This window comes from Hypanus sabinus, chromosome 20 (assembly GCF_030144855.1).
Source record: "Hypanus sabinus isolate sHypSab1 chromosome 20, sHypSab1.hap1, whole genome shotgun sequence".
Classification (NCBI taxonomy): Eukaryota; Metazoa; Chordata; class Chondrichthyes; order Myliobatiformes; family Dasyatidae; genus Hypanus; species Hypanus sabinus.
Genome location: NC_082725.1, coordinates 39,383,786 through 39,643,870, shown reverse-complemented (window position 1 = coordinate 39,643,870; position 260,085 = coordinate 39,383,786). Strand labels below are relative to the sequence as shown.

Here is a 260,085-nt window from a genome sequence, read left to right as displayed (position 1 = left end):
AGATGTTGATGCCCAGGAACTTAAACCTGCCTACCTTTCCTAATGCTGACACCCCCTCAATGAGGACTGGTGCATGTTCTTTAGACTTCCTCTTCCTGAAGTCCACAATCTTGTTGACTCTGACTGTGAGATTGTTGTTACAACACTACACAACAAGCCAAACTATCTTGTTCCTGTATATCTCCTTATCACCATCTAAGATTTTATCAACAACAGTAGAATAACATCTTTCTTACAAATATGATGATCAGAACTGCACACAGTACCCCAACTGAGACCTAACCAGTGTTTTAAAAAGATGTACCATAACTTCCCTGCCCTTATATTTCATGCCCCAGCTAATGAAGTAAAGTATCTCACATGTCTTCTTCACCACCTTATCTTCCTGTGCTGCCACCTTCAGGGATTTTTGGACTTGCACAGCATTGCACCCTTGTGCCTACTATACATTGTGTATACCTCAATTAGGTCCCCTCAAATCTTTCCACTCCAAGGAAAACAAACCAAGCACTTCCATTCTCTCCTCAAGGAGATATTTACACTCTTACAGTACTGTCTGTCCACTTCTGTTCTTGTATTCTCTCAGTAAAAATCTGAGGTAAAATCAAATCCCTACAAACACTGAGCAGGCCAAGCAGTATATGTTATGTTAACAGAGTTAAGGTTTCAGGTTAATGAAATCTTGTTAGATCAAGGAAAAGTGAAGAAAATAAGGGTCCTGAAGACCAAGAAAGGCTGAACTGTGCAGGTAGAGAGATACTGACTGAGAGTGGATGGTGAAATCTTGTCATAACTGAGGCAGTTTAAATGGTTCAGCACTGACTGAATGGGCCAATGGGCCCGTTTCTGCGCTGTACTTTTCTATGACTCACAACACAGCACTTGCCATTGCTTGTCTTCAAACACAGAGCAGAAGCCTAGACTTTGGATACCCTTTATCACATATCCACATCATTGGCCTTCGAATACAAAGCACAGAGTCCAATGCAATCCATGCCAGGATTATTGTTGTTAATTGCATTCTGTGCTCAGTCCATGAGTACAGAATGCAATTAACTAAATTGGAAAAGGGTGACTCTGACTTTCGAGTTGCCTATCACTTGAATTCTTCATTCTGACATTTCTCTTAGGCCCTTTACATTACTTCTAACAAAGTAAGCTGAAGGACAGCAGCTCATCTTACAACTGAGTACATTAGATCATTAATTGTCTGGAATTATGGAATTTAGTCTTTCTAGTTTGTGTCAGAACTGACAGGTTGATGACTTCAATGCAAAACTTCAAATGTTTACTGAATCTTTGTCCCTCCACAGATATGGCTGGTCTGTTTGGTATTTACATCATTCTTCTATTTCAGACAGTCTGGTCTTCTGTATTTCACAGAAGAGGTGAAGTATGCTGGAACTACCCCACCATCTCCCTCTGTTTACATCTCTTCTGTATATTTCACTACAAGTAACAAGCATTCAATACCCTCAGCTAAGAGGAACACTATTTTCATTGTTTGCTCTCTTCTATCTCTCAATTCTGTACAATGTTTGGTCTTTTATATCGCACAATCACATACATTTTCCTATTCCCTCCCCCCCCCCCACCATTTTCCCTACAACTTAAAACTAGCTGGTTATACTTGAAAGTCTGGCATTAGGATTATCATCCTGAAACATGAGTATCTATAGAGAAGAAATAGGTTTATCTGATGTACTGAGTGTTTTCATCACCTTTTGTTTTTGTGCTGTCTCAATAACTTTTTCCATATTTAAGCTACTGCACAGGCACATTACAGCAAATGGTCATTGAGACTCAGCAGCACCGTTAATCTCTCCAAGTGAGAATCAGCCACAGCTTTGTTCTGCTGCAGTTAATCTTTGCAGCAGTGTGAACATTCACGTTTACTAAGGATTCCGTGTTTCCCCACTAGAGGGCCAAGAACGTCTGTCAACATATGTCAAGGCTTAGTTTGGGAAAAGGGAGAAAATGAGTATCAGGTAAGATACGTATGTTTGAAAGTCTGAATTTAGTGCATGGTTTTGGTCTCGAATGCCAATAAGTATAACTTGAATTTGTCTTCAGATACTAAACCAGGCATCTGCAAAATTAGCAATAAAGACCTAATTTGATGTTTTATATAAAACAGTGATGATCAGGCTTTATCATTCTCTTGATAATTTGAAAAATATGTTTCATAAAAATTGAGGCAGCACAGTATTTGATTTCAATGGAATAAATGTTGCTCCAGTCTGAGTGAAGTTCTGACAAGGATCAAGTCTATTCAGAGGGATTCTTCATGAACCTAGCTGCAAATGAACATGAAATGATGATCGTTGAAGCACTATGCAGCCCTTGTGCTAAGAGTAGACTTAATTGCCATTTTTGCTTATAACTTCAGAGGCCTTTTAGCTTCTGAACACCCTCCCAAAAAATATCTGCTGTTCTCTTGCCAGCTGAATAAAGATGGAAATACATGAACAGTCGATAAGAAATTTAAAAACTTCTGTAGAAATTGAATGCACTATTAGTTTTATTTTTTAATATTTCTATTTATTGATTTTTAGAAATAAGGGAAAAGGTCTGACTGAACTTTGTCTGGGCAAGTAAAGCAGTTTCCAATGAAACACCAGATTCATATTCAATCATCATTTGTAGGCTCTTTTTCCCCTAGTCAGTGGTGCTAAAAGAATCAGACGATGAAAGTGTTATTTAAGAGTTGAGCAGATTGTAAATCTGATTCTTAGGATATAACCTTGGATCTTAAACCATTGCCAAACCAAGAAGTGCTTTTGAAGTCCAGTAATTTTTGTAATATAAAGAAATTTGGAAACACACTTGTAAATAAAATGGCCTTAGAAACAACAATGAAATAAATATTCAAAACATCTGGTTTAGTGATGTTGCTTGGATAATATTGTCTGCCACATTGGGGAGGAGTTCTTGTGTTATTCTTAACAATACTGCCTGACAGGACAAGCAAAACTTTTGCTTAATATCTCACCTGATGTAGCTGATTTAGGTTTGATAACAAATTCCCTTGAAAGTACTGTCTATCACACATTGTTTGCTTACTAGGTGCAGGTAACTGCCACTCATGTCATGTGTCAGTTTCAAAAGAAATTAATATGTAGTTAAAGTAGATTCCAAATAAGTTGGTCTTAATTTTAATTAATACTAAATAAGAATACTTCATCACACTAAATATTAACTTCAAAGCTCAGAGTAAATTCAATTATGTTTGTATAAATAGACACCGTATAGGAGTGCTGCTTAAACAAAACCTCCTGAGTATTTTATCACATTTTATATGGAGGTGTACACCATAAAATTGTGCATGAACATCAATGTCACTCTATGCCTGATGTTTGCAATGAAATTGTTATTTTTATTGTAATAGTATCACAACACACCACTATTTAAAAAAATCAGGCCTTCCATTGTGTTTACTTCTATTAATATGTAATCTGTTATCAGCTAACCAGCCATCAAGAATGGTACTTTAAGCTCTTTTAATTATGACTCTTCCTGTATATGAGTTAAAGGTTATGCCATTTGAATATATGAATCTTTATATTTCATTTTAAATGACAATAATCATGTTTCTAAAGCCATCTACACAGCAATATCTGCCAATTGTCTTATCACTTTTACCTTACTAACTTGTTAGTGCACTTCATGATATTACGAATGTGCCACAACTCTGAGGGGCCGAAGGGTACAAAGTAGCCCCCTCCTTTTTGAGAACCGCAAGATCGCTATTAATTCGGGTCTGGGACCCAGGAAATGAGAGAGAGACGTCCAGAATACACAAGGTTTGGAATGTGTCCTGGCCTCAGCAAGGCAGAACCCTTGATAATGGCTATTGTCTCTTGGAGACAGAATTGTGTATTGAGTACTGTACTATTCATTGAAGCCCTCAGGGAGATGACCAGCGTGGGCTGGTTGAGGGATTGCATCATCCCAACCTGATTGACATCTGAGACCCCATGAGTAAGGATAAAAGAGGGTCTGGGGAACAGCCCCTTTAGACGCACCAGGAGAAACGCTAGAAATCCCATGACAGTGTTTAATAGCGACAGCCGGTGGGGGGCTCGCGTGCGTCCTTTCCCTTTGCCTGGGATTGGGGCCTTACCAAGGAAGAACGGATTTAGCTAAAGGACCGGCTACACCAACGGAACTCTCGAAGGATCGAAATCATAAAAAGGAAAAGCTGGCAAGTTTCTAAAAATCTCTCTTGACTCCAACCAAAGGCTGCAGCCTGAATGAACTGAATGACTTTTATATTTCCATCGGACAATACATTATCCCCTAGACAACGATAGAGTTTATTTCTTACTGATTATTATTATACCCGCACTTTTAGATTTAGTATTGACAACATATATTATCTGTATGTTTGCATTGATATTATTTTTGTGTATTTTTACTAATAAATACTGTTAAAAATAGTACCATCAGACTTCAACGGACCTCTCTAACTTTGCTGGTAAGTGACCCAGTTACGGGGTTCGTAACAATGACACTACCAATAAGTCATACATAGAACATGGAACGTAACAGCACTATACAAGTCCTTCAGCTCACAACATTGTGCCAACCTTTTAACCTACTCTACTTATTCTAAGATTAATCTAACCCTTCTCCCTTACATAGCCCTCCACTTTTTTATCCTCAATGTGCCTAAGAGTTTCTTAAATTTCCCTAATGTATTTGTGTCTACCACCACCTCTGGCAGGGCATTCCATGAACCCACCTCTCGCTGTGTAAAAAAAATTACCTCTGACAATCGTCCTATACTTCCCTCCAATCATCTTAAAATTATGCCATCTCATGTGAGTTATTTCTGCCCTTGGAAGAAGTCCCTGGCTATCCATTTGATCTATGCCCCTTATCATCTTGTACACCTCTGTCAAGTCCCCTCTCATCCTTTTTGGCTCCAAAGAAAAAAGCCCTAGCCCGCTCAATATATCATCATAAAACATGCTTGCTAATCCAGGCAGATTCCTGGTAAATCTCCTCTACACCCCTCTAAAGCTTCACTTTGTTCCTATAATAATGTGGCCAAAACTGAACACAATATTCCAAGTATACTAGTTCATGAGATTGATATAAATTTGTTGTTTTTCTAAGCCGTATATGAATATTTTAAAGAAAAATTCACATTTATCATTTTGCAATTTCTCCTCTTCAAGAGTGCCAGAAATTTTAATTGCCCTAAAAAACCCAAAGTAAATTGAAATTGGAATTGGAATGTGAGATCAACCGCATTATATCCGCATTAACTCTGTAATAGTTTATCTAAAAGGACTATCCTTCTATGGTTCTATGAGCACTTTACTAATTATTAATTCTGAATTCTTAATTCAGCTCTGCTAGTCCATGTTATTGTTTATGTTGCCCAGAACTTAAATGACATGTTCTTTTCAATCAGAGGAATCATTGAAAGACCTCCTAAAGGTTCAAAGTAAATTTATTATTGAAGTATATATGTCACCATATACTAGCTTGAGGTTTATTTTCTTGTGGGCATTCACAGTAACTACAAAGAAATACAGTAGTTAACAAAAAACCACATACATCGATGACAAACAACTAATGAGCAAAAGGCAACAAACTATACAAATTCAAAAAGAAGAAAAAGAACAATAACAATAAATAACCGAGAAATTAATATTGAGAACTTAAGTTTTAGAATCTGTGAAAGTGAGTTCACAGTTTGTGGGACCACTTCAGTGTTGGGGTGAGTGAAGTTGAGTTATCCCCTCAGGTTCAAGAGCCTGATGGATGAGGAGACATAACTGTTCCTGAACCAGGTGGTACGGGATCTGAGCTCCCATACCTTCTTCCTGATGGCAGCAGCGAGAAGAGACCATGGCCTGCATGGTGGGTGTCTTCAATTACAAAAAATGTGACAGCGCTCATTTTAGGTGTGCTCAATGATGAGGAGGGCTTTACCCATGAGAGACTGGGCTGCTCCCACTACTTTTTTTTTAGCCTTTTCTGTTCAATGGCATTGGTGTTTCCATACCAGGCCATGATGCATCCAATCCATTTACTCTCCACCACCCAAATATAGAAATTTGTCGAAGTTTTAGATTGCATACCAAATCTTCGCAAATTTCTAAGAAAGTAGAGGCACTGCTTTGTAATGGCAGGACTCGGGACAAATCCTCTGAAATGACAATGCTGAGGAATTTCAAGTTGCAGACCCTCTCCACCTCTGATCCCCTGATGAAAATTGACTCATTGCACACCAATTTCCTCCTCCTGCAGTCAATAATTGGCTCTTCAGTCTTGCTAACATTGAATGAAAGCTTGTTGTGGCACCAGTCAGCCTTTCAATCTCTCTCCTATATGCTGATTCGTAACCACCTTTGATTCAGCCAATAACAGTGGTGTCATCAGCAAACTTAAATATGGCATCTGAGCTGTGCTTAGCCACACAGTCATATGTATAAAGTGAGTGTTGCAGGGGGCTTTGCACACAGCCTTGTGATGCACCTGTGCTGATGATGATTGTACTGGAGATGTTGCTAGTCTGATCTGACTGAGATCTGCAACTGAGAAGATCAAGGATCCAGTTGCACAAGGAGGTATTGGGGTGTAGGTCCTGGAGTTTATTGATTAGTTTTGAGGGGATGATAGTGTTTACTGCAGAGCTGTAGTCAATGAAGAGCATCCTGATGTTCACTCTCCAGATGTTCCAGGACTAAGTGAAATGGCATCTGCTGTTCATCTGTTGTGACTGTGCAAATTGGAATGAATCCAAGTCACTCTACAGGCAGGAGTTGATACGTTCCATTACCAATCACTGAAAGCACTTCATCACTGTGGACGTAAGTGCTACTGGATGATACTCATTAAGGCAAGTTACCACATAGCACCAGTATAATTGAAGCCTACTTGAAGCAGGTACATACTTCAGACTGCCGAAGCAAGAGGCTAAAGACCCTATTGATTAGCACAGGTCTTCGGTACTCAGCCAGGCATCCCAACAGGGCCAGATACTTTCTGAGGGATTCCTACCCCCCCACCAGGATGCTTTCAATAGCCCCAGAGACTTAAATCACAAGGTTGTTGGGGGGAGGGGTGCGGCTGTGAGAGTTCATGATTGTGCCTCCATGTTTTGCTGGTCAAAGCGAGGACAGAAGGATTTGAACTCATCTGGGACTTAAAGTTTTTTAGTCACGTATGTTGCTTGGTTTTACTTTATAAGTAGTGATAGCATTCAAGACCTGCCACAGCCGTTGAGCACAAGTGCTGTTCTGATGATTCAACTGGGGAGTGAAGTTTGCTGGTATAAGTCTAACCTTTGACAAAGACTGTCAACTGTAGTTGGGCATATCTCTGCAGCTGTAAATACACAACGTTTTATTGCTTCTACACATTCCATTGGTTACCTTACTACATATTTTCATGGTATAATACCTTCCTAAGCTCCTCCAAAATGGAACTGGCTTGCTTAAAATATTTTAAATACTTCTGTTTGTCATTGTGTACAATAATTTTACAATTAGAATACCACAATTTTTCCAAGTGGCTCAAAGCAATGCCCTAGAAATTAGACATGAATGTTGTGAGACCACCTTCCATTTCTTCTCTTAGACATGGACCAACACCACTTAGATATATGCCTGGTCCTTATTTGTCACTGCTGGAGTTTTGTTTGCTCATCATGTGGATGTTGTTGGTAACTCTAGTTGTCCCTGAACTGGGGAGGGAGTTAAGAATCAATTTATGCAAAAATATTTTGGAAATCCCTTACTAAGACAAAGGTTGGGAGCATTACCACCACAAGCATAGTAGCAGTTCAGCATGAGTCTGAATAAGTGGAACTCAATTTTATTCACACTAAGCAACAGAATTATTATGCCTCATTCACAGAAAGTCAATTTCAAAGCTGAGAGTAAATCAAATGTCATCAGTCAGATTGGACTCAATATAAAACTTTTGCAAAGGATATTCCCGCTAAATGGATGTTTGTATAGTCTTCCAAGGTTTTCTTTGTCGTGTTTTATATGTTATATTTCTAACCCATTCGTGCATCTCATGACGGTATCAGGAAGTCTCATCATCATTACAGGTCAACTAGAAGTTGAACCTTTTTGCTAACATCTTCCCTTTATTACTTTTTTAATGATAGAAATTTAGGTGTACCTAGCTCTTTAACATGTCTATTAAACAAAGTCACTGTAATTATGCACAAGGACCAACTAAAACTTCCCATAAATCTTCAGATGGTGGTTTATGGGATATGAAAGCAGTAAAGACACATAAATTTCAGAAAAGAACTTTGACTTAAGGTGAGTAATCCCTTATATTTAAACAATGATCTACAAACGTTGTAGATTTTTGCTCAATGGAAAACATCCTCTCCACATCTGTCCTATGAAGATCTCTCAGAATCTTGTTTGTTTCAATCAATTTGCCTTTAATTCTTCTAAACTCCAACAGACACGTCCTCAGACGACAGCCCTTGTATTCCAGGTATCCATCTAGTAATCTTTCCCAGGACTATTTCCAAAGCATTTGCAATCTTTTCTAAATAAGGAGACCAGTATTGTATGCAGGACTCCAGGTATAGTCTCACCATTGCCCATCTAACTGAAGCATAGCCTCCCCTGGCAGGTATTTAATTCCCCTAACAAAAACAATAATATTCTGCAGATTTCATAGTTCCCCATACTATATCCAACTGCTGTACAACTCTATTTGGCAGATCAAAACACATACTCTATTAACCTAACTATATTTATTTGTATTTCCTCTGCTCTTCTTCACAACTTACTTCACTACTTCCTGTCACCAGCAGATTTAGCAACCACATCATCAGTGTCTTGATCTTGGTATAATTTATGTAAACTGTAAGACTTTGAGTCCTAGCTCTGAACTCTAGGGTACAGTATACCACTCAGTATATATTGTCAACTAGAAAAAAGCCCTCGCACAGTTTCCTGCTAAATAACCAATATTCTACACACACTGGCCCTAGAAAGTCTGTGAACTCTGGAGAATTTTCTCTATATCTGCATAAACTGGCCTAAAATGTGGTATTCATTTAAGTCCTAAAACTAGACAAAGAGCACTTAATTAAATAAATAAAACCAAAAACATCAAACTTTTTCATTTATTGAGAAAAATAATCCAATATTACATGCACCTGTTGAAAAAGTTTGTGAGCCTCTGGGGTAATGCCTTCTACAAAGGCTATTTGAAGTCAGATGTTCCAATCAACGAGATGAGTGTGGGTTGTGGAGGTGCCTTGCCCTATAAAAAAAGACACAAAGTCAAGTTCCTGACAAAGCCTGCAGTTCTCAAGAAAGATCTGTCTGTGTGCACCATGCCTCAATCAAGCCAAATTTCAGAGGACCTTGGAAGAAGAATTGCAGAGATCCTTGAGGCTGGAAAAGGCTACAAAAGCATTTCTAAAGACCTGAGTGCTCTGGATAGATGAGACACAAGTTGAACTTCTTGGACAAAATGCAGATTGCTATGTTTGCAGAAAAAAGGGCACTACACACCACTAACAAAACCTCAACTCAACTGTGAAGCATGGTGGAAGGAGCATCATGGTTTGGGGCTGCTTTGCTGCCTCATGGCCTGGTCAGCTTGTAATTGTGAGGGAACAACGAATTCAAAATGGTATCAAGACATATTGCAGGAGAACTTTGGAGTAGCAGTCTATCACCTGAAGCTTAACAGAAGATGGATAATGAAATAAGACAATGATCCAAAAGACGAGTAAAAAGAAGAAAATTTGTGTTTTGGAATGGCCAAGTCAATGTCCTGACCTTAATCCTATAGAGATGTTGTGGAAGGATCTGAAGCAAGCATTTCATGCAAGGAATCCCACTAGCATCCCAGAGTTGAAGCAGTTTTATAAAGAGGAATGCCTAAAATTCCTCCAAGCCAATGCGCAGGACTGATTAACAGTTATCAGAAACATTTGGTTGAAGTTGTTGCTGTACAAGGGGGTCACACCAGTTAATGAAAGCAAAGATTCACATACCTTATCCATAAACACAGGTAATCTTGGATCAATTTTCTCAAAAAATAAATGAACGTATAATGATTTTATGTTATTTATTTAATTGAGTACTCCTTATCTAGTTTTAGTACTTAGGTGAAGATCTGTTCACATTTTAGGTCATATTTATGCAGAAATAGAGAAAATTGTACAGGGTTCACAAATTTTCTAGCACCACTGTATACCAATATGTTAATTACTACATCAAAAATAATTTTTTCTGCAGTATGTTGTCATTCAGCATGTTAAGAAATTCCTTTTGGTTCCAATACATTTCAAATACTGGTTTCTCTTTATCCATAGCATGTTACTTATTCAAAGAAGACCAATTAACTGATAAAATATAATCTTCCATTCACAAAACCATGTCGACTGTCAAAAGACCTTGAGTTTTTCTAAATGCTTTCTATATCTTTAACTATCTTCAGGAGCTTCTAACATTCTACAAATAATGGATGTTAACTAAATTCTCTTTCTGAAAAAAAATCACCACTACCCTTCAGATTTCTGCCAGTCATATGGTCTCCATTATTTCCCTTTTGTAACCTTACTGGTTATTTTTCTACTAAGTGGAACCCAGCTAATGCCCAAGCTTCCTTCAAAAATATTATTTTCTACTTTCATGTTTATGCATTTCCATTATAATTTTCCATTTCTACATTTATAATGGAAGTTGTCTATGTAAAATAAAAACAAAATTGCTGGTAACATTTGGCAGGTGAGGTAGCATCTGTGGGAAACGTTAAAGAGATTACATTTAAGGTCAAAGGTCCTTTGTCAGAACTGAAAAAGTGAGGAAATAATTTATAGTACTTTGAGCTTCAGAAAGGGTGGGAAAGGGATGGGTAGGTCAACAAAATATCTCTAATGGAGGGTGGCCAGAGTTGTTGTGGCTTGATTCATTAATGATGGCAGTGAAAGAGGGGTGGGAAGAAGTGAATAAAGATGGTGAAACTGATGAAATATAAGTCAGAGCTGCACAGAGCCCTGAAACCAAAATGAGAAAGTTGAAAATGCCCAGCACAACATCCATTGTCTGAGGAAAGGGAAAAAGTTAAAATACAACTGATTTCCTTCTAACAGAATTTTGTCTGTTACAGATCAAGCAAGTTGCCTGAAACTGTTAAAATCAATATTAAATCCCAAAGTCTGTAACATGCCCAGAGAGAAAATGAGATGAAGTTCCTCAAACTTTCGTCAGGCCTGAATGAAACAATGGGTCACAGCAAGTATATCAGTGTGAGATTGAGATGGAGAATTAAAGTAAAAGGTAACTGGAAACTGAGATCCACGCCTGTAGATTAAATAAATTTATACGACAAAGCTGTACTTAGTCTGTTTAGCTTTCTCTAATGCAGAGAAAACCACACAGTGAGTGCTAAACAAAATACAGTGAATTTAAGTGTATTGGTGCAAGAAGGCCATTTCCTACAGCTTAATAGAAAAGCACCATTCCAGATGGAGTTCCAAGAGAAGGCCAGGAGTTGTGAACAGTCCTTTCAGAATACTGAATGGACAATGAATATTGTATCTTGTGGTGGGATCTTGTTGCAGACAGTGGGAATTATAAAGGATGACCTGTTGAATGTGGAGGTTGGTGTGACCTCTTGTTCAGAGAGGTGGGGGCACCACAAAAGGTGTGTGAAACAGCTGAGGACAGACTTTCAGTTTACTGGCACATGGTAAATCTGTCACGTTGTCCATCACTTTCCCACTAATCATTAGCATAAATTGCAGTGCCCCCACAAACTGTTACGAGCTATGACAAAAATAATATACTTACAATAGTAACTTCCTATTTCGGTACGGAAAAGCAAATTTTAATCTACAAAGAGGTGAAATGACAGGAGACAGGAGGTAAGAGGGCAATGGGTAACCTGAGGTAATTTCTAAAGTAAGCTCAGCACAACTTTGTGGGCCAAAGGGCCTGTATTGTGCTGTAGGTTTTCTATGCTTCTAAGTAATACAGATGTTGATATCTGGAGCACAAACAAGAAGCTGGAGGAACTCGGTTGGTGAGGCAGCACGTGTGGAGAGAAACGGACAGTTAAGTTTTCCAGTTGAGATGAAGGGTCATCTTAAGATAAAGTTGACACAAAATTCAGAATCAGAATCTGATTTAATATCACTGGCATACGGTGTGAAATTTGTTAACTTTAAGGCAGCAGTACAATTTTAACATGATAAATAAATATAGAGAAAAAAATTGAGTTACATTAAGTATATATATATATGTCTATTGAATATTTAAGTTAAAATAAGTAGTGCAGAAAAACAGAAATAAAAAAGTAGTGAGGTAGTGTTCATAGATTCAGTATCTATTAAGAAATCAAGTGGCAGATGGGAAGAAGCTGTTACTGAATCATTGAGTGTGTGCCTTCAGCCTTCTGTACCTCCTACCCAATGGTAACAGTGTGAAGAGGGCATGTCCTGGGAGGTGAGGATCCTTGCTGATGGATGCCGCCTTCCTAAGGCACCACTGCTTGAAGATGTTTTGGATACTATGGAAGCTGGTACCCATGATAGCGCTGTCTAATTTTACAAGTTTCTGCAGTTACTTTCATCTTGTGCAGTACCCCCCCCACCCCCAATGCAGCCAGTCAGAATGCTCTCCACTGTACATTTGTAGAAGTTTTCAAGTGTTTTAGTTGACAAATCAAATCTCCTCAGGCTCCTAATGAAATATAGCCACTGTTTTGACTTCTTTAAAGCTGCATCAGCTACAAATATGATCATGATAACAAGCTTTCTTGTCTCTGTCTCCTTCCATAGAAATATTAGAATAATCTCTCTGTATCACCCCGCAAACAAGTTCACTGATATTCTGCATTAAGAGAGGAATTCACTTTAGTTCCTGTTTCCAAGGCACTTAGGCTGTTTACTATGGTCTGATGGGGCTTGCTCATGGGATCAGGTGACATAAGCTGTTTGCATACTGCATTGTGTATATCTCTTGCCATCTATGTCATATAGATAATCCATAAAGGGTTTCAGACACTGCACGGTAAGGCCAATATTTAGTGCCATGGGAGCAATCACAACACATTCATTCTGTGGTCGTCCTCTGTGCTTGCAACCATGGTAAACAAGGAGATGGACAAGAGTTTCCTTATGACAGCATTGCATTTGGCACCAGTGTGTGATCCATGCAGGCATGTTTAACTGATACACAATAAAAGTGACCGTCACAAAAATATTAGTTGTGCAGGCAAATGGAGCAATATTACCGATGCTTGAACTACTGAAGTTTCTTGTAGCAGCTGGTTAAACAGGTCTCATGATACATGTTCCTCAACCTTACCATAGAGATTAGCCTACGTCACCAAAATTAGTGAGGAGAATGAGCATTAGGAGGAGAGGCAAAGGAAAGGATGATGAACATGGACTGAGTGCATGCAAATAATGTAAGTGACATCTGTAACATCAACCCCAACTTCGTATTCACTAGCAGTTTCACACTTCTTACAACTCTCGATCACTGATCATCATACAGCATGGTAACAAAGCAAAAGCAACAGCCAGAACAAAATAGACTTTATAATTTAAAAAAAATGCAATTATGCCTTGCTCTGTGCAATAATAAACTAATCAGTACATGTTTCCAAGAGCTATTGCCCCTGCTGATCCTCCTCCAAGCTATTACCTAAATGGGGCAACATTTTAGTAGATGGCCTTTGAGAATTACCTTCAGCAGCTCTGGATTAGACCGTATGCACAGTAAAATGTTGATGGGTGTACAGACTTAAATGTTTGGTTCATTGGGAAGTCTGCCAGAAAATAAATCCCTGTGTGCAATATCAAGAAGCATGGAAAAGTTAGCCATCTACTTATCATAAAATTAAATTAAAAGAAATCCCAAAGCAAATGTCTGACTAGTTGTTCACAATAATAAAGTAAAATGGTTCATGTTAACTCTTTAGAGTCTTTTGGAATTTATAAGTTTGCTAATTGACACGAATGATTTTCCTAACAGTGAGTGGCACGGGCTTTGTGCGGAGCAGGGCACTCCTCAATCTTAGCACATGGGTGATGAGTTGCTTCAAAGTTTGTAGGCCCTGAGTAAAGATAGACAGAATATCAAAAGGGTGGAATGTGGAGGGAACCATTACCAAGCATGGGTCTTGAAGGAGCTGACCAAGTCTTGAAGAATATATGTCAAACAGGACACATGGGATATGGTGAAAAAACCAACATGAGGGAAAAACTTGTCAGCCTTGCTCTCAGTTACAAGTGCACCTCTCTATCACAGTATTGCCATCATTGCAGAGACAATCTTCTACCTTTGGAACACTCCATTATGTCTGTGGATGTTTGCAAAGAAAAATAATTTCAGGATGTATATTGTATACATTTCTCTGACATTGAATGTACCTTTTGAAACCTTTACAGTGAAGATGTCCTCCAACATATAATGTGGTACTATCCCATTTGATTACAAAACCAAAAGAGTTAGGGGCAGAATTAGGCCATTCAGCCCACTGAGTGTGCCACCATTCCAACAAGGCTGGTTTATTATCCCTCGCAATCCCATTCTCCTGCCTTTGCCCCAAAACCCTTCACAGCTTGGCTGATTAAGAACTTATCAAACTCCACTTTAAGTAAACCCAATGACTTAGCCTGCACAGTTGACCTTAAACTCCTTAATCAAACCTGGCTCATTACACAACAGCCAATTTAAAATTGCCTTTCCCCTAGTGGGCTCAACCACAAGCTGTTTTACAAAGCCACCTTGTAGGTATTCTACAAATACCCTTTCTTGAGATCCAGCAGCAACCCTATCTGCAGATGCTGAAGATCTGAGCCACACACACAATACCGGAGGAACTCAGCAGGCCAGGCAGCATCTAAAAGAAAAGAGTATAGTCAACATTTTGGGCTGAAATCTTTCAGCAGGACTGATTTTCCCATGTGCATATTGAAATCCACCATTACTATCGTATCTGCCCAATTTACATGCCTGTTCTATCTCCCTTTGAAATTTATATTCCACATCCCTGCCTATTGTTTGGAGGCCTGTGTTTAACTCCCATCAGGGCTTTTTACCCTTGCAATTACTTTACCACAAGGAATCTAAACCTTCTGATCCAATATCACCTCTTTCTAAGGATTTGATTTCACTTACCAACAGAGCCACCCCACCCCCTCTGCCTACCGGCCTGTCCTTTCGATACATTGTGTATTCTTGGCTGTCAAGCTATGATCCTTTTTCAATCACCTCTCAGTACTGCCCTGGTCATACCTGCCGATCTCTAACTGCACATGATCATCTACTGTGGTCTGCATACTGTGTGCATTCAAATGTAACCCCTTCAGTTCTGTATTCATCACCCTTTTCGATTTTGCCCCCATGTTACACTTCAACTCAGCCCACTGACAGAAGCTTTTGCTTTACCTTCTGCCTGTCCTTCCTCACAGTCTCACACCACACTGCATCTACTTGTATAACAATTACCCAACCCAATTCCGGTTCCCATCCCCCTGCCAAATTAGTTTAAACCTTCCCCAACAGCTTTAGAAAACCTGCCTGTGAGGATGTTGGTCTCCTTTTTGTTCAGGTCATACCTTCTCCAGAGGAGATGCAAATTATCTGAAACTCTGCCCCCTGCACAGATTCCTCACCCATGCATTCATCTACTAGATCATCCTATCCTTACCCTCACTGGCACATGGCACAAGTAGTAATGCAGACATTACTACCCTGGAGGTCATGCTTTTCAGCTTCCTACCTAAATCCCTATATTCACTCTTCATAACCTTCTCCCTTTCTCTACTTATGTTATTGGTACCAGCATGTATCACGTCTTCTAGCTATTCACCCTTCCCCTTTAGAATGTTATGGACCTGATCCAAGAAATTTCACACCCTACCACCTGGCACCAAATGTCTCTTTCACATCCACAGAGTCTCCTGCCTGCTCCTCAAACTATGGCATCCCCTCTGACTACTGCACTTCTCTTCTCCCCACTTCCCTTCTGGGCCACTACGATCCCCACGATAATATGATCTGCACTATGATCGATCCCTGTGATAGATAGGATAAGAATGTAAGACCATAAGAATCTAGTCCAAATCCACCATTTATCTTGATCTTAGCTGACCTTCTACCTTAGCATAATTTTTCTGCACTATCACCATATGCATTGGTTTCCTTGAAGCACGGAGAACTATTGTCCTCTATTTTGAATGAGCTCAATAACTGAGCCTCCAGAGCTCTCAAGGGTTAAAATAAAATCTAAAGATTTCCCTCCTCTGAATGCAGTAATACTTTCTCATCACATTCCCAAATTGCTTAGACCTTATTCACGGACCTTAGTCAGCCTGACAGCAGTACAAACTACGTATCAATATGAGGAAGTTGATGTAAATTCAAATTAACATGGGCATGGATTGAGAATAAGAGGTCAGTTATTTAAAACAGAGTTGAGGAAGAGCTTCTTCTCCCAGAGAGATGTGGAGGTGTGGAATGCACTGCCTCAGAAGACGGTGGAGGCCAATTCTCTGGATGCTTTCAAGAAGGAGCTAGATAGATATCTGATGGATAGGGGAATCAAGGGATATGGGGACAAGGCAAGGACTGGGTATTGATAGTGAATGATCAGCCATGATCTCAGAATGGCGGTGCAGACTCGAGGGGCCGAATGGTCTACTTCTGCACCTATTGTCTATTGTATGTGTGCAAAATAAACAACAAAGCAAACATGGCAACACTAGTGCAAGACTGAGAGGAAAACCAAACAATATAGTCTGAAGTGGTTTTTCAGGTCAGTTCAAGAATCTGATGGGAGTGTGCTTTGGACCTTGAGTTGGGGGCCTTCATGCTCCTGCACCTCCTATCTGATGGCAACATTGGGAAGAACACATGGCCCAGATGGTGAGGGTCCCTGATGATGGATGATGCCCTCTTGAGGCATTGCTTCTTGTGGATATTCTCCGTCTGAGTGAAATGGAGAGGCATAACTGAGACAGGACTGGCTGACTCTAGCACCCTCTGTATCCTCTTGCATCTGTGAGCGTTGGAACATTCATACCAGGCCCTAATGCAAGCAGTGGGAAATCTTTCTATCTGTAGAAGTTTTCCAGAGTCTTTGGTGGGTTGCAGAATCTCCTTCAGCTCCTGAGAAAGTAGAGACACTGGCACCTCTTCTTTGCTGTTGCTCCAATAGCTCCTCTGAAATATTTAGTTCCAGTTGCATTTCCTCAGTTGATAAAAAAAAATTCCATGCCCATTTTTAGCAAGGTCTACAGTACTGTGCAAAAGTCTTAGGCACCCTATATTTTATATATGGTTTCAGATGATATGAATGATGATGAGGATGAATTTCCATTTATTGCCATTTAGAAACCACAATTACAACGCAGTTAAAAAATGAAACAACATTCCTCCAAGAATGCTATCACAAAAGCACATGACAAAACAGACTACACCAGAAAATCCACATAACATTTGGCAATCCCCAAACCCAGAGTCCGGAGAGGCTGCTGCGTATTAATATCGTGCTACCATCTTAGCACATTCCCTGGAAAGGAGATCCAAATCCACCAGACAAAACAAGACTACCCAGACACACCAAGTCAGGAGACCAACTCTACCACCCAACAAACCAAAAACTAAAGCTACAAGACCTACAGAAAACTACATAGTTACAACAGTGCAAATAATAGCATAATTGATAAAAAAAAAACAGACCAACAGACCATGGGCACAGTAAAAATAGTCCAAAGATGTTAAAAGACTATAAGTTCGAAAGAAACCACCACACATTTTCCAGAAATCCTCAGGATCCCAATAGACTCGTCATCCCTCACAGGCCGCAGAAGGGAATACCCCCGCCATGGACTTCCAAGGCGCCACCGGACCCAGCCTCGCAGGCGCAGCACACGAGTGAAAGCGGCCCGACCGCAACAGACTCCGAGTCCGTCAAACCTCCGAGCTTCCGACCATCCCCTCTGGCACAGCCTCTCTGAGCACCATCCTCTGCCGACGCCACCGGCAACGGGACCCCGAGGACTGGGGGCCTGTTTTTCCCAGCAGAGATCCGGACCTCACATCAGTAGCAGCAACGAAGAAGGCCTTCCTGGAGATTTCCAGATGTTCCTCCATGCTCCCAACTCTGTTCTTCATCAGATTAGGATTGTGCACGGCACCCCACTTGACAAATAACAGATATCAACTCCAGAGAGGCCGCAGCAAAATGTGTCACGCTGCCATCTTGAAGTGTACAAGTATATGGCCTCCACAGTGCCCTGATCTCAGCATCTTTGAGGCTGTCTGGGATGACTTGGAGAGACAGAAACAAGTGAGACAGCCAAAGTCTGCAGAAGAACTGAGCAAGTTCTCCCAGATGCTTGGAGCAACCTACAAGCCAATTTTCTTATAAAACTGCATGACAGTGAACCTAAGAGAATTGATGCAGTATTTAAGGCAAAGGATTGTCATTCCAAATATTGATTTAATTTAGTTTTTGCTGCTTACTGCTCATTATAGTAATTTTAAAAATGTTTGGTAATTTTTCATTTCATTATTTTGAAACCATCTCCACTTTACAGAATGATTTAAAATGTGCCTAAGACTTTTGCACAGTACTGTATAAAATATTCAGATTTGGGCTGAAAGGTACAAGCAACGTTACCTGGTACATAATTAATTCCAACAACAGCCTAAATACTCCCCTTGGTATAGCCTATTATAAAATTCCTAAGATTAACTCTTGAACAGAAACTTAGTTAAATCAGTGAAGTAAATACAATGGCGGGTCAGAAGCTACATGTTCAGCAGAAAATGTTTCGTGTCTGAACTTACATGAACCTTTCTACCATCTACATATCTCAAAATCATCTAAGATAAAGCAAGCTGCCTGATTGTCACCCCATCTAACATGATAAGAGACACCTCTTCTGTCACTTGCACCGCATGCAGAAACTCACTGAGATACTTCAATAACACTCCCAACCTTCTACTTACACCAGCAAGAACAAGGGCCAGAGGCATGTGGGAATACAGAGCATTTCCAAGTTTTCCTCCTAGTGATACTGTGTCTTACTACGGAATTCTATCTTGAGTTAATCATTGGGTTTGGTCAAACTCCTGGTATCCTATTTTGGAAAATGTTCACCAAGTGGACTGCAGCATTTTAAGAAAATTAACATTTATAGGTAGCCTGAAGAGCCAGTATATTTTCTGTATGAGACTAATGACTCTAATGGGTCTACCCCATTTTCTCAAGGGCAAATATGATGGGCAATGAACACCTGCATTGCCAATGATGCTTGCACCTCATGATCTAAATATTATTCGTTGTATCTTGGAATTATGCTTTCATAAGGAGCTTATTTTATTTTATTGAGGTACTGTGCAGAAAAGACCCTTACCCTGATCCCCTGATTTTACCCTTAAACTAATCATGGGTCAATTTACAATGACAAATTAACCTACTAACTTGTAAAACAGAAGGGCCCGTAATGTGCTGTGCTATTCTATGTTCTATGTTCTAAAACTCTGGACTGTGAGAGGAAACCAGAGCACCCTGAAGAAACCCACATTGTCACAGGGAGGACGTACAAGCTCCTTACAGGCAGTGACAGGAATTGAATCCGGGTCGCTGGCACTGTAAAGCATGCTAACCACTATGCTTCCACGCCATATAATGAATAGATCATGCCAGTGGTATGAAGGTATGGATTTTGCTTTGGTTACTGTCTCTATTTGGTTTTGAAATGGAGATTGAATTATACAATGCATTTTCACTTCCAGTTTCCTTGGTTGGATGAGCTTAGGAATTTTATTTGAAAACAACTTGGACACTCCCAGTCTCATTGCTAATAGGCACAGGTCACTAGACACATCTGTCATTAATTGGCAATGACCACTTAGGATTTTTGTTGTAAAAATGAGGAAAGATTCAGACTGGAAATATGTGGACTCTGAGTTTCGGGCAAAGACATTTTGTAGGAATGGCGAAGTGCTTCACATCATAGTGCTCTGTCATGTTTAGCCAGGAGGTGACAAAGCTGACACTGCATCACCTGAAATGAAGAATGTTCCATTTCTCAGCATGAAGGCCCTTTCATCAAATTCAATAAGCACAAAAAGGGAAGTAATTATTCAAATTATATTAATAATATTTAAAAAAATTACACTCTGTGCTGGCACAGCTCACCTTGTTGGAAGTGGCAAACAATGCTTGTGTTACAGGGTTAACAGAGACAAACTGCGTGAAAACAGGACCTGTGGCCTACTTGGTCTGCACTTCCCATCAACAATCCATTTACACTAATCCCATTTGTTATTCTTCCAACGTTTCCATCAACCCACCCACTCTATCCCCACCACTCTAGAGTCATAGAGTAATATCATGTGTACATCAGATAGTGTCATTTGCATTAACAACCAACATGCCCAAAGGTGACAACGACAGCAAAACAAGCCCCTCCCCACCCTCCCATCCACACACACACACACAGGCCTCCTACCCCAGGATAGACAACCTCTGGACATCAGTCTTTGGCCCTGGACTCTCAGACTTACAGACACCGCGCCACTATATCCAGACGCACTGATTTTGGTCTTTGATCTGTGGGCTTAAACTTCTGATCTCACCAAGCTCTGGACCTTGACCTTTGGCTTTGCCCTCTGGATGTCACTGACCTCAGGGTATAAACTCCAGGACTTGATGACCGCAGATTGGTCCTTTGGGCCTTGGTCCCAGGGCTTGCTGATGACGGGTTTGAATTTTGGGCCTTGACTTCTGGACTCACCCAGACTTCTGACCCTGGGGGGGGGGGGGGGTGTGGGGGGAGTGCTGGGTTACTCACCAGCCCTCATGACTCCCAGCCATATGGACCTTTGGCTCAGGATTCACCAAGCAGGGGATTGCTGTTCTCCCCAGTGCCAACCCGGGATCGTTGACTTTCAATTGCGGAGTTCTCACCTTTTATAGATTAGAATTGTTTTCTTGTGAGTCTACCCCTGTCTGCAGTCTCTATGTAGAATTCACAAAGCTGTTTATTTATTCAGCCTATGGGATTATTGCCTACTTCAGTGCTTTGCTAAGGACATTAAGCTCTGGCTGCAGATAGACAGGTCAGGCTCCGGCAAGTAATGGCACAGTGAAAGAAAAAGGGAAGGCCTTCATTAATTCAGCATTGCAGTGCTGCCAGCTGATTACATCTATGCAGCGAGTTAGCCAACCTGCTGTTTACATAGTTGGTATGCTCAAGATCATATGGCTTATTTCAGTGGTTGCAGAGGCAGTGTTTATTAAACCTTAAAATGCCCTTTCCTTTCCTATGGAAGCAATCAGGTGATCTGATGAAGTAATCATGCAATTCAGAACCATGAGACTGAATTTACTGCCACACAGGAGCTGATATCTTTCCTTCCTCACCTGCAGGAAGCTGCAAACCTTTGAATTCATGAAGTGATCCCAAGATAATTTAATTTGTGTGTTTTATAGGATTGCCTAAAAAAAAAAGTGAAAAGAAAATTACATTTCTAGTTCATGTCAATAATTTATTGCTGGTTATAAGGAAGCCTAACCTGCAAGTTCTAGATGGTAATGGAGATAAAGTGACAATGGCAATTGTGGACTTGACCTTGGTAATATGAACTTCAATGGTGCCTAGGCAAGATGTGGGCAGTCAGAGAGGACCAGTGGCATTCGGACCCAGGAGTGAGTTGTGGTCAAGTGGTAAGTGACAGTGGATGGGGCCTTGGGCCATGACAATGATTAGGCAATTGGCTGAGAAAATGGGAGTACAGTAGGAGCAGCTGGGTTATATCAGCGAGCACGTACCTGACTGGGATGAGAGCTGGAGAGCATGGGAGGCTGATATGTAAGAAATGAGGCTCCCTCGGGAGATTTGTCACTGGATCAGCAGGGGGCCAGGAGTGAAGAGAATGTGGTGGATGGGTGGTGAGTCATGTCACACCCTTAGCAGATTGGGGTGGTGGAAAGGTTGATGTGAAGTCAGAGCCTCAGTGGCTTGTAATTGTGAAGAGATTGGTGGGTTGCAGTGCTAAAGCTAGGCTAATTAAGGGTAAATCAAAGAAACCAAGGGGATGAGGTCTTGGACCCCAGGGGATCAAATCAGTCATTAATTGTTTGATTCCACTAGATTTGGACTTGGACTTGCTTTGTGGAGTCGCAGTCCAGCAGATCACTGTGAAGGCGTAGTTATCCCTGGAGTACCCAACAATTATCACCTCTGGGGCTAGTTTGTCCAATTGCTCTTTCAATCCTTGCAGGCACTCCATGGGTAATTGAGGCCAAGGAGAGCTGGCTAATTGGATCCATAAATAGCTTTGTGATAGGAGGCAAGGAGCAGTGGTAGAAGGACAGTTTTCTCTTCGGATGTTCTGCAAGGATAGGTTCTGGGATTACTGTTGTTTGTTATACATTTTAATATCTTGGATGCGAACATGGGAGGTATAATTAATTGGCTTCTGAATGGTGTAAAGGTTGCTGGATGCTGTAGATAGTAAGGAAGGTTATCTAAGGCACAGAAGGATGTAGATCTGAGAAATGCTGGATGGAGCAATGGCAGATGGAATGTAATTCTGAGAAGTGCACGGTGATGTAATTTGGAAGTCAGATAGGGGTAGGGCATGTACAGTAAATGGTACAGAGTTGCTGCTGGAGGGCGATAAGCAGGAACACATTGGTAGTATCTGATAAGTAAGCAAGGCAATAAAGGGGAACCATCAGGGAAGAAGTGCAAGGCTGATGGAAGTAGGACCAAATGGAGAAGACTGAGGGGGAGGTGTTGTGGCCAGCCCAGTGGATAAAAGGTACTTGGTGAGGAAGTTTCTTTTTCACACAGGTTGTGGTTGACATCTGAAACTCACTGACAGACGAGGTGCCAGAATCAGATATAACATTAATAATATACCAGAGGATACCAGAAGATTTTTCAGATATACTGTATAAAGAGTAAAAGAGAGACAAATGTCAATATCGGACTGCTTTGTCATGGGGGACAAATAGATGGCAGATGATCTGAATAAATACTTTGCATCAGTCTTCACTCTGGAAGACACTAGCAGATTGCCAGAAATTCAAGAGTGTCAGGGGGTAGAAGTGTGCAATTGCTATTACTAAGGAGAAGGTGCTTGGGACGCTAAAAAGTAGATAAGTCACCTGGACCAGATGGATTACACCCCAGGTTCTGAAAGAAGTAGTTGAAGAGATTGTGGAGGCATTGATAATGATCTTTCAAGAATCACTTAATTCTGGAATGGTTCCTGAGGACCAGAAAGTTATAGGCCAGCTAGTCTGACTTCAGTGGTTGGGAAGATGTTGGAGTCTGTTATTAAGGATGAGGTTTTGGAGTATTTGGAGGCACATAATAAAATAGTCCAATGTCAGCATGGTTTCCTCAAAGGAAAATCTTACCTGATGAATCTGTTGGAATTCTTTGAGGAAATAGCAGGTAGGATACACAAAGAAGAGTCAGAAGATGTTGTTTATTTGGATTTTCAGTGGGCTTTTGACAAGGTGACACACATGAGGCTGCTTAACAGGATAAGTGCCTGTGGTATTACAGGAAAGTTACTAGCATGGATAGAAGAGGAACCGACCAACAGGAGACAAAGAGTGGGAATAAAGGGGACCTTTTCTGGTTGACTGCTGATGACTAGTGGAATGCCACAGGAGTTGGTGTTGAGACAGCATCTTATCTCATTATATGTCAGTGATTTGGATGAAGGAATTGATGGCTACATTTGCCAGTGATATGAATGTAGGTGGAGGGGCAAGTAGTATTGAAAAAGTAGGGTGTATGCAGAAGACTTAGATGGATTGGGAGAATGGGAAAAGAAGTGGCAGATGAATTATAGTTAAGGGAAGTGGATGGCAGGGTATTTAGTAATGTGAGTTAAGGAGTCCATAAGTTGTGGGATCAATTCCGTGTTGGGGTGGGGGAAGTTATCCTTTCTGGTTCAACAGCCTGATGGTTGAGGCATAATGACTGTTCCTGAAACTGGTGGTGTGGGAGCTGAGGCTCCTGCACCTCCTTCCTGGTGTTAACTGTGAGAAGGGAGTATAGTCTGGATGGTGGGGACCTTGCTGATGGATACGGCTTTCCTGCAACATCAGCTTTACCCATGATGCACTTCGCTGTATCCACTACTTTTATGTTCAGGGGCATTGATATTTCCATACCAGTCTCTGATGCAACCCGTCAATATACTCTCCACTGTGTATCGACAGAAGTTTGTCAAAAGTTTAGATGACAAGCCGAATCTTCTCTAACTTCTAAGAAAGTAGAGGCACTGCTGTGCCTTCTTTTTAATGGCTCTTACATGGTGGACCCAGGACAAAACCTCTGAAATGAAAATATGAGGAGCTTAAAGATGCTGACTCTTTTCACCTCTGATCCCCTGATGAGGACTCTCTCATGGACCTCCGATTTCCTGCTTCTGTAGTCAATAATCTGCTCTTTGGTTTTGCTGACATTGAGTGAGAGATTGTTGTTGCGGCATCATTCAGCCAGATTTTCAATTGCCTTCCTATATGCTGATTTATCACCAACTTCGATTTGGCCAACAACAGTAGTGCTGTCTGCAACATTCCAGCTAGTTGATGAGCACAGATCTTCATCACTTAGCTGGGTACCACATCTTTGCTGCCAAATTCTCTTCATGGGTTCACCTTCCTGAAGGATGCTCTCAGTATGATGCAGGGATCAGAGTATGTGCTGAATGAGAAAGTGTTAAGCGAGCTAGTGCTTTTCTCTTTGGAGAGAAGGAGGATGCAAGGACACTTGACAGAGATGTACAAGATGATAAGAGACATAAATGGAGTGGACAGTCAGCAACAATGGGACCCCACCAACAGGCCCACCTTCCTCTCTCCCCCTTGTTCTGCTTTTTGCAGGCACCACTCCCTCTGTGACTTGCTGGTCTGCTCATCCCTCCCCAGTCACCTTTCCTAAGCTCCTGGCCCTTTCCCCTGTCACCGTAGAAGCACAACAACTGTTCCTGTACCTCTTTCCTCAACCATCAGCTCAGGGCCTAAATAGCCCTTTAGGGTGAGGCAGTGATTCACATAACCCTCCCCAACCTGCTCTATTGCATTGGATGCTCTCAATTGGGGCCCCTCCATATATCGAAGAAACCAAGTGTAAGTTAGGCAAATGTTTTGAGGAGTGCTTGCATTCTGTCCACATTCGCATCATGTTATCCCCTTCCCACTCCTACGCTGTCACTCTCAGTCTCAGAACCTTCTCCACTGTCACAGTGAGACCAAACATAAACTAGAAAGATAGCCCCTCATCTTCCATATGTGTAGCCTATAACAGTGGAGGGTAAGTAGTACAATGCTGAATGGAGTGGGGTTTGGAGTATACATTCATATAGGAAGCAAGATTGGCCAATGATGTGTTTGAGAACCAAACATATCTTTAACCCACCCCTCCCCCTCAGCAGGGACTGCACTCTCCATGATTCCTTTTTCCATTCATTCCTCCTCACTAATCTCCCTCCCTGCTCTTATCCCGGCAAGCAGCCAAAGTGCTACACCTGCCCGTTCCCCTTCTCCCTCACCTCCATTCAGGGCCCCAAACGGTCCTTCCAGGTGAGGCAACACTTCACCTGCAACTCTGCTGGGGTTGTCTGTTGTGTCAGGTGCTCCAGATGCGTCCTCCTCTATATCGGAGAGACCCGCCATAAATTGGCGGACAACTTCATCAAGCACTTCTACTCCATCCACCAAAAACAGAACTTTCCAGTGGCCAAACATCTTAACTTCAATTTCCCATTCCTGCTCCAACATGTCGGTCTATGGCCTCCTCTTGTGTCAAAATGAGGCTACCCTCAGGGTGGAAGAGCAACACATCCTCCAGCCTGATGGCCTGAATGTCGATTTATTCTTCCAGTTAAAAAAAATTCCCTCCCTCTCCCCTCTTCTTAATCCCCCATTACCTCTTCTCACCCGACTATCACTTCCCCCAGGTGCCCCTCCTCCTTCCCATTGTCCACTCTTCTCTCCCTTCAGCTTCCTTTCTCTCCAACCCTTTACCTTTCCTACCCACCTGGCTTCACCTGTCACCTTCTACCTATCCTACTCTCTCTCCCCAAACCTTTTTATTCTGACGTCTTTCCCCTTCCTTTCCAGACCTGAGAAAGGGTCTTGGCCCGAAACGTTGACTGTTTATTCATTTCCATAGATGAGTCCTCCAGCATTTTGAGTGTGTGGCCGAGATTCATTTTCTTGCAGGCATTCACAGTAGAACAAAATTCAAAAGAATCAATGAAACAGCAAATGTGCCAAAGAAGACAAGCTTTACAAATACAAGCAAACAAATTAATAAATAAATTTTAAAAACTGAGAACATGGGTTGTAGAATCCTTGAAATGGAGTCAATTCATTGCTGAGGAGAGTGAAGTTATCCACCCCAGTTGAGGAGCCTGATGGTTGAAGTGTAATAACTGTTCCTGAATCCTGGTGGTTTCTTTGCCAATTCTGTTGGGAGGTTATTAAGCTGAAATATTAACTCCCTCCACAATGTTGTTTCGATCTATTTTTTTTCTAAATTATCATCTGAGTGTTTCTAGGAATATCTATCCCGGTAAAGACACAGGAAGCAAAACAGCAAGGATGTAGTGCTGAGGCTTTATGAGGCATTGGCCACACATTTGGAGTGTTGTGAGCAGACTTGAGCTCCCTATTGCAGAAAGGGTGTGCTCCCATTGGAAATGGTCCAGAGGAATTTTACGCAAATGATCCTGGGAATGAGAGGGTTAACATATGAGGAGTGTTTGATGAGTTTGGGCCTGTACTCACTGAAGTTTAAAATAAGTGGGGGGGGGGGGGGGAAGGAATCTTATTGAAACCTACCAAATATTGAAAGCCATACCTAGGGAAAGTGGAGAGCATGTTTCCAATAGTGGGAGAGTCTATGCCTCAGAATAGAAGGGCATTCCTTTAGTTTCAAGTTTCAAGTTCAAGTTTATTGTAATTCAACCATACATATGTATAGAGCTAAAAGAAAATTGTCCCTCTGGGGCTAAGGTGCAAAACACAGTGCATATTGTCACACACATTTATGATCCAGCACATGCAGCCAGAAAATAAAATTAGCAAGTCCCTGAGTGGCATGGCCTGAGATTGACAGGTTGACATAAAGTGCTAGGTGCGTGTTTATGTAAAACAGTATAATGTTACTGTCACTATTATAATAAAACAAGCAGTCAAATAAGTATGTAAAACAGCAGCAATAAAAGATGAAAAGTGAAAGTGACCAGTGCAGTGTGAGAGTGTCTCTGAGAGTTGGGGAGTGGGGTGGGTGGTGAGGGGGTTGACACAGGGTTTACATGTGTGCTGGGAAGCAGCAGGGTATTAAGAAATCTAACAGCCAGAGGAAGAAGCTGTTACCCAGCGTGATAGATCTGGTTCTTATACTGCGGCACCTTCTGCCTAGCTGTAGGAAGTCAGAGATGATGGGAAGGATGGGATGAGACGTTGACAACGCTGGAGGTGCTGTATATGCAGCAGTTCTGATGTACGTCCTGAATGGGGGTATGAAGAGAGAGACCCTGATGATGCTTTCAGTCATCCTCACTATTCATTGCACGGTTTTGCAATCTGATGCATTGCAATTCCCATTACAGATGGTGCTGTAGTTCGTCAAGACACTCCTGATGGTGCTCTGGTAGAATGTGGTGTAAATGAGTATGTCTTGCTTCAGTCTCCTCAGGAAGTGGAAGTAATGACGTGGCCTCTTAGCTGAAGAGGTGGTATTGAGGAACCAGGTAAGATTGTCAATAATGTGTGCCAAGCAACTTGGTTCTTCTGACTCTCACCACGGAGAAGCCATTGACGTGTAGTAGGGAGTTGTCACTTTCCTGAAGTCCTAAACTCCACCCTTTAGCTGTGTCCACGTTGAGATGCAGATTGTTGAGTTTACGTCAGTCACAGGCTGCTCTACCTCCTCCTGGTGTGCTGTTTCATCATCGTTCTTGATGAGGCCAACCACTGTTGTGTTGTCAGTGAGCTTAATGATGCAGTTAGAACTGAATTTAGCAGGACATTTGTGCATTAGCAGCGTGACCAGCAGTGGACTGAGCACTCTGAGGGGTGCTGGTGCTCAGCCTGATGGAGCCAGATATGTCGTTGCCATACAGACTGTCCTTGTTCTCTTCATCAGGAAGTCCAAGATCCAGTTACAGAGGGAGGTACTGAGACCCAGCCTGGACAGTTTTCCCAACAGCTTCTGGGGAATGTTGTATTGAAAGCAGAACTGAAGTCAATGAGCAGCATTCTGACATAGGATACACCATTGTTCACATGGGACAAGATGGTGTAAAGGGTGAAGGCTATGACATCATTGGTGGACCAGTTTGGGTGATATGCAAACTGGTAAGGGTCTAATGTGGTGGGATGCCTGGATTTAATGGAGTTCATGATCAGCTGCTTGAAGCACTTCATTATTACTAAGGCCAGTGCCACGGCATGGTAGTCATTGAGGCAGGATACACTTGGCTTCCTGGGCAATGGGATGATGGCAGTGGCCTTGAAAACTACAGGAACGGATATCAGAGACCGGAATTTAGAACCAGAGGTGAGAAGGAATTTCTTTAGCCGGATGGTGAGGAATCTGTGGAACTCATTGCCAGATTCAGCTGTGCATGCCAAATCATTGGCTTTATTTAAAGCGGAGGTTGATAAGTTCTTGATTAGTAAGGGCATCATAGGTTATGAGGAGAAGGCCAGAGAGTGCGGTTGAGAGGGATAATAAATCAGACATGATCAAATGGTGGACCAGACTAGATGGGCCAATGGACTAATTTTGCTCCTATTTCTTATGGTAATATTTTTAATCTCTGTATTATTGTTGGTGTATGACCTTTATTTTAAGAATTCTGGCTTGTTGTGTAAATCTCTCTTCTGACTAGTATCACAAGATAATTTTCCTCATATTGAGGTGGTGTAATTTTACCCAGTTTTGTTGCATAAATGTTACTCTTATTTTCTTTCTACTACGGTATGTAATTCATCCCTATTAGTTGGATGCTCCCTCGTTATCATGCTCCTTTTTTCTCTTTATGATTTCCTTGCATTGTTGCATATCCTGTACCTGTTTTCCTCAGTTTTGATCTCTCCCTATATCATTATATCTGCCTTTGTCTTACACACACATTGCACGTGTATTTAAAGGTATTCCATTCTCACTCTCACTTGTTAATATTACAGTATAATCTCTCCTTATTTTGTTACATCTCTCTTTCTCATTGATAGGACATACATATATTGTTGTAAGTCCCTGGCTTTGCAATTTCTGAAAATATCTTTTTCCCTCTCTTTCAATAATTGTATGACCTATCCTGTCATTTACTTATTCAAATATGAGTTATGGACGTCGCCGGTGGTTTCACTGCCTGCCCTTGATTTCATCTGAGCTGAAGAAGCAATATGGCTCATGTGATCAGAGCCTTGATGATTGGACTAGGAGAGGGACACACATTAATCATCTATGTTAGTAATCAGTTTGTAGGATTTTGTGTTGATCACAAAAGTAGTATATTTCCATTACTTAGAATTCATACAATGGATTTCCATAGCTCTGTTGCACAGTAGGATAAAAACCACTGCTGCTTGGCAGACCATGAGCTTGATGTTGGGTTAAAGGTCATAATCATTGAAGATCCCTTTCTTCAGTTGACACGTAGTTGGTGCTAGTGCACTGGAGATGGCTTTGACTTTTGCCAGCAACTTCAGCTTTTATGAGAGGTGGATCCCAAAGTACAGAAAGTGACCTCTGTTTTCCCGGCTCTCATTGTGGATCTTGATTCTTTAAGGAATTGTGTATCAGCGAGATGTTGGTAGGGACCTCGGTTCTCTGCAGGTCTAATACAAAGATCCATCCTTTCAAGCACTTCATTGAGGAAATCAACGATGATTTAAAGGTTGGCTCTGAGTGTCCACATATGCACGTGTGGTCTGAGTAATGTAACGTGACATATGCAGGCAGCTTGCAGTGAATACATTTGCAGACTCAGGATTCCATTTCAGATTCTCACTATTTCTCCCCAAATGCCATAGAAATAAACATGTTGTTATTACTTTGGATCTGTGCCTCCTTTGCCATATTTCTCTCTCAATGTTGCTGATCTTTATTTACACAAATCTATCTCTCTCATACTTATTTGCTCTTCCTATATTTCTCATTGCTTAGAAATTCATACAATGGATTTCCGTAACTCATTGATTGCTATGGAACCTCCCTCTGTGTTATTGCCTCTCTCATTCTTCTCATTCATCTGAATGTCCATATTGTTAGCATAGGATCACAGTATATTTTATGTCTGCTTCTTATTCTTGCAGTTCAATCCCTCACTTTTGGAAGTTCATTTATTTTCTGCTCTTTTGTATGTTTCCCATTTTTTATTGATAGTACTTAATTGCTTCCAATATTATGACAATCCATCACATGTTCGTTGTCAAGGTTATTATTTAGATCATGATTATAGTACTTAGCATGTGACTCCATGACTCTTTCACAATGTTATCACATGTCTCAGTTCCTGATTTCTAGACTATGATTTGAATTAAAATCATGTTTAATATCATTAGCATATGTCGTGAAATTTGCCATTTTGCAGCAATAGCACGATGCAATACATAATAATAAAGACTATAAGAACTACAAGTTACAATAAGAATATGCATGTGTTGGTAGTGCAAAAAGAGGACCAAAACATTGTGAGGTAGTGCATATAGGTGCATTGTTCATTCAGAAATCAGATGCCGAGGAGAAGAAGCTGTTCCAAAAATGTTGAGTGTCTGTCTTCAGACTCCAGTACTTGATAACAGCAATGAGAAGAGGGCATGACCTAGGTGAAAGGGGTTCTTCATGATGAATGCGATCTTCTTGAGGCTTTGCCTTTTGAAGATGTGGGCGATGCTGGGGATTGATGGAGCTGGCAGAGTTTGCAACTTTCTGCAGCTTTGTCCAAGCCTGTGCAGTGACCTCTCCACACCAGATGTTGATGTGACCAGTTAGAATGCTCTCCACAGCACATCTGCAAAAACTTGCAAGAGTCTTTGGTGGCATACCAAGTTTCCTCAAGCACCTAATGAAATACTATACAGCCGCTGTTGTGCTTTCTTTGTAATTGCATCAGTGTGCTGGGTGCCGGCCCAGGATAGATCTTCAGAGATATTGACACACAGGAATTTGAAGTTGCTCACACATTTCTCTGCTGATCCCTTGGTCAACTGGTGTTGGTTCTGTCAACTTCCACTTCCTGAAGTCTGCAATCAATTCCTTGGTCTTAGGAAGGTTGAGTGCAAGGTTATTGTTGTGATACGACTTAACTAGTTAATCCATCTCACTCCTGTATGCCTTGTCATCACCATCTGGTATTCTGCCAACGATAGCTGAGTCATCGGCAGATTTATAGATGCCTTTGAGCTGTGCCTAGCTACATAGCCATGGACCTAGAAGGAGTAGAGCAATAGGTTAAGAACACATCTTTGAAGTGCACCGGTGTTGTCAGCAAGGAACTTCTGAACTGCACTGACTGTCATTTCCTGATGAGGATGTCGAGGATCCAGTTGCAGAGGGAAGTACAGAGGCCCAGGTTTTGGAGCTTGTTGATTTGTACTCAGGGTATAATGGTGTTGAATACTGAGCTGTAATTGGTAAACAGCAGCCTGCCATAGGTATTACTGTTGTCCAGGTGATCCAAGGCCGAGAGGAGAGCCAGTGAGAGCTGCTGCAAGAGGGTCCAGGTCCTTGCTTAGGCAGGAGCTGATTCTGGCCACGACCAGCCTGGCAGAGCTCTTCGTCACAATAGATGCGAGTGCACTTGGTGATAGTTGTTGAGGCAGATCAGCCTGCTCTTTATGGGCATTGGTATTGATTGTCACCCTTTTGAATTAGTTTGGCGGCTCCAGCTGCAGCAGTGAGAGATTGAAGATGTCATTGAACACTCTCACCAGTTGGTTGCCACAGGTTTTCAATGCCCTGCCAGCTGCACCATCAGGTTTGAGGGTTCACCGTCTTAAAAGAAGTTCTAACATCAGCCTTTGAGACAGAGATCACAGGGTCACCAGGTGCTGCAGGGATTCTCACAGGTGTAGTTTTATTCTACTGTTAAAAGTGTGCATAAAAGGCATTGATATCATCTGGGAGTGAAGCAATACATCCATTCATGATGTTAGGTTTTGCCTTGTAGGAAGTAATGGCCTGCAAGCCCTGCCTGAGCTGACATGCAAATGATTCTTCAATTGGAATTGTTTTCTTGCTCTTAAGTTAGCCTTCCATAGGTTGTACCTAGACCTCTTGTATAGTTCTGGGTCACCAGTATTGAAGGCCACAGATCTAGCACTGAGCAGACTGAATCTCCTGTAACATCCACGGCTTTTGGTTCAGGTATGTCCAGTACATTGTGGAAGACATACACTCATCCGTACAGTTCTTGAAGTCAGTGACAACTGTGGCATATTTATTCAGATCTGAGGATGAATCTCTGAATACTGTCCAGTCCATCGACTCACAGCAGGCCTGTAAGTGCTCTTCTGCCTCCCTTGACAATACCTTCTTGGTCCTCACCACTGGTGCTGAGTCTTTTAGCTCCTGCCTGTATGCCCGTTGATCGGAATTTCCAAAGTGTGGGTATGGGATGGCATGGTAAGCATTCTTGACAGTGGTGCGATAGCGGTCAAGTGTATTGGCTCTCTGATTCCATAGGTGGTGTGTTGATAGCAGTTAGTCAGAGGCTTCCTCAAGCTGACGTCCTCAAACTCCTAATGGAGTATAGCTTCTGGAATGCCTTCTTCATGATAGCACTGATGTTTTGTGCCCAAGATACCTAGGAACTTAAAGCTGAGCACACTTTCCACTGCTAACCCCTCAATGAGAACTGGTGTGTGTTTTCCCAGCTTCCCCTTCCTGAAGTCCACAATCTTGGTCTTGTTGACATAGAGTGAAAGATTGTTCTTGAGACAGCATTCAACCAACTGATCTATCTCACTCTTGTATTCCTCCTTGTTACGATATAAGATTCTGCCAACAACAGAGACAAGCCTTCATTGGTGAATTTATAAATGGCATTTGCACTCTGCCTAGCCACACAGTTATAAACATAGAGGGTTGGGCTAAGTATGCATCTATGAGGAGTGGCTGTGTTGATTGTCAATGAGGAGGAGATGTTATTACCAGTCTACATGGACTGTGGTTGCCTGAGGAGGAAATCAAGGGTCCAGTTGCGAAGGGCAAGTCCCAGGATTTGAAGCTTGTTGGTTAGTAATGAGGTGATGATGGCATTGAATGCTGAGCTGTAATTGATAAACTGCAGCATTAAGTAGGTTGTCTAGGTTCTCCAAAGCTGAGTGGAGAGCCAATGAGGATTTTAAAGTTGCTGATTCTCTCCATCTCTGATCCCCTGATGAGGACTGGCTGATGGACCTCTGGATTCCCCTTCCTGAAGTCAATAATCAGCTCCTTGGTCCTGCTGCTATTGAGTGAGGGGCTGTTGGTTTGGCACCACTCAAACAGATTTTCAATCTCCTTCCAAAATGTTGATTTGTCACCACCTTTGACTCAGTCAATGACAATGGTGTCATCTGCAAACTTAACTATGACTTTGGAGCTGTGCTTAACCTCACAGTCATAAGTATAAAGCTAGCAGAACAGAGGGCTAAGCATGCAGGCTTTTGATGCAGCTGTGCTGATGGTGACTATGGAGGAGATGTTGCTGCCAATCCGTACTGACTGGGGTCTGCAAGTGAGAGAATTAATGATCCATTTGCACAAGCAGATATTCGAGCTTATTATAGCTTCAAAGCAGAATGAGAAGGTGAGGTGGGGGGGGGGGAGGAAGGAATACAAGCAAGAAGTTGATACGTGAAGCCAGGTGGGTGGGAGGTTTTAGATGGAAAAGGTACAGAGAAGGAATCTCACAGGAGGAGACAGTGGTCTGTAGCAGAAAGGGCACCAAGGGGAAGATGATAGGCAAGAGGGAAGGGGGGCAGAGTAGGGAATTGAAGAAGTGGGAAGGGGAGGATTCATTCTATTTGTCTCCTCCCTGTATCTCTCACTACCACTTAATGATTCATGTGCATCTGGATCCATCGCCCTCTACCTTTCTGATATTGTTACTCCGTGATCTCAATGTCTATTCATCATCTCTCTCTGTCTTACAATGACTATGTGCATTCTCTATTTCCCAGCCTTTTGTTTCTCTTTCTGTATTATCCCATCCCCCTCTAGTTCTGATTGCTATTATTTCCTCTCATTCACTGTGCATCACTCAGCTTGCAGTTATATCACCTTTCTATGTTGTTATACCTCTCTGTACATCTCTTGTTTCTCAACCCTGACCAAATGCTGGATAAGCTCAGCAGGTCAGGCAGCGTCTATGGAGAGGACTAAAGGGTGCACCTTTCTCTCATAGATGCTACCTGATCTGTCGAGTTCCTCCAGAATTATGTGTGTTCCTCTGGATTTCCAGCATCTGCAGAATCTCTTAGTGTTTTTTTCTGAACACTATTCTATCTTCCCCCCTCTGATCTCTTTGTGCATCGTTCTGTCTGCATTTCTTTCACATACTTACTTCCTATTGTTTCCTCAATATTACAGTGTGCTCTTCCCATGAATTGCCCCATCTCCTTGTCTTCCCATGGTTATATCTGATTCACTTCTGTATTTCGCCCCCTCCCCTCTCCTTATTACTATGTAATATCTCGGTGCATATCCCACGTCTCTCTCATTGTGACTCTGATATCTTTGTGTATCCTTCCATTTTTGGTCTCTCATTTATACTGCGTGTCCTTTCTATTGTTCTACCTGTCTGTGTTATTTTATCGGGGTAATCTGTGTATTGTTCTCTCCGTCCGCGTGTGATTTCTCTGAGCTGTTCCACTTTTCCGCTCTCTCTACTCTTGTCTTTACGTTAGTCCAATTTCTTCCCTCCCCCATTTCTTTTGTTGATGTGTGCTTTCTCCGAGTCATCTTCCAGCTCTCTTCTTCCTCTCCGTTACTCTATTGCTCCATCTCTTTCTTCATCTGATTGCTACTGTGAGCTCTCTGGTGTACTGTCCCTTCTATCTCGCGGTAACTCTGTTATCTTTCCCTTTGTTCTCGCTATAACAATGTGGTCGCCCTGTGTGCTTCTCATTCTCATTGTACTGTAATCTCTGTGTATTGCTCCATCTCATTGTTACTGTGTGATCTCTTCCTGCTGTTTGTGACGTGTCCTGACGTGAGAAGGGGCAGACAGCCAGTCATTGAGTGAGTCTCGCTGGAAAATCTCTTAGTGTCAGGCTGGTCGACCTCTTGACTTTTAACAATGTGTGCGACTCGCTGCTTCCGCGTCTCCCCGCCGAGCGCCGAGCGCGGAGTTTCCCAGGCGTGAAGGAAGGGGAATGGGACAATCAGACAGAAAGCAACAGCTCACTCTTGTTTTGGTGCCATGCTCCTGGTTTAGCACTACGATGGCGGAGAGAGCTGGCCAGCAGCAGCCCCGAGCGACAGCGGCAGGAGGTGGATTAGGAGCCGGACCAGATCAGCATTCACTCTGGCTACACAAGAGTAGTGCGGTGGGCACTTTCTGAACCCTGTCTGCCCTGCAGGGGACCGGTCGGTGGGTGGGAGGGGGTACAGAATCCGCTGGAGGTGTCTCAGTCTGCCTTTGTTGGGATCTTTATCTCCTTCCTACACAACGTCTATTGCTCACGGGTATCTACTGAGAAACCTCTTCACCACTTACTCTGCGGAAAGAGGGCATTCCAGGAGAACAATTGGGAACATTTTTTCATTTAAAAGGGGAGAAGGGCCCCAGACGTGGAAAGTGAATCCGAAGTTTGCAGGGTTTGAGAATCCGGGAGCCAGTCGGACGTACCAGCCTTGACCGCCCGCCGCAGGTTTCACTCATGGGAGCAAAACAGAGCAACCCGACTGCGAACGGTCGGACCCGAGCCTACTCGGGCTCGGATCTGCCCTCCACCACGGCCAGTAGCAACGGGAACAACCGGTCGGTGGCTGGTTCCAGCGGGTCGGGGACGGGCTCCAGTGCCGGGGTGGCCACTGCCTTGGCCGGCGGCCGCTACCACTACGTGACCCCGCCTGCCGGCGGCCCCAGGTCGGTGGTGCCGGCGGCCAGCAGCCGAAACCAGTCGCTCAACATTCCCAACAGCGGCGGCACGTACAACTCGCAGGAGGACTCGGAAGGCAGCAGCCCGGAGGAGAGCACGGGGGAGCGCTCAGGAGGTCACGGAGCACCTCGGTTACTCATCGGCTCTCTCCCCGCTCACCTATCGCCTCACTTGTTCGGAGGTAAGACCCTCGGGAACTTTAACTGGCTAGTTAATTGCTGTGGGGGCAGCAAAGTGAAGGAACAAGCCTGCAAGATCTAAGGATTCTTTAATCAGTTAATGCCACCCAAACGTAATTACTACAAAATCCCAATAATTGTGAATCAAATCCATTTCCGCCACGAATGTCCATACTAGTGTCAATACCCTTATGGCTCCTGATTTTTGTTTTTTAAGTGCACCGTCTGCCTCAGTTCTATACAGGTTAACAACACTGCCTCTTACCTGTCTACTGGGACCAGTGAGAATTTACGTAGGGACAATTTTGGCTCCACCCGCCACTTTTTTGATCTTTATTGGTTTGTTTTATTCGTTCTAGTAGTGATATCCCTGTATTTATTTGATCCAGAAGACGGCAGCTTGATGGGAGAATGGTACTGTTTCAATGCACTATCTCCTGCAGACATTTGTTTTGCCATCGATTTCAAAGTCCGAATTTCACCCATAGAGTGCGCTTTTTTTTTCTTAAACTGTTTCTTGAAGCGCCCTATTGATTATTTTAGTGTTTTCAGAATGCACCTTTGACCCGCTGTAGGATATTAGATAGCGAGTCAGGTACACGAGGTAACAAACGGCGACTTCCAGTACTTGCACCTGCATTTTGCTGGTAATCGCGATTAGATGACAAAGAAACGCCGCCGCGGTAGGCTTTCATATTTGTGCAATAACTTCTCAAAGGGCTTGCTTAATGACCCTAAATATTAACGCGGCTCGATCTGATCAGCGAGCGTGCAATATGATTTAAAGCGCCCGCAGCCAAACCTTCTGAGATTCATTTCGGGGCTGATCTGGGTTGACAAGCTATTTAGCTTTCTCGCCCCGTGATTCCAATTTTGTCGAGGTATTATGTTTAATTAGTGATTCTCTCGTTGCTTTGGTCTGTTTTTGGAAGGGTAACATAAACGCAGACTATTCTCTAGCAGGGTAATTTGTCAACTTCAAGCTATCGTCATGGATCAAAGTAGGGGTTTGCTTTTATTTCACCTCGTTGGTTTACCGTTTGTTGACAAACTTTTCCATTCTAAGTCATATAATTATCTTTAAAGTGAGCTTCTAACATTTTAGGTACCTGTCCCAGTTTCCCGGGTCTTTAGCTTTTCCAGTCCCAGAGTGCGTGATGATAATTTGCTTCCAATCTCCTGTGCAGTCATTGCACAGGTGAGAATAATTTTGTATGCATTGTCTCATCATGGTTGGGTTGGTTCATTGTTTACACATTTCATATGCTTATTTTCAGTATGCACATAATTTATAACTGGATATATAAGAGAACGGGAAATAGTATGAAACAGCTTCTTTTTCCCAAAATGTGTTGACCCTGATGCCTTCCTTTCCCAATAATGATGTTGAGTTGTTCTTGGATGACTGGCAACTTGTTGGCCAGCTGAGGTTTTCCAGAAGGTTTGAGATGGTAGCTCCTTGGTTGAGAGTGGGAGCTATAGGAAGGCTGAGCAAACTAACACTGTTCAAGAATTCAAGAGAAGGAAAATCTAGTTATAATTGGAGGTGATAGTGAGGAGCACAGACAAAATTCAAAGTTGCAAGCATCAAGAGATCTGAAGGCTCTGATGCTGGGTTCAGGACATTTCATCTGTCTTGCAGAGGAATTTGGAGTTGTTGTGGTGTATGGGTGGATCAAGGAAAGAAGTTCTGCTGAGGGAATTTGAGCAGCTAGGGATTAACTTGCCACTGAGCCATGTATAAATTGGCGTAGGGTTAATAAGATTAGAGAGTTAAATGTGTGGCTCAAGGATTGGTGTGAGAAGATGAGGCCAGCATTGGAGAAGGACGGAGTTGATCTGATGGGACATGCTCCATTTGAACTGTGCTGGTGAGTTGCATAACTAGAGCTGTGGATAGGACTTTAAACTAAATAGTTTCAACAGATTTTAAATGTATGGGTAAATTAAAAGGGAAGGAAAGTACAGGAGAGGTTACTGAAGTTGCCAGAATAAAAAAAAAATAGAAAATTTAGAAAGGGACAAGAATTTAACTTCGGGCAACAGGGTGACAAATTTGAGAAGAGAGGTGGTGAATACAAAACTGAAGGTATGCACAAAGCATACAAAACGAGCTTGTTGAGCTTATTGCACAGTTAGATATTGCAGATATGACATTGTGGCTGAAATAAAGTCACAGCTGGGAGCCCAATATCCAAAGGTATACATCCCATTGAAAAGTCAGGCAGGTGGGCAGGAGGGGTGGGGTTGGGGTAGCTCTATTTGGTGAAACGTTCAATGAAATCCTTAGCAGAGTGTGACACAGGATCTGAAGGTGCAGAATCGTTGTGGTAGAGCTGTAAGGTAATGTTGCAGCTCTAAGATCCTGATTAGACCACACTTGGAATATTGTGTTCAGTTTTTGGTTTTCTCATTCTATGAGGAATGTGCAAGCTTTAAGAGGCTGCAGGGGAGATTTACCAGGATGCTGCCTGGTTTAGAGGGCATGTCTTATGAAGAAGGGTTGAGTATACCAGGGCTTTTCTCTTTGGCGAGAAGGACGATGAGAGCTGACCTGATAGTGGTGTACAAGATGCATAAATCAAATGAATAGCAAGACACTTTTTCCCTGGCTGGAAATAGCTAATACATGGGGGCATAGTTTCAAGGTGATTGGAGGAATGAATGGGGGAGTGTCAAGGGTTTTTTTTTAAACACAGTGGTATTATGTGCGATGTTCTGCTAGAGATAGTGGTAGAGGCACCTAGAAGCACATTAGGAAAATTTATTACATAGACACTTAGATGATAGGCTATGTAGGAGGGAAATTTTAGATTGATTAGGAGTAGGTTAAAAGGTCGCCACATCATTATGGGCCATAGGGCCTGTGTTCTATGGAACTACAGAGGCATGAGAGAAGAGCTGGCCAAAGTTGATTGTAAGGGGACAATAGCAGGATGATGGTAGAACAATAATGGCAGGAGTTTCCAGGAGTAATTCAGAAGCCAGAGCAAAATTTTATTTCAAAGAAGAAGCTTTCTAAAGGGAGGATGAGTCAACCCTGATGAGAGAAGACAAAGACAGTAAAAAAATCAGAGGAAAGGGCATACAATATAGCAAAAATTGTTTGGAAGGTAGAGGATTGGGGAAGCTTTTAAAATCCAACAAATGGCAACTAATAATGCAATAAAGGGAGAAAAGATGAAAGTCAGCTAGCCAACAATATAAAGAGGATACCAAAACCTTATTTTCAGATATATAGAGGATGTGAGGCAAAAAAAATGGACATCGGACAACTGAAAGTGATTACTTGAGAAGTAATAAAGGGGAACAAAGCAATGGCAGACAAGCAGAATCAGTATTTTGCATCAGACTTCATTGTAAAAGATACCATCAATGTGCCAGAGGTTCAGTGCAGTTAGGGGCCAGATGTGAGTGCAGTCGCTGTTACTAGAGAGAAGGTGCCTGGGAAGCTGAAAAGCCTGAAGGTTGATAAGTCACCTGGACCAGATAGACCACACCCCAGGGTTCTGAAAGAGGTAGCTAAAGAGATTGAAGAGGCATTAGTGGTGCTCTTTCAATAATTACTAGAGTCTAGAATTGTTCTGGAGGACTGCAAATTTCCATAAGTCACCCCACTTTCAGAAAGGAGGAAGCAAAAGGCAGTAAGTTATAAACCAGTCAGCCTGACTTCAGAGGTTGGGAAGGTGCTGGAGTTCATTATTCAGGATAAAGTTTTGGGGTACTTCAAGTTGCATGATAAAGTAGCCAAAGTCAGCATGATTTTTTTGAGCAGAAATGTTGCCCAATAGATCTGTTGGAATTCTTGAGGAAATAACGGGCAGAATAGGCAAAGGAGAGTCGGTGGTTGTTGTTTACTTGGATTTTCGGAAGGCCTTTGACAAGGTGCTGCACATGTGGTTACTTAACCAGATAAGAGCTCGTGATATTACAGGAAAGGTACCAAGAGTAGGAAAAAAGTAGTCTATTATGTTTGGTTGTCAGTAGCTAGTGATGTTTGGCAGAGGTCAATGTTAGGACCACTTTTCATGTTGTATGAAAATGATCTGGATGATGGAATTATGTCTTTGTGGCTAAGTTTGCAAACGATGCAATGATAGGTGGAGGGCAGGCAGTGAGTCTATAGAATGGCTTGGATAGTTGAAGAAAAAGGGCAAAGAAGTGGCAGATGGAGTATAGTGTAGGGAAGTGAACAGTCATGTACTTCGGTAGAAGGAATGAAGGCATAGACTATTTTCTAAATGGGGGGAAAAAATTCCAAAATTGGGTACCACAAGACTTGAGAGTCCTAGTGCAGGATTCCCTAAAGGTCAGCTTGCTGCTCGAGTTGGTAGTAAGGAAGGCAATTGCAATTTCAAGAAGATTATAATATTAAAAACAATGATGTAATGCTGAAGCTTTATAAGGCATTGGTTGGATTACATTTGGAGTATTATGAGTAGTTTTGGGCCCCGTATCTAAGAAAGGATGTGCTGACTTTTGGAAAAGGTCCAGAGGAGATTTACAAGAATGATCCTGGGAATGAATGTTGACGTATGAGGAGCATTTGATGACTTTGGGCCTCTACTGACTGGAGTTTAGTAGGATCATGGGGGTGCAGGAATTTCATTGAAACCTGCCGAACGTTGGAAGTCCTGCATAGAGTGGGCATGGAGAAAATGTTTCCAGCAGTGGGAGAGTCTAGAACCAGAGGACATAGCCTCAGAATACAAGGACATCTCTTTGAAAAAAGAGATGAAGAATTTCTTTAGCCAAAGGGTGCTGATTCTGTGGAATTCTTTGCTAAGTCATTGGTATATTTAAAGCAAAGGTTGATAGATTCTTGATTGGTATGGTTGTCAAAGGTTACAGGGAGAAGACAGGAGAATGGGGTTGAGAGGGAAAATAAATCAGCCATGATTGAACGGCAGTGCAGACTTGATGGGCTAACAATCAGATTCTGCTCCTATGTCTTTTAGTTTTATGTGGTAGGAGTTGCAAGAATGGTGGCAAATTGAACTGCCTTATGTGCCAGACTTTCCACTCTGCACCTGCCCAGTCTCTCTGCAGGAAACAATATGGTGTCCTGTCTGCTGCTGTCTGCATAAAGGATTTGGTAGACAGGAGCCGGCAGTACACAGAGTCCCTTTGCTGCTGCACTCTGATGCTCCAGCAAACAATACCAAATATTAAATGCCCCATTCACCCTTTCCTTTTGCTACATGTGTGTGACTGTGATATTTGATAACATCATCTGTTTGCAATTATTAAATATATATTCTTGAGTACAAAAGTGAAGTGGACTGGTAATTGACTCACAAAGAGCAAAGCTCACATCTTGAGAATTAATTTAAAACATTCTATTTAGATTTATAACTTAAGCAAAGGAAAGTAAGAAAGTGTTTAGCTTTAATCATGTTAAAGTGGTGCAAGGACACCTGGCTGGTCATTAGTTTGCGATTTCTATTTATTTGCTTAGAATCTAATATACGCTGCAACAGCTGTTTGCCCACGTTCCCATCTGTTCATAAATTATCTGCAAAGATTCCTTTTCACATGTTTTACATCTTTGTTTGCTAATATAAAGACTGACTGTTGAAAAGGTGGGAATGGATGTAATCAGCTATTACATATCCCATGGGAAAGACTATCAGAAGAATCCAATATTTCAATCTGTTCCATGTCCTTCTGCAGAGGTGAGAGAGGAATTAAAAACACATTATTTCTCAATCTGACCAAGTTTAATTTGAACGCTATTAGTTATTATTCGAAGGGCAGGGGAATTCCACTGCTGTGTTCTGAAAGGAAGTTGTAGGTCTGCATGTGATAAGGGCAGCTAATTTTGAAAAAGAAAACTGCTTTTAAAGGAGGAAAATCTTAATTGAGAGTGCTTTGCAAAGCCTTTCTGCGTGAAACACTTATAAAGTTCCTAAACTCCCAAGTACTGAGCTAACCTATTCAAATTGTCCACACTGAGGTAATTCCTCTAAATCGGGGGCTATCACGGTAAACCTTCACTGATCTGCCTCAAATGTAACTTTATATCCTTGATTATAAGGGGCAAAAGCAGTTCAGTGGGATCCCTCTGCTACAGAATGTGACCCTCCAAATCAGGTGTTGGTTGGACAGCTAGGCTCCATTCATTGGTGTCATTTATTGCATTTGGTGCGGCTTTCTCCACGTCAGACTGCGGAATCGCTTTGTTGAGCAGATTTGCTCAGTCTGCCATAACAGCTAGGGTCTTCTTCTATGGGACAACCATTTTAAACCTACTTCCCATTCCCACACTGACCTGCCTGCCCATGGCCTAATCTACAGTTGAGGCCAGATGCAGGTTAGAGGATTAACATTTTATATTCTGCCTTGGTAATTTCCAAACTGATGTCATGAATATTGATTTTCAGTAAACACTTCCCTCTCTTTCCCCCTCCCCCTTGTTTCCTTATCTCTACACCCCGCCTTCTCAATCTGCCCTTCACTCACACATTCTTTCCCTCATTCTCTTCCTCACCTTCCCTTTATTCCATGCTCCACTCACAGCTTCTGTCAGATTCTCTCTTCATTAGTCCTTTGTCACTTCCACTTATTACCTTCCAGCTTCATCTTTCAATCCCACTCTTCCCCTCCCTGCCGGGTGTATCTTCACCCTCTCACATGGATCCATCTATCACCTGTCAGTTCTTGTTCCTCTCCCCCCCACCTCCCCCATCCTTTATATATGAGCTGTGTGCCCTTTTCCTTTCCAGTCTTGAAGAAGGGTCTTGAGTTAAAACATTAACCGTTCATTTCCCTTCATTGACACAGATTGACCTGCTGAGTTTCTCCAGTGTTCTGTGCATCGCTCTCTTTAGTCTTCCTCTTTCGGTTCTCCTCTGGGTTGAAATGCATCACTAATCAAGGTGCCCTGCACTGTGGTCCAGGCTGTCACAGAATGTCTGGCTCAGCTACTTTTGTGAATTTGCATCCCACATTAGTTGATGATCAGCTTGGCTAATTTCCCCACGATTACAGTTTACCTTTTGAAGAACTGCGCGGCCACACCGTTCATCAACACATAATAACGAGACTACAGCTGGAGCTGTAATATCATTTACTTGTACAACAGCACCACACTGTGAATGGCAACTATTTAACAATGTTAATGTACAGAAAGATCTTGGGGTCCAAGTGTATAGCTCACTGAAAGTGACTGGTAGGGTGTTACAGAAAAGCAGATGGCCTTCATTAGTTGAGGCACTGAGTTTGAGAGTCAGGAGGTTATGTTGCAACTAGCAGGTCACATCTAAAGTATTACATTCAATTTTGCTCACCGCATTTAGTGGAAGAACATGGAGGTTTGAGGAGGGTGCAGAAGTGGTTTTTCAGGGTTCTGTCTGAATTAAAGGGCACATGCTGTAAGGACAGCTAGGACACATCTGTGTACTTTTCTCTGGAGCGGTGGAGGCTGAGGGGAGATCTCAGAAGATTATGAGAGGCGTAGATAGGCAGCTAGTACCTGTCCCCAGGATTAAACTGTATAATACTAGAGGAATTTAAAATGATGGGGGGTAAGTTCAAAAGAGATGTGCAAGCAAGTTTTTTTTCGTTTTGAAAATAGTTGGTGCTTGGTATGGGGTTCCAGGAAGAAAATACGATAGAGGTGTTCAAGAGGCTCATGGATACACAAATGTGCAGAGGATAGAGGGCTATGTGTAGGGAGAAGGGATTAATTTAGTTAGACATTTCATTACAGATTAATTAGTTCAGCACATCATGGGCCAGTGGGCCTGTTCCTATGCTGTACTGGTATTCCTTCTATGTTTCATACACTTTTACTTCAAACCCATTGAAAAAGAAGTTGGCATTTAGATTTTCAAATACTTATACAGTAGATTTTGGTTAATTGGGGCAGCAACTTATCCGGGACAACCCTTAAAAGGGTTAAAAACTAATCAAGAAAATAGCTAGGATTCCCTTTGTTTATTTGGGACACTGTGCCACTTAATTGGGACAAGATACTGTTACTCAGCGATTTGTAACGAGCGTCAGTTTAATGACTGTGTGTGGCCGTTAGACACTCCACCGTTTCTTGCAGCAAGCAGTTTTTAAATTGGTGTGTTTATGTTCAAAAATCAATGTTCTTGCCACTGATAGTTGGCGAGAAATAAGCAGGAAGACAATTTAGAACTGTTCTGTTCTCAGCGGTTTCAAGCATTCAGGCTTGGAGATGCCAGAAACGGCCAGGAGTGAAATCATCGACAGCAATGTCTGAAGGCAGTCCATTATCTACATTAGGTATCTTTACTGGTTTTGTTCATTTACAATCAATCAAAAGAATGAGGCAACGTGCACTGGATAAATTCCTCCATTAATAATTATTAGGAAATAATACACAGTCTTATAGTACTGTCGTAGTGTTAATAGTGTTCTGATTTGTTTTATAATTCATTTAAACATATAATTTGTTACTCAGTTAAACAGTAATTTAACTATTTCAATGAAACTTTGGCTAATTGGTGCATTTGCTTAACTGGGCCAAAATGTACTGATTTGCATGTCTCAATTAACCAGAATCCACTGTATCTGCTGGGTTTGTATGTTACGTACCCAGATCACTTTGTGCTGCAAACTTCATTCGTGTTAATAATAATTTGTTTTATTATTCTTTTCAAAGTGAATGCTTCACATTTTACTACATCATTTTCTGTTTGCCAGCATTTTGCTCACTCACTTAAACTAACAGTATCTCTGTCTCCTGCTCACTCATTGCCTTCCTCCTTTACATTTTCATGATTTGCAGATTTTGTTATTCTATGTTCACTTCCTTCCTCTTAAATCATTGATAAACATCGTAAACAGCTCCTCTCCTAGCCGTGGGCCCACATTTACAGGATGCTAACCTCAGTACAGCTCCGCTGTCCTTACACACTACCTCCTAGTTAGCCAATGTTGCTTTTATGTGTTCTGAGCACTTATAATTTACCTGGGTGTTTGACACAAACACAGGCACGCAATCTTTTTTCTTCGGGTCTAATTGGGTTTCTTTCTTCTAAAAATTGTATGTCTAATTTACCTTTCAGCTGTGAATGTTGCTTAAATGATGTCATGTGTCTGTAATGCTGCTGCAAGTACATTTTACATTGCACCTAGGCATACATTACATATGCTTGTGCACATAACAATAAACCTGACATTGACTTTGAATCATGCAATGCCTAACCGAGGCTCTAAGTATGTGTTCAAGTTGCAGACACTATCTGTACATACTACCAGAGGCTGACTGTAATCGAGCGCTTGAGATACAGCATGATGCTGTCTCCAAACAAGAAACAGTCCATCCCAATGCATTTTGAATCGAGTCAGGGACTTCAATCTGTCTTGTTTGAAGAAGTTCCTGCCCAAATGCCATCAGCATATACCTGTTGTACTAAGATAAGGAACGCGTACCGTTCCACGCCCAGACCATATGTCAAGAAATCTGATCATTTGGCTGCCCTACGTACAGTCAGGGGCTAAAGAACAAAGCTCCAGGTATTAGGACAACAAAGGTGGTTGCAGGAGGTGGAGGAGTCACTGCAGGATTGCTCTGAGACAGTGGACAAGGACAGGTTCATCTGTGGATCTGAATGAACACACCGTGGTTGTCATGGGCTTAATATACCAGTTGCCAATGAGTGCAAATTCCAGAATCATCCAGAGTCTCCCCCAGTTGTGAAGTGGCAATTCTGGACCAAACCTGAATCAATGAAGGACGCTCAACAGTTGTGGCAGGGCTTGAATGCTCTCACCTCCTGCAAAGTGAAACCAAACAACAAGGGAGACAACAGACCTTTGCTCCTAGATGAGCTCATAGAACATAGAAAATCTGCAGCACGTTACAGGCCCTTTGGCCCACAATATTGTGCTGACTATGTAACCTACTCTAGAATTTCCCTACCACATAGCCCTCTACTTTTCTAAGTTCCATGTACCTATCTAAGAGTCTTTTTAAAGACCTGTACCACCTTCCCTGGCAATGCATTCCACACACCCACCACTCTGTGAGGAAAAATTTACCTCTGACACCCCCCTTGTACCTACTTCCAAACACCTTAAAACTGTGCCCCCTCATGTTAGCCATTTCAACCCCGGAAAAATACCTCTAGCTATCCCCACAATCAATGCCTCTCATCATCTTATATACCTCCATCAAGTCACCTCTCATCCTCCATTGCTCCAAGGAGAAAAGGCCAAATTCACTCAACATATTCTCATAAGGCATGCTCTCCAATCCAGGTAACATCCTCATAAGTTTCCTTTGCACTTTCTCGAAAATAACAACATCCTTCCTCTAATAAGGTAACCAGAACTGAACGCAGTACTCTAACTACAGTCTTGTATAGCTGTAATATTACCTCAAAGCTCTGGAACACAACCCTATGTCTGATGAAGGACAACATATTTTATGCGTTCTTAACAACACTGTCAACCTGCACAGCAGCTTTGAGTGTCCTATGGACATGGACCCCAAGATCTCGCTGATTTCATTCTGATCTCATTTTCTCGATATTTGCTGCTTATTTATTTATTGTTGTTATTATTATTATTTCTTTCTTTTTGTATTTGCACAGTTTGCTGTCCTTTGCATGCAGGTTGAATGCCCAAGTTGGTGCAGTCTATCATTGATTCTATTATGGTTATTATTCTTTTATGGATTTGTCGAGTAGTCCCACAAGAAAATGAACTTCAGTATAGCATATGGTGACAAGTATGAACATTGATAGTAAATTTACTTTGAACTGGGAAGCTTGAGGCTAGTTACAGGCATCTTTGCTGGACTCCCAGATTCTATGCCCTTCGCAAAGGTTTCCCTCCTCCTTCAGGTGCTGCCCTTAAAGTTGGCCTTCAGTAGCTGTTCTTGCCAAATTCACTGACTACAGTTGAAATCTTTCACTGCTGACTACCCAGGCTGAGTTATTGTGCTCTGATTTGCTGATGCGAGCTAATTACGCCTCTGCTGTGATCTTCCAGAATGAGTTCATTGAATTGGCAAGAAGGGAAGGACGGCTACCATGGGTCACTTAAAAGAACATGAATTTCAATGCAATTCTCCAAACCGAGGGTCCATTCAATCTTCCTCTCTTGTTTTGCTGGACTGATAAGCATGTTAAAACATTCAATCACTAATCAGCAGACAATTGTAGTTGTTAGCACCTACTCTTGTCATAGTATCACTATGTGTGAGCTCAGACTGAATGTGGCCCACCTGGTTTTGTGGATTTCATCCAAGATCAATTTGGCTACTTTTCCTATGATTCCCATGTTCTGGGGAGCATCTTGGCCAGAGTCGGTCATCAATCCACACCAATACGTCTACTCCAGTACTCTGAGGCTTAAGTTGTGAATCTGAGTCTGTACCCTTTCGTATGACACTTTATCTAAGGCCATTTGAAACACTGATACATTATATCTAATAATTCCTCTCTATCGACTCTGGAGTCTCTAATGACTAAATTTGATAATTACATAAACATGTGTTGTGAAGAGGATATAAGGAATTTGAGTGGGCTAAGGTTTAACAAATGAATTGAAAGTGCGTTGAAAGTGGGAAATTGTCCATTTTGCCTGGAAAAAATAAAAGCCTGGATAATAATTGCAGTGTTCTGAATCGAAGTCATTAAGTGAATTTATTATCGAAGTACGTATGTGTTGTCGAGTACTACTTTGAGATTTATTTTCTTACAAGCATTTACAGGAAAAAAGAAATATAATAAAAATTATGAAAAACTCTACAGAGACAGAGGCTGACGAAGAGCCCAAGAAAGCAAACTACAAATTAAAGAAATAATATTGAGAATATTGTCCTTGAAAGTGAGTCTATAGGCCGTAGAATCAGCTCTGAGTTGTAGTGATGGTTGAAGTTACTCATGCCTGTACAGGAGCTTGAGTGGCGTAGGGTAATAACTGTTCCTGAAACTGGTGATGTAGAACCCAAGGCCTCCTGTCCAATGCCAATTGTGAGAATTGGGCATAACCTGGATGGGTGGGCGCCATTGATGGTGGATACTGCTTTCTTGTAGCAGCGCACCCTATAAGTATACGTAATAGAGGGAAAGGCTTTGACAATGATGGACTACCTCTATCTATCACTTTCTGGAGTCTTTTCCCTTCCTGGGCATTGTCATTTCCATACCAGGCTGTGCTGCACCAGTTAGGACACTCTCCTCTGTGAACTGGGTCACTGGAGAGACATTGATGCTCCTTGATATAAAAGCTCTTTATGTATTATGATGTCCACCCTTTCCATGCAAACTGCATCAAATTTTTATAGTCTTAACAGTAAAGAAAGCAGCAGGTGGCTCAATACGATTTGCTACATTGACATTGTTTACTTCAATAGTTTGAGTCTGACAAATGGTTCCATTGAATTGCACATCTACAATAAGAAAACACTATCTGACAAGACACCTTTGAAGGTGGCAAGCACGTTTTCTGGGCCAAAGTAGTTCACATTGATGGAGAGAACAGATACCCAAGGTTAGTGTTGTGAGAGCTGACTCTGAGTGTGCAATTATCCCCGAGACTGATTGAGAGCAAATATGCCCTTAACCATGTTTGACGTACTAACTGACAAAATAAATGTGGTAGAAGTTTCCTTTCCATCAGTCACAATGGTGCAAAATAACTTGGCTGATGTATGTGAAAACTTCTCATGGTCATGTCAATTTGCATGCCATGCTTCTTAGGCAGCCAGTCTCCTGCTGTGGGGCAGTAGTCTGTACTCTCCAGAAAACAGATTTGTTTACAAAGTCCCCTTTCATTTTCAAACTGATTACTGCTTGCAATGTACATTAAGAACTGCAGACTAATTCTTGTTTGAATTAATGTCTGGTGTAATTGAATAATTTCATAACTCCTGAATCCTGGTAGTAAATCAAACGGAGTCTTTTTGTTTATTGCTCAGGAAATTGACTGCCAACGAAGTTACACCAGTAATATGGGCCTTTCGTGAGACCACATTTAAGAGGAAAGGACAGACTTACTCATTTAGAGTTTACGGGACTTCTCTAAAACCCACAGGAATTTGAGGGTCCTAAAAGAGGAAATGTGGAGAGGATGCTTCCCTTTATAGGAGAATCTAGAACTAGGAATAACTTTTAACATAAGGGGCTCCCTATCTGAGAAAAAAATGAGACAACTGTTTTCCCTCCAAGGTTTCAGAGTCTTTGGGATTCTTTTCATTAAAAGGCAATGTCTAAATATTTCTACAGTTTAAGTTCTTGCATGTCAACATCTTAGGAGGTCTATTCTGGGCCCAACACATTTACTCAGTCATGAAAAGGCACGCCAATGACAGGAGTTTGAGGGGATTTGATATGTCACCAAAGATTCTTGCAGATTTCTGTAGATGCACAGTGGAGAGCATGCTAACGGATTAAATTATAGCCTGGCGTGAAGTCTCCAATGCACAGGATCACAAAAGGCTGCAGAGGGGTGTATGCTTCCATCACAAACTCAGCCCTCTTCACCAGCAAGGTCATTTCAACACGCTGTGCCTCAGGAATGTGGCATCCATCACAAAGGACCTTTGCCATTTGGGACGTGCCTTCTGGTTGCTACCATAGGAGATACAGGAGCCCAAGGACCCACACGCAATGGAACAGCTTCTCCTCCACCATCAGATTTCTGAATTGTCCATGACTCCATGAATGATAACTCGTTATTCCTTTTTGTTTGCACTATTTATTTATTTTGTAAATTTAATTTCATATCTTTGCACTGTGCTACAACTGCAAAACAACAATCGCATCATATAAACAGTGATAATAAACCTGATTCTGAATACTTACAAGACTGAGGGAGAGGGACTTGATATGTAAGGGATGAAAGGTAACCACAAATCAGGATAATATGAGGCAAACAGACCAGTCAGGGTCTTATTAGATAGTGGAACAGGAATGAATGGTAGAGTGGCCCTTTCCTTTCCCTAATTCATATATTTGTAATTTGATGTCCTTTACACCTTCACCATAGTAACAAAAGCACACTTTAGATATTTATGTGGCAGTTAGTTTAATAAAATCCAGTATTATTGTCAACTTTGCTCATTACGTTGAAGCAAGACGGATACCTATCGAAGTCCAAAGTACCTAATCATGTCTTCAGGTTTCTTTTTCATTAGATGTATCAAGTCAAAAATGAAGCTTAGTTTTGATTGGAAGTCCAAGGTCCTAGGAGAAGTGCTCCAAAGAAACTAATTGCCATTCCCATTAATAAGTTCTAATTCAAATCAGAACTTTAGATTTTGGTTGTGAATCACATTACTTAAACTAATTTTCAGACTTGTAATTGCATCGTGACTTTCCTATGTCTCTCTATACTTGGTGACAAATTCTCAATACAAGAGTATATTGTGTTCTGCACATATTCTGCAATGGTGGTTTCATGGCCGAAGAGAATAATAAGCAGTTCCTTGTATCCTGACGCATACCCTATGGCAAAGGGATGTGGGGTCAATCACGAGTTCTTGTTGGCTTCAAGTCTTCTGGAAACAGTGAATACAGGTCTGTGACTTCCAAAGATCAGAGTTTGTCACACACTTACTCCAGCAGCTTGATTTTTTTTTATATAGCATTCAATATCAGGCTAGAAAGCACTAATTATTGCCTGTTTCTAGATGTCCTCAGGAAACTGTTTGTGGTTTGTACGCATTTCTAGCAGTGGCAGAGTTGGAGTAGTGAATGCAAAAGATTGTTGTGAGTATGATCTGGTAGCAAGATTGAAGCATTGCCTTAAAGAAATGAAGGATTTCAAACATAAGATTTCCAGCTACAAGGTGTTCAGCAGAGAAGGGGATTGGGTAAAAGATGAGGGTCAGGTTTTTTCATTAAATATACTGCAAATCATCTGAGTTTACAAGAACTATCCAAATATATGGCGAGATATGGTGAAACTTAAACTGTGAGGAGAGCCATTTGAAATTGAGTTGGAAAAGAATCTGACATGGTTAGGTTGGGATCCAAATTTGATAGATAAAACAATCCTCTGATGAGAAATCAAACAGTCGCCAGTCAGGAGCTCCCTGGAAGAGACAGAGGAATGCAGCTGATGTCGATTTTCAGGCACAGTGTATCAAAGCAAACGTCATAAAAATATACAGAGCAGCTAAGAAGGACAATTGGTAGGAATTGTATGTGACTTCTATAATCATAAATTGTGAGAGTGGTTAATAGGTTGTAGCCAATTTAGCAACTAAAGTAATTATTTTATGAAAGCAGAAGGTATGGTTGAGATGCTAAATAATGATTTAGCAATTGTTTTCAGTATTTGTATTTTCTTACCATAGAGTAAGTAATCCCATACCCATTTTTATTTTCCTATAATATTGTTCCCAATAATCGTGATTCTCCTACCATGCATGTACACTGGAGGGGTGCTATAATAATAAAATAAAGGCTAGTGGGGGAAAATGCAAGCAACACACAAAATGCTGGAGGAGCTCAGCAGGGCAGGTAGCATCTAGGAAAAGAGTAAACAGTTAACGTTTCAGGCTGAGACCCTTCAACAGATTCTGATGATTCCACTCCAGATTCCACTCCAGTACCTAAGTGGCCACTGATTTTTACACCATTTTGCATCTGCATTCCTGCAACCTTTTTAAAATGTTAACTTTTAGTTTATAAAGATTCCTCCCAGCAAGATAATATTTACCATTAAACTTTAACAGCCTATCCGACCAGCCCATGTCCTCTTGAATTGTCTCTGTACTCCACACTGTTCAAAATTATACTCAGTGTACCTATTTGCACCTCATACAGAGATGCAACTTTTCACACAGACTCCAGAAAAAAGTCCCCAATGCAGACAATTCAATCATATGACCTTTAACTTTATTAATGTTAATTACATTGTAGTTTGATAAGTAGCTTCTTAAAGCCCAGATGCACAACATTAACCTCCTCCATTGCTCCTTCAACTGACTGTTAGGCAAACAATTTTTTATGTGTTATGGCTACAGCAGCAGAAGACCATAGCACATCAAGGTCCACACACAAAATGCTGGTGGAACACAGCAGGCCAGGCAGCATCTATAGGGAGAAGTACAGTCGATGTTTCGGGCCAAGACCCTTCGTCAGTGCTTCTTCCTATAGATGCTGCCTGGCCTGCTGCGTTCCACCAGCATTTTGTGTGTGTTCCTTGAATTTCCAGCATCTGCAGATTTCCTCGTGTTCACATCAAGGTTCGATGTGTTGGGCATTCAGAGATGCTCTTCTGCACACCACTGTTGTAACATGTGATTATTTGAGTTACTGTCATCTTCCTATCAGCCTGAACAAGTCTGGCTATTCTCCTCTGAACTTACTCATTAACAAATCATTTTCACCCACAGAGTTACTGCTTACTGGATGTTTTTCTGCAAACTCTAGAGACTGCTGTGCTTGAAAATCTCAGGAGATCAGCAGTTTCTGAGATACTCAAACCACCCCACCTGACACCAACAAACTTTGCACAGTCTAAGGCACTTAGATCACATTTCTTTCCCATTCTGAAGAAACCCCCTTACACAAAAATAAAGAATGATTATTCACAGAAGATGGAAGTTGGATTTATTGGGAACATCTATCAAAGAAGTGGAACAAGCATCAGAGTGCAATAGCAGTCTTTTTTTATCAGCTGAGCTCAACTCCTGGTGAAGCGTCTCGGCCCAAAACATCGACCGTTTATTCATTTCCATAGATGCTGCCTGACCCCCTGAGTTCCTCCAGCATTTTGTGTGTTCTGCCTTGGATTTCCAGCATCTGCAGATTTCCTTGTGATTGTAGCTCAACTGCATGACTGATTTGAAAAGTAAATGGGAATTTTATTTTAAAAGAATAAGCATAAGGTCAAAAGTTCCAGGATTATTTTCATTGTTTTAATCCAAAGTTTTATAGTACACATTTGCTTTCAAGAATTCCAGCTGCCCTTCTATTGCTACCACTATATAGGCTTAATATTGTAACCCATAATGTCAGACCCTTTTTACAAATAACAGTGCATTTATCAAGCTATAACACTACTTGTGAATGCATTGACATGAAGTTGGAGGTAATGTCCACAAGTATATAATGTCTAGAGTGACAGATCAATGGCTGAATTACATCAGACCTAAACATCCCTATAAATACAGCAATCTTAAGCACGTGCCTCACATACCATAATACTAAGCAACCATCCGGGCCTGATAAGTTGCTGAGGCAGGCTGGCATGGCCTGGCTTAAGCCAAATGTGAATATTTTATCACAGTGTGTACTTGACCCAACCAAATGCGATGCAGGTAGATGGGTCAATCAGACTCATGCCAAATAGCAAGACTGTTCAAGCCCTCCTTCCTCCCCTCCACTCTAGCAAGACCCTGATATCATCCTAATCTTCCACAAGGGAACACAAGGCCTATTTGTGCCACGTGCCCTCATGGAGTGCGATCTTTCAAGCATAGATTGAATGAATCTATGCTGAATTGTTTCCAAGCACATTGTAAGCACATTGTAGTACAGTGACTGCAACACTACAGATGGGTATCCACCAGGAGTTTTATAGAAATAATTTTAATAAAGGCATTTTACTAGTAAAACTTTTCTAAGTTGGATATATTTAATTTTAGCTGTGTTGTACACTGGTGAGCTGAGTGGAGAGGTGCATTATGGAACTGAACTACTCAGCAAGCAGCATATGAATATTGTGTCGGGCTTTAGACTTGCTCTTCAGCAATAAAGGTGCCAGTTATGGCCCTGAGTAATTTCCTTCATGACACTGAGTGACTGGGTGAGCTGCAGAGAGACTGATTGCACTGCAGACAAGAACAAACGGCTGCCTTCTCTCAGCAGTGAAAGCATGCTCTTCACGATTTCTGTCGTGACTGGTCTCGGAGTTGCCTGTTTGGATGTTGTTATGCATACCTGATCATTTGCCTGGGTGCAGTCGTTGGCAGGTGTTTTGCATGTGATTATGTTTGATGCACTCCTTTATTATCTGGGTATAAAACGTTAAACAAATTAAAAGAAACCTGGACTGCTTTTGGTGTGGTCTGTTGTGCAGTAGTAAATACATCTGTCAACTGTCACAGACACAATATTGTGTTGTAATATACAAAATCCATTACTTTAAATATAAAATCTGTTTCTTTATTTAAAAACTATTCTCTAATGTCTATATCAGACTTCAAAATGTATTAGAAATACTTTGTATCCTTGTGGAAGATGTATATCTTATTGTGAACAGTGTTGATATTGAGCAAATGATAGGGATAAGATTAGCGATGAATCAAGAACCAGTCAGCTGAAAATATATTATTTTTTCCAAGGTCTGTTTAACCTTGTTCATGTCTGGAATGAGGCCAGGATGAGGTGATCTGCAAGCAGTAACTCAAGAGGTTCATTTCAAAACAAGGAGCAGAATATCAAACTGTTTCTAATTTCAAATTCTGCTCCCCACCTTCCACTGGCACCGAGATTTACTGGTACACGCTGAAAAGCTGACTTGTGAGATTATTATTACATATTTCAGGTTTGTTGTGGGTATTGCTGCCATCTGTAATTTCTTTACATCCTATAAAATTATGGCAACAAAAGAGGCTGTTCGTCCCACTGTTTTCATGTCTCATCTGATCAGGATGATCCTCTACGTGGAGGGTAACGATGCAAAATCTTGTATGTACTACCATCTCCAATTCTGCATAATAATTCTTCCCTGAATACTGGAAATGCATTTTCAAGCATTTGAGTTGTGGCCAACTGTTTCTTGAATGACCAAGAGCAGGAAAAGTTCCTCTTCTCATAAATGGCAAATGATGCAAATGTACTCTCTAATTTGACTTCCAGCAGTTTAGGAAGAGGGACCAAGTCCTTCCAACTATTACCCTGCCAGGATTTTGTAGGCTGACCTTGTTTTCAATTCTATGGGAAAGCAAAGACTTGACCTGTAATGCACCACTGCGCTCTGTGTTGGGGGATTGATTGTTTGAGCTGACAATCAGACCTGCCATCAACCTCCAATTGTGCTTCTCCTGCCAGCTAACCCTCGCTATTTAAGAATGAAACCAAGCCAGCATTGTTTGACTGAATATCCAGAATGCATTCAGGAATTTCATTGTTGTAACCCACATAATTATCGAGGAGTGCCTGGTGACTGAGTTAAAATGGATTTGCGGATAGCTTGTAAGCATTCCACATTTAGCTCTTTCTTTACCAAATTCAATGATTATAAAGTTCCTCTGACACTCATATTTTCCACATTTATGTTGATAATAAGTGCTGGCAAATTTCACTTTGGACTCATTGAAATAAGATTCATTGCTGTTTTCTGGTGATGGCCCTGTGTGCTTAGAATTGGTCAAGAAGTTCAGAAGTGAGAACCTCACTGAATTTTCCTTCCCAAACAGGGGGAGGTTTGTAGCAGGGTGACGCAATGCTCTCTCAATCAGTTCAGCCATTATCATAAGCCAGGCGAGTTGTGGACTTTCCAGTTAGCCTATTCCCTCGTGGATCTATGGAGCTTCATTCATACAATATACACTTCCTGAATATGTTTGTAATTATCAAAATTGCAAAAAAAACCCACCTTTGACAATTCAATATAGACCAGAAAATACTAGTATTGACATTTTTATTTTGGGGTCTCTGCAGTCCTGAAAGGCGATAAATAGGTGTCAGTACATCTCTCTACCCCTCAAACAACAGCCAAAAATGTATTCAACCTCCCTCCACTACTGACTTTAGAAAACTTATAAATGTATTTCTAGCATCCTAAGAGAATTGTTTTTTAAAGTTAGGTTTCAGACAAGGCATCAGTGAAGTGAAATGTCCAAGTCTCAAACCAGAGAATTTAGCGCATTTCCTGACGGACCAACCCCAGGGACATCTGGGGTAATCTTTCAGATAGGTTTAATGAATCCCATGGGATTATTTGGAATAAGGTAGGAGAGTTCTTTTGGCATCCTAGCCAATGCATATTCTATACTCAATGTAGATTAAACAGGCTATTTAGTCACTCGTTTTACTGGCGTATGGATACACACTGACTGCCATGCTTAGTTTTACACACATGACTTTGCTTCAGATAAAAAAAAACAATATGGGATATCTTAAGACTTTGGAAATACAAATTCAAATCTATTTTTTTGGCCCCTTCTCATTTTATAAACAGATCCACCTCAAAGACTTGTAGGGTGCCTTCTCATTATCCCACAAGAGGTTTATCTGGTAATTCAAGGAAAACAGTAAGTCATTGTCAGTACCTTGATTGACATGGAAATTCCTCCCTCCTTTCATAATGTATTGTTTTTACCCTACATCTAATAATTGTGGCAGTTGTGTTTCACTGATGCACCCAGATAGGTTCAATGATGCAAATCTATTTCTTGTGTATTTGCAACAGTCCTCTGCTTTCAAATGTTTTTCCTATGTATTTGGAATTATTGTCTTGATCCCTTCTTTTCTGTCAGTGTAGAATGCTTGCATTATGAACATTCTTATTACACTGTAGTATATTTGGGACACATAGTTTTACTGTACTTCTTCTCCCTTAAAGATCTGCTAACTTGGCTTTGGTCTGAATAGTGAACATATTGCAGCTCCAAGTGTTATGTTACTCAGACAGAGCTGATCTCAAAAACCGATCTTTCAGTTCTCTTGGTCTCTAACTCAGTAATTTCTCCTCCTTCCCCGCTCTCTTTCCATTCCCCGTTGCGGTCATCCTCTCACCTGCTCATCACCTCCATGTAGTTCTCCTCCTCCTTCCTTTCCTTCCATGATCCCACTGTCCTCTCCTTTTTGATTCCTTTTTCTTCAGCTCTATATCTCTTCCACCTATCCCCTCCAGCTTCTTCATCCTCCTCCCCCAGCCACTTACCTACTCAGCCATTCTCACCAGTTTGTACTCCTTCCACTACCCCCATCTTCATATTCTGGCTCTGCCCCCTTCCTTTCTAGTGTTGATGAAGAGGTTCAGCCCAAAGCCAACTGGTTATTCCGCTCCATGGATGCTAGCTGAATTGCTGAACTCCTCCTGCATTTTGTGTGCATAGCTTAGGGCTTCCAGCATCTGCAGATTCTTTTGTGTTCAAGATTGAGAGTTCTGGGAGGTCTGAGTTCTGAGCATGTTTCTGAGTTCAAATTGAATGAACGTAGGAGTATATATGAATTTACTACTGTATACAGTTATGCAATATCAGTTTAGAATTTCTCTTGCAAGACAATCTCTGAAATGTTTTTAAAGAAGAAAAATAAATTGCCACTGTCGCTGTAAACTAGGAAAATTTACATACAGAGCAATTTGGGCATAATTTGATAAAAATGAATTAGTTAATACAATATGGTGCGTCCACACCAACTCAAAGGACAATGGTTTGTCACATGCAGTTGAATAAGCAATTCAATAGATATTTTAGGTCGGGCAATAGTTTACATTTTGTATTCTGAATCTTAAACCCATTCATACAGAAAGCTTTGTAGTACAAAGTCCCATTCATTCCTTTCTTGATCGTGAAAATTACCGAACAAATCCAGGCTCAAATTATCCAAAGAGTTGAGGCACTATTTTTATCAACTAGCATCAGCCTATTAGTTTTACGTCATGGTCATGGGTGACTTGAGGGAGATCCTATTTTAGCTAATTTTGGTTGTATGACTTTTGAAAAATTAGGACTGTTGACTAGTATTAATGTAAAACCATTTTTTCTCTAGTGCACTTGTTCATTGAAGCGTCACTGCTGATTTTGCACATGCTTCCATTGAAATTGAAGCACCAACAAAGGGTCGTTATCTTTGTCCATAGAAATGTAAAGTCTTCTCATTGTTTTAACTGAATGCTTTCTGAGGTGTTCTTTTCCCTAGGGACTGGATGATTTCATGCAGTGGTTTACACTGTTGATGCCCTGAACAAGGGTAGACTATTCATTCCTTCAAGCCTGTTTAATTATTTAGTTTGAATGTTTCATAGCATATCTTAGAATCCATTTACCTACTTTTAATCTACTCCTACATGTCTCGGAAGTGATGATTTGTTTCAACCTCTGCTGTCCAGATTTTCACCTCACTCGTGACGGCAAACTTCCAGATTTCATTCCATAATTTCTAAATTCAAATATTTGAGATTATGACATTCCCCTTGTTTTAGATTTCCTCACCTGACGAAACACTTCCTATGACTTTAAAGGCAATCATATCAATTCCTTAACATTCAGGTTTAACTGTTAAAAGTTGTACAATTCGCTATCGCAATTGAACAATTGGTGTTATCCCAGTGAAATTGCATTGTACTAATTCCCACAATGTTAATTTATCCTTCCTGCGAGTTTATTCTCCAAATTGAATTTGACATTCAATTAAGGCTGTTGTATACAGGCATTGCTTATTTTTATTTTAACTTTCTTGTTATAAAAGCCCATCGTTTGATAATGTTTAACATGTATATATAAAATGGAATTCTGTGATTTGAAAAAATAAATTTCATTTTGCCTTTGCCACATGAAATAATAAAATTCCCTGGGAGAGAGACTGGTGTTAATAACTCAATAAAAAGTATGTTAAACAAGGCACTAGATCAGGTGAATCAAGTGGGGAAACTGATGGGATGTCCTGTACACTGATCACAGCAAAATTCTGCAAAAGGGGAACAATGAAACATGAAGATTCTTGTATGGAGAATGGCAAATTTCAATGTGTTCATTAGCTTTTTGGTTGAAGGGCATTGGAATAGAAGACTGGCAGGTTTAAAAAGAATGAAATAAGCAGCAGGAAATTTCCATCAAAAATGGAGATAGATACAGCACAAGAAATGGGCCTTTTGGCCTAACTGTCAGACAGCATTTATGTTAATCTTATATAATCCATTAAAAAGAATAGTGCCACTCTTTCAACCTTGTGCCACTGCAGATGATTCAGATGCGGGAAGTTTCAGCTCCAGTGATGGGGAAAGTGCAGACCTACATGACAGAGAGAAACAGTGGCTAACGACAATGGGAAGTCTTGTACTATTGTACAGATCAAAGCTGAAAGTAGAAAAAAAGGCTATTCTTAAGACAAACAGAATGATTAGAATAGGTACCATAAGATTTTCTGAAATTGTTAAAAGGCAGGGCAAAGTTTCACCAGTGACAAATATATCCTTGCTCCATCCATGAAACGCAGAACTTCGCAGTGGCCTGACATTTTAATTCCTATTCTCATTCCCATTCCCATTCAGACACATCAGTCCATGGCCTCCTTTAGTGCCACGATGAATCTACCCTCAGAATGGAGGAGCAACACCTCGTTTTTCATCTGGGTAACCTCCAGTCTGATTACATGAATATTGATTTCTCCTTCAGGTTTAAAAAAAATCTCTCCCCCTCTTCTCTTTGACCCTTTGACTCTTCTCACCTACCTATCATTTCCCCCTTAGGTCTCCTCCTTTTTTTTCTCTCCTGTGGTCCAGTCTCCTCTCATATCAGATTCCTTTACCTTTCCCACCCACCTGGCTTTGCCTTATCACTTTCCAGCTATCCTTCCTTTCTCCACCTTTTTATTCTGAGATCTTCCCCTTCCTTTCCAGTCCTGAGGAAGATTATCTGTCTGAAATTTCAGCTGTTTGTTCATCTTCACGGATGCCACCTTAGCTGCTGAATTTCTCCAGCATTTTGTGCATGATGCTTTGGACTTCCAGCATCTGCAGAATGTCTTGTGTTGGTGATTATTCAGATTGTGGACATGGACGAAGAAGTAACTAATTAGTCTCGTTCTTAGTAATTCTCTCAAGTTCTAGGATGCCTTGCTTCACTTCTGGTTCTGTGCTCTGATGAGGTCCGTGAGGAAGCTATGAGCACCTCTATAGCTGAAGAAGATGGAAGAATCCTGTGTCCCCCTGATTTGCATATTCAGGAATCTCAACTCCATCCTAATCCCAAATTCTCCTCGAGCCAGGAATTTCCAGAAGTCTGTTAGGCTTTTGCACTTTGTAATTGTCTTCCAGAGGAAAGACAATGATATTAATATCTCAGTAAAGGAGAGATTGAGTAGAAATATTAGATGGAATTGAAAACTTTATATAACTCTAGTTAGGTCACACCTGGAGTATTGCATCCCATTCTGGCCACCCCATTATAGGAAGGATGTGAAGGCTTTTGAGATGGTGCAGAAGAGGTTACCAGGATGCAAACGGGATTGGACGACATGGGCTACAAGGAGAGGCTGGAGACACTTGGGTTGTTTTCTCTGAAGTATAGTATTCTGAGACAATGACAATCAGTAGCTAGCCAGTAGCTTTTTTACAGGGTGAAAATGTCTAGTACTAGTGGGCTTGAATTCGAAAGTATGTGCAGGGCAAGTTTATATAAAAAAGCAAGTTGCATGTACCTGGAATATAGTACCTGAGTGGTAGTGATGGATATAAATATGAAAGAGGTGTTCAAGAGGCTTTTAGATGTGCATATGAATGCGTAGCAAATGGAAAGATAGGGATATGAAGACAGAAGGTCAATCAGAAGTCCAGTTTGAAAGCCTGAAGGTAGTTCAGAAATTGAGGCCCAGTTGCCAGAGCCCAGTCTCGCTGTGAGTCTACTTGAAATGTGAATGGCCCAACGTGTGAATTCATTAGTCTGTTGGAGGTCGAAGGTGGCTTGTCTTGGGGTTATACGGTTGTGTATGCATGTGGGTGAGTGAAATGGTGGGGTGGGGTTTGATTTGTTGCTTTGTGGCTTGATATGTTTAATGTTCTGTGCAATGCGGGCACCCTATATTGGTGGCAGAATGTGTGGTGACATTTGCGGGCTGCCCGCAGCACATCTCGAGTATGTTGGTTGTTAACACAAACGGCACATTTCACTACATGCTTTGATGTACGTCCATGTGATAAATAAATCAGAGTAAATATGAATCTGATATTTAGGCAGAAGGGATCAGCTTAGTTGGGCATTTAATTACGAATGAAAGTAGTTCAGTACAACATTGTGGGCAGATTGGCCTGTTCCTGTGCTGTACTGTTGTAAGAGGAGACACTTTAAAAAAAAGATGTAGCAAATCATATGATAGAAGTTTGTAGTCGACGAGGAATTAATCGATGCAGGAAGGCTGCAGCTGGAGCCTCATTAACTTTGGGTGTGGAACAAGAACACCAGAGGGTTACAAAGCTCTACAAAGAACAATGAAGAGAGAAATACATCAATAGCACTTCTGTAAGTCTATTGTAATTATGGACAATATTTTAAAGAGAATGAGCCAAGACAAATAATTGGCATTTGCAAACAAAAAAGAGATTAATAAAATGGACAGGATAAATTTGTAACAAGTAAATTGTATCTGGTTGACTTGATTAAATTTTTTGATGAAGGGAAAGGATTCATGAAAGCAATATGATTTATGTTATCTATTTGAAGTTTTAAAAGGCTTCAGATAGAGTACCATATAATAGACCTTATCAAAATTGAAGATCAGGTGATTATAGGGCAGTGTCAATATAGATACAGACTTATTTAAAGGATAAGAAGCAAAGCAATTGTTTTTCAAACAGGACCTCCATTGTCTGAACTATTTGACAATGCGTACCTCAATTTGGATATGCAGGCTGCACAAAATTTGGTAAATGTTAGAATGATGTAGTGGATTTAGAGAAACACACCATCACAAGGCAGATAAATCTTGGTATAAGTAGGTGTAAATGGATTCATTTTGATCTGAGGAATGAGGAATACAACAAAGAATTCCTGGAGATGCAGCATCAGGGATTTGCTTACTCAAATGCTTGAAGAGCGTAAGACAAGCTGAGAAGGCTGTTAAACAAGATTACTTTGAACCCAGGGATGTATAAAATCTGGCAAAGAGTGCATAAGCAAGGAAGTGATGTTGAACATCAGTATACTTCCTCGGCTAGAGACTCTTTACAGTTCTGCCCACTGGGCTCGAGGATGCAGGTTAGGTCTTTTAGATAAAGTGCACAAATTGTGGAGCAAGACAGAAGGACCTTGAGTTCTATGTTGAGCAGGGACAGTTAGAAATAGAAATATTTTGATAAAGCAAATGAGAAAGGATTTGTCTCTGAGAGAAAATCAAGATCACAGATGTTGAAGTGATTGCAAAAACAATCCTGGTCTAACGTAGGGAACTTTTTTATGTACCAAGTTATGTTTTGAAATCATCTGCCTGAAAGAGCAATGAAGCTGTGAAGGAAATTGCATACTGTAAATACTGAAAGGGGAAAAATGTGCAGAGTTATGAGGAGTAAATGGGTATGAGGGGCTCATTTGAAAGCTCTTTCAGTGAGCTAGCGCAGATGGTTCAAATACGTGGGGTGATTGATAAGTTTGTGGTCAAAGGTAGAAGGAGTCAATTTTAGAAAACCTAGCACATCTATTTTTCAACATAGTCCCCTCCTACATTTACACAATTAGTCCAGCGGTCGTGCAGCGTACGGATCTTGGATCTCCAGAAAGTGTCCACAGCATGGGTGATTCAGAAGTTCGTTGCCTATGGTAGAAGGAGATGAGGTATACAGCTCTCGTTACAGGCACATGCAGGTCAACTCTTTGAGTGATTATGCAGAAAGTTTGAAGTTAATGCTCATCAGGGGTGATTGTTAAGTTTGTGGCCTAAGGTGGAAGGAGATATTATCTTCAAACTTTCTGCATAATCACTCAAAGAGTTGACCTGCATGTGCTTGTAACGAGAGCTGTATAACTCATCTCCTTCTACCTTAGGCCACAAACTTATTAATCACCCCTCATAGCTGCCTCCTGTTTTGTGTCTTTCAATAACTATAAACTGCATGGATGTGCAATTGTTTGAAATCCATTGTGCACTGCCAATGAAAATTTAGGTAAATTCTTTTCTCAGCTTTACTTATTGAGCCTGAGATTTATGGCATTATAACGGCCAGTTAGGCAGCTGAATAAACAACATCTATAAGCACAACATAGGAGGAGCTTGAACAGCAAATTACACTTGAAGATTGGCTGCCAGTTCTTTTTCACTACATTAATGACAGCATTTCACAAGCGACATTGGACACTGTGAGGCAGTGAAAGATTTTGTAAACACACGAATATCTGCAGATGCTGATTTTGTATCTTGTTTCTCGTTTTTGACACCAAGATCACTTCTGCTGAATCGTAATCAGCAAATGACGCAGTAAAATTCTTCTCCAGCCTTTGGACTCTGATTGCCTCACACCTCAATCAACTCAACTTGGAATTTCCTCTTACAAAGGCTGTAATCTCAAAAAGTGGCCCCGATTTCAACAAATTTCACAAGAAAGATTCACTACCTAAAACTCACTTTCTATTTTAGTGAATTTTGTATGAATTTAGAAAGCCTAGCATGAGCACTTTTCAGTAACCCTCAATGTCTGGCTTGACATTTATGTAGGAAAATCACCTTAGCCTGATATAAGTTAAACAAGTCTGTACTTGGGTGTTTTGCAAAAATCACAGCAGTCTATCTCCATAAGTAATGCACTTATAGTGCAATAATGTCTACTTCAATCTCTTTTATTGCTTCAATATACTGAGGATAGAGTTTCAATTTAAATTTTGGGTATTCCCCACTTTAATTATTTTCCTCCTTGGTTTTGGATTTCATCACTCTCGTAACATTGGACTTTTATACATTCTTGGTATCAACATTGAATCAATGATTCTGTTTTCCTTTTCTGCAAGACTGTGCTGTGGAGTTTTTTTTCATGTGTGTACTCCAATTAATGGTTGAAAGTAGGAACTTGGAGCGATTCACCTTTCTCACTTTCCATGCTTGTTGAGGGTCTCTGCTGCAATGTTCAGCACCATCTATCGTAGAACAGGCCTTTGGTCCAAAGGTTCCGTTTTTCCCATGGAGCTAGGATATGCATCATTCAGTCTTGGACAGCGGAGGCAAGAGCTCTCACTCTGAATTCTAGGCTATTATCAGTGGTGCATTCGCCTCTAGTGGACAGCCTGGTGGCCACGTCCATCTCATATTATGGGTGGTCTAATATCATCATGTATGGTCCGGAGCCCATCAATGGCATTCATGAAGTTGGTCCCAGCTCAGGATGACATATTGCCTCTTGTCAGACCAGCTCCTGAATCCTTTCCCTAGTTGAGCATTTGGAAGACTAACGGGATGGAATTGCTAGCTGTTATGGGGCTGTAGTCATCTTCTGATGTATGGGAACTCAGCTCATGGCCATATCTGAATGGCCTACATTTTAATTTGAATATATTGCTGGGCGGTAGCACTTCCAAAGTTTCAGACTGTTTGTTGGTGGTCCCTGTACTCTGGACCAAGCTGCAATAGGGTAGAGAGGAAGAGTGAGGGGAGTGGAGAAGAAATATTTCTCTTGCAAACTATTGGACAATTGGGTGGTTCGTTGTGCTGCCGATGGAAGATGTTGTGCCTCACATTCTACGTTGGTATATTGCTGTTGAAGCTTTGTAAAGTGTTGTTTAGATTAGGCTTGTTATGTTTTGTAACTCCAGAACATAAAACTAACTGGAAAAAAAAACCATGGAGCTGGGATAACTCGTACATTCTTAATTTTACTCTTAATGAGGCACCCGCTTATGACTTGGTGGCATAATGACATATACCATTCGCATACTTTTACATGTAACTCATAATAAATTATTTAAATAACAAAGATTGCTTAATCAGGCAATATATTGACAAATTACTCAAATATAAGTATGCAACACTTCTCCCCGCTTAGCTATAAACCCTACTCAGGAATGACTAGAACTATTCCGCATTAAATTATGTTTTATTGTTAATTAGGGTTCTGGAACACCAGTCCTTGAGCAGAAGCTTGTCAACACATGAATAGTGTGTGAGACTGTAGTAGAGGCTATTGGGAACACTTCTGGCCATTTTGTAGTTGCATCTACTATAAACAAGAAATTTGTGCCCACGAATAGTCTGGCAAAATCCGAATGAATCCTCTGCCAGGGCAATGCAGGCCACTCCCAGGGATGTAGAGGCTTTTCTCTTGACATCTCCTGTATGAGTTGGCATCCTGAGCAGTGCATGGCAAGCTTCTCAACTGGCTGATCTATCTTAGGCCACCAGAAAAAGCTTCAAGCCAACACTTTCATTTTACTACACCTTGATGACTGGCATGTAGCTCCTTCAATCCTTTAGCTCTCACCTTGGATGGTTCAACAATCCTCAATCCCCAAATAAGACATCCCCCATCAAGGGCAAGTTCATCCCAGTGCAGGGAAAAATGGGGGAACTGGAATTTCTGCTACATATTCCAGCCATTTTGAGTTGCTATTTAGGCCTGAGACAGTAAGGGTCTTCGCTATAATAGGGAGACATTTGATTTGCATTAGGGAGAATACATCAAGAGGAGTGCCCTCTTGTAATTTTTTCAGGTATTTCCTTTTCCAAGGGTAAATGGGACAATCCCATCAGTATTTCCATAATTAGTTGTCCAATTGAATTTTGATCTTGTAATGGTGTCCTCCAAGAAACAAAGCCCACCTGTGATTTCGTGCTGCCGCTGTTAGTGGAACATCTTGCTCTAAATTGAAAATGGACACCAGTGGTTGATGATCAGTAATGAGGGTAAATGGTCTCACATATAAATACTAGTGAAACATTTTACTACACAAAACAGGCTCAAGGCTTCTCTGTCAATCTGTGGGTAATTTTTCTCTGCAGCAGTAAGGGATGTGATGGAAGGGCTATGGGGCATTCATTTCCATCTCTCACAACATGTGACATGACTACACCTATAACATAAGGTGAGTCATCACAGGCAAGTCTCACTAGATGATGTGGATCATAATGTCGTCAGTACAATGTACGATGTCTCCATTTCCTTTGCCTTTTGGAAAGCCACCTCACGTTGCTTTATCCTTTGCCATTTCTTCCTGATCTGTAGTAATGAGTTGAGGGGGTGGATCACAATAGTCAGGTTTGGTAGGAACCGGTTACAGTAGTTAAATCCTGAAAAGGACCGCAACTATGACACATCCTTTGGCCTTGGGGCTTCCACCATCACTTGAATTTTTTTCAAACACTGTCATTCTTGTGCGTCAATAATGTGATCACAGTAGGTGATGTTTGGTTTGAAGAATTCACATTTGTTGAGTTGTGTTCTTCTAATCTTTTTAACACTGTCTTGATTTTGAAGGTGCTCATTATCATACTTACTGGTAACAATGGGTCATCCAGGTAACACTGGGTGCCGGGGCAGTCTTGCAGCACCTTGGCCATGGCTTTATGCCAGGTGCAGATGCTACTCCAAAAATAAGCTAAGTTCACTTTGTTGAAGTGTTTCCCACCAGAAAGGTTTGCAAATGTATTCTCTATCCTGGGCAGAGGGTATTGATCTACTTTCAGATGCTGCCCTTAAAATCACCACAGATCTTGGCAGACTTGTCCTTCTTGGCTACTGGGACCACTGGGGTTGCCCATGGCCTCCACTCAACCATGGAAAGAATTCCTTCAGCCTCCCTGCGATCCAGCTTCCAATGACATTCTTGAAAACTGCTTTGGCATCATCCAGTATCTTCCTTAATTCACTTTTACTCAACTCTTTTGCAGGAGATGTGGCATGCATGGTCTCTGCCAATCACATCTCCAAAAGGCTGGCCCTCTTGTTTCTACCACATGCAAGTCCAATGTGGCTTGTTGGTTGTTGTATCTTACTGTTACAAATGTAATTGCCACAGAAGTTATCTTTTGTCTGTTACAAGTTCCTTGTTGGATATCTGCCGGCTTCAGTTTAGTATCTTTGAAAAGCTGTTCAAACTCATTTTGTGGAATGACAGGAACAGGCAAGCTAGTGTCCAATTCCATTTTAATTACTTTGCTGTTTACTTCTAGTGTAAGCCATGTTGTTTTTCTTTTGTTAGTTTTCACATTGTAAATCTCAAGGCTACACAGTCCTGTCACTTTCATCACTAACAAATTTTTCATCAGCAACATGCAGATTAGTACTGTTTTTGAAACTGCAGCTTGACTTTTTAATTTTTTTTCCCTTCACTGTGCAGTCCATTTATGTTTATCTGCCCAACATGTTCTTTATATGTGTGTTACTTTGTTTCATTTTCTGAAAGTTTCACCTTAAACTTTCTCTGGTCAGGTGTATGTGAGCCGCTGCCAGAATGGTAACACAATTTGTTCAGCCCGGCAGATATCCGTTTACACTTTGCACTTTTGTTCACTCACACTTTCATTCCTGACTGCAACAATTCTTTTAAATGTGAGTTGTTCTTCTGTTGGGAGCCATTTTTGAATGTTGTTTTGTGGGATTCCACAAACTAAACTATCTCTCAGTATATCATTACCCCATAATTGAATTGACAATGCTCAAACAATCTTCAATTCAGCCACATATTCTGAAATGGACTGTCCTTCCTTTTGACTTCACTTATGAAACCGAAAACCTTCTGCAATCTACAGTATTTTTGGTCCTACATGTTCCTGTATTACTTTCTCAATCTCAACAAAGATCATTTTGGCTGGTTTGATTGGAGCAGTCAAACTTCTAAGCAAACTCTATGCTTTCCATCTAATGCATTCAGCAAAACTGGCACTCGTTTGTCATTGGCTGTTTCACTCCTTTAAAATATTGCTCAATTTACTCAGTATACAATATCTTGTTATCTATTGTGCAATGAAACGTGTCTATCTTTCTAATGCGGCCAGCCATTTCTGCATTTTTTAATTTAAGATTATTATCACCCAGTTCGTGAACCGTGAATTTCAGCATTTTCTGCTTTTTAAAAAAAAACTTGAATGTCTCTGTCCATTTCTGAAGAAGTACATGTTGCACTTTTTTTTAATTCAGAAGTCTCACTATGGTTTTTTAAAAACCCAAACATCTTGCTGTGCTTCAACAGGTACGTAATAGTCTTGGGTTTGTTTAAGACTTCCTCATCACTATTATTATGTTTTGTATCTCCAAATCAAAACTAATTGAAAGAAAAACAGAGCCAGGATAACTTGTGTACTTTATTACTTTTACTTTTAGTGAGATACATGCTTATGACATGGTGGCGTAATATTGTATGCCATTTATGTACTTTTACATATAACCTGTAATGTGTTATTTAAACAACAAAGAATTCTTAATCAATATATTTACAATATTTAAATACTATTTTAATATTAAATAGACAATGTGTTTCATCTTGCTGAACTGTATATTAGATTATTATAGTGTCACTGTACAAAGTTTAATTGATCCTCAAGGATCTGACCCTTCCCATAACTCGTGACATAACACAGCATTGCGCTTCTCAGTTTGAATAGGTCTGCACTTTGGTACTGTGAAGGTCAGCTTGATGTCAAATTCAGTAGGTTATGGAAAATAACAAATTGCTTAGTCATACTAATCTCCAATCCGGTTTTGCTTCAAAAATTAAAGTAGTAACTATCAGATCAAAGACTATAAATTTAATGTAAATCCAGTTTACATTAGGTATTAACAAATCTGTGTTGCAATTTAATTGATTCTGGAATTCTTTTTAAATGCAGATGGTAGGAACCTGAAATAAAGCAACAAAGTGCTGGAAACTCTCAGTAGCATTCAAGGAAAGGGAAATAGAGATCACACTTCAGGTCAAGGTCCTCATTCAGGCTGAAGCATAATTTTGTATCTCATTTAATTAATGTTATTTGAGATTTTCCATCATTTCCTTTGAAATATTGTGGAGTTGTTTGTAATTGTTATTGGGAAATAGCAAATTAGTGATTGCCACGCCTTTAAAGGTGGTTATTTATTAAACATCTGATTTTGTTATAAGTTAAATCATAGTTTGATGCATAAGATTAATGCTGGACTGACAAAGTGGGTATATTGCACAACTGCTAAATGTTTTCAACTCCGCTTTAGTTTTCAATGTATTAGATATTTACATACATACTGCCTATTATACCATTAGCTTTGAGGGCAGCCATGAACGTTCTTCATCTCTGGTGGTGTTCAGGGCTTCCTTCATCATGTCGATAGCTTCTTGGTTTTCACTACTATCAGTCCCGGGTGGAGACTCAGGAATACCATTACACTCAGATGTAGAAGGATTCTTCATTGCTGTTTCTGTGACAATTTTGTTTTACCATTCAGGGTTGTTAGCCCTGAGCTGAACCCCTGAACCTGGAGAACCAGTGGACCACTCTTAATCTGGCCTTTACCCTTTGACCTGTTTGGCATGGGTGACCATTACCAAAAGCTGTATAAAGCCCTGACTCCAGCCAACATAATTCTCCAGGTCATTAAGGCACGCAACCCTTCAAACCACGATAAGGTTGTGGTCCTCTTGGAGGACTGTCTTAGATATGTGAGAAGTAAAATTGAGAAATGAATACCTGTCTGCTGTGTATCCATTTCAATTATTGAGTTTGATAAAGAAAATAACTGCTTTCAGTTAACAAATCAAAGCTCTCAAAGCACTATATAGCCAGTGAAATTATCTCTACTGCAATGTAAAAACTTCAGCTGTTAATCGTGCCTTTGTTGTTAACCCTACTACCTTCTACTGCTCTCACAAGTGTGCATGTTCCTGCTCCTTTTTCACACTGGTGAGCCCCCTCATTTTCCCATTGCACCTTCTGCTCACGTTCCCCTACCTTGTTCAATGTAAATTGGTTCACTCCTAATTAGGAGACCGTCATCCATCTCACATGTACTGCAGAGACTGCAGGGTTCAGAAAGAAAACCTACTTCCTCTTGGTGAGCTATAACGAATGTGCTGTTAATTCTCACCTGGTCATGTCATCCATTTTAGGCAGGAAAGTCTTAATCCCATGCACTTTAATGCCCACATCTTGACCTTAAAAGCCTTTATTTTCTTCTACATCAGTAAATGCTGGAAACAATTAGCAGGTCAGGTAGCTTCCGTTGAAGGACAGATTTAGCCTTGCAGGTTAAAAATGCCTCAGGTTGCCAGCATCTACAGTTTTGTTTTTTTTTTCATTATTATTTTCAAGTACTTGGCGGACGAGCACAAGTGGAAATTCAACAGTTTTCTGCTCGGGCTGGATGACAGACCTGCACACCTGTTGATGCAGAGAGTCTTACTACAAAACTTAAAAGGTTTCTCAGTGAGGAGGCGATTATCAAAAGGGAGCACGAAACTGGGTCACTACCTCCAGATTCAGGGCTATTTGCAAAAAATGATTAGGAGAGGCAGAATGTAGGTGAAAACAGAGCAGAGATAGGAATCAATTTCACAGGTGTTTTGAAAGCTTAAAAACAAAGACAGTTTTTGTTAACCACTGAAGGAGTTCTGCTGAAAAGAAATTGCTGTGAGGGTTGTCAAGTTAATGAAAACCATTATGAATGAGGAAACAACCTCAAAAAATTATCATCTTTCTAAACACGAAGAATTCCCCCAAGATAAATCCAACATTGAAAAACTACCATCAATAACTTGTTTTTTTTTTGCTCACCGCCTTTCCTTTCTGCTGTGGTTCGTATTTACTGTGAGCAAAAAAAGGATGGAGTATGACATTAGAATGATCAATCCTCTCCGTTCGCTGCTACCCAACCTCCCACAACAACTGTGCGTCAGTGGTTTTTCTTCCCACTGAAGATCTCCTCAGCAGTAGATACATCTTATGTTCTTCCTCTGTCCGCTGAACTCCTGTGCTGGGGAGTACCAGGGGAGTGTTGAGCACCTGAACCACGCTGGGTATGGACAAGAAGGATAAACACAGTGGCTACTAGAGGCGGGGATCTCAGGTGATGAAGAAAACAAAAGGAAAGAGAATGGAATAATGCTCAAGGATTGAAAGTAAGGGAAACCAAAATTGTGTTAAATAAGAAAAGGACAAAAAGTATGAATGTATAAGTTAAACATTAGAGTGGATGGACCGGTTAGGGTATGTGCTCAAATACATAACCTTTATACAAGTACATGAACTAATTGAATGGTCTGAATGCATAAATTGAACTTTTAGCATTTGGAAATGTAAATGTTACCAAGACTTGCAGCACTATGGTATTGTGTGGCTAAGACGGACCAATTATTAGCCCTAACAAAAAGATAAAGAAAGTGGCAGAGGAGGGAAAATTGTGTTGTGCTTAAGATGATGTTAAAATTGAAACAATTTCATAAGGGGCAATAGAATTAAGATGCTCAGGAAATGAAGACTTGGTAGACTTGAGAAATGCACAAAATATTTGTAGGTAGATACAAGTAACCAACCTGCTGGCATCTATGAAGTGCTAGAATGCAGACATTAAAAATACAGCACAGACAAAGTGGATTTAAAGAGGAACTTGTGCCTTCTAGCTTCAAGTAGTTCATGTCAGAGATAGCAAACTTTTGAATAGCTTTCCCAGAAGCTATGAGGCAGCACACCAAAAATGAATAATGATTTGGATATCATTAACAGGTTAACAGTGAACAAACATTTGCTCAAAATTATGATTGCAGTCCATTGATAAAATTTGTAAAAGGGAGAAAAATGACATAGCTGCTAATATTCTAGATTTAGGTGAAGTTGACAACAATTCAGTGAAGCAGAGATGATTCACAAGGAAGCGGGAAACTCTGCTAAAAAGATTTGGAAGGTCATGGGTCAGAAACACAGGGGTTCACAATGAGCTTAATACAAGAACAAATAACTTTTATTTGAAAAAGACAGTAACCTTACATGCAAAAAAAAATGTTTGATTAAAAAGGCAAGAGATGTCATAAACTTATGAGACCTAAAAATTCTACCACAAATAAGGAGACATGCAAAATGCTTCACTACGTGACAAAATGCAGTACTGCATGTAGCTCTAAATGGGTGCACAGATAAGAACTTGCAATGATCGAAGTCTATAGGAAATATTTCCCATTTTTAAAAAAATATATATATATATAAAGATAAAGAAGCCAAATTAAAAAAGAAAGTGTGTGTGTGTACCCTGAAAGCTGCTAGCAATCGTATTGAAAATTACAGGAATGATGGGCAATCAATAATTGCATCACTGCTGAGGAAGAGCTGAGCCTTCTGGCAGCCCGAGTAATCAAGTGAAGGGCCAGGGAATGAGTCACACCAAAATTAATGTCAGAAGAATAACTGTAATGAGAAAATGATGTGAGGAGGAGCAGGTCTCTGGGACCAGATGGCATTTTAATCCAATTGACTCCATCATCAGTTGTACAGAAGAAATTACAGCTTGTTTGGTGTATTATTGATAAAGAACAGATATTCCATTTCCCCAAAAACCTTTTCAATCTCCAACTCTGAGGCACCTATGATCCAACATATCCAAAGCTGCAGTGGGGGGCCTTTGGGGTGCCATTTTGGGTGATTTTGATCTGGGCAGCCTACATATGGTGAACAATATAGTGCTAGATTGAACGGAACACTTTTGTCTGGACCCTTGCAATTTTTTTTGTACTTTAGATTTTTTTTTGCTCATTTATTTTTGCTGTGGGCGCAATTTGTTTTTTTTTTGCATATGGGGAGGGTTGATGTTTTCGTTTGAGTGGGTTCCGTGGTTCTGTTTTGTGACTGTCTGTGGGAAGACAAATCTCAGGGTTGTATGCTGCAAACATACTTTGATAATAAATGTACCTTGAATATTTGAACAAACAAATCCCTGACTGTTCTTACAAGTAGATGTAAAGCGCCTTGGCCAGTATTTGCTCCCCAATCAACATATTTGTGCTCAATCAAGATCAATAAAAAAAAGTTTATTTAATCAGCATAGATTGTGTACTCTGGTCTCAAGAGTGTTAGTAGAATGCATGACTCTCTGACTCATAGGCATCGTATCTCAGTGTACAGTCCAATAAGTTAGATGAGGCTTTTAAACACTGGTTGTCAGATGAAAAGGGAGTGAGAAATCAGAGTAGAGAAACAGAACTTTGCAGACTGGGCTGAAATAACATCGGCAGGAAATGGGAGTACCTGAGGATTAAACAATCTTTCCATTTGTGAAACATTTGGGACAGCTAAAAAGAATGTTAAATTACTAAAGGGGAAGAGGGAGAATGTTTGAAAGTTAACACCGCTGACAGCCCGAAACGTCGACTGTTTATTCATTTCCAGAGATGCTGTCTGACCTGCTCAGTTCCCTCCAGCATTTTGTGTGTGTCACTGTTGACAGCAACTGGGACCTTAACCAGAGCACAGTATTGACAATTAGCCAGGCCTGGTTACCAGTCTGACTTAGCAGTTTTGCCTTAGTACACCTTGCCCTCTCTCAGGCTTTGTAATATCACACCCCCCCCCCCCCCCCCACCCCATCCCATAGAGAAAGATCAGTTCTATTTTGAGAAAGGAACAGGGACCAGGAAAGTGAAGTTTTTGACCTTTTTAAAGATGCATGGTGTATGCCAGCAAATAACTCTCACTGATGCAGCAGCTTTTAAAGAATGAAATAAACTAAAACTCATCCAGGAGAATTGCACTAGGCCAAACAAAGATGTTTTAGGACTTGTGAGCAAATGCCACATTGAAGAGACCCAACTCACAGACAATACACAGTTCGGTGATATTGTGAATAATGTAGGTGATTGCTGAAGGATATAGCATGACAGAGGTCAGAAATAGGCACATAGAATTTAATCCGGTCAAATTTGAACTGTCGTACTTTGAGAGATCGAATGTAAAAGGACAGTACACTGTTAATGGCAAATGTTATTATTTCCCCTTCTTGTTCCTACTTTGACGTCTCCTCATCCTTGCATCAGTTTGTCAATACATCTGTGCAAAGAATCTATTATGGACTGATGTGGTGTAAAGCCCTAATTGTGTCGTAGCACAGATTGTCACCCTACCTTAAAGAAAGGAAAATAGAAAGTAAATGGTCAGTGCAGCAAGGAATTACAGTTCTGTGTTTCAGTGAGTGCTGATATATCATAACAGGGTCATTGAGATGAAATATTACTGTAATTAATTTTTCACTAGTAGCCCTTGGAGAAGATGAATACTCTTGCTTAATGTAATATTCCTGTATTAAGCTCCAAATCAACATAAATTTCTCTGCTTCTGTAGCACACCATGATTTTTTCCATATTGGAATAAATCGCTGCTGAACTTGCATTATGATTCTAAATTAACCTCTTGCGTTCCATATTCTGAAAGAGCAAATTTGGAATTTTAAATTAGTTCAAAGTTGCAGGTAATCTTTTCTTCACTCAGCTGTGAATGCAAAGCTTATAGAGTGGCTGACTACAAAAGTAAAAGCTGTGCAAATTCATCAATCTGCTTTGTTTTTGACTTAAGGTAATTCTCAAGGAGAATATTTTCTTTTGTGTGAAGTACAATAGCTGTGTGAACCAAGATGATGAATTGAACCTTGAACTCTTCGTATTAAGCAATGTTTATGTGTGTTATTTGATAAAGATTGGTTGGAAAAGCCTTCTTGAGAGTATTTGGGACTGAGTTTTCTGTCAATGCAGTCTGTGTTTTTTCTTCATGCATTGTGCATTTGATGTAGGAATGCATAAAGGTAGCTGCATGTGGTGTCCAGTGGAATCGCTTGCATAGCATGTAGGCCATCAAGTAGAATCAAGCCCATCTGAGAAAGGCCTACTTTGTACAATAAAAGGGGACTTGCACGATGTCTAGTGTTAGGGACAAGTGTCAGTTAAAATATTGCTCCTCTGAGTCAGAATCAGGTTGAATATCACGGGCATATGTCGTATAATATGTTGTTTTGTGGCAGCAGTACATTGCGATAGGCAATAAGCAGTGCCGAAAGAGAGGAGGTAAAATAGTGAGGTAGTGAACGTGGTTCATTGTGCATTTCAGAAATCTGATGGCAGAGGGGGAAAAGCTGTTCGTAAATGTCTTCAGGCTCCCGTACCCCCGCCTTGATGGTAACAGTGAGAAGGGGGCATGTTGAGGGCGATGCGGGTCCTTAGTGATGAATGCTACCTTTTTAAGGTATCATGTTTTGAACATGTCCTTGATGCTGAGGAGGCTAGTGCCCATGATGGACTTGGCTGAATTTCCAACTTTTTGCAGCATTTTCTGATCCTGTGCAGAGGCCCCATCCATACCAGATAGTGATGCAACCAGTTAGAATGCTCTTCATGGTACATCTGTAGAAATTTGCCAGAGTCTTTAGTGATATATCAAATCTCCTCAAACCCCTAATGAAATATTGCTGCTGGTGTGCCTTCTTTGTAATCACGTCAATATCTTTGGTTTGGGATAGAATTTCAGAGATGTCGACACCCAGGAAGTTAACTGATCACCCTATCCACTGCTGATCTCTCGACGAGGACCTGCGTGTGTTTCCTTGACTTCCTGAAGTCCACAGTTAATTCCTTGGTCTTACTGTTGCTAAGTGCAAGGTTGTTGCTGTGAGACCACTCAACCAGCTGATCTATCTCACTCCTGTATGCCTCCTCGTCACCAAATGAGATTTTGCCACAATAATTGCGTCAGCAGCAAATTTATAGATGGCATTTGAGCCGTCCCTAGTCACACAGTCATGGGTGTCGACATAGTAGACCAATGGGATAAATGTATGTCGTTGAGGTACACTGATGATGGTTGTCAGTGAGGAGGAGATGTTATTTCTGATCTGCACTGACCTGACTATCCTCAGAGGGGTTCTTTCACAAGATTCCAGTCTCTCCACTTCCTTTCTCTCACCTCCTCCTGACTGTGAAGTCTATTCTGCCTGTCCTCCACCTATCTTATTTTAGCATAAATGAGATCCTGATCCCCAACAAGTTCTGACCTTACAAGCTCCCTTGGCTCGCTAATCACGACCTGTGAAATGATCACAGATCCAGCAGTGAAGCAGCACAGAGAGGGAAGCATACCAGATCCAAGGAAACATCTTATGGGGAACCAATTGCAGTTTGTTCATTGCACCATTTCAGGCAGTGGAAAATTTTAAGTCCCTGATACTTAGGTTGTAAGATATGTTCTTTAGTGATACAAACAATCATCTAGCTATTCTCTTTAATTCCATTTTTTTCCCAATTGGAAGGCCCAGGTTGCTAAGGGAGGCAAGGAAAGAGATCATTAAGGCCATGGAGGATATGATGATTTTCTCCATGGCCATGAGTACAGTACTGTGTGACTTCAGGTTAGCAAACATTGTTCGGGAACAGCAGTGGATATAACCAAGTTAATTACAGGCCAGTGAGTCTTACATCAGCAACAGGGAAATTTGGAAAAAAAAGTCTTAGCAACAGCATTTATTTTCACTTGGAAAGGCAGGAACTGATTACAGGTAGTATGCAAAATGTTGTCTCATTAATTTGAATACCTTTCTTGATGAGAAGGAGATGAGTGCATTGATAAGAGGAGTATGATTAGTGTTGTCTACATCTACTTTAGTAAGACTACTGATCAGGCTGGTCTAGAAGATTAGAACCAATAGGATCCTGGGCTGGTTGACAAATAGGATCCAAAACTGGCTCAGTAATACGAGGCAGACAGTGGGGGTAGAGGATAGTCTGTGACATGGTGGGTGACAGAGGTCGATCCTGGCACTTGTGCACTAATGTACATTAGTGACTTGGGTGTAAACGTAGGAGGTACGGTAAATAGGTTTGCAGGTTATATGAAAATTGATGATGCATTCGAAAGTGAGGAAGGTTGACCCAAGACTATGATACAGATTGGAGCAACTGGAATGTTGTAAATGGGACTTAATCATGACAAGTGGGAGGGGGTGCATTTTGGGAAGGCAGACAAGAGAATGATGTATGTAGTGGATGTAAGGCCCTTGGAAATGTTGATGAATGGTCCACTAATCCCTGAAAGTAGCAACATAGGTGCAAAATGTAGTGGAGAATGAATCTGGAATGCTTGCCTTTATTGGCCATGGAATAGACTGTATGAATGAACTATATTACCCTAGCAATATGTGTGTTTGTGTGTGTGTGTGTGTGTGTGTGTGTGTGTGTGTGTGCACACTTATGCCTGTCCTAATATATATGTGTGGATGCCTTACTTTACTTGGGCCCTTAAGTCCCAGTGGAACATAGGTCATTGATGCTGTTCCATCTCCATCGTCCTCTAAGAGTGTGGCTTCAGGTAGGATGGAGTCAGGTTATTTGTTCAACAGCAGTAGTCTTTTGCTCACCTTATTCTCACAGGCAAGTCTGACCTTTGATTACATCTCCAAGTGCTGTTCATGGAAAACACATGAAAAGTTTTTTTTACACTCAGCAGTCTGGGATCCAAGTTGATTGCTGGCAGGTATACGTGGGTGTGTGTGAGACTGAGAATGAAATGAAATGAGGGAGGGTGTGACGTGAGTGAAAAAGAACAGTTGTGAACGCTAAAGCAAACAACTTTTGGAGTAGTAAAAAAAATTGGGCAGTTACTGTAACAAACGTTTTATTCCTAACTTCAGTTCCAAGTGATTTGGATAGGAATATGGGCACTTAAAATTCACACTCTGCAAATTTGTGTGTTATTGTTCCCAATTAGGAAAACTTTAGCATATAGTATTTTGAAAATGTAGTTAATCAGGTTGCTCAGTAACATAACTATTGCAGTAAACTGTGGTAAATCACTCAACAACAGATATTGTGTTCCGAGAAACAGTCCTCTTTATGATTTTTCTGTTTTAGTTTCAAAAAGAGGGCAGCATTCTTAAAATCTGTAAGTCTGGCACCCAAAGAAAGAAGTAAGATAACCTTGTGTAATATTTGTGAAGAACCTTGTATGACATCAGGATATTTCAGAAGTTTCACGATCAATTAACTTGGATTACAAATTTTATTCACTCTGTACTGTTATAATATAGGAAATCTGACGGGCAAAGAGGTCACAGAAAACCCCCTTATGTTCTAATTTTAGCAATGGTATTCAAGGTGGGGAATTTTCTAAGGCAGCAGGAAGAACTTTGCTTTTCTGTGAAAAAGAGCCAAGAGATCTTTTACAGCCACCCATACTGAGCCTCCTTTGAACATCAGACAATGCAGCAATCTGTCAGTACTGCCCACATGCTACCTTAGATTTCATCTGATTCTGAGGTGACAATCGCTCTGGGAGAGCCATGACTCTTTCCTGCTCCCGTACATTCTTAGAGGGGACCTTTTTCAGTATCTATGTAAAGAATGTAATGTGGAAAGAGAGCAGAGTTGGAGAAGAAATAAAAATGAAACTGACATTAAGTGAGTGTATGTAATTGGGTGTGACGGGTGAATGGTGCCAAATATGCAGCTGATGTGAGGCAGTTTAATTGAATACAGATTGATCCCATGCATATTAATGTCACAACAGCAACTACTGCCCATTGGCGATCTGTAGATGCACCCAGCAGAGCATGCACTGTATTTCTCATTTTGACCCAGAGTGAAATAATGCTGATGGGAAATGATGAAGTATTTGGACTTTCTTATAACGATTGGGAGAACACGAGCCAGGTCAGATGGTTCTGTTGGTCCTGCAATTACATATAGACAGAAAACCTGTTGGATGCTGGAGATCTGAAATAAAAGTTGAAATTGCTGAAAATACTCAGCAAGTCAGGCAGCCTCTGAGGAGAGGACTTCAGAATTAGAGTATCTGCTGAAAAGTCCTTCATCTGAATCAGTCTGAGAAGGATCTTTGAACTGAAATACTTACGAATTTTCAGTTGCCATACATTAAAGACCAATCAAGTCAGATGGGGGAGCTTGAGATTCCTGCCACCTAGCCCTCTATGTCCAGTTGGATTCTGCTAGTTTAACAGCCAAGTTATTCTCATTCTATGTTGTTTTTATTGGTTTAAACCCAGCCATACCTTAATACACGCTTGTCAGTGGGGGTGGAGGAACTCGTTCAAGCCAAACTTGAATGTTTTCCAGACCATCAATCTGGAGAACAAATCATTTCTCTGGGTTTGGGAGTGTATTGGACTCCATGTCACAAGGAAGGAAACTTGACGTTGGTGGGTTTCTTCATTGGATTTGATGACACACCATGTTGATTTAACCATCAAACACTTATATATGCTAATTCCATTTACAAGCATTTGCTCCGTAGCTTCCCACACCATAGCGATTCCAGTACTTCACTGGAAATGTTATCAGTACGTCCTTTTCTACCGCCCGCTCAAGGTATGTGTTTCAGATTCCAACCTTTCTATGGGGAAAGGGGAAGAAACTGTTCCTCAGATCCTGTTTAAGCTTCCTGATCTTTATCTTAAACCTACATATTCCAAAGAAAAATTTGGGGGGAAGTTTCTATCTACCCCAATCTATGTCCTCATAGTCTTGTATCTCTAAAATAGCTATTGCTATGCAATGATCAGATCTTAACTTGATGGTGTGTTTTACTAGCGTCATTCCTCTCTGCACCTTGTGGCGCATCGGGTGTCAGCTTTGCCGTTTCTATAGCATTTGTCTGTTTTTTTATGAGGCTGCGTTGCTAGTTTGACATTCAACCCAGCATGGATGGAAAGCGTGCAAAGAGCCAGCCAGTTTTGACCGCAGGACCAATCATCTCAAAGTCCGGTGCGGATGCCCCTACACCACTGGCCAATTAACTAGTGTTAATTGTGGGATAAATATTTGGTCAGAGTACCTTGCTTTTCAAAAAGTGAGATTGGATCTCTTGCATCTGCATGGACTTCTGATCCTGCAACACTCCGGATGTGCTTTACAGGAGAATTTTCACTCTTCTTGTGCTCAGTTTTGTGGGATAGACCTTGAACTCATGAAAGACACAACTGAGCTGTGGCACATCAAGAATGGGTCCCTGAACACAGCAGTGCCTCCCACCAGACTCCCAATCCCTGGGAACAGAGCAAGCTCCTGTTTGTTTGTATAATCTAGATGCATGTTCTATTGGTCTGTACATTAATTTGTGTAGCATTTCATCTTCGGATCAAGTTACTAACCTTCATTCCCTTCAGTTCAGAATGTGTGGTGGCTTTGCTAGGGATTCTTTCAATGGAATGCAAAGAAAGACGTTCAACAAGAAAAAAATCTGAATGAACAAACTCTAAAGAAACTGAAATGGTAATTTAAAAATCAAAGCCTTTAGTGCAATAATCTCGTCTCACAGCCTTGAAGGGCAATGGCCATTGTACAAACTGCTTTACTGAATTGTTTTGAATGGTTAACCTTCTTGAAGTAACTAAAGCCAGTAGATTGTTGTTTGTGGAGATTTGCTCTGTACAAACAGACCACTGCATTTCTCACATCATGACGGCTAGTATGCTTCAAAGGCTAAAGTATCGTACGCACATAAAATGGATGGCTATAATATTGTTCACTATGCTGTTGTGTTGATACATTTTGATAAATGATGTGTGTCTTTGACAGTCCAATCAGGAACCCAGAGAATCTTCCCACTGCAGTCGTGAAAACTGTTAAATACCCAATTATGCAAGTAAGCGGAGGTCCCTCTGTCGCTGTCCTCCCCCACTTGATGTTTGGAACTTGGGGTGGAGAGTGTTGCACAAAGCGGTTGTGTGAAGCGGATCTCAGACTGGTTCATAGTCTACTTGTCATTCTGTGGCCTGTCGGTACGTATGTGGAAGGTGTGAGACTTTAGCTCCCTCAGGGACTATACTCCAGCATTTCAAACCCACAGAGCACAGGATGTGGAGAGGGACACGTTAGTCATGAGTGTTCTTTGTTACCCTGCTCAGGGCTTTACCATACTTCCAGGCAGTATTCATACTTCCAGGCAGCAGCCCAGAGAGGGCCACATCCACGCTGACTATGCATTTCTCTCCTGTACATTTCTTCATAGAGAAAGGAGTATGCAGTGACTGAACTCATGGGCATGGCTGATGATGGATTGTACCCCAGACACTTGGAGCTTGAGCTTTGCTTAAATGTAAATTTACTTTAAAACAGCGATATACACAAAATGGGAGCCTGGGGATATAGGACAAAGAAAGACAGAAAAGTATTATATTAAGGAATGAAGGAAAATCTTTGTTTTGTTGTTTGTGGTTTGTAATTCATTGTTTTGAAGTTATCTGCCTCCTCTCCATCCTCTGAGAATTGAGTTACAGCCTCCATGCAGCAGTGCACCATCAAATAACTGGTCACTGTGCTTGTGATGGATGGTAACAAGTGAAAGGGATGGACTTCCCAGTGATCTTTGTGGAAATGCGCTGACCTTGGTTTGTGAAGTTCACGGATTGACCACGCTCCCAAGAAATGTTTCCTTTCTTGTTTAGACGGCCAAAACCACTCATCACCATAATAACAGTAATCCTTGCAATAAATTTACTTCGTGTATGATACCATGAAGCTTGACAGTAAGTGACTTGTAATCCTAACCAATGCTATCCCTTCCTGTCTTGTGATGAATTTCAAAAACCATGCTGCCTATAAGCAACAATTTCTGCAGATGATATGAGAAAAATCAAGAAACTGCAGTTATTGAAAATCTGATATAAAAACCAAATGCTGGAGACATTTGGTAGCTCAGACAAGCTTTGTGGAAAGTGAACCAGATAATATTTCCAATCAAATGCAATTCTGCAAAATAGCTTATGTATTTACTTTTTTTTTGGAGGATATTACGAAGATCACAAACACAAAGCAGGCATGTTATAGTTATCTTCCAATAAAATTTAACTCAAAGCCTATGTTACAATCTGGAATTAATTAATCTTGTCTCTGCATGCACCTCATGCACTTGCATTTAAATTCTTATATCTGATCATAATAGGAACGTTTTGGACTGTAATGATACTTCCTCCTGAAACTATGGCCCATTGTCTGGAAGCTCCAGCTTGGGGGCAGTGCCTTCTTACCATCCACACCCCAGTATTTCTTTACGTATCACCTGTCTCAGTCAACACAAATAAAGCATGTCAATAAGTCATGTGGCATCCTGAGGGGTTTTGACAGTGTGAATCCTGGGAGGATGTTTCCTCTTGTGTGAGTATCTGATACTAGGGAGCATTGTTTAGAAATAAGAATTTGCCCATTTAGAGAGACATGAGGTGAAACGTTTTCTCTGAGCGGGATGAATCTTTGAAAGTCTTCCTCAATGAGTGGTGGAAGAGAATCTTTTAATGGCAGAAGTAGATAGATACCTGATGAGTAAGGAATGAAGGTTTAGCATGGGTAGATGGAAATGTGGAGGTGAGATTGTAATTGGTTCAGTCAATATCTCACTAAACATTGTATCAGGGCCAATATAGCAATGGTAGACTCTGCCACAGGTGAGGCAGGATGTGCTTAGTGTGTCAAGTAAGATGTTGCTTTGGAAGCCTGCACAATCCTGCCATTTTAAGGTAGGTTTCTCTCTGATCCAGATGAATGGCTCACAGTTCTCAATGCTATCCCAAATGCTCCTAACTCTATTTGAAGCTGTGACGCATCAGACGTTCCCACTAGTCAGTGTGAGTGTGACTCATTTTCAAGCAGGAAGGTCCTTGAATTGTTTGCTCTGTCTCTCTTGCAGTGATGACGGTCTGATGAAAGTGTCTTTTTCAGGAGTCTGGCTTCCTCTCAGCCATCTCCCAATCTTTTTGCCCACCTACCATCGGGCAGGAGGTACCATAGCATCAGGACAAGGACTGTTAGGATGGGTGACAGCTTCTTCCTCCAGGCTCGTCACTTATAAAACACTGCTTACTTTTTAACTTGTGTTCTAAATTCACCTTATTCTTAATGTCAATCCTCTGCAATACATTTTATTATTATTAATTTATTAGAGGTAATATTACTTTGTGTATACTTTATATGTACTGTGTGCACCTTGGTGTGGAGGAATGCTGTTTTATTTGGTAATACACAGGTATATGGTTGAATGACAATAAATCTGAACTTGAACTTGGATGAAGGCTTCTATATGCTGTATGATACTTGGTCATCAGATATCAAGATCCTTTAAGACCTATGAAAGTGCCTTCCCAATATGAGGCCCAGAATTAGAGGTAAAACCCCCATTCTTGAAAAGGATAAAAGAGATGTGAGGTGGCTTTCCAATGATAAATTTGTTTAACAGAGCAAACTATGTGAATATCAGATGTATCTGTAGAACCATTATTTTCACCACAATGTTCATGCAGATTAGTTAGAGAAGTGCAGAAACAAATATCACTATGATGATTGTATGCTCTAGTATCAATTGTTTGGTGACAATAAAGTAAAGTATAAGTATAAAAGAAAATGAGACTTTATCGCTCATTTTTGGTGCCATTATTAAAATAATTAACTCATGTTCATTGTTTGCAGTCCAGTGATGTTTTTAAAAAAAGAAACCAGAACATTCTTGAAATATTCAGTTGGTCATGCAACCATTTTGGAAAGATACACACAGCTGATGTTTTTGGTTGATGATGTTTCATTAATTCAGGTTGACAACTGTGAGGTGATAGCTTACAATCACTGACATGTGTTTTGGTAAGTAGCTCAAAAACTGAGTTGGAATAAGCTAATGGTTTTAAGCATGTAACGAATGGAGTGCCACTAGGATCAAAACTGACACTGGACATCAATGATTTAGATCTGAGAACTGAAGCTATATATTCAGATTTGCCAACTGTTTAAAGCTACAAAAGAATGGATGGAATGATGAGCCTGTGTCTCATTCCTCCTTCTCAGCAGCCTTCATGCAGAATTTTGACCCAAAACCGTAGCAATTCCTTTTCCTCTGACTTGATCCAGTAAGTTTCACTGTGCTCCTCCAGTAGGTTGATACTTGGTCCAAATTCTAGCATTTGCAATCTCTTGTGCGTCTAATAAATGTAAATATTAGTATAATGTTGCAATGAATAAAAACACAATGTCTTTTGATTGGCTGGCTGCCTTGAAAGCCATGAATTCTCCTCCTTGAGTACGTACCACACCCATCCTTTCATTATGGCTAATGTTCATCTTAGTTGTAACAGTGCTTTTGATGGTCACACCAAAAAACAACATGGATCCCAGTTTTGAATGTTTCATTTGGCACAGTGTCTGCTGCTTTCTGGAGAAGAGTTTCCCACTATCCTCTTTTCACTTCTGGATAGCCTAGTCCTCTTTTCACATCCTTTCCAACGCAGAGGAAATGAATCCTGTCTATCTGTGAGGTTTTGTTATTTTATTTCAATTACCATATTTAGATGAATCTTCAGCTTAGAAACCACAGGGAATACCAGGCAAATTAATTAAGAATCTTCCGAGCTTAACCAATTAAACTCTGCTACCATGTTGGTGACTCAGCAGTGCACTCCTGTAATCAAGCTCACCTTGCTGAGGTGATATGCCATGAAGTAAACACAGCCCTGCATGAGGAATCTGTTCAAAACTACACTAGTCGGAAGAGCAAACTAAGAGAGCAGTGGAAGTTTAAGGGAGAGGGTACGCTTGGTGAGAAAGTACAAAATAAGCTGTGGAAGAGTAAACTGAAAATGAAGACCTTGAGTTTGCTGTTGCTCTTCGATTTGCCTTCACTCATCCAGGAATTTGGTGGCTTTTGTTAGCTGGAGACCAGTGGAGTTGAAGTTCCTGATACCAAGCTTTTCTGCAACTTGTTTCAATTGGTTTAATCAAGCCAGCTTAATTAATGGTCTCAATCCAAAACTTTGGCTGGCCTTTTCCCTCTACAGGTGCTGCCTGACCTGTTGCTCTCCTCCAGCTCTTTGTTTTCTGTTCTAGCTCATAACCTTTTAAGCCCCTTTTCAGAAATCAGAAAACAACTGCTGCCCAATCATTCTAAATTTGAAATTGTTTTGCATTATATCTTAACATACAAAAAAAAGCAAGGACTGTGTTTTATCAGTTGAGAAGTTTATTTATTCTCTTCGCATGTTTTAAGTTACTTGTGTGCAGACAAAGCACTTGCAGAGATCAACCAAAGTAACACCTGCTAAAGGTCAAAACTGGGACTTGTCGCCTTGAAGAACACCATCTGCTTTTTCACGGTACTTCCTGGGTTTGAAAACAATAATATATTCATATGCCTTCTCAACCAAAACTCAGCTTTGAACTTGAGAGAAAAATATTTTCATGGAATAGCAAGGTCGAGGGTTTGTTATCCATGAAAATGGATGAGGGTGGGTGTGATGTCCACAATTGTCCATTATCTCAGAATACTGTACATAAACCTTATCAATATATTGGAAACAGCTTTCATCTATTGTAATGAGAGGTTTAATCAATTCTGTTGAGCAAATCGCAATGGTTTTTTTCTTGAATTCAAGCCCATCTCTTCTTCACATCCTTCTGCACACTTAGGTGATTTTCCTTGTCTCGAACAATAAAAGTCTTTTAGTAACAGCAGAATGTCCTGAGTACAGTGTTACATTAGCAAGAACAGGCACTGGCTTCCATTTAAATGTAGGCCTGTCTTTCCAGTTTTCTCAGCAGTTCCAGATCCATCAGGTAGATCTAGGAATGGGCTTCGGTTCCAAGCTTTGATTTTTTTGGTTAGTTTGTTGTCTCCACAAATTCTAGGTCATGAACCCATCACATTTTAACACCAGTGTAGTTGGTGCTGTCCATTCAGAGCACTTAATAAGTTTGGTTTGATGCCGTTCTCTGAGACGTCTCCAGCCTTGGTTTCATTGCACATATTGAAGAACAATGGTGGAGCATCGATGTCAATCTAAACTTCGACTTGGTTGCTCTTTTTTCTTCCCCTCATCCCCAGCTTATCATTGAAAACCTTTTTGTTCCTTTATCTCCTCCCTGTATATTCTAGCCTGACTTGCCCTAGCATCAGGAATGTCATTCAAATCCAGCGGAATTTCTTTCAGCTGGCTTCTTCACAAAAGGCTTGATCCAGAACCTGCAACAAAGGCAATGTTTTAACCCGTTTTAGTATTTCACTATAACATGAGCAACTCCAACTAATTCAATGCTTTCACGTGTATGGGTTTTCAGATTTAGCTAGCCCACCTCATTGGCTGTACATTGCTTCTGGTTAACTAGTGTAACACTGTGCCCAGGGTCAAGCTCAAATGTCATGACTATGTAATTCTCTTTCATTGACAACAATCAGTGGTTTTACTTTTGTTAAGTCAACCACTGTTCCATTAAACATTATCAACATTTCCTCTGTATGCTGGTCGTCACTTGGCTCTTTTTGCATAATGGGAATGATGGGAAATTCGGAATTTTTTCCTTTAGTGCTCATCTTTTTGCTGTTCCCTACAATCTCTGGTGATGTACCTTTCTAAAGCATGTGAGTATTGAAATAGCCACAATGGTATATATTCTTTATCTACCTTTTATCAATGCTTTGTTTGCTTCAGAACAGGGAGGCTTATTTCACTTGCAAAGCATACAGGTTTATATCTGCTAATTCTGCCAGCTGGGGAATTTTCAATATGCTGTCAAGGATCACATTCACCTCTGATAACAACTACCTCTGAATTTAATAATCATTTTTTTCCCACACACTAACCTATCCCAAATGCATCTGGAAAGCTGCATTGCTTTAATCATAGTTTTGTGAGAGTGCCCTCAACTTGGCTGCAGATCTAGCCGTGTTTTGTTAGGCTTCCTTACCTATGAAGCAAACAGTAAATTAGTTGAGCTGAGGATACAGGAAGGGAGATTTTCCAGTTAATTAAAGTGCTCGAGCTAGACTGAGGGGAAATCAGGAAAGGAATTGATCCAGCTCTCAGACACCTCCTCTTACTTACCCTTTGAAATAAATACTTCGTGGAGATTTTGTGATTATATATGATTATATGATATATACGTACAATGTCTGAAATACATCTTATGGAAATGTTTGTTTGATGAACTTCAATAAAAAAATAAATTACAAAAAAAAAAGAAAATGACCCCACTCCAGACTATCAGGCCACAGTCTCTCACATCAGCACAAACCTAATCTACTCTGAAGATCTCCCACCCACTGCCACCAACCTCACAGTTCCTTTACCTCGCACTGCTCCTTTCTACCTCCTACCCAAGATCCATAAACCTGACTATCCGGCTAGGCCAATCGATTCTACCTGCTCCTGTCCCACTAAACTTGTGTCGGCATACCTCGACTCCTTTCAATCCCTCTTGGATCTGTCCATTGCCACGTACACCTGCCGCATCATGCTCTCGATCTCAAAGGATTTCAATTCCTTGGCCCTGACCACCTCACTTTCTTTAGCCAGTCCTGAAGTAGGGTCTTGGCCGGAAACATTACTGTTTGTCCATATCCATGGATGTTGCCTGGCCTGCCAAGTTCCTCCAGCATTTTGTATATTTTGATTTGGATTTCTATCGTCTGCAGAATTTCTCGTGCTAGTTTCTTTCTACGTTACACACCATCTTGAATTGGAATGCATGTTGAGTCCTTGATTTTTACGACTTTGGAACTTGCTGTCCAGCAACCTGGTGGAAATACCTTTACCAAAAGGATGCAGTGGCCCAAAATAGCAGCTCACCATCACAACTTCAAGGCCAACTAGGGATGAAGAATATATGCTGGCATTGCCAATGATGCTCAGATCTTGGAAGTTGAATAAATGGAGGAAAAGCTGTTATTGAAAAGAGTTTTCCTTGAGATTTAGGATAATTCTTAACCAGAACTACTACATAAATTATTTGAACAACAACACACAAAATGCTGGTGGAACACAGCAGGCCAGGCAGCATCTATAGGGAGAAGCGCTGTCGACGTTTCGGGCCGAGACCCTTCGTCAGGACTAACCGATTCCCGCCCACTCCGGTCTTCTCCTATCATTTTGCATTTCCCCCTCCCCCCACTACTGTCAAATCTCTTACTATTTTTCCTTTCGGTTAGTCCTGACGAAGGGTCTCGGCCCGAAGCGTCGACAGTACTTCTCCTTATAGATGCTGCCTGGCCTGCTGTGTTCCACCAGCATTTTGTGTGTGTTGCTTCAATTTCCAGCACCTGCAGATTTCCTTGTGTTTGCTCTTTAAATTCACTACTGCGAAGCCTCTGCCAGTGATGCCCACACATAAATTATTTGTGTCATTTATGTTATTGTTGTTTTGAACTTTATGGCTGAACATTGGCGTACATTGCAACGATACACTCACAGGTATAGTCAATAATACATCTTGCAATTTTGATGGGTGTTATATTGTATATATGCAAGTTCTATCTTTTCTCTGAAGTGGGGAGAGCACCCAGCATACTTTAAAGAGAACCTTTTATTTGAGTGCTTTTGGAATTGTATGCAGGTACAGGACAAAGCCAAGCTGGTTGCAAGAATTGTGTTGTTTTTGCCCTTGCTGCTTATTTCTCAACATAACATGTAGCTGGCTGTGACTGGTGGTGAGAGGCAGAGCGCGGAAGTCTGCTGCTGGACTGTTTGTGTTGATAACGAGTGGAACCTGTAGTTCCACCATTCTGAAATGTATGAGCAGTTTCTACAGTTGCCGTCCTGCAGGCAACTTTTAAGCCCTATAGTTCTGAAGCAATTAAGGCAGGAAAGTTTGTTTGGCAGCTAATTTCATGGCTGCAGTTGATGATTCAGAGTCAAACCACAGCTGTCAAATGTTCCTAAAATCTGTAATGGCAACCAACTTTGTGTATGTATGGAGTTAGTGCTGTATTTTTTTGAATAATTGATGGGTTCTGACTTGAACACTAATAGCAAAAGATCATTCATCCATTCTCCACTCCCTCAGAGACCACTCCAAATTCATTGACTGCAATACAACTTAGGATGAACTGGGGTATAACTGTTTAAATTCTCCCAGAGCATTGAAATGTGATAACAGCAAAAGGCTATATAAAATGAGGTACCCTGATCTCTCTGTCCAGATGCTCTGAATATATTCGCGTTAGAAGCAGACAGAACCAAGTGCATTACAAATATTGGTCTAAAGAGTGTGGGTTGGACAGTGAGGGGTGTATTTCTGGAGTGTGAAGAACAATTCATCCTAATCGCAATCGAGCTGTGATGTCCTGGCAGAACGGCAGTTGAGGGAGAATTTGGCCAACTCGTGAAGTTGCAACATGCTTGGCTGGATAGTCAAATTTTCTTGCTGGAAGACAGATCACTTGAATATCTGATCCTCAGGATCCACACTCTGGCAAGACTTCCCTCTACACTCTCAGTCATGATGTTGGACTTGGCCTGAAACATTAACCCACATTTGCTGCTTGACCCACTGAGTTTCTCCAGAAGTTAATATTTTTTTTGTTCTGCACTCCAGCACCTACTGTTTCTTGTGTCGCCAGCAAAAACTGATGCAGGAGATGAGGAAAGGGATAAATCGGATGCAACTTAAAAGTCTTGTACCATATAAACATCAAATATTTGCTTTCGTATTACACAATCGGGACCAGATGGAATCCATCAAAGTACTTAAGGGACTAAGAGAAACTGGCTATGGCGTTATGCAGCTGAAGTCTGAATATTGACCTGCAAGTCGAAGCTGGTTATTGATTTGAGAGCATCCAACGGCAGCAAATGCCGATGATCACAAATGGATCATGCATAGGGACTTCATTACAGAAGTTCAACTTGCAATTTCAACTGTTTAGATAATGCAGGGTATTGTTTTTTTTGAAAAGGTGTTTTTCATTTAACATAAGGAAAATAACAGTCAATTACACTGGGCAGTCTATTGTAATACAAGAGATACATCACTGTCTTTGACACAAACAGTGTTTGAGCACCAGATAATACTTAAACAACACTAAAGCAAAATACTGCAAATGCTGAGTATCTAATAAAAAGGACCAGGGAGTGTTGTAATCAGCAAGCCACGCAACATCTGTAGAGAGAGAAAAAGATTTGCTGTTTCAAGTTCATGATCTTTCAAGATGGCGATTGTTATTCCTAAAACATCAGTTTCATTTGATCCAGAGCAGCACACACAAAATGCGAGAGGAATTCAGCAGGGTCAGACAGCATCTGTGGAAATGAATGAATAATGGATGTTTTGGGCTGAGACCCTTCTTCGGGACTGGAATGGAAGGGGGAAGACACCAGAATAAAAAAAAGGTGGGGGAAGGGAAAGGAGGATAGCTAGAAGGTGATCAATCAAGCCAAATGGAAGGGAAAGGTAAAGGGCTGGAGAAGAATGAATCTGACAGGGGAGGAGAGCGGACCGTGGGAGAAAGGGAAAAAGAATGGGCAACCGGGGAAGGTGACAGGCAGTTGAGGAGAAGAGGTTAGAGTGGGGAATAGAAGAAGAGGGAGGGAGAAAAAGGAGAAATCTATGTTCTTGCCATCAGGGTTGGAGGCTACATGGACAGAATGTGAAGTGATGCTCCTCTACCCTGAGAATGGCCTCATCATGGCAAAAAAGGAGGCCATGGGCTGACATGTCATTACAAGAATGGGGATAGAAATGAGAACGGCTGTTCACTGGGAAATTCAGCTTTTGGCAGATGGAATGTCATGAATGGCCAAGCATTGACAATCCATTGTTTTTTTAAAAAATTCAAGAATGTAATGGATTCAGTTAAATAATCTGTATTTTTGTGTCTCCCAGCAACAAGCAAGAATTTCCAAAAAGAAGTGATGTTGGATGAATTTGCTCACTTGAGAGATGCTTCTCTTTCACATCTGGTGTGTTGGAGCAAACATATTAAGTCACATGTTTGTCACCTGTCATTATAGATTCCATTATACAGGCTTGTTCATAAGTATTTGCACGTACATGGTACTTTGGTATAAAAATGCACAAATGCTTTCTGTGGTGAAGTATTTCTAATTTATATTGATTCTCATTGGAAGTTACTGAATTTACTTTAAAAAAAAGTTTGTTCTTGTGATGTGAGTGTTGATAGCGAGACTGCAAGCTACGTATTTCTAATTCCTGGATGCTATGAGAAAGAGAGGTTTGCATTATTTAATCTGCTCATTTATTTCAACTAAAGTCCCATTGTAAAAACTGCCTTTATCGCATTTTAACCCTCACCCTAGACTAATTATCCCGAGCCTCTAGTTTACAGGTTCACCAACAGAGCTGCATCACCATACTATGGAACGGTGAGCTACAAAATAAGCTGCTGGGAGAACTTAGTGTGCCAGGCAGCATCTGTTGGGGTTGGCATGGTAACATGGCGGTTAGCATAAGGCTATTCCAGTACCGGTGACCTAGGTTCAATTCCCACTGCTGGCTGTAAAGAGTTTGTGTGCTCTCCCTGTGACTTTGTGGGTTTCCTCTGGTGCTCCAGTTTCCTCCCACATTCCAGATGCGTACGGATTAGTAGGTTAATTGGTCACATGAGTGTATATGGGCTCCTTGGGTTGGAAGGGCCTGTCACCTTGCTGTAGGTCTCTACATTGAAGGATCTAAAGGATAGTTGACTTCTCAGGTCAGGTCCCCACATCAAAATCAGAGCATAAGGGAGAGGAAGCAAGTGTAAGAGGAGGAAGGGGTGTGGTGAGGTAGGAGCTAGAAAGGAACTGGTGGATATGATGAGGTGGGGGTTGGTGGGCAAATGGAGTTCGGTGAATGCTTGAAATAGTGACAAGGCTGGGAAGAAACAACAAAGGGCTGCAGATTAGGTTCGCAGCCTTCTTACCCAATTTGTTTTCTCTCCCTCTCACTCAATTTCTCCATCACCCAATGGACAATGAGCTGAGTCCCTTATCCCATAGTCCTTCTGCACCCACCATTTTTCTTTCCTCATCTGGTTCTACTCATGACCTTCCTTTCTTATTAAATTCTGTATTCTGCAGTCCTTTGTTGCCTTCACATCACCCCCCAGCCTCTGATGTTGTCTCCACCCTCACACCTCTACCTGGATCTATCTGCCCATCAGCCCCTCATCACCTGGACCCAACAAGTGCTTGCCTCACCTTTTTATACAAGTTATCTCCCCTTTACACTCTCAATCTGATGCAGCGTTTGACCCAAATCATTAATTATCCCTTAGTCTCTACAAACGCTGTCTTCTCAGCTTTGTTCCAGCATCTGCAGACTCTTGTGATCCTGAAATGGTGATTTGGTTTTGATTGCAATTTGGGCTGAAAAAGAGAGAATTTCCTACCCTCTGATGTCGAGAATCTTTTACAGCCATTTGTAGCAAAGGTCTTGGTGGAATTCTGAGAAACTTGTGATAAATTTCTGTACTGGGGAAAAGTGTCGAAATACTCACAGTATGCGTGCTTGAGACCATTTCTGTGGTGGTTCGTTTTGGTGAAAAATTACATCAGCAGACTTGTCAATGTGACCTGCGCTGTTTTCTATTGGTCATGGGAATAGGATAGGAACGTTCCAGTATTTTTTCTTCTCTAATAAACTGTGAGCTTTCCCTTTGGCTCTCCAACTTGATTTCATAGCTGCAAGGTATGACAGAACAGGGTATTTCTATTTGTGATTTTCCAGATATCATGGCACGGGACAGATTTGAAGAACTGGCAAGACGTATGCTTTCAGGTTTTTCAAGAACAGTGGTTCAAACCCACACTTAGCCAGTTAAATTTGTTGTTCACTTCTTGAAGTGTTGATCCACTTAGTTTAAGTGACGTCCTGCTATATGATGTGTTTCCACATAATGTGCATGCCAGTAAAAATAATTGATGTTTATTAATAATTAATATAGTCTAACTGTGGTATTTCTTCTGAGATTGTTAGGATCAGTCGTAACTGCACCAGCATTGGAGCCAGAGGAAGTACTTTAATTTGGAGTAGGTTGGCTTTGGAGGAATTCTTATTCATGTTAAACAGCGTCCATTTTGCATATTTGCTTTTGAGCAACAGGTTCATCTTATTTCTCTTCCCATTTCCAATCATCTTTCCAAACTTGGAAGCATGGAACTTTAGAGGTATGGTAGCATGGGTCTTTGCATTTCCCAAGGCCTTTGTATAGCATTCTGCTCCCTTTTACACCAGGAGTTATAAATTTATTGAATAGATAGAGGACAGTAAAAACAATTTTTTACTGACTTTTTAATTGGTATGAAAGCAGTTGGCCTTGGGTGACCACAAACCAGAGCTTAGGGACAGTGTGGTTAAAGCAGAAACTACTTGGTACTGTGGTTAGTGGCAAGTGGACATAGATGTCATCTCCAGGAATATGTCCAACTTAGCATTGACTGTGAACGGATTAGAATTCTGGTTCATTCCACCTCATTGCACATCTTAGCTAAAACGCTAAAAATACTGAATTACTTTGAAATAACTATTTGTTTATTTTTGCCATCATTTACTGCGCCACAGCTCCCTTTAATGATCTGGGTTAAATTAATTGTCTTTTCAAAGTAGGAGACTGAACATTATCTGTGTTTACTGTTGTTTGAACTTTAATGTGAAATACAATAATCAATGTAATAAGTAAGCTATTTCACTCCATATAAATAAGAATGGTCAGTTACTCTAACGGGTTTTGGTTTGTGCTTGGTTCATCTGGAATAGATGTTGCTTTGAGCCTAGTGGGTAGTACTCTCACCTCTGACACTCTCTCTACATGTTAAGCATTAGAATGTAGGCCTTTGATCTCATTGCAGTATGGGGATTGAACTGTGCTGTCAGATGTCAGAGAGTGGTAATGGAATCTTTTTCCCAGGGCAGGGGAAACGAAAAACAGTATAGATTTGAGGTGAGAGGGGAAAGACTTAAAGGGGATCTGAGGGCAAGCTTTCCACACAGCAGATGGTGGGTAGATGGAATGAGTAGTAGCGGCAATACAGAATGTTTAAATGATAGAACACAAAATGCTGGAGAAACTCAGCAGATGAGGCAGCATCTATGGAAATAAACAAACAGGCAATTTTTTGGGCCAAGACCCTTCCTCAGGACTGAAAAGGAAAGGGGACAATGCCAGAAAAAAAAACTTCTAAAGTAATGAAATTTGGGTGGGGAGATGGATAGGTTTAGAAGTATATGGGCCAAATGTAGGCAGATGGGACTAACTCAGCTTGGCACATGGTCAGCATGCTCTAATGCTCCATGATTTGATGAAGTAACATCTCTCACATGACACATTAAACTAATATTGGCATAAAATGTGTGATTAAAAAAAGATGTTTTACTGCAGTGTTCCAGCCAACAGCTAATCCTCTAAAAAGCTCATTCAGATTAGTTTATTGTCATATATACATGGGTGTAATGAAATTCCTTGCTTATGCGAAGCCTACAGAGTAAACAGTGTACGTTGGTAATAACTATCGTGATGGGTGTCCATTTGTGGATCTTGCTGTGGGTATAATTGGCTTCTGCATTTCCTGCATTATGAGCATAATCAGTGACGGTACAGTGGATCCTGAATAATTGGCTATTGGTTAGTTGGGTCTAGCATCGCATGTGCATTTCTGTGGCCATTAGACACTTACATCACAGTTAGTGTGAACAGTTTTAAAATAGTGGCTATTGCGTGTGCTTGTGTTCAAAAGGCAATGATTTTTGTCTGCCATTGTTGGGAGGAAATAAAGCAGTTAGGCAACTAGGAACTGTTTCGGTCACCGTGGTTTCAAGCATTCAGGCTTGGAAATGCCAGAAACAGCCAGGAGTGAAAATGAAATGATTTCACTACTTCAACAATTTAGGAGCTACAAAGAATTTGAAGTTATCAACAACCACCTTGAGATCACTCAGGTGCAACCGGTGAATCCAAGTAGATGTTTGCTTGTGACAGCAGCCATGTCCTAGTACACTACTTCAACAGGTGGGCTAAATGAGACAAGGGTAGGGGTGGGTCTGATATGCTGGTGAGATAGGGACGTGCATGTCCAATCATGCAAAGACCAGACCGTGAGATCCAATGCCCAGGAAGGTGGTTCTGCAACAGAGAGCGAAGGGCATGACGAGACACAGAAGTAGTCATGGTCATCTACTGCAACCAGGGAGGAGACCCTGCTATTCAAAACATTAAACTAATTCAAAGGAAAACAAGAGAGCCAAGAGATGCAAGTCTTAGTTTGTTCTTTGCTTTAAGCAAAGTGTGCACATATCACATGGGAGCATAATTGCATATGCAATACACATTTTTATACATTACCGTAATGAATTATAGAAACAAAAAGGAATGTTTAATCAAACAATATATTTACAATGTTATCCAAATATAAAATATACAACACTCCTCCCTATTTAGCTATAAGCTCCAACTCAATAAAGAATGCATCTCAACCATATACACAGTATACTATCTAATGCACTTCAACATAGACAGCCACAGCATTGTCAATTTTTAAATTGTTCCATTCAGTTCTTATGATTTAATCAGAGTGGAAGCTTTCTTACTCTTGTAAGATGAGGCCTTTCCTGACAAGGGGGATCAATCTACTTGGCAGGTGCGACTTGCAGCTGTGAAAACAATTTCAGGTCCTTGGGTCTCTTTGGTGGTTGTCAGAGTTGATTCTGAGACTGCAGGAAGTGGTTGACAGCTCTGGACACCTTTCTCCTCCTCTCCACATGAAATGTTGATTGTACTCTTTTCCATTGATGCTCTCAGGCCTGCTCAGTTCCTTCAGCATTTTGTGTGTGTTGCTTGGATTTCCAGCATCTGCAGATTTTCTCTTGATTGAGCCATTGTTTAATTCCATTTTAATTAATTTGCCATTCATTTCTGGCATCAGCTATATTGTTAGTTTTCACATTATTAATCTTAAGGCTACACAGTCCTGTGTCACTTACAACATTATCAGATTTTTCATAACACCATGTAGATTAGTGCTCCTTTTGAAAATGCAGTTTGACTTTTTTTAAACTTTTTCTTTTCCCTGTGCATGCTATTTATTTTTGTCTGCCCATTATACTCTTTGTATGTGTCTACTTTATTGCATTTTCTGCAAGTTTCACCTTGAAATCTACATTGGACTGGTGAATGTGAGCCTCTACCACAATGGTAATAAAGTTTGTTCAGCCAGGCTAGTTTCTGTTTAAATATTGCAATTTTGTTCACACTCACTTTCATTCCTTTCTGCAATGCAAGTGCACCTCTATCTGCAGCTTCCATTAATACAGCTATTTCAACTGCTCTTTTAAATATAAGTTGTGCTTCAGTTAGGAGCCATTTTTGAATGCATTCTTGTAAGATTCCCCAAACTAAATGAGCTCTCAGTACATTATTAAGCCTATTACTGAACTGACGATGCTCAGACAATCTCTTTAATTCAGCCATATATGTTAAAATGGACTCCACTTGCTTTTGATTCCACTTATGAAACCTAAAACATTTTGTAATCCACAATGGTTTCAGTTCTAAATGTTCCAGCATTACTTTCACAATATCATCATAGTTCATTTTGACTGGTTTAGTTGGAGCAGTTAAACTTCTATGCAAACTATATGCCTTTAAACCTGATGCACTCAGCAAAATTTGTTTCTCATTGGCTACTCCATTTGCTTAAAAATACTGTTCAATTATCTCTGTATACATGAGTCAGTTACCCATTGTGTAATCAAACACATCAATCTTTCCAATGTAGCCAGCCTTTTCTGCTGTTTTTATTTGATTATTATCACTTGACACTCACTGTTTATGAACTCATGAATTCTTTTATTTAAAGCCTTTTTATTAACTCGACTGTTTCTGCATGTGCTGAGCTGATTTTTTTTTCACTTGTCATTCCTCGCTGCACTTGTTTTTAACTCGAATGTCTCCCTGGACTTCAACAGGCCAGTAACAGTCTCTGGTTAAAAATGCCCTGCCACCACTGTTATGTTTAGTAACTTTAAAACGCTAAACTAATTCAAAGGGAAACGAGAGCAGAGAGATGCAAGTATTAGTTTGTTCTTTAAGCGAGGTGCACACATATCATGTGGTTGCATCATGACGCATACAGTTCATGTATTTTTACATATAACCATAATGAATTATATAAACAACAAAGAATGCTTAACCAAACAATATATTTACAAGATTACTCAAATATCACTGAAATATTAAATACACAACAGACCCCAGTTGTGATATCTACTTGAACGACTGGAACTTGAAGAGTGGAACTACCTTAATGCAACAGCTTTTCCACTTCAAAAACTCTCCTGCACAGGTTTTCTGTCATCATTGAATATAACAAACAACCACTATTATTCCTGACGAAGGGTCTCGGCCCGAAACGTTGACTGTTCATTTCAACGGATGCTGCCTGATCTGCTGAGTTCATCCAGCTTGTTTGTACTAGTATTGGTAGTGTTCTAATTTGTTCTTTTTCTATTTTAATATATAATTTATTATTTAGTTAACAATAGTTTGGCTCTTTTTATACTTGAACTACTTACATGAAATCTCAGTTAATTGAGCCAAGATGTACTGGTCCCGATGCGCCCAATTAACCGGAATCTACTGTAATTGTTCTTAAAATTCTCTGTTTCATCTGGAGACCACATGTATGTTTGTCCTTTTAAAGGCTACTATAAACCAAAATACTTGAACTTGTACAGCATTTCTAACATAAGCCAAGCTCCTGGGAGATTTTTCTACATGGAAAGTTAAGAAAACAAATTTCTAGTTAAAATGGTTCCTTATCAAGAGGTGCTTTTTGGAGAGACTTTGGTAGGCTGAAGGAAAAGAAAAGAGATGGACGGGTTTAGGAGGAAGTTATAGATAGTAGAGCCAAAGCAACTGAAGACGCTGCTAGCAGACATGGAAGGGAAAGTGGGTAAGATGTGTTGGGTTTGGGGTTAGTTCCAGTTCTTTATTTCCAATATACAGTATTTGGAAACCATCTCTCACCATCTGCCCTGCCAACTCCCCTCAGAATGAGCTTGTCACTAGTTCTTCTAAACTCCAGATGCACCAGGCCTAAGGTGGGCTTAATTGCTAATCATAAGACTCTCTTAATTTTGAGGAATCAATCTAGTACTGTGGCCAGAAATATTTTTCTTCACACACGCAGCAGAAAATCTGGTATGCGTTTTCTTAATAATAAAGTTGTTAAGGTATGTGGACTAGAAAAGTAGAGTTGAGTTACATGTGACCTGTGGTGTAACTGAACGGTAAAACTGACAAAGAGATGAATATCCTGTTTGAGCAATGTACCTTGTCTAGATAAAATTTAATTTCCTTAAGTTTGCCCAATGTCGCTTGTTAACCCGACTTTGGTTTGTTATCATAAATTGTTTAGTGCCCTGTTGAGCTGTTGCAACATTCTGCATTGATACCAGCGTTGTGCAATATTCCAAGATAATGCATAAGACTTCATAATTTCACACTTAGCCATATAATGAAATGTTAAGATAGCTGAGTAAATGCTTGATAAAATAGTTTTTGAGGAGTATTCTGGTGGAGGATAGAGAAATGGAAAGGTTTCAGAGGATATTCTGTCACTTGCAGCCTGGATAAAGGTACTGTCATGATTTAAAGAGTTCCGAAAGATTGGGTGTGCACAAGACAAAAACTAGATGAATGACAATATCCCAGAATAAGAGCGAGGAAAGAAGGAACAGGGCAAACATAATTAGTTTACTGAATAGTACTTGCTGCACAGTGAAGTCAAGTTCAATTTCAAGTACATTGTCACTGGCATATATACCCAGGGTATACCTGGATGAAACTTAATTTTTCTCCGAAACAGCACAAACCATTACAGACAAAACATAAATGACCTCTCTGATCTCTGGCCTAAAGCTATTGCCTATCTTCCTTCCCACATCCCAATCCTGTGATTGCCATTCACTGTTGACTTGGCAATAATACCTGTTTGTAGAAGAGAGACCCACATTTCTACCACTTTGGTGTGTGAAATCAATCAAAGGATTTGGCCGTAATTTAAGACAGCTATGCAGTTGTCCCTCCAAAGACTAAATAATACTTGCAGAGCATCTGGGTGTGACTTAACAGAGCAAGTTGAATTTTAAATGGTCGAACCCTCACATTGGTAGTCAATTAGAGTTGGTCTGCACTTGGATGATGGGGGACTGGTAGGAAGTGCAAGTTCAAATACATTGTTTTGGAAATTGAAAAGAGTTATTTTGGACTTGATGTGAATACATTTCTACATGCACATTTGTAGCTGTAGTTTTAACAATGGGAGTACGTGAAGAATCTTTATTATGTTGCATTATTACTTTGTTGCCTGATATTTATATGGGCTCCAATGAGGTTCTGTTTATGTAATGTTTACAACAGAGGATCATTTACTGTAATGTGATCACTGGCTATTTGCATATAGTATTTTGCATTTTTGGACTGACAGGGATTACAATGCAGCCAACAGAATTAGTCTGCTGCTGCTGCATAATATAGAAACATAGAAAACCTACAGCACAATACAGGCCCTTTGGCCCACAAAGCTGTGCCGAACATGTCCTTACCTTAGAAATGACCTAGGGCTACCCATAGCCTTCTATTTTTCTAAGCTCCATGTACCTGTCCAGGAGTCTCTTAAAAGACCCTATTATATTCGCCTCCACCACTGTCGCTGGCAGCCCATTCCACACACTCACCACTCTCTGTGTTTTTAAAAAAAACAACAACTTAGCCCTGACATCTCCTCTATACCTACTTCCAAGCACCTTAAAACTGTGTCCTCTCATGCTAGCCATTTCAGCCCTGGGTAAAAGCCTCTGACTATCCACCCAATCAACGCCTCTCATCATCTTATACACCTCTGTCAGGTCAACTCTCATCCTCCGTCGCTCCAAGGAAAAAAGGCCGAGTTCATTCAACCTATTCTCATAATGGGCATGTTTAAGAGGCAAGTTCATTTTTGAACCAGGTTGGTTTAATTGGGGGAGGGAGGTGGGGGTTGTGCACATGATCAACTAAGGATTGTGGTGCTTGACAGCTGGAGTCTCCTGGACAGTTGCCACTTTCCTCAATGCTAAATCTAGCGCTAGACTTGGACTCTTCTCGACCCTCCCATCAGTGAATCGAAGCCCATAATAGTTAAAGGCTCTGAGTTCGATTACACAATGTATATTGGCTCACTGCAAAATCAAAACTTTTAACACTACAAGCTCTTTATCTCCATCAAATTATTCTTACTCCTTGAACTTATTTCTTGTCCAGGGATTGAAATATATAAACTCAGTTGAACATTGGAAAGCTATTAATTCTCTATAAGTTAGTTGCTGGTTGTTTTGAAAGGAGACTGAGCATTTGATCAATACATTCTGTTTGGTTTGGGTGTGAGAATCATGTTGCAGGTGATTAGAGTTGCAGAGCATATCACCAATGATCTGATTGAACAATGGAGTGGTCTCGAGGGACTGAATGGTCAGCTTCTGTTACCCATGTTCCTGACCCTGTTGACTGAATGTGTTGCATTGAAAGCTGCTATGAACTTATTTCGATATTATGTACATGTTCAAATGACTGTGCAGATTAAAGGAGGTTAAGAAGCAGAGGGCCATTTCTCCATCCCCTACACTTTTGGAAATAAGCTTACTCTTTCATTCAGTATACATAGGAAAGAATAGATAAATTCCCAATAAATTCCACCATTCTGAAGTCTATCAGCTTTTCTTAAAATAAGAGCTGATATTTCTTTACAGGCAGTCTTATGTTTAATAAATATCATCTGTGTTCCTTCAAAGGTGTTCCTTTGCTTGAAATATCCATCTGATAAGTGCTTCATTGTCTGATCTAACACTGTTAGCTTAGGTCAAAGCGCCGAGCACTGTAATTGTTTGGTTAGCGCACAGGAACTTCAAACTATCATTCTAACAAGATGTGGCTTGGTTCTGGCAAAGTCAGGAGAGCTGTGACATGAGAATTACATAACGAATCAAACCAACACTCATTATCTGTTGCATGCAAAAGTTCATAACATCCCAGAGGGGAACAGGAAGAACATGGCTGAGAGATTAACATGACAAATGTTTCAAGCAATCATCACATGTACAAAAGACAAAATGGACTCCTCCTCCGCTTTAAGACTTTGATGTGCTTAATATTACAAATTCATCCTCCTGTCTGTAAAATAATCCTCTACCATTTGGACGTGGATGACATTACTGCTTTAAAGGAATAAACATCATTATTGGGGGCATTGTGATAACACAGCCCCCTCATTCAGAATGCAGAGGGAAATCTCGTTCTGCAGAGAAAGGGGTTACAAGCAGATGGTGGGAGGGCTGAGAAAGGCAGATGAGAGGTCCTTTAAAATGGAAATATGACTCGTGGCTTTGAGGAATATAATTACTCTTCTATAGTCTATACTCGGGAATGGCTTTGAACAACCGTTTGTAGTGACTTCTTGCTCAGGTTGTGTTTCCAGGAATGACAGCTCTAATGGAAATGGAGGTGGGGGGTGGGGGGGGGGGTCACATTGTGCATTGTAGAGAGAGATGTTTTACTGATGGTGTTACTGATGATTTTACTGATGGTTTTACTGATGATGACAAACCTAGTGTGGCAACACCCAGCATCGTCTTTTCCTGCCTCGTGGCATGCTTGCAGCATTAAAATGGTTTGTTCTGGTATGTCCCACCAATGCAATGCAGGCTGGTGGTGTGTGTGCTGAAGCAAGGTGATGTAGCAGCTGAGAGCTAAGGTGTTATCATAGGGAAATGTCAAGGCTGAGGAGGGCCAAGCAGTCATACAGTGACTGTGATGATATTGAGTCCTGGAGTCTTAAACTTCAGCCAAGTCCTTAAATTTTATAGCTGTCTATAATTATCCTCACTTTAGGGAGATTATAATATATAAAAGTATAATTCCAAGACTAATTTAATTATCAGCCATAGGCACTTTACTGAAGGGGTTTAGCTATCAAGAATCATCATTTCAAGTGGTGAGTCACCCTCGCAACCAAGGAGGAGATACTTCCAGCTAACAAAGCAGATTAAGGAAGTTATTTGAGTTTAACTGAAACACATTTATTTAAAGGAATTATTCTAGTAGCTGGAAGTCCATTGTAGAATTATAATCTGTACAAGCTAGAAAACCATACCGATAAGCTGCAGTTGAACGAACTGAAGGCTCAGGGAAGAGATTGTTTCTGTGTTGAGGCTGAGGAGTAGACTCTGTAACACCTGCCCTAACCGTAGTGAATTCTAATATTTACACTCAGTGGGCACTTTATTAGGTATACCTTGGATGCTTTTCTGCACTCACCACTGTTGTAATGCATGGTTATTTGAGCTACTGTCACCTTCCTGTCACCTTGAACTAGTCTGGCCATTGTCCTGACTAGTTGAAGCTGAAAGGGAGATAACAGTAACCTCGCCCTACAATTCTCATTAGCAAGGCACTTTCATCCACAGAACTGCCGCTTGTTGTTGTTCTTTGTTTCTTGCACCATTCTCTATAAACTCTTGAAAACTGTTGTGCGTGAGAATCCCAGGAGATTAGCAGTTTCTGAGATACTCAATCCACTCAGTCTGGCACCAACAATCATTCCACAGTCAAAACCACTTAGATCACATTTCTTCCCCATCCTGATGTTTGGTCTGAACAACAACTTGACCACGTCTGCGCTCTTTTATTCATTGAATTGCTGCCACATGGTTGGTTGATTAGGTATTTGCATTAACGAGGAGGTGTACCTACTTTCAAATCTCTTACTATCTTTCCTTTCAGTTAGTCCTGACGAAGGGTCTCGGCCCGAAACGTCGACAGCGCTTCTCCTTATGGATGCTGCCTGGCCTGCTGCGTTCCACCAGCATTCTGTGTGTGTTGTTTGAATTTCCAGCATCTGCAGATTTCCTCGTGTTTGCTGATAAAGCGGCCACAGTGTGTATTTTTTTTAACCATTCACCTAGTGATAACCTCAAATGCATGTGATATTTTTACAACAGCATTGATCAGATCAGATGGCGTGACCCTTAGGTTCACAAGCAATGTTGTGCCTTTTGATAAATTTTCAGTCTCAGTTGGGTCACTTTCTGGGCCTGCCTAGCGATGCTTCTCAAGAGGATGGTTAGCAACACGAGTTAAAAAAAAATGACAACAAACATCTTGAATCTTGAACAACGTCTTCTGCTTTGCTTAAAAAAATGTGCAGGCTGCCTTGGGTGAGCTGGTTGTTGATGCAAACAGTGCATTTCACTAAATTTTGATGTACGTGTGATAAATAAATCTGGGGGAAAAAAAGCTGAATTTAGCAAAAATGCTTCCTGACCCTGGAAAGTGAATATGCATCGTGAACAGGGTGGCAGCACCTTCCATCGCAGGCGGGGTTGCACTGTGCTGGGAGCCTGCCGCAGACCCTGGCCCTTCGCTGCCGAGCTACGGCATCGAGCTGGCCCTCGCAGGCAGCCCCTGCAAGATACCCCGGTGCTCACTCCGCCCTCAGCCCTGGGTGATGAGATCGCTTTCACTACTGAAATGACAAAACAACTTCGCTCCTGTAGGGTTGCAGTAGAGGACACAGATTTGTGGCAGGGTTCCAGCACAGCAGTACAGAACCACATAATGTCTTTTTAAGGCACAGTGGGTTTATAGCCGTGAGTGTACAGAAAACCACGGCCAAGAGTGCTATAATGAATGGCACTCGGCAGTGCAATATCAAGCAATCAGGAGCGCTGCTGGACACAGCCACCCCTTGTACAAATATATACTGACACTTTTTGTTCCACATAGGCTTTGTCAATATTCCCGAGCTGAGAACTGATTCCAAATCTGGAGGATTAACATGGTTAACCTGCTAGGGCTGCTTGGCCCAGCGTTATTGAGTAATCACTGGGACTGATCTTGACCTTTTGTCATGGGTGCCGCACTGACAGTTAATAGAAGATATTCACGAGCAGTTGCTAGCTGCGTTTTTGATGGAAGGCTGAATATTTCACTTGATCTCTTTGGTGCTCCTGATGAGTGCAACAACTAGATAAATTATGTAATTTTTTCTAACGATATGCCTCTCCTGAAGTTCACTTCCCATCTAATATCTGTGAGTAATTGTTATGTGGAGCTGATTGGAGACTGATTAGTAACATGCTTTCTTTTTTTTGTTTTCAGGAAAATGCTTCTTAAGCATTTCACATTCCTGTGCTTTTTAAATTCTAATCCTGATCCCAGCTGTTAGCCAGTTGGCTCTGTCATATCCATATTAATCTCCTCCACATCCAACTTGTTTTCCATCCAGTCGTGGTCATTGGCTTTTGTATCCCGGGGAAGGCCGCAGGTCTGTGGCTGGCGTTTTGGTGCAGGCTGAGAGCCAGACAAAAGAGAAAACCAAGTATTCACAGGTTGCTGTGCACTCAACCACTTGTGCCAGAAACTCAGTTTAAGCAGTCATTAAATAGTGTTTAACACTATTGCTCCTACATTGCAAACAGTTTGAAAATGATTCCCAATACTTTCAAATTGTTTTCTCCTGTCTTTATTCTCCTTTGCAACTCTGTTCTTGTGAGTGGATACTGGGTCTACTTTCTGCCTCGGAAAAGCAGCCAGCTTAATGGAAGACCTCTCCCACCCTGAACCTTTTCTCTTCTCCCCACTTCCACCAGGCAGAAGCTTGATAACGCACACTGCTGGGCCCAAGGACGGCGTCTGCCCTGTTGTTATAAGACTCTTGCATCTTTTGTATGTTAAAGATGGACCCTTGACCTCACTATCTACCTCATCATAGCCTTTCCACCTTATTGCCTGACCGCACGACATGTTCTCTATAAAAGTAACTGGAACTCTATTTTCTATTAGTTCTATTTTCATTACTTTTCCCAAATGATGCCTCAAAGTACTTGCATTTTGAAATAAGCTGCATGGATGGTATGCAAAATTGAGATTTCCCGCTATCTCAGTATATGTGACAATAATAAACCAATATGGAAATATTGTTATAATTGCACTTCATTATCCCATTGACTCTCCCTTCTAAAGACTTAAGATACAATGGGGAGGACCCTTTGAGAAACTTGGCTTTCTACAGCATTCATACCAATAACTCCTCACATAGCTGCTGAACCAGCTAAGGTCTAAGATATAAGAGTAGGTTTCCCTCCTCCTCCTCCTCCTCCCCCTACCCCTCCCTCCCCCCCTTTCTTTCCTGGTCATTTTCCTTAAAAGGCCACTTGCGATGGAGTATGAAAGATATAGAGAGGCATATGGTTGTTGCCAGCTCTGATTGGATGAATTCCATCATGTGGTGTCTCATCTCCAATCATTAACTATCTGTTGTACCTTCCTCACATTCCAACAGACCCGCCATCCATCTTCATTCACCCACTTGGAAAAGAAGCAGATTATTTTACTACTTGATTGGGTGTGCCAGCCTCAAGTTTTTAAAAATGTATTTGTAGTGTTACAAAATCCCGTAACTGGATCACTTACCAGCAAAGATAGAGAGGTCCGTTGAAGTCTGATGGTACTATTTTTTGTAAGTCTTTATTTATGAAGGGGCACAAAAATATGATTAATACAAACATTCAGATAATATACGTCTTCACTACTCAATCTAATAATGACCATCAATAAGAAACAGCTCGATCATTTGTCTAGGGGATAATATATTGTCCGATGGAAATATAAAAGTCACTCAGTTCCGGCAGGCTTCAGCCTTTTGGGGGGGGGGGGGGTGGGGGACCGCTGGGTTTTCACTTGTTGGAGAGAGAGAGAGATTGGTGAGAAAAGAAACTTGCCTGGGTCTTTTATGAAGCAAATCCGTTGAGTCAGGGGAGCGGGATTCCCCGTTGTTAGCTAAATGCTGGTTTCCGTGGTTCCAGTCACCGATTCCAGCAACGGAATCGATCGCATGTGACTTCCTTCAAATGGCTTCCTGCTACTACGGGATCGTTAGTGTTTCTTCTGGTGCGTCTGAAGGGGTTGTTGCCCCAGACCCTCTTTTATACTTCCTCACGGGGTCTCAGATGTCAATCAGGTTGGGATGATGCAATCTCTCTCTCAACCAGCCCACTTTGCCCGAGGGCATGCACGTAGCATAGTCCCCAATCCACAAACATGGTCTCCAGGATACAATGGCCAGGTCTCTCTCATTTCCTGGGTCCTCTGAGCCAACCCAATAATGCTCTTGCGATTCTCACAAAGGAGGGGGCTCCCTCGCCCCTTCGGCCCCTCAGAGCTGTGGTGCATTCATAACAGTAGAAATAAACAATTATTTTAATCCTCCAGTGATTTTTACTTCTGAGCAAGTTTGTAGACATGCCCTGGAGATAAACCTTATTTCCTGGATACTCAATCTGGCAACATCAGACATACATCATGAACTCATCGCGCTGTTTTGGCGCTCAGCATTCTGCACCAACAGAATTGAGTAACATTGGGTTCTGAATCAACTAAGAATCCTCCAATGCATTTGACTCATTGATCAGGGCAAGGCGTAGCACGACTGCAGCCTGGCTTTACTGTTTGCCCAATACCCCATGCCTCCGATACAAAAAGTGAACTAGATCAATCGGCTATCTCACAAAACACAGGAATAACATTTTGTGATCTGACAGCTAGATGCCTGGTTTGGCCTAGGCATTAACAGATTAGTTGGGGGTTTTGAAAATTAAGAAAGAATCACTGGAAATCTGAAGTAGAAGTGCAGAAAACACTCTCCAACAGATGGAGAAACCGTGTTCTTTGTAAGCTTGTAATGGACCTTTGCAGCTAACCTATCCTCAAGATTCAGGGGAGTAGATTTAGGAAGGAGAAGAGGAGGAACTGCTTTTCGCAGAGAGGTGAATCTGTGGAATTCTCTGCCCAGTGAAGCAGTGGAGGCTACCTCAGTAAGACAAGGTTGGATAGACTGTTGCATAGCAGGGGAGCTGAGGGTCATGAGGAAAAGGCAGGTAGGTGGAGATGAGTCCATGGCCAGATCATCCTCGATCTTATTGAATTACAGTACAGGCCCGATGGGCCAGATGGCCAACTCCTGTTCCTATTTCTTAAGTTCTTATCTTCTTATCCCTGAGATGGAAACAGAGCTGAAGAAAATGAAGAGAATACTGAGAGATGGATTGTGTGAATGTGAGAGCTGTGTGGATATTGATATTTTTTTGGAATTTATTCTGAGCATGTGAAGTAACACCATTCGATCTAGTGATGATCTACTAGAAAACTAGGAAGATCTGTGAGGGGGAGCTACTTAACAGAATAAAGAATAGACTGTCTGCTGACCTCATAAATTGTTAGGCACAGCGTGGGCCGTCTGTAAGTGCCCATAGTTACACCTTTTGATTTGGAGAAAGTGTTAAAGAAATTGTTCTTCAATGGAAAGAACAAATAAAAATACTGACATATAGATATAGTAAGTTGTATATAGTTTTCAATGACAAAAAAACTCTGTTCTCAGGGCCGAAATGTTTAAAGTATAAGGGAAAGCAGCATGGTGCCTGTATTCCTGTGAAATAAAGCTAAAGTGATCAAAGATGCTTGGGAGGATGGAGGTGGAGAGTGTGGGGGAACTACTTACTCCAGCACAGGACTGCAGAAAGTATATTAAGCCAAGGTATATTCTTGCTACAAAGAAAGACCAGGCCTATATTCCTCTGTCAATACTGATCTGTATCTATAGTTGTGTAACATTTTTGAGATGGACAATGACGATGCATTGCTTATTAACTGACTGCTTATAATTTGTTTTCAGCAATTACTTACTTTAAAATTTGGCTTTGATTCAAAACAAGGACTTTGGTCTTGGTGTGAGCCTGACCCCAAACCTCATCTAAGGTGTTCACTGGATCAACAATGTACTTTGAAAAATAACAAAATGGGTGCTGGTTCTGCAAACAGAATTGAACGATCTTTCTTTAGATCTGCAGTCTTATTGGGGGGGGGGGGGGAAAGTAGAGATACTGGCTAGAACTTTCCCTGATGCTGGACCACTCAGCCTTGAGCCAATGCTGTCTTCATGTCCCAAGTTGGAAAGTGAAGAGCTGGAGATCATTAAACGAGAACCAAAGGAGGTCCTGATGAGGCGTCTCTGTCTTAATGACTAAATTCAGTAGCACTGACCTCAACAATAATGAAGTGTTTTCAGCAGCTTGTTATGGGTCACATTAAATCCCATCTTTATGCTACATTAGACTCTTACCATTTTGCTCAAATCGGTCCACTGACAATGCCACTGGGTCTGACCTCCCCTCCATCCTGCCCCACCTGGAAAATGATGCCTCGTACACCAAGATGCTGTTTATTGACTTCAGCTCGGCATTTAGTACGATCGTTCCTCAGGAGCTGGCGGGTAAACTGCCCTCGTTGGGTGTCAACACCTCTCTCTGTAACTAGATCTTGGACTTCCTGACATTGGTCACAATCAATCTGAGTTGGCAGCAGCATCTCTAGATCCATCGCGCTGCGCTCTGACGCTCTCCAAGGGCCACATGCTCCATGTAATGACACAGGACTGTACTGCCAAATTCAGCTCAACTTCATCAAGTTTGCTGATGACACGACAGTGATTGTTCTCATCAATAACAATGGTGAGATGGTGTACAGAGACAAGGAGAGAGGCTGGTCGAATGGTGCAAGCAAAACAACTTGAGTCTCAGTGTGGATAGTGGACTTTGGGAAGGTGTGGGTGATCACTCCTCACTGCACATCAGGAGTGGAGTAAGTTGGGAGCACCTAGATTCTGGAAGTGCACTTAAGGAACAATTTCACCTGACCCTCAACACTACCCCCTTTGGTCAAGGAAGCACTTCCTGAGGATACTGAGGTAAATGAAAGTACCAGAGCCCCTCCACCCACCATTCTAACCATTTTTTAACAGCAGCACCATTTTAAAGTGTCCTGACCGGCTGTTTCACCATCTGGTACGGGAATTGTGAGGCACCTGACTACAAAACCCTACAAAGAATTGTGAGGACTGTTGAGAGGATCACTAGGGTCTCTCTTCCACCTATCCAAGTTATTTATCAAGAGCACTGTTTATGCAGGGCACTTAGCATTGTCAATGATCCCTCCTATCTGTCCAACAATCTCTTTGGACCCCCTCCCCCCACCATCAGGCAAGGGGTATCATAGCATTAGGGCAACGACTGTTAGGACAGAAAACAGCTTCTTACCCCAGACTGTGAGACTACTGAACTCCCTGCCACCTCCCGGGCCTCATCACATATGAAACGCCAGTAGCATTATACTGTTTAGTTTTTAAAATTTGTGTGGTAAGTACACTTATGTGGTAAATGCACTTTACACTAAATGTCAATCATCTAGAATATATTATTTGTTAACTTACTTATGGTAATATTACTTTATGTGCTGAGTGTGAGTTGTATGTACTGCTTCATTTGGTGGTATACGTGTAACTGGTTGACTGACAATAAACTTGAAACGTCCACTGGTTGTTACCCTCTAGAGATGCTAGCTGACCTGCTGAATTCCGCCAGCATTTTGTGTGTGTTAACCAAGGGAGGTTCTTGTGGAAAGTGCTGTTTCAATGAGACGTTAAGATTTCTACCCTTCCAGGTGGATTCTTGGTCAAAGAAGAGAATAGTCTTGCATAGTATTTATCCCACATCAACATCATTAAAGCTGATTGACTAATCATTTGGGAACTGATTATTGCAAATGGGATCCCTCAATATCTACATTACTGAAGTAACTGTGCTTCAAAAGTACTTCATTTGTTGTAAAGCATTTGGATTTACTATAGGGTGAACAATATAATACAATTTCAAGTTTTTTTTGTGCTGTAGTTAATAACCATCTGACTGCAAAGACACATGTTGCACGAGTAGAAAGCAGTGCTGCCTTTTATAATTTGTACATTGCGCAGCATTCTCGCGGTTCTAATTGACTGCAAACAATGCCGTTGCACGATGTATTGAAAACAAGAGCAGCTGACGGACTGTGTAAACTGCATCGCCATCTGTCAATCATCCTCACTAGGCTTCCAAATTGGGGTTATTTTTAGGAGTATTAGACGTTAGATGGAATGAAATCTCCTTGGTGACAGAGGTTGAAACTCATTCACTTTCAATGGACTAAACGCAACAGATCCATGAGGCGCAGAGAGGATCTCAGGCGATGTCTGAGTATCCTTGGATAACGGCCAATGAAAGAAGTAGAAAACTTACAAATTGATAACATCTTCCCTGATTTCAGAGCTTCTGCAAGATTGATGGTCAGTAGAGCTTTTGTTTAAGTGTGGTTACTGTTGTATTGTAGGAAACTCAGCCATTTGTGCACACAGATATTTTCAGCCACTGATGGTACAGAACTATGAGCATCGGTCTGTCACTGTACAAACTGTGTATAATACTGTTATAACACAGTGCAATGAAAGAGCTGGGTATAGGTCTATCACAGTACAGCACTGGTGTACAAAATTAGTAGGCACTGCTCTGTGACTGCAATGTGGATACAGAACCAGGAGCACAAGGTTGTAACTGCAAGATGATGGGGTACAGAACTCGTTGGCACAGGTCCATCACTGTAAGGTGCTGGGATACAGAACTGGTTAGAAATGGTCTGTAACTGTAAGGTGGCGCCTACAGAACTGGTCTGTCATGGTGAGATGCTGTGATATAGAAATGGTGGGAGCAGATCTGTGACTGTAAGATGCTGGGGTACAGTACTGGTCAAGGAAAAAATCCATCCTGGCGTTAAGTACAAATTAAAAGTGCTCCTATGATGAATTGGTTCTGGCAGTAAAATTTTATGAATTGGCACCCCTGCTGTGTCCCAGTTTTACTCTCACTGGGAGTACTGGAGCAGATTCCTATTTATAAAGCAGATGGCACAGAGTGCCGTGGTTATTGAGGTGGCTGGGATGGGAGGGAATGTATTCTCTCCCCATGTTCTGCTTTCCACAGGGATTGCTCCCCATATGACTCCCCACTGATCTCCCTCCTGGCACTTACCCTTGCAAGTGGAACAAGTGCTACACCTGCCCCTGCACCTCCTCCCTCACTATCATTCAGGGCTCCAAACAGTCCTTCCAGGTGAGGTGACACATCACTTGTGAGTCTGTCGGGGTCATTTACTGTGTTCGGTGCTCCCGGTGTGACCTCCTGTATATCGGTGAGACCCATCGTAGATTAGGAGACCACTTCACTAAGCTGCTATGCTCCGTCCGCCAGAACAAGCGGGATCTCTCAGTGGCCATCCATTCTAATTCCATTTCCCATCCCCATTCCAATGTGTCTGTCCATGGTCTCCTCCACTGTCATGATGAGGCCACACACAGGTTGGAGGAACAACACCTTATATTCCGTTTGGGTAACCTCCAACCTGACAGCATGAACATCGATTTCTCAAATTTCCAGTAATGCAAGCACCCCCTCCCTTCACCATTTCCCATTTCATTTTCCCTCCCTCACCTTGTCTCCTTCCCCATCCATCACTTTTCCCCTTTTTCTTTCTTCCATGGCCTTCTGTCTCTTTCATCAATCAACTTCCCAGCTCTTTACTTCATCCCTCCTCCCCCTCCAGGTTTCACCTGTCACCAGTGTTTTCTCTCTCCCCTCCCCCACCTTTTAAATCGACCCCTCAGCTTTTTTTCTTCAGTCCTGCCATCGGGTCTCCTCCCGAACTGTCGACTGTACTCTTTTCCATAGATGCTGCCTGGCCTGCTCAGTTCCTCCAGCATTTTGTGTGTGTTGCTCGGATTTCCAGCATCTACAGAATTTTTGTTGCATTTAGCTGATTGACTTTGGGAAGTGAGAAATATTTGCCCTTTGAAAAGAAGGGAGTAAGTGCAAAGAGCTAGAATTAAAAATCAGCCTTTATTTTTTTCTGAAATGTCTGGATTAGTGCCTTTAAACTTATGCTTGTGATAGTGCACAGCGAGAACTGCATGCTTTCAAAAAAAAACTGGTCAGAATTCAGAAGGTAGAAACTGGAAGATCATTCATTTTATTTTTTCTTCTTTTTCACTTATTTCATATAATTTGGTTCAACATGCACAGATTCAGACGAGCTTGTCCGAATGACCCTGTGCTTCTCCTGTGGTCTCCTATCATACAAATGCCCTCCTCAGTGAGGTTGAGTTTACCAAATTCCTATTTGGCCTGAGGCTCAGTAAAATGCTGGGCTCACATTATATTTGTGAGGTGCCTTGTCCAGTTCCTGTCTTTTACTTTTTTTTAATAGTTCTCTTGTCCATTCATATTTATTTTCCTTCTATTATTCGTATAGTCACAGTCCTTTGCTCAGCTTGCTTGCTTTCATCCCTTTATGTTTCACAAGAAATACAGTAGATTCTGGTTAATTGGGCCATCGGTTAATCAGCGCAGCTATTTATTAGGGCCAACTCTGAAAGAACAAAAACAAATTGAGAAAATAGCCAGGATTCCCTTCGTTTATTAGGAACAGTTAATTAGGGTAGGAGACTGTGCTGAACATTTTCCAACTAGTGCCAGTCGCGTGCACTTGTGAGGCCATTAGACACTACATCATGCTTAGAGCAAACAGTTTGTAAATAGCGCCAGCTGCACATGTTTGGGTTCAAAAAACCGTGATCTTTCTCACTGATAGTCAGCGAGAAATGAGCAGTAAGACAATTCTGAGCAGTTTTGCTCACTTTGTTTTCAGGCAGTCAGACTTGGAGATGCCAGAAACAGCTGGGAATGAAAACAAAATGAATTCACTACTTCAACAAATTAGGAACTACAAAGAATTTGAAGATATTAACAGTCATCTTGAATGTTACCTTTGGTCCCCATCGGCCCTCTGCTGTCACCTGTGAGTCCAAGTAATTTGTTTGCACGAGACAGCGGCCACATCCTGGTACTCCACTTTGACAGGCAGGCTAAACCAGGTGGGGGGTAGCTGGTGGGTCTCGTACCCCAGTGAGATAGGGGCATGCATATCCCAGCATGCAAAGTAATCTCTGATGGACTGAGCAACTGACAATCTACAGAGTGTTTCAACAGCCAGGAAGGCAGTTCTACATCGAAGATCGAAGAGCATGATGAGGCACAGAAGAAGACATCGTCACCAGGAAGACCCCAGTTGTAGCACTGGACCCGGACTTCCGAGGCCGGGAGAGTGGAGCTACCCCTGTGCTTCAGCTTTTCAACTTTTAACAGCTCTTCCACACAGGTTTCCTGTCATCATTGGATATGACAGAAAATGACTTGTAGTATCACTAGTGTTCTAATTTGTTCTGCATTTAATCTAAAAACATATTGGCATTTTGGCTTTTCCATACATTTTTAACTATTTTCGTGAACCTTCGGCTAATTAAGTCAGTCACTTAATTGGGCCAAAATGTAATGGTCCCAAAGGGTCCCAATTAATGGAATCCATTGTATTAGAAATTGAAAGAAGTCCTTAGCTGAATTCAATTTCCTTCAGGTTTGGTGAGGACAAATAAAATTACAGCCTCATCACACCTAGGTTGTGATGTCAGGTTGCATGCTATTTTGTTCATGATTACACCATCCTTTGGGAAGTTCTCTATTTTTCTCTGCTCTTTGTGATTTTCCATTTTGCCTATTTGATCATTTGTGAAATGATCTTTACTCTGTAATGATTTCTATTTTTTTTAGAGCATGGGAACAAAACTAATGCAGCCTCAGAACCCGATGATCTGATAACAAGATCATACAGCTCTTTAACATTTCTACATTTCATTTTAAACTCCTAATATCAGTTTCTTTTTGAGAGTTGCCGTGCACTATTGGGCAAGGTGGTGTTGGTATTAAGAATGCGAGACTGTGTTAATTAGGCTTACAGATTGTTTAGGACATTTTTGCATTGTTAGTACTAAATGTTTGGATAAGGATAAAATAATTAGAAAGAGCTGAATTGTATTTGACAGTACGTGCTTGAGTACCTTGAAGAAAGGACAGATAAACTAGTTGGGCAAAAATGCAGCGGATTATGGAATAAGTATACTTTTTGACAGTCTTGGATGAACTATCTAAATGACTGCACTTATGTACCATTTACTTGCATGTAAAGTACTTTGGGGAAGTGGTGACAGAAGAGCATTGTAGTTTGGGTTAGGGATTTTCTCAGTTATTAATATCCACTTGAGCTCAGTGCTTGCACTTTCTTTTTGAAACAAAGTTAAAGGTCAATATTTTTTGTATTTTCATGACTAGTGAAAGGAGGGTAGAAACAGGAACAGACGGAATGTTGCTGTGTCCTGAGGAGAACAGAGCAACACAGTTCATTCAGATTTAAATCCCTTATGTTTTTTTGTTATTCTCTTTAGCAGTAGCATTGCCGTGTATGAACTTGCTTAGGAAGTCCCTGTGGGTAACATCTTTAAATAAAAATGACAATGCTGGACTGTGTATTTGTTTGAAACTAAATTATTATACAATTTGCCTACTTTTCTCCTTGCATGAAGATGGTCAGCTTCATGCAGTTTGTCAGAGGCCTCCTTATGGAGCATGCCTTATGTGTCACTATGTTACTATTTATGTCATTTTTTCCCAAATTGTTTTTTATTGTCATATGTACCAAGATACTGTGAAAAATTTATGTAGTACAAGGGAAAAGCAATATCAATGCAGAGTATTGTGCTCCAGCTACACGGAAAGTGCAGTGCAGGTAAGACAATAAAATGCAAGACCATGACAAGGTAGATTCTGAGGTTAAGAGTCTTATCGTATTGTACAAGAGGTGCACTCAATTATCTCAAACATTATGAGATAACAGCAGGGCAATAGTGAAGATTTTGTACTACAGAAAGATTAATAAAGTGATCTTTGTCTTGTGAATGAAACCTACTTTCCCAGAAAGGCCAAAAAGATCTCATGACCAAATGTTCGCTGACCTGAAATGCCAACTCTGTTTCTCTTCTCACAGATGTAGCCTGACCTTTTGAATAGGACCTGGTCTGTACCGATAAAGTCTTGGGTAGGGTTGGGAAGAATAAAACCAGAGGTTGTGGATGAGATAAAAGAGTAGGTAACAGGAAGAGTGAGATCTAGGTGGCTTTGTGGTTGTGGCAGAGGGTTTGGATTTGTGAACAGGAGCTGCTAGCATCAGTCGGTGAGTGAAGGGGTCATCTATTAATATAAGGTGCTCTATCTGCTAATCTATTCCAGGCCACCAGTGAAAGCTATGACCCAACCCTTTCATTTTGACCATGCCTAGATAACTGACATGTACTGTAGCTCCTCCAACACTTTAGCTCTCAGCCTGGATGGTACAACAACTCTCAATTCCCACATACATCAACCCCCATCAAGGATAAGTTGATTCCAGCACTGTTAAAAGTGTGGGAACTGGAATTTCTGCTGCACATTCGCAGCCATTTTGGGTGGCCCTGTAGGCCTAAGACAGCCTGAGATCTTTTCTGGTTTCTCTTTTGATCATCAAGTAATGGTCTTTCAAAATTCGATAGTTCCAGGCATTGTTTCAGAGGGCTGGAAAATTGTAAATGTCACTCCACTCTTTAAGAAGTGAGGGAGGCAGTGCAGAAATTATAAGCCTGTTAGCCTTACCACGATGGTTGTGAAGAATGTAGAGTTGATTCTTGAGGATTTGGTTTCAGTGTACTTGGAGGCGTGTGACAAGATAAGCCAAAGTCAGCATGGTTTCCTTAAGGGAAAATCTTGCCTGACAGATCTGTTGGAATTCTTTAAGGGAACAACAAGCAGGATAGACAAAGGAGAATTGAATGTTGTTCACTTGGTTTGGCTGGGGACCTTTGACAAGATGCTGCAGATGAGATTACTTAGCAAGATAAGAGCCTATGTTATTACAGAAAATATACTAGCATGAATAGAGCATTGTCTGGCTGGCAGCAGGCAAAGAGTTTGAATAAGGCAGCCTTTTCTGATTGGCTGCCAATGACTCGTGGTGTTCCACAGGGATTGGTGTTTGAACCATTTCTTTTTACACTGTATGTCAGTGATTTGGATGAAGGAATTGATGGCTTTGTGGCCAAGTTTGTAGATGATACAAAGATAGGTGGTGGGACAGGTAGTGTCGAGGAAGCAGTGAGGTTGTAGAGGGACTAAGACAGATTGGGAGAATGGGGAAAGAAGTGGCAGATGGAATACAATCCAAGTCATGCATTTTGGTAGAGGAAATAAAAGCTTAGACTATTTTCTAAACAAGGAGAAAATTCAAAAATCTAGGGTGCAAAGGGACTTGAGAGACTTTGTGCAGGATTCCCTAAAGGTTAACTTGCAGGTTAAGTCAGGGTTGGGGAAGGGAACTGCAATGTTAGCATTCATTTCGAGAGGACTAGAATATAAAGGCAAAGATGTAATGCCGAGGTTTCATACAGCAATAGTGAGGCCTCACTTGAGTATTGTGAGCAGTTCTGGGCCCCTTGTGCTCAGAGGAAATCATAAAAATGATTCCGGGGATGAAAAGCTTATCGTATGAGAAGTGATTGAAGGCTCTGGGCCTCTATTGGCTGGAATTTAGAAGAATGAGGGGGAAATCTAATTGAAACCTATCAAAGGCCTAGATGGAGAGGATGAGGAAAGGATGTTTCCTGTAGTGGGAGAGTCCAGGATCAGAGGGCACAGAATAGAGGGGCAACCATTTAGAACAGAGATGAGGAGGAATTTCTTTAGCCAGGGGCTGCTGAATCTGTGGAATTCATTGCCATAGTTGGCTGTGGAGGCCTAGTCATTGGGTGTGCTTAAGGCTGAGGTTCATAGATTCCTATTAATATCCCCAATAGATGGTAGGGAGACCCTTATGACCTTAGCTTTTTTAATCTTAGCTGGTTGATGCTCAGCTGCTCCCACACCAGATGCAGCTTGTCAGTTTTTATGTAGTAGAGATCAGAGATAATTTACAAGTTTGGCTGGAAAACCAATGAGCCCAGTGTTTGAGGCTGCATTAAAGTTAAACTTGTTGGCTTTCTTCAGGCCAAGAGTTTGCCTCTCTTAACTACTCTGGGTCTAAATGTCCTCCAGCCTCACACTATAGATTACTTTGAACGCACCTCAATGAAAGACTAACCTGCGCGGGAAATAAAAAGAGCTAATGAGCAAGAAGTGATGTTTATACAAAACAAACTGCATGTCAAGCAAACAGCACCTTTAGAGGCAGAACAACAATGGTCACAGTATGTTTTTTTCCCAGATTAGAAGATGCTGAGACATTTCATACCACAGATATCTCCTCCTCATTATTATGTAAGCAATTGATGATGGCTCAAGCAATCTTGTGCTTGATTTGATTTTTTTCATAAATAAGGTGAAAGTAAATCTGAAAGGTTTCTACAGTTATATTAAAAGCAAGAGGATAGTGAGGGATAAAATTGGCCCCTTAGAGAATCAGAGTGGTCAGCTATGTGTGGAACCGAAGGAGATGGGAGAGATTTTGAATGATTTCTTCTCTTCGGTATTCACTAAGGAGAAGGATATTGAATTGTCTAAGGTGTGGGAAACAAGTAAGGAAGTTATGGAACCTATGACAATTAAAGAGGTGGAGGTACTGGCGCTTTTAAGAAATTTAAAAGTGGATAAATCTCCGGGTCCTGACAGGATATTCCCCAGGACCTTGAGGGAAGTTTGTGTAGAAATAGCAGGAGCTCTGACGGAGATCTTTAATATGTCATTAGAAACGGGGATTGTGCCGGAGGATTGGCGTATTGCTCATGTGGTTCCATTGTTTAAAAAGGGTTCTAGAAGGAAGCCTAGCAATTATAGAGCTGTCAGTTTGACATCAGTGGTGGGTAAATTAATGGAAAGTATTCTTAGAGATAGTATTTATAATTATCTGGATAGACGGGATCTGATTAGAAGTAGCCAGCATGGATTTGTGCGTGGAAGGTCATGTTTGACAAACCTTATTGAATTTTTTGAAGAAGTTACGAGGAATGTTGACGAGGGTAAGGCAGTGGATGTAGTCTATATGGACTTCAGCAAAGCCTTTGACAAAGTTCCACATGGAAGGTTGGTTAAGAAGGTTCAGTCGTTAGGTATTAATGCTGGAGTAATAAAATGGATTCAACAGTGGCTAGATGGGAGATGCCAGAGAGTAGTGGTGGATAATTGTTTATCGGGATGGAGGCCGGTGACTAGCGGGGTGCCTCAGGGATCTGTTTTGGGCCCAATGTTGTTTGTAATATACATAAATGATCTGGATGATGGGGTGGTAAATTGGATTAGTAAGTATGCCGATGATACTAAGGTAGGAGGTGTTGTGGATAATGAGGTGGATTTTCAAAGCTTGCAGGGAGATTTATGCCGGTTAGAAGAATGGGCTGAACGTTGGCAGATGGAGTTTAATGCTGAGAAGTGTGAGGTTCTACATTTTGGCAGGAATAATCCGAATAGAACATACAGAGTAAATGGTAGGGCATTGAGGAATGCAGAGGAACAGAGAGATCTAGGAATAACTGTGCATAGTTCCCTGAAAGTGGAGTCTCATGTAGATAGGGTGGTGAAGAGGGCTTTTGGAACGCTGGCCTTTATAAATCGAAGCATTGAGTACAGAAGTTGGGATGTAATGCTAAAGTTGTACAAGGCATTGGTAAGGCCAAATTTGGAATATTGTGTGCAGTTTTGGTCACCGAATTATAGGAAAGATATCAATAAATTAGAGAGAGTGCAGAGACGATTTACTAGGATGTTACCTGGGTTTCAGCAATTAAGTTACAGAGAAAGGTTGAACAAGTTAGGTCTCTATTCATTGGAGCGTAGAAGGTTGAGGGGGGATTTGATCGAGGTATTTAAAATTTTGAGAGGGATAGATAGAGTTGACGTGAAAAGGCTGTTTCCATTGAGAGTAGGGGAGATTCAAATGAGAGGACATGATTTGAGAGTTAGGGGGCAGAAGTTTAAGGGAAGCACGAGGGGGTATTTCTTTACTCAAAGAGTGATAGCTGTGTGGAATGAGCTTCCTGTAGAAGTAGTAGAGGCCAGTTCAGTTGTGTCATTTAAGGTAAAATTGGATAGGTATATGGACAGGAAAGGAGTGGAGGGTTATGGGCTGAGTGCGGGTAGGTGGGATTAGGTGAGATTAAGGGTTCGGCACGGACTAGGAGGGCCAAGATGGCCTGTTTCCGTGCTGTGATGGTTATATGGTTATATACTCTATTTTCTAGAGCTCTTGGATCCATGCAACTCGATCTTTGTGGATTCCTAGAAGTACTGACTATTAGGTCAGCCTTGCCCAGCCCAGAAGATTTCTGCTGGGTTTCATCCAAAAAGCCATGAAAATGTTTTAAAGTTGCATACCAAGAAATAAGCTGCCTCAAAATCTTAACCCAAATACAAAAATCCTAAATGTTAATCTTTGGTCATATTGATACTGCATTGTGCACCCTGGTCTGGAGGAATATCGTTTCATTTCGTGGTATACATACATGTCTATGGTTGAATTACAGTAGACTTGAACTTGAATTTATCCTGAGAGTTTGCCAGTCCTTTGGTCTCCAACAAATTGCACGGTGATGATTTTCAGTGGGGATGTACACTGAAAGATGTTACTCATTGTCACAGTGTTTAGTTAACCATTCTGTTACCAGTAAGTGTTTGAATAGTAGCCCTTGGTAAACCTAGTTATTCTTTCTCAAAGACGTTCAATGCTCAACAAACATAAAACAGTGAAAATGAATGACACTAACATGGTCTTGACAATAAATATACTATATATAGGACCAGAGACTGTGCTTGCTGTACGACTCAGAGTAGACCAGTTGGGTCACAAATATACAAAAGAAGACTTTATTCATTTTCAGGACGTGGCCTTCACCTGAAAGGGCAACATGTCTTACTCATTCTTTCCTTACTGCCTTGGGAAGGTGGTGTTGAGCTGTTGACTTGGATGCTGCAATCCTTGGATGATAAATACTATCAAAGTGTTGCCAGAGAAGGAATCCCATGGTTTGGATCCAGACAATACTCTCAGTGGCCACCTGATTAGGTACACCTGTACACTTATGCATTCATGCAAATATCTGATCAGCCAGTTACGTGGCAGCAACTGAGTGCACAAAAGCATGCAGACGTGAGGTCAAGAGGTTCAACTGTTCAGCACACACAGAATTGGAAGAAATGTGAGCTGAGTGACTTTGATCATGGAATGAATGTTGGTGTCTGACAGGATGGTTTGAATATTTCCGAAACCGCTGAGCTAGGAGTTTCATGCACAACGTTCTCCAGAGCTCACAGAGAATGGTGTGGAAAAACAAAAAGAGAACACTCATTGAATGGTGGTTCTGTGGGTGAAAATGCCTTGTTCATGAGAGAGGTCAGAGGAGAATGGCAAGACTGCTCTGAGCTGACAGGAAGGGGACTGTAACTCAAATAACGATGCGTAACAACGGTGGTATGTAGAAGAGCATCTCTGAATGTGTGACATGTTGAACCTTGAAGTGGATGGGCTACAGCAGCAGAAGACCACAAACATAACCTCAGTGGCCACTTTATTAGGTACGGGAGGTGCCTAATAAGGTGGCCACTGTGTGCAATTTCCCAGTCAGAACAACTTGTGGGTTCAAGGAAAAATACAGATGCATTTGCTCTAATCCATCAAATTTAAAATGCTGTTGAATCACTATTGAATCACTGTGTGTGTCCTTGTGTTGTTTGTGAGTGCTAATTGACTGCATAATCATTAGTCACTATCTTGGTCTGCTCTATCACGTGATGGAATCAACAGTAAATAACATCTGCAGATAGGTACATTAGTCAGCACTGAAGACTTGGCGGGTAGAATCTTTGCAAGGAAGTGTTTATATATTGGTTTTGCTTTAGTGCTTGAGGATTAAATTTGTAAGTCTGCCTTGAATACACACAGGATGAGTACTATACAGTGCCAGAGATATGTGCAAGGCAGGCAGTCATAGCCAAACGAATAGACACAACATATTCACTTGAGGGAATGATCACTGTATTGAGGTTCCAAATGATTGGTCAATCAGAGCTTCAGTTGGAAGGGCAGTAAACCTCTCTGCCTTCAGGGTAATGGCATTGATTGTAAATGATGTATGCACAACCTAAAGTTTAGGTTTAAAAGTTCAATACTTTGACAATGCTTGAAATAATTTTCATCCTTAATGGGTTTTTTTTGGCTCCGTTTGTAGCTGGTCAATTTTTTTTACCAGCTTTACACTGAATATCAATCATAAAAATGTTGGGAGTTTAATTGGGCTGTTTAGATTTACTTAGATGTTCTACCTCACAAGATCCAAAATTGACCGGCAAGGCTGGTGGCCGCACTTCACTCAAAGATCAGGGCCCACCAAAGTGCAAGCAAAATAACCTCCAAGTCAAGTCAAGTCAAGTCACTTTTATTGTCATTTTGACAATTACTGCTGGTACAGTACATAGTAAAATTGAGACATTTTTCAGGACCATGGTGTTACATAAAGCAGTACAAAAACTAGACTGAACTACGTAAAAAAAAACTACAACACAGAGAAAGCTACACTAGACTACAGACCTACACTGGACTGCGCAAGGTGCGGGCATTACAATAAATAATAAACAGGACAGTAGGGCAAGGTGTCAGTCCAGGCTCTGGTTATTGAGGAGTCTGATAGCTTGGAGGAAGAAACTGTTACATAGTCTGGTCGTAAGAGCCCGAATGTTTCAGAGCCTTTTTTCCAGGCGGCAGGAGGGAGAAGAGATTGTATGAGGGGTGCATGGGATCCTTCATAATGCTGTTTCCTTTGCGGATGCAGTGTGTAGTGTAAATGTCCGTGATGGAGAGAAGAGAGACCCCGATGATCTTCTCAGCTGACCTCACTATCCGCTGCAGGGTCTTGCAATCCGAGATGGTGCAATTTCTGAACCAGGCAGTGATGCAGCTGCTCAGGATGCTCTCAATACAATGCCTGTAGAATGTGATGAGGATGGGGAGGTGGGTGGGAGATGGACTTTCCTCAGCCTTCGCAGAAAGTGTAGACGCTATTGGGCTTTCTTTGCTATGGAGCTGGTGTTGAGGGACCAGGTGAGATTCTCCATCAGGTGAACACCAAGAAATTTGGAGCTCTCTATGATCTCTACCGAGGAGCCGTCGATGTTCAGCGGGGAGTGGTCGCTCCATGCCCTCCTGAAGTCAACAACCATCTCTTTTGTTTTGTTCACATTAAGAGACAGATTGTTGGCTCTGCACCAGTCCGTTAGCCGCTGCACCTCCTCTCTGTAAGCTGACTCGTCGTTCTTGCAGATGAGACCCACCACGGTCGTGTCATCGGCGAACTTGATGATATGGTTCGAGCTGTGTGTTGCAGCACAGACGTGGGTCAGCAGAGTGAACAGCACTGGACTGAGCACTCAACCCTGGGGGGCCCCCTGTGCTCAGTGTGATGGTGTTGGAGATGCTGCTCCCAATCCGGACTGACTGAGGTCTCCCAGTCAGGAAGTCTAGGATCCAGTTGCAGGGGGAGGTGTTCAGGCCCAGTAGGCTCAGCTTTCCAATCAGTTTCTGAGTGATGATTGTGTTGAATGCTGAACTGAGGTCTATGAACAGCATCCGAACGTATGTGTCTTTTTGTCCAGGTGGGTTAGGGCCAGGTGGAGGGTGGTGGCAATGGCGTCATCTGTTGAACGGTTGGGACGCTACACTAACTGCAGGTGTTCCAGTGAGGGGGGGGCAGCAGGGTCTTGATATGCCTCATGACAAGCCTCTCAAAACACTTCATGATGATGGATGTGAGTGCAATGGGATGGTTGTCATTGAGGTGGGACACTGAAGACTTTTTTGGCACGGGGACGATGGTGGTGGCCTTGAATCTTGTTGGAACGGTGGCGTTGCTCAGGGAGATGTTGAAGACGTCAGTGAGAACATCTGCTAGCTGGTCTGCACATCCTCTGAGCACTTTACCAAGGATGTTGTCTGGTCCAGCAGCCTTCCGTGGGTTGACCCTGCACAGGGTTCTTCTCATGTCAGTCACGGTGAGACACAGCACATGGTCATTTGTAGCAGGGGTGGACTTCCTCACCGCCATGTCATTTTCACCTTAAACCAGGTGTAGAAGTTATTCAGCACATCTGGGAGGGAGGCATCACCCGCACAGTCAGGTGATGTTGCCCTGGATGCCCTTCCACATGCGCCGCGTGTCGCCACTGTCCTGGAAGTGGCTGTGGATTAGCTGGGCATGTGCACGCTTTGCCCCTCTGATGGCTCGGGACAGTTTGGCCCTTGCTGTTGTTAGAGCTGCCTTGTCGCCTGCTCTGAAGGCGGAGTCGCGGGACCTCAGCAGCGCACGCACCTCTGCGGTCATCCATGGCTTCTGGTTGGCACGTATAGTGATGGTCTTGGACAGAGTAACATCATCAATGCACTTGCTGATGTAGCTGGTCACTGATGCTGTGTACTCCTCTAAGTTGGTAGAGTCGCCATCGGTTGCAGCCTCCCTGAACGTGTGCCAGTCAGTGTGCTCAAAGCAGTCTTGAAGAGCAGAGATGGCTCCTGCTGGCCAGGTTTTCACCTGCTTCTGAACTGGTCTGGAGCGCCTGACGGGCGGTCTGTATGCTGGGATTAGCATAACAGAGGTGTGGTCTGAGTAACCGAGGTGGGGGTGGGGATCTGTCCGGTAAGCATCGGGGATGTTTGTATAAGCAAGATCCAACTTTTACTCGTATTTGACTGTTAGTAAATGGATTGTTTGTCTTGAGGTAGTTGCTGCCAGCACTAGAGAAACATGAGCCGTCAAAATGGGGAAACAAAAGATAAATACTTACAACATTGCCTTCCCATCCAAAATTCTCAGAGCCTTGTTATCCATTCTCAGACCATGATCTCCAAGCACCCTCCCTGACTGTTCAGTAGGTCATCCACCATCAACTATCTCTCTTCTGATCACAGACCGAGGCTGTACTTGCTGGAATCTGCAGCAGCACATGAGATGCTGGAGGAACTTGGTGGGTCAGGCAGCATCTATAGAGGAAAATGGACGATGGACATTTCAGGTCATGACCCTTCATCCAGGCCATCTCACATGCTTCTAAAAAGTGAAATGTTTAGATTGAGAGATTTAGAGTACTGTTCAGGCCAGGTGAGGAGCCTTGTGTGCTCTCCTAAACCTCTTTTTCATCAGGAGGATTACAGTTGGGATGAAAAAAGGGTGCAGATTTGGGCAAACGTTCCCTATTGACAGGGCAACAAGTATTTACAAGTTGATAAGTTTTGTGGATATTGTATAATTCTAATTTGATGCAAGTAGCATGACAACAAATATTAATGTAAAATGAGGAGAGCTGCAGTGCAAGGATTACTTCTCCAAGAACAATGTTCTTGGAACATCTTGCCAAGGCATCTGGTTTAGATCTTTGTGTTTACTTACTTGGACCTCTGCTGAGTTAGATAAGCATTGCAAAGTAACATATATTAAAGGTACAACTCTGAGGAATTTTGTTTTGCTTTTTAGCCTTTAGTTCAAGGTCTTTAGATTTAACATTCTCCCCACACCAAGCTAGCTTGCAGCTTCACTTTTAGCCCAAGAAAAGCACCTTGATTGTATTGAACATGCCAATGAAAGGAATCAGTTCTTAATCCTTTAGAAAGAATATTGTCAGTAGGAGAATTTTTAAATTCAGCACATAAGGTTTTATTTCATCATGAGACTGGTGTGATTAAAAAAGAATCACTCAACTTTATTAAATAACGGGCTGTTTAAATCAATAGCGATTTATTTTATTTTGGATTTATTTCTTCCTATTTCCTATCTTGGGCTATTAACTACTAAATGAAAATATCTAATAATAAGACAAGACCAAAAGACATATGAGCTGATTCAGGCTATTTGACCCATCAAGTCTGCTCCACCATTCAATCATGATTGTCTTATTTTTCTTCTCAATCCATTTCTCCTGCCTTCCACCTGTAATCTTTGATGCCTTTACTAATAAAAAACCTATAAACCTCTTGAAATATACCCAATGACTTGTTCTCCACAGATACACTGCTCCCTGACTAAAGAAATTCCTCCTCATTTCTGTTCTAAAGGGAGTCTCATTTATTCAGAAGGCTTAGCCTCAGAATAGAAGAACATCCAATTAGAACAGAATGGCAATAATACGAGATGTGAGTACAAAAGTAATACATAGATGAAGAATTCAACAAGGTTATCCATTGGCTCATTGAGTCAAGCAACACAGTAACTTCCATTTTAAAAATACCATCCTTGAGCTTGGTTGCCATTAATATCCTTCCCAATGGCATTATGGAACCAAATTCTATGGTTGATCAGAAGAATAATTAAAAGCTAGTTATTAAAAGGTTGAACCAACAAACACAAATTGCTGGTGGAATGCAGCAGGCCAGGCAGCATCTATAGGAAGAAGCACAGTTGACGTTTCAGGCTGAGACCCTTCGTTAGGACTAACTGAAAGAAAAGATAGTAAGAGATTTGAAAGTGGGAGGGGGAAAACCAAAATGATAAGAGAAGACCGGAGGGGGTGGGATGAAGCTAAGAGCTGGAAAGGTGATTGACAAAAGGGATACAGAGCTGGAGAAGGGAAAGGATCATGGGACAGGAGGCCTAGGGAGAAAGAAAGGGGGGACAGGAGCACCAGAGGGAAATGGAGAACAGGCAAAGACTGTGAGAGGGGCAGAGAGAGGAAAAAAGGGGGGGGGGAATAAATAAGGGATGGGGTAAGAAGGGGAGGAGGGGCCTTAACAGAAGTTAGAGAAATCAATGTTCATGCCATCAGGTTGGAGGCTACCCAGACAGAATATAAGGTGTTGTTCCTCCAACCTGAGTGTGGCTTCATCTTGACAGTAGAGGAGGCCATGGATAGGCATATCAGAAAGGGAATTAAAAGGTTCTATAGTTTAAGCCATGCAATCACGGGGGACAAATGACATTGATGGAATGAAATTTGGAAGATGTGCAAGAGCTAAAATTGAAGGATTACAAAGATCTTGGTGGGTTTTAGAGATGAAAGTTACAGAAATGAGAGAGATGATCATAGGGGGATTATAGAAGTCTGTGAATCTTAAAGTTAATCATTGACAAAAGGCAGTGCAAATAGGAATATGTTGGAATGGGTGGTGACTGGGATTTGGCATGAGTTGAAATTCACAGTACATATTGATGTATTGATCTTTGCTATGTGGTAGGACTGAATTTAGTGAAATGACTGGCTGTTCTGCAAGTGTTGATTGGACTATTTGTAGAAGGCAATTGTTAAGGTTAAAACTATGTCTGAGGCACCCATCTGTGTTGTAACAAATAGGACAAAATGGGCAAAACACTAGTGTGCAACATTAAGGATAGAAAAATATTCACTAAAAAGGGAAGTGTTTCAGGAAAGAGTACATCAATGTGGCTTCATTGGGAGATAAAATGAAAGGATGAATGCTGTATGATATAAACAGCTGGAAATAAAGGTTCTGATAAATCAAAGCATTACATAAAAACTGTTCCACTCAAGCTTAAACATCATTTTGAAGCCTGGTCTACTACATTAATTGCTGCATCCACGATTTTGCTTATCTTTGCCCCTTATCTTGCAAGGTGCATAAATTCCAATTAGTCCACAGAAAGGAAACTGCCCTGCTTTATGCCAAATCTGACCTCATCCAGCCTTGATCTCCTTCTGGACACTGATCTGTGTTGTACTCAAATTCCACCATGAAATAACAAGCTTATAATTGCCTTGCATCTGCTCCATGTTTTGGCCCAACATCTAACACTTACTCCAGTGTATTTGTATATGGCTGCCAACTCTTCAAATTTCCATCTCTGGTGTTTCCATCCTTGTTTTCTTAATTTGCTCAGACATAGAACACTATTTTTCTTTATCACTTTTTTCTTTCTTTTTATTTATGGAAAAATAAATAGGTTCAATAACCTTGATTGCTTTACCTATAATCAAGATTGATGTCTTTATCTTCTTTGTTTGTTCATATATTCTCCCCTGCCCTCGAAAGAACCTTGGGGTTTTTAGTGTGAGTTGTTTTAATTGGTAGTAAATACAAACTGTTCTGTGCATACCATTGGTACTTCTTAATTGCTTTATAGAATTGACCTTACTCAATGTCCAATGAGTAGTGTTCACAGCTTGCAATTGGCAGGAAACTATTTGGTTGAACTTAAGTAATTCTATTGAGAGAGATAGCTGAACACATTTTATTTTGGCTGGCCAAATTATTCCCCCTTCAATAATTACTATTCATTATTTTTTGTTAATTGGCCCACCAGGTTGTATTTTCCTTCACCCAGATATCTCCATTGTGAGTGTCTCATGGATTAATTTCTCATCAATATGTGGACCATCACTTAACTATTGTACTCCTTCCCCACCACACCTTTTTGGTGATTATGTCACCTAGGACCACAGCACAGTATCAGATTCTCTGTCTTGTAGCCTCTACCAAACATTGGGTTGATTTTGTTTTTGCTTTGGGGTTAAGTTTAACACAAAAGGACCTGACACATCTTGACGGGGTATCTCATCCCGAAATGTGGATAGTTTTCTCTTTTCCAAAGGTGCTGCATGGCCAGCTGAGTTCCTTCAGCATTTTGTGTGTGTTGCTTTGGATTTCCAGCATCCACAGATTTTCTGGTCTTTGTCAGGCAGGCAATGTGTAATTGATCTAATAGCCAGATCTCATTGACATTGTTAACAAAAATGATTAGCTTAAGATAGGGAGTGGTGTTTAACCAGATTCCAGAGAAAAAAATGATGCTTCCCACTGAAAGCAATATAAGCCCTGGGGGATGGAGGTTTCAGATATGTGGTAGAATTTTAATTGCCAATTTCACTGACTAACCCCAGATGCAGAACCATGCCACTCTCAGAAATAAGCTACTGGTTGAAGGACAAGGCACTGGAAGAACTTGGAATCTGAATGTTACGGATTGTTAAGGCAGGATAGCTTTGGAGATGGTTGTCTGCTGAAGTAAGATTACCAGGAACTATTTTCTATTGCATAGTGATATGGAATAGATTGAAATTTACTGTAAAGAAAAATCAATCTCCCAATGCCTGTCTGATTTATGGTCTAAGAAATATCCTTGCCTTTCTGAAATATTTATTAGTCTAGAATAAAAACCTAACCCATAACACATTTTTGAGCAGTAAGGCCAAGCTTCTGAATTCAAAGTTTGGTGGTCCACTTACAGGATAGGCAACTGAAACTGAAACCCCCAAATTATTTTGTACAGCCAGTTGCCTGACACTTCCACCCCCCAAACCTAACAAGAACTCACTCACTCACTCATCTTTCTGTCTCATTCCTCTGCATTAGCTATAGCCCAGACTTCAACTTCTTTTCTCTTCATTATATTTATTCGCTGACTACTCTGAGCGCTAAGTCCACTTCTCTTTTCCAATTACATCACTTTGTGTATCAAACCTTCTCTGTGCGCCTATGGCCATTGTTTATTAACACTCTCCAACCTCTCTGTAGCCTTTGGCACAGTTTGGTGTATAATCCACCAGAGAAGGAATAGGCAACTGGCATGAATTGAACTGGTATATTGGCTGAGATGTCATCTTGTGTGCTGTGAATACCCGTTTAAAGAATGGAGAAGCTTCCATCGAGTTGTTCTATGTTGCTTCCTGTCAACATGAGAGAATCTCTAAGTATAGTGGCTCCACAGCATTTAGTTCTCAAACCCTGCTCCATTACTTTGATCTTTGCTTGTGACCCAATCCATTTGCCTAGCAATCCATCATAGACCTCTGGACTCGCAGAGTCATCACAGCATGGAAACAGGCCTTTTGGCCCATTTAGTTTGTGTCAAACCATTAATTTGCTTAGTCCTATCAACCTGGACTCTAACCTTAGCCCTTCATACCCCTCTCATGCATGTACCTATCCATATGTCCTTAAATGTTGAAAATCGACCATGCGTCCACCAGTCAGTGAGCTAACCATCAACAACCACTCTCTAGCCTCTTCCACAAAGCCAATGTCTAATCCAATTCACTACCTCATTTTGAATGTCAAGAGCCAGAACCTTCTTGACCAATTTCCCATGCAGGACCTTGCCAAAGGCCTTGCAAAAGTCCATGTAGACAGCATCCACCGCCTTGCCTTCATCAACTTTCCTGGTAACTTCTTCAAAAGTCTCTATAAGATTGTTTAGACATGACTTATCACATGCAAAACCATGTTGACTACCCCTAATCAGTCCCTGACTATCCAAGTACTTATACATCTAGTCCCTGAGAATACCTTGCAATTACTTTCCCATTACTGATGTCAGGATCATCAGCCCATAATTTCCTGGCTTGCTTTTAGAGCCCTTCTTAAACAACAGAACAACGTTAGCTATTGTCCAATCCTCCAGCACCTCACTCACGACTAAGAGTGTTTAAATATGTCTGCTAGGGCCACTGTAATTTCTGCACTAGCCTTCCGAGGGCCCTAAGGATTTATCTACCTTAATTTACCTCAAAACAGCAAACACCTCCTCTTTTGTAATCTGTATAGCACCCATGATCTTGCCACTGAATTTCCTCATACCTGCAGAGGAATGTGTCCATTTCCCAAGTAAATACAGATGCAAAAAGTCTGTTTAAGATCTCCCCCATCTCATTTGGCTCCACACATAGATTACCACTCTGTTATCCAGAGGACCAATTTTGTCCCTTGCTATCCTTTTGCACTTAATTTATCTGCAGAAGCCCTTTGAGATTCTCCTTTACCTTGTGTGCCAGAGAAAAGTGTTCTCTTGCATTTCTTGTACTCAAGTACTTCATTTGCTTCTGCCTGTCTATCTGCTATATGCATTCCTTTTTTTTTAACAGGGCCTCAATATCTCTCAAAAACCAAAGTTCCCTAAACCTGTTATCCTTGCCTTTTATTCTGACAACTCCGTACTCTCAAATTTACTTTTTAAGGTCTGCCTTTTAACAAGTGCACCTTTGCTAGAAAACAGTCCATCTCAATCCATACATGCCAGATCCATTCTGATACCATTAAAACTGGCCTTTCTTCAATTTAGAATCTCAACCCAAGGACCAGACCTACTCTTTTTCATAATTGCCTTGAAACTAATGGCATTATTCTTACTAAATGCAAAGTGTTTCCAAACACAACTTCTATCACCTGCCCTGTCTTATTCCCTAATAGGAGATCTACTATCACTCACTCTTTAGTTGGGATTTCTATGCTCTGATTCAGGAAACTTTCCTGAACACATCTGGCAAACTCATCTTGCCCTTTTACAGTATGGGAGTCCCAATCACTATGTGCAAAGTTAAAATCACCTACTATCACAACCTTAATTTTCTTGCACATAAGAAACTCTCTACAAATTTGCTTCTCTAAATCCCACCGACTGTTAGGTGGTCTATAATACAATCCCATTAATGTGGTCAGACCTTTCTTACTCCCCAGCTCTACCCATAAAGCCTCAGTAGATGAGCCCTCCATTCTGTCCTGACTGATAACTACCGTGACGTTTTCCAAGTAATACCACCCCTTTATCTTTAATTCCTCCCGCTCTATCATGTCTAAAACAATTACTACAGTACTGAATCATTTAACCTCCCAATTTCCAGAGAGCCACTTACCCAAAATTGTTTCTTATTCTCTTTGTGTTAAGCTTCACCTCAAATAGCAAAGCTGGCACCTGGTTCTGTAAAACCATTGTTTTATTTATATTTTTTATGAGTCCTGATGACGAATCTCAGCCAAAAATGTTGACTCTTTATTCTTTTCTATTGACACTGCTTGGTGTGCAGAGTTCCTCCAGCATGGGGGGGGGGGGTGTGTGTGTGTGTGTGTGTGTTATTTTAGGTTACCATTTTCTTACTGTTACCTTTCTTTCTACCAGTTTGAAATACTATGTATCAGTGTGTGGCTTCACTCAGATGTTCACCAGTTTCTTCTTTAGCCATATACACACTAGGTTTAGCAATTTTGAAAAAGTATCTATAGCATTATTCTTGATTTCTACTCAAAAATTATTTTGCTTAGTAGAAACTTGACCTGTTGATACTGATTTACAACACTCATTACCTTGTGTAACACTTTTATGAAAAAACTGCAGCATCACTATCCTTGCTCAAAGCAAGTTATCAGCTCCGAGAGATTTTAAAACCCAGTTGATTCCTAAGAGGTTCTGCTCACTCCCAACTACCTCTGCACATCTTTCTTAAAAATCTGCCTATAACATCAAAGGTTACAGCAACTACAATATGATTTGTTGGAACATTATGTGTGAGAGTTATGACCAGATGTTTAAATATAGGTGGTGCTGACTTTGAACGTGATGCTCTAAACGTACACCACAAAAGATGAGGTCAAGTCTTTAACTGGTGAAGCCATGAATGAATATTGAGAAGTATCCTAAAGACTTTGGTAGGAAACAAAAAAATGGCCTAACCTGATTCAGTGTACATGTTTACCAAAATAGAATGTCGATGAAGTATCAAATTAAATGTAAGAGAGACAAACTGCCAAGTTCTGGTCAACAAAAAAGTTCCCCTGGAGTTACTCATTGAGTGGATCAGTATCTGTAAATCAAAATGAATTGTCAACATTTCAGGTTAAAACCATGTATCAGGACCTGATATTTGTACTTGTACATTTTTGGCCGAATATTCTATTCTACCATAGTCTGTGGTAACTGATCAAGAGAAAGTAAGGAGCTTGTTAGAAAGCAGAAAAAGATGGTAAGGATGTACACAAAAACAGCTTTTTAAGGCATTGGGCAGACCACATTTGGACTATAGAATCATACAAATCTACAGTACAGGCCTTTCAGCCCACAGTGACCATGTAACCTACTCTAGAAACTGCCTAGAATTACCCTACTGCATAGCCCTCTGTTATCCTAAGCTCCATGTACCTAGCAAGAGTCTCTTAAAATACCCTATTGTATCCACCTCTACCACTGTTGGTGGCTGTGCATTCCACATACCCACCGCTCTCTGTGTGTTTTTAAAAAAAACCAACTCACCTCTGACATTCACCTTGTACCTACTTCTAAACATCTTAAAACTGTGCCTCCTCATGTTAGGCATTTCAGCCCTGGGAAAAGGCCTCTGGCTATCCACACAATCACTGCCTCTCACCATCTTGTACAGCTCTATCAGGTCACCTCTCATCCTTCAACATTCCAAGGAGAAACGGCCAAGTTCATTCGACCTATTTTCATAAGGCATGCTCTCCAATCCAGGCAGCAACCTTGTAAATCTCCTCTGCACTCTCTCTATAGTATCCACATCCTTCCTGTGGTGAGGTGACCTGAACAGAACACAATACTCTAAGTGGGGTCTAACTAAGGTCTTGCATACCTTTAACAATACCTCGTGTCTCTTGAACTCAGCAGGTTTGGGCTAAGAAAGGATTTACTGGCATCAGAGAGTAACCAGAGGAGGATCATGAGAATTATCCCAGGAATAAAAGGGTTATTGTTAGAGGACCATTTAATGGCCCTCGGATTAAACTTGTTTGAGTTAGAAGAATGAGGATGGTGGGATCTCATTGAAACTAATTGAACATTGAAAGGGGTGCATACATGGACGTGGTGAGATTATTTCTGATAGTAGCAGAGTCTAGGACAAGAAGGCACAGCCTCAGAATACAAAGACATCCCTTCAGAAAGGAGATGAAGAATTTAGCGAGAGGCAGTATATCTGTGGAATTTATTGCAATAGATGGCTGTGAAGGCCAGTTCATTTGGTTTATTTAAAGCAGAGTTTGATAGATTCTCGATTAGTGATGGCATCAAAGGTTATGGGGAAAAGGCAGGAAAATGGAGTTGAGAGGGGTAATAATCAGCCATGATCAAATGGTGGAGCAGTCACACCAAATGGCCTATTTCTGTTCCTTTTGCTTATAATTTTTGGTCATCTTGTACTTAAAAATGAATTTGGCAATACAGTGAATAATATAAAGGGAGCAGAATATTTAAACAGCTACTTGCAGAATAAGTGTGTGGGCAAAGCCATGGCACATGGAGTTCACTATAGCTTTCTATTGAGAAACGCAAATACAGAGTAACTGCAGGAACTACCTCTGTTTAAAAAAAACAACAACAACAACACCCAGATGAGGTTCCAACTAAAATGCTTTGGCACTGGCCCTCAAGAAGAATCTATTAGCATTGTAGAGAATGCTACACAGATTCATCAGCATGACATCAAGGCTGAAAGGCTTACATGTCAAGACTAGACTGCGTGGATTGGAATATTATGAGGTGATTTAACTGAGATGTTTACAACTAGAGGTAATGGGCTTAAGGTGAAATGTTTAAGGGGATATGAGAGGGGGATCTGGAGGACGTGGTAGTGTAATAGTTCGCACAATGCTTTAAAGTGCCAGTGACCCTGGTTCAATTCCCGCCACTGCCTCTAAGGAGTTTGTATGTTCTCCCTGTGACCGCGTGGGTTTTATCCCAAAGTCCAGAGAAGTGCCGGTTGGTAGTTTAACTGGTCGTTGAAAATTGTCCCATGATTATGCTAGGATTAAATTGGGCGATTTCTGGGTGGCACGGCTCGAAGGGCCAGAAGGGCCTCCTCTGCAGTGTATCTCAATGAATAAATAAACTTCTTCACTCATCATGTAGGAAGCTGCCAGCCCAAGTGGTAGATGAGCGGTCAATTTCAACATTTAAGAGAAAATTGGATAGGTATATGGATGGGAGAGATATGGAGGGCCATGGTCCAGGTGCAGGTCAATCAGGCTAAGCAGATTAATGATTTGGCATGGACTAGATGGGCTGAAGGGCCTGTTTCTGTTCTGTAGTGTTCAATGTTCTATGACTGTAAAGAGATTTGATAGGGTAGATGGTGAGCAACCATTTCCTGATGAGGAGAAGTGGCTTTGGATGCCTTGGAACAGACTTATTATTAGGGCTCAACGGACTAAGTAGGGATTGCAAGGTTTTTGAAAATACCTCTTCTCTGCAAAAATATTTAACAATTTAAATAGCCTTACGTATTTTTAAAAAAGCAATTTAAATGCTCATTAGGATGCATTAATTTCCAATAAATAATTAAAACATTAGAATACAATAATTATCTTCATCAACTTCCAGGCAGGAAATTGTATTGGAATGGAAATTCTAAACCTGTGCCAGATATACCTGGAGTAAATCACAAAGGTCATAAGGCCGTGGAGTCTCTCCCGTTGCTGCATGTGGTCATCCAACAAGGAACTGAAGGGAGAAATGTGGCTGCATCTATCATTAAGCTCTCTTTCTGACTTGGACTTGGGTAGTTCTGATCAATATTGAACCTGTGAATGGCATTTCTTGGTAAGAGTTAAGGGTAGTCAGAATTTAAAACTGTTAATGTTTAACTGCAGTTACCAACTGCTATCAGTTATAAAGCAATCAGTGAAATGGTACAGGAGGCACTGAAATACTGATCCAGGTATAGACAGAAACATAGAAAACCTACAGCACAATACAGGCCTTTTGGCCCACAAAGCTGCGCCAAACATATCCTTACCTTAGAAATTACCTAAGATTAGCCATAGCTCTCTATTTTTCTAACTCCATGTACCCATCCAGGAGTCACTTAAAAGAACCTATCGTATCCGCCTCCACCACCACCGCCGGCAGCCCATTCCACACACTCACCACTGTCTGCATTTAAAAAAAAACTTACCCCTGACATCTCCTCTGTACCTATCTCCAAGCAACTTAAAACTGTGCTCTCTCGTGTTAGCCATTTAAGCCCTGGGAAAAAGTCTATCCACATGATCAATGCCTCTCATCATCTTATACACCTCTGACAGGTCACCTCTCATCCTCTGCCAAACCAAGGAGAAAAGGCTAAGTTCACTCAACCTATTCTCAGAAGGCATGCTCCCCAATCCAGACAACATCCTTGTAAATCTCCTCTGCACCCTTTCTATAGTTTCCACATCCTGGCTGTAGTGAGGTGACCAGAATTGAGCTCAATACTCCAAATGGGGCCTGACCAGGGTCCTATATAGCTGTAACATTACCTCTCAGCTCCTAAACTCAGTCCCATGGTTGATAAAGGCTAATACACCATATGCCTTCTCCACAGAGTCAACCTGCACAGCAGCTTTGAGTGTCCTATGGACTCGGATCCCAAGATCCCTCTGATCCTCCACACTGCCAAGAGTCTTACCATTAATGCTATATTCTGCCATCATATTTGACCCACCAAAATGAAACACCTCACACTTATCCAGGTTGAACTCCATCTGCCACTTCTCAGCCCAGTTTTGCATCCTATCAATGTCCTGCGTGTAACCTCTGCAGCCCTCCACACTATCCGTAACACCCCCAACCTTTGTGTCATCAGCAAACTTACTAACCCATCCCTCAACTTCCTCATCCAGGTCATATATTAAAATCACGATAATATGTTGTTTTCTGGATCAGAGCTGGGCCGCTGATAGGAGGAAGAGGAGTGATAAGGATAGGTTCAAAGTAAATTTATTATCAATGTTCTTTTTTTAAATTTTATTTTTATTTGGATAAGGTATTCATAAGTATTACATAAACTTTTTACTTATAAAGCCTTTTCCATTTTTTATATTATCAATGATCATTTATGTCACCATATACAACCCTAAGATTCCTTTCCTTGCAGGCATTCACAGTCATTACAAGAAACACAATAAAATCGATGAAAGACTACACCCAAGAAGCCAAATTTAAAGAAATAAACTGTGTAAATACAAAATGAAAGACAAACAAAAAAGTAATAATGCAGGTTGACTACCCTTTATCCAAAATGCTTGGGGTGGGGTGAGAAGTTCAGATTTCAGATTTTTTCAGATTTTGGAATATATTGTAAGATAGTTTAGGTTCGCCATCATTTCTGTCTCTTAAGTTTATGTGCTACTGGTATGCAGTCTTTGTCTTAAACTTGTTCAGCACACATATGTAATTAACAAAAATAATTGTGTATCATTAAAATAATGAAAATATAATGTGTGCAGGGTAACAAAAGCAGCAAAGCAGCATGGGGAGAATATCTGAATCAGCGATTGAGCAACACCAATGGCAGGCTTTCAGTCTCTACCTGTGTCTCGATAAAAGCTTACAGTATACTGTATTTGTATTTTACTTTTAGGTTTTTTGTAAGGTATAAAAACAATCAGTATCGTACACTTGTTAGATTTTCATCAGTGATGATCTTCTCAAACTCATCAATGAAGTTCTCCACTGCTTCATGATAAACTGATGAATTATCTAAAATTTAAAATTAAATAAATTTTCAGTTAGTCATGATACGGCTTTGCTTATTTCACGATCAGCACACCGTTAAGCAAAATATGTTCACTCTGATGCTGACAAATCCACTCTTTCAATACACATTCAAGATCTTCAATTTTCACTTTATGAAGTGTTTCTCTATTTTTCAAAACTTCTGTTCATTACATATGTCAGGTCACTTCACACCTCCTGAACTCAATAATCATCTGCTTGGTCTTGCCAATGTTGAGTGAGAGGTGGTTGCTGTGGCAACACTCAGCCTGATTTTCAATCTTTCTCCCAAATGCTGATACGCCACCACTTCTGATTAGACTGACAACAGTGGTATAATCGGTAAACTTAAGTATGACATTGGAGCTGTACTTAGCCTCAGATCAAAAATATAAAACGAGTAGATCAGAGGGCCAAGCACACAGCCTTGTGGTGCACCTGTGCTGAGGGAGAATTTGTTGCCAATCCAAACTGTCTAGGGTCTGCAAGTGTGGAAATTGAGAATCAAGTTGCACAAGGAGGTATTCAGGCCGAGGTCTTGAAGTTTATTGATTAGTTCTGAGGGGATGAAACTATTGAATGCCTAACTTAGTTCAATGAAGAACATCCTGATGTATGCAACTTCACTATCCAGATATTCCAGGACTGAATGAAGAGCCAATGAAGTGGCATCTGCTGTTGACCTGTTGTGACGGTGGGCAAACTGAAACAGATCCAAGTCACTTCTCACGCAGGAGTTTCATTACCACCCTCCTAAAGCACTTCTTCATAGTGGACGTAGGTGCAACTAGACAACAGAAATCCCAGTGCCATTGGTCAAAGTGAGCTGAAAAGAGATTGAGCCCATCTGGGAGCAAAGGCTTGTTGTCATCTACAGTATGTCACTTGGTTTCACTTCCTAGGAGCTGATGGGATTCAAGCCCTGAAGCAGCTGTTGAGCATTGTTCAGTTATTCAAGTTTGGTCCAGAATTGCCACTTCACACGAGATGGCTTTCTGGAGATCGTACCTGGACCTCTTATATTTAACTTGGTCGCCAGATCTGAATGCCACTGATGAGACCCTGGTGCTACAGGTGATATGTTGATGACAATTGGGCAGAGTTTTCTTCAAGCAAGTCTGATTGAAGTCGCTGACAATTATTTGAAAGGTGTCAGGGTAGGCTTTTCTTGTTTGCTAATTGTGGCATTCAATCCATCCAGTCCTTCTTTTATTACCTGCTTTTGGCGGTCTGTAAACTGAAGTCAGGATCACAAAGGAGAACTCTCTTCGTCATTGGCGTGATCTGAAATTAATTCTCAGATGTTCCGGGTTGGGTGAACAAGAGTGTAAGAGGACTGTTGTGTCAGGGCACCACAGAGTTTATCATGAAACACAGTACTCCCTCAGCTTCTGCCTTCTCTGAACTAGCAGTTCGGTCCATATGGTGTATGGAGAAGCCTTCGGGTCTTACTGATGTAACTGGCTTGTCTGGAATAAGCCATGTCTCCATGAAATTCAGAACGCAACAATTCCTCTTTTCCTACCAATACAGCAATCTTGTCCTTGGGTCCTCAATCTTGTTCTCCAGCACCTGTACTTTTGCTAAAAAGATACTGGGTCATGGCCATGTCCTTTCATTTAACCGATCTCTATCCCCCTAAAGTCTCTCTCTTTCCTTCTTTAGGCCCACACTCCCAGTTATCAGCAAACCCAGATGAGTGGATCCGAATTATTGATTATAGGTTGTGAGCTAATGGGCTCCCTATGCAACCCCTCCCCCGCACCACTGTTCATGGCCTCTCAACCCAAAACAAAAAAATGACCTGATTATACCCATTCCGTTTTCTGTTTGACTCCCCAGTTTGCAGTGGTATATCACATATAATGCAATACTCTGCAGTTTTGTGTGGTACTTTATTGAAGGACTTTCGAAAGTCTAATATGCACCACATATCTATTTTTCTGGTGTCTAGGGATGTGCCTTAGGATATTTTAATGCATTACAGGTGCTTTCTAAGTTGTTATTTATGAGTTGTACCACATTAAAGGCCTTTTATGGTCATCATTGCAGAGGGTGAAGGAAAGGCAAGAACATTTATTGCGTTTTCTGAAATACCTGTATAACTCATTCACAGCAGTGACATTCATGAATTATAAATAAAGAATGAACTTGTATTTGTGCAGATCTTTGCATGCCCTCAGGATGTCTCGAAGGTGATTCATAGACATTGCTAGGTAGTGCTGTCATAACGTAGAGAGGCATGGCAACTCATTTGTAAGTGTGGGAGTGAGTAAATGAGAAGTAATTTGACTTTGCTCTAACAACCGACCAAGATACAGAGGAGGCATCCAGCCTTCTATGGGAAATATCACCAGCTTTTTAATGTCTACCTGAGAAGGCCCTGGGTAAATGCCTCTGATACTGAAGCAATGGCCAGGCCTCTGGAATGGATTTTGAATCTAATCTATGCCCATGTTACTGAGAAATGTTTTTTAATATTAACGTTCAGGAGAATTGTAATTGGTGTTCATAGAGTGTAGCTCCTGGAGAATCAGCCTTACTCATCCTGTGACATTGGTTCGATCCTGACCAGATGAGCCAAAATCCAGCTTGCACTATTGGATCATGTTGGAAGCAAAAAAAGTTCTGTAATTTCTATGCTTTTCTCACCAAAGAGGACAACTCCATTAAAAAGGGAGCACTTAGGGGTCAAGCTATAACACCAGAGAATTTTTTTTTGCACAAGTTCTAGGACCTATTTGAAACTTTTACCCAGAGGCAAATTTATCGAGTAGTCTGTCAGTACAGGATTGGCTAACAGTAGCATCACCCACTATAGATAAAGGGAGTGCTTCTTATAAACAAATCCATGTGTTTCAAGTTCATATAGTTTCTACTTGGTAAAACATAAAAATATTAATCATTAACTGAGTCGAAAATTCAACTGACAATCTCTCTTAAAGTGTGCTCTTGTTATATGACTAAACTTATTCTGGTCTGCTGTTTTTCCTCCATGGCCTTGAGAAAATAATTAATCTTTGTACTGAAACTCGTGTAGCATAAATGACAAACTACCCATTGGCAATTGACTGTGGGAATTGAGGCCAAGGTAATGTTCAGGTAGTGTGGTTAAGAGACAAAGTCGATTTTTAGCTAAGGTAAATAAAAACAATTCCATGTCTACTTTAAAGCCATAGATTCTCACTTATTTTTATATTTTAAATTTCAGTGCCTATACTTATATTGATAATCACCTCTCAAGACGCTCCACATTATAATTACAGCCATCTGTTCCAGGCAGCGTTGCAACCTCTCAATTGCAGTGTGACAAGTTTAAATATTTTCTATTCTAGAAATGTTTTCTTTCATCTTTCCTTATGACACAAAATAATGCTTTTGAAGGCCGTGGAGTCTACTCAGTCACAGACCAATCCCAACCCTACTCCCCTAATTTTCCTGTTAGGTATTCTTTATATTCCAATCATCTCTCCTGGATTTTACCGTATAATTTTCAGAGACCAATTAACGTTAGGAATGGGTTACATGAGCACCCAGAAAAACCACCACAAAATGGATTGAGAAGTGCAAGTGACACAACACATACACACCTTCAATCAGGATAGAGCCCCAGCCATGTGCTGTAAAGGCAGCAACTCCATAAGTTGTTGTCAACGGTACTACCCACAGATACAGATACGTAATGGCTAAGGACGATGTGACGTCTCTAGAACCTTCTGTTCACCAAGCTGTATTGAAGTGATATGTCAGTGAGACCCAACGTGGATTGGGGGACCCTTTTGTCCACCATCTTTGCTTTGTCCACCACAAAAGGCTGGATTTCCGGTGGCCACTCACTTCAATTTGACTTTCCATTCCTGTTATGACAACTTGGTCCCTGGCCTCCTCTTCTGGCACAATGAGGCCACACTCAGGTTCAGGGAGTAACACTTTATATTCTGCCTGGATAGCTTCCAACCTGATGGCATGAATGCTGATTTCTCAAACTTCTGATAGCTTCCCCCCTCCAATCCTCCCACTTCTCTCTTTTTCTATTCACTATTCTGGTTCCCCTTCCATCCCTTCTCTTCTCCTCATCTGCTTATCACCTCTGCCGGGTGCTGCTTCTCCTTCCCTTTATTCCATGCTCTACTGTTCTCTCCTATCAGATTCCTCCTTCATTAGACCTTTACCTCTTCCACCTATCACCTTCCAGCTTCTTACTTCATTCCCCCTCCCCCACCCACCTGGTTTCACCTGTCACCTGCCAGCCCATACTCCTTTTCTTCTCGATTTCTAATTCTAGTTTCTTCCCCTTTCCTCTCTAGTGATGATGAAGGGTCAACAGTTCGTTTCCCTTCCTGCTGAGTTCCTTCAGCTTCAGCTTTTTAAGTGGGGTTAGCTTTCAGTAACCACAGCTTATACACTCACAGGAGCTAAGTGTTCATTTGCATTGTCTGATAGCGAATTTTTCAGAACCTAAAAATATTCTACTCACACTGACTGGGCTAAAGTATGGAATGGTTCTTGTGTCAAGTGCAAATTGCATTCATTTACATCGGTGTTGAATTTAATTGATTACTTTTTCTCCACCCTCTTTTTAAACCAGGTTTCAAATGTCCTGTGTGCTCAAAGTTTGTTTCCACTGAAGAAATGGACTTGCACCTTGTCCTGTGCCTGACCAAACCGAGGGTGACCTACAATGGTAAGTTGTATCATTTTCTTGCTTATTCATTGTGATCTTATGTCATCACCAAAGAATTTAATGAAGCTGATAATTATAGCTGTCAAATGCACTGCTCATTTTGACACTGGACCATATTTTTCTATGGAAACTTCCTGGATTGCTTGTTTTGTAGTCTGGTGTCTATTAGCTGTGGACTTGCACCTGTTTTCCACACGTAGTGTGCAGATGTACACCATGCTTTGCAAAGACCTCAGTTCTAAGACTATCAGTATCGGAAACAGAATCAGAATCATTTTTAAGATAACCAGCAAATGTTGAGAAATTTGTTAATTTTGCAGCAGCAGTACAATGTAATACATGATAAATTTAGGAGGAAAAACCTGAATTACCCTAAGCATGTATCTTAAATAGTTAAATTAAGGTAAGTAGTCCAAAAACAGAAATTTTAAAAAAAGCAACACACACAGGTTTCAGTCCGAAATGTCAACTGCATTCTTTTCCATTGATGCTGCCTGGTTTGCTGAGTTCTTCAAGCATTTTGTGTGTCTTGCTTGGATTTCTTGCAACTTCAGATTTTCTCTTGTTTAAAAACATAGAAACATAGAAAACCTACAGCACAATACAGGCCCTTCGGCCCACAAAGTTGTGCTGAACATGTCCCTACCTTCGAAATTACTAGGCTTACCAATAGCCCTCTATTTTTCTAAGCTGAATGTGCCTATCCAAAAGTCTCTTAAAAGACCCTATCGTATCCGCCTCCACCACTGTTGCCAGCAGCCCATTCCACGCACTCACCGCTCTCTGCGTAAAATAAAAAAAACGTAACCCTGACATCTCCTCTGTACATACTCCCCAGCACCTTAAGCCTGTGTCCTCTTGTGGCAACCATTTCAGCCCTGGGAAAAAGCCTCTGACTATCCACACGATCAATGCCTCTCATCATCTTTGTAATCAAGAAAAAAAGGAGTGAAGTAGTGTTCATGGGTTCAATATCCATTTAGAAATCAGATGGCAGAGGGGAAGAATCTGTTTCTGAATCGCTGAGTGTGTGCCTTAAGGCTTCTGTACCTCCTTGATGGTAACAATGATAGGAGAGCATGTCTTCGGTAGTGGGGGCCCTTAATGATGGACGCCACTTTTCTGTAGTGTCGCTTGTTGAAGATTTCTTGGACACTACAGAGGCTAGTACCCATAATGGCTGACTAATTTTAAAACTCCCTGCAGCTTACTTCAATCCTCTGCAGTAGCCACCCCCCACCCCCAGTCAGAATGCTCTCCACAGTACATTTATAGAAATTTTCGACCGTTTTAGGTGGCAAACCAAATCTCCTCAACCTCCTGATGCAGATATCATCAATCACTCGACTCAAGATGAATCAAAATGCTGTTGGTTATGAACAGTTATTCAGGGGGGAAAAAAGCTACACATTAGTGTAGTAAGGAGGTGGTTCAGCAAGTGATGGGTAATAATGGTGATGAAACGGGCACAGAATGATCACCTTATTTATGTTTCCATGTGCATGTGTACACCATCTGCCACTGTGGTTGAGCTGATAATGGAGAGCAAGCAGTTCATGCTGCTAAAACATGGGCCAATACCAGTCAGCATTCAGATCTTGCATCGATGGAAAAATTAATCCTATCCCATCGGCAGCTGCAATTTATTTGTTTTCTAATTCTGTCTCTTTAGTCTTGGGTCCCTATAAATGAGCTTCTTGCACCACTTGTTAATTAGAAATGATCAAGCGGTGTGAGAATGCTTTCTATTTCCTTAACTGTTTCTTCCTTCAGTTTTTAGATACCGCCTCTTGTGCTGCAGGGAGACCAAGTGCACAGATATCTCTTTGGTCGCTATCAAAATGTTTGTTCAGGCCCAATTGTTATGCTGAAGTTGCGCTGAGAAGGGGTTCTCTCAAAGGGCAAGATAGAGTTGTGTGAGCTTGGTGTATATCATCTGTCAACACAGGGAGGTGAACTAATGCGTAGAAATGAAATGCTTTTCTTCGATTGAAAGATTGATTAGGACAGTAGATTTTCAAGGTGATTATAACATCTTTCTGTGGAATGTCCAGATGTTCCGTCATAAGCACTGAACACAAAATTGCTTTCAGAGACCTTTTGGTTAGGTTTGGCTGCATTTCTTTAATGTTAGTAATGACAGTGCCTACTGTGGCATGAATTGTAAACACATTGAATATCCAGAAAACTATATGAGGAACACAGTCAGCACAGATGCTGTTTCAGAAGTCCAGCAACCAGGGACTTATCTCTGTGCTGACTGCATGGAGTTTACAAGTTCTCTCTATGATTGCATGAGTTTTCATCACATGCTTCACTTCCATATCAAATCCCAAGGATGTGCGGGTTGCTAGAGTAATTGACCAGTGTAAAATGCCATTACTGCATAGCAGAATGATAAAATCTATGGGGAGTTGATAAGTATGTTGGGAGGATGGAATGCGGCTATAGGATGAGCATAAGTGGATGTTTGATAGTCAGTTTGAATATGATGGGCAAAAAGATGTGTTCCCATGCTATATCTTTTTATAACACTGACTCCATGACAAATTCGGATCCAGACATAAAGGAAATGGAAAATTGTTTGGGTCTCCATATAACCATATAACAATCACAGCACAGAAACAGGCCATCTCGGCCCTCCTAGTCCGTGCCGAATTCTTAATCTCACCTAGTCCCACCTACCCGCACTCAGCCCATAACCCTCCACTCCTTTCCTGTCCATATACCTATCCAATTTTACCTTAAATGACACAACTGAACTGGCCTCTACTACTTCTACAGGAAGCTCATTCCACACAGCTATCACTCTCTGAGTAAAGAAATACCCCCTCGTGTTTCCCTTAAACTTCTGCCCCCTAACTCTCAAATCATGTCCTCTCGTTTGAATCTCCCCTACTCTCAATGGAAACAGCCTATTCACGTCAACTCTGTCTATCCCTCTCAAAATTTTAAATACCTCGATCAAATCCCCCCTCAACCTTCTACGCTCCAATGAATAGAGACCTAACTTGTTCAACCTTTCTCTGTAACTTAAGTGCTGAAACCCAGGTAACATCCTAGTAAATCGTCTCTGCACTCTCTCTAATTTATTGATATCTTTCCTGTAATTCGGTGACCAGAACTGCACACAATATTCTAAATTTGGCCTTATCAATGCCTTGTACAATTTTAACATTACATTCCAACTTCTGTACTCAATGCTTTGATTTATAAAGGCCAGCGTTCCAAAAGCCTTCTTCACCACCCTACCTACATGAGACTCCACCTTCAGGGAACTATGCACTGCTATTCCTAGATCTCTCTGTTCCTCTGCATTCCTCAATGCCCTACCATTTACCCTGTATGTTCTATTTTGATTATTCCTGCCAAAATGTAGAACCTCACACTTCTCAGCATTAAACTCCATCTGCCAACGTTCAGCCCATTCTTCTAACCGGTATAAATCTCTCTGCAACCTTTGAAAACCCACCTCATAATCCACAACACCTCCTACCTTAGTATCATCGGCATACTTACTAATCCAATTTACCACCCCATCATCCAGATCATTTATGTATATTACAAACAACATTGGGCCCAAAACAGATCCCTGAGGCACCCCGCTAGTCACCGGCCTCCATCCCAATAAACAATTATCCACCACTACTCTCTGGCATCTCCCATCTAGCCACTGTTGAATCCATTTTATTACTCCAGCATTAATACCTAACGACTGAACCTTCTTAACTAACCTTCCATGTGGAACTTTGTCAAAGGCTTTGCTGAAGTCCATATAGACTACATCCACTGCCTTACCCTCGTCAACATTCCTCGTAACTTCTTCAAAAAATTCAATAAGGTTTTTCAAACATGACCTTCCACACACAAATCCATGCTGGCTACTCCTAATCAGATCCTGTCTATCCAGATAATTGTTAGTACTATCTCTAAGAATACTTTCCATTAATTTACCCACCACTGATGTCAAACTGACAGCTCTATAATTGCTAGGCTTACTTCTAGAACCCTTTTTAAACAATGGAACCACATGAGCAATACGCCAATCCTCCGGCACAATCCCCGTTTCTAATGACATCCTAAAGATCTCCGTCAGAGCTCCTGCTGTTTCTACACAAACTTCCCTCAAGGTCCTGGGGAATATCCTGTCAGGACCCGGAGATTTATCCACTTTTAAATTTCTTAAAAGCGCCAGTAATTCCACCTCTTTAATTGTCATAGGTTCCATAACTTCCTTACTTGTTTCCCACACCTTACGCAATTCAATATCCCTCTCCTTAGTGAATACCGAAGAGAAGAAATCGTTCAAAATCTCTCCCATCTCCCTCGGCTCCACACACAGCTGACCACTCTGATTCTCTAAGGGGCCAATTTTATCCCTCACTATCCTCTTGCTTTTAATATAACTGTAGAAACCTTTCGGATTTACTTTCACCTTATTTGCCAAACCAACCTCGTATCTTCTTTTAGCTTTTCTAATCTCTTTCTTAAGATTCCTTTTACATTCTTTATATTCCTCGAGCAATTCCTTTACTCCATGCTGCCTATATCTATTGTAGACATCCCTCTTTTTCCGAACCAAATTTCTAATATCCCTTGAAAACCATGGTGCTTTCAAACCTTTAACCTTTCCTTTCAACCTAACAGGAACATAAAGATTCTGTACCCTCATAATTTCACCCTTAAGTGACCTCCATTTCTCTATTACATCCTTCCCATAAAACAACTTGACCCAATCCACTCTCTCTAAATCCCTTCGCATCTCCTCAAAGTTAGCCTTTCTCCAATCAAAAATCTCAACTCTAGGTCCTGTCCTGTCCTTCTCCATAATTATATTGAAGCTAATGCTATTGTGATCACTGGACCCGAAGTGCTCCCCAACACATACATCTGTGAGCTGACCTATCGCATTCCCTAACAGGAGATCCAACACTGCCCCATCTCTTGTCGGTACTTCTATGTATTGTTGCAAAAAACTATCCTGCACACATTTCACAAATTCTAAACCATCCAGCCCTTTTACAGAATGAGCTTCCCAGTCTACGAGTGGAAAATTAAAATCTCCCACAATCACCACCTTGTGTTTACTACAAATATCTGCTATCTCCTTACACATTTGCTCTTCCAACTCACGCTCCCCATTAGGTGGCCTATAATACACTCCTATCAGTGTTACTACACCCTTCCCATTCCTCAATTCCACCCAAATAGCCTCCCTAGAGGAGCTCTCTAATCTATCCTTCCAAAGCACCACCATAAGATTTTCTCAGACAAGCAATGCAACACCTCCTCCTCTGGCCCCTCCTACTCTATCACACCTGAAGCAACTAAATCCAGGAATATTTAGTTGCCAATCACACCCTTCCTGCAACCATATTTCACTAATAGCTACAACATCATAATTCCAGGTATCAATCCACGCTTTAAGCTCATCCACCTTTCTTACAATGCTCCTAGCATTAAAATAGATACATTTAAGATACTCTCCACCCCCTCCTCTCTTTTCATCCCTAACAATGCATTCAAATTTATTATCCTTTTCTTTCTTCTCCCCTACATCTTCGGGCTGAGTGCATCCCTTCTCCATCACCTGCCTTTCCTCCCTCACACACTGTCTATTTACTTCCTCTACTGGTGAACTAACCTCCTCTCCCATAATTTCCTCAAATAGTCTCCCGCCCCCCCCATCTTACCAGTTTAAAGTCCGCCCTGTAGCCCTAGCAAACCTCCCCGCTAGGATATTGGTCCCCCCAGGATTCAAGTATAACCTGTCCTTCTTGAACAGGTCACGCCTGCCCCAGAAGAGGTCCCAATGATCCAGAAACTTGAATCCCTGCCCCCTGCTCCAATCCCACAGCCACGCATTCATCCTCCACCTAATTCTATTCCTACTCTCACTGTCGCGTGGCACAGGCAGTAATCCCGAGATTACTACCTTTGCGGTCCTTCTTCTTAACTGCCTTCCTAACTCCCTATACTCTCGTTTCAGGACCTCTTCCCCTTTCCTACCTATGTCATTGGTACCTACATGTACCACGACCTCTGGCTCCTCACCCTCCCACTTCAGGATATCTTGGACGCGATCAGAAACGTCCCGAACCCTGGCACCAGGGAGGCAAATTAGCATCTGGGACTCCCGATCACCTCCACAGAACCGCCTGTCTGAACCCCTAACTATCGAGTCCCCTATTACTATGGTCCTCTTTCTTCTATCCCTACCCTTCTGAGCTACAGGGCCGTCCTCTGTGCCGGAGGCCCGGTCACTGTCACTTCCACCAGGAAGGCTGTCCCCACCAACAGTACTCAAACATGAGTACTTATTGTCAAGGGGTACAGCCACCAGGGTACTCTCTAGTACCTGCCTCTTCCCCTTCCTGACCGTGACCCACCTATCTGCCTCCTGTGGCCCCGGAGTGACCACCTGCCTGTAACTCCTCTCTATCACCTCCTCACTCTCCCTGACCAGGCGAAGGTCTCGACTCAGGAAATAGGAGTGCAGTTTACCTACCACTAAATCTTTGATTTCTTTTTTGTTAGAAAGAAGCTTTCAATTTTAGCTTGCTTTAGAGAATTTTGGATTAGTAGAATATACAAAGTGGTATGGAGCATCACCTTCTCTTCCACTCTGATATCACCCCTACAATTCGAACCTGTAAAATCAGTGCATGGACTGCACCCCAGGTGGAGAAAGTCCAGGTTAAATATGCAGATCAGACACGAATGAAATCTGGTTTAACCTGAGACTTTAGCAGGAGAGATATGAACCCTTTCCCCACCAAGTCTGGGCTATTTGGAACTGTAAGGCTAGAAAGTAAATTTCGATTGATTTTGATTTGCAAATGGACCTGCTGGGAATAACTTCCTTTCTTTTACCTCGAAGGACATCTTGAATCTTCCCCGCCCCTTTTTCCATTTCTTCTCCTCTTCACCGATTGCAAGCCCACTGCAGTGCGCATGTCTTGTTCTGGGGACTATTATCTGAGCTGTTTTGTTTAGGAGGTCAGTGGGAGCAACTCTAACAAGACCCAGGTGTTATAATGGTGCCTGACTTGTCTGTTGATTGTTTTACCAAATAAGCCCTCCACATTGTGACAATTTGCAGAGGTGAGTGAAATGAATCCTCATGAGCCAAAGTCGCTAATGTATCGGCTTCTACCAGCCATTTCGCTTTATGCACCTGAACAGAAAACACATCTCCTGCCTACCAAAAAATGGGTTTGAAATGAAAACGGATTTCTCCTTTTGTTGATTGCATTAAAACGATGTTGACAAAGAGTGATATTTGTCAGATTCAGAACTGGATGTTTCCTTCTAATTTGATGAATAGAACATCATTTTTTTCACCCTTTGATTTTCTAAGAGAGTTCACAGAGTTTCAATGTAAGCAGTTCTCAGAAGATTAGTATCCAATGGTGGTTGTTTGTAAATCCATTACATCAAGAGGTTATTTTTTTAGCACATTAGCTTCATGCAGCTGTAAGAATCATTTGATTAAACTCAATACAATCCATTTTGTGCTAGTGTACCTCTGAGTGTAGCCCTCAGTCCTTGCCTTAACATCTGTCTCAGCAGAGCTTTTTCCATGGTTGGACGATACAAATTTAGTCTCTCCAGTCACAGCTCAAGTTTAGAAGGGCAAATTTAAAGCTCTTTGGTTTTCCAGTTTCCACCAAATGAGTAGAGCATTTTGAGTGCACTCTGGTGTGTGTTTTGCTCTGATACTTTACTCACGTCCTGATCCATGGCCACTTAAGCTAGTTTTAAATATCCTTCAAAAGACGTTGGTGGTTCATTCATTCAGACAGCCAGCCACTCTAGCGTTGTTAGGTTAATGTTGAGCAGGTCAGTGTCAGCTCAATCAGGTGAGAGTGGGCAGTTGCGCAGAACGTGTTCGATGTTCTGCACCCTTTTGCCACACTCACAGGATTCGCTGGTCTTTCAACCCCACTTCACCATATTGTCTCCCGTCCTACAAACTCCCGCTCTCTCTCTGTTGAGAATGCACCACTTTCATATTGGATAGTGGTGGTATCTTGTTGCAATTGTTTGTTGATGTCAGTACCTGACCAGTCCCAATTTGTGAGAATGGATAATTTTAGAAAATCAAAATGCAGGCGATGCTGGACACCTGAAAGGAACACAGAAGCACTCTTCAGATCAGGCAGCGTCTGTCTGAGGAGAAAATGTTAATGTCTTAGTCTTGTTGAAATATCTTTGACCTAAAATATTAACCCTTTCTCTTTTCACAGATGCTGCCGGACCTTAAGTATGTTTCTGGCAATTACTGTTTTTGTTTCACTACGTATCTCAATACTTCTCACTCTAGACTCATTGATGTTCTCCCTCTCTCCATGCTGAACAAAGTTCTTGAAGCCCAACATCCACATTCCATATGAAAAAAGAGCTCTCGCAGTCAGCCACCCTTGCACGAAGATTTGCCTCTTGATTCCAACTCCTAAATGCGCTGTCTCTAATTATGTCTTCTCAAGGTTCAAGATTGTTTAATATCATTTCCAGGACACAAGTGAAAAGGAAACCAAAGTCATTGCTGCAGCTCACAGAAAAACACAATAAGAGTACAATAATAAAAAAAGCACAATAAATACTATATTTGTGCAAAAGGTAGTTTATAGATGTATATTGATTGCTTGTCCATAAAGTTGTGCTGGGCACAGGAGTGTTTATACATCAGGTGACTGACAGGAGAAGATAAAATGGTAGTATTGGGGATGTGGACAGGTGGCTAATGAGTGGAGCTGTTGATCCGCCTAACTGCTTGGGGAAGGTAATTGTTTTTGAGTCTGGTGCTCCCGGCGTGGGTGCTACGTTGCCGCCTTTCTCACGGGAGCAAGAAACACAGACCATGAGCAGGATTGGCGGGATCTTTCATGATGTTACTGCCACTTTCAGGCACCTTTCTGCATGCATGCCATTGGTGGTGGGTAGTCTGGTGCCAGTGGTGCGTTGAGTAGTTCTGACTACCCGTTGTAGAGCCTTCCTGTGCACCGCAGTGCCGTTTCTGTACTCTGCAGTGACGTAGCCTGTTAGGATGCTCGCTATTGTGCTCCTGTAGAATAACGTTAATACAGCTATGCATAGTCTAGTTCTCTTCTGCCCCCTTAGAAAGTAGAGGTGCTGGTGTAAGTACTTTCCTGATTATGTAGGATGTGTTTTGGGCTCTTGCGAGGTTGTGCAAGATGTGCACTCGCAGGAATTTGAAACAGCTTGCAGCTTCCACTGCTGTGCCCCTCATGTAAAGAGGGGTGTGAATGGTGTGATTTCTCCTAAAGTTGATAAACATCTCCTTTGTCTTGTTGACTATTTGCCTGGCACCAGGCCTTGAGCTCTTCCACCTCCTCCCTGTAGGCCGTCTCATCGTTGTTGTTGATGAGCCCCGCCACTGTTGTGACATCGGCGAACTTGACAATGTGATTACTTGAGCGTTTGGCCATGCAGTCCTGTGTGAGCAGAGTGATAACAGCAATGGGCGTAGCACGTAGCCCGGGAGGCACCTGTGTTGAGGATGATTGGAAGGGAGGAGTAGTTGTGCATCCTGACTGAGATCTGTTGGTTAGGAAGTCCAGCACCCCGTTGCACAGTGGTGTATTTAGACAGAGGAGTAGGAGATTGTTCACCAAGGTCTGTGGGACAGTAGTGTTGAATGCCAAACCGAAATCCAGAAAAACATTCTGACACAAGTGTCCTTGTTTTTGAGGTGTGTCAGGTGCATGACAGATGTCATGCCATATGTTGTAGAGTGGTTCTTTTGCTCAGAGGATGGTTTCAAATACCAAGCATATTTTTTTGCATTCTATTCTCAAGAATTAACCCTTTAACTCTCCAGGACATTGGGTATTGTGAGTCTTCTAGGGTGCTATTCTTTCTTGTTCTGTATGATCACACTCAATTGTGTTAGACTTGCATGCTTCAAAAGCTTCCAAACCATTTGTCACACTAAAATTAGAGTGACAATGCAGAATGGCGGTATTTTGTCTGACATTAGCACTGATTGTGAAGGCAAATTCTTTCCAGAAATAAAGAACAGTGCAGGGAATACTCAGAACATCAAGTGGCATCTGTGGAGGGTGAAACAGAGTTAATGTTTCAGGCTATGACTTTTGATCAGACCTTGAAAAGCGTGTTTTAAGTTACAGAGATGTGCGTGGGAGAGGGGGATAGAGAGAACATAGAGAATGTCTGATAATAGAGTGGGGACTGGGGTGTTTTTTGCTTCTCTTTCCAAAAAGGCCCATTCCACCCATGAAATGTAAGCTTCGGATGTGTGTTGATTGATGTATTTTGCTTTACTTACCATTCCACTTTCACCAAATAGACGTTCAAATGGGAAAAGAGGAAAGGTACAATGAAGCTCGATATAAAAAGATCATATAAACAGATGTGAAGGATCAGGTACAATAGCAAATGCATTAGTTGACTATTTCCCTGTATAAAAAGGGACTTTGCACTCAGAGAGATGAAGGCTTGGATTTACCAAGATGAATGGGAATCTAGTTATGGGAAGAAGGTTGAGGCACAAACAGTACTTTTGTGGAGCACCAAAAGAGAAGAAGAGGTCCATTTGAGGTTTTTAAAGCTGTGATTAATTGTAATAAAGTAAAGAAAAAACAAAGTCAATGTTGTGTCCATTGGATAGAACATTGTTGGTTAAGAAGGCAATATAAAATTGTCACAGAAAGTGAGCAGAAAAACTCCCAAGAAATATCTTTGTGGTGTATTGCTGGAACATGGAATACTTATCCATTGAAAGTGGAAAAAACTGAGATCATTCAGCCTTACAAAGGAAGTATAAATATACAGTGGATTCCAGTTAATTCGTACTTCGCTTAATCAGTGCAGCCACTTATTCGGGACAACTCTTAAAGAAGAAAAACTAACCAAGAAAAAAGCCAGGATTCTCTTTGTTTATTTGGGATACTCTTGTTGCTGAACAGTTTCTAGCTAGTTAGTTGCATGAACTCGTGTGCCTGTTAGTCACTACACAATGCTTAGAGCAAATAGTTTTTAAATAGTGTCAGTTGTATGTTTGTATTCAAAAAGCAGTGATTCTTGTCACTGATAGTTGCTGAGAAATAAACAGCATGATATTTTAGAACTGTTTTGTTCACAATGGTTTCAAGCATTCAAGTTTTGAGATGCCAGAAGTGGTAGGGAGTGAAAATGAAACGATTTCCCTACTTTAACAAATAAGGAACTATGAAGAATTAAATTGACAATCATTTTGAATATTATAATGAAAATGTGCGAAGGGAGTCTATCATCTGCACTAGGTATCTGCAATGATTCTGTTCATTTACATCAGTTAAAAGAACACAGCAACATACACTGGACGATATCCTTCATCAGTATACAATTTGGAACTAACACTATTTTATAGTACTCTAGTAGCATTGGTAGTGTTCTAATTTGTTCTGTATTTCATTTAAATGCATAATTTAATACTCAGTTAAATGGTGGTTTGTCTTTTTTATATCTTTTTAACTATTTCCATGAAACTTCAGCTAATTGAGACAGTCGCTTAACTGGGCCAAAATGTACTGGTCCTGATGTGTTTAAAAACCAGGAATATTCAAGATCGTGGCACTAGAGCAACCAATATTGGTTTAGAACTATGCTAACATGGATTTCATGAACCAAAATATTACCATGCAAGTTTTTAAGAATACATCACCATCTGGTATTGAAGAAAGATTTATGTTGAGTGCTAAATCATTTTCAGAAGTTTGGAGCAACTTAATAAAAATGAAAGTTGATTTTTAATTAGATACATACCACAACAAAGTGGTGTGAATAGATAACAGAGAAACAGGCCACTTGCAGTAACCAGTACGTGCTGTTTCTTAGGCTCCACCTGGAAGTCCTTCCTGAAGTTCTTTATTAGCATAACATTGTTCTGCCTTCTTCCGTAAGTATTTCTCCATCCTCCCTTGAAATTTGCTTCAGTTACTTTCTGCAATAGTGAATTTCACATTCTCACCACTCCAACTGAAAACGTTAAAAAAAAAATCTGAATCCACTATTTGATACCATGGTGACTATTCTGTATTTATAGTCTCTATGCAATCATCTTCCCACAATGGGAAGCAGACCGTCTATGTCTATTAAAACCTTCCATTTAAAAAGAACCTTAGTTAAGCTAACTCTTAGACTTTTGTTTAAAATGAAAAGTAACTCACTGTCTATTTTGTTTATCCTTTCATTATGGATGTAATCTCACATAATGTCGCCTTCAGTTTGCACTCTCTCCAGTGTCCAATGTCCTTGTGTCTTCTTTCCCTGATTGTAGGGAAGTAAATATTGCTGGGTTGAAAAGATTTCCTTAGCTAGAAGGAAAGCTTAGGATTCTTGTATCAGGTACAAGACAGGGATTAGGATAAAATTTGTTAGAGGTTAGTTCTCAGCACCAATTCACAGTCACAACTAAAGTTATCCCTAATTAGTTATTCTAAGGATCTTGAAGTTGCTGTTCAAATGCAATCATTGGTGTATATCCTTTGTTAAAATCAATTAATGATTAGAATGAATATAAAATTAATTGAACACAATCTGCATTATACATAAATTGATTGAGACAGTAATGCACATTTTGGACCCTATACGTGACTGAATTCTAATACCCTGGGATGTGGTTGCAATCGTTCTTAGAACAACTTGGAAGCAAGCTCAAAAACAGCTTACATTACCCCAGCATCTTAGGCTTGTAGCAGGAGCAAATGAATCTAAATTTAAAGTACTTTACCCATTCCGAAAGTCTGCATCTGACAGTTAACTAATGGTTTTCAGCTGACCCAATGAAGACATTTGAGGTACATTTGGAAATGAGTTAAGTATGCTCTAAAGTGCAACCTAAATTCAGGTGGAGGACAACGTTTGTTTACCTTTGAACATTAATTGCATTCAAATTGGAGACACTGGTTCCCCACCGACGTTTTTCTCCCCAAGACCTGCGGAAGGGTGAATAGATAACATAAGGGAACATGCCGTTGGTATTTCCAAACATCAGTTACTGTCTTGGACATGGCTAGTCTCATACACAAAGTCTTGTAGAAGTAGATCTAACATTTGTGCATTTGTACTCGTGGCCAATGTTGGCCATGGGACGTTCAAGCAAGTCTGAATTTTGTGACAGTATCATCTGAAATAAGAGCAGTGTGTCATTGTCTCCTAACATGCTCATTTTGGTGCCTAAATAGCAGGGAGGATTGGTAAGCAACGACTTTGTTTAGGGAGCATGCAGAAAGGACGATTAGTTTTCTGATAAAAGGCAACACAAATGTTACTTGGCACCATGAGAGCTGAGTAGTGGATTTAATTTAGTGAAGCCTTGTTCCTTTTACGTGAATCTGCTTTAGTGAACTGTATACGTTATAAGTCTTGCTTGATACAAAATCAAAGCCTGCTAACTCCATAAGAAGACACAGTAGTATTCATTTCCTATTTCACAAGTCTAACTGATACCACTTCCTTTTATTAGTTTGGATCACTGTTATTCTGCAATTTTTGTGTGTGTGTTTATGACAAAAGCATTATACTTGTGTAACCTAGTTACTGGTTGTTTGCTATTGCCAGTCAGATGTTGTTTACTTTGTCATATTCAGATTGCTGTCCCATAAGGAAAAAGAAGTATATAGCGATTAACCTGGGAATGGAGGGCAGTGGTTTTGTTTGCAAATTAGTAAGATGATAGTAGTTTTCAAAGGAATAGAAATTTACTTTCTTTTGTATGTGACAATCATCTCTGATTCTTTCCAATTTTTTAATACTTTTTAGAAAAAATTGTTTAAAAAAAAGTAAGAGCTGAAGAGATTCTGCTAATGCCCTAGGTCTTTAGCAACACATCCAGAATTTTGGAGGAACTCATCAGGTCTGGCAGCGTCTATGGAGGGGAATAAACAGTCGATGTTTTGGGCTGAGACTCGTCATCAGGGCAGGAAAGGAAGGGGTCAGGGTCCAGAATCAGACCCAACCCTGATGAACGGTCTCAGCCTGGACAAATAGCCTAATTCTACTCCCTATGTCTTAGGGTTTTATGAAAACTTCGACTATTTATTCCCCTCCATAGATGCTGGCTGCTCTGCTGAGTTCCTCCCACATTTTGTGTGCATTGCTGAAATGCGATTATTTCAAATCTATCAGAGTTAGTTTGTAATTTTTAAAAATAAGGTTAAGCAACCCGAAATGCCTGTCGCTCACCCCTTTGTTGGCCTTAGCCCCAATCATCATCCCATGTTCAATGCTTTTCAATTCTGTGCTTAATACAAGCCTGTTCCGTCCAAGTGGCTGATGACTATTCTGTAATGGTGTAAATTATCCAGTGCCTGTTCCCAGAGGAAAGATGCAGACCCAAACCAACAAGAAAAAATTGTGGATCGTAAATACATCAAGTACCCTGTGGGAGTTGGAGAATTGATGGACATTATCTCTGATTACTGTCAGACTCAATATTAGTAAATTAATTCAGCCAGAAGCAAAATTTCTGGAATGCAACATGTGGAGCAATTTCACTACCCTTGTCCGTGCTATTGTGCCTCCACTATGCAATGAAAAGAATGTTTTTTTTTGTAACATTACTAATTGTTCCCAAAGAATAACTGTCTAAGGGGATATGTCAGTGAAATGGACACAAGGTAGACACTCTCTGATTTAAGACTCCTGCTGTCAATTTTAGTTTTGAACAGAGTTGGAGGCTGATTTTTTTTTTGCAGATTTGAAATTCCTGCTTCTTACAGAGCTTTTCATTTGTTGCCACCCACAATTGCCCTTGTTGAGTGGTGTTGAGCTGCCTCCTCAAAGGGATACAAAGGGTACAAACCCATCTAGTGAAGGTTCTCTCACAGAGCAACCATGTAAGCTATTCAGGATTTAGACCTAACACACTCTATACATCAACACATTGAGGAAAGGACATTTGATGATTAAGCATCAAACCCGGCACAAAATTCATCCCATCCCTCATGTGTATCTGCAAGGAAGCACTTCCTGATTCTATCACCAATGGTGTCTCTGCATATCTCCACTAACTTGTGGCAATCTTTGGCCCCTAGCAGCTCAAGGTAGACTTGGAGCATTTGAGATGACATTGAGAACCTGAAGTCCATGTGTAAATGGCGGAAGGAAAAGCCAGCCTTGTATGGTATCAACATGCCCTCTTGTCAGGCAAGTCTGGCTCAAACTGTGGAAGTTCATAGTTCCACGTTAGTTTAATTTGTCATTCAATAACCTACGGAAATAAGGCAGAACCAGAGTCTGCACTTGATACCAGCGGGTAAGCTAAGAAGTGGGGGAAAAAAAGGAAGAAAATATTTGCAATGCCTCCTTATGGAAATGTTGACAGTAAGTAGTACAAGTATTGGAGCAATAACCAGATATCTGGACAACAATATGAGTTGAGTCTACCTTAAGGGTAAAAAAGAGGAAAAGAGACGGGGGCTTAGAGAGGTGCTGCTTGAGTCTAAGACTCTGTCAGCTGAAGGTGCAGATACATGGGGCACACGGATTAGATATAGTTTTATCCAAGAGACTGGAAGTGTTCTAAGAATTATGGAATGTGGGGTTGTAGAGAGTGGGAAGATGAGGGAAATTGAGGCATTCATAGGTTAGCCATCATGGAGGTAGGTGATGGGCAAATGGAGCCTGACGTGAGAGCAAGGACGAGCTGGTGGCCCCCAGGTCAACAAGTTATCAGCATGTTTCGAGATCGGGGTTCTGCCTGGGCAGGAGGCATGAGAGTCCTCACGCAGGATTCCCTACAGGTTACCTTGCAGACTGAGTCGTGGGTAAGGAAGGCAAATGCAATATCAGCATTCGTTTCCAGAGGACAAGAGTACAAAAGCAAGGATGTAATGCAGAGGATTTATTAGGTCAGACTGCATTTGGAATGTTGTGAGCAGTTTTGGACCCCTTACATCAGATGAGATGTGTTGGCATTGGAGAGGGTCCAGAGGGGATTCACAAGGACGACCCCAGGAATGAAAAGATTAACTTATGGAAAGTGTTTGGGTCTGAGCTGGGGTTTATCAGAATGGTGGGGAAGGATCTCATTGAAACCTATCAACTGTTGAAAAGCCTAGATAGAGTGTATGTGGAGATTGTTTTCTCTTGTTTGTAGACTAATTGTACCTCATCTCGCACAATACAGAAGGAGGCCATTTAACCTATCTCCGTTGACTCTCAGACTAACCTTACTTCCTTGTTACCTATTCCCTCTCTCATGCCCATCAAGTTTCTTGAATTGCCTGCCACACAACTATATCAGGAACAACTGATATGGCCAATTATATGGCCAATTGACCAGTGTATCTTTGGATGTGTGACACTCCAGAGGAAGCTCATGGGAACATAGAGAAAATATACAGGTTGTAGTAGTGTGATCAGTCGACGGGTATGAGTGCTTTAACGGAGAACACTACAGGGTAATTTTGTTTAATATGGTGAGGCTGATGCGTGGGCAGCCACCAAACAGTCCTTGACAGATCAGCGTCAGGGTCCAGTGGCACAGGATGCAAGGTGACTGGGACCCCTTCAATGCTACAGCCTGCTTCCTCCTTCACTGTGTCGTCATCTTCCACCAGCTCCTCTGCTGAGGTCTTGTTTGGGTCACACTTTGTCTGGATCCTCCTGCTTGACCTTACTGACCTTACTCGGGTGACCCAACCAGGAGCATAGCCCCCAGACAGCATCACTCGTGCAGTCTCAGGAACTCACAAGCCACTCCGACACAACAAGATGACAATCCTCAGAGAAGGATCATCATGCGGGTGGAACCTGAGGTCAGGTTTGAATCTGGGCTGCTGCAGCCCTGGGACAACTGTACTAAGAGCTGTGCCAATTTGCTGCTAGGTGAATGGTGTATTAGTACATCTAGTGCTTCAGCTGCCCATGTTAATTAATACTTCAGAATTATTTTACGATGGACCAAGGATAGATTATATAATTAAATACTTAATTTAAAAAGACATTACGTAGTAATAAAATTCAGGTTCTATGTTATTGAAGCGTGTTTTAAAGTACACCCATTTTGGCTTGTGTTTATATCAATACCACTAAGCTTTCCTGATTATTGATTGAACGACCTTTAATATGTTGCAGTGGCTGTGCTGCAGATCAGTACTGGTCCAGTGGTGCATTCTACACTGCTTTATTAATTCTTTACTGGATTCCACATGGCAGACTGATTTAGTGACAATCACAGTGACCTCATAAAACAACAAAGGCTGTGCAATCTATAACCTTTCTGCTGCTTTGCTCTCTGGATTTTTCTATTGTCTGGCCTGTTGAGTCATTTTGATCACAGTGCACTTGATTTGTAAGCTAACATGGGTTTAATTATTGTTTGTGTAATTATAAATAATTGCTTTAATTTGGGTTTACCTATGTACCTACCATGTTACAATAAAAAAAAATCTTTCCTCTTCATTTTACTTGTAGACGAAATCTTTGACTGATATCTTTACATATAAGTGAATCAGTTGGCTCCCGCTAAGCTGAGTGTTCATCATCTCTAGGGCATGGTTTGCCCTGGAGGTGAGCATTTAGTCATTGCTTAGAATTAGTACCAACTGCAGGAAGCCAACCTCTGCATGATGCAGAAAATGCAAAAATGATTACTAAGAGCCTCTTAAGGTTGTGCACGTAGCCCCCTTCTTTACTCACTATATGTATACACATCCAAGATTGTGTGGCTAGATAAAGCTCCAACTGGATGATTTGCTCCAGTCTTCTTTTTCTTGTCCAGATTATTTCTGCCTATGTCTCCAGAACTCAAGTTCCCTTGGCAGCTCTGTTGTGTATCAAGACCAAACTTCCACATGAGTCATGGTGCACACTACTTGGAATGCAAAACATCTTCCTTGATCATTTTGTCTTGTTCCTGAAGTGATGACCTGACCCTACATTAAGATGTTTAATGCTTCATCTATCCAATATTAGATTGACCTGTCAAAGTTTTATCTGTTTCTATATTGTTTGCTCAATCTCTTGGGATGCCTGATTCCTTTATGATTAATTCTGGCTATTACGTTATGATTTTGCTGCAATCGATGTTTCTGGAAATCTGTTCTCAGATCAATAAAAAAACATCTCTGAGAAGCAGTGTAGTTCACTTCATTGTTCTGGCCAAAGTCTATCCTTCTTCCAACAACGCTGGAAAACCTCACCATTGCCGCGTTGCTGTTTGTGGGATCTCGCTATATGCAAACCATTGGCCACATTTCCTACAGTACAACAAACACGCATCAGAATCTGTTTCATGATCCATGAAAAGCATTGCAGTGTCTGTAATAAAAATAATCACATTGCAGCAGCAAATCATGTTTGTTTTTATTGTCTCTTCTCGAACATCAGACATAAAACCTGATAGAACAACGGTGGGTAGTAAAATTTCTCTGCCAGACATCAACCTGTTTGATATGAAGTCAGTTATGAGGCATCTGATGACAACCCCCAATACTCACACAAAAAAAAAATTCAGGCACATCTCATTTAAATCAGATTGCTTTTAAACACGTTATCTTTTTAGGTCTCTCCTACAGATTCTCTCTACAGTGAAATGACTTCCCTCCGCTTGCTGCACGCGGTGGTATATCACATTTAATGTGGTGAACTATGTGCCTGTCGGGACACGCCCCTGCTGACTGCTCCTGTGGCTCCTCCCACAGGCCCCTGTATAAAGGAGACCTGCGGCCTGACGCTCGGCCTCAGTCTCCAGGACCTTGTATGATAGACACTCACTCCTGGTTCCTTCTTCCAGTCAATAAAAGCCGATATCTCGCCTACGTCTCAGTGTGAGTTATTGATGGTGCATCAATTTTATTGACTGGAAGTTTTAAAACATGGAACCCGTTTTGCGTCCGGACCGGTTGGATTTGGACCCTCAAGACCCTGACGCAGCTCTCGCTTTTGAACACTGGCTTGCATGCTTCCAATCGTACTTGGCGGAGCTTCGTGCGACTGAACCCGCCGTTATGCACAGAATCCTACTCTCGAGGGTCACCCCCAAAGTTTACTCCTTTATCCGGGACCTGCCGACCTACGAAGGGGCACTGGACGCCCTCAAACGACAGTACCTGCGGCCGGTGAACACCGTCTACGCAAGACATCGCTTAGCTACCCGGCAACAGCGGCCTGGCGAATCGTGCGCTGAGTTTCTCCGAGCACTACAGACACTCGTCCGAGCTTGTGACTGCAAGACGCTCACGGCAGAACAGCATGCAGAGCTGCTGGTGCGAGACGCCTTTGTGACGGGACTGAGGTCAGTGTACATGCGCCAGCGGCTGCTGGAGAACTCGGATCTTACCTTAAGCTCGGCGATAGAGAAGGCCAACGCTCTAGAAGCTGCGCGGCATAACGCCGACGCTGTCCAGTCGCGCGATTCCCCGCCGGTTTCGTGGACGCCTCAGACCCCGCCACCGCCGGCTCCCGGGAGCGAATTCGCCAACGCCGCCGCCAGTCGCCATTCCACGAGCTCCCCGACCCAGACCACGGCTGTGGCCCGTAAGAAACTCGGGCCTTGTTATTTCTGTGGCTAAAAGAAACATCCTCGACAACGCTGTCCAGCGCGAGAAGCGACCTGCTCCAGCTGCGGAAAGCGGGGCCACTTCGCCAAGGTCTGTAAGTCTCAACCTCGAGCGGAGTGCAGCGCTGCGGGTGAAACGTGGGGGCCGCCATCTTGCATGCCGGGATGTGGGCGGCCATCTTTGTCGACGTCAGCACGCCCCGCCCCCGATCCTCGGATGCTGACCGGGTACCCCAGATGTGAGCGGCCATCTTTGTCGGCGTCAGCATGCCCCGCCCCCGACCCTCCGATGCTGACCGGGTACCCCGACGGCGATCCAACTCTGGCCACTGTGACTCTCGACCAAAGCGCCCCTCACCAGCTTGCAAGGTCCATGATGGACATCCAGGTGGAGGGGCACTGGACTGGATGTCTGTTTGACACGGGCAGCACTGGGAGTTTTATTCACCCGGACACAGTGCAACGCTGCGGACTTGCAACGCGGCCGGTCAGTCGGAGGTTCCATTTGGCCTCTGGGTCGCAGTCCGCAGACATCCGGGCGGGTTGTGTAGCGACTTTGGTGGTGCAAGGCACAGTATATCAGGACTTTGAACTGCTGGTCATGCCTAATCTGTGTGCACCTGTGCTATTGGGGCTGGACTTCCAGAGCCATCTCGAAAGTGTGACTATGGTATACGACGGGCCCCTCCCACCACTCACTGTCAAGAATCCTCAGTTTTGTGGGACTTCTTCACATACCCCGCTACTGACCACACACACACACGGACACACACATCCCATCCAGAACCAGGCCAACAGCTGCGCTACCGACACTTGCAGCCTCTCCACTCTCAAGATCCCTTCCCCACCGCTGTTCGCCAACCTGACCCCCGACTGTAAACCTGTGGCAACCAAAAGCAGGAGGTACAGCGCGGGGGACCGGGCCTTCATTCGGTCGGAGGTGCAGCGGCTGCTCAGGGAGGGGATCATTGAGCCGAGCACAAGCCCTTGGAGGGCCCAGGTGGTTGTTGTTCGGACTGGGCAGAAAAATAGGATGGTGGTGGACTATAGTCAAACCATCAATAGGTTTACGCAGCTTGACGCATACCCCCTACCCCGCATCGCGGATATGGTCAACCAGATTGCTCAGTATAAGGTGTACTCGACAATAGATCTGAAATCCGCTTATCACCAGCTCCCCATCTGCCCAGAGGACCGCCCCTACACCGCCTTCGAGGCGGGCGGCCGGCTCTATCACTTCCTGCGCGTCCCTTTCGGTGTCACGAATGGTGTCTCTGTCTTCCAGAGGGAAATGGACCGGATGGTGGACCAGTACCAACTGCAGGCCACATTTCCCTATCTGGATAACATCACCATCTGTGGTCATGACAGGCCAGATCACGACGCCAACCTCCAACGGTTTCTCCAAGTGGCCGCAGCTCTGAACCTTACTTATAACAGGGACAAGTGTGTTTTTGGTACCACCCGCCTTGCTATACTTGGGTATGTCGTGGAAAACGGGGTTATTGGGCCTGATCCCGAACGTATGCGCCCCCTGTTAGAGCTCCCTCTTCCCACCACTCTCAAGGCCCTCAGACGGTGCCTGGGGTTTTTTTCCTATTACGCCCAATGGGTCCCCCATTACGCAGACAAGGCTCGCCCCCTGGTCAAGTCTACCTCGTTTCCCCTCTCTGCTGAGGCCTGCGCGGCCTTCAACTGCATTAAAGCGGACATTGCCAAAGCTACGATGCATGCAGTGGACGAGACCGCTCCCTTCCAAGTGGAGTGTGATGCCTCCGATTTCGCTCTGGCTGCTACCCTTAATCAGGAAGGCAGACCAGTAGCATTCTTTTCTCGCACCCTCCAAGGCTCTGAAATTCGGCACTCCGCGGTGGAGAAAGAAGCCCAGGCCATAGTGGAGGCTGTTAGGCACTGGAGGCACTATCTTGCTGGCAAAAGATTCACTGTGCTGACCGACCAGCGCTCGGTTGCGTTCCTGTTCAGCAACCAACAGCGGGGCAAGATCAAAAATGATAAGATTTTGCGGTGGAGGATAGAACTCTCCACCTACACCTATGATATCCTGTACCGGCCTGGCAGACTCAATGAGCCCCCTGATGCCCTATCCCGGGGAACATGTGCTAGCACACAGCTCGACCAGCTGTACGCCCTTCATGCACAACTTTGCCATCCGGGGGTCACCCGATTTTACCATTTTGTGAAAGCTCGGAACCTGCCGTACTCCCTGGAGGACATCAGGACGATGACCAGGGACTGCCAAATTTGTGCCGAGTGCAAACCGCACTTCTACTGTCCTGACACGGCACAACTTGTCAAGGCCACCCGCCCTTTTGAACGCCTGAGTGTTGACTTTAAGGGCCCCCTTCCCTCCACTGACCGCAATGTCTATTTTCTCAGTGTTATTGACGAGTTCTCACGGTTCCCCTTTGCCATCCCCTGCCCCGACACCACTGCCACGTCCGTCATAAAAGCCCTGCGCCAGCTCTTCACTCTGTTCGGGTATCCCTGCTATATCCACAGTGATAGAGGGTCCTCCTTTATGAGTGAGGAGCTGCGCCAGTACTTGCTAGCTAGGGGCATTGCTACCAGTCGGACCACGAGTTATAATCCCCGGGGTAATGGCCAGGTAGAGCGGGAGAATGCCACAGTGTGGAAGGCCACACTTTTAGCCCTTAAGTCCAAAGGGTTGCCGGTCTCTCGATGGCAGGAGGTCCTCCCTGAGGCACTGCACTCTATCCGCTCTCTGTTATGTACGTCCACCAATGCCACCCCTCACGAACGCCTATTCTCTTTTCCCAGGAAGTCTGTCACTGGGACCACCCTACCAGTTTGGCTGACGTCCCCGGGGCCAGTGCTGCTCCGGAAACATGTGAGGAGCAATAAATACTCCCCGCTGGTGGAGAGGGTTCACCTTCTCCATGCGAACCCCCAGTATGCTTACGTGGTCTTACCTGATGGGCGGGAGGATACGGTCTCCATCCGCGACCTGGCACCCGCAGGTGCAGCAGACCACTACCCTGAAGGCTCTCCGGTAACTGTGAACCCTGCACCAGAGGTGACACCGTACGCACCAGGCCCTACACAGACTCCTCACGACACTTGTATACCGGGCGTTTCGTACGCGTTTATACCAGGCGCCTCGCACATGCATGAGGGATCACCGGCGCCTAGTGGGCAAGAACACGCGCAACCCCCGTCCCCTGTGCAATCGCCAATGTTGCCGGCACCTATGGGGTCACAGCCGGTGCTACGTAGATCGCAGCGACAGATTCGACCGCCTGATCGGCTTGACTTGTAAGAACCTTCGCTACATGAGGACTTTTTCAGGCACATCTCATTTAAATCAGATTGCTTTTAAACACGTTATCTTTTTAGGTCTCTCCTACAGATTCTCTCTACAGTGAAATGACTTCCCTCCGCTTGCTGCACGCGGTGGTATATCACATTTAAGAAGCTTGCTGGAGCATGACTAGTTGTTGGGTGTCTTTGCAATTTTGTTTTTTGCTGCACTCGGTAAGCTGCAACCTGCTGACCACTTTTTGAATGTATTGCTATCCTTGGTTTGAGTGAAAGAGAAACCAAGAAGGTTGCAGCCATCATCGTCAGGACTCGGAGTCGTGTTAACAATAAATAGTCTGCTCTCCCTCTTTGACTGGACCCATATGAGATGATAAAAGTCAGTAGTATATTAATGTGGTTGCTTTTGTCATCTAACGAAACTTGTGAGTAAATTTCTACAGCTTTTTTTCAAGAAATAGTTGAACTAATCTTTTCTTAGCCTTCTCCCAAAACCTTTCAGGTGATTAAACTTAATATTTTGGATAAAAATTCGTACCTTATCATTTTTTTAAACCATTATTTTTCAAGTGTTAGTTCTGTTAAAATGTAACATTAATGACAAATAACTCCTGTACCTGAAATATTCTTCAGATGGGCAGGTGGGGAAATGCCTTTGAAACCTTGACTGGAACTTTTCAAAAGTGTTTAGTGGTCACACAGAGCTATAGGTTTTCCTTCCATGAACCATAAATATGACTGATCTCTTGTGGATGTGCTCGAAAACCTAGTTTTAAATCTGGGCACTGTGCATGGAGCTCATGAGACAGAGATTGCTTGGTGGGATTCATCTCACTTGACATGAATTTCTATCCCCTGCAGGGAAGGCATTTAACAGTGGAGGACCAAATGCTGAACTAGTTTTTAACTGGAGGGTCAGATCCTTCTCTGGATTTACAGATAGTGCAAGATCTTCCTTGAGGTAGATTCTTTAATGATTCATTCTCAGCGATTACCACCACCAAAAGCACTCCTCGCTGTCCTTTGGCCTTTTCACACCATTGGGATGTTCATTGGCACTTTGCAGCTAATAAAGAAACCATAATGAGGCCTGCATCCATAACCCTCTGACTCAGCAGTGAAGGCCTACCTCTGAATAATCCAAAGGGGATCCTAAGAGCAAAGCAGGTTTATGGGATTATTTTCATTATATAGTTCCTACTTGTTTCATCTGCTAATATATTTATCTTATAACAATACTGGTTTAAAGTGAAAATTTACTATTATCATTATAGGAGCAGATTTAGACCATTTGGCCCATCAAGTTGTGATACCTATGAAGATTATAACAAGATGAGCTTTGTAACCTTCATAAGCAGCCGTTTTTCTTAAATCCTTTACGAATGCAAACTATTGGTTAGCTTGCATTAACTCTGGGGGAACTTAGAGTAACTGTATGATATCAAACAGGAAAATAAAATATTGCTAAGAAAAAAGTTGTATATATAATAATTAAAACATAACTTGATAATAGCCAAGTCACTCTACGAGAATGTATCAATTCAGTTAGTATTTTTTTAACTTTTAGGCCTTTGGTTCATGGCAAACTGCATACTATTATCGTTGTTAGTGTTTGCTAGTGTCAGTTTATTAGTATCACCTATACTGGAGATACAGTAAAAAGCTTTTACCTATAGTAGATATAGAATAAAAAGCTTTTAATTGCGCACCGTCCATGCAAAGCGTGTCATGCAAAAGTACATCAAGGTACTGAAAAGAAATCAGAATGCAGAATATAGTGTTGCAGAAAGAGAGACAGAGTGGTGCAGGTTGAGAAAAAAAGTGCAAGGGTCATGAACCAGGTAGTTGGAACATTTTTAGCTTTATTTGGCAATCAAATGATTGTCTCCAAAAATTGAATATAATTTATCGTAACAGAAAAACCAGAAGAGTGATGGCTGGTATTTCAATAAACTCCTCTTATCCATACTTTCTCAAGATGTTAAAAAGGCTATCGACAATAACGTCTTGTGCTATTCTTACCCATGGACCAGCATTTTCAATCAATAACAAGCAGTTAGTGTTGGCAAGTGAAATTAGACATTTAGGTCTTCCATTAATAATTCACCCTAGAACATAACATATATGCATCACAAGAGTTGCCAGTCAGCATTAAATTCAATGTAGGACTTCCTTGCGGACTGCCGCTCTGGGTATTTCCCTCGGAGTTTACTCCCAAAGCCTTCCCCAAGAGTGGGTATAGCCAGGAGGCAGCAGAGGTTTGAGATCAGAGATTTCCTTCTCCCAGATGAGCTGCCAAGCCCATCTGCCCAAAGCGACTGGTTTTAAGGTGCCAGTAACTCACCTTTGCCCCTTCTTTTCTCAGTAGAAACCGTTCCACTGGGCTTAGTAGCTAAGCCACACGTAAAGACCAGGAGCTAGACTTGCTTGTGTTACGAACCCCGTAACTGGGTCACTTACCAGCAAAGATGGAGACGTCCGTTGAAGTCTGATGATACTATTTTTAACAGTATTTATTAGTAAAAATACACAAAAATAATATCAATGCAAATATACAGATAATATACGTCATCAATACTAAACCTAAAAGTGCGGGTATAATAATAATCAATAAGAAATAAGCTCTATCGTTGTCTAGGGGATAATGAATTGTCCGATGGAAATCTAAAGTTCATTTCAGTTCATGCAGGCTGCAGCCGTTGTTTGTTTGTCGCTGTGTTGCAGTTGTTGGAGAGAGAGAGAGAAATAGAAGAATAACTTGCCGACTTTCCTTGGTACGGTCTTGATCCATATCAGTCCTTTAGCTAGACCGTTCCGTGGAGGACTCGCCACCCAGGCAAGGATGGACACACACACAAGCCCCCCACTGGTCTCGTACGTTTCTCCTGGTGTGTCTGAGGGGTGTTCCCCAGACCCATCTTTTATCCTCACTCACGGGGTCTCAGATGTCAATCAGATTGGGATGATGCAATCCCTCAACCAGACCACTCTGGTCATCCCCTGAGGGGTTTCAATGAATAGTACAGTACTCAATACACAATTCCGTCTCCAAGAGACAATAGCAGTACTCAGTGGTTCCGTTCCGCTTGTGTCAGGAGACATTCCACTTGGTATTCTGCGTCTCTCTCTCTCTCATTTCCTGGCATGCTGTGTATCTCTCTCATCTCCTGGGTCTCAGACCCGAGATAATAGCGATCTTGCGATTCTCAAAAGGGGGGGGGGGTGGCTTTGGCAATTCTCAAAAAGGAGGGGGCGACTTTGCACCCTTCTGCCCCCCAGAGTTGCTCCACATTCGTAACACTTGTCAGAGGCTATTTGAAGCCCACTCTGTTGGGAGCATTTAATAGGTAATCGGAGCTTTTCTTGTTACCACCCCCAGCTACAACAACTTATGGAACCAACTAAACGCTGCTGGTGGTGGTGGTGGAAGTGGATACGATAGGGTCTTTTAAGAGCCTCTTAGATAGGTACATGGAGCTTAGAAAAATAGAGAGCTATGCACTAGGGAAATTCTAGGCAGTTTCTAGAGTAGATTACATGGTGGGCACAACATTGTGGGCCGAAGGGCCTGTAATGTGCTGTAGATTTCTATGTTCTATGCTCTAAGACTGCTCTGCCATTCCATCGTGGCTGATTTATTTTCCCTCTCAGCCCCGTTCTCCTGCCCTCGCTTCATAACCTTTGACGCCCTTACTAATCGAGAAACTCTTCACCTTCACTTTAAGTATACCCAATGACTTGGCTTCCACAGCTCCCTATAGCAATGAATTCCAGATTCACCAAATTCTGTCTAAAGCAATTCCTCCTCATCTCTTTTCTAAAGGGATGTCCTATTGTGAGAGTGTGCCCGCTGGTCCTGGACTCTCCCATGGCTCTATTTATGTCCAGTTTTGTTTGCTCTCTGGTTCCATCAAAGCTACTAATACTAATGGATTCAGTGAGCATGTATATACATATGGTCCATTTTGATGGGGAGAAAATAAATTTTTGTCTGGATGGGAAGAGGTTGCCAAGTTCTGCATTATGACTCAGTGCATGATTTGTAGAAGGATGATATGTAGATGCGGAAGGTATTTAGAAAAACTAAATTTTTCTAAAACTAAAATCAAAGGCATATGTACCAACTAAAAGGGAAATTAATACCAAAGAAGGGAGGTAATGCTTCAATTACCTTGGGTATTGTTGAGATGATGTCTGGATTACCATGTACTGTGTTGGTCGTCTTACTTAACAAATATTGGAGATACTTTACTAGACTGATATCTGGAACGCAGGGGTTGTCTTATAACGTGTGAGCAGAGTTAACTGAAAGATAGGAGTGGGGACCATTATTTCCATTCCAAAGAGAACCCCCCCCCCCTCCCACAACTAGATCCAAAGACCCTGGTCATTGTCAGCCACACTCCTTAGGCCAGAGGCCTGGTTTGCTTTTAAATCAGCCTCAGGGATCAAAGGCCCTCCTCACTAACAGTCCCATGCCAGAAATTAATGGATCTGCAAATTGTTCAATAGTGTTGTGACAGCATTTGCTGATATTATAAATGTGATCAGTATTCTGATACAAATGAAATTACAATATGTCCATCTTTTACAGATTGATTTGTTTTAATCTTTCATTAATATTTCCTGCATCTATAATGGATAACTTTTTAAACTCTGCATCAAAGCGGAGAGAACTGTTGTTCTCTTTGTTTTCTCTGAACCCAGCCTGGGTACACGCCAGATTCTGCAGACAGTTTTATTCTTTATTGTGGCTTGCCACAGAACTAGAATGGTGTGCAAAATTATGGGGTTCATTTGCTTTTGTATACTGGGCGACATATGGACCAGAATGGTTTATAACAGCAGATTTTCTGCCCTGAAGGATGGTAGGTTACCATATGGTACCATTACTAATACTAGCCTTGAATTCCCACTTTATTTAATTTAGTTCTTAATCACTGCTCTGCAAATTTTTCCTGGTAATGTTCATAGGTTGAATTTTGGCTTTAGTCATGTCTATCAACTTCATTTCTTTGTGCCATTTCTCACCATCTGTTTTAGTTAGTGATTCATTGAGTGTGTCTGCTGCTGACTTCAACTGAGCACTGTTAACTGAAAGTAAAAGTGGATTGTTATTTACGGTGCTGTATGCGGCCACATTTCAGGATGTTACACTGTTATCATTTGGTGCTCCATCATATGTGTAAAAGATGGCTGTACTTTTATTACACAGTTTGAATATGTAGCAAGTGTTAGTAAAATTGAATCATAATATTAAAAAAGAGGCTGCAAAATGGATAGAGAATTGTCAAGTGGACACAAGCAGGTTTTTGTTCTGAGCGGAATGGAAGGAAATATCTAATGTTCTTCCTCTGTGTGTGGGTATTAGGAACTCTGCTCTCTAATGGGGAATTCTTTCCAACTGGAGTCAGACGTTAGCGCTGGAAGTGGCAGCATGTACCCGTTTATTCCTCAGCAGGGCTCCGATTTCTGCCTGCGTGCTGATGCCTGGGAGTTGCAGCCTGACAGGTGGTTCTGGCTCTGCCCTTCCCTTCACCTCCGGTGCTGAGCTCCTCTCGGATCCAAGAACAGAGCTCCCTCATACTTGCATCTGGCATTAAATTGGGAACTGCCTGCTTGATCTTGCACCAAGTGAAGTTGAATGTTGGGCCTGAGATCTTACCAATTCCAACAAGAATTTCAGGAATATGGATTAACTGGCAAAGTGGAAATAAAGCTGTTAGTTTTTCAATTATTTGACTTTAATGAATACAGCTAAATGAAACAGTATTCCTTCTAGGTCCAAGATGTAATACACAGTACCAACAGTCGTACACAGCTCAAGGCACGTATAGCACATATAAGATAGCAATAAACATGTAGCATATGTAGTATATAAAAATATAATATAGCCCAAGCCATGCGTGACGTGTCCTGTACGTTGTTGGCAAGGACAATCCCTCAGCACTCCACAGACAACACAATCCAGCTTGTCTTCCACCAAGCAGACACTGGCGGGCAACACCGATGGGAGAGGCAGTCCAGCACGGACGCTGTGCCAAACCACATCCAGCGTTTCCCCTCCCAGGTGGCTGCAACAGGCAAGCCTGCGGCATGGGGCATAGTCTGTGCTACAGATCAAAGGCTACGTAGCTTCCCCTCCCTCGGCCTTGCCAGGAAACCAGTTAACTGGACTTAAATCCCGCATGCCTCCACCCTGAATAGGAGATACGGGCGTCGCAGCATTGTGGCTGATTTAATGAATCAGTGATCCAGAGTCGTGGACAAATGATATTAAGGCACGAGTTCAGATCTCACACAGCAAATGGAAAATTTGCATGCGGTTTATCAAAAAAACCTGGAATAAAACATTTGTGTCAATAATGATAGTGAAATCAATTTGGTTTTCTCATTTCAGTTCCCCTGTTAAGTTTATTACCCACTATTTTATCAAGCTGCTTAACAGAGGTGGAAGTCTTTGTTCACATCCATCACACCAAGTGATGGTATGGTGCAATATTGTGAAATGAGTCACTATACAGCATTGCAAACGGCATGATGCTCATTTTCAGCTCTCAGCACCAGGTTGAAGCAGGGAACGGATAGAAACTCCTGATATGGCTCAACCAAACTGATGTCAATAAATGGCGCAAGTCAAAGAAGTTGGTACATTCTGTATGTCGTCAAAGGTAAACTTCCGGCTGCAAAGTTTTCCCAGGAAGGAAATTGCACGATAATGGGGAAGAGTGGGACGTGACCCTTCTATTAGCAATGGGTAAGTATGTTACTAGAGTAGAAATCCAGAGGCTTGGATAAATGGTCTGGGTTCTCATGTCCCACCACGGTGGTAGGGAGATTGATGATCAGTGAACTGAGTCATTCCGGATTGAGAAACAAGTGTCAGAAATGAGGCCTGTGAAAGCAAAAAGCTGTCTGCTGCACCAACATGGTTCAGCTAAGTAAATCTCTCATCCTCTTTCACATAGATAGATAGATACTTCATTGATCCCAACGGAAATTACAGCGTCACAGTAGTAGTACAGTGCACAGATATACAAATATTAGAAGAGAAGTAAGAATGTATAAAAATTTACCTGAAACAGCCTAACTGGAGGAGGTCATCGCTTCCTCAGCAATTGGCTGACTCATTATAGAGCCTAATGGCTGAGGCTGAGAATGACCTCACATCGCGTTCTTTGGAGCAGCACAGTTGTCTGTTGACTGTACTCCTTTCTATAGATTCTGCTAGGCACTCCAGCATTTTGTGTGTGCATTTGTCTTAGTATGGCTCCAGAGACAGAGTGGAATAGTATTTTAACTAATTGTTGGTATACAAAAATGTAGAATCAGGACAAAATTGGATGGATCATCTGACATTGCGCATGTCATCTGACTCTACAACAAATTACCAGTCAATCAGCTCTGCAATGTTCTCGTCCAGTGGTGATTAGGGTTTTGCTGGAACCATATGCTTGTACAGAAGTTGCTGTTCCTGAACCTGGTGATGTAGGACGTCGGGTTTCTGTACCTCCTGTCGATGGTAGCTGTGAGAAGATGATATGGCCTGACAAAACCAAACTCTTGAAGTGAAGGGGTTTTAGGGGAATATGAAGATGCTTCTAATTATGTGAGGTGAGTATTACCTTGTAGAATCATAGAAAATTTTTAACACAGACTCCCATTCAGCCCATGCCTGATTAAAGAAAAATGAATATTCAGCTTAATCCTGTACTAGGACGGTAACTATGCTGGTCACAGCTTTTCAAATAAATAAATAAGCGCTGATTAAATGTGATCAGGACTTTTGTTTCTAGTAATTTTCGGACAGTGAGTTCCAGATCCCTACCATTTTTTAAGTGGAACAAATTGTTCCTCATTTCCTTTTGGCTTTCTACCAATTCCTTTAAACTTGTCCCTCTGGTTTTTGACTTCTCTGCTAAGGGAAATGAGTCTTTCCTATTTGCTCTGTGCACATCCCTCACCACAATTAAATCTCCTCTCTGCTTCCTCTGCCCTAAAGAAAACAACCTTAAATTAATCAATCTTTCTTCAAATCAAAAGATTTCTAGTCCTCACAACATTTTCATAAATTTCCTTTGCAAGCTCTACAGATGTGGATGTTTTTGAGTAATATTTTACCATTTACAATCCGATACCGCAACTGCTTTCCGAAATCTGCATCAAACCTGAAATAATCTGTTTTGTAACTTGCTTTCTTGCAGCTTACTGTAACCTTGGTGCTCTGATTTGTACACCTTCTCCATAAATCACAATTTTTTTTGCAAGGGCTGCACCTTCAGCTTTTAAGTCAGTGCAACTTGTGAACAGTGTTCTAAAATACAGCTTGTACGTATCTTCTTTGCATTGCAGGAAGCAGTCGATTATAGTTTAGCATTGTTTGTGTATTAGATGATTGCTATGACAAGATGCACTTAAGATCTGGAGTAAGGTTCTAAGCTGAAACTCCTACCAAGGAAATCCTGCACTGTCAGGCTATGATGCTTTTTGGATATCATGTTAAATCTAGAACAGTTGAAAAGTACACGTTACCTCCTTCCTAAACAAAAGAGCCCGGCAAATTGCCACCGGTGTTACAATGAACATTTCTACCTGCAATAGCATCTTTAATGGGGTATATGATCATCGTCATTTTGCTGTGTCATGCTCATTGCCTACCATCTTTTTCAGACGTGCTGAAGGGATTGTAAAACTATTTGATTTTCATTACTTTAGAATTTGTCAATCTATTAAAATAAGGTCAGTCTATATAAGAAATTGCTACAACTATTACTTTGTGAACAAATCTAGCTTTATATGAAAGTGGTTTCAATAACTTGTATATCTGCAAATGCAAATGTCAGGCTCTAGAAAAAAAGTATTAGAAATAATGAGGAAGGTAGAAAACCATTCAGAATCGACTCTTCACAGCGTGTCTGTCTTCAGCAGCCATCAGCAATGCAGCTTTCTTCTTCCTTTCTGTTCTTGGTTTGAAGGTTATCCCATGCTGACTCATCTCACTGAAGCCAGCAAATTTCACTTTCACGGTGGGTTTGCTTCAGCAAGCCTTCTCTGCAACACTGTGATAATTTTGGCACCTTTGCTGAACTATGTGACGTGTGAAAAGTTATTTTACAACACACTTTGTAGCAAATTAGGTCCTCGGGTCTTGGCAGAGTAGATGTAGGGATACTGTCACCAGTGGAAATTTCTCAAACAGGGGGACAAAACTAGGAGGTAATGGGTCAGTCCCTTAAAACCAAGGTACATAGAAATTTCTTCTCACGGAGGGTCATGAATTCTGGAACTTTCTGCCCTAGTGGGTAATGAAAGCTGTATTATTTGAAAGTTTAAAGTGGAGGTAGATGAATATTTGATAGATTGAGGAATAGATGGGCAAGGTGAAATGGCTCAGAAGGTGAGGTAAAGCCCATATTAAATAGAGGGACATGTTGTAGGGCCTGATTATTTAATCATGCACCTATTTTCTTGTGTTCTTAAGTTGTGTGCTCCTGTCATCTCTCACAGCAACTGTAAAGCTATTTTTAATATACAACCTGAATCTCTCCCCCTAATCCTCCATAAGATATGGGAGCAGAACTGGGCCGTTCGGCACATTGAGTCTGCTCCATCATTCAATCATGGGCTGAATTTACTTTCCCCCACAACCCCATTCTCCTGCCTTCTCCTCATAACCAGTGATACCCTTATTAATCAAGAACCTATCAGCCTTAGCTTTAAATAAACCCAATGACTTGGCCTCCATGGCCGTCTGTGGCAATGAGTTCCGCAGGTTCACTATTCTCTCGCAAAATAAATTCTTCCTCATCTCTTTTTCAAAGGTATGTCTAATGCAATGCCCTCCGGTCCAGGATTCTCCCACTGGAGAAAAGCTCCTCTCTGGCTAGGGCTTTCAATATTCAGAATGATTTTACTCTCCATAATTAATCCATTCAAATACCAGTTAATTAGAGAGTGATGCTGTGTATCTTAAATTGAAAGCAGAACTACAGGTGATAGGCATACTGAGTGATTTAGAGCGTATTGAGTGAAGAGAGAGAGAGACGACTTATTAAGAGCTCTTTTCATTAAATGGGTTATAATTCATCAGAAAGGTAATTTGCCTGAAGGATTAAATGCCGCCTGATCAGTTAAATTCTTCTGGCATTCTCTACTTAAATTTAAGAATTTCAGCACCAGTTTTTTTAAGCTTTTTATTTATGAAGACATTGCTTGAATTGTAAATTTGTTGCTGGTGAGGAAAGTTTTGACAGCTGGACCTTTCTCTGTGGAGCAGGAAAGGATGAGCAGTGGCTTAATTACGATTTGTAAAATTATGAGGGGCCTAAACAGAGTAGGCAAGGATGAACAATTTCCCTTTTAGAGGGGTCAAAACCTGGGGAATAGATTTGAATTAGTCAGTAGAAGGAATTAGGAAGGAAATTGTTTCAGTCAAAAGGTGGTAGATTTCTGACACTCTGCATTTGAAAGGACGGCAGAGGCAAAATCCTCCGTCACATTGAGAAAATTCTTGAAGAGTTCCATCCTACAAGGCTATGGACCTGGCAATGTAAATTCAGATTAGTCTGGCAACCAGCACAGATAAAATGGACCAAATGTCCTTCACACTAATTTAAAAAAATTTTTTGCTGTTCACATTCTTTGGATTTGCCTACATACTTTACAGTAAAAAACATTCTTGAAGTCTAGTTGCTCTTCCAATAAACACAAATATTGCTGCATTTCTATGCACAGAGCGAAACATATGGAACGAATGGGTAGATAGAGGTGTTTGTTGGCCAATCACCAGGAAAAGCTTTCATGCTCTCCTTAGAAGTAGTGGCCTCACACTTTTCACTTTCACCACATTTTTATAACTTTGAAAGAACGCACATCTTGATAACCCAACATTCCCTCAGTAACACATTGGTGTACCAGGTTTGATCGTGAGCTCAAGTACTTAAGAGTGGGGTGGGGGGGGGGGGGTGCTGGGAGCACAGTTCAACAAAGGAGCCAAGATGATCAGAAAGCTGAAGGTACAGTGACCCCATGATGAAACTAAATTTAATGGTTTCAGTGTGGTGACTCAGCATGATATAACCTTCAGAATTTGCAAAATCCATTCTCAAACAAACAAACTACTTCAGAGGTTTTCCCTTCACAGAAGCTATGAGGTAAAGTGATGAGCATGGTTAGGAAGCACTTGCCAAAGTTCTGGTAGCTCATTTGCCATGAGGTACAAGTTTGCAATAGGTAACACGGCAACATAGTAAAGTGTAACATTGAGATGTATGTTACAATAAAATGTAATACTGAAGTAAGAACTTGGAGGGTTGAAGCTTAGGGATATGGGCCAAATGTAGGAAATTAGCTGGAAGGGCACCAGGGTCAGCATGGACTTTGTTGGGCTGAAGGGCCTGTATCTCTGCTGTATTGCTCTTTACTGTATGTATGGAGAAAAGAGAGGTCCTTGGAGTGTATGTCCTCAAAGTGAGCATGGCAGGTTGGTAAAGCTTATAAAGGCACACAAAACTTCCCTCCATTAGTTGAGCCATTTAATATAAACATAAGGGATTATGGTAGAAATGTACATAATATTACTTAAACCACAGCAACCTGTGGTTAAACCACATCTACTTGAACACAAGCAAATAGCAGGGTAGCCCACTAGGCCCCTTAAGCCTGCACTGCCATTCTACGGGTGATCTTTGCTTGCTTTAACTCCAATTCTGTGCCAGTTATCTATAACCCTCAGTTCTTTGATCTTTCAGATATTTATTAATTTCCACCTTAAATGCAGAGATCTGTCTCTACAATGACCAGTTCAGAGGCTCAGAAAGGATGTAGTCAGTCAGGGTGAAAGTGAACGTGATAGGAGGCTTGATAGTGATGGAGACAGACAGGCGATTCTATGCCCACAGGGATGGTGTGTTGCCTCCTGGGTGCCAGGGTCGATTTTGTCTCTGAGCATCTGCAGGAAATTGTCAAAGGGGTGAAGAGCCAGAGGTCTCTACAGATTGCTACAAATGACATGTATAGAAAAGGATGAGGTCTTGCAGAATAAGTGTAGGGAGTTAAGAAGCAGGATGTCAAGGGCAGTGAACTCTGGACCCAGTGCCCTGTGTTAGCAAGGTCAGAAATAGAAGGATAGGCCAGATGAATTTGTGGCTGAAGAGCTGATGCAGGTAATGGGAATTCAGGTTTTTAGATCATTGGGATCTTCTCTGGGTACAGTTGACTGGAATAAGAGGGTCAGGTTGCAATTGAATAAGATAAGGATCAATATCCTTGTAGAGAAATTTGCAAATTCTGCACACGAGGGTTTAAATTAGATTGGCAGTGAAGTGGGACTTTGAGCAGAAGCAATTTGTGTGAGAAACCAATAGCTAGCGAACAAGTTTAGAAATCAAGATTGCCAGGGATGCAGAAAAGGCATATTCAGTTCAACTTCATTTATTTCAATGCATGACGTGCAACAGGTGAGGCAAACATATGGACTAAATCAGAGGACTGGGATGTTGGGGCCATAACAGAAACATGGCTGAGAGAAGGGAAAGACTGGCATCTTAATTTTCCAGGACACAGATACTACAGGCATGACAGTGGTTGAGGTAATTGAAGAAGGGATATTGCCTTTTTGACAATGGGATGTAACGGCAGCTCTCAGAGATGTCATTCCTGAGGATTATCCAGTGAGGACATTAGAACCATGAAGGGGAGGATCTCTCGCATGGGGTTGTATAATAGACTCCTTCATCATTAGTGGGAACTTGAGGAGCAGGCATGAAAAGAATTTGTCCCTAGTTGTATAAATAATGGGCTGGTATTAGTGGGAGATTTTAATTTCTCCAGTATTGACTTGACTACAAGATTATTAAGAGCATGGGCAGGGTGAAATTTGTGAAATGTGTCCAGGGAAGCTGCCTGAGTCAATATATAGAGTACCCTACTTGAGTGGGTACAATACTAGAGTTTCTCTTGGGGACCAAGGTAGGTCGAGTGAACTGAATCGGCAGTCCAGGAGTACTTCAGCTCTAGTAACCACAATTCTATTAGCTTTAAGATGGTGATGGAAAAGGATTAGGGCAGGTCCAAGGTTTAGGATCCGGAACTGGAGCAGAGCTAATTTTGAGGGAATTGGGTATAATGTAGCAGAGGTCAAATGGATGAGCTTGTTTGAAAGGAAAGGGATGAATGAGAAGAGGGAGACTTTGAAGAATGTCACATCACGAGTGCTGGAGCAGTATATTCCTGTTAGGGTGAAAGGTAAAACTTGGCAAGTTTAGGCAACTTTGGCTGATGAGATAAATTAATGCTCTGTTCAAGAAAAAGAAAGAAACATACGTTAGGTCTAGGAGGCCAGGATTCTGAGAATCCCCGATGACTATAAAAAGATCAAGAATGCATGTAAGAGGGTTATCAGGAGAGCAAAGAGCAGGATGAGATGGATCTAGCAGGTGAGCTGAGGGAAAATTGCAGGAGATTCTATAACGATATCAAGAGTTAGAATAGCATATTAGTAGGGCCTCCTATGTTTTGTGCCACAAGAGTTGGGTAGGATTTTTAATGAATATTTCTCCTTATTGTTTACTGAGAAGAAAATTATGGTCATTCAAGAGTTATGGGAAACAACAGTGGTTATGTTTTGGAGGATATTTGTATTATCAGAGAGAAGGTCTTTGAATCTTTTACAGTGACTTAAGTTGGATAAATCCCCAGAATCCAACTGATTGCATCCTCTGGACTTCATGGGAACCCAGAGAAGAAAACATACAGGTCCCTACAGAGATATCAGTTTCATAGTTAGCCATGGATAAAGTTCCCAAAGACCGAAAGGTGGCTGAGGTTGTTCTGTGTTTAAGAAGGTTGGCAAGGACAAGTCAAGAAAAACTACAGGTTGGTCGGCCTGACATGAGAACAGGGGAAGTCACTGGAAGGTTTCCGGAGGCACAGACTCTACCAGCATTTGGATAATCAGAGGAGGAGTCCACAGAGTTATGGGTGTGGAAAGTCATGCTCGAGATTTTGAAGAAGTAATTAATGGATAGTTGAAGGTAGGGCAGTGGATGTTGTCTATTTGAACATTAGCAAGGCCTTTGACAAGGTCCAGTAAGGTAGGCCGTACTGGAAGATTAGGTCCCATTGGATCCAGGGAGAACTGGATAGGTGGATTCAGAATTGGTTTGCTGGTAGGAAGTGGTGGGTGATGGTTGAAGGTTATTTCTCAGAATGGAGGCCAGAGATTAGTATTGAGCTGCGGGGTTCAGTATTGAGACCCTGTTATTCCTTACTTATATAAATGAATACAAAAGGCTTGATCAGTAAATGTGTGGATGACAAGGAATTAGGAGGTGTTGGTGATAGTTAAGGTTATCCTTAACTGGGGCGAGGATTGGCAAATGGATTTTAGTATGGATTAGTGTGAGGTGATACATTTTGGAAGGTGTATATATAAGGCTTGTATTATGAATGACAGGGCAGTAGGGAGTTCAATGGACAGAGAGACTGAGAAGTGCAAGTTCAGTGAAAGCAGCATCATAGGTAGACAGGGCTGTGAAAAAGGTGTTTAGCATACTGGCCTTCATCAGTCAGGGCAATGAGTTCAGGAGTTGGGATATGATGGTGCTGCTCAACAATTTGCTGGTGAGGTTGCTCTTAGAGTATTATGTACAGTTTCGGCCACCTTCTCTTGCAAAGTACAGAAAAGATTTGTGAGGATATTGCCAATACTAGAGGACTCGAGTTATAGGGTGAGGTTGGCCAAACTACAGTAGATCTTTATTCCTTGCAACTTAGAAGAATGAGCGGTGGCCTTATAGACATTGATAAGGTTGATCATCACTGTCTTTTCCCCAGTGCAGAGGAGTCCAAAATGAGAGGCATAGGTTGAAGATGAGAGGCAAGAAACTTGAGTAATGTTTTTTTTGTGCAGAATTTGCTGAGTATATGGAATAAGTTGCCGGAAGAAGTGATTGAGGCAGGTACAATGGCATCATTTAAGGAGCACTTGGACAGGTACATGCCAAGGGTGTGACATTGAGTCATTGCAGGGAATTGGGTGGGCAGCTGGTGATCATTTGACTCAGTGCCTGAAGGACCTGTATTCATGTCACATGCATGACTCTACAACATTAAATAGTTCTAATGATCCACTATCCTCTGGGGCATGGAATTCCAGAATTACCTGCTCAGAGAAGAAATGTCTAAATTTCTTAGTTTTAAGTACCTAGCACCTGATCTTGCAAGCAACTCATTGTATTCGACCTCCCACAAGTGAGAACATCTCAAGATCCATCTTGTCAAGCTCATTTAGGGTCCTGTCTGTTTGAAAAGGTCTCATTTTTTTGAACTCCAAAGAAAAACATCCCAAAACGTTCAGCTGTTTGGACATGTCAGCCCTTTCTTCCCAGGAATTAGGCTGGTAAATCTCTTTTGGACTACCTCCAAATGCTGCTCTATCTGTTTTCTAAGTCATGAGACCAGAATTGTGTACAATATTAAAGGTATAGCCTCCATGAATACCCTGTATAATTGTAACAGAGCCTTCCTAGTTTTTTAATGTCAAGTCTTCACCATAAATGCCCAAACGTTAATTTCACTTTTTAACCACTTATTGGACATGCCTGCGATTCCTGCACTGGAACACCTGGAAGCCTCTGAACTTCACTCATTTGCGATTTCTGCAGATGTGCCATGGAGAGCCTTCTAACTGGTCGCATCACCACCTGGGATGAGGGCCACTGAGCAGGACTGGAAAAAGCTGCAGGAAGTTGTAACCTCAGCTAGCTCCATTTTCAGTGCTCCCGATGTGACCTCCTGTACGTCGGTGAGACCCAACGTAGATTGGGAGGCCGCTTCACCGAGCATCTACGCTCCATCAGCCAGGACAGGCAGGATCTCCCAGTGGCCACCCATTTTAATTCCACTTCCCATTCCCATTCTGATATGTCTATCCATGGTCTCCTCCACTGTTGTGATGAGGCCACACTTAGGTTGGAGGAACAACACCTTATATTCCATTTGGGTAGCCTCCAACCTGATGTCATGAACAACAGTTTCTCAAACTTCCGATAATGCCCCCCAACCCTATCCCTCCATTTTGCTTATTCCCTTTTCCCTCTCTCACCACATCTCTCCAATCAACTTCCCAGCTCTTTACTTCATCCCTCACCCCACCTTTTAATTCTACTCCTCAGCTTCTTTTTCTCCAGTCCTGCCAAAGAGTTTCAGCCCAAAACGTTGACAGTACTTTTTTCCATAGATGCTGCCTGGCCTGCTGAGTTTCTCCAGCATTGTGTGTGTGTGTGTGTGTGTGTGTGTGTGTGTGTGTGTGTGTGTGTGTGTGTGTGTGTGTGTGTGTGTGTGTGTGTGTGTGTGTGTGTGTGTGTGTGTGTGTGTGTGTGTGTGTGTGTGTGTGTGTGTGTGTGTGTGTGTGTGTGTGTGTGTGTGTGTGTGTGTGTGTGTGTGTGTGTGTGTGTGTGTCTCGAATTTCCAGCATCTGTAGATTTTCTTTTGTTTGTGGTTCATAATGAGCACTTGCCTCCCCAGCATCCAGGACACCTTCAAAAGTTACCTCAGAAAGGCAGCATCCATCATTAAGTACCTCCATCACACAGGAAATGCCCTCTTCCTGTTGTACCATCAAAGAGGAGGTATAGGAGCCTAAAGATGCACACTCAATGTTTCAGGAGAACCTTCTTCCCCTTTGCCATCAGATTTCTGAATGGACAATGAACCCATGAACACTACGGCAGTATTTTTTCCTGCAATAAATTTCACGACATGTGCTAGTGATATTAAACCTGATACTGAATTTGAGTTTCCTGCCTCTTGATTCTGCTTACAAAAGTCCACGACCTCATATTTCCCAGCGTTAAACTCCGTTTGCCAGGTTTTCACACAATCCATTGTAGAGTGATGATATCCTTTTCACAATATACCCTTTCACTTATTAGTGTAATAGTTTTGGTCACCAAATTACAGGAAAAATGCAAAAGTGCCAGAGAGAACACAAAGGAAACTTATGAAGTGATTGCAGAACTGGAAATTATACGCTATGAGGAATGATTAGATAAGCTGAAGTTTCTTTGGAACAGAGGGTGTTAATGCACAACTTGGTGGGAAGTATAATATTATGAAGGGCCTTGATAAAGTAAATAGGGAGGTCCTGTTCCCAAAGTAAAGTGTTCGAAGCCCAGGGTGCAGTGATTTAACATAGGTGTTGATGATTTAGAGAGGATAGAAGAAACAGAACATGTTTTTATGTAGTGGGGTTCTGGCTCACTACCTGAAAGTTATTAAAGACAGATACTGGCATCACATTTAAATAGTGCTGTATATATGCCTAAAGAGATGCATCCGGCAGGGTACACAGACTGAATTTATGAAGGGGGGATCAGGAAGGGTAACTCTTTTTCAATCACCATCAACGGGATGGGCTGAATTGAGTCCTTCTGTGTGATATTAAGTTCCAGAGGTTTGCGGTTAGAAATTTTCACAATGCTGTGTGATACCTTAGCCTGTAAAATGTACTATGTAAATAGAAGGATATTTTTGAAAAAATAAATGTTGCATCTCAACGCTTTCTAGAATGGACTGGGCCTTCAAGTCACCTTGTTTTGTGTACAAGTGTTAAAGTTGGCAGGACTGTCTGAGAGTAAAGTATTCCCAGCTTCATCAATCAGTTCAAGTTCGTCCGAGTGTACAACCCAAAGTCATTCCCCTTGCTGTTATCAATTACTTGATGAGAAACTACCGGTAGTAGAATGCAACTGAAACTTTGACAAGGAACAGGGAAGCAGTACACTGTCAACACAGAGTTACTCATGCTCTGTGTTCCTATGTAAATTCATTCTTTCTGTCCTTTGAGCATTTTCAAGGAAGAATTCAATCAAATGCAAAGGATGCCTTGTATATGATCTGTCTGAATTTTTGCATGCCATTCATCACGTGAGGGTGTACTGATACCTCACTTATCCAATTACACCTCTTCTTAAGATCCACCATCTTGAGTATCATTTTAAATTGTTTGCTTCATGCACACCATGCTTTCACTCTAAACAAGGTACAAAATCTGACGTTTCTCTTGAAGCATCAAAATTAATCCGTCAGAGAGGTGACAGCTCCAGAACTAAAGTTAGGAATATAGTGTGTATTTTGCTGGGTTTTTTTGTTCTTGATCCTTAACCTTTTATTGTTGCAGTAATATTAGATTTGAAGGCAGGATATGGATGAGCAGTGGTGTCTGGTAGGTGTTGGGTCAGGGAAGAGGCACTGAAAATGGGATGTGGCTTAGGACTGGGAGGTCATGTGGGGAATCACTGGAAGTGGGTCCACCCATCAGTGGTGATATCAGCAATAAAGATTAAGGAAAGTGTTGGAAGATCCTCATCCATTAAATGGGGTAACATACTCACTGCTAATTAGGACAATAGCATTTTGGAATCTATCATCCAAGCTTGGACCACCCCTCCCTTCTGCCCTTATGTGGTGTCCACCATAAAGAAAATATAGCACCATCTAAAGCAGATTAAAATTCGATCACTGCTTCAGTCCATCCAGATGTAATAAGTGGAACCTTCAGCTACAGGGAGTTAGTACTTAATTATGTAGTGTAATCACATAATACTAGTTTATAAGTGAGTTTTAAATTGTTATAAAGGATGCAACCAAAGACTTAGAAATTTATTAACAAGACAGTTTGTCTGTTAATAAAAAGATAATTGGATTCTAATCTGAAATGAAAATAAATGCAGCAGATGCAGAAAACTGAAATAACAACAGAGAATGCTTGGAAATGCTCAGTAAACCAGTCTGCACCTATGAAAAAAGAAAGAGTTAACATTTGAGATTGTTCTCTGATTAATCCTTTGTCAACCAACACTGAGTTTTCTTGGCCAACATCAAAACCAGTAATTCAGGAATCGTTGATATTTGATCTCACAGGATGGCAGAACACGGCTGCCAAACTGAGTCTCAAATTTTTACCAGCAGATTCCAAATGTGTTTTTTTTTTAATTCCATAAAAGTAAATGGTCTTTTGTTTCTGGCTATATCCAGAATCCTGGTTGATATAATTCTTTCTGAAATAACTGATGGATCCCTCGTTTATTAAGGTGGATTGTGAACAGATGGATGTAGTTACTAATCCTCACCTGCTCCTCTAAAATCCCATTATTTAAGACTTGTGGTAAATAATCAAAGGAAGGACTTGTGTTTGTCTGCCTTCTGTGAGAAACAGAGGATATCCTAAATTGCTTCATGGCCAGTCAGCTATTCTTAAATCATTAATGTACAATCGGAAGTGCATTTGCATGTTCATACACAGCAGGATCTTTAGGTTATATGGTAATTAAAGCAATCTTAACTCTTTATTTTAGTTTGCTTGGGATATCTGGAGAACCTCGTTTGAAATGGTGCTGTGGGATTATCTGCATTTTCCTGAGATGTCAGACAGGGCCTTTTATATATTGGTGAGACCAGATGCAGACTGGGAGACCATTTCCCTGAACACCTACGCTCAGTCCGCCAGAAAAAGCAGGATCTCCCAGTGGCCACACATTTTAATTCCATGTCCCATTCCCATTCTGATATGTCTATACATGGCCTCCTCTACTGTCAAAATGAATCCAAACTCAGGTTGGAGGAACAACATCTTATATACCGGCTGGGTAGCCTCCAACCTGATGGCATGAACATTGACTTCTCTAACTTCCGTTAATGCCCCTCTTCCCCTTCTTACCCCATCCCTAACATATTTAGTTGTTTGCCTGTTCTCCATCTCCCTCTGGTACTTCCCCCCACTTTTCTTTCTCCCGAGGCCTCCCGTCCCATGATCCTTTCCCTTCTCCAGCTCGGTATCATTTTCACCAATCACCTTTCCAGCTCTTAGCTTCATCCCACCCCCTACAGTCTTCTATCATTTCGCATTTCCCCCTCCCCCCACTACTTTCAAATCTCTTACTATCTTTCCTTTCAGTTAGTCCTGACGAAGGGTCTCGGCCCGAAACGTCGACAGTACTTCTCCTATAGATGCTGCCTGACCTGCTATGTTCCACCAGCATTTTGTGTGTGTCACTGTTTAATATTTCAATTAAGAGTCAACATACTTTCAGATTGGTACTCACTCATTTGGAGATTTGACAGAGGTATACAAAATTATGAGGGTATAGATAGGGTAAATACAAGCAGGCTTTTTCCACTGAGGTTGAGTGGGGCTACAAGCAGAGGTCATTGGTTAAGGGTGAGAGGTGAAAAGCTGGGGGGGGGACATGAGGGGGGAGCTTTTTCACTCAGAGTGTCGTGAGAGTGTGGAATGAGCTGCCAGCAGAAGTGGTGCATACAAGCTTGATTTCAACATTTAAGAGAAGTTGGGATAGGTACATGGATGGGAGGGCTATGGAGGGCTATGGCCTGGAGCAGGTCAATGGGAGTAGGCTGTTTAAATGTCCAGATGGGCTGAAGGGTCTGTGTCTGTCTCATACTCTTCTATGACTATGACTCTTTCTGCATATGGCTTCCAGAAGCTGAGTATGATTTGAACTTGCAATCTTTAACTCAAGCTGTCAGAACATTAACACTGAGCCACTCATAACTTCTAAAGAGAAAGATGTTAAATTAATGCAAAAATTACCAAATACTTTAACAGGGAAGGTGCTTAGGAACAGGCCAGATGATTCACGTCTCATGACTAGGGTACCAAATATAGGTATCTGGAGAAGTCACCAAAGTTTATAAAATAAAAGGAAAGCTAACAGTACTTCATTTTCTGTGTTCTAGGCATCAGTATCTGGGAGAATCAATCACATTTCTGATGTCCCTCGTAAGAAGGTTACCAGTTTCTCTGCTTGAATGATATTATGTTTCATAACAGTTGATAGTTTAATGGTTGTTCCTAATGTGTAGTTGATTGGACTGATAATAGTGAAAAGACCCTAGAGCTGAAACCCCAACTCAACATAAGGGGAAATTTGATACGTCTTTATCAGTGTGTCAGATGCCTGTAATGTAGGTAGAGTTTACAAATGAAAAATTCTGGATCATTTCAGAAACTGTGTGGCTCTGTATATAGTTGGAGCATTATTTGATTACCTTTGTTTATATATACCACATCATGTAATACTGTGCCCATATAACACAAGCAATCTGACTTGGCCCAGAGACCAAGTGTGGCTCTCTCTAAGGATCCTTAGGTGATGTAAATCTCCTAACTAGAGAATGGAAAACCCAGGTCATAGTCCACAAGTGCACCAAGTAAATCAATAACCCAAGGGGGTTTGTGCTACTATTTATTGTGGTTTCTCTTTTATGGTGCAAGGTTTGTGCTGCTGTATATAGAGGCGACTTTGAAATATTTGTAAATGTTGTTGGCTTTATCTTGCCTCTGATAGTAGGTAGTCAGATCTTCAACATCTTGCTCTACTTTGATTCTGCATGGTGTAAAGATATTCAGAGAAGTACCCTTATAACAGTGTTTTGTTAAAGGGAACAGTTGGGAGTCTAGATGGTAACATCTTCTAAGGGAAGATTGAATCCCATACAGAGCAAATGGATATCAGAACCGAGAGGTTATTACTATCAAGAAAGCATAAATGGGCCAAGCTATTTATTTTCTTTTTGAATTGTAAAGACATAAATATAGAACATAGTCATAGAAATCTACAGCATAGAAACAGGCCTTTCAGCCCATCTAGTCTGTGCCAAAATATTATTCTGCTTAGTCCCATCGACCTGCACCTGGACTATGGGCCTTTATACCTCTCTCGTCCATCTACCTATCCAAACTTCTCTTAAATGTTGAAATTGAACCTGCATCCATCACCTCAGCTGGCATCTCATTCCACACTGTCACTGACCTCTGAGTGAAGAAGCTCCCCCTCATGTTATCCTTCGACAATTCACCTTTCACCCTTAACCCATAACCTCTAGAACTTGTCTCACCCAGCCTCTGTGGAAAAAGCCTGCTTGCATTTTTCCTATCTACACTTCTCATAATTTTGTATACCTATATCAAATCTCTCCTCATTCTCTTGCGCTCTAAAGAATAAATCCCGTACCTGTTCTGTCTTTTGCTGTAACTCAGGTCATCAAATCCCAGCAAGATCCCTGTAAATTTTCTCTGAACTCTCCCAATCTTATCAGTAACTTTCCGGTAGGTGCACACAGTACCCCAAGTTAGGCCTCCCCAATGTTTTGCGCAGCCTCAACTAACACCCCAACTCCTGTACTCAATACATTGATTTATGATAGTGTTAAAAATTCTGAGAAAAATGCTGGGGGAGAAAATATCCCTCACCCAGAAAACCAGTAAGATAATTCGGAGACTGTGTTTACAATGTGATGCATGTCACAGTTACCATCTAAGAAATATTTATGCTGATGTGGTTAAATCGGGAGCGGATGGAAGGAAAGGATTCATATGGGACATGAAACCCACCCAGCATTGTAAATCTGATGGACTTTTGTTGTAATATTGTGAATCACTATGATTTTCAACAGGTTTAGATCAAATATACACTTGGTTAAAGGATTACTTTAGTACACAATTATGGAAGAATTACATAGTAAGCTTTACAGACTTTTAATTCCATGCCTCCAATGAAAAAAAGTTGAGATCATGCAGAAAGCTGTGTACGTTTTACAGCCACATACAGACTGCATTAGAGTCATGATTGCAGGTTTATTTTTAATTAAAATGACCTTGTGGCAGGTGTGTTTAAAAAAAACCAAATTGCTGTAGTGCTGGGTATGGATCCATAACTGAGTCTGCTGAACTAACACCTAAGTTCACAGATTCATTCAGCTGATCTGGAGTTTTATCAGCTATGTCCTTTCCAGGAGGAAGAATTTCTAATCATATTTAAATTATTACTGAGCAATGGATGTTTCTTTTCCCTGCTGGCAATGTGTGGAGCTAACTCAGGTTTTGTGTAATAGAGCCTCAAACTGAGGTTTGGTCACTATTCACAATGAAAGGATGTTCAATATAAATGACAACAGTAAAAAAAAACAATGCATTTATGTTAAGGCTAGGTTTGACTACTTGCTGAGGTAAAATAATTAACATTTCTCAAGCACTAATTTCACACATGAGTACCTTAAAATGCCTTCCTGAATGAAAGTTCATAGAAGTATGCCTCCATATACATAACCAGGCATGTTTCTAGTGGCCAAGCAATCCTCCCATGGGCCAAAGATGAATGTTTGTAAGTAAGTAAGTGGGTTTTACTCATAGGCCTTAGTGAGAGCAAGGAGCATTGTTTCAGTTTACATGGTTAACCACTGAGCATGATGCAGGGAAATGAGTTATAGGATCAAGTGTTAAGTATAGAAACATTTTGGCAGAGCCTCAGAAAACATTAAATTCATCAAAATGCCCATCCCTAATTAGAACATCATCGGGAGCATCTTAATTAACTAAGGAATGCCAAAATGGACGGTTTCCTTAGAAGACAAGTGGTTTTAGGAGAGAATTTCAGAGCTTACACAAAAAGCAGATGGAGGCATTGCTGTCAATATGGGGTCAAAGAAAGGAAAATGAGTAAATTGCCAGAACTGGAAGAGTGCAGAAGGTGTGAGAAGGCTAGAAAGGGATGAGACAAGAAGGAAAGGAAACACAATTTAACCATTCTCAATTGAAAATGATTGTCATTTCTGTTATTGGTGGAGATTTATGCTCTCTGCCCACATATTGCAGAATTTTCTGGTGAGTTTAGGGCATGGGTTGTCTCTCTAGCAATTTCCAAACCTCAATGGGAGAGAAAATTGTGTAAATCCCTGAAACAGATTCATACTCTGATCTAAAGAAGGATTCAATTTTCTGCACCTTAGCCAGTACTCTGGGTACATACACAGTTCAACTATCTGTAAGACCTATAAAACTCAATTCTGCAATTACTACCTGCTCTTGTGGGCAGCCCAACACCTAACAAACTCAGTTCTCCAATGTAGATCACTACAGCTCAGCTATCTGCTCTTGTGGGCAGCTCAATGCCTAACAAACTCAGTTCTCCAATGTAGATCACTACAGCTCAGCTATCTGCTCTTGTGGGCAGCTCAATGCCTAACAAACTCAGTTCTCCAATGTAGATCACTACAGCTCAGCTATCTGCTCTTGTGGGCAGCTCAACACCTAACAAACTCAGTTCTCCAATGTAGATTACTACAGCTCAGCTATCTGCTCTTGTGGGCAGCTCAACGCCTGCTCCCAAAAGGTAGATCAAAAAACAGAATAGTCTAAAACAAAAACACAAAATGCTGGCAGAACTCAGCAGGCCAGACAGCAACCAGTTAGGAGGAGTTAACAATTTAGATGTTGATTTCAGAACCAGAGGCATCCACATGGAAGGATTAGACAAAGTAAAACATGGGAAGGAAGTATCTGAATCATAGAGGACATTCCATGACCTTGGGATTTTCCAGTGTTTTGCAGCTAATAACGTTCTTTATAAACTTTCAAAATGCTTTGTATTGCATGCAAATGACATGCAACAAGACACACCAATTAACATACATGTTCTTAGCTGGTATCCTGAATAGCCAGGGAGAGGAGTGAGATAATATAATGATAACGATTAGATGATCAGTTCAGGAATGCTTTTTGGGGATTAGGATTTACCCAAACCTTGGGATAACTCCTCTGATTCTTTTTAAGACAGGACCTTGGGATTTTTTATATCCAGCAAGAGAATGCACCAGATTTCAGTTTAATGACTTAAACAAAATAGAGGTCAGCCAATAATATAGTAGATCACAGACAAGCAGCACTACAACACAGAAACAGGCCCTTCACCCCATCTAGTCCATTCTGTGCAATATAATCTCTTCATTCTGTACATTTCTAAAGCACCTAGTACATATACCTGACCTGGAGGCAAGGATGCCAGTACCCATGCTACAACTTGCATTGAAAGGTTCCGACTTGCTTCAAGCACTCTACCATCATCCCGGTCCCCAAGAAACCCACCATCACAGGACTGAGCAACTACAGACCTGTCGCACTGACATCTGTGGTCATGAAATCCTTTGAACGCTTGGTGTTGAACCACCTGAAGACCCTCACCAGCAGCCTGCTGGATCCCCTGCAGTTTGCCTACCGGGCAAATAGGTCAGTAGACGATGCAGTCAACCTGGGACTGCACTATACCCTGCAACATCTGGATCGTCCTGGGACCTATGCTCGGATACTGTTTGTGGATTTCAGTTCGGCGTTTAACACCATCGTCCCTCATACCCTCTGCTCCAAATTGTCTCACCTCACTGTGCCACCTGACCTCTGCGATTGGATTTACAGCTTCCTGATCAACAGAAGTCAGCAGGAAAGGATGGGACAGGTCACCTCGGATACTCGAATCACCAACACCGGCGTCCCCCAGGGGTGTGTCCTCTCTCCACTGCTGTTCTCCCTCTACACCAATGACTGCACCTCCTCCAAACCCTATGTGAAGCTTTTGAAGTTTGCAGACAACACCACCATCATCGGACTCATCCAGAACAGGGATGAGTCTGCATATCGACAGCAGGTGGACCAACTGGCGCTCTGGTGCAGTTGGAACAATCTGGAGCTGAACACGCTCAAGACAATGGAGATGATAGTGGATTTCAGGAGACATCCCCCCATTATGTCCCTCCTCACAGTCCTCGGCAGCCCTGTGTCCACCGTGGAGAACTTCAGGTTCCTGGGAACCACCATCTCTCAGGATCTGAAGTGGGAGCAGAACATCAGCTCCATCCTGAAGAAGGCCCAGCAGCGGATGTACTTCCTGCGGCTCTTGAGGAAATATGGTCTGCCTCAGGAATTGCTGCTGCAGTTCTACACTGCAGACATTGAGTCTGTCCTGTGCACCTCCATCACTGTGTGGTTTGGAACCGCCACCAAGCAGGATAGAACCAGACTACAGCGCACAGTGAGGACTGCGGAGCGCATCATTGGAGTCTCCCTGCCCTCTATTGTGGACCTGTACTCTTCCAGGTTGAAGAAGAGGGCAGGGAACATCATAAAGGACTCCTTCCATCCTGCGCACAGACTGTTTGAACTGCTTCCGTCTGGTAGGCGCTTCAGATCCCTCCAGACTAAGACTAATAGGCACTGGAGAAGTTTTTTCCCTATTGCAGTCACTTTGTTGAACAGTTAACTGCCGGTTAACTGTCGGCTAACTATTACTTGGATTGCACTACTTGTATGTATAATCTATATTTTCATTTATATTTATCATTATTATTGTTATGAGCAGAGAGACAACATCTGCCGGAAGTAAATTCCTTCTATGTGCACAGGTACTTGGCGATTAAAGTCTGATTCTGTTTCTGATTCTGAAACTGTAAAGCATCACTTCTCGTATAAACTTGCCACATGCCCTCCCTTTTTATTTAATGTAGGCTCTTGATCAATGCATAACTTGCCTGCCTGCACGTGAATCAAAAGTTTGTGGGTTCAATTCCCACTCTACGGACTTGTGAACAAGTTATTGATTGAAACAGTGCAGCGCTGAAGGAGTGCTTCATTATTGGAGATGCTAAAGAGAGAGTAGGGCTATTCAAGGATAAAGGAAGGAATTTATGCCCGGAGCTAGAGGATATGGGCAAGGTATTAAATTAGTACTTTGCATTGGTATTAACCAAGGAGAGGGACGTGCAGTTGAATCAGGGTAAGTGAGAGGTGTTGTACTTTAGGTGACCGAATATAAGTAGGAATAGACAATAAGTAGCAGGACCTTGAACATTTTGTTTCTTTGTATTTACTGTGAATGCCTGCAAGGCAAAAAAAGGATTATATGTGGTGAGATGTATGCATTTTAATAATAATAAATTTACTTTGAACTTTGAATTTTGGTAATTTCCTGAAAGAGACAGCATGAGCAGATCGGATAGTAAAGAGGGTGTATGACAGGCTTGCTTTCATCAGTCAGGGTACTGATTAAACAAATCAGGAAGTCATGTTGCAGCTGTATAATTTTTTTTAGTCTGCATTTGGAGTATTTTGTGCAGCTCTGGTCGCTCTGCTATTGGAAGAATGTGGAGGCTTTGCAGACGATACAGAATAGGTTCATCAGGAATAGAGAATATTCTCTAGATGAAAAGGTTGGACAGACTTAGAATGATTTCTTTGTAGGCTGAGGGGATTGGATGAGAGTAGATAGGGTAGGTACCTGGCCTAGTAATAAAGACCTGTGCTGATCAGCTGGCTGGAGCATTCACCAGTACCTTTATTACCCCCTTGTTTTGGCAGTCTGATCTACTCACTTACTTCAAGCAGTTGCAATTAAACTGGGATCTAAGAAGAACATGATCAGCTGCCTCAATGACTATCATCCAGTAGCACTTGCATCCTCTCTGATGAAGTGCTTTGAGAGGCAGGAGATGAAACATATCAACTTCTGCCTGAGAAGCAACTTGGATCCACTCCAATTTGCTCACCGGCGCAACAGGTCCACAGCAGATGCCATTTCATTGTCTCTTCACTCAACCCTGGAGCATCTAGAGAGCAAAGAAGAATACATTAGGATGCTCTTTATCGACTACAGCTCAGCATTCAATACCAAAACTAATCAATAAGCTTCAAGACCATGGCCTCAATATCGCTTTGACTAATTGGATCCTTGATTTCCTCACTTGCAGACCTTGGTCAGTTCAGTTTGGCAACAAAATCTCCTGCACAATCTCCATCAGCACAAGTGCGCCATAAGGTTGTCTGTTTAGTCCCCTGCTGTACTCGTTTTACACTTATGACTGTATGGCTAAGCACAGTTCCAATGCCATATTCAGTTTGCTGACCACACCACTGTCAAAGGGCATACAAAGGTGGTGATGATTCAGTATATAGTAGGGAGATTGAAACTCTGGCTGAGTGGTGCCACAATAACAATTCAATGTCAGCACAGCCAAGGAGCTGATTATTGACTTCAGAAGGAGGAAACTGGGAGTCTCATTGGAGGATCAGAAGAGGAGAGGGTCAGCAACTTTAAATTACTTTGTGTTATCATTTAAGAGGCACTGGCTTGGGACTAGCACATGTGCCGTGCCTCTATTTACTTAAGCATTTACAAAGATTTGGCATGACATCTAAAACTTTGAAAAGCTTGTGTAGATATCTGATGGGGAGTATATTGACTGGCCTGCTATGGAAATACTAATGCTCTCAAATGGAAAATACTTAAAAATGTAGTGAATACGGCTCAGTCCGTCACAGGTAAAACCTTCCCCACAATTGAGCACGTCTACATGGAGCACTGTTGCAAAGAAAGCTGCATCCATCATCAAAGATCCCAACTGCCCAGGCCATGCACTCTTTCTCTCTGCTGCAATCAGGAAGAATGTACAGGAGCCTCAGGACCCACACCTGCAGGTTCCAGAGCAGTCATTACTCAGCCATCAGGCTCTTGAACCAGAAGGAATAACTTCACTTGCTCCATCACTGAAATGTTCCCACAACCTATGGACTCACTTTCAGGGACTCTTCATCAGCATTTATTACTTATCTACCTATCTGTTTTCTCTTTTGTACTTGCACACATATATGTCGTTTCACAATAAATTTATTTTGAACTTTGAGCACCTGCCATTCAACAAGTTCTATAAAAGACCAAAGGAAAACCAATTGCTCTAATACCTTTAAGTACTAGATTTTATGTGAGGTATTGAACTCACGAATTGACCACACGTGACCGTTTACCCCGACCATAAGCAATCCACAAGGAATGTGTCAGTTTTGGCACAAGGGTGTCATATTCTCACCTCCAAGTTAGAAGACAACCCTGCTCCTCATTCCAGAAACATTACTCATCTCTGTACTTTGAAATAGAGATTTTCCCCAGGCTACAAAGTCAAATATTAAAGGGCGTTGACTTAAGGTGAGAGGGGAGAAGTTTAATGGAGATATGCAGGACATTTTTTTAACGCAGATTAGACAGAGAAGGGTAGGTGCCTGGATGTCAGTACCTCCAGCTGAACTTTGTCTTTTGTGTGTTTTCCCCCTAGCCGTCAGTCTGTGGTTTTCTATTGCCACGTAGTCATGTTTGTTTTCATGCCCAATGTGCTCCTGAATCTGCTCCTGCTCTGCTCCAGCCCTGTATTACTGAGTACTCCGCCTCTCACCTGTTTCTCATCATTACTTGTTTTGCTGCCACTTGTGTCTCATTGTGCTCCACCTATCATCTGCCTCTCTGTTTACTGCGCAGGGTATTTCAGTCCTGTGTTGTGACCTGTCTGTTACCAGGTTGTGTCAGTGAGTTTTCCTGAGCCTTTCCAACATTTGTATCTGAACTCGGTCTGTCTGAATATTGACTCTGCCTGTTCCCGATTCTGATTTTTCGGATTTCTCTGGATGTTTTGATCTCTGCCTGAACTTTGGCGCTGACTTTGTTTGCACCCTGGGAGTTGTTACTCAATTAATATCACTGTGTGCAGAGTATTGGGTCTGCGATTGGTTCCCTGCTCCGGGGCCTGACACTGGAATACTCTGTCAGTAGAGCTGGTGGTCAAACACACACAATCATGGCATTTAGGTAGCCATGGAAGCAGGCAGATCGGATTACTTTAATTTGCCATCCTGTCAGTGCAGAAACAATGGACTGAAGAGCCTGTTCCTCTGCTGTACTCCTGTACTTTCTGTGCCATATTTTGGTTAGATATATTGCACTGAGGCCACTACCTGGCTCTTCACTACAAGTTAAATGTGGCATGCTAACACTCAGAGGAAAGAGAGAAAGTTCTTTCATCAGTTTCAGACGATATTTGTTATGTTGCTCATAAACAACATTGCTCCCAGAACGTTGTCTCCACTCCCTGCTGCCCACGGGAGGACTGCAGTGAGGAGGAGTCGGTGACCCACCTCTTTGCACACTGTGGGTTCGCCGAGAAGGTGTGGAGGAGGATGGAAGGGACAGTGTCGAGATTCATCCCCAGAAGCTGCGTAACAGAGGACTCTCTGATCTCCGGGCTGTTCCCGGGGACGCACACCGAGACCAACATCCGGTGCTGCTGGCAGATCATCAACTCGGTGAAAGACACTCTTTGGTTGGCCTGAAACTTGATGGTCTACCAGCACACGGAGATGTCCATGGGGGAATGCTGCCGACTGGCACGTTCTCGGCTGCAGGAGTGCGTGCTGAGGGATGCACTGAAACTTGGTGCAGCCACTGCAAGGGCCCAGTGGGGAAGAACCACAGTTTAGAGTTGTTCTCCCGGGGGAGTTGAGGTGTAGGGTGGCGGGGAGTATACCCCTCAACAAAAGTGTGTAAAGATGAACCAACATAGGGCCACCTGAGTGGCTGGAAGTGTAGAAATGTACAAAATGTAGAGGAAATGTCTGTAATGGATTGAATGTCATTGAATGGTTCATTGTAAATTATTTTAATTTTGAATAAAGTATATGTTGTTTAATAAAAAAAATTACTAAGAAATGATTATTTGTTCAATATCACATCTTGTGAGTATTGTGTGTAAGCCAGTTGCTCTTTTTCCTGCATTATACCAATGATTTCAATAGATGTAGAATGCTTTGATATCCTTGGCTATAGAATGCTAAGGCACCATGCAACATAATCTCTAAGGGAAATGAAAATGGAAAGTGCAAGGATATATATTAGGCATGGGAAATGATGTCTGATTTATCATGAGATTCATCAGCTGTTTGCCACATGATTTCTCATTTTCCTCTCCCTCTCCCCTCTATTGCCATTTTTAGTGTAGACAGTTAACTCAATCAAGCTATGCCAAAGCAACAACAGTATTGAATTCTAAATATCTTCTTTCTATTTTGAACGGTAGCCAAATATCAATGATCTTAGGCATTGTCTGAACCATCCAAACTTTATATAAATTTGAAGTTTAAAGTAAATTGATTATCAAATTGTGTATATGTTACCATATATTACCTTGACATTCATTTTCTTACAGGCAATTACAGAAAAAGAAATACAATAGAATTTGTGAAAAACCATAAATAAAGACTGACAAACAACCAATGAGCAAAAGACGACAAAATGGGATAAAAAAAATCATACTGAGAACGTGAATTGTTACGAGTCATTGAAAGTGAGTCAGTAGATCATAGTCACTTTTGAACAGTGGTGATTGCAGTTACCCTCACAGGTTCAGGAAATTGATGGGATAATAACTGTTCCTGAACCTGGTGGTAGAGATGAAAAGGTTCTGTACATCCTCCCCAATGGTAGTGAAAAGAGGGCATGCAGGATGTTCTTAATGTTGGATGCTGCTTTCTTGTGGCAGCCCATCATGTAAGTGTATTCAGTTTTGGGGTCAGCTATGCCTGTGATGGGCTGGGCTGTGTCCACCACTTCTTTAGCCTTTTCTTTTCCTGAGCATTGGTGTTTCCACACGAGGCCATGATGCTCTGCACTCTTGAATTTAAAATTCCAAATGCTTGTCATGAGATTGCTGCACGTTGGCTGATGCCCGTCTGGGAACACCTCCATTGAAGTAAATCACACCTAGGTAGAGACTGGTGGGTTTTTGAGGGAGATGTCACTGTCCTCGGTGTTGTGTTCCTGTGGAAGGGCCCAGGACTGCAGGCAGGCAGAATAGGATATCTGACTGAAGACGTGAGTTCCCTGACATAACCTCGCAGATGTTGTTAGCCAGCGCAGTGATGGATATTGTGGATAGCCAAGTGGAACTCAGGATTCCGGATATAAATTGTGTAGTTTAACTGAACTGGGCGTCATGCGGCTCTCTGTGAGGAGACTTCATTGATGTTGGAAACATCCTGTTGCTGAAATGCAGAGAGCAAAAGTGGATGATTGAAGATTATGGACATTTGCTGTCTTTGCAGTAAACAAATCTAAGTGTGATTATCTCTAGTTTTAATATCTGCTGCCATTTCTCTTTAAGTACTCTCCAAATAGCAATGAACAATTAAGAGTGATGGGGACATATGTAAGGATTAGGTCATGTTTCAAACCCCTAGCTATACAGAGCTGCATTCTTTTCCCTTTTGTCTCTCCCTTTGTGCAACATAGCACTGAGCCCTCGTATGTGATATAGCCAATGCCAAAACACTGAAATTACTAGCATATATATTTAAATATTGAAGCTCTTTACTTTTAAACTATTTAAAGAGATAGCTGCACTCAGTGAGGCAGATGGAAACAATCTGCAAAGTGGTATGAAACCCCAGTGACAAGTTAAAGCAGGTTCAGTAATTTGGGCAGAGGAATGTGGAGCTCAGCTCAGTGAGGAAGGACCAATGACTCAGAAGTCTCCAGGACTCTATGGAGACCCCCACCCCAAACCATCCCCTCCATTCTCAGAAGCACTCGTGCACCCAGTGCATGTGAGTATTTCATAGTAAGAAATAGAAGTAAAACCTACCTTTCCCTTCTACTGAAAGAAGTGACTTGCCATTGATAAATTAATACAGAAATAGAGTAAATGAAGGTCTCTTTTTTTTCTATAAAATTTGAATAGTTCTTTGCTTGTGTACGGTACTTGGCAATAATCGAATGACTTAAATGAAGTTTTCCTGGAACTTAGTGATGGTTTCCTTAAGGGCTTTGAAGCATATCAGCAAGGCTTCTAAATGTGGTAAATGTTTTCCTCCAATCAAGTGACTATTAACTCACTGGTGCTATATTTAAAGTTTTTGGAATTCCATGACTGAACAAGTTAATGCCTCAGCCACGGGAGAAGTAGACGCAATCTCTTTCAATTTTTGCGCTTTTTACTTTCTAATATGAATACACGTTAATAGTGGCATTTTTAACTTAATTCGTAATGTCTTGGCTTCCCTCTTTTCATCACAGTTGATTATTTTCAGTGCTTGGGATTTTACATCAGGGTGTTGTTCCTCTTTTTATGCAAACTATGCTGAAAGAAGAATATTTTTGACATTTTCTTTATCTCCCCAACTTGTCCTATGTAGCACAAAGCAGAACTGGAAACTTTTCGGACTGGATATTCTCAATCTAGTTCCCTTTTTTATCCTACGCTATATACACGTAGTGAAATTTCATTTTTACTAGCTTAAAGTAAAAAAGTGTCTGGGTAGATGAAGGCATGTTTGGTCTCAGCGGCTTCTACAGGGTGTTATTGACCCTTTAAACATATTTCTCACAATCCTGAGATCCTCCCGGACAGTAAGAACTTAAAGCACTGCAGGTCTAACACATCAGCGAGTTGCGCGTTGGCGGAGAAACCGTAGGAGCTGGACTCGGTACTGCTGCCTATGTCAGAGAGCATCAGAGGAGTCGGTGCACGCCGGTGGTGTGCAGTCTAACAGCGAGTGATCGGCCTTGTCGTTTTTCGTGTAATTGCAACACCCTACTGGACATTGTTAATGCGGAATTCAGCAAGTCCGATTCACTGATTTATGGCTGGACAGCAGGGGAGCTGCGTGGCCCCGGTCATAGTGAGAACTGGGCCGCATTAGGGTGTGGTGTTACCTATTCACAGCCACTCAGAAGAGAGCCATTAGAGTTGGTGCTGCCCCAAGTTTTCGTTTGGCAGAAGTTAATCTGTATTGTTGTGTTCAATTGCAGATTTCTGCAACATTCATAGACTCAGTCTTGGACTATATTTTTTTGTGTGACTGTACTTTACTGACATCTTATGTGCTTGTGACCCCATATGTGCCTTGCACTGTGCGTGACTGTGGGTACTGTGTTCTCACTGGAGTGTGATTACAATTCAATGCAGTCACCTTATGCTGTGAGGCTGAAGCAAAAATAGCTCCCAGGTATCACCAATTTAAATTTTTGTTCTATGATGTCATACGGTGAAAGCTCACACGCATAAAGCACACACTTGAGCAAGAGTGAACATGCATGGTCACACATAAACTAAGAACCAGCCATCAAGGGGCCACCAGAATAATTCTTCACCTCTTACAAGCACGAGCTGTAACTGAGAAGCTTAGTGTAAATTCAGCAGTGTTGGTTTACAAGGTATATATGTAACTGTTTTTCAAACTCTAACCTTGAGTCTTTGCATCAGTCCATAAAACATTTAAATAAAAGTAAGCGGATTTTTTTTTATTGCAAAAAAGGTGGCAAGGTTTGTAATATGAAGCTGGTGGTGTTGATTGTACAGATGGAAAGTTGGCAACCGGTGGCTGTCAAATCTGTTTGATCAAAAACCCCTCACCGGCAGGATTTTCGATGACAGAGGGTGCGGTGATGTGTGTTGGGTGGAAAGGTGCGGAGCACTTGGCTTTGATGTGCATGAAATAAGCAAAAGCTGCAGCGGTTGCTTTCTTTATTGATCTCCCTTTGTGCTTTAATCCCTGAAGTCCTTTGAAAATTAAAGATTAGTTTTATTTGTTGTACATACATCGAAGCATACAATGACATGTGTCCTTTGTATCATTGTTTGCAGTATCTTCTATGCAGTGCTGTGCTGGGACAGTGGCATCAACACGGGTGATGCCAACAGGCTCAATAAACTGATTAGAAAGGCTGGCTCTGTTACGGGAGTCAAAATCAGGCACATTGGAGGCTGTGGTAAAACAAAAGATCCTGTGAAAAATCCTAGAACTACTGGACAATGTTTCTCACCCTCTCTGCATGCCACTTTGGCTGAACAGAGGAGCATTTTTAGTAATAGATTAAGACAACTGCACTGCTCCAAAGAGTGCAATATGAGGTCATTCTTACGCTCGGCTATTAGGCTCTATAATGAATCAACCTATAGGCGGGGAAGTGATGGCCCCCTCCTGTTAGACTGTTTGAGGTTACATTTTTTATTCTTTCTTCCTTCTCTTCTAATATTTATATATCTGTGCACGGAATGTAAAGGAGCTGGTTGTGGGCTACAGGAGGAATGGAGGCAGGCTAACTAACTCCTGGAGTTGAGAGGGTCAAAAGCTTTAAGTTCCTTGGCATACACATCACCGAGGATTTCATGTGGTCTGTACACACCCGCTGTGTGGTGATAAAAGCACAACAGCGCCTCTTTCACTTCAGATGATTGAAGAAGTTTGGGCCCCCAAATCCTAAGATCTTTCTACAGGGGCACCCTGACTGGCTGCATCACTGCCAGGTATGGGAACTGTACTTCCTTCAATCGCAGGACTCTGCAGAGAGTGGTGTGGACAGCCCAGCACATCTGTAGTTGTGAACTTCCCACTCTTCAGGGCATTTGCAAAGACAGGTGTGTAAAAAGGCCCGAAGGATCATTGGGGACCCGAGTCACCCCAACCACAAACTGTTCCAGCTGCTACCATCCGGGAAATGGTACCACAACATAAAAGGACTGGCAGGCTCTGGGACAGCTTCATCCACCAGGCCCTCAGACTGATTAATTTATGCTGATTCAATTGTATTTCTATGTTATATTGACTGTCCTGTTGTACATACTATTTATTGTAAATTACTATAAATTGGACATTACACATTTAGACGGAGAAGTAATGTAATGATTTTTACTCCTCATGTATATGAAGGATGTAAGTAACAAAGTCAATTCAATTCAATATTGTGACACTATAACTTCCGTTGGACACTATCTATGCTGGGGGCAGCCCACAAGTGTCACCATGCTTCCAGTGCCAACATAGCATGGTCACAACTTACTAACCGCAACCCGTACATCTTTCGAATGTGAGTGGAAACTGAAGCACCCAGTGAAACCCACGTCACAGGATGAACTTATGGACTCCTTACAGTCAGCAGGGGAAATCGAACCCCGGTCACTGATTGCTGGTGCTGTAATAGCATTTCACGATTTGCAAGACCTCTATGGCCAAGAAGCCATCTTGTCATACTAGGAACCAGCTCAATGGATAGATCTGAGATAAATTCTAGCATAACAATAGAAAATTAATAACACAATCTAGTTATCTTCCTTATGTTGTTTGGTTTTGAGTCTGACAGCTTAATTTTATAGTGACTCAGTAGTCCCACCCTGTTGCAAACACCTAGTAGAATTAGCGCAGAGCACTAGTGACTCCCCAAATACAGTGGATTCCAGTAATTGGGTTATCAGTTAATTGAGGCAGCCATTTGTCTGGGACAACTCTTACCGAACAAAAACTAAATCGGGAAAATAGCCGGGATCCTTTTTATTCAGGACACTATGCTGCTTAATTGGAGCAGGAGACTGTTGCCAAACAGCCTCTAACTAATGTCGTTTGTGTGCTCTGTTAGACACTACACGATGCTTAGAGCAATATGTTTTTAAATAGTGTCAGCTGCATGTGCTTGTGTTCAAAAAGGAGGGATTTTTGTCACTGATCGTTGGTGAGAAATAAGCAGAAAGACAATTCAGAACTGTTTTGCTCACCGTGGTTTCAATCATTCAGGCTTTGAGATGCCAGAAGTGAGAAAAAGACACAATTTCACCACTTCAACAAATTAGGAATTACCAAGGTATCAACAATCAACCTGAGTGTTACAATGAAGTCAGAAGTTTGGAGGATACAACCATCTATAAAGTATTGTCTGAAGGCAGATTATTATCAGCACTAGGTGTCTGCACTGATTATGTTCATTTAAAGTCGATCAAAAGAACACGTCAGATGAATTTCTCCATCAATAACTATTAGGAACTAATACACAGTTTTATAGTAGTGAGAGGCATTGGTAGTGTTCTAATTTGTTCTGTGTTTCATTTAAATACTTAAATTGTTACTCAGTTAAACAGTAGTTTGTTTTTTTTTAAAAACTTTTAACTATTTCCATGAAACTTCAGCTGATCGGGGCAACCACTTAAATGGGCCAAAATGGTCCTGATAATCCCGATTAACCCGACTCCACTGTACTTTAGAGTTGTTTTGTTTGTATTTATGTCCCTTGTGACTCTGAGACGTGCTCAGTGTGATTGCAGCCTGAGAGTAAATAAAGCGGAAAGCCTGCCCCCTCTACTGGGCCTTTGTCAGGAGCTCACTTTGTCCGTGTTTTACGTTTTGCTCCGAACCCGGTTAACTGTCACAGTGTCTGCTGGTCGCCCTTGTCAGCTGCTTGTATAATTGTCATTTCTTAGACAGTGGAATTGCAGCTTTAGTTGCTCAAACCACAGCACTTTAGTGGAGAGTAGGTTGGAGAGTTCTGAGTGCCCATTTTGTCTGTCGGGCAGGATTGCATTAGCGTGAGTGTGATTTAGTAGTTCAGGGACTTCTGTAGTGCCAGCTCTTGCCTGTTGGGCAGGACTGCATAAGAATGAGTGCGATTTTTATTCAGTCCATGGACAGATGACACAATTGGGTCTGTTCACAAGTACACTTCCAGTTTCAGAAAGGACATGACATCAAAATCAAATCCTTATTTTTCTCCCTCTGCCCATTTTTCTCTCATTTTCTCTTGTATATACATACAGTACATAAATGGTAACAACCAGTCGTGCATGTATGATATTCCTGTAACCTAACTAAGCCAAGAAAGTGACAGTATACACCCCACCCAGTTGTAGCAGGGGGCTTCATGAATCTAAGAGTATTCATTAAGCTTGGATTCTGCCTAGGGGCTTCAGTTCTGAATGGTGTTTTTTGTATTAAATAGCTGTCAAACTTGGCGCAGCGTATTTTAAATGGAACTGTCTCTTGTATTCATTACAGAGTGAGAATTTGACTTAATTGAGTGCACATAGAGTTTTAGCAAATTCTTCCTTTAAGTACACACCACTCCAGCAATACTTCAGACCTTTGGTGGAACAGTTCCAGAGACAAAATCTATGAAAAGTACACTGATTGAATTGTAACTTATATCGTTTTGCTCTCTGCAGAGGATGTACTAAGTAAAGATACTGGAGAATGTGCAATATGCCTTGAGGAGCTGCAGCAGGGAGACACCATAGCACGCCTGCCCTGTCTATGTATCTACCATAAAGGGTAAGTATAAATATTCCTCAGAATATTAAGCACCTTGCACCCAAGTAGGATATGGTTTAAAGGAATCCAGGAACCCTTTTAATATTGCACCATCAAAGCTATAATCTGTTGTAATGCCTATCTTTGTAATCACTAACAGATCAACTGTGCACTTGGATCCTCCAATTTCACAAAGCATAGTGGTTAGTACCACGCTTCATAGTACCAGTGACCCGGGTTCAGTTCCCATCACTGCCCGTAAGTGTGGGCTTCCTCTCACAGTCCAAAGACGCAGCAGTTGGTAGGTTAATTGGGCATTGTAAATTATCCCGCGATTAGGCCAAGATTAAATCGGGCAATTGCTGAACGACGTGGCTTGAAGGGGCCAGAGGGCCTATTCGGTGCTGTATCTCAATAAAAGGAAAATAGGTTTCTTGTGATGACAGATTAATTGATTAAATCTGTTAGTGTTTAGTGATTCCTGGTGCACTGTTCTCAACAGCATTCAGAGGTGTATCTAGAAAGGCACTGACAGTTGCTTAAACATTGTTGCAACGTGCTAAAGGAGCATTGACTCTGGTTGGTGGCAGTTTCACGGATGAATCACGTTGGTCTAGGATTGCCAACCCTGGTTGGATCTACTGCTCAGAGTTGCATTGCTTGGGCTCCCTCCTTCAGTGACGCCACACGTTCATGTTACCCAAATCCCTCTCTTTTTCCAATGTTTCCAAAACATCCAAAGCAATTAAACAGAATTACCTTAATGTAATGCTCATATGACTTGTGACAAAGATTTCTCATAATAAAATCCAGGGAATTAAGACTGAATCCATAAAACACTGTATTGGGCAACATCGTGCTCATGGTTTGAACTAGTCCCAAGTGGTCAACTGATGACCAATAAAACTCAAGGGCTCCAAGGGCATTTAGCAAGGTGGCTCAGTGGGAGAAAGCAAATAGTAATGGCCAATGAGAGTTTTAGCAACTGGAGAGTCCTGTGCAGCAGGTATCCATGGGGCTACATCTTTCACTAAGTTTGGATTTAAATTCAGGGCTATCATAAAGAAGCTGGCTAATGGCACCCAATTTGGCAATGTGGGTGACAATGAAGAGAAGAGCTGTCGGTAGTTATGTGGGCACGAAAAGGGCAAATGGAATCCAATCCAGAAGTGTGTTAATTTGTTTGGGAAGACAAATAAGGCAAAAGAGTTTGCTCAGTGAAGAAGTCCTTTTAGAAAAGGAACTTGACAAAAGATGTTGCAAAAAAAAAAGGGAATCTGCAAAGTTCACTTCCCATGTTATGCAAGATGCAAAAGAAGAACATAAGAAAAAGGGAACAAGAGAAAGCCATCAGGGCCTTCAAGCCTGCCCCATTTTAATAAAATCATGGTTGTTTTTTGCTAGCCGAAACTCCTCTTCCATCCCATTTCTCTATTCCTCTACCAAATAGTTATTCTCCATCAGTCTAAGTACTTCAAAGGACCCAGCTGCTAGGACAGAGAATTCCAGAGATTCACCGCTCTCTGATAAAAAAAAAATTCTATGTACATCAGTGTTAAAGGAACGGGGTACTGATTGTGTATGATCAGCCATGATCACAGTGAATGGCGGTGCTGGCTAGAAGGGCCAAATGGCCTACTCCTGCACCTATTGTCTAATGTCTATAAATGATGAACCCCTTATCTTGTAGTTTTTGTCCCCTCTCCCACTAGGGAAAACATTTCAATATCTACTTTGTTAAACCCCCTTGGAGAGGAAATCTCTGATTTTAAACCTTTGCTGCCTGTTGGCCATACCCACCCATGGGAAAGGCTTCGGGAGGAGGAAGAAATCCGGAGCCGGGGTCCCTAAGGCAGTTTGATGTTGTTTACAACTTCACTCTGGTAACCTCTGTGACGACACTGGTACCAAGCTGTATTGGCGCTTGCCCTTCCCCTGGACTACATCAGTGACGTGGAGAGGGAGAACCCGCTACTTGGGCAACAGTCGGTTCTTCAAATCTTCCCACCCAGGCTTGCACCCCGGAGAGGACAGTCCACCAGAGGTGCAAACCCACGATCCCCTGGGATCGACAGCTACTAATCCTCCTTAAGATCTTATATGTTTGAGTAAGTTCACCCCTCATTTTTCTGAACTCCAAGGAATACAGATTAAAACTATTTAGCCTCTCTTAGTAAACAGCACTCTCATCCCAGGAATTAGCCTGGGAAATCTCCTTGGTACTGTCTCCAATGTACATCTTATTTTAAGCAAGGGGGACCAGAACTGTACACAGTAATCCAGAAGAAGCCGTACCAATACCATGTACAATTGAAACCAAACCTCCCTATTTTGAAACTCCAACCTCTTTGCAATGAAGGCCAAAGTGCCATTTGCCTTCTTGTGAGACCTGCCTGTTAGCTTTTAGTGGCTCCTGCACCAGAAGACTTGGATCTCAACTGATTTGCAGTCTCTCTCCCTTTAGATAGTAATCTGCCTTTTTGATTTCTCCTATAGTGCATGACCTCCCTCTCCCCCACTTTAAACTTAATTTACCAGTCTTTTGTTGACTCACTCAGTCTATCTATACCTCACTGCAGCATTGCAGTATCCTTATCATAATATGCTCTTCCACTTAGTTTCATATCATTGACAAATGTGAAAACCTCCCATTTTCTTGGTCATTGACATAAATGATGAACAAGTGTGAGGCAAGATCTGATCCTTGTGCTAATCTACTAGTTACTTCCAGTATGAAAAGAACATATTCATTCCAATTCTTCTATGAGTCAACCAGTTTTCAATCCATTTTAACACACTTTTATTAATGATATGCACCAGCCTCCTATGTGGCGCATCATCAAATACCATTTAGAAATCTAAATGTGCTATTTGAAGGTTCCCCTCCATCAATTCTTCCCTGTTAAATCCTCAAAGAATTTGGATAAAATTGTCAAACATGACTCGCCCTTTGTAAAATCTTGTTGAGTGGAGTTAATTATATTCAGCTTTCCTAAACTATTCGATATTTCCTCTTCGATTACAGACTATAGCATTTTGCCAATAATAGCAAATAATGGACGCACCACCCTTCTGCATTGGACCTAACTCACTGTTCTCTCCAAATACCATGCAAAATCAATGCAATGTGAAAGTATTCATAAATACTCTAACATCCCTCAACAAAAGATGATAATGTCAGTAAATTAAATGCAATGATATGTTGCTATAAGATACATGCATGCATTTTTGTGAATTATTGCTTTGCCACTGCAGAGGAGTATGTTTCTCCACAAAGCTAGTTGTGTGATTACTCTACTGGGTCATCTGCCTTTCTGCAATTACGCAGGTTCTGAAAGGCCCCTTTCTTGTTCTTGCCTCCCTTTTCGTTGATGTCATTGTGTGAGTAAACTTGATCTAACATTGTATCTAATGTTTCTCTCTCACCAGATGTATAGACTCATGGTTTGAAGTCAATAGATCATGTCCTGAGCACCCATCAGATTAAAAAATGAAGTGAACCAAATGAGCTGTTGCTAAAAGGTAATATCTTTGTCTGTCTAGTATTCATAACATGCTCCATATCTCCAGCTGGCCTTTATTATCTATTGACTTTTCCATGCTTGATTGATGCTGCATTGGGCCATAAGTCACTTCGACTTATTGAGGTCTGTGGAAGGCTTTTTAAGGGAACCATGACAACATTTTGAGCTGTTAAAGTGTGATATTTTGTTAGTGTGTTTTAAAAGGATGCTGCTGTTATCTCGAACAATAAGCTCTCATTTAGAGTCAATATACCAGGTGAATTTGCCCTGTAAGTGTAAGTGATTCAGATTGGAAATCTGTGCATATATAGCATAACTAAATTGACGAGTGGGTCAAATTGGAAAAGGCTATGACGACAGTGCTTTATTTTTATTCATCTGTCAGGATCTACACCATGCTGGAAAGGCTAGCATTTACTCCCATTCTTGACTGCTCTTAAGGATTAAAAGATGGCCATTTATTTGGCATTTGTCATTTATCAGGGAGGGAATGATTGGACTCCTATTTTGGTTGAAACATTTGCTTCTATGTAATGTCCTAACCTGTTCTACTATTTTTGCTTCAGGCGCTTGACTTTATTTCTCCAGTAAATCTTGTTTACTAATGGGTATGTCATATGATAGTGTTATAGAATTATACAGCACAACCAGATCCTTTGACACAACATATCTAGGGTAACTCATTATGTACCTATTGATTCCAGTTTTATTTACTAGCACCTGGTCAATAGCTTTCTTGCCTTGGACACTAAGATCTTGCCCAGATGCTTCTTAGCTGTTGTATCTGCCTCCACCATTTTGTATTTTTTTTTACAAAACTACAAAAGTTTAAACACACAAAAGTACATGAAGTACAAACATCAAGTATTTATAAGACAGTGAACAAATTCAAATTAAAATATGATTATTACTATCTATAAAACAGACAATTCCCTGGGGGGACCCAGCATTTCTGGAAATCCCTTCACTGTGTCGATGTTGACCGCATGCTGTCTCTCCAAAGACATCCGGGCACAAACGTATCCCTGAAAGAGGGGCTCACCCGTTATTCCCAGGCAGTCTCATAACCCAAGGACTTACTAGGCCTGAGGCTGCTTGGCTTCCGAGATAGGACTTTCCAGGCTACTATGGCGATAAACAGTCCACCACTTTCTCAGGCAGCACATTGCATATTTCAACCACACTCCAGGATAAAATGAATTACTCAGGTCCCCATTTTCCTTTCAAAATCTCTTGCTCTTTATCTTTAATTTATGCCCTCTAGACTTTGATCCCTCTGCTGTGAGGAAAAGGTTTTTACTACCTACCCTATCTATGCTTCATAATTTTGTATGCCTCAAAGTCTCCAATTCCCCCTCAGCCTGCTCTGCTCCAAGGTAAACAAACCCAACCTATCCAGTTTGTTAGCTAAACTGCAATATTCCACCCTGAGCAACATCCTGCTGAGCCTCCACCGCGTACTCTGTGGTGCAATCTATTGCCTACGATGTGGCAACTCACTATTCCAACCGTAACCTATCCAGTGTTTTATACAGTAATACCAACATCTCCTCATTCTCATATTCTATGTGCTGGTCATTTGTCTTCTTCACTACTTTTTCCAACTATGCAACCAACCTCATGGGCCACCTACCTCCGTTGTTTCTCAATAATCTCTAGGGAAGTACAGTTCATTGTGCATGCTTACCCTTGTGTGACCTCTCCCATAATGCATCACCTCACACTTATTAGAATTAAATTTCATCTGCCATTGCTCTGTCCAATTCACCAGATGATCAATACCATTCTGCTGCCTTAAGGTGACCTTCCTCGCTGTCAACACCAATCAACAAAGTTCATGTCATCTGAAAACTTCCTGATCTTATTCCTTACATTCACATCAAATGCTTTTTTCCCCCTGCACAGTTAATGTGATTATATTAAATTTGTTTCCCATTTAATTTCCTGGAACACTCTGATTGTAACTAAAAAAAAGATCACAAAATATGAAATGATTCATTTGGTCCCAAAGCCCTTTTGTGTAGGAGGCGTGGTAGTGACAGATACTAGGCCCATTGTGTCTTTTTATGTTAATGCAGTATACAGATACTGATTTGGAGCTATGATAGCGATTGTGGTTAATCATTATGATAGACAGCATGACTACCTCTACAAATTATTTTTACAGCACTGCAGAAATTCATTTATCTAATAATGCTTTTCCCGCTAACTGAATGTTATCCAATTTGTCCAAAGGCCTGTGCACCAAGTATAGGAGGATCTCAGCAGGTGAGGCAGCATATATGGAGGGAAATGCCAGTGTTTCAGGCCAAGAACCTTCATCAGTCCTGTTTACATCCCTCCAAAGATGCTGCCCAGCCTGCTTTCTTCCAGCATTTGGTGTACATGGCTTAAGATTTCTAGCATCTTCTTGTGTCATCCAATGGCCCTTCAGTTATCTGATATATGTATGTGACTTCATTCAAGGATATTTTTCTTTACAGATATACAGGAAGACTATATGTAAGGGAGAAAGGGTTATGGGTATGGTTAGATAAAGGACATTTGACTAATGTTTATATGGATGCCAAACATAGGTGTGATTAGTTGGGCTTTTTCTATGCTGTATTTATTATTTAATTCTGTCTTTGCAGTTCTCTTTTAAAAATATGAGTTGGTACTGACATTGCTAATGAGTGAGGACCGCAGATGCTATTTATATGTCACCAGTCTGATTGGCTTAAGGCAATGAGCTGTGAAGTGCATTAGGTTGAACCTTCATTTATTTCAGAGCCAGCTCTGGAGTCTAACCTTTTAAAAAGTGATGTAGAGAAACACACAAAAATTGCCCAATGGTCTTCTAGAACATAGCACAGTACAACAATAATGTTCTTCAGTCCACAATATTGTGCTGACCTTTTAACCTACTCCAACCTAACTCTTCACACCTGCATAGCCTTCCACTTTTCTTTCATTCATATGCCTATCTAAGAGTCCGTTAAATATCCCTAATCTATCTGCTTCTACCACCACCCCATGGCAGCATATTCCATCAACCTCCGTGTATTTAAAAAAAAACACCTCTGATGTCCTCCCTATACTTTCCTCCAATCGCTTTAAAATTATATCTTCTCGTATTAGCCATTTCCACCTATCCACTCTATCTCTTATCATCATATACACCTTAGTCAATTCTCCTCACATTCTCCTTCACTCTAAAAAGTCCTAGCTCACTCCTGATACGTTTCCTCTGCACCTTCTAAAGTTTCCAAATTCTTCCTATAATGAGGCGATCAGAACAGAACACAAAATTCCAAGTGTGGTCTAACCAGGGTTTTATAGATCTGCAACATTACCTCATGGCTCTTGAACTCAATCCCCCGAAGGCCAACACACCATGTGCCTTTTTAACCGCCCTATCAACTTGCACGGCAACTTTGAGAGATGTATGTACATGGACCCAAAGATCCCATTTATCGTCCACTCTGCTAAGAATCCTGCCATTAACCCTGTACTTTGCCTTCAAGTTTGACCTTCCAGAGTGTATCACTTCACACTTTTCCGGGTTGAACTCTATCTGCCATTTCTTAGCTCAGCTCCACGTCTGTCAACCTCATTTTAACCAACAGCAGTCTCTTACACTACTCACAACACTGCCAAACTTCATGTCAACTGCAAACTTACTATCTTTTATCTTCTTATATATTTACTCTGTTTCTTGTTCAAGGTGGGAATGGTGATGAATTCTATCTGTATCAATGTCAGAAGTGCTAAGGAATGTTAAATTCACTGTTGTTGCTCTGTCATCAGGTTTTTCTGCCACTTCTGTAAATGGAACTAACAGTTCCAATAAACAGAGGCTGCGATTGAATTCCGAAAAGGTGAGGAAATGCTTAACAGAACGATGATCATTGCCACTTCCTCGGATTGCTGAATAAGAAAACTTACCTTCTCCTCTTTAAACATGGCGGCTACCGATTCAGTGATGCCACATCCTTCATATTTTCTGGATTATGTTTCAAAATGCCTGTCAGTAGGCTTTCTTGTCATTTGGACATTTTGTGCCACAGATATGTGAAAGACACACAACAATTAAACAAATTTTCTTTCTACAGCTGATGTTTAATTGTTTGATAATTAGTTTGTGCCTTTGACATTTTTAAAAACCAATTAATTTGTTTGTAATTAATTGTTTTTGGTACATTTATTTGCACTAATTGTGCTGCAATAGCCATTTGTGAGAGATGAGTGAATGAGTCACATTTGATCTTTCTAAAAACAAACTGAGTAGGATTATCAGTATCGTAGGATGCAACTTGACTTTCCACCTATCTCACACAAACACTCAAAGGAACTTCATTGAAGATACCAGCGAGCAATGGCATTCCTCCCAAGTTTCTGATGGCACTTGGAAAAGCTACAACTGAAAATGTGAATTTAAAGATTATTGGCACTTTGTTCACATGCTTATACGTGGGAAGAATGTCAGAATGGATTTCATTTCCTCAACCAGAAGAGGTGATTTACTATAACCCAGTGAACAAACTACCAGATCTCCTGGAGATCTTTAGTATTGGATGGCCTTCCAAAGACAATGATGCAATGGGGTAATGTAAATCCATTAGAACAGAATATATCTTCTCTCTGTTTTGGAATTGTAACAGCAATGCATTGACCAATCAGCCTGAGGAATCCTCGACACAGCGCCCAATGAATGAGAGCACAATGGAACATTGACTGCTTTCGGGCACTCTTTCTCCGAGATGGATTTAGTAGAAAATGCTAATGTTGCATTAGTATAGCAAAGGACTGAAGTTAAGACAAGTTGCTTGAGAAGCTGTTTCCCAAAATATGAACACTCATAGGAACAGAGTGCCAAAAGTAGGGAAGGTTTCAAATGAGTTCCTCCAACTTGCCACAAAAGAGAAAAAAATGTATGCTTACCAGCACCTCTCCTTGGTACCTAGCTACCACAAAGTCTTGCAGTAAAAAAAACTGAGCTATTTTAATTGGTAGCCGCTAATAATGTTATAAAAATCTTGTAAACTTTGCTCCACTATTAGGAGTGACCCTATCTCACCTCTGGGAGGAATAAGAGATGTTATCACAAGCAAATCAATGTTTAAAAAAATCAATAAATTGTTAATATGTAAAAACAAAGAAAAATTACTCTGTGCCTGCTTTGAAAAAAAAGGTTATACAGAACTAAAAATGAGCTGCTGAATATTTTGAAATTTTTTTTGTGATTTTTAAATCTCAGTGCGTTTATAGAAAAAATGCTTAAATCCGAAAGCTAACTGGTTAATAAAATGGACTAAAATTCTAAGCAGAGGTTGTTTAGTTGAGTTGTGTAATTAAAGAAATTTGTATTTATATGCTGCATTTCAAACTTTGTTTTACAGGTAATATGGTGCTGTTATTATTAATATGGTGGTGTTAATTATCACTGTTGCTGAACAACCTAGTGATCAGTTTTGCAAACAGCAAGCTCCCACCAATATAAATATCAAACAAGTTGATATGTTTTAGTTAAGTGATGTTGGTTGCAGAACATTGGGCCACCAGATCGACATTGCAGAGGCAGTATTTGGGGACACATATTTCAGCCTCATCTTGGCATCTGGAATGGTAACCATGAATTGCTAGATCATCATAAAACCCTCCTGATTCAATGCCTTATAGAGAATGAAATAAGCTACCATGACCTTATCGGGCTAGTAAGTGACTTTAACCCTGCTCTTAACTACTCTCTGAGATGTCCTTGCATGCAGCTCAGTTCAAGGACAAGGAGGAATGGTCAATATATGATGGGACTTGTCACCAATGTCCACAACCCACAAATGATTACATCTATATGAAGTGTCTCTGATGACAATTGTTCTAAAGTAGGTTTAGTGTGAGAAAGAGGACTGGGACCAGGATGAATGGTATAGAGCTAGCATAATCTCAGGCAGTATCCGTGTAGGTGGCGAAATTCAGGTTCATTTCAGTACATATTCAATTCAGCAAGCAAGTATTAGGACAAAAACTATCAGGCCACACCCTCCATTTTCTAGTGAGATTTAAAAAAAAAATAGCTCCACCTATAACTTCCAGGAGCTCTTTTTGAATTCTTCTGAATTACGGTGGTGCAGGAGACCAAAGTCAACAAAGGATAAATTGAAGTAAGCAGTTTCCTCGAGACCTCGTCTGGTAGGAACCACACACTGCTAAGAATCTAATAGAATAACAACTCAAGGCTGTGTGTATCCTTTTTCTGCCCTCTCTAGAGTCTTCAGCCATCAGTTGTTGCTAAAACTGTTCCTTGTGATTGATTGCTATTAAATTAGGAGCTGAAATTTACACAAGATCAGTGCTGTCTCTATCCATTAATTGACACTCTTTTCAGTGATTCCAAACTAGTCTGACTGGTTTCTGTGGCAGGTGCTTTAGCTAAGCAAAAGACAAATTTGAGATAACAGGTGTCAATGTTTAATGTTTTCTAAGCCAGCAAAGTGTTATGAAAGAAGAGTGGATCGGGCAGGGTTTAGAACTTAGAACAGTACAGGCCTTTTGGCCCATGATGTTGTGCCAACCTTGTAACTTTCTCCAAGATCAGTCGAACCGTTCCCCTCTTAGATAGCCACATGGATAACAGAAAATGGAGGGCTATCTCAGAGTCTCTTAAAAATCACTAATGTGTTTGCCTCTAACATCCCTGGTGGCATGTTCCTTGGACACAGAACTCTCTGTTTTAGAAAAACATTACCCCTATATTTTCCTACAATCACCTTAAAATTATGCCCTTTCATGTTAGCCATTTCCACCCTGAGGAAAAAATTGTTGGCTATGTACTGTATCTATGCCTCCTACACCCCTTTATCGTCACCTCCTTCCCTCTAAAGGGAAAAGCTCTAGCTCACCAAACCTTTCCTCATTAGACAAGTTCTCTAATCCAGGCAGCATTCTGATAAGTCTCCTCTTTACCCTTTCTGAAGCTTCCACATCTTTCCTATGATGATGCAACCTAAATTGAATGCAATATTCCACTGTGGTCTAACCAGAATTTTTTTTAGAGCTGCAACATTACCTCATGGCTCATAAACTCAATTCAGCTAGGCCAACACCCCATTAGTCTTCTTAACCACCCTATCAACTTATGTGGCTAATTTGAGAGATCTATGGACGTAGATCTCTCTGTTCCTCCACACTCCCGAGAATCCTTGCCAATAACTCTGTAATCTGCCTTCAAGGTCATCCTTCCAAAGTGTACTACTTCACAATTTTCCAGGTTGAACTCCATCTGCCCCTTCTCAGCCCAGCTCTGCATCCTATCAATGTCCAGCTCTGCAACCAATGAAAACCTTTTGTACTATCCACAACACCACCCACCTTCGTGTCATCTGTAAACCCTTGCCCTTCCTGTCCCATGTCATTTATAAAAATCACAAGTGCAGGGGTTCCTGAACCAGACCTCTGCAGAACACCACTGGTCATTGACCTCCGGGCAGAATACTGCCGCCCAGTGCCTTCTGTGGGCAAGCCAATTCTGAATCCAATTTGCGCAGAGAGAAACAGTTACATTTCAAGTCAATGAACTTTCATTAGATATGTTTTAATAGAAGGTCAAGGTCGTTGGCCCAAAACAATAACTCTGTTTCACTTACCACTGCCTGATCTGTTTAGTGTTTCATGTTGATGCAGTACTTTGCAATTCAATGTTGCAAATAAGAATGCATTAACTGAAAGCAGGAGTAGATTTTAAAATAAATTTTGCTAGACATCTTGATAAGTTTTAGATTGACTTAATGACCTCTGAACAGTAGAGTGGAGTCAAACAGTTGTAGGTTGCAGTCATTGATGTTCTATGATTTCTTTGACCTATTCCTTGCTTTTACAACTTCCTTAATCCTGGACTACATTTTCATGTTCCTCCATTTTAAACCATAAAGGGTTACGTTTGTGTACCAACGTGCATGTACATACACTTCAGCAATAAAGTAATAATATATTCACTACTTAAACATTGATCTAAAATAAATGAGATACTATTTTGAATATTGTTTATGTACAATTGAAAAAATCTACTCATTTTTTCACTTTTATTATATTACAGACTAGATGACATAAACCAGCACATAAACCAGAGTAAAGAGATTGCTGAATATTGTGCAGAGTTTTCAGAGTGTTGCAAGAAACATAATGTTGAATTACAGGAAGGATGTTAATAAGTTTGAAAGGTTGAATAGGTTAGGACTTCATTCCCTAGAAGAATGAGGGGAGATTTGATAGAGGTGTATAAAATTATGATGGGTATAGATAGAGTGAATGCAAGCAGGTTTTTTCCACTGAGGCAAGAGGAGAAGAAAACCCCTAGGTTAAGGGTGAAGGGGGAAAAGTTTAAAGGGAACATTGTGGGGGGGGCTTCTTCACACAGAGAGCGGTGGGAGTGTGGAATGAGCTGCCAGATGAAGTGGTAAATGTGAGCTCACTTTTAACAGCTAAGAAAAACTTAAGACGGGTACATGGATGAGAGGGGTTTGGAGGGATATGGGCCAGGTGCAGATCAGTGGGACTAGGCAGAAAAATAGTATGGCACAGCCAAGAAGGGCTGAAGGGCCGGTTTTCTGTGCTGAAATGTTTTGTGGTTCTCTGGTTGTAATAGTAGGTGATTTTAACTTTCCACATATTGTCTCCCATATTGTAAAAGGATTAGATAGGATTGAGTTTGTCATATATGTTCAGGAAGGTTTCCTTAATCAGTATATAGAAGTCCCAATGAGAGAGTGGCAATACTTGATCTCCTATTAGGGAATGAGAGGGCAGGTGACAGAAGTTTGTGCAGGGAAACTCTTTCAATCTAGTGATCACAATGCCATTAGTTTCAATGTAATTATGGAAAAAGATACGTCTAGTCCACAGGTTAAGATTCTAAATTGAAGGAAGGACAATTTTGGTGCTACAGGTGTCCCACACTTTACAAATGTTCACTTTACGCCACTTTGCTTTTACAAAAGACCTACATTAGTAACCTGTTTTCGCATTACAAAGCGGATTTTCACTTTTACGAAAATTTTTCCCATATAAATCAATGCTTCTTTGCTTTACGCCATTTTGGCTTAAGAAAGGTTTCATAGGAACGCTCTACCTTTGTAAAGGGGGGGGGGACACCTTTATCAGAAAGGATCGGGCAAATGTGGATTGGAACAGACTGTTTTCTGGCAAAGGTTAACTTGGTAAGTGTAAAGCCTTCAACAGTGAAATTTTGAAAGTACAAAGCATTTATGTGCCAGTCAGAATAAAAGGCAAGGATAACAGATTTAGGGAACCTTAGGTTTTCAAGGGATATTGGGCCCTGGTTAAGAAAAAAAAAGAGGTGCACAGCAGGTGTAAACAGGTAAGAATAAATGAGGTACTGGAGTATATAAAAATAAGAAAGAAATCAGCGTGGCTGACAGAAGGCATGCAATTGCTCTAGCAGACAAGGTGAAGGAGAATCCTAAGGGATTCTACAGATTATATTAAGTGCAAAAGGATTGTGAGGGACAAAACTGGTCCTTTGGAAGATCAGAATGATAATCTATGGGTGGTGCCAAAAGAGATGGGGGAGATTGTAAATGGAGTTTTTGCATCTGTATTTATTTGGGAGGCTGTCACAGAGTCTATAGAAACGAGGCAAAGTATAGCGAGGTCATGGATCCTATATTACAGAGGAGAGGGTGTTTCCTGATTGAGGCAAATTAAGGTGGACTAATTCCCAGGGCCTGATAAGGAGTTCTCTTGGATCCTGTGGGAGACAAGTGTAGAAATTGCAGGACCCATAGCAGAGACTGTTATAACATCCATAGCCATGGGTGAGGTACCAGAGGACTTGGAGGATAGCCAATGCAGTTCTGTTGTTTAAAAAATGTTCTCAGAATAAACCAATAAATAATAGGCTGATGAGTCTGACATCAGTGGTGGGTGTTACTGGGGGGGGGGGGAATTCTAAGGGACCAGATATATAATTATTTGGATAGACAGCAACTGATTAGGGATAGTCAGCATGGCTTTGTATATGGTAGGTCATGTCTAACTAATCTTATAGAGTTTTTTGAGGAATTTACTAGGAAAGTTGATGAAAGCAAGGCAGTGGATCTTGTCTATATAGACTTCAGCAAGGCTTTTGACAATGTCCCACATTGGACATTGATCAAGAAGGTTCAATCACTTGGTGTTCAAGATGAAGCAAATTGGATTAGACATTGGCTTTGCAGGAGAAGGCAGAGGGTGGTAGAAGATGATTGCCTCTCTGACTGGAGACCTGTGACTAGTGGAGTGCCACAGGGATCAGTGCTTGGTCTGTCATTGTTCGGCATTTATATCAATTATCTAGATGATCATGTGGTTAACTGGATGAGCAAATTTACAGATGACACCGATATTGGGGATGTAGTGGACAGTGAAGAGGGCTGTTAAAGCTTGATCTGGACCAGCTGGAAAAATGGACTGAGAGATGGCAGATGGAATTTAACGTAGGAAGTGTTGCTCTTTGGGAGGGCAAAACAGGAAGACGTTGGTGAGGCCTAATTTGGAGTAATATGTACAGTTTTAGTCACCTACTTACAGGAAACATGTAAAAACATGATTGAAAGAGTACAAAGAAAATTGACATGGATGTTGTAAGGACTTGAGCATCTAAATTACAGGGAGAGGTTGATTAGGTTAGTACTTTATTCCCTAAAACAGAAGATTAAGGGGAGATTTGATTGAAGTATATAAAATTACGAGGGGTATAGATAGGGTAAATGCAAGCAGGTGTTTTCTACTGAGATTAGATGAGTGTTCAGCTGGGGGTCATGGATTAAGGGTGAAAGCAGAAGCGTTTAAGGAGAACATGAGGGGAAATTTCTTCACTCAGAGTGTGGTGAGAGTGTCGAACGAGTTGCCAGTGCTAGTGGTGGATGCAATTTTGATTTTTAATGTTTGGATAGTTATATAGATGGAGGGGGTATGGAAAGTTACGATCTTGTTGCAGGTTGGCAGTTTAAATGGTTCGACATGGACTAGATGGGCTGAAGGGCCTACTTCTGTACTGTAGTTTTCAATGAATCTATCACATCTGCCAATGTGGTAGAAAACAATAGAGTTCCACATGATTTACTGAATAGTAACTGTAACTCTGTTTTCAAAAGTTTCCATCATTGACATGGAACTACTTGCGTAATTATTGCATATTTATAATTAATATCATTACTTTCACAGCCTCAATGTGAGTAGCTAAGTGAATATGAAAGTGAGTTGGGTGCAACTAACTAGTTGGATAAAGAAACTAAAGGAACTCAGATTGTCCTCCTTAGAACTGTTAAGGTTTAGGGAAATTGTGGTTGAGGTACTAAACAAGTAGCATTTACTTTCAGTGGCAAAAATGATACAAATAAAGCAAAACAAACCAGGAGCCACAAGGAAATACTTGCAGAAGTTTTAAAGGAAGCAGTGTTTGGAAAATCTTTCGAAAGATGAAGTGAATACGTAGAAAGGAAAGTTTTGAAGGATTGGATTGGGTGGCCTTTTGGGCTCTCCGGTTTTCTCCCACATTCCAAAGACGCACGGGTTAGAAGGTTAATGGGCAAGTGGGTGTAATTGGGTGGTGTGGGCTCATTGGGCCAGAAGGGCCTCTTACTGAGTTGCATCTGTAAAAAAAAATGTTGAGACAGTTGTGAGGTGGGGCAAACTGGTACAGGCATAATAGAGCAAGTGACCTTATTTTCTGCTGTATTATTATTTTAATAACAACACAAGGTGCTACAGCCATTTAATTTAAGCCTCTTTGCCTGACATTGTGTTTGTACATATGCAAAGTACACCTTTCAATCATGGCTCCAAAGTACTTTTTAACACGACTAGAAGAGAAGTTATTCATCCAAGACAGAAAAAATTCTCCATGTGCAATTAGACTACTAGCTTGTATTGAACCTTCATGGCCATTATCAGATTCAAATCTGCTCTAAGACCTTCTTAGGTAAAGAGTCATTTCTTCTATTAACACCTTGCTAACATGAGAAATTTATTCTAATGTAATTTGATGAGCTCTCCCTGGTACTCTAGGGACTGTTGATGCTGTCTTGGTCTCAACTGGGTGCTCATCTGAAATTCAGCACTGAAAGAAGATAAGAATATAACTAACTTCCGAAAATGCTTGAACATAGTGAAGAAGGTAAACATTTCTTTACTAATACAGATCATCAGTAGCATTGTACACTTCATAAGCATTGAACTGACTGCAATTCCTGTTTAATGGAAGAAATGCAGTGGCCAGTTTTCACAAAGCAAGGACCTACTGTAAAATGTTGATTATTTTTCAGCTCATCCTTGAAATAATATCCAAGAAGGCAGAAGCAGTCTTGGTTACTCTATCAATTAAAAGAGATTATGTCCTTCACAGCAGCACACGTCCATCTCAAACATACACCTGAGTTTCTAGTGACGGGCTTGAACCAATGAGCTTCTGATTCAGACGTGAGAACACTTTCCAAGCACTGTCTAGATGACAATGCGTTTTTCTTCCGTAAGGTGCTGGACATCATTTGGCAGAATTTGATTATCCTTCAGACTGGAGAGGGAACAACACAATATTTCAGAATTGCTAGTAGTTACTTTACTCATAAATCAGAAACTTGAGAAGCCAGTCATTGCCACACCCAAATGAACTTCACTATCATTCAAACTGCCTTTCTGAGGACTTATTTTTGGCTTGAAATGCTGTTGTTTGCTTCAATTGTTTGCATGACTTGTATTTTTTTCTCTTGCACATCTTGTAGATCTTTTATTTTTTTTTATTCCCTTTTTCTCTTTAATTTCGTTTCTTGCTTTGTGGCTATCTGTGAGAAAACAAATTTCAAGTTTGTATATTTTATACATGCTTTAATAAATGATTTATGAATTTAGGAGCATATGGGATATTTTCCATTTTTTTCAATAGAAAAGCTCATAATATATTGCAATGTGCAATAGCATTTAATAATTAATGTTCTATTTATATCCTCCCAAATGGCTGACCTGTGAGTTTGCTCCTCTGGCAGGTCTAACTACAGCCAATTCATGAAACCTCTGGCAAAGGCTGTGTCTAATTGAATCATTTTTACTAGCATTATTTGTTCTTGCTCTTGTAGTCTGTAAGCTTTCCAGTGAACATCAAGCTCACTGGTTTAAAGGGATTGTTGCTGTTGAGTGCCGTTAAGTCATTGTCGACTCATGGCAACCCGATGGATAGTGTAATTGTCCATAGGGTTTTCATGGCAAGATACAGAAATAGGTCGCAAGGCTTTTCTTCTGCGGAGATACTGCTGCTGCCCAGGTTGGGGTGGGTAGCAGTTCCAGTTATCTTGATCAGCTAGTGCTGTACTCAGAAACAAGCAAAGACGGACAATGGAAGCTAAGGAGTTCAGGGAAGGGAATAGTAATGTCCTGAAACATATCCACATTATAAAAGAAGAGGTGTTGGTGGTCTTAAGATGCATAAAAGCAGATCAATCCTCAGGGCCTGACTAGATGCATCCAAGGTGCTGGGGAAAGCAAGGGCAGAGATGTCTGGGACCCTCAGAGATTTTTGTGCCTTTGTTTGCTGTTGGTGAGGTATCCGAAGACTGGTGAGTGGCTAGTCTTGTGCCTTCGTTCAAGAAAGGATGCAAGGACAAGCCAGGGGGCTACAAACTGGAGAGCTAATCATCAGTCATAAGAAAGTGACTGGAAGGCATTTTGAGATGCAGGATCTATGTAGAGTTGGAAAGGCAAGGGAGTGTTTAGGAATAGTGTGGCTTTCTGCATAGGAAATCATGTCTCAAGTTTTTTTTTTGAAGAGGAGCCAAACAGGATTGGCGAGAGCAGGATGTTAGGTGGTTGCTATGTGGAATTTAGCGGGGCCTTTTTACAAGGTCCCCCATGTTAATCTGGTCTGAAAGGCTAGACCACGGAGAGCTAATAAATTGCAAACAAAATTGGCTTAGTGGTAGGCAACAGTGCTAGTGGACAGAGAGTGGTAGTGGAGGGTTGTTTTCCAAAGTGAAGGCCTGTCACCTCAAGGATCTGTAGTGTGTCCCTTGGTGTTTGTCATTTTTTTATTAATGGTTAGGATGAGTAAGTAGATGACATAATTAATAAGACTGCAGATGGCACAGAAATTAGTGGTGCAGCGGACAATGAAGAAGGTCATCTAATTTGCACAAGAGCTAGATTAGAAAGTGGGCCAAGGAATTTAAATGAGAAATGTGAAATGATGCATTCTGGGAAATTAAACCAGGTCGCCAGATACAGAGTGAATGGAAGGGCTCTGAAGAATGTTATTGAACAGGCAGACATAAGGCATAAGTATATAGTTCCCTGAAAGCAGCAGCATGGACAGACGGTGGTGAAGAGGGCATGTAGCATGCTTACCTTCATTAACCAGGCATTCAGGAGATGGGCCATGGTGTACAGCTGTACAGTCATTGGTGAGACCACACTTGAAGTGTTATGTGCAGTTCTGATGACCACACAATAGGAAGGATGTGATCAAGCTAAAGTGGGTGCAAAAGTGATTCACAAGGATTTTGGTGCTGGACTGGAAGACTTGAGTTATAAAGAGAGATTGGGCAAGGTTTTACCCTGAATGTAGGAGGCTGAGTTTGTGGAGTGACCTTATGCATAAAATCATGAGGGGCAATAGAAAGGGTATGTGGTTGGTATTTTCCCTTCATGCTAGAGAATTTAAAATGAGTGCAGATATTTAGAAGGTGAGAGTGAGAGGAAAGATCTAAAGGGGATCTAAGGAGCATGATTTTCCACACAGCATGTGGAACAAGCTGCCAGAGAGAGTCACCATTTACAATATTTAAAAGACATTTAGACAGGTATGTGGGTAGGAAATGTTTAGAAGGATATTGGCCAAATGCATGCAAATTGGGCTACTCTGGAAGGCACCTTGGTTTTCATTTACAAGTTAGACTCAACATGTTCTCACATTGTATAAATTAACACCCCATGACTCATTGTTTTGTAGAGTCCAGGAATTGAAAATTAATTCTCCTGCTGGATGCTACAAGCAGTCTTGCAAAATCTTTATTTTTATTATGCTGCCTTTTCATTCCCTTTGCATTATTTCTAATGATTTGTGGAATACAGTGGATTCTGGTTAATTAGGCCATCAATTAATCAGGCAGCCATTATCTGGGACAACTCTTAAAGAACAAAGACTAATTGAGAAAGTAGACATGAGATTGTTGCAGAACAGTTTCTAGCTAGCATCAGTTGCATGTGCTTGTGTTGTAGTATCCATTTTGGGCCAAAGAGCACCAATTCAAAAAGCAGTGGTTTTTGATAGTTTTGTTTTTTATTTTGAATTTCAAAAAATTCAGACTCTTGGCAAGATGTCATGAAAAGATTTGAAACTAGGCAAAAAAAAAATCATACGCAGGATGAATTCCTCCATCGATAACTACTAGGAATTAATTCACAGTTTTATAGTACTGTAGAAGTATTGGTAGTGTTCTAATTTGTTCGATATTCAATTGAAATACATAACTTGTTACTCAGTTAAACAGTAGTTTGTCTTTCTTTATACCTTTAAGTATTTCCATGAAACTTCACTTAATTGGGACAAAATATACTGGTCCCAAGTTCCACAGTTAACTGGAATCCATTGTATTAGAAATGAGGTGAGAGAGCAATTCTATATGATAGTCAAGTAGATACCAATTAGCATGTGATGAGGATAGGCATCTCTGGCAACATTTCATTTTACATTTGCCCCATCAAGTCTATTGTTGTTGTCCCATTATTTTCAATCCTCTTTACTAGCAAGAGTCTGGGTGTGGAGATCATAATGATGTTATCTCCAAGGACAACATGAGTGAATCTGCAGATGCTGGAAATAAATAAAAAAACACGAAATGCTGGCAGAATTCTGCAGGCCAGACAGCCTGATGAAGGGTTTCGGCCCGAAACGTCGTTATTACCTCCTCCCATAGATGCTGTCTGGCCTGCTGAGTTTTGCCAGCATTTCGTGTTTTTTTTATCTCCAAGGAACTGTATAGTCAATACTGGTCAATTTATCACATGTAGAACCAGCTTTATGATAAACGCAACAACACTTGTGTTGCATGTGTCATAAAGTTACTTCTACATGAGATAAAGTACTGTGATTCAGGGTTATGATACACTGGACAAATTACTTTAGGCCAGCCTTGGTGCTTTTACATACATACATTAATATATATATATATAAAAAATTCCATGAAGAGTAGAACCTTATTTTGAACCATTCTAAAAAATGTATACCCCTTCAACTCATTTGCTTTACTAGAAGGGCAAAAGATAACCCATTCTGTGGATTCTGTCCTGAAGTGCTCAAATGCCTGTTGATGGACAGACTTTGGAATGCAATTTTTTTTCAAAAAAAATTTAACTAAACCTGTACTATATGATTTCAAAGTAATTTAAAAATAACTTTTTATAAGTTATCTCCTGATTTAGTTGAGCAATGTGACAAAGGGGGAGCTATGATAGGATTTATATAGAAACCTTGAGCTTGTCTAGTGCATCAGTTGGTATAGGTGTGGGTAGTGCTCTATGACCAGAATGTATCCAGTTCAATTCTTTGTCTATGCAATCAGTTTCAAATGAACACACTGTAGGAAACAATTTAATGAAACATGATTGTGGTCCTATAACTTCATTGCTTGACATTTGGTCAAATTATATGTTTTTGATACAAGTTGGAAAGCAATAATTAATGGTACACAATTGATCTAATGGTACACAAGATTTTAAAAATTGCTTAAAAATAAGATTTAAAAAGTTTGTTGTTTTGAGCACTGCAGGTTAAAAAGTTTGTCTTTCAGACAGACAACATATATCATTGTATTATGAAAAGAACAGTAATTACAATTCTTCACATGCTTTTCTGGGAGAATAATGTGAACTAGTGGGATATGACTCCTGCATCTTGTGAAAATGATCTTTCAACTCAGGGCTAAATAACCTGCTTTCAATTTTCTGATTGTAAGAATCACAGAAGTATTAGCCTCTGTACTGCTAAACTAGATGACAATGCTCCCACTCTAATTACAGTTCCATAACCTGGACGAAGAATGAGCCAGCAAGAAATCCAGGATATCAATGTTGACATTGCCATTACCTATCAATATCTTCAAAATTTAAAAAAAATCTGCTGAAAATTGACCAAATAACAGATTTGCCTTGCTTCATTCAGTAACATTTTTATCAGGCAGATGCAAATTTCACTGGGAGTTTTGCCTTACCAAATCTCATCTATTGTTGTATTCCCTTTGAGTGACTGGAGGAGATGTGCAGCCCCTTTGGATGTTATCTTGTTTTCATTCAGCCTGTGAAGAATTCACCATATATATTGGTAATTTGTCGCACTCACACTATGCACTTGATAAACTAAAGCTCACTGAGGAAATGAATCTTGCAAATTTTCCCTTTGCAGTACTGCTTGCTTACTTTTAGCTATGGCAATGTATTGCCTTCTTAGAAGTAAACAAGCAAGTAAACGTGCATTGAGAAAGCCATTAATACAAGCAAGCACACATATAAAGTAAATCAGCTTGGGAATTCATCTCCCATAATCTGGTGGTAACGTTATTGCAATCTGGCAGGAAAATAATATTAGGAGCCTATTTGGTGTAAAATACATTGGTCCAGAGACAACTTCAGATGACAATGTCTGGGCACACAAATGAGGGACAAGTTTTTAACCTCAATGATGAGTTCCAGGTTCTACAGAGACTGGGCTGCAGTCTCCTATAAATATGGTCAGAGAAGCATCACTAAGTGGGCTGGTGTTGGTGTCACAATTACAGAAGGGAGAGGAATCAGAGGCAGTGGTGGGTATTGAAGACACTCTTTCCTGATGAATACTCCAATGTTATGTTACCTTTTTGCGTATATTCCATATATCCCAGACTGGCATAGAACTGGGACCTGAAACGTGTTTACATATCCGGTATATTGAAGGTTACTGAACATGATAGGTACAGCACCTCCAGTTAAAAATGTAAAACTTTACCCAGTGTTTTAAGCCTTTGTAATCAAGGCAATGCTCCAAAAAAAGAAGTGAGGAGAGCCTATATGGATCATGATCATAATCAGGAAGATGTGTACAGTGGACAACGATGGACAACTATTTCCACTGAATGAAGATAAGAGATGAATTCATAACCAAGAAATTTTTTAAAAAATCTGCAGCGAAAGGGTAATTTAAAACCTGCTGAAAGTACAGAATTGATACGTTTGTTTAGAAATTATTTAGATAGTTATTTAAAAAGTAAAGAATAGAGGACACAAAAATTAGTAGGAAGGGACTGGGCAACAATAGGTGGGGAGCAATCATCAAACTAGGCAGAGTGTAAAAAAATGTAACAGCAGTGGATGTTAAAGGTTTTGGTCATTCTTTAATGAACAACATTTAAATAATGCAGGAGAAGGGAAAAGCTGGCTCATCCACTTATCTCTGAAATAAATTCAACTGCCTTAAAGAAGAGGGCAGAGAACGAAGCAGCAGGTATAGTCTGCTGTAGGAAGTCAAGAACAGGATTACAGGAAATAGGGGTAATTCAAAGGGGATCAGTAAAGAGATAGGTGTGAACATACTGACAAGGCAGAGCCAACTTTGGTGTTCTACATTTGATGGAATTAGGATGTAAATAGGCAAGTCAATGCAATGGGCAAGGGTGTGCCAGAACTCAGTTCAGTTAGAGCCTAAGCATTTTCCGTGCTATGACATTCCATGATTTGCATAACTAGAGATAAAGATATGAGGGGGAGCTGCTATTTGTAAATCAGGAGGTGAGCAGAGTGGGTTAGATGATAGGAACATGCTCCAGTCCATTTGGTCAATGCCAGCACATTTGCCAAGTATTTCATACTGTCATTGAGAAGGATAATTACCTACAGAATTATCAGAAACTGCAAGCAGTAGTGTAATAACAGGGACAGGAATATATTCTATTCTTAAATACCACTGCACATTAAACATTAAGCTTGCTTTCCTGTATAGTAGATTCAGGTCAGACTTCTAAAGATCAAATTCTTGATCCAGTGAAGAAATGTACCACCTCACATGTACTCTTTTTATATGCTCCCCAACTTTTACGCTATCTGGCTCCTCTCTTCATTGTTCTGTGAAATGCCTTGGTACTTAGCATTATAGTTATACTCTTCGATGATTTGGAAGTAAATGAGCATATATAAATTGTCATAGGTACAGTCAGTCAGAAGTTGCCTTTGAGGTAAGTTCCTGGGAATTGTAACAAAGAAACATTTTCTATTCCATATGAGTGACATCTATGCTTGGTGAGATAGTTAGAAACAAGTGGGAGCCTGATAGCTTTCTAGCCTAGCAAACAAAACCAAAATTCTTCCTTTATGTTTTCTTTAATAGTCATGTACTAGGTTGATTTACTGTATATTAGAATATCACCCTGTGGCATTATTGCAACTCACAAAAGGATGCAAATCAAATACTACCATAACTTTTCCAAAGAGACGTTCACTCTCAGCATTTCACCAAAGCTTTCAGCTGCTTCATCATCCAGTTCATTTTGTGTCAACCTGCAAATTGGAAGGCAGAATATTGTATTGGAATCTCAATACCAAGGTTCTTGGGCTTATTGACCAGGCTGTTTCTAATTTGTTGTGGAAGTGATGTACAATTAGTCATAAATTTGGAGTATTTATTACTTACGACATGCCATAAGGTAGATTAAAATTAGTACGTCACTTCTGTAGAATTGATCACATCTAGTTATAACATGCATAACATTAAAACAGAGTGCTAATCCATTTGTTTGTGTTACTAATCCCTTTTAAGGAAGAATTGGAGACTATGCCCCCGAGTTCTTGACTCTCCAGCCATGGGAAACAAACTTCCAACATCCATCCTGACAAGGATTTCATGTTTTAATGAAAACACCTTTTATTCTATTACATTTACAGGAATATAATCCCCTTTTTGAGCTTTCCTAACAGGACAGACTCTCATTCCCAGTAATTCTATCTATTAGCTCTTCATTTTGCCATCTCTGACACAACTCACAATTGCTTCAAGTTAGATATTCCATTAAATTAATTTGTCAATTATGCATTTAATCTTTATTGCAAGGTGACTCTATGCTTACTAAAATAATGCTGTTAATTAACACATAGCAAATATTTCTAATAAGTGCCGCCTTAATTTAACTCTACTGAATTTCTGAATATCAGAAAAAAATCAGATGAGCTGCTAAAAACGAAATTTCCATAAACATTTAATTCTGGTTATGAACTATATCAGTACTTGACAGGACTAATTTCAGGGTAAATAATCAAATAGCTGTACTCTGCCCTTAGTGATGTCTGCAATTGCTGAACATCGGTGTAAATGCTTGTTTTTACCAGAATATCTTCAATGTGTTGTTGTTGCAGAGTGCCTTGGCCAAGTGTTGGCTGCCCTTCGAGATCCCGTTTGCTGCAAGGCTGGGCAAATACAGACACAATTCACTAACTTTCTTTTGCACTGTATGAAGGCCAATACATTGATGTAAAAAACTAAAATCAGTTTAAAATAAAGGAACAATAAAGTACATCCATATAGCACCTTTAAAATAATATCATATTCCAGTGTGGTTTAAAAAACATTAACAACTATCTTTGGACAGCAAACCACATTTTAAAAAAAATGATATTCATGTAGGTTTCTAAATGGTTGGTTAAAAGGTAAGTCTTTAAGAAGAAAACTATATTTTCACTGAATTCTCAGAAGTTGGTGGTCAAAATGATTGTAGATTTTTGTAAACCCTCAAATTTACAAAGGATTACATATGGAATGCCAGGAGAATATTAAAATGATAATGACAGCATCAATTGTAAATTTAATTATTACAAACTGAATATAACTGCTGAGAATTCAGTCAAAATATGGTAAATAAATAACAGCACATTCATTAGAACTAGCTGACTTTCAGTGCTTAATTACCTTAATCATTTTGTGACAAATTCCTGACACTTCCACATGAAATATTAATTAGCAGTATGCTAGTGTACTTATTACATTATCAAAGTAGTTATCCAGAGAATGCAATTTTGAATGCAGCAAGAGAGTTTGAATTTATTTTTAAACTAACACAGGAAATAAAATGGTGTGTGCAAGACTGATGAGGAAATTGTCAGATGATGAAACTTCAACTAGTTATTAGAAATGGCATTTTAGAAGGAACCCCATAATTCCTTTCTAGTTTAAAGTATATATGACTCAGTTTCACAATGACAAATAGCAGGAACAAGCCATTTGTCCACTCAGTTCCATTTCATCATTTAATAAGAGCATGGCTTTCCTTTACCTTAGCACCATCTTCTTGTAGTGACTACTTAATATGCAAAAATCTACTGATTTATCTTGAATTGAACATATCAGCTGCTGAGTTTCCATTGCCCTCTTGAATAAAAAATTCTGAAGGCTCACCAACCTCCTAGCTAAACAAATTTCTTCTCACCTCAGTTCTGAATCACTGGTCTCTTATTTTGACACCATAATTGCCCCCACCTCTCCAATCACCCAGTCTAGGGGAATTATCAATCCTGCAATTATCTGTATCATTCCGGTCTAGTTCTGTAAGTTGTTTAAATGAAATCACTTCTCATTCTTCTCAACACTAGTGAGCACAAACCTAGTCTAGTTAATCCCTTTTTATAGGATAAACCCTCATACCAGAAGTTTTGCATGTAAATGTTGTATTACCTTAGAGTTTTCAAACTGTGATGATTTGTTAATGCTTCTGCAAAGGCTTCAGCTCCTTTGTCTCCTAACTGATTTCCCCAGAACCTGGCAATCATTAAACTTTTACATTATTTTGGTGAATTGCATGAAATTTATAAACTGGAAGTAAAATGAAAAATAATTAGTTTTTTTCAATAATATAATTAATCTTCAATACAATAGGTTTTCAATTATATAAATATTTATTCATATCTATAATTTTTCATATCAGAATATCCTTAAATGTTTTTTGAACTTTTTGAAGAGCAGCAGCCAGCAAAATTAATACTATTTTATAGACAATAGACAATAGGTGCAAAAGTAGACCTTTCGGCCCTTCGAGCCCGCTCCGCCATTTTGAGATCATGGCTGATCAATTACTATCAATACCCGGTTCCTGCCTTGTCCCCATATCCCTTGATTCCCCTATCCATAAGATACCTATCTAGCTCCTTCTTGAAAGCATCCAGAGAATTGGCCTCCACTACCTTCTGAGGCAGTGAAATCCAGACCCCCACAACTCTCTGGGAGAAGAAGTTTTTCCTCAACTCTGTCCTAAATGACCTACCCCTTTTCTCAAACCATGCCCTCTGGTACTGGACTCTCCCAGCATCTGGAACATATTTCCTACCTCTATCTTGTCCAATCCCTTAATAATCTTATATGTTTCAATCAGATCCCCTCTCAATCTCCTTAATTCCAGCATGTACAAGCCCAGTCTCTCTAACCTTTCTGCGTAAGACAGTCCAGACATCCCAGGAATTAACCTCGTGAATCTACGCTGTACTTCCTCTACAGCCAGGATGTCCTTCCTTAACCCTGGAGACCAAAACTGTACACAATACTCCAGGTGTGGTCTCACCAGGGCTCTGTACAAATGCAAGAGGATTTCCTTGCTCTTGTACTCAATTCCCTTTGTAATAAAGGCCAACATTTCATTAGCCTTCTTCACTGCCTGCTGCACTTGCTCATTCACCTTCGGTGACTGATGAACAAGGACTCCAAGATCTCTTTGTATTTCTCCCTTACCCAACTCTACACCGTTTAGATAATAATTTTCTTATTTATTCATTTATGGGATGTTAAAAATTGTCAGCTCAGCCAGCATTTATTGCCCATCCCTGGATGCCCTTGAGATGATGGTGATGAGCTGCCTTCTTGAACCGCTGCAGTCCCTGAGGTGTGGGTACACCCACAGTGCTGTTAGGGAGGGAATTCTATGATTTTGACCCAGTGACAATGAAGGAACAGCGATACGTTTCCAAGTCAGGATGGTGAGTGACTTGGAGGGGGATTGTTTCCAAGTCAGGATGGTGAGTGACTTGGAGGGGGATCGTTTCCAAGTCAGGATGATGAGTGACTTGGAGGGGGATTTCCAAGTGGTGGTGTTCCCAGGTTTTCTGCTGTTCTCGTCCTTCTAGATGGTTGTGGTTGTGGGTCTGGAATGTGCTGTCGTAGGAACTTTGGTGTGTTGTTGCAATGCATCTTATAGATAGTACACACTGCTACAACTGTTCGCTGATGGTGGAGGGATTGGATGCTTGTGGAAGGGGTAGCAATCAAGTGGGCTGCCTTGTACTGGATGGTGTCAAGCTTCTTGAGTGTTGATGGAGCTGCACTCATCCAGAGAGTGGTGAGTATTCCATTACACTCCTGACTTGAGCCTAGTGGATGGTGGACAGGCTTTGGGGAGTCAGGAAGTGAGTTACACATCACAGGATTCCTAGCATTTGACCTGCTCTGGTAGCTACAGTGTTTATATGGCTGGACCAGTTCAGTTTCCTGTCAATAATAACCCCCAGCATGGTGATAGTAGGTGATGGTGACGCTACTAAATGACAAGGTGTGATGGTCATTGCCTGGTACTTGTGTGGCTTGAGTGTTACTTGTCAGCTCAAGCTGGATATCGTCCAGGTCCTGCCGCACTTGGGTATGAACTGATTCATTATTTGAGGAGTCACAAATTGTGCAAAACTTTGTGCAGTTCTCTGTGAATATCCCCACTTCTGACCTTATGATGGAAGGAAGGTCATTGATGCAGCAGCTGAAGATGGTTGGTCCTAGGAGACTTCCCTGAGGAACTTCTGCAGTAATGTCCTGAGGATGAGATGATTGACCTCCAACCACACAACCATCTACCTTTGGGTCAGGTATGATTCCAACCAGCAGAGGGTCCCCCTGCACCCCACAATTCCCATTGACTCCATTTTAGCTAAGACATCTTGATGCCATACTCGGTCAAATGCTGCCCTGATGTCGAGCTTGTTTGTGTTAATAGTGCTGAGTATTAAATGTTTCCCTGGACAATCCTTTTACTCTTCATGTTCCATATTATTGCTAAACTAATACCTGATATAACCATATAACAACTACAGCATGGAAACAGACCATCTTAGCCCTTCTAGTCCGTGCCGAATGCTTACTCTCACCTCGTCCCACCAAACTGCACTCAGCCCATAACACTTCATTCCTTTCCTGTCCATATACCTATCCAATTTTACTTTAAATGACAATATCGAACCTACCTCTACCACTTCTAGTGGAAGCTCGTTCCACACAGCTACCACTCTCTGAGTAAAGAAGCTCCCCCCTCATGTTACCCCTTAACTTTTGCCCTTTAATTCTTAAATCATGTCCTCTTGTTTAGATCTCCCCTACTCTCAATGGAAAAAGCCTATCCATGTCAACTCTATCTATCCCCTTCATAATTTTAAATACCTCTATCAAGTTCCCCCTCAACCTTCTATGCTCCAAAGAATAAAGACCTAACTTGTTCAACCTTTCTCTGTAACTTAGGTGCTGAAACCCAGGTAACATTCTAGTAAATCTCCTCTGTACTCTCTCTATTTTGTCGACGTCTTTCCTATAATTCGGTGACCAGAACTGTACACAATACTCCAAATTTGGCCTCACCAATGCCTTGTACAATTTTAACATTACATCCCAACTCCTATACTCAGTACTCTGATTTATAAATGCTAGCATACCAAAAGCTTTCTTCACCACCCTATCCACATGAGATTCCACCTTCAGGGAACTATGCACCATTATTCCTAGATCACTCTGTTCTACTGCATTCCTCAATGCCCTACCATTTACCATGTATGTCCTAGTTTGATTAGTCCTACCAAAATGTTTCACCTCACACTTATCAGCATTAAACTCCATCTGCCATCTTTCAGCCCACTCTTCTAACTAGCCTAAATCTCTCTGCAAGCTTTGAAAAACTACTTCATTATCCACAACGTCACCTGTCTTAGTATAATCTGCATACTTACTAATCCAGTTTACCACCCCATCATCCAGATCATTAATGTAAATGACAAACAACATTGGACCCAGTACAGATTCCTGAGGCACACCACTAGTCACCGACCTCCAACCTGACAAACAGTTATCCACCTCCACTCTCTGGCATCTCCCATCCAGCCAGTGTTGAATACATTTTACTACTTCAATATTAATACCTAATGATTGAACCTTCCTAACTAACCTTCTGTGTGGAACCTTGTCAAAGGCCTTACTGAAATCCATATAGACAACATCCACTGCTTTACTCTTGTCTACTTTCCTAGTAACCTCTTCAAAAAACTCAATAAGATTTGTCAAACATGACCTTCCACACACAAATCCACGTTGACTGTTCCTAATCAGACCCTGTCTATCCAGATGATTATATATACCATCTCTAAGAATACTTTCCATTAATTTACCCACCACTGACGTCAAACTTACAGGCCTATAATTGCTAGGTTTAGGTTTACTCTTAGAACCCTTGTTAAACAATGGAACCACATGAGCAATACGCAATCCTCCGGCACCATCCCCATTTCTAATGACATTTGAAATATTTCTGTCAGAGCCCCTGCTATTTCTAGACTAACTTCCCTCAAGGTCCTAGGGAATATCCTGTCAGGATCCAGAGACTTATCCACTTTTATATTCTTTAAAAGCGCATGTACTTCCTCTTCTTTAATCATCATCGTTTCTATAACTACCCTACTTGTTTCCCTTACCTTACACAATTCAACATCCTTCTTCTTAATGAATACCAAAGAAATAGATTGTTCAGAATCTCCCCCATCTCTTTCAGCTCCACGCATAGCTGTCCACTCTGATTCTCTAAGGGACCAATTTTATCCCTCACTATCCTTTTGCTATTAATATAACTGCCAAAGCAACCTCATATCTTCTTTTAGCTTTTCTAATTTATTTCTTAAGATTCTTTTTACATTCTTTATATTCCTCGAGCACCTCATTTACTCCATGCTGCCAATATTTATTGTAGATCTCTCTCTTTTTCTGAACCAAATTTCCAATATCCCTTGAAAACCTTGGCTCTCTCAAACTTTTAACCTTTCCTTTCAATCTAACAGGAACATAAAGATTCTGTACCCTCAAAATTTCACCTTTAAATGACCTCCATTTCTCTTTTACATTCTTCCCATAAAACAAATTGTTCCAATCCACTCCTTCTAAATCCTTTTGCATCTCCTCAATCAAAAATCTCGACCCTGGGTCCAGTCCTATCCTTCTCCATAATTATATTGAAACTAATGGCATTGTGATCACTGGAGCCAAAATGCTCCCCAACACATACCTTTGTCACCTGACCGACCTCATTCCCTAACAGGAGATCCAACACTACTCCTTCTCCAGTTGGTACCGCTCTGTATTGCTGCAAAAAATATCCTGCACAGATTTTACAAACTCCAAACCATCCAGCCCTTTTACAGAATGGGCTTCCCAGTCTATGTGTGGAAAATTAAAATCTCCCACAATCACAACCTTGTGCTTACTACAAATATCTGCTATCTCCTTACAAATTTGCTCCTCCAATTCTTGCTCCCCATTAGGTAGTCTATAATACACCCTTATAAGTGTTACTACACTTTTCCCATTCCTCAATTCCATCCAAATAGCCTCCCTAGACGAGCCCTTCAATCTATCTTGCCAAAGCACCGCTGTAATATTTTCTCTGACAAGAAATGCAACACCATCCCCTCTTGTCCCTCTGATTCTAACACACCTGAAGCAACGAAATCCAGGAATATTTAGTTGCCAATCACACCCCTCCAGCAACCATGTTTCACTAATAGCTACAACATCACATTTCCAGGTATCAATCCATGCTCTAAGCTCATCCACCTTTCTTACAATGCTCCTAGCATTAAAATAGATTCACTTAAGAAATTCTCCACCTTTTACTCTATTTACCCCTAACAGTGCAAACAACTTTATTATCTTTTTCTTCCTTCTCCCCTATATCTTCGATCTGGGCACTCCCCTTCTCTATCACCTGCCTATCCTCCCTCATGCACTGTCTACTAGCTTTCTCTATTTGAAAACTAACCTCCTCTCTCCTCGTCTGTACAATTTGAACCCCACCCCCCAACCATTCTCGTTTAAAGTCTCCCCAGTAGCCTTAGCAAATCTCCCCGCCAGGATATTGGTCCCCCTAGGATTCAAGTGCAACCCATCCTTTTTGTACAGGTTACACCTGCCCCAAAAGAGATCCCAATGATCCAGAAACTTGAACCCCTACCCCCTGCTCCAACCCCTCAGCCACGTATTTATCCTCCACGTCATTCCATTCCTACATTCACTGTCACGTGGCACAGGCAGTAATACCGAGATTACTACCTTTGCGGTCCTTCTTCTCAACTCCCTTCCTAACTCCCTATATTCTCCTTTCAGGACCTCTTCCCTTTTCCTACCAATGTCATTGGTACCTATATGTATCACGACCTCTGGCTCCTCACCGTCCCATTTCAGGATACCTTGGACATGATCAGAAACATCCCGGACCCTGGCATCAGGGAGGCAAACTACCATCCGGTTCTCCTGACTGTGTCCACAGAATCACCTATCTGACTCCCTAACTATCGAGTCCCCTATCACTAATGCCTTCCTTTTCCTTTCCCTACCCTTCTGAGCTACAGGGCCGGACTCTGTGCCGGAGGCACGGCCACTGTTGCTTCCCCCAGGTAGGCTGTCCTCCCCAACAATACTCAAACAGGAGTACTTATTGTCAAGGGGTACAGCCACTGGGGTACTCTCTAGTACCTGACTCTTCCCCTTCCCCCTCCTAACCGTGACCCACCTGTTTGCCTCCCGTGGCCCTGGTGTGACCACCTTCCTGTAACTCCTCTCTATCAATCCCTTACTCTCTCTGACCAAACGAAGGTCATCGAGCTGCAGCTCCAGTTCCCTAACATGGTCCCTTAGGAGCTGTAGCTCGCTGCACCTGGTGCAGATGTGGACGTCCGGGAGGCTAGGAGACTCCAGGACCTCCCACATCCGACACTGAGAACAACAAGCTGCCCTCACACTCATAATTCCCCCTTTCCTCAAATAACAGGAAAAACTGAAACCTAAACCTACCTTGCCTCGCCCGTTTCCATCTAAGCCCGTTGAGCCCAAGCCCTTAAGCCTTCACTCTGCTCCCGGCTCACTCTGCTGCCTGGATGGATGGATTACTTTATGAGGAAGGAGTGGGCAGGCTGAAGTTTCTGTAGAACCATGTTTAGTACAACTGAGAGGGGGATTTATTGAAAAATAGCAGGATATATGTAGAGAAGATGTTTCCTCATGTGGAAGGACCTAAAATTAGAATGTCACTATTTATTAATAAGCCAGCACCCCAAAATAAGGCAATATTTTTCATTTAAGGATCGCGAGTCTTTGAAATTCTTCCTCAGATCACAGGAAGTAGAATTTGAGAGTATATTATAGATGGGGATAGACATTGCTTTACAAGGGTATGGGTAGAAGGGAATTTGGAGAAAAAAAGGCACAGGATCATCCATGATCTCACTGAAAGACACAATAGGCTTGAAAGGTCTAATCCTGCTGTAAATTTATACATTCTTCAAATAGTGTTAATGGACCAAATGGGGCTTCAACTTGAATGTTGTAACTGAGTTGGTCCATTATGTTCATGCCTAGTTAGTAAATAATAATAATAAAGAATGATAAATAATCAGGAAATGATAAGGAAGAATGCTTTGGATTGCTACCTTCCTTTCGACAGAGTACAATTTAGAAAGGTTTTGGTTATTAGTTGCAAGACTAAATTTAACACTCGCCTACCAAATGAGTACACCCCCCTCCATTTTTGGGGCAATCAACAATCCCAGGAGCATGCTATGCCTCACACAATCCCACAATCCATTGCAGCACTGACCAATGCAGTACCATCACACGTGCCTTTGTTCAGATGAGACATTACACAGAGAACATATTTGCTGCTCTCTAGGCAGATGCAGAATGACTCCTAATGTCGCTTGAGGAAGAAAAAGGGACTTTTTCCTACAACACACACAAAATACTGGAGGAAATCAGCGGGCCGGGCAGCATTTATGGAAAAGAGTACAGTTGATGTTTCAGGTCGAAACCCTTCAGCAGGTCACTTCAATATGCATTCCACAAATAATTCAAAACTGATTATCTGTTATTAACAGCACTGAAGGAACAAGCACTGGCACATATTTTACATATTCCGTGACTGGAAGAAAAGTACAAAAGCACACCAAGAGGGAGCACAGCTGATTTATTTTAAACTGTAGCCAGTCAAGTTCCTTCTCTTAAATGGGATAAGCCTCTACGACACCCAGCTTTTATACTCAGTAGCCAGAATCATCTGCCAGTGCAGCGTTTGAGAAGCCTTCTTTTAGTATAACTTGCCCCCACCCCCATCCACACGCTCGTATATTCTTTCATTCCACTCACCCCACTTCTTCTATAGTTCTGCTGTTTTGTATTGCTTTAGCCAGGTAAGCTCCTCCTTTATGGGTAATCATATTTTTTCCCATTCTGTGTTAACAAAACAGGTCTGGTTAGTTTTGTCATCGTCTGAAAGTGTTTACTGGAAGAGAACATTTGTAAGCATAAGAGAGCCAACTTACTTCAAGTAAGTAAGACTGGGACACACTTCAATCAGATCTGCAACATCCCTTGCACCAACATCACTTATGTAATTTTTGTAAAGTCTGAAATGAAATTGATACAATAAAATTTATACAAAAAGTGTCTCGAATCAACACAATGAGAAAACTCTGGGTGTGGATGTAATGCTCTATTCAGAGCTTTTACAGTTCCATTCTCAACCCCAAGTTTTGCAACATCCAGGTATTTTTTTTTAAATGATTCAGGGAGTTTCATGGAATCTGCTGACACAGGAGGCAGTCACTAGTCCTATCCTTCCCATACTGGCACTTAAGTGAGATGTGTGAGCAGTCTTGTCCCCATACAATACGCCATCCACACATTACAAACGGGCTCCATATTTTATAGATGTCTATAGGTTGATTTTGTTACATATGGGAAAAGAATATATGGTAATTATAGCTCCATGGTATCATATTGAATTGAATTGACATTACTAACATCCTTCACATACATGAGGAATAAAAATCTTAACATTACATCTCCATCTAATTGTGCAATGTGGAATTTATATTAATTTGAAATAAATAGTATGTACAACAGGACAGTCAATATAACATAGAAATACAATTGTATCAGCATGCATTAATCGGTCTGATGGCCTGCTGGAAGAAGCTGTCCCAGAGCCTGTTGGTCCCGGCTTTTATGCTGCCGTGCTATTTCCCGGATGGTAGCAGTTGGAACAGTTTGTGGTTGGGGTGACTCGGGTCCCTAATGATCCCTCGGGCCCTTTTTACACACCTATCTTTGTAAATGTTCTGAATAGTGGGCATTTCACATCTATTGGTGCGATGGGCTGTCCACACCACTCTCTGCAGAGTCCTGCAATTGAGGGAAGTACAGTTCCCAGACCAGACAGTGATGCAGCCAGTCAGGATGCTCTCAGTTGTGCCCCCATAGAAAGTTCTTAGGATTTGGGGGCCCACACCAAACTTCCTCAAATGTCTGAGGTGAAAGAGACGTTGTTGTGCTTTTTCTCACTACACAGCCAGTACGTACAGACCACATGAGATTCTCGGTGATGTTTTATGCTGAGGAACTTAAAGCTGTTCACCTCCTCAGCCCAAAATTCATTGACGTCAATAGGAGTTATCCTGTCTCCATTCCTCCTGTAGTCCATCAACCATTTAATGGGGTTGATGAGCACCAATTAACATGAATATTTGTCTTCCCCTGTCTAGTTATGATGGTACTGAATCAGGATGTCCCATGTTCAATGGCTGATTTTGATGGGCTTAAGTTCCGCGGGTGTTATTTCAGAACTCAAACCTAGCTTTAGAGTCCACAAATCTGGGCAAAAAGACTATCTCGTTTGGTCCAAGAAACACAGACACCGCCTATCCTGTCTATCCATGTAACTCAAGATTGCCAGTGCCTGCAAAATCTTTGTAAATCTTTTCTGGCTTAAGCCCAACTCTCCATCATAATTGCGCACAATACTTCAAGTGCACCCTCTTCAGAAACTTGTACAGATGAAACATGATGTTCCAACTACTATTGTCATTGCCTTGACTGCTGAAGGCAAGCCTGTGTACAGTATTCCTTCTTCGCCATCCTGCTTAACAGTCCTCAGTGCCCTGCCATTCGCTGTGAATGCACTGGCCCAGTTTAACTTCTTAAAGTGCCATTTCTTCCCACTTGTCTAAGTTAAAATTCCATTTGCCATTCCCTTGCCTTCTTCCCCAATTAATCAATATCGCATTGTAACCTTTGAAAATGTTCTTCACTGCACACAAGACACCAATTTTGGTTTTATCTGCAAACTGACTAATCATGCTAGCTACATTCTCATCTAAGTTAGTAATATATATGACAAAGAGCAGGGCAGTCAACACTGAGCCCTCTAGCACACCACTGGTCACAGATCTCTAACCTGAAAAGAATTCTCCCACGATCGTCCTTGACCTCCTACCACCTATCCAATTGCCTAGCTCACCCTGGATGCTGGATTGTCTCACCTTCTGGACCAGCCTACCATGCAGGACCTTGCTAAAGTTCATAGAGACAATGTCCACTGCTCTGCCCTCATCAATGTTCTTGGTCACATTTTGAAAGACTCTATCAAATTCCTGTGAATATTAGGCGTTGCCTTTCCAAATAGCAAAAGAATACCAGAAAATAAACAGTAAAATGCTAAGTTTAAAAAGCAGGTGTCCAATGCACCACCCAGGGTAATTAAGAACAAGCATTCTCACCCAAGTACTTTGATCTGCTGATACTTTTTGAGTTCTTCCACCAAGATGTGTACACCATGATCTGTGATTTGATTCACACTTAACCTATATTGTTTTAAAAAAGAAGCAAGAAATGGTGAAATATTAATGATAGTGAACAAAAACTTAATTTCAGCTTCAGACCTTGTTCGGATGCGGCTCAAGCTCAGTTGTATTTATTTACATAGGGATGGTTTTAGGGGAAGATTAGGGCTTAGTGACAAGGATGAGAGGATTTAGAGGTAAGGGGCGGTAATGAAGAGTCCAGTCTGGAGCTGGATACCAGTTCCAGTGCTCTGCAATAGTAATCCTCATGGTTGGCAGCCGCTGAGATGTAGACCAACGATAACATGGTCAATTACCAAGGTCCAAGGGCCCCATTGATGAGGGTTGGTGAGCACCCAGGCTGGGGAGTCCCGGGGTTGGAGGATTTTTAGAGTCTGGAGTTCAAAGTCCTGTGATTGGCGAGTCCTGGGGTTGATTGCAATGGTTGAAGACCAAAGTCGGCGAGTCTGAAAGTTGAGGCTCCTTCACTGGTGAGTCTGGAAGTCAGAGGGCAGATGTCTGCACATCTGGGTCGGGAAAACCCCTCAGGCTGCCAAGCCCTAGAGTCGAGACCCAGAATTCAAAGTACCATGATGATCATGTCCTGGAGTCAATACCAAATATCGAAGCCTGAAGGTTGAAGACCGAAGTCGGCGAGTCCACAAGTTGAGGTCCGATGGTCAAGGCCCCTGGGTCACTATGCTTTGAAGCCAGTGGCCTGCAATCTGTGAGTCCACGCCAGGGGCTGGAGGTTGGAAGCCCTGAGGCAGCCAGTGCTGGGGCGGGAGGCCTGTCAATGTGTGTGTGTGTGTGTGTGTGTGTGTGTGTGTGTGAGTGAGTGGGTGGATCGGGGGGGTGGAGGGACAATAAGGGCTTGTTATGCAGCTTGTGTTGTTCTGATGAACATTGAGGGTATGCGATGTTGGCACCAGAGTAGGTGGCAATGCTTGCAGGCTGTTCCCAGTGCAGCGTTGGGTTGTGTTGCTTGTTAATGCAAATGGTGCATTTTGCTGTGTGATTCAATGTACGTGTGATAAATAAATGAAAATGAAATCTGAAATAATGATTTGGTCAATAGATCAAGAACATTTGGATGCATTGGAAAGGATCACTGTTACCCAATATTTTCATGGAGCTGCAGTGAATGTTTCAGTCCCTTCCAGACAATGCAGGAGTTGGGAAGGTGCTGGAAGTCAGATTCTCCCCTTCTCAGGGCCCACTATAAGGTTGTGGAGCATTCCACAATCTGTTGGCACACTTCAAATCTGGCCCATCATCCATGTTTTACGCCATCCAGTTTGCACACATTCACTCAGATGAGGTTACCTTTCTTCATAATTTTTTAAAATGTTTTAGACAACAATTGAATATGCTTTTAAATCTGAATATGTTTTTCTTTTAATTAAAAAATGTCGTCTCTTTCCAAATATCACTGATCACCAGAAGTACATGAATCCAGTGGGAAATCTTTCTGACCTATCACGAGGCTGTCAGGCCTTACTGGGGAAAGGGTTCAAGATTGAATTCCGGAGGCCCAGTCATTTGGAACAACAACACTGGTGAGGCCTCCAGATTGTTGGACATTTTGTGGCTGCAAATATACGGTCTTGGTGGAGGGAGCTGGCAACAGCTGCAAAGCATTGGCCTAAGGCTTGCATCAACCCCACTTCAGCTGCAAATAAACTTTCGACACTGATATTGCAAAAACCAGCATGCTTGAAATATATTTTTGGTACATACTAATGAGCTGGCCTTGAGTGCAGAGAGCGTACTGTCGAAGTTCACAGATGGTACAAAATTTGTGAATCTGGTAAAGAGAATAGTAATGCACTTCAGGAGGCTGAAGGAGACTGGTGAAGCGGGCAGATGCACATATTTCTAATGAAACTTCACGCAGAGAAACGTGAAACACTACTTTGTGGTAGCAAAGGGGAAATTATCAAATGGTGTAATTTGAAAAAGAGTACAGGAACAAAAATATAAGCTAAACAGAAACATGAATGAAGGCAGCAGCACCTAGAAAGTCTGATTTTAATAAAATATGAACGGCTTTATTATTGGTCAGGGATACCCAAGCAAAGGGAGTCATGCTTAGTGATACACTGGCTCAGGCTTCAGGTGGGCATTGCAATTTTAAAGGAGGCCACAACCACATCCTTAAAAAAATGTATTTCCCCTCTTGGAGATTTCCTTATATGGTACCAGGACTGACGGGATTTCAGTGAGGGGTCGAAACTGGAGTTGTTCTGCACATCACAAAGATCAGATGAGATCTGATCAGAAACTGTTTTGAAAGGAAGGTACTTCCACTGGTTGAAGAGTCAGTAATCCAAGGACACAGATTAATTTAAAAAATTAGCGATGAAGTGAACAGACTGTTCTTTAAAAATAGACCTGAGCTGTATCATTCTAGAGTAAATGATAGACCAGTACACAGGGATCATTTCCTCAGTCAAATCTGTGCCCAAGGATCCCTGATAGCAACTGTTAGGGAAGATCAGCTGGACCTGATTTTACGTAGAGTCAGAAGGCAGTACAGCACAGAAAAAGACCCTTTGGCCCATCTGATAAGTATCCAGCTAATATCCTGCTAGCTCCATTGACCTGTACCAGGAACATAACTGTTCATAATTCTCCCATCCATTTACCCGTCCAAACATCTCTAAAAATGTTGAAATTGAACTCATATCCACTACTTCTGTTGGTAGATCTCTGAGTGAAGAAATTACCCCTCTTTTTCTTTTTAAATTTTTCACCTTTCACCCTTAACCTCTAATTCTAGTCTCACCCAACCTCGGCGGGAAAAGCCTTCTTACATTTACCCTATCTATACCTCTCATAATATTGTATACCGCTGTCAAATATCCTCTCATTTTCCTACTCTCCAGCGAATAAAACCCTGCACTCTTTCACTCTGTACATTACAGTTGCAAAGCAGCAAAGCAGCAGCAGAGCATTGCGGTCTCGGTCTAGATCAGGCACCCACCTCGCTGGAGGCTTGACTCACGGATGTTATATTAAGGGAACAGAGCGCTAATTATTATGTTGAGGTTAACACCTTAAAGATCAAACCCAATCCTGAATAACAGTGGAGAGTTCTATGATAGTATTAGACCTTTTGGAAGTACCATAGTTCTATTTTTCTGGGTCCAAGAACACAATTATCTGGCAGGTGTGCTTACCTGAGGACTGTGAGGTGACTGAAGCAGCAGGCGAGTTGCTCCACCCCATAATCATTGATGTTGTTGTTGTCCATCTCCAGTGCCAGGGGTTTCTGGATGTGTCTCAGGGTGAACGCAAGCGCTGTACAATCCACAGAAGAAACATTGCAGTAGGTCAGCTTGATATAGTCAGCACTGATGTATTTGGCTGCCATTTTGGATGCTGCCTCATTTTGCATTTCGAATATGTAGCGCATCAGCCATACGAAGCGTGGCAGTAGGTGCACTCTGCAGCTGTTTGTGAAGCCTGGTCGAGGGAGACTTCGCAAATGCTTTTTCATACTGCTGAACAGGTAGGATGTTAGCACTGCCTGCTTTTTCTTAACAGCGGCAGGAGATGCAAGGCCCTGCATCAGATCAATGTTGTTGTCAGACAGCAAGCCACAAAGGAACAGCAATGTAAACTGCAGGGATTCACTGAATGGCTTGAGGACATCTTTGGAAGAATGCTTCTTTGGGCTCAGAAGAACCAAAAACAATTTACTGATTGTGCTGATGGAGGATACTGATGCATTACTGTAGTTAAAGGATGCTAGAAACTCTTGTGGGCTGATGTCATCATCTAGAATCAATAAAAATGCTGCAAAAAATGACTGGATGGTTAAGTGAATATATTCATATGTTGATTGGTTCCCACATCCATTATATTGACCTACAGTTTTGATGAAACCCAACTGTAAATCTTCTTCACAAATTTTTGCCATCTCAATTTTCTCCTGGCTGAGCTCAAAATCACTTTTCTCAATCCCTTTTAAAGCTAATTTACCAATCCGCATTAGAGCTTCTTTCCTCTTTCTGAACACATTTAGTGGGCTTCTGTCATTGCTTCTGTGTAGATTGTTCTGCAAATTATGGTTAAGGAAAACCTCAACCATAACCAAGTAGATATCAGTTAGTGTAATTGTCTGTGACAATAGCTGGGAACTATTTGTGCTCTGAAAGTGCTCATAGCATTTAAATATAATCCAACAAAACAATGGCACTGAGCACAGACTGCACAGGTGAGGGTTTGCCTCCAGCTGGTTTAGAATCAAAGTTTGATCAGCCTTGTTTTTGAAATACTTCTTCAGATAACCCAGCAGATGTTCCTTGGAAAAGCCCTTCAGAGTTACTCTTTTTCTCACCATCCTCAGAGGTAGGTTTGTGCCTGTCCTCGCTGTCAACAATATTTTAGAACCTTTTAATAACTTTCCTTGGAGAAGGTTCAACAAAAGGGATGTTGGGTGTGTGGGCTCAAAGGGAGACGAGACATCAGGGATATCGTTAAGGTCACGATCCAAATTCATTTCATCGAATCCATCCAGTGTGAAGAGGACAGTGGCTGGATGCTGTTGGATGCAACTGAATATCTCATCAGCGTCCTTATCAGGGTAACAGTTGTACTTGAACAGAAGATCTCGCAGGCAGATCTTGTCTTCCTCCTGAAAGCTGTTGAACAGTCTGCATCTAAACTTGAAGAAGAACTTAATGTCAGCACAAACCTCACTCTTTGACCACAGGTTCTGAAGTCGCTGGAGGAGTATGGTCTTTCCAACACCAGCATCACCTGTTACAAACACAGTTTCTACATCTTTGTTAATGGTTCCAGTGTCACTGAACAAATCCTCCAGGTGCGAGACGGTTCCTATGGATTCATTGACTGAACTGATGAGCTCCATAATAGTCTTAGTGTAAATGTCATCAAAGAGGATGTCCTCCTTTTGGGTATAAGATGAAATGAACCTGGTATCTTGTTGCAACACACCTCGGAGTTTCTCAACATACTGAGAGACTGAAAGACAAACACTGAACTGAATAATGTCTACATTCATGGAATCCAAAGTAGTCTGTAATCACATCAATCTAATTTTCATGTAGCAAAATAATCATCCTCAGATTTTTGGCATACACTTTTTACAGTTAATCTTTCTAAGTAACATTCAGTTGCCACCTACTAACTTCATCAGTTTATAGGGATCGCTTCAATTCTGTTACGGTTTGATACAATTTAATTTAAAAATAAATAGTGTTGCTTCAATCCAAGGTATGTCTGTATGTCTGGTTGCACAGAGAAAACAATGGTGGTGACTAATTACTAATGTGTTTTGTTATTTCAGCAATTGATGGACTAAGAGAATGGAATGGTATTAAGATTTGAAGTACCAATTAGATCAGTTTGGGCACTGCACCTTGGGAGACATTTTTGAAAGGGTTCAACTCCAATCCAGCATATTATACCGGGTTTGCATGATGTCCCCAGGCAGCAAAGACTTCATCTACAATCCTTTGAATATACAGCTTAAAGAAAGGATAATTTAATTGAAGTGTTGAAGATAATCAAAGTGCTTGGTATTACTGGATTCACTGAGTGGAGAAATTTGGAACAAGGCAAATCTTAAAGTTGAAACAAAAACACAAAGGTGATGTCACAAAGGGAGGAGGAAAACTGAATCTTTGTCCTCCCAAACCTCTTTTTCAACAGAAAGATTGAAAATGGAAATTGACAAATTTTTGTTTGGGAAGGGGACTTAAATATTAAGGATCTAAGAAAGATGGACAGAATTAAGATGTCGATCAGTCATAATCTCACTCAACCGTGAGACTCTTTCAGAGGCTGGTTGACACTCTTACATTGTTATGAACCCCGTAACTGGATCACTTACCAGCAAAGATAGAGAGGTCCGTTGAAGTCTGATGGTACAATTTTAAAAGTATTTATTGATAAAAGGGGCACAAAAATAAGATTAATGCAAACATGCAGATAATATACGTCGTCAATACTAAATCTAAAAGTGCGGGTATAATAACAATCAATAAGAAATAGCTCTATCGTTGTCTAGGGGATAATGTATTGTCCGATGGAAATATAACAGTCACTGTTAGTTCATTCAAGTGGCAGTGTTTTGGGTTTAAGAGAGAGACAGGTTAAACTTGCCCAGGTCTTTTAGGATGCCAATCCTTTGAGTCGGGGGAGTTGGTTTCCCCTTTGTTAGCTAAAAGCCGTTTTCCGTCGTACCAGCCACCAGTCCCAGGCAACGAAACTGTACACACGTGGCCTCCTTCAAATGGCTTCCCGCTATTACGGGATCACTAGCGTTTCTTCTGGTGCGTCTGAGGGGCTGTTCCCACAGACCCTCTTTTATCCTGACTCGCAGGGTCTCAGATGTCAATCGGGTTGGGGGTGATGCAATCCCTTCCTCAGCCAGCCCACTTTGCCCGAGGACTTCCACGTAGTACAGTCTTCAGTCCACAAATTCGCCTTCCAGAGACAATGGCCATGTCCCGTAGCTTTATATCACCAGGGGAACTAGACGTTCTGCACGTCTCTCTCTCATTTCCTGGGCCCCCTGACCCAACCCAATAGCGATCTTGCGATTCTCACAAAGGAGGGGGCTGCAGGCATAACACCCACTTTCTTCAACGTGTTTTTACCAGTGGTTAAACCAAAGTAGTACAGAGGCTTACAGGATTGTGGAATCTACCACAATACAAAAGCTTTTCCTTTTCACTACAGAGTAATACAGTGATACATCCAATTCAGCATCCAAACGGTTAACGATTACAGTGTCACTTCCTTTAATATCTTAACATCTTGTACCTTACAAAAGTCTTATAGCATCAGACTCCAATTTAATAACCACCTATTTTTATTTCCTCCCTTCAGCAACAAAACTAAGGAGTTGTGATCTTAGCTTATGTGCATCTACAAAAGTTTATGTAAATACTAATCTTTCGGTTGTTTTCAAACTTAACAGGCAGGCTTCCATGGGGTTGTCTTTATTGTTCACATGCTTTGTCGAAATCCCATACAACCGGCTTTGCTATTTAAAAATGGCGTCCCCCTTAACCGTCGCCTCTTTTCCGGGTAGTTCATACGTGGGGAGCTTGGGTACTTTGGCGAGGTAAACTCTCGCCCGCCTCTTTCATAGGGGTTATTTTATCAACACCGTGCCCCAAACTTAGACCATCTTCTGAATTTCCACCCAATTCTTTAATTTTACACAGGTGGCTAGCCCTCTCGTCAGGACCCTTCAGGCTATGTGTTTTCAGTTCGAACTCTTTGTTCAAGCAGCATTTCAAATTCTGCCTCTTCACTTCACACTCTGGAATAACAATAGTGTGGGGGGCCCCGTCATCTCCCGGCTTAATCTGTAAGTGATCCGCAGGTTTAAAAATTTCTTCATTCGATTTGGGAACTACATATTTCCCATTTCCTTCAATAATAATATTTATCTCCCCATTTTTGAGCTCCGTATTAACTTTTAACACACCTTCGAGCACAAACACCTCGGAACTCTCACTTCCCACTATTACCAAGGTTAACCCTTTCTTCACTGAACCAAGTCTATCTGACCCACAAGGACAGCCGTCTCGTTCAACTGAATCAAATACCTCAGACTTTTTCTGAGCTCCATTACTAGGTTCAGTACCACGTGCATCCCCATCTTGGACACACTCAAGCGGGACATTGGCTTCTTCCAGGCTTTCAATACCCATACCCTTTTCAAATTCTAAATTCCTCTGATCCTCCCAGTTACTCTCTGGGCAACTCCCTTCCGGAGTAAACTCAACCCCGCAGGCTGAAACAACCTCATCTGCCAACCCAGCAGACTTCTCCAAGGCAAGGGCACCCTTTTCATCTAGGACTGCCCTCATTTCATTATCGGGAACACCTTTAGAATTTCCAGCTTCTTCAAACAGTTCTGCCAAACCAGACAGATCATCCCTGTCCACCTCTGGACCTCTTAACCACTCTATTGGTTCCTCATCTTTATTATCTACCTCCTCTCCCTTACCCTCTTTCACTTTACTACTCTTCGTTTTACCACCCTCTAAACCCTCGCAGTACAGAGTCGGTAGAAACATCTCGGCCAAATTGAAACTGGCCGGATTTAAACTGCTCTCTGTCTCAGCTGCCTCTCTCGACATGCCGCGAGTGACCGCGCACGCGGGATAGATCTTGGAATCTAGGGGTGGGGCCGCAGCACTCACTGGCTGGCTGGTCATCGTCATGGCTGCCCAAACCTTACCACCTGCTAAATCGTTACTGAGAAGGATGTCCGCGTCAGTTCTCAGGAATTCTGATTGCACCCCTTTTTCAACTGGTCCAGATACCAGCTCACAATCCAGAATGACCTTATGTAAGAGCACCATTTCTGTCCCTTTACTTATTCCCTTCACAGCTACCATTCTCGTCTTGCGACCAAACTCTAGTACATTACTGCTGATCAATGACAGCTCAGCCCCCGTGTCTCTCCGGATCCGTACGGGAACTGGTGTGTCTCCCTCCCTCACAGACATGGTTCCATGTGACAGACAAGTATCAGACCCTTCTCGTACTCTGTCTACCCGGGGCTCTTTGTCGATTTACTGATTACCACGGCACATCCGATAGGGACTGCTGCTGCTTTTCCTGTCTCCTTCCTCAGAGCAAAGCACCGAGATGCAATATGCCCCCCCCTTTCCACAATTAAAACAGGTCAAGCCCTGAAATCTCTGGCCGTCTGGCCTTTCCCCCTCAACCTTATCACTAGCTCCTGGCGGGACCTCTGCCTCGGCCGGCGGACTTTCTCGATCGTTCCCACTGTCTCTCTGGGAACTTTTATTCGAGGAAAACTTTGTCTTGTGGGTTAGAGCATATTCATCTGCAAACCTAGCAAATTCTGAGATGGACTTATTCAGCTTCTCATTCAAATACATCCGGATATCCTCCGAAACACAACCTTTAAATTCCTCAATCAGAATTAACTCCCTGAGATGCCCATAATCCTCTTCCGCTATCTCTGCTGTGCACCAACGGTCCAAGAGCACACCCTTCTCATAGGCAAACTTGGTATATGTCTGATTCCACCCTTTCTTTAAATTTCTAAACTTTTGTCTATACACCTCAGGTACTAGCTCATAACTCTGGAGAATGGCCACTTTTACTTTGTCATAACTCTCCTCCTTTTCCTCCTCCATAGTCAATGCCATATATGTCCACTGTGCCTTCCATTTTAACACACTTTGTAACAGCGCCACCCACTGACCTCTGGGCCACTTCTGATTCACTGCCACCTTTTCAAAAAGCAAGAAATAACTATCAACATCCGTCTCCTCGAACAGAGGTACTAACCTCAACTCTCGACTAACATTGAACCGCTCCTCTCGGTCTGACCCCGGTACTCATGGCTCTTGCCGTAACTTCTCCATCTCCAAGTCATGTTTCTGTTTCTCTTTCTCAGCTGCTTCCCGCTGTTTTAACCGCATTTCATGCTCTTGTTTCACCTCTAACTCCTTTAGCTGGAGTGCATACTCCCTCTCTCTCTCGGCTCTTTCCCACTCTTTCTTGGCTCGTTCATTCTCCTTCTCAGCTGCCTCCAGCTGCTTTAACTGAATTGCATGTTCCAACTTTAATTTCTCCAACTCTAACTGAGCCGTCCCACTAGCTGGTACCTGTTCAGGGATATTTTCCAATACCTCAGCTGTAAACACATTCTTCCCAATATAATACTGAGTTATTGCCCCTCACACCTCCCACTTTTTAATTGACGATCTCACCTCTACGAGGTTTAACTCCTTCACCAAACTTATCAAGTCTGATTTGGTGGCCGCCTCTAGCGCCTCCAGAGTCGGGTTTTCTATAAATTCACCCACGTCCATCTTTGCTGGTTTCCCGTCTGGCTACCCGTGTAACCAGATCCAAGTTTTGGACTCACAAGCCCGATTCACTGGCCTCCCAATTCGGTGTCAAATCCCAGATGAGCCCCCACTTTGTTACGAACCCCGTAACTGGGTCACTTATCAGCAAAGATAGAGAGGTCCGGTGAAGTCTGATGGTACTATTTTTAAAAGTATTTATTGATAAAAGGGGCACAAAAATAAGATTAATGCAAACATACAGATAATATCTGTCGTCAATACTAAATCTAAAAGTGCGCGTATAATAACCATCAATAAGAAATAGCTCTATCGTTGTCTAGGGGATAATGTATTGTCCGATGGAAATATAACAGTCACTGTTAGTTCATTCAAGCTGCAGCATTTTGGGTTTAAGAGAGAGGTGGTTTAAACTTACCCAGGTCTTTTATGACGCCAATCCTTTGAGTCGGGGGAGTTGGTTTCCCTGTTGTTAGGTAAAAGCCGTTTTCCGTGGTACCAGCCACCAGTCCCAGGCAACGGAACTGAACACACGAGGCTTCCTTCAAATGGCTTCCCGCTATTATGGGATTGCTAGCATTTCTTCTGGTGCGTCTGAGGGGTTGTTCCCACAGACCCTCTTTTATCCTGACTTGCAGGGTCGCAGATGTCAATCAGGTTGGGAGTGATGCAATCCCTCCCTCAACCAGCCCACTTTGCCTGAGGACTTCCACGTAGTACAGTCTTCAATCCACAAATTTGCCTTCCAGAGACAATGGCCATGTCCCGTAGCTTTATATTGCCGGGGGAACGAGACATTCTGCACATCTCTCTCTCATTTCCTGGGTCCCCTGACCCAACCCAATAGTGATCTTGCGATTCTCACAAAGGAGGGGGCTGCAGGCATAACACCATAGAGCTCAACTTAACCAAGTGCTGATGGATTCAGGTGTGGTCTCCCAGCCAGAGAGCATTTCTAGCAAGTTCACATACTCTGGTGATCACTAGCTGCCTTGGGATGCTGACAGTCCCTTTGTTTGAATCTCTGCAGCGAGTATGGTGAATGTCACTAAATTGGGAATTCTGAGATATTGATCCAGCAGGAAAAAAAGAAAAAAAAGGATTTTGTTGGAGTTATGGTATTCCCCTCCATGTTGCAGATGTTGAAGTGAATTTCAACTCTACTGATTGTATGAGTCATTGTGCACAAATCACGGAGGGATTGTGAAGTTCCGCAGTAAAAGAACCAATCAAATGCACTGGTCCAAAATAATTGTTCTAAATTACAAATTTTACCTGAGAACCGAAAACTGAAATGTGCATCTACAACATACGAGTGGGTTGGCTTCAAAGGAAATGATTATGCACAGAAGACAATTATCCCTTTGACTCAGAAGACTGCAATTCTAGAATCTAGAGCAACAAGCAATCTTCTGGCAGAAAATCAACAGGTCAAGCAGCATCTAATGATTGAAGAAGGAATTGTCAATGACTTGGATTGAAACCCTACATCAGGATGGAGAGGGGAGATTATCCACTTACATTTACAATAAACCCACCCATTTCCACAGCTATTTAAACACCATTTCTTTCTACCTTGTCCATTGTAAGTATGTCATGCCTTCCTCCCAGTTTCTCAGTCTCTAACACAAATCCTCTCAAGATTAGGCCTTACTCTCCAGGGCATCTGAAATGCCTTTCTTTTAAAGAAGCATGACTTCCCTTGTACAGTGGTTGGTGGAGTCCACTCTTGCATTTGCTGTTTCTCATAATTCTGCTCTCACCCCATCACCCTCCAGACAGAACACAGGTAGAGTCCCTATTCCCCAGCTTTCACCTTATGAGTCTTCCCTTCCAACAAACCATCTTCTGTCATTTCTACTTGCTACAACAATGTCCCACCACCAGAGAATCTTCTCCATCCTCCCCTCCCTGACCCCAGGCATCTTCCCCTGCAACAACAGGATGTGTATCATCTCTCACATAAACAGCCCTTCTAGGTCAGGCAGAGTTTCACACGCACCTCTTCCAACCTCAGATCTGTCTTCCATGCTCTCAGTGAGCCCTCTGCTACATAGGCGAGAGACCAAGCACAGACTAGGTGGCCATACTGCAGAGCACCTGTGTTCTGCCTGCATTCAACATCCCAAGTTCCCAGAAGCACTGCCGTTTCAAGTGCTTTTCTGACCTGTCCATCCTAAGCCCCCTTCACTGCTAGGGAAAGGAGAGAGAGAGGGAGAGGGAGAGGGAGAGGTGTAGAGAGAGAGAGAGAGAGAGAGAGAGAGAGAGAGAGAGAGAGAGAGAGAGACAATCATTGTGTCTGGTTAGTCTAAACCCCATTGGCATGAGCATTGAGTTTTCCAACCCTCCACTATCTTCCTCTGGTTACATCTGCCTTTCATCTATCTCTCCTTAAATGCGTCCCCATGACACGTAGGAAAGCCCAGCACTGGTAGCCCTTCACGTTGCTGCTTATCTCCCTCCAGCAGCTGCCTCCCCTCCTCCCCCACATCTCGCTGCATCTGACTCTCATTTTTTGTCTCCATTTATTATCTACCTGCCACTGTCTCCTATCTCCACCCTGTCCATTATTCATCTCTCGTACTCCTGTCTCACCACTCCCCTCTCCTCTTTACACTGGCCATCTCCTCTCTCAGTCCTGATGTAAGGTTTCAATCCAAAATGTTGACTATTTCCCCCCCGCCCTCACCCATCCGCAAACAGATGCCTGATCTGCTGAGTTCTTTAAACCTTTGGTCTCCTCAATTATTGTGTTGTCTGTGAGTGTTTAACGTTCCAACAATACAGTGTGGTATCATTCTCATGCCCTGGGATAATGGGTTGCTGATTCTCAGCTAACATAACAGCCTGTTCAATCACCCAAAGGCATGTGGTAAATGCTAAATTAATTATTAGCCCAGAAACAATCAATAAACAATGCAGCCAAATATGTTTGTAAGAAACTCCCTCACTTACCTGCATCTGTAATAAGCACTGGCTCTCTCAGTAAATGAGCTGGTGGGCTGCAATGACGTTCTTTCAACAATGACTGAACATCTGAGTAAATTTCTTTGGCAGAATGCAGAATAAATACAAAGTACTGCGCGCATTCTTCTCCTTTAGACATTATGATATCCAGTATTTTACGCACCTGAATAGATTTTTAAAGATAAACACTATATTTATTTATTTTCAATGTACATGTATTATTCACTTACTAATATTATTTGTATTTTTCATATTTGCTTTTGCACACTGGTTGGTTGTCTGTCTTTATATGTAGTTATTAATTGATTATATTGTATTACTTTGTTCTACTGTAAATGCCTGTAAGCAAATGAATCTCAAGGTTGTATATGGTGACATATATGAACTTTGATAATAAATTTACTTTGACCTTTGAACTTTTAATTCATGTTGGAAATGTTTCAAAAGAACTATTTTTGACTAAGTGTTGGAGGAACTCAGGAAGTCAGGCAGTAGCTATGAAAAAGAGGAAACAGTTCACTTTCGAGTTCTTGGTCAAGCACTACAGCCTCAAATTGGGTTTGGATAAAAATCACTAAAGTTATGCTGATGAAAGCATTGCATGCCAGTTTCAGTGCAATTGAGAAAGATTTATCATAAACACATAGAATAATACTTGATTTTGAAGATAAACACTATATTTATTTCTTTTCAATGCACAAGTCACATCTGGTTAACAAACATTCTGGCATAAATGATTTATAAATCATAAATGATTTATTTGTAACCATTATGGAAATGTGTGAATCACAACCTTTGAGGGAAGGCTATTTCAGTCAATTACATGGTGTGAAATTTTACTGAAGTGTCAGCTTGAGTTGTGAAATACATTATAGATTTTGCACTTACAAACACATATATTGTCCCTTGAGGAAATGGCCCTAACCAACAAAATTAAAGAGAATTCCTAAACTTTTTAAAAAATATTAAAAAACAAGAGGACAGCTCGGGAAAGAGGAGGCCCCACTAGGAACCAAAATGGAGGTATTTGTGTGGGACCAGGGGATATGTGTTGTGACCTGAATGAATGCTTCACTACGAAGAAGCATGGGGAGTTAGGGGAGGCTTAGGCTGATAGTTTGGAACATGTGTACAGAAAAGAGGAAATGTTAGAGATGTGCACTTCAAGGAGGGCAAATTCCCAAAACCTAATGAAATCAATCCCAGGTGTTGTAGGAAACAAGGGACCATAAGTTATGGGAGCAGAATTAGGCCATTCAGCCCATCGAGTCTGCTCTGCCATCATGGCTGATCCCAGGTCCCACTCAACCCCATACACCTACCTTCTCGCTGTATCCTTTGATGCCCTGATCAATCAGAAAATGATCAACTTTCACTTTTCCCACACAAAGGTTGGTAGTTATTTGGAACAAGCTGCCAGAAGAGGTGAATCAGTATCAACATATAAAAATTATTTGCGTGGGTTCATTGATAAGAAAGCAATAGAGGGATATGGGCCAAATGCAGGAAAATGGGATAAGGGTAGATAAGGGTATTGGTCAGACTAATGGGCCTGTTTCCATTCTGTAAACTTTATGATTGCGTAGGACTGGGGTGAAGTACTGATATTTAGTGATCTTCTACCAGTAGATGTAACTTGGATTTGGTATCACACAAAGAAATGCACCACACATAGCAAACCAAGCTGGCTTCAGCATGTGCATTTTCTACAATTCCCTTGATAGAATAACATGGTGAGTGAATTTCAAAAATCAGGCCTGTCAGTAGAAGTTGTGTCTTTCAGTGATCATACCTTTTCATGCCGAGTAACACTCTGCTGTATGAACTCTGTATCTTCACATGTGAAATATCCGGTACGCAGCAAGTTGTCCAGGATGCAATCAGTGTTTTTAATTCCATTGACCAGCTCCACCCGATGTGTAGTGACAAGATCAAGGTACGAGGAAGCACACCAATTAAGAGCCACAGTTTGCTCCATAGTAAAGTTTTGGAGTTCAAAAATCAGCTTTTCTAAAGGAAGCAAAAGTCAGTAATATAACTTAACATCTCTAAGCTGTTTACTAAATATTAATAACTATTAGTTCACTTTCTCCCTTCAAAGAGTCACAGAGTAAATGGATCCAAACTATACTGGGGCTGTGCACATGGAAAAAGTGAATCCTATTAATTAATCAATTCTTGCCAAAATATCATGATTATGCTACATAGGTGCGGTTTGTGTCCACATATATTGCAGACCATGACAGAAAAAAAAATCTTGCACCGTTAGCAAAAAAAAGTTATAAAAATACCACTATTTTTGCATCATCTCAGCAGATATTTGAGGGCTGGAGTTATGCATTTCCTGTCAATAATAAGGAATAATTTGGCCTTCTATAGATTTCTCACATTTCATCTAAATCCTCTGGACCCTTAATTCACTCAAAGTTGTGCTGGCCTAGAAAAGAATTTATGCAAAGGACTGGATTAATGCCACGGCAGCATAGCAATTAGCATAATTCCAGTTTGGAGCTCAATCCCACCATGCTCTGTAAGGAGTCTCTATACATCTCCCTGTGGAATGCATGGGTTTTCCCTGTTTTTTACTCCTCACAGTTCAAAGGTGTACCATAGTCATTAGCTGGCATCTGGAATTTCCAGTTGGTGGACGGTTTCCCTCCACGCCGCTCTGACATATTGGGAAATCATACACGCAGCAAGTTACAGCAGTGGTTTGCCTTTGCCTTCTGCCGGGTGAGCTTAAAGAGATCACCACCTCTAAAAGGTGTACCAGGTAGGTTGATCGGTCATTGTAAATTGTTCCTTGATGAGGTTAGGGTCAATCAGGGTTGTGGGGCTGCTGGGGTGGTGTAGCACGAAGGGCCGGAAGCACCTGCTCCTACACTGTATCACAAAACAAATAAACAGATTAATGTTTTCATTATTCAAAGCTGAACCAGTCTCACAGCCTTACATACAACATTTTCACTCATTTAACGGTCTTCCATGTTAAACTTTGGCTTTGTCTGATGCTGCTGTCTGGTGCTTCCTCGTTACCATTCAGAAATAATAAGCTGACTGAACTGCAAACTTCAAATCTTTCTCCTTTGATACATATCCCTCCACCTCTCTTCCCTACTCCCCCAAATTTAAGGAATCTTTAAACTAACTTCTTTGATTAACGTTTTACTCAAATCATTTTCTTTATGTTTAGAGACTATAGTGTTTTGTGCAATGAATTAGTGCTATGTTTAAGAGAAAACAGAAAATATTAACTGCTTTTCAATAACTACATATGAATTATATTTCTGAGGATTTTTATTTTGGGACAAGGTTATCGTATATTGCCCATTCATTTTGGATATGGGACAAGGTTTTCATGTATTGCTCATTCCGGTTGCTCTTGAGAAGGTAGTGCTATGCAACCCATCAAGTCAGAGTGTAGTTTGGAGCTCCATGTGGTTACAAGGAATGGACTCACAGATGGTCGAGATTAGGAACGGACAGCAGATTTCTTTCCATTAAAAAAAAGTCGTAAACCAGGTAAGTTTTTATGACAATCTGGCAGCCTCATGCTTAGTTTTACTGATAACATTTGTTTTCATTTCCAGATTTTTAAAAATGGAATTTTTAGAAGAGTGTACATTCAAAATTTTTATAGAAGTACTGTTGCACTGCTGAACAGCTAACTTAAAATATAGAAATTTGTTTTGTTTGAGAGAAAAGCTACTTTCATAAACTTGTGGCTTCCCATGTTTTCAGTCAATTAAGTATATTCATAACCTTGGATAGCTGTAATAACTTGAAATATTTACAACACTAATTTAATGTTTAACAGTAATCTGATGTTAAATGATTTAATGGATTATATATTCAGATTTCTCTGAAATTGTGACATCTACAGAACCAGCGTGGATAACTTCCCTCAGCTCAACACTGAACTTATTCCATAAACCAACGACTCATTCTCAAGAATTCTACAACTCATGTTTTCAGTATTATTTACTTATTATTATTATTTGTATTTTTTTATATTTGCACAGTTTGCTTTTGCATACTGGTCGTTTGTCAGTCTTTATATGTAGTTATTCACTGATTATATTGTATTTCTTTGTTCTACTGTGAATGCCTGCAAGTACCTGAACCTCAGGGTTGTATATGGTGACATAAATGTACCTTGATAACGAATTGAACTTTGAACTTTTATTCATGTTGGAAATGTTTCAAAAGAACTATTTTTGACAAAGTGTTGGAGGAACTCAGCAAGTCAGGCAGCAGCCATGGACAAGAGGAAACAGCTGACTTTCCAGTTCTTGGTCAAGCCCTACACAGCCTCAAATTGGGTTTACATGAAAATAACTAAAAATATGCTGATGAAAGCATTGCATGCCAACTTCAGTACTACTGAGAAAGATTTATCATAAACACATAAAATAATACTTGAGCAACCAACACTAAACACTCCCTTTTCATCTCTCATGCAAGAATGCAGGTCAACGACCATCATCAACAGGAGAGAATATTATCTTTGATATTCAATGGCAGCACCACATCCCCCCAAAAATTAAAGGGAGAGGCAAAAATGAAGTAAAAAAAATTTCCATAATAAAATTTATTTAGATTTTTCTCTCTACCTGTTGGATTCCAATTTTAAATCCAGGCATGGCATAATAAATAATAACAATAGCTTTACTGCATGTTATCATATTGAAATAATTTGAGATCACAGATAGCAAAAATAAAGTTGTTGATCTGAAGTGTTTATTGCTTCTATAACAAAACAGATCTTACTACTTACATCCCATAGCAAATATCATCTTCCTATATCTACCAATAAATATATTGGAGAAAAACATAAAATGCTGGAGGAACTCAACAGCATTTTGCATAATGCTCCAGGTTCTAGCATTTTAATTCCCTTGTTTCTCCATAAAAATATTGATCAGCCTAGTGGTTAAAAAAATGTGATACTCTCAGTTTTGACGATTCCAAGTTCTGATGAATTACAAGCTTTAACACAAGAACGAATGGACAAGGAAAGATCAACTAGGCCATCTAACCTGCCTCGTAGCCCACCAGACCCTTCTACCTTCAGGGAGAGTCAGGAAAACATAAAGAAATTCATAACAACCTTTAACATTTTAATCCAGGAACTAGAGGGAAACAGGTCACATGGAGGCAGATGGAACTAGCATGGTCACACGGATGTGGTGGGTCTGTTCCTGTGCCATACTGTTCAATGTTTTGGTCTATGATCTAGTAACTACATCAAGTAGTGCTTAAAAGTTAATCCAATATGAACTATTTTTGAAGTACAGCTAAATGACTGAGGTGGTAATCTTCCATTCACAAAATTAAATGTATCAGTGATTACTTTGTTTTTGTCTATATTAAATAAAATAATAATACCTCTGAGGTCACCAAGAGATTGATGAATGAATTCTTTAAAAACTGCCTGAACTAATTGATAGATTATTGATCCCAAAGGAAATTACAGTGTCACAGAAGCATTCCAAGTGCATAGATATACAAATACATAAATATTAGAAGAGAAGTAAGAAAGAATAAAAAATAAGTTACTTCAGGCGGTCTAACAGAAAGGGTTCATCACTTCCCCCAGCTATAGGTTGACTCACGTTCTGCCATTCTATCAGTTTATTGAGCCTGTTGGCAACCACGTCCTCACTATCAATAGTTACAGAGCCAGTCTAAATAATTATAGTACTTTGCTATTTACTAATTCAATCTTAAGTAAAATGACAGACTCTCAGGCAACAGGTGTCACAATATATGGGGAATAAAAAGGCTCCAGTGATCTTTTAAATTTATGCAACCTACCATTCTTAAACTGCAGGCATTACCATATTGAATGTTTCAGCAAATAAAATAGCAGTTCTAGTTAAAAACCCCTGAAAAATAGTCTTACCATCACAGATTGCCCAATTTCTCCAGCAACACTGAGCCAATTTTATAAGCTTTTCTGATATTCAACAATCTGATTTGCATTATAAATCTCTGGAAATTCTGATTTTGGCCTTACTTCAGCTGCATGGCATTAAGTAAATGAAGATGAGCTTCGTGCTTCAAATCCGATATTGCTTTTCCCTCCAGTCGTAGTTCTGCTTAATTCACTGAGTTCCCCCGAGGGTAAACCATTCCTTAAAATTGAGGTCATCAACTGTCGACAGGCAGGATGTGTGAATCTGCTCCAGGGTCACATGTCAGCCAGTAGGAACTAAGTTATAGCATTTACAGAACTGTATGAGGTCATGCATGTTGAACTAACTTTACCTCTTTGAGAAGCACGTAATTATTTTTGTAAGTTAATTTTACATTTCCTAATTCAGTTTTCTTTATATAACTTAAAGATTAGCCACAAATCAGTTCCTGACCACACAGATACTTTGATCATGGTATCAGTTAAAGCTTGGTAAATGGTTTAGTAAAAATATACATTTGGTTCTCTCAGCTTACCCAATAACACCGAACCTGCTGCAGGTAAGCCTGGCCAAGGAGCAGGTTGCAGCCCTTGACTAATTACAGACCAAAGGAACTGTATCCTACTCAGTCTTAAGGCAAACTCATTGCTTTGTCCACATTTACAGCCTCCTTCCTCATTCATACCCACTGGCTGTATCCTACTGTCTTCCCTCGACCATCACGTTACAGTGCACTCAAAGCCTGTTAGCATTTCAGTGCAAGGACTGGAGGGACAACCTTGCCTTTTGTCAAAGGTGAGAAGCTTTCCAAATGTTGTTACTGAGGGACATTCCCTATTACCTAATGAGGGAATGTCCCTATCTAAGGGACATTCTCAAACTAGGGTTGCTGTAAGAATTCTTTAAAGTACATGAAAAAATTAATTTTGAAACATTAACATGAGTTTATCTTTTTTCGCCTGTTCTCCCAGTCAGGAGTTTCCGCTGAAATGAAAATGGCTTCCATCTTCATCCCCAATCTGACTGATATGGGACCAAATAGGGCATGTGTTATCACAGGTGATACTCGTCACATCCCCAGCCCTCACACATCCAGGGAGAGAGTAATGAAACTTCTTGTGGATGGCACAAAAGAAAGCCACACGCGAGAAAGTGCAATGGAGGTTTAACAAAATGCTGCCCAGCATCCATTTCAGTTTTGAGAAATGACTGGATAACCTGGGGTTGCTGTCCTTGGAGCAGAGGGGGCTGGGGGAACTCGATTAAGACATGCAAAATTGTGAGGAACATACACAGGGTAACCAGGATGAAGCTTGTCCCTATGGCAGAGGTATCTAGAAACAGAAACATAGGAAGCATACAGGCCTCTCAGTCCACAATGCTGTGCCAAACATGTACTTATACCTACGGTTACACATAGCCCACTATTTTTCTAAGCTCCATGTACCTATCCAGGAGTCTCTTAAAAGAACCTATTGTGTCCATCTCCACTATCATCACTGGCAGCCCATTCCACGCACTCACCACTCTCTGTGTAAAAAAAAAACTTACGCCTGACATCTCTTCTGTACCTACTTCCGAGCACCTTACAACTGTGTCCTCTTGTGTTAGCCATTTCAGCCCTGGGAAAAAGCCTCTGACTATCCACATGATCAATGCCCCTCATCGTCTCAGACACCTCTATCAGGTCATCTCTCATCCTCTGCCAATCCAAGGAGAAAAGGCCAAGTTCACTCAACCTGTTCTCATAAGGCATGCTCCCCAATCCAGGCAGCATCCTTGTAAATCTCCTCTGCACCCTTTCAATGATTTCAATATCCTTGCTGTAGTGAGGTGACCAGAACTGAGCACAGTACTCCAAGTGAGGTCTGACCAGGGTCCTAAGTAGCTGTAACATTACCTCTCGGCTCATAAACTCAAACCCACAGTTTTTGAAGGCCAGTACACTGTATGCCTTCTCTGCAGAGTCAACCTGCACAGCAGCTTTGAGTATCCTATGGACTCGGACCCCAAGATCTCTCTGATCCTCCACACTGCCAAGAATCTACCCATTAATACTATATTCTGCCATCATATTTGATGTAACCAAATGAACCACCTCAAACTTATCTGGGTTGAACTTCTTCTGCAACTTCTCAGCCCAGTTTTGCATCCTATCAATGTCCCACTGTAACGTCTGACTGCCCTCCACACTATCCACAACACCCCCAACCTTTGTGTCATCAGCAAATTTACTAACCCCTCCCTCCACTTCCTCATGCAGGTCATTTATAAAAAATCACGAAGAGTAGGGGCCCCAGAAGCACACCAGTCACTGACCTCCATGCAGAATATGACCTGTCTACAACCACTCTTTGCCTTCTGTGGGCAAGCCAGTTCTGGATCTACAAAGCAATGTCCCCTTGGATCCCATGCCTCCTTACTTTCTCAATAAGTCTTGCATGGGGTACCTTATCAAATGCCTTGCTGAAATCCATATACACATCTACTGCTCTTCCTTCATCAATGTGTTTAGTCACATCCTCAAAAAATTCTATCAGGCTCATAAGGCACGACTTGCCTTTGACAAAGCTATGCTGACTATTCCTAGTCATATTATACCTCTCCAAATGTTCATAAATCCTGCCTCTCAGGATCTTCTCCATCAACTTACCAACCACTGAAGTAAGACTCACTGATCTATAATTTCCTGGGCTATCTCTACTCCCTTTCTTGAATAAGGGAACAACATCTGCAACCCTCCAATCCTCCAGAACCTCTCCTATCGCCATTGATGATGCAAAGATCATTGCCAGAGGATCAGCAATCTTTTCCCTCGCCTTCCACAGTAACCTGGAGTACATCTCATCTAGTCCCAGAGTCTTATCCAACTCTATGCTTTCCAAAAGCTCTAGCACATCCTCTTTCTTAATGTCTATATGCTCAAGCTTTTCAATCCACTGTAAATCATTCCTACAATCGGCAAGATCCTATTCCATAATGAATACCGAAGCCAAGTATTCATTAAGTACCTCTGCTACCTACTCTGTCTGGTTCCATAAACACTTTTCCACTGTCACACTTGATTGGTCCTATTCTCTCACGTCTTATCCTCTTGCTCTTCACATGACTTCTTCTTTTCCTGCAGCTGTGACACTATCTCTGATCAACACTGCCACGACCCCAACACTTTTGCCTCCCTCCCTGTCCTTTCTGAAACATCTAAAGCCTGGCACTCTAAGTAACCATTCCCACCCCTGAACCATCCAAGTCTCTGTACCGGCTACAACATCTTAACTGCAACTACTGATCCATGTTCTAAGTTCATCTGCTTTGATCATGATTCTTTAAGTAGAATACACAGATTTAGGGCAAGGAATATAAGATTTTTTGAGTGAATCCAAGGATGAACTTTTTCATGCAAAGGATGATTGAAATCTACCCGAGAGATGGTGGATTAAAAAGTCTTGCCTCATTTAGAAAAGTATCTAGATAAGCACTGAAATCACAAAGGTATACAAGGTTACCAACCAAGTGCTGGTAAGTTTATTTATTGAGATATAGTGCAGAGTAGGTGCTTCCAGCCCTTTGAGCCGTGTCCAGCAATCCCCCAATTTCATCCTCGCCTAATCACGGAACAATTTACAATGACCGATTCGCCTACCAACTGGTACGTCGCTGGACTGTGGGAGGAAACAGGAGCATCCGGAGGAAACCCACACAGTCACGGGAAGAATATACAAATTCCTTACAGCATTCCTTACAGCAGTGGGAATTGAACCCTGGTCACCCTTGTGCTACCACTAAGCTACCATAATAGGATTAGTCTAGATTGGGTTTTGGATACAGTGGGCCGAAGGGCCTATCTCTCTGCTTTATGAATTATCACAATGAATAAACACAATTTGCCAAAGTTACACCCATAAAGTTTCCATAGGTGTGTGATAGAAATGGAATAATAAAGCACTTCAGAAGGCAATAGTAAAGCCAAACATTAAGTCGCACTTGCATGATGGAAACAAGGAAAGCTCCATTAGATTAGTGATGGGTGAAGTGTGACATTATAGAAAATAAGAGCTGCTGGCCTGTGCTGTTGGTTGTGCACATGCTACCCTCACCAAGAACAGGTAACATTTAAAACAACCCATCAACTCTTCTGCCTAGGTCAGGGGTCAGCAACCTTTACCACTGAAAGAGCCACTTGGACCCGTTTCCCACAGAAAAGAAAACACTGGGAGCCGCAAAACCCGTTTGACATTTAAAATGAAATAACACTGCATACAACGTTTTGTTTTGCCTTTATGCTATGTATAAACAAACTATAATGTGTTGCATTTATGAAATTGATGAACTCCTGCAGAGAAAACGAAATTACATTTCTGCATGCAACAAAAACATTTTGAACTCCGAAAAAAAGACGTTGGGTTGAAGGTTACTTTTAAGTAAAATACTCAACGTCTATTTGAGTCCTTCTTGTATTTATGAAAAACGCCAAACTTAAATTTGCCGCCAGCAGCAAACCAAAAATAACCTCAGCCAGCTGTCAACCTGAAAAATAAAAGGACTATTTCACTGAACAATGAAAACATATGAATATACGTAAAATAATACGCAATTAAAATATTTATCATACTTGTTCAGGTTGACTCACACCTGACAATGCACTCGTATTCAGTAGGGATGGATCGATGCTTAGGGGAGTGACCGGGAAGGATAATGTGTTTTTTTCCTCTCTGAACTCACAGAAGCGTTTCCCAAACGATGTTTGCATTGCGATGATTGCAGAATGTAAATTCTCCGAATTTATCATGTCGTGACATTGTTTGAACTCGCTCAAATTGGGGAAGTTCGACAATGTGCCTTTCTGTAAATCTCTGGCAAGCAACGTCAACTTGCGCTCGAATGCCAAAACATCCTCCAACATGTGCAGGGCTGTACGTCCTTACCCCGTTGAAGAGCTGTGTTCAGCGTGTTCAGGTGCGCTGTCATGTCTACCATGAAGTGTAGC

At 41.3% G+C, this 260,085-nt stretch overlaps 2 protein-coding genes across 3 annotated transcripts; one reads left to right on the top strand and one right to left on the bottom strand.

Moving 5' to 3' along the window:
* Positions 1-35,220: 35,220 nt before the first annotated feature.
* On the top strand, positions 35,221-209,791 carry znrf2b (zinc and ring finger 2b). Its single transcript, XM_059945368.1, has 5 exons — positions 35,221-36,295; positions 140,257-140,352; positions 200,831-200,936; positions 204,345-204,437; positions 208,229-209,791. Exons 1-4 carry the CDS (start codon positions 35,893-35,895, stop codon positions 204,400-204,402), a joined length of 663 nt encoding a protein of 220 aa, XP_059801351.1. The 5' UTR covers positions 35,221-35,892; the 3' UTR covers positions 204,403-204,437; positions 208,229-209,791.
* A 128-nt stretch (positions 209,792-209,919) lies between these two features.
* LOC132378443 (nucleotide-binding oligomerization domain-containing protein 1-like) lies at positions 209,920-255,312 on the bottom strand. 2 transcript variants are annotated; one of them, XM_059945366.1, is made up of 12 exons: positions 255,200-255,312; positions 250,973-251,190; positions 249,169-249,343; positions 239,557-241,366; positions 236,312-236,395; positions 234,077-234,160; positions 233,901-233,984; positions 226,152-226,235; positions 224,810-224,890; positions 223,904-223,987; positions 221,674-221,757; positions 209,920-217,257 (listed from the first exon to the last, which is right to left on the bottom strand). In XM_059945366.1, coding segments are annotated over exons 2-12 (2,757 nt in total). In that variant the 5' UTR covers positions 251,159-251,190; positions 255,200-255,312; the 3' UTR covers positions 209,920-217,256. The 2 variants fall into 2 exon arrangements, with proteins under 2 accessions (XP_059801349.1, XP_059801348.1); XM_059945365.1 differs by having other exon boundaries at positions 209,920-216,989.
* Between the last annotated feature and the right edge of the window lie 4,773 nt (positions 255,313-260,085).

Bases quoted from the DNA above. Each gene is read 5' to 3' on its own strand.
- znrf2b (XM_059945368.1), top strand. From the start codon at position 35,893: ATGGGAGCAAAACAGAGCAACCCGACTGCGAACGGTCGGACCCGAGCC. The intron at 36,296-140,256 runs GTAAGACCCTCG...TTTTTAAACCAG, and splicing joins ATCGCCTCACTTGTTCGGAG to GTTTCAAATGTCCTGTGTGC. The intron at 140,353-200,830 runs GTAAGTTGTATC...TGCTCTCTGCAG, and splicing joins ACCGAGGGTGACCTACAATG to AGGATGTACTAAGTAAAGAT.
- LOC132378443 (XM_059945365.1), bottom strand. From the start codon at position 251,158: ATGGAGCAAACTGTGGCTCTTAATTGGTGTGCTTCCTCGTACCTTGAT. The intron at 234,161-236,311 runs GTGAGAATGCTT...ATTTCATTTCAG, and splicing joins CAGCAGATCAAAGTACTTGG to ACTTTACAAAAATTACATAA. The intron at 221,758-223,903 runs GTAGTATTTGAT...AATTCTTCACAG, and splicing joins GTCTCTTTGGAAAAGTTATG to GCTGAATGAAAACAAGATAA.